The sequence below is a fragment of the Trifolium pratense genome, linkage group LG6 (genome assembly GCF_020283565.1).
Source record: "Trifolium pratense cultivar HEN17-A07 linkage group LG6, ARS_RC_1.1, whole genome shotgun sequence".
In the NCBI taxonomy this organism is placed as follows: Eukaryota; Viridiplantae; Streptophyta; class Magnoliopsida; order Fabales; family Fabaceae; genus Trifolium; species Trifolium pratense.
The window spans coordinates 3,963,884-4,207,676 of record NC_060064.1 but is presented as its reverse complement, the minus strand read 5'-3'; the positions used below and the strand labels follow the sequence as shown (position 1 = coordinate 4,207,676).

Genomic DNA, 243,793 nt, shown 5'->3' with positions numbered 1-243,793 from the left:
AACATTCATCAATATTGAATTTGGCTCTGCAGACTGCAACAATGATAACATTGATGCATCTTGGTTTTCAGAATCAATTTCAAGGGAAATCATAACAAGTGTAATTTATATGGTCATCTCATCAGCAGATGCTATTTGGCAAGATCTGCAAGAACAATTTTAGCACAAGAATAATCCTCACTTTTTCAATCTTCGCAGGGATCTAATTGGCTGCACACAGAGATCTCTCTTTGTAGATAACTAGTGTATTTCACCAAGGTTAAGAGCAGAACATCTAGAAAGAACTTGGCGAATTTATCCAAGCCATAACTAAGATTGTGGTAGAGGAATTTTTCAGAGAAAAACACATAAGACAAAGAAACATGTCTGGTGCTACTCTCAAGGTCGAGGAAGATATGAAACCCAACATCATCGCCGAACACATAAATTCGAAGGTCAACGGCCAGGATGGAATTGAAGTATCCTTTAAGATAAAGAGAAACACTCAACTGAAGGAGTTGATGAATGCATATTCTGATCAAATCAACAATCTATTGAACTGAAGTTCAGTTGAGTTCTTATTTGATGGTTGGAAATTCAAGGCAGAACAGACTCCTGATGAGTTAGGAATGGAGGATGGAGATGAGTCGATGCGATGTTACACCAACTTAGTGCCGGGGTGGTGCCACACTGTCTGAGTGAAAACGGAGAACATCATAATTGGCTCTTCTACTATGAAAAGCTCTAAGCTCTTTTCATAATTGTCCATACATTATATACCATGCTATGCTCTTGATAAAATACTAGCATATCAGTTATAGTTATAGCTAAGTATTCCGCGCCAATTAAGACAAAAAAATATTATATATCAAGGGTTGAGTTTGCTACAACTCAAATTCTAAGATAATATTAGAGTTTATGCAGGATCTGTTAAGCCACAAGCTATTAGGTTACCTCTATCAGGCCACTTTAGATCATAAAGTGTGTTAAGAATCTCACATTGTATGAGTTATGGTCTAAATACGTTTATAGGGTGTGTGTGTAGTTCTCACCTAACAAGGCACTGCAAATCACATTTGGAAATTTTAGCTAAGTCCTCTGTCATAATTGATCATTGCAGTGTTTAGCCACATAAATAACATTTTCACTTCAAATCCTTCTAAACTGGAATTGAAGAACAAACACACCATGTATTGTTAATTGTGTTGTTAACAGGAAGATGATTGAACATAAATCGGTACTATCAATGTTGGGTTTTGTTTCAGATGCAAGAGGGGAATCTTTCACGTGTTAAAGTTTCAATGTTACTATTTTGTGCAACTGCAAACACTAGTCTCTCGACTCTCGAGGTAACCGAGAGATCCATTTAAGGGGTCGTTGACCTCTCCAATAAAAGTTTCTCCATACGCATCAGCCAGGATCGGACTCATGCCAAATGGTTAGTATTTTGGTGAAGTTGTATGAATGAATCATCATTAATCTCAATCAAACTTAACAAAACATACTCTTAAATTAAATAATCACACTGAAGAAGTAACACTGAGAATCAAATCAACTATATAGAACACTGTAGTTCAAAAACAACAGCAGAAAAATACAATTATTGTTGGTTATTAAAAGGAATGTAGATGTATAGAACAAGAGAGAACACAGAGTTTTATTTTTGTGGAAGGTTATCTTTTATTGAATTGCTCATCATACATATTTAAAGAGCAATAAGAAGACCAAAGAACATAAAAACTGCTATTCAAAACATAACAGATGCCTATGTAGTTGAACAGCTATTTGACTCTTTATTTCCTAATAATTATGAAAATTAAAACTTGATCTGGAAGCTTCACATGTCATTACAATTAACACTCCTCCTTGACATTGAAGCTGCATATCCCAAGTCTTTTCCTCAAAAACTCAAATCTGCCTGTTGGTAGGGCCTTTGTTAGGATGTCAGCATTTTGATGTTCAGTTCTACAATAAACAAGCTGAACATCTCCATCTTTCTGAACTTCTCTTAGAAAGAAAAATTTGATCTTGAAGTGTTTTGTTCTGCCATGGAACACCGGATCATTAGCAATAGAAATTGCAGCTTGATTGTCCACCAATTTCCAAGTCTGGTTTTTTTCAATCATCTTGAGCTCCTCCTCCATTGCATCTATCCATTTTTTATCATTTGCTGCTTCTGCATATCCAGCAGGTTCCATGATTGCAACATTACACCTTTGATAGATATCAGAAAGTGATCTTGTTCCTCTGACAGGTTCATCATCTATGGCCTCATTCTCCTCCTGAAATTCAATATTCTTGTCGTCTTTCCAATTCCAGCTATCCAACTCCAAGAATTTCACATCCCATGCTTCAAATGGTGTCTTTTTTTGCAAAGCTTTTGTTGGCAGCCTGTTCAGCAAAAAAACTGCAGTATTTGCAGCTTCCGCCCAGAATTTCTTTGGCAGTTCTTTTTCATGAAGCAAGCACCTAGCCATCTCCATAATTGTCCTATTCTTCCTTTCTGCAGTGCCATTTTGTTGAGGTGAATACGGTGCTGTCAACTGGTGTTCTATGCCTGCATCTTCACAAAACTTGTTAAATTGTTCACAGGTATATTCAGTTCCATTGTCAGATCTGATAACCTGCAGTTTGCACTTGCTTTGGGTTTCTATCCAAGCTTTGAACTTCCAAAAGATGTGAGCAACTTCAGATTTAAACTTCATAAAATAAATCCAACACATTCTTGTGTTATCATCAATGAATACAATATAATACTTACTCCCATTCAGTGATGGTGTTCTCATGGGTCCTCCGACATCTGTGTGTATTAATTGCAGCCTTTCTGTAGCCCTCCAAGCCAATTCTTTTGGAAAAGGGAGTCTTGTTTGCTTTCCATATTGGCAGACATCACATGCTGAAAGTTCTTCTTCTAATTCAATGGAATTCTTTGCAAGGTTGTTCTTTTTCAAATACATTAGAGCATTGTGATGGAAATGCCCCAACCTCTTGTGCCAAAGTGTTGTACTGTTGACCTCTTTGTGCACTGCAGCTTGCTGCTTGTTCATAAAATCTAAGGCAAAGCTTTTGCCTTTCATTTGAACATTGAACACCTCTCTACCTTCTGAATCTTTAATCATGCAATTTTTGTCTTCAAACAACACCTTATAACCTTTTTCTAGTAACTGAGGAACACTCAAAAGGTTCTGATTGATTTCAGGGACATACAAAACATCAGAAATTAGTTTCAAACCTGTGTGACCTTCAATTGCCACTGTTCCTCTGCCTTTTACTTCAATATATGCTCCATTTCCAATCTTGACTTTAGAGAAAACAGCTTCATCAAGCTCTCTAAAAAGCTCACGATCATAGGTCATGTGGTTTGTACAACCACTATCAATAAGCCAACTTTCTGTAGAACTATGTGTAGCATAACATGATACTGCAAACAATTGCTCCTCCTGTGATAGATCCTCAGCAACCTTGACTTCTTCTTGCTGTTGTTGTGATTTGCATATCCTTTCCATGTGCCCTAACTGACCGCACCTGTGACACCTTGCATCTGGCCTCCACCAACATTTTTTTGGTAGATGATTAGTTTTTTTGCAGTGAGGACATGGTGGATATATGTTGCTATTTTGATTGTTGTTTTTATTGTGAGTAAGAACTTCAGGTTTGTTGCTGAAACTTTTCCCATTATTGTTGATCTGCAACTTGGCTTGAAATGCATTCTCCATAGATCCCTCTTGCCTCATAAGCCTTCTCTGCTCTTGTGCCTTCAAAGCATGCAAAACTTCTGCCAAAGTTATGTTGGATAGATCCTTTGTGTTCTCCAAAGTTGTTATTGTGGATTCATATTTTTCCGGCACTGTCACAAGAATTTTTTGTACAATTCTTGAGTCTGCAAATTCAGTGCCTAATAATCTCACCTTGTTAGCAATGGCAAGTAGTTTGTCTGAGTACTCTTTGATTGTCTCAGATTCCTTCATCCTTTGCAATTCGAATTCTCGAATCAAATTCAGAACCTGCATGTTCCGTATCCGATCATCTCCTGCATACTCCTCCTTCAGATAGTTCCAGATTTCTCTTGCAGTTTTAAGACTCATGATTCTTGTGAAAATTGTTTTTGAAACTCCAGCAAATAAACAAGATTTTGCCTTTGCCTTTCTGATTTTTTTCTGTCTGTGATTTTTCAACTGGGCCATTGTAGGATTGTCTGGTAGTGGAAGAATTTCAAAATCCTCCTCTACAACTTCCCAGAGATCTAAAGCTTCTAAATAGGTCTCCATTCTTACCGCCCAAAACTCATAGTTTTCTCCATCAAATATAGGAAGCGCAGCCTGTGAAAAACTTGCTTCAGCATCCATGACAAACAGGTCCCGTAAGAAATCTGCTCTGATTGCCAATTTGTTGGTTATTAAAAGGAATGTAGATGTATAGAACAAGAGAGAACACAGAGTTTTATTTTTGTGGAAGGTTATCTTTTATTGAATTGCTCATCATACATATTTAAAGAGCAATAAGAAGACCAAAGAACATAAAAACTGCTATTCAAAACATAACAGATGCCTATGTAGTTGAACAGCTATTTGACTCTTTATTTCCTAATAATTATGAAAATTAAAACTTGATCTGGAAGCTTCACATGTCATTACAATTAACAATTATCAACTAAAATTGTACTAAAACAAATCTAAATAGAAGAAAAATTAGCATCACTACTGAAACTATTGCAATCAAATCCACAACCACACTGTGGAATCTCTAAAAAATTATCAACACTAAATTGAGCAGAAGCAATACCAACAGAGAATTGAAGATCATTACCATGACGAGTAACCTCCACAATTTTAAGCCATAACAATTCAACTTTGACACTAATACCCTTCAACTTAGTAAGTTTACCTTTAGATATAAATCCCTTAATTGTAGATTTGTACTTGAGATCATAGGATTTTATACCAAAGATGCATGTTCCATCAAAATAGACAGTGAATTTTCCTGTGTTTTTGTTTAGTTCATAGCTTGTTGCACCTTGTGGAAGAATACCAACTGGGAAATCATATTGTTGAAGGGCTTCATAGACTGATAAGTTTTGGTTTTGGGTTAATGAGTGTGAAACTGTTAAGTGGATTAAAATAGAAAGAAATATTAGTGAAGACTTCATCATCATCATGAATTTTGCAATTGTTAAGTTTGTTTGATGGTTGATGCTTATAAAACCAAAACATTTACTTATGTCTTTGACTTGTATTTGGATTCGCATGATTTTGTTTTGCATGATGAGAATATTCTAACAATAATATGTGCAACTCGCGGACCACGTGGAATTTTTTTGGACTTGACATTTGTATCTATTGTATTAAGGGTTAATCGGTCTTTTATCCTTTGTAACATTAGCAAATTTTGGTTTATTTCCATTAACATGTTTTTACGATTTCAATATTCTATTATTTATTTTTTTGGTATTCAAGATTCTATTATTTTAGTCTTAGGTAAATATGTGTTTTATGATTGATAGTAAATAATGACATGACAAATTTAGTGATGAGTAAATCGAAATTTGCTAACATTTAAGAGGATAAAATTCTATTTAACCATAAGTCACAAAAACAAAATTATTTAACCAAAACAGTCATAAGGCCGCAACTACGATCGGAAAGGGGCTGAAACCACTTGATATCAGAACTGACCCTCGAATCAGATTTCATTATTCAAATTCATTAATGTATAGTTGTTATTGTTAATAAGAATTTACTATTCTCTATTTAATGTTTTGTAAAACAAAAATGAAAATCACTTTAAAAATACATTTTGGAAAAGTGTTTTTTTTTTAAAGAATTTGTAGGAAACATGTAAGAACTTACAAAAATGTTTTTTCTTCAATAAAATAAACCATAACAAAGAGGCTCTTAAGTAAAATCGTTTCAAAATATGTGATCGAAAGGCATGGCAGATTGTCTCTGATAAGTTTATTTCGGTGCAAAGAAAGAATTGAAAGTTGGTGGCTTATGCAGTATGGCAACAACAGGCACATCTATGGAAGCCCGACGAATGGTTTTGTTTCTGGCAGCGTAAATGTTGAAACTAAGCTATCTCTGCTCATTAAAATGTTGTGGACTTTGTATCCGCAATGAAGACATTCAATTTGCCATGGAAAATTTTGAAACATGTCAAGGTATTAGCCATTGAATTTTTTTTTTTTTTGATCAACAAAATTAAGTATTAGCCATTGAATTAAGTGTTGACAACATTGTTTTTTTGGTGCTTTGATAATTTTAACGATCAGCAGCAGGATCGTTCTAATTTTGGACCTCTATCATTTTAGATTGTGGAGTGCTTTTGTCTTCTTTTTAACACATCTTTTTGTAGAGTTTTTCAAGAGACAAACTATTATAGATATCCAAGCTTTAGCTAAAATGGCTATATATACTGATTATTCTAAAAAAAATTATATTATTCCTAATTGTATTGCTTATATTATTGCTAATGCTGGTGAAATGACAGCTTTTTTATGCTTAAAAAAACAGTCACTAGTTTATCATTGTTCCTACCTCATTTTTTGTAACATGCTGTAGGTGAAACACAGAATATCACATTCACATTAAAATTATTGCATTATGCATAGGCTAAAAAATCAAGAATGGATGATAAAAATGTATCCATAGACTGTAGATTTTTATAATTTATCAGTGGAGAATTATTTGCCTTATAATTAGTATTTTTTAAGTAATAAAAATAATCAAATCAAACCATTCTTTATCACCAGCTTTTCACTCGTTTTAGACGGATTTTTTTTTTGTTTTGAGATCAACCAATTTTCTAATTTAAAACGGACCAGATAGCTGACCAATTCCTGGTCTACTTGTCTGATCAGCTTAATAAGTCCAGTTTGCAGAACACTTGATTGTTATGCATTCTCTCATAAGTGTTGGGTTTAAGTGGTTTCTGCATTTAATTGCTGTCTTTTGTGACCTTTTTTTTTCCTATTAGGTACTGTACTAGACAGGATCTTATAATCCACGTATTATCCTGAGTAGGACCAACCAACTATCATGACAACACAACTGGAAACATCCAAGGACTAATAGAATCGATCAAGGTCTTACAAAGCTCAAAGTGAGAATCAATATATATTCAGTAATCTCGACCGTTGTTGTCATTGGACTAATAAAATCAATCAAGCTCTAAGAAAGTTTACAGCCCTACATTGCGGTATTATAATACAAGAATAAGGTTGATTAACACATACAGAAATGTGAAAGAAATACTTGTGATATTTCAAAAAATCTAAGATGAGTTAGCAGGAATGCGAAACCTAGATCCGTGAAAATTTAATAAACAGAAGCTGCCACTCATTAACCAGAACTATGTTACATATTAAACACGTCCTTTTAGCAAGCAGAAGAAATCTGTTGGGATAGAGTCATATTATTGTTTCAAAACATACTGATGAAGCCATCGTTAGAATCCATAACAGATACAGTAACATATTAACATGATATGAAATAAATAAATCCAATCCAATAAAAATGAACATACGAATTATACATTTCAAACAAATGTTGTAAAATCTAGAAATGCAATTGGAAGACACTGATAGGCAGCCTTAACAAAATAATTTCATCAAGAACTAGCAATGAAATAATTCGGATACAAAATGAAACTAAACACAAAACAAGAAAATTGACAAAGAGGGAGTACCTTACAGACAGATATAAACATAATCAGCTAACATCCCTTAGTCTTTTTATCAATGTATCCAGTGATTTCTTTTTTGGATTCTGCCTGGACCCTCGACTACCAAAGGTTCCAAAGAGTCGATCTGAAGGATCCTTCAACTTTTCTGAAACAATCACCACTTTCTTGTGATCCAAAGCATTGTAACTCCTCTCCCTGATCACTGGATTCAGGAAATTCTCGGGATGATTGCTTACTAGCAAATTAACCATTTGCCTTGACTCAGCAAGTGCCAATTTCAACTGATTAGCATCCCCATCAGATAAATGGGTTCCCTGAGATTCAGCAAAAGATTCTAAGAGCTTGATGTCTGTATCAATTCCAGTTATGGCATTGACACTAAACCTCTTAACAGAATCACTAACTAAAGTCCCAACAATCATCTCCGATATATGAGAAATAACATCCAGTAAAACTCTTTTAAGAACTTGAGTTGGCAATATCTGTGATGCAGTAGTCGAAACCACAGTTTCCAAATACATTATGACCTCATTTACATATTCATTTCCATCTTGAGGCGGATCATCGGTCATCCAATTTACATTCTCAATCAATGTCATAAATCCATCAACTTTGGCTTTGAGCAGCCCTGACAGCGTCTCTTCCGCAGCATCACGGGCTTTCCTCAGAGGAAACTGCCTCCGGCTTCTCTCCACCATTCTCAAAGGAACCCCTGAAAGCTGTGCCGCGTGGCGAAAGAAAAAATCACACGCACGCTCCATAACAGCCATATTTGCTGCCATTTGCATTGCCTGGGAGACACCACTAACCGAGGTATTAATAAGCTTTAACAAAGATTCATCTAAAACCTCACTCAAAAGCTTATCTAAATATTTCTTAACAACATCATAGAACTCAAGCTGCCCACCATATGACATGAAACTAACAGAATCCTCAATAAATGACCGCACAATACGACAACAATCAGGCACCGTGGACGAAAACGGTGCCACGTAAGGAAAAGCAGGTATAATATCCGTTGTCTGAATCTGAAAAGAAAGCACATTCATAGAATACTCATACTCTTTCTTCATATACATCTGCTCAAATTTATCACCACCTATAGCCTCAGCTATCTGCTTCCTACAATCTGACAAGAGCAATTCATGATACTTATCCCTATGTTTGCTTAAAACATCAAGCAAGGCATCTATCGGGTAACCAAATCTACGCAATGTTACTCCTAATAAACTCACATAATCCTTAATCAACAAAAGATGATTAGCAGTTTGCATTCTAGAAAATTGATCCTCCAACACAGAACACATTTTGCTAACAGCAATTTCCCATAAATTCTCAACTTCCATTTTCGATATCAAACCACCACCGGTTCTCAACACACGATCCTCCACCACAAAAAAACCTGCAATCTGTGCAAAGAACGTTTGATGAGATTCAAGAAAAGGCGTCATAGACGATACCTGGAAATCCGAAGTCAACTGAAGTTTCCTATTCTCAAAATAATATTGCTTAAATCCATCCTCTAATCCTAACGTTTGGTGAATATGGTAAGCTCTATACAACGGAGTCAAATCAAATCCCAAACCTCCACCACCACCACCATTACTGTTACCGTCATCTCCGATCCCAGCAACGATTCCATCTTCATCTTCTTCCTCCAAAGCATAAATACAATCCCTAACACTGAGTCTACTCTGTTCCTCCGCTTGACGCTGTTTGATTCTAAGATCTTCTTCTCTCTGTCTCGCTGATGAAGCTTGACCAATTGCCAATTGACCTAAATTACGACTCACAACACGGATCTTAACTAACCAATCACCGAACTCTTTGTTCACTTTTCTCTCTATGTAAGAACGAATCTCTGGAATCTTCTTCTCAAGAATCTTCTTCAACTTCGACGACTGCGTTTTATCCAAGTAATTTCTCTCGATTGCATCAACACACTTCAACGCCATGTAGAATTTGTCCTCGGAGAGATAACTGTTAGCGCGTGAACAAACTTCCATTAACTGAACACACGCTTCAACTGAATCGATTGCGAGATTAACGTTTTTCGAAACGTTTCGTGCTTCGACGAAGGAATCGAGAGAGGTGAGAAGCGGACGAGCAACGGACTGGAGTTTTGAATTTGAATCGGAGAGTGATGACTTGAGAGATTCAACGTCGGAGAGAAGCGATCGGAGATCATCGACGGCGAGGATGAAGTCTTGGTAGTGTGCTTTACAGACTTCTTCGATCTCCGATTCTTTGGAGCGAGCGAAGTGTTTGAGGTGATGTTGGAGAGTTTCTGGTTTGCCGGAAGCGAAAGCTTTGCGGACGAAGGAGCCTAAGTCTTCGTTGTTGCATATAGCGGATGATAGAAGAAGCTGGTCGAGTTTGTCTCCGGAGTCATCGCCGTTTGCCTGAGTAACTTTCCGGCGCGGAAGTTTCGAAGGGTTCATCGTCGGAGTAGCCGTGGCAGGTGGAGGAAATTTAGGGATTTATATGAGAAATCTAATTGAGTTGAATTGAATTGAATTGCCGTACAAGTAATTTTCGGACACATCATAAGGGAGAAGAGAGAAATGTTGTTATTTTTTAAAAGTACAATAATACCCCTATGTTAAATAATATTTCCATCAAAATTAATTTAACTCTTATTTAAATTCAGTTAATTAATTAATTTAACCACTTGTTTTAATTTAATTAAATTATTGTGAGATTACTATTATTTTAGCACTTTATTATTAATTAATAAAAGAAAATATCATACCCCCATTCAGACTTGAAGAGAAAAGAAATACCAAAAGATTAGTAAATTTTTGTTACCATTAAGACTTTGAATTTTTCTTTTTATCACATTCAGACTTTGATGACCTTTACTAATTTGGAGGATTAATTAAATAGGGAGAAATTCTACTATAGGCTATGGATTGGTGACTCTCATTGAAGCGGTTACTTATCTATGAGAAAATAAAGGGTATTTACTGTATAACATAATGTGAGCCATTTCTTTGCTATTTCTCCGCATATATGTGAAGAATTGAACAGTTGTGGGACCCAAACACACCGTTAGGGAACTAAGCAGGGATGGATCCAAACATGAAAATTTGGTGTGGCTAAAATCTTAAAGAATGTGTAATAAAAAAATATAAAAATAAAGAAACAATGAGCATGAAAAAGATAATGTATTAATTAAGGCATAAGGTTCTTGATACACCCGTTCAAACTAATAGCAGAGAGAAAGACACCTTTAAACTATAAAGGCCACTAAAACAAGCAAAATTGGACTCCTATATCATAATAATATAACATCATCTCATTCCATTTCCAACATAATCAACATAGAACCAGCAAGCTTTAACAACCACGCCAATCAAGCAAACCATGTTGAAACACAATACATTTACAATGAAAATCGTCTACCATCCATTTTGTTGAGAATGAGCTAAATGACATCATTGTCAATTGTTGCAAGAACACCGCTTTCTATAAGAGTTACAAGACGGTTGTTTAATCGTTGATCACTCATTTTGTTACATAGCAGACTCTTTACTAAATTCATAAGGATAGAATAACTACATATTTATTGTGTTTAATTTAAAAATAATAATAAATTGGAGCAGCAAAATGATAAGTATAAACACAATGCATGTTTTGAGGGAGTATGGTTACAAGATATGTACATCAAAAACACAAAAAACTAGCAAAAAACACAAGAACAAGCATACATCAGAAACATAAAACAAAAACAACAGCATCAAAGACAGAAACTGAAGCGCACGACACAGAATTCAGAACCCCAACCTTGTTACTAAAATCTCTATTTAATGACGTGTCAACTCGTGAATGGAAAAAAAATTGTGCACGGACTAATGCGCCCCATGCCTAAACAACATAATCAAATAGAACTTCTACTTCTAAAAAGAGCCCCACACATTTATAAGTCAAAACAACCAATATTTGTTATTTTCTTACAAGCAACGTCTAATTGTATGTAATTCCTCCTACACTATGATGAAAATATGACAACTTCTCACTAAACTATTTTGAAATACTCTAAAATGAGTGTAATGACCCAGAATCATCAACATACATTACATGAAATAAAAAATACATATTTATATAGTATCATTATTTATTTGAATGTTCGGAATTTGAATCTCAATTCCAATATCGGCATGTTTTATTTTACAATGAACAATTTTATTTTTTTGTTTAATTATAATTGAACAAGTCTTGAGTAAAACGTCCGTAAAAAAAAAAAGTCTTAAGTAATCCGGGTCGTTTTATAATATTATACACAAAACGGGTCATGATTGCGATCCAAGATGACTCGGGTTCTCAATGGTAGCAAAGAAATCCAAATAAATAAACCCATTTAACCCTAAACAAAACCCTAGCCCCCTTTCACTCCTTCGGCAGCAGCAACAAGCTCCATCCACCATGGTATGTTCATCAATCAATCATCTCCAACGCCACCACGATTTCTTCCAACTCCTTCATCTCTAAATCTCACTTCGTTTTTCTATCGCATTTCAGGGTATCGATTTGAAGGCAGGAGGTAAGTCCAAGAAGACCAAACGAAACGCACCCAAATCCAATGATATCTACCTCAAGCTTCTCGTTAAGGTACCATTTTTTATACTCTTATTATTTTTATTATTATTACATTCGTTATTGTGATTTTGAATAATGGATTTGTATTTGAATCGATTTCGTTGTTTGATTTGTATTTTCAGCTTTACCGTTTCCTTGTTCGGAGGACTGAGAGTAGTTTCAATAAGGTTATCCTCAAGCGTCTTTTCATGAGCAAAGTGAACAAGCCACCACTATCACTTTCTAGGTTGATTCGTTACACCAAGGGAAAGGTATATTAATTCTTAGGCCCTGTTTGGATTAATAGCTTAATTATGTGTATATCATTTTAGTGTTTATGTAAAAGCTATTTCTTAGCAAACGATAAAATAAAGTTAATTTTTTGTAAGTAATAATTGATATTTCTGAAGATAAGATGCAAGTGCATTATAGACATAGGATCCGTTTGGATCGACTTAATTTTGAGCTTATGCAAATAAATAAGCTTTTATGTACTATTTATAAGCTTGTGAAATTAGTTTATGAAAAAGCAGCTTATGAAGATATAATTTTCGTTAGTGAGAACTTATGAATTAAAATAAAAGCTTATTTATTGTATAAGCTGTTTGGGATAAGCTAAAAAAATAAGCCAATCTAACGGGGCCATGTTATAAGCTGTTTTAATAAGTTATTCAAATGATATAATCCAAACAATGCCCTTAACAATTGACATGATATTTGAAGTTTGAAATTAGTTTTAGAAATAATCATAATTGTATGTTTACTGAGTGTTTTCTTTTTGTTGCAATAGGAGGGTAAGATTGCTGTAGTTGTTGGTGCGGTGACAGATGACATTAGGGTTTATGAAGTACCTGCAATAAAGGTAACTGCTCTAAGGTTCACAGAAACTGCCAGAGCAAGAATTGAGAAGGCTGGTGGGGAGTGTCTCACCTTTGATCAGCTGGCTCTTAGAGCTCCTTTAGGCCAGAACACGGTATGTGTTTTAATTTTAATGCTACTAGTTTCTGTTTATTGCAATTCTCGGTGATATTCTTTTGTCAAAATTGTGGTAGTTTTTTTAGTTGGTTTATTGACTTAAGCTCATGTGAGCAAACTTTATAAATTTATACAAGTTTTTGCCACCAAACTTCATATATTAGTACATTTATTACTTGTTTTGATGCATAGCCCCATTTTTGCAATTGTCTTTTCATGTCTGAACATGTAGTAAATTTGTGTTTTCTTATATCCTCCAAGTAGTGTGTTTTTAACAGACCACGTATCTAAAATCATGTTTTCACTGCTTTCTATTGTATTGTCATCTCTATGAAAATGAGTAGAATGATGAATGTGAGGTTATCTAGAGTTTTTTTTACTTTGTTAAAAGTATGTTCGTGTGTTGGACAATGATGATGTTTCCTGTTCTTTTATATTTTCACCTTATAATTGTTGTTTTTTGAGTTTGAAACTTGCATTACTATTTGTCCTGACACTCCCATACCAATCTAACAAAGTAAATTTAGATTGAATTGGTTTAATATCCGTGTCTAACTTGCATTATTAAATAATACTTGTTTATCCACTTCTAGCCCAATATATTGTGATTAATTTTTGTAATTGTTTCTTTTTTGTTCATAGTTTTCATGCCCGCCCTTTTATTACAATTGAAGGAGGGGAAAATTATATTTGTGGTTCTTTATTCACTGCTGTTTGAAAATTTGAAGGCATGCACGTTAACTCTTTCGTGAATGAATGTTTCAGGTTCTTCTTAGAGGTCCCAAAAATGCCCGTGAGGCTGTCAAGCACTTTGGAAGAGCTCCTGGTGTGCCCCACAGCCACACCAAGCCCTATGTCCGTAGTAGGGGACGCAAGTTTGAAAAGGCCAGAGGAAAGAGGAAGAGCAGAGGCTTTAGAGTTTAAGTTTTGGAAGTTTTGGAGCTCAAGCATGAAAGACCTTTCCTTTTATATCATTATTGTTATGTAGTGTTTTATCTTTCTTTGGTGTTATTTGTTTTGTTTTTTGTTTTTCTTTTTCCCCAAGGGGAAAAAAGAATGAACTGGCCTCCAAACAATTTTGTTTAAGCACAAACTCTCTTCCAAACTTTTTTAGAGAATTAATGAGCATTATTATTCTGCAATTTTGCTTTGTGTGTGGTTCATGGTACTTTGTTGAAAGGTGACGATAGATGGATTTGAGGGAGGGTTTGGTTTGTGTTTTTGGGCGGGATCTTTCTGTGATGCTAAACAAAATTTAACTGATGGAGGGTTTGGTTTATGTGTTTGGGTGTGATCTTTCCGCGACCTACTCTTGTTCTTGAGTGAGGTGGTGATTTGTTTGGAGTTTATAGGGTTTGGGATATCTCCTATCAAGCTGATTACATAATGTTTGTTCTCATTCTTTGTATTAGTCTGTGGATTTGTTAACAATTTTGCTTTTATCATGACGGTCAGTAAACTTGAAATAATTGACCATGAGAGTTCAATCAAATACCAAATCTCTGTAAATTACAATAGGAAGGGGTGTGGTTACATTGTCATTCCCGTGATACAGGCCTAAACTACTGTGCTAGAGTTTTCATCTTTTGTCAAAATGAATATACGTGTTCTAAGCCTAAACTACTTTGCAACTTACCAAAGCCCGCTAAAGCATTGAATTGAACTATATTTTAAACCAAACCATATACTAGTATATAGAGTAATTTTTGCACTAAATCACTTTACAAAAACAATTTTTTAACCGAGTCTCTATGCGCCAATGTCTTTGATGGCGACTCAACTCTGACGCCTATGATAAACAGTTTCACAATTGTGGTCAATACGTTGCCGAATGCATCTTTGATTATAAATTAATCATCTTCCTCGATTTTCACAAGATCGCCGCCACCAGTAGTGAGCCCAAAGACAGGCCACACTTCACTCCTCAATTTTCATTCTCAACAGCTACCTCTTGTTGTTTAACATTCACATGCATTTAACTCACATGGGTCAATTTACAGAGTACACACTCAAGAACTTACCTACGTATAAGTTTATGCAATGGTATTCCTCTCAATTTCCACCGTCGCCAATTTCACTTGTCACATAATTTCGTAATCAAACTTGTTGATAAGAATGGTGAGGCTCTATCAATTCAATGACATCAATCCATCAAGGATATTACTATTCATGCGGCTTGAGCTAACTCTTGTATACATTTTGTTTTGGTTTGGCTTATGGACCATACACACCCCTAGCAGCCAGCGCCAAGGCACAAGGAATGCAAGTTAGCTATAGATTAAGTTAAAAGGGTTAAGACAAGTTTGTTTCTTGTCTATATTCAAGCAAATTAAGCAAGACATAAATACTAGTAATTGCGCTAGACACTAGAAAATGTGCAAACTTGGCACTCTTGCAAGCGTGTGGGACAGTGCAATCCAAAATATGAATTATAAATATCTTTTACACAACATTCACGTGAAGAACGAAGCCGATTAAAATTTCTTGATGAAGTCGTATATGTGTGCGCTGATCTCTTCTGGTCTTTCCTGATTTATAAAGTGAGCTACTCCTTCCATGACAACCATCTCTTGCAAGTATGGTACCTGTCTCTTAAAACCACCATTATGTATATACTCCTTAACGCCTGGTGTGTTATATGTAAGGTCCTGGTCTCCCACAATAAACTTCACCGGTACTTTGATCTGTTCCCCGGTCCATGGTGCCATCAATTCCCAGGTTCTGCACAAAAAACAAAATTTACCCGAATGGACATTTAATAGTAATCTCCTCTTTGCAAATGATAAAGTTTCTACTTTGAACTTCTTTTATTGACACATGGTTAAAGCAGCACAAGTCTAGTTCAATCATTTTTTCAAATGTAACGTACAGAAGCTACTTTGTTACAGTTTGGCAATTGTATATGAAATAAAGTTGGAAAATGTTCCTAGTTTCAAACACAAATAGAGGGTGCATTACAATATGTATAGTTATGTTTACGAAAATGAATGAGATGAAACTTACAGGTCCAGAGCGCGATAGTAATTTAGCCCACCAGTAAAACCTTTCTGTTCAAATTTGGTAGCATAATAATTGACATCTTCTTCAGACAGCCATTTAGGTAAAGTAATAGGAGTGTTAGGGGAACCTCCAAACCCTATCTCCTTTGGCACACACAGTGGACGTGAATCACGCAGCGTAAGAAATGATTTTATTATTCTGGCAGCACCAGCACGGGCGAACTCTTCTTCAGCCTCCCCAGGTTTCTGCATGACAGCCAAATAGCATAGCACTTGATATTAACTTTATACATATATATCTTTGAAATATAAAATTAATGAATATACATGAAACTTGTGAACATTGAACTGGATAGCTACTGTTCATGAAAACAAGAAATTGATTCAGAAGCATGTTATTAGGGAGCAACAAAGATGTGAAGTTGAAAGGCTCTGCATACACGTGCGCGCGTGCACACACAATGTTATGAAACACCGAATAATGAACAGAAAGGCTGCATACACCTAATATTAATTAACATTGTTGTCTGAACACTAATGGTGAAGAATTATTGGAACTTTTATGAAACACCGATAAATGAAGACATAAGAACTAGGACAACAATAGCATCTCTAGATTTTTTCAGCCATATGAACCGGAGCAACCTTAATAGTTATAGATTTTTTTTTTTTGCAATCATTTACTTGCTTTATATGTCACAAAAAAAACTCTGTTTTGTAAAATCTTACAAGAGTAGTATAAATAGTGTTCATCACAAAGTGTCTGGACATCATGTAATAACAAGTTTCCAGGAGCAAATAGAGAGTTCTCTCTCTCTATCTTTCCTTCTGTCCATGAGCCAAATGATCTCAAAAGGATCGTAAGATAAATTTAGGCCATCGGGAGCAATAAATGATAACAGAACCCCATGTCTTGAGTACATATTTCCAATGTATCATTCCTTTGGAGTAAGACTGACTATTCTTCAAATCCAAATTCAGATGAACCAAAAATATGACAACTACATATTTCGCTTTCACCTATGGAACTCAACCAATGTTTTTATGTTGCTTTTCTTGAATGACAAATGTCAGTATAATTATAATTTATGTTGGAAATGAAGATCAAACGTTCTTGTTCCTTATCACACTCTACTCCTTAACTCTTACTCCAACCACCAAACCAAATTCATATATCAAAAGAAATCAAACCAAAAATGATCTTGCATAAAGTGATGCAATGCAATGTCTACAACAAACATGAAATTTTGAGATTTGAGCAGTAACACAGTTAAAGAAATATCAAAATAAACAAATGCATATTGAGAACAGCTAAAGGCAAAGCAATTGGCATCAATAGCCATTAGCCAGAATTTATACCTTTATCAAACGCAACTCTACAAAATCAGCTTCTAAGGTGAGAAATAGATGAATCCAACAACAAGTCAAGCAGTATCACTACGACACTCGGTACAAGTTTCACGCAGACCTAATGACCCAACAAGTCTAAGATGAACTCAAACATCATCTTAAAATATGGATTTGAATATTTGATATAAATAAACCTCACAAAACCAATAGGAACTTAAAGCCAGACAAATTCATATTTTTTGCGTTAACCCTCCGGTTCCTAGGGTAGGGTTCGCCCCTAGTATTCCAGAGTTCAGACGCGAGGTAAATAAAGTCTAACCATGAATTGTTCCACCCAAGAATCGAACTCGGATTCTCCTGAACCATTCGTCCATTGGTGGAACTCATTAACCACCGGAGTCCAATGTATTGGTTAAAGCAAACAATTCTATAGTCAACATAATCCTAAATTACATGACACTAATACTATTCTTCCATTTCAATGAGTAATTGCTACCCTAGTTGATTACTAATTTGATTAGCAACCTAAATAATCAGCATATAGTAATTAAAAGTAGGAGAAAGTAATTTACCTGAAATCTGCACATATAATAATCATCACCAATCATAGCCCTCATAGTTTGAACAGGTTTTCTACTAGGGTTTCTAGACCGATAAACAACACTCATATTAACCAAAGCTTTAACACGATCAGGTTTCAACAAACAAAAATACCAAGCCATAGCAGCACCCCAATCATGCCCAACCAAAAAAACTCGATCCACACCAAGAGCATCGAGAAGTCCGACGAGGTCACCGACGATATGGAGGGGGGTGTAAGAAGACGCAGAAGAAGGTGCATCGGTGTCACCATAACCACGAAGGTCAGGTGCGATGGCGCGATAACCGAGAGAGGATAAGGAAAGAAGCTGGTGGCGCCATGAATACCAAAGCTCAGGGAAGCCGTGGAGGAAGAGGATTACTGGACCTGAACCGATTGATGCCACGTGCATTTTTATTCCGTTTGTGTGAACCGTTGTGTGCTCTATTTTTTCCATTTTTTTTTTCTGAAATGAAACTCGTTATGTAGTTTTAAGCTTTTAGTTCTATATCTATTATAGTTCAGCGCTTCTGAATTTCTTAGAAGAAGAAGAAGAAGAAACAGATGAAGTGAGTTTGTGTGTGCGCGTGTGTTTCTTTGACTTTAATTGGTGCGAGTCCCTGACTCGTGTTCAAGACCATTTTTTTTAGTTTAAAGATTATATCTACCGCCGACGGTGTGAATTAATTTTACATCGACAACAAATAAGAATAAAATATTTTTCAACATCATATTAAGAGTGAGATGTTTTAGTGAGTGATGTGTGATGAAAAACATGATTAATATTAATTGATACTATTTTTTTTTTCCTTCTCTTTTCTAACTACTCGTTAGTCGTTAACAAATACCCTTTTCTTTAACTACACCTCTTTGATTCAATTTTAGTCCATTTTAAATGTAGGTTGTTATCTTATTAGTCATTGATTCATACAAAAACTCAAATAAATCTACTAATTTTCAATTTGTTAGTCATTTAGTCTCTGATGTTAAATAGACACGTTAACTCGGTTAAAAATGATGACGTGACTATCGACAAGGATACATAGACGATATAGAAGACTAACATATGGATTTCTTTTATTTTTTTTCCATCTTTTTTTTTTAAAATTCTATGTGAGTTTTAACCTCTTATTGTGTGTGTGTTTCTTTGATTTTAAATGAGTTGAGACAACTTATTCCGAAATAGTAATTAACTACATGCTAAATTACTTATCCCAGTTTTTTGGGAAGCATCGTTGCTCGTTTGGGTCTTGCATTTACTTCATCAATTCTTGGGCCTTAAAGACATCTTCGTTAATCAGTTTGGTCCTTTCCGTCCATTTTTTCGAGGACCAAACTGATTAACGGAGATGTTTTTAAGGGACATATTCAGACTTTTTTTTCTTTAAGGTACCTATTCGGTCATTTTTTTCTTTAAGGGACCAATGTGAAACCAAAAATATCTTTAATGAGTCATTTTACTAATTAAGCCCTAAAATTTGATAAAGACAAATACCTTTTTAAAATATTCATGAAATTAAAAACTTATTTGAAAGTGTCCTATAAAATTAGAAACCAATTTAATGATATACGCCTATATTCTCTATGCAAGCAATATGTGAAACCCACTCAATCTAGCTTTTCGTTATTTTCCCTTTTATAGTATTTAAGAATTAAGATTGATATATCAAACAACTTGTGTTGAGCTTTTGAGTGTAACCAAAAAAAGCACTTGTGGAGCAGGGACAAGTGCCCTGTCACAACATACCATCAAGTCACTCAACTGGAGCAAGACGCCGTTTTTGTATGTATGCAGAAAGAGGTACACATGACAAGGATTAGCACAACCGATCGATATTTAGTTTAATTGAAAATAGGATGCTGCTGCATTATTGTTAACTTTGAAATGAAGAGTTAAGTTAGTAGTTCTACATTACTAATTAAAGCTGACCAGAGTTTCACATTGATAAGGTTTCCAGAGTTGGATATAGAGTAGTAAGTTTTGAAGAAAATTTTATAAAAATATGTAAAGTTAATGCATTGAAAATTGAAATATTTAACTTTTAAATAAATAGTTTATTTAATCGTTAGCAAAGCTCTATGATCAAATGTAAGTCATAATTCAAGATGCAAGTCTATTATTTTTTTACTATCAGTATCCGATCCACTAGACCGTATAATCTGATTCGAGAGTCAGTTCTGACATTAAGTGGTTTCAGCCTCTCCGATCGCAGTTGCAGGGGATCGAACCGTGATCCTCCCTACCAAGTCTTGCGCCAATCACCACTGGACCAACTAACGATCGGTAGATGCAATTCTATTTTAATACTATTATTGTGTTAATAAGTGCATGTGTTTTCTAAAGGCAAACAATCGAATTGTTGTTTGAAATTTTGGCAATGCTGATAGCACTACCAATTTTCTGTTTTCTAGCAAATGCCCCATACAACAAGTTGTGCCCTTTTTGCTATAATTAATCATTCATTTGTTACACATTTCTTCTTTTCTTTTCTTTTCTGAATAAGAATATATAATTTGAGCACTTTCTTAGTTTTCACATTTATCTTACTATGACCCTTTCAAGCACCAAGTGGTTCTCTCTTTCAATTGTATTAGCAGCCTTTTTCGGAAAAAATATGTTGGATTAGCAGCATATTGACCAAATAATCACTCTTCCTATACTTTTGCAAATCTATAATTTTTTTTTTCTTTCACTAATATGTGATATGCACAAACATCCGTGGGATGTAAGTATGTAAGTGGGATGCGTAGATTGCGATGTAAGTGAGATGCCATCTAATAGAACGACAGGTTACTTTATTATTATGTCAGTGACCCAAAATTGGCTTCTTATCTTCGCATCATAGTATATGTAACTCTTTTTAATTAAAGAATCAATGATCTCTAACAAAAATAAAAATAAAATAAAATAAATCAATGATTAATGGAAAGCAACTAATCATAAAGAGACAACAAATTATTCAAGTTATGATGATAAACATAAAGTTATGATAAATTTAATCTATAAGTTTTGCTATTTAAAATTTTTCATGGAACAGTTAAACAGCAAAATTTTTCATGGAACATTCTTCTTCTAAATTTTTTTCCTTTAAAATTGGTTGGCTTTTTTAGCAGGGGTGTGCTTTTTGAAAAATGGCTTAATAGTGTAATTTTGGTGCAGGGGTTATGATGTATAAGCATATAGGGAGTACTTCAAGTGAGAGGAGTGTGTTATTGTGAGAGATGAGAGGAGCAAATAATAACCATTAGATTAAATTTTATGGTGTAGATTAAATGTTCCAAATAAAATTAATTGCACATAATTGTTTTCCCTCAAAATTCTCCTTCCTCGTTCTTTTTTGGAAAAGCTGTAAGATCCACCAATTATTGATTCTTCCTAGTAATTTCTATCAATAGAGCTGATCAATATTTTTGGTTATATCAATCTCAATTTAAGACCCATATATTGTGCTTTCAAATCCATATCTGGCAAAAAACAATAACTTAGGAAATAGAAAGCTATGGTTTTCTAATCAAGTAGATGCAAAAATGAAAATTGGAAACCGTTCAAAAGGGGTTGGATTAATTAGATGTATGGTGACTGATTTTCTTTATTATTATTATAGTGATCCATAACATTTTTTGCCAATAAATCTTTGAAGTTAATGGTTTTCTGAGTGGAAGAGAAGAGAAGGAGAAGGAGAATAACAAGAGTGGAAGAGAAGGAGACTCATAAGCTACTAAAAGAATATACGAGAGTAATTAAATCTTAACCATATATTTTAATCCAATGGATATTAATTATTCCTCTCATCTCTCATTATAAGACATCCTCTCACTTGAAGTGTTCCCTATATATATATATATATATATATATATATATATATATATATATATATATATATATATATATATATATATATATATATATGTGTGTGTGTGTGTGTGTGTGTAAGGACATGTTTGTATTAATTTATATCCCGACTTTCGAGCACATGATTTGGTGGAAATTCTACAATTATTCATAAAAGGTTCTTACTATGACTATAAATCTAGATTGATTTTGTATGTTTGGGTCTGAGTACCCTTTATACTCCCTTTAATAAAAAGTTTTACTTATAAAAAAACAAAACTCTTGTAAATGCTAATTTTTTAGGAGTTAGTTTATACTCCCCAGTTGATTTATGTAATCCTTTTAACAGTTAGACCCTTTTAATTTCAAAAGAAATTTGAGATATTTATAGGAACTAAAAACTTATTTAACCTATATACAATATAAATGGACTATGTTCATTGATATATAAAATTAACACGAGACATATATCTGTTATTGATAATTACAAAGAACATATATTTATCATGAGGTAAGATTACTTTTGATAAGCTATTTTTTTTTTTATGATTTTGAAACGGAGAGAGTAGTGATAGGGATTCCTACTACATCTTTTAGACTTGCAGTTATTTTATGCATCATTGATAAATATATGTCTCGCACTTTTTTATATTTTGATGGCAAATAGTTGTTCCATATTTTTGGTATTTATCAATGATAAATATTTCGCGTAAAAAAAAAATCAATGATAAATATTTGTCCTGTTTTTTGTTTATTCGTCAAATAAAAAATATTTGTTTAGTGATTGATTTTAAATACAATGACAAATATTTATACATAGAATAAATAGGCTCACGTATTATTATATGATTATAAATATAGATCTCCGTTGAAATTACAAAAAAAATAGACACATATAATATAGAGTAGAAATATAGGTCCCCATTGAAATTATAGAAAATAGACACTTGTATTAATTAATATATGAGTTGAAATATAGGATCTCTTAGAAATTACTACCTTCGTCCCTCTAGAAGTTTTTTTTAAAAAAATATAGGTCTTGTTTAGTGATTTATTTTATGTATAATGACAAATATTTGTACATAAAATAAATATGCACATGTATTATTATATTATTAGAAATATAGATCACAATTGAAATTATAGAAAAATAGACACACATGTTAATATATGAGTAGAAATATAGGTCTCATTAAAATTATATAAAAAAAACATTAGTCTTAGTTAATATATGAATAAAAATATTGGTCCCATAAAAATTACTACATACGTCCATAAATATAATACCCCACAGAGAGGGTGTTGGTTTATGTGGGTTCGGGGTGGTGCTTGTGGCTGTTTGGGTTTTGTTAACGGTGAGATGAGGTGGTGGTGGTGGTTGGAGTTGATGAGGGGGTGTGGTGGTGGTTGGATCTGCCGTCGTTGATGTGTGGTTGATGTCGTGTGTGATTGATTTGCTATGATACTTTGATTCTATGACTGCACTCAAATCTGTTGAGATTTGCAGATTTCTATGTATCTGATTGACCTCTATCGCATCATTGTTTGTTGACTATTTGGAGATAGATTGTGAGTCGAGACTTACTCCATCCGTCCCAATTTGATTGACACAGATGTCTGTTTCACGCATGCCGATGCATAATTTTGACGATTAATATTTTTAATTATATAATAGTAAAAATTATAAAAATTTGATATTTTGAAAATACTCATCGAGACATATCAAAAACAACATTTTATATGCTAATATTTATTTTTGTTTATTAGTAGAAAATAAGGTCAAAACAACATGTGTGAATAGTGCACAACAGTCAACTGTGTCAATCAAATTGGGACGCAACGAATATTTGCTTATGTTTATCTTTACTTCCTTTTTTCACAATTACATTTAAAAATAACGATTTAAATTCATTGAATAGTTAATACTATATTTAATACTCCCTCTATCCCAAATTATAAGGGAAAAAAACTCAATTTTTTTGTCCCAAATTATAAGAGAATAAAAACAATCAAAATTTCTATTTTCCAAGAATTATTTATACTTATTCTCATAAAATTAAATGCAAACTACATTTAATTTTCTCTCACTCTACTTTTATCAATAAGCAATAGCAAATGAAAATTACTTATACATTTTTTCATGAAACTTATTTCAAGAAAAACACAAAATTTGGGACGGAGGGAATGTATATATATAAAATAAGATACATACATTATACATTATTGAATGAATATAAAATATACTCTAAAAGGAAGAATTAAAAATTACTCAAAAGGGGAAAAGTGAAAGATGGACAAATAAGTTAATAACAGTAATTTCAATAAAAAAAACTAAAATGCTAAATAATTTATATAAAAAAAAACAAAAATGATAAATAAAGAAAATAATCTAAGAGAGTGTGTGCCAGATAAACATGGCACATGGCAAACTCAATCAATTTCAGATGATGTTACGAAGGGGAGAAGTTATTATACATAAGTGTAATCCTTATGCATGGTACATAAGTCAATAACATCCATTAGATTGAGCATCCACATGTAATAATCCTAGCCAATCTCAACTCACACACTCACACCTAATCTCACACCCCCCAAATTTCTCACGTACCCCCCAAATTACTCGCGCACCCCCAAATTTCTCGTGCACCCCCCCAAATTTCTAGCGCACCCCCCAAAATTTTTCACGCACCCCCAGATGACTTGTGCGCCCAATTTTTTTTTAACCCCCCATATTTCAAGCCTAAACCATTTTGCTGTGGGAATGGTTTCAAAAATATACACTCCAAAACCATTAAGTGCATAAGATGGTTTTGAAGTACAACCTATAATTAGAATCATAATTGTTTTTTTTTGGTACAATTATAATCATTATTTAAAACCAGTTAAATGGTTTCAGATAGTTATACACTAAAACCATTTGTATTGTAAAATGGTTTTATGTGTGTTTTTATGGTTTCAAAAATTCTGGAAACCATTATGCTGGTTAAATGGTTTCCGATAGTTATACACTGAAACCATTTGTATTGTAAAATGGTTTTATGTGTGTTTTTATGGTTTTAAAAATTCTGGAAACCATTATGTTGGTTAAATGGTTTCAGATAGTTATACACTGAAACCATTTGTATTGTAAAATGGTTTTATGTGTGTTTATATGGTTTTAAAAATTCTGGAAACCATTATGTTGGTTAAATGGTTTCAAATCACAATTATTGTTTGTATTCTAATTATAGGGTTGTACTCTAAAACCATCTTATACACTTAATGGTTTTGGAGTGCATATCTCTGAAACCATTCCCACAACAAAATGGTTTAGGCTAGAAATGTGGAGGGGACCAAAAAAATAAAATTGGGGGGCAAAAGTCATATTGGGGGTGTGCGAGAAATTTTGGGGGTGCATGAGAAATTTGGGGGTGCATGAGAAATTTGGGGGTGCACAAGTAATTTGGGGGGTGCATGAGAAATTTGGGGGTGTGCTAGTAATTTGGGGGGTGCACAAGTAATTTGGGGGGTGCACTAAGTAACTTATGCATGGTGCATAAAGATAGCTTATGTATAATAACCAATCCCGTTACGAAGAATCTACAAAAGTTCAGAAAAAAAAAAATCACTAATACATGGTTCCAATTATGAATATCATTATTACATTACTACAAATACTTACAAATAGATAAGCACATATCAATCCATTCCAAAATTAAAAAAAAAAAAAACATCAACTTGGTCTCCCACAGTTTCATAAAAACCAAACCCCCCTTCAAAAAAATCTGACTCTCTGTTTTTCTCTTCTTCTCTGTCAATGGCTTCTGACCAAAACCTTCAAGAAAAGTATGCCCTTAACGCCAAAGTCATGGTAGGTTCTTCAGTCCTTCTCTTCATACTCATAATCATCGTCGTTCTCTTTCGCACTTATATCTACCTCTGCCACCATCGCCGCAACCGCCACCGTCAATTCTCTCAACAATCTCTTACAACCACCACTTTCAAAGAAGAAAAACTCGACCCTTCCGTTCTCAAATCCATTCCTACTTTCATCTTTTCAACCTCCGCAAGCCACCGCACTGTCCTCGACTGCGCCGTATGCTTATCGGAGTTCACCGACGGTGATGTGTGTCGTACGCTTCCTAATTGTAAACACCATTTTCATTCTCAGTGTATTGATATGTGGCTCGGTTCTCATTCCAATTGTCCTCTCTGCCGAACTCCGGTTCAACCGGTGACGGTTCAGACTCATACTGAACCGTGCTCTGTTTCGGGTTTACAAGAACCGGGTGAAGGTTGTTCGAGTTTTCTTGAACCGGTTGGGTGTCCGAGAAAGCCTTTTAGTGTAATTGTAGAGTTACCTTACCACCAGAGATAGTCCGGGTCGGTTCACGTATCCGAAGATAACGGGTCGGATCCTGAAAATGTATTTATTGTATTGCAATTTGCAACGATGATTGATGACGTGGATATTCCACCACATTAAAATATCTTTTACTACTTTGGAGAATTTTTTGGTACTATGTTTATTTTTTGTGTGTATAGAATCTCATCTCAAATCTCAATCATGTTTTGTTTCAAACAGTAAGATTATGCTTAATAGTGGAAAAGAGGTAAAGGAATTTTGGGATCTTACCACCAAAACCTCAAAGGGGAAAGGGGACATGTGGTGCTTATATAAGTTGATTGGCTTAAGGGCTTAAAGTCACTGGAAATTTTGTAACAAAAAGGTTCTTTTTAGTTTCCACTCGATTATACTGATTCTAGAGAGATTTTAAAAGCACATTTTGCTTGCAAATGAAGAATGTTTATCCTATTCTCTCATTTTGTTTAATACTTTTATTTCATCGGTGCTTTATTTATATATTTTTATCAAAAAGAAAAGAGATAAAGAAGTACATCCGATCTTATATATAAAGTAATTTATTTTTTCAATTTCATTGAATAATTCATTTTATGTATTTGGGTCAACTGAATACATTAGTTGTTTGGTGAATATGAAAAAAAAAAAATTGTTTATATTTAAAACCAAATGAAATACTCCATATGTTTGGGAAACAAGTGTGTTTATGAGTCGGATTAAAAAATATATTTAATCCAATTTTTTATAGGGATAAAAAATATATTTAATCCAATTTTTTATTGAGTTGAATATACTTTTTCCTTAAAAATTGAATTAATCTGACCTGTTATTACTTTAAGTACATATATCAATCATAATCGTCTGAATATAGATTTGGTTGGTCTTCATGTCATATTCAAATCTTTATTACTTTAAGTACATATACCAACCACAATCGTCTGATTTGGTTGGTATTTGTGTCATACTCAAAATTTTCATGACTTCGGATCAAAATTAGCGCGAGGAACTAAAAAAATTCACAAATGTCTAAATGCCAAATGCCTTATTTTTATCTTTAGTTTTTTTTCTTCCATGCAAACCAGGTATTCTCTACTCAAAATAACATAAGTTAATTTCTTAAGTTAGGCGGAACTACAATGAATGACAAAACTCTCATTCAAGAAATTTAATATTGTTATATTTTCGAGTTGGATTTGCCCTTAGAAACTTTGATTAAATCGGAGGAGAGCCTTTACCATGTCATTTAAATACTCTTGGGTTCAACCACATTTTTTATTTTGATAATATTTTCAACTGTAGTTATTATTACCAGTTATGAAAATAAATAATATGATAGGAATAGTAATTATATATGAACATTTAGTGTAGGGCTTACATATGGGGTGGTGGATTTGTAGTGGGGAGGTAAACCAGTTTTATTTTGTTAACACCAGCAATACTATCAAGCTCCAATTCCAGAAATAGTTGGCATAGCAGATTAATCACGGGCCTTGATTGTCGAAGCTAAGAGCACATTTGGTGGAGGTATTTTTCAATTCTAGTGTAAGGGATTTACTTTTGTCACTCTACCACATTTTTCACGCGCCCTATAAAATTACCAAAATACCCCTGTTCGCTACTTAAATAACGGATTCTATGTTTAAAATCTTGAAAATTTCATGGTAGAAGTGTGTTTTTTTTTTTTTCTCAAAAATCTTATTTTTATAACGTCTGCTACTTAAGAAGTGGAAAAGTAAAATTGGAAACTTGCAGGGCACACGAGAAACTGGTAGGATGACAAAAGTAAATCACATAGTGTAATGCTTCTTTTGATCAAGGTTCTGTTTCTCTTGTTTTAGGGCAGAATTTAGTTCTCTTGAATTTCATCCCAAAAACTAACTCATAGGATAATGTTGTTCTCGCAATATACACTTAACATCTCAGAAACATAAGAAATGTAGAACTTAAAAAAAACTCCAATAACAAAAGTACATATTCAACACCCACCCTCGTAGAAGTTAACAATACTTTCCATAAATAACAAAGAAGTTAAACAAACCAGCAATCTAAATCATCCCATCACCAAAAATAGAAAAGAATGAAATGCCATAAGCGTAGAATGCGATTAATGGTTAATTTCATGGTAAAGAATCATCATCCTCTAAATTAAGTGTGTTGAATAACAAACAAATTCCAATTTTAGCAAAAAAAAAAATCACTGGACACAGATTGCACATCTCTCTCTCTCTCATATTATAAAACAATGAAACATTCCTCTAATATCATCCTCGTGATTGCACACAACAATCCAATAAAAAAAAACCAAACTCCGAGAAGAAGAAAAAACAAAGTTACAAAAAAAGTAAGAAGAAAAAAAATTACAAAAATCAAGAAACACAATGACAAAACTCTTCTCGGTTTTGGTTATATGTGTAATTATCTTTACTCACCAAACAACCGCGCAACAAGTCAAAGAAAATGAAGAAATCAACAAAGTATGCAGTTTTGCGAAATCAACAAACAGAAAACTTTGTCGCGAAGTTCTTAAATCAGACCCAAAATCTGCAACTGCAGACCTTACAGACTTAGCAATAATAGCACTACGTGTTGCAGCTAAAAATGCTTCCGGCATTTTAACCGATGTCAAGAGTTTGATCGACGACCCTGATCTAGACCCCGAAATTCAACAAGGTTTGGCTGATTGTAAAGAAACAATATTAGACGCCGAGTCTCAACTTGAAGACACTATTGCTGCATTGTTAGTTGATTCTGAGGTTGATGCTCAAACATGGTTGAAAGCTGCTTTGGCTGCTATTACTACATGCGATGATTCGATTCCTGGCAACGATGATATTTTGTCTGTCAAGAGTACAACTTTCCGCAATCTCTGCAACATTGTTGTTGTTATTACCAAGGCATTGCCTGTTAACAAGGCAATGACAATACCTAACGCTAACGTTAACAAGGCAATGCCTAACGTCGCTAACGTTCACAAACATGTTGGTGGTGCTTCTCAACAAATTATCTAATTCAAATCATCATGATCTTTGCTTTGTGTTTTATTATTGATCATGCTTGTTTAATTTTCACATCATTGTGAAATTTGTATTTGAATCTTATATGATTCTATAGTATTAAAAAGTTTCTTTTTAATCTTTTTGTTTTTGTGTTTATTTTGTTACGTGCGAAATAAGGAAGGACTTAGAAAAACATAGAAAATGCAGAACAAAACAGAGTAGGGGATCAACTTGCCCTATCTTGGTGGTTTTGTTTTGTCTCCCCTTGATAATAAAGAAAATTTTATTTAGTAATATTGGTTGTAGTAATTATAAATGTTGCTAAAGAAATTTCAATTTTGTTTTTACTTCTCTCAAAATCACTTATATCTCATATTTGTCACAAAAAATTGCATGCGTGGTAGAGTGAGTTTATTATCACTCCTCGTAGCTAGTTATATCGATGGATATTTGATTAATATTAAGTAATTCATTCTTCAAACTCGTATTTTAGAATTCTCTTTAGAGAAAATCAATTAATATATAGCTCGAATTTGATTGAACCCATCATTGATTGATTTTGATAATTAAACATAATCACGACATTGTGACCGTACACAATTCAAATTCGTAATATATTAAGTCTTTGTATTTCAAACCAAGTTCATAATAATCAATCAATCAAATAAATGAAGGAGGAGACATTATCAACAAAAGCTACAATGGCCCACGCGTTAATGGAAAGAATGTTACCATCTTCACCTTGACTTATTCATTAATGAATTATGATTGAAGAAGTCAAAATCAAGATGATGCATGAAAGTCTCAAACAATTGTAGTAAAAAGGAACAAAGTGCTTACCTAAAAAAAAGGAACAAAGTGCTATGATAACTAAATAATTGTAAAAAAGGGACAATCACATGGTAATCAAATTTGCTTTATAACAAAATCACATTAATCAATTAAATGAAATGAAACAATTTGCTTTCAACATTTGCTGGCATCATCATGTACAATAATTATTGATAATAAATCATTTAGAATAGTACACAAGCAATAACCAACTTATTTTACAAAAGATAAAGAACAAAGTGAATGTGTCAATGTAGTAGTATATTATATATAGTACTAGTATGTGTCTAATTAATCAAGATCACATTAAATATTAATCAAGTTATTAGTGTAAGACACCCCTGTCTGAGGTAACCAATCATCACCAAGCAAGAAATTTGCCACAGTAAAATTAGCAGCATCACTAGCATTAATCACATGATAACCTTGCCATGTCACTCTTCCATCAGTATTAGACCCTGGTCCAGTATTATTAAACTCAGCATAATATAATGTACTTAATGCAAATTCTCCATCCCAAGCACGCCAACCAGCAACATTAATCACATTATCCATAAATGTTTGCATATAAACTGTTCTTGAATACTCTTTCCATGGTCTACCCAAATATGTTGCAACTTTACCATTACTAGAAACTAAATCATCTGCACCTTTAATTGTACAATTGTGAATGGAAGTACCTGTGTCTTGATTTGGATCTGTTCTACCTTGTGCTGTGATTGCATTGAATTGTCCACTCATTGGAAGACGAGGATAAAGGTTACAATTTTGGAAAACAACCTTAGCATTTCCGAATATGAAATCAACTGTACCGTATATGTCACATTCTCTATAGAATTGTCTTAGCGAATGTGTGTATAATGTGTCTTGGTACCCTTCGAAACTGCAACTGTAAAAGGTCGATAAATCTGCCCCGTTACGAAGTGCCACTGCTTGGTGCTTTATAGCACCCGCGGTGTTACGGATGGTCATATTCACACCCACGAATCCTTGTCCAACCACAGCTGCAACATTAAAATAACAACGAAAATTAGAGACATAAGAAAACAAAATAAGTTTTTCTAACGGTAAAAGTGATTTTTGCTTATAATATGTTACAGATGAAGTATTTTTTTAAGTAAAATTACCGAAAGTTGGGGAGCCGAATGTGGTCCATCCATCGACAACACTATGATTTCCGGTGATGATAGTCTTGTTGATACCATCTCCAATCATCATCAAATAAGTCTTTTTCTTATCAATATTAACATACTCTTCATAAACACCAGCAGTAACATAGATCAAGAAATAACCATCAGTAGAAACAGATTTATTTGGAGCTGCAGCAATAGCATCATTAATCGTCGTAAAGTTTCCACTTCCATCTTGACTAACTGTCACAATATCTCTCACCACAACATCCTCACCAACTTGATTACTTTGAAGAAGCTTTCTACGACTAACTGATTCGTAAATCGCACGTGTCTTGCTCGACATCTTAAGTGGCAAACGGCCGTTTTTAAATGAGGGATGCACATTATTATGAAAGGAGGTTTTTGGTTTGGTTTTAGGAACCCAACCTTTAGTAAAGAAAGCAAGAGAAACACTATAGAGTTTGGTGTCATTAGAAAGTGGAACTGTGAGTCCATTTCTAAAACTCCAAGCGGAGGAAGTGTCTTTAAGACCATCTAAACATGTTTGTTGGTTTGTCAGAATCGCGCTAAGTAATGTTTGGATGTTTTCGGCTTGTAAACTTGGAAGAAACTTAGTTGTTTTGTTAACGGTTAGAAAAGAACTCGAAAGGAAATCAAAGTTGAGGTCGCTAAGTGATTGACAATCTTGTAGCGCTCGTATAGCGGTGGTGGAAAGTTTTGAGCGACGTTGGAGATATTGGTTGATTAGGTTCGAGAATTTTCGGGATTGTGATAGAGATTTTTTGACCGAGAATCGACCATAATCATAAACATTGCCATTTTGAGGAGGAAGAATGGATTTGCAATAGGTTGGGTCAGGGGTGGATTTGCACGCCGTGCCCGGAGAAGTAGGCGTAATTGGATTTGGACTAGTCACGGTGTCGGAAAATGCTATAGAAGCAAATGAAAGAATAAGAAATATTGAGAGGGGATTACATAACTTGGAAGAAGAAGAAGCCATATTGTGTTTTTTTGGATATATAATATGGAACAAGAATGTTGGTGCTAGTGATTTGGAAACATGGTGTCACATTCAATTTATAGTGGAGAGGGTGGCAATTTTTTAACATAAGATCAAAACATGAAATTTTACGTATACATTTTTACTGCTGCTAAACGTTGACTAGTGTTGATTTGTCAATGTACAAACGTATTAGTATGGAATATATGACACTTCTTGGGAAATTGGAATTATCAGTTTGTTTCACACTAAGATTTGTAGATTAATTTAGGAGTAGTTTTATGATTAATGGAGTGGGTGGTGATTTAATTAATAATATGAGTGATTGATCTACCGAATCCTTTGTCCTGTCCTGCCTACTAAAAATGTCCTAATACTTTGTTCTGTTCATATTTAAAATGAGGCAAATGTTTAGGATCACAATAGCATGGGAGTGATACAAGACTTGTATTACAAGTTAAGATTTAACTTATTAAACAATGTTATTAGATCACTCATTAGCATTTGTCTTGATTGTTTTATTTTATGAGTGGCGCGTTAATCCTCTTGATTGTATTGTTCGTTAATCTTTGGTATGTATTTATAGGTTTTGAGTTTACTCTGTCTAATAGTTTTGGGGTGAAGTACTACCTCTACTTTTCCTTCAGGTGTGAGTTTAGTGCCTCTTGTACTTATTCCATTATGAATATAATTCATTGTTTGCTGTTCCAAAAAAATTCATTAGCATTTGTATTATAGATGTTCCTATATGGTGATTAGTAGTAATATTTTACCTGCCGGCACCAGGTTGATTATAAAAATTAGAATTATGAAAAGATATTAATACTTCTTCTTGACTTGAGCATTAGCTCTAACGGTTTTTAGTATATAAAAATAATAAGGTCGTCGGGTCACAGATAGGCCTAAATGATTGGTCGTATTTCACTATGGAAATCTAGGAAATTAGATAACAAGATTGTTTTGTTTTTTGTTTTTGTGTTTTATTTTGACTTTGATGAACGCGCAAAGTGATCTATTTTCCAATTGTAGCTGTTTGGTAGGGCCGACTTTGGAGGCGGTGATTGGTTCTAGCTACATGACGCTGAAATTCTTCAATTCAAAGTTTCAATATTTGCCAAATTTTTGCAAGCTGGTTTTGATCAATAATAGTACTAAATATGCAATCAATCAATCAATCAGAGAAGACTCTGAAGTCAGTCATATATATAATAGTAAGCCTTCACTCATAGTCATAGTCATAGGAAAGATTAATGTAATGTAACAATTTGTTTGAAAAAGTAGACACCGTCTGCCCTGGTTCAACCTTTCAATTTTGGAAATTGCAATGAAAACGCGGATAGATCTTCAAAAAAACTCCAAAGGGTATAGAATACTTCAAATAAATATCTACAACTGTCTCACTCTTAGGCCTAATGTGGGTCCAACTAAGAGACATCAGATATATTTTTTTTCTTGATACTATTCACTTTACAGTTCAGTTTGTCGGTTTTATAAAAATTGAGTTAAATTTTAAGATGATAATTTATCGTAATCGGATCAGAGATGATTTTGTTGGTGGTGTCTTCTTCCTTTCGGTGAATGGAAGGAGGTTGTGTATTTGTATGTGCTCCGATGCTTAAGTCAGTGTGAGTGTGAAACAAGATTTCCATAGAGTAAGATAATGTACCCGACTCCACTGTATAAGTGGAGTATATATAGTCCCCAACGTTTGGCCAAAGAATGGTTGCCGGAAAACGGCTGAAGAGCCATGATGAGCAGTTAATGCTCATCATTCTGGTGGTCGGCCATTACAATATGGTTAGATATTGTGACCATTGACCCTAGTTTGGTCTTCATGGGTTGCTTCGCAATTGGACCGTGCTCGACGGTCCAAAAAGAGGATCTCCTCAGCGATTGAGCTTTAGGCCCAATCGGAACAATATCAAATCTCATATTCAAGATTTTTCACCCATCTAATGTCAGGTTATTATTACCAGACTACTTGTAAGTTGTGTGATCGGATGTATTATGAGTCCCATAATAAAAGAGATATAGTGTGAAAATTAGTTTATAAGTAATGGGTAATCTACACTTTATGTTTTCGTATTATTATTTGAAGAGTTACGATTCACCATGTCAACTCACCACCCCTCTTCTTGCATATCTCACCTCTTTTCTCTATTTTTCGAAATATTTTGTTAAGCTCCTCGTGTTTTCTCGTTGTTGAAATATAATGCTTATTTCTAGAATCTTTTACGGTGCATTAGTAACATATAGAATAACTATTAGTCATTAAGAGAGATGATGTATACTTGTAGATCTTTCTAGAATGCTTGGTAGCTAGTACAACAAATCATTACTAAATTTCTATTACAAAAATTATCATGAAGGATCTATAATGAATTATGTAAAATATCTTTTACACCTAAAAATAAGTTTATATGTACAATTATATTCACGTATTTGAGATACATTAGTAATATTATTGATGGCTTCACCATACTATATCTCTCATCCAAGTTGATTTCTAATGTGTTGTCTATTGTCCCATGATGAAAAACATTCTACTCCAAGTCCTTAACAACTTATTATTATCTTTCAATTATCAACTAAATTCTTCTACACTATCCAACAACATTCTAAACTAATTCTACTAGCTCAAGTCCCCAACTACTACCTGTTTCCTCCCCCTTTTATCTCTATTGAAGACTATAGTTTAATGATAAAGAACATTCATAGATCCATCATCAGTTATCGTTTTATCTGTTCTTGGGCAATTTGACTCTATTTTTAGTAGAGATTGCTGTATTTCATAAAAAACAAGAAATGACAGATCGTTATTTATTAGAGTGACATTAATCATGTTACAACTTGTCTAGTTTATGAAAAAAGAATGTTAAAACAAACAATTCTTGAGTGAATTTAAACTTCATCCGTAAAAGAATTAAGTTACAAGATTAAACTCTTATAATTGAGTTGACAAGTCGTGTACCAATGAATTTTTTTTTTTTGGTTACATGTACCAATGAATTGTTATAAAATTATTTGAGCAAATCACAATTTTGGTCTTGTAACTTGCTCTTGGTCTCTTGGATGTATCAATTTTTTTATTTATTTATTATTAATCATTTTGATACTTAAAGATGTATTTTTAATACTTTTAGAGACTAATGTGTCAACGAACAGTAAACCAATTTACTGCTATTTTTTACAATAGAAATCTTTGTTCTGGACTGGGTAAAGCAAAATATACCAAAAGACCTACTAAAAACAGATATGATTTCATGTCGTTCTCAAACGACTACGAAAGAACACACGACCACAGAATGAGGATCCATGGCTCCAATACATGTTTGCTGGATAAATGACACTCCAGGAAATATTTGTGGTTGATCCTCTATACATGGGAACCCCACCACACTGTAAATCCTAATATTTCTCTATATAAACATTCACACATTCACTTTCAAGGTACACACTTTTTGCCCCAATTTAGCATATTTTCTCACCTCATTCATTTACTGATTTGAGTATTGAAGTGCTAACATTATTACAGGTACATTTCCCTCAAATACTAGAAAATCACACCAATCATCATCAAATACAAATCTGACAAATTCACTTTCATCCTCAGAATATTCTCTGATCATCCAGTTCACACCTATGAAGCATTTAGTATTATTTTTATGCACCTATGATACAAATTTGAGAAAACAAGACATTTGATCTGTAAATGAAATTTCATACACATACACAAAAAATATTAATGGAAAAGTTATAAGTGATTAACAGAGAAACAATACATTATTTAATCATTTATACTAGTATTATACAACAGAGTACACATAATAAAATTCAAAGAACTACTAATAATCTTAGCTTAGCTCTGATGTTATATCCTAGCTTGTAACTCTGCTTAATTATATCAATCCACTTGAGTATGGAACACCAGTTTGAGGCAACCAACTATCCCCATCCAAAAAGTTAGACACAGTAAAATTAGCAGCATCAGTAGCATTAATAACATGATAACCGATCCAACTCACTCGCGAACTCGTATTCGAACCAGGTCCTGTATTATTATACTCTGCATAATACAATGTGCTTAATGCAAAATCTCCACTCCATTCACGCCAACCAGAAGGATTTATCAAACTGTCCATAAAACATTGCAAATAAACTGTCCTTGAGTACTCTTTCCATGGCCTACCAAGGTATGTTTTAACTGTACCGATCATCGGAGCTAAATCATCAGCGGCTTTTATAGTTGTATTATGTATAGAAGTTCCTGTGTTTTGATTTGGATCAGTTCGTCCTTGAGCGGTTATAGCGTTGAATTGTCCGGTACTAGGAAGACGGGGATATAAGTTGCAATTTTGGAAAACAACTGCAGCGTTACCAAATATGAAGTCAACTGTGCCATAGATGTCACATTCGCGATAAAATTGTCTCATTGAATGTGTGTATAATGTGTCTTGATAACCTTCGAAACTGCAGCTGTAGAATGTGGATAGATCAGCTCCGTTTCTTACTGCAACGGCTTGGTGTTTGACTGGTCCGGCCGTGTTGCGGAATGTCATGTTGACTGCTAAGAAACCTTGTGACACCACAGCTGCAAGTATATCATAAAGAGAGTATAAGGAATATTCAAATCATGTACTAAACTATAATATGTTTCATCGAATAAATTAAGTACGATTTCAATCTATAAATCATCTATATGTTTTTTTTTGCGACTAAAATAAAATATTCATTCATTCAAATTGATAGATACATCAAATACACAAATTCAATGTCGCTAAAAACGTAAAGGATGAATCTGCGAACAAACTCACAGCATCCAAGTTAATAGCATAAAACAGCATGTTTAAGCCTAAAAATAATGTGACAAAATAAAAGTAACCGAAATACTCATGTTATTTTGTCATTAACCGAATACTCCAAATACATGTGACAAATTAATTTTCATTCATGCATATAACATATAAGTAAGGACCTCATAATTCATATGTAAGTAAAGTGCTTATTTTCAATCAAATAGTCCTGAAAATATTAATTTTTAAAAAATTTCAACGTAACTTTTATGTTAGCTAGCTTTTATTGGTTCTACTCTAAGCATGCTCATGCGTATGTGTGTAGCTTGTAATTAAAGAACATTGACTAATTAAATTAACAAAGCTTTATAATTTGCTTACCAAATGTTGCTGAGTTGAATGTTGTAAAGTTATCAACAACATTGTGATCACCGGTGATAATTGTTCGATTAATACCATCTCCGACCATCATCAAATACTTTTTATTTTTTGGTATCGATACATACTCTTGATACACACCCTCCGTAACAAAAATAAGAAAGTAGCCACTACTAGCAACCGTGTTATTTGGTGCAACGTTTATAGCATCATTAATAGTTGTAAAATTTCCACTTCCATCTTGATTAACAACCACAATTTCACTTACCGTAACACTTTCATCAACTGTTTGAAGTAATTTTCTCCCATGTCGATTTCTAGCTGAATCATAAATTGCATGTACTCCATTTGACATTTTCAACGGTAATTGACCGTTACGAAAATTCAAATGTCTTCCATTTTGTGGCCATGATGTTTGTTTTTTGTTGTCACGAACCCAACCTTTTAAAAATAGAGCAAGTGACACACTATGAATCTTTGCATCATTTGAAAGTGTCGACGTTAAATCATTAATCGCCGTTTGATCAGAATTTGTGCTGCTTAAACCATCTAAACATGTTTGTTGATTAGTTAAAACAGCACTAAGAATTGTTTGAAATTCTTCACTTTGAGAAATGGAAAGAACATTGCTAGTACTATTAGTAGTTTGATGAGTGTTTGATAAATATTCAAAATTTTGTTGAGCTAGAAATTGACAATCTTGAAGAGCTGAAATTGTGGATTGTGACAAAGATGATTTATTTTGAAGATGTGAATTTACTAAGTTTAATAAATTTCTTGATTGAGATAAGGATTTTCGGATAGAAAATCGACCATAGTCAATTACGGTGCCGTTTTGATTAGCAAGTAGTGTTTTGCAAAAGGTAGGGTCTACGGTGGAGTCGCATATTTTTTGTGGTGGGATCTTAGGATTATCAGCTAGAGATGATAATGGTAATGATGTTAAGATGAAAAGTGAGAGAGAAAAGAAGAGTGTAAGGAAGGAAATTTTTTTGAAGGCCATATTTGGTTTAATAATTTTTTTAAGTGAAGGGATTTAATTAGGAGTGGTTTTGTACTTAGTTGGAAGGATTATGGGTGTTTATATAGGTGAGGATGAAGATTAGATCGTACGAAAATGAGTTATGATAATCTAAGAATGAAGGGATTGCTTGTTAAAAAAATGTCAACTATATATACATTTGCTTACTTGATTTTGATGTTGTGGCATGATGACTATGCATGGAAGCAATTAAATGGCCACCAACCAGCTATTATAAAAATGTATTTATGAAAATATAGTTTTTTTTTTTAAATACAAGGTGGGCCTAAGCCCAAAAGCAAGAAACTAGAACAAGATCAAATTAGGAGTCACAATTCTAATAACATTAGCCGACAACTAAATGACACAATTGAGTTGAACAAGACTCGAAAAAACAGTATCTGCACATTGGTTAGCCTTTCGGTAGAAATGCTTTACCACCAACACTCAATCCAAATGAATTAGGCGATGTATCCTTTCCACATCAAAGATATTTCCATCGGACTCCTTTTTCCTATTGTCATTGAGACAATTAGCCACCACTAATGAATCCACATTTGCTTCAACCTTTCAAAATTTCATTCTTTTCGCATATTGACGACCTTTAAACACACACCCCGTCCTCCCAACCAACTCCACCACATTCGCATAACACTTCTCCACACCCTTAGAAAATCCTCCTAATAACCACTCTACATCACAACCAATAATGTAGTATTGTAGTTTTAGTGCGAATAATGATAGTGGAACACATCAATAATAATTAACAATTGCCCATATGATTCTAGAAAACGTTCGAAAAAACCAGCTACTGAACTACCTACCAAGGGCAAAAATACGATAAGTAGATGGGTAATGAGGCCCATTCCTAACTTGTTTCAAAAAGGCCCGCCGAGCCATCTTGTTAAGGAAGGGCGGGTGGCTAGGGTGGGAAATGAAGAAGAATGGAATTCCACTAATATAATGGTAATGCAAGTTTTTTTTTTTTTTTAAAAAATATTATTGAGACCCGTCAAAATTAACGGTATTCAATAAAAACTCATAAACCGTCAATCTTGATGAGTCTCAATAACATATCAAATGATTTTCAATTTCTCTACATTTTTTTATGGATGATCTATATGATATATTTTTTCAATCCAACGGTGAATTTTGTAAAATTCGTATTTCTTTATAATGTTATTCGAAACGTGTGCACCATACACCACATAAGTCACTATTTTGTGTTAGCTAATGCTGATTATTTATTTGCATAAACTCGAAAATAAGTCAATTCAAACAGATCCTTAATATACCGCACATTTACATTTTTGAATGTAAAATATAAATTGCATTCTGATTTTATAAAATGGAATCTTTGGTTTGACTTTTCTTTTTGTGTATATGAGTACGTCTTTGACCGACTACTATACTAGGTATCACAAATTATTTTCCTTCTATAATCTATGTTTTGTTCTAGCTTTAAAGCCTCCAGTAGAGGTGAAAATTGGTTGTCTATAATTTGACAATATGCTGTAGGCTACTTGCGATATAAAAGAAAATTAAATGTGTGTATTTTTTTTTTTTTTTATAGTAAGGTGGACTTGTGGTGGATCATATATATCAAATTAATGTAGAGATAGTTTGGCCTGGAGTTTGGTGTCTTCACTCTACCGTAATTGGAATTTATGTCACGTTTTTATTTAAGATTCTTGGTTTTACACTTGTACTTGAGTTCAAATAGGAGTACTAGGTACCAATCGTTAGTTGGTTCAGTGGTGATTAACGTTGAACTTAGTAGGGAGGACCGCGAGCAACTGCGATCAAGAGGGGACTGGAACCACTTGATGCTAGAACTGACCCCCGAACCAGATTAAACTGGTGGTGAAAACCAAAATAGGAGTACTAGGTTTTCTAGATTTTTTAAAGGCAATACTCACCTATTTTATTTTTATAGCACAAAAAAATTGTGTGTGAGACGAATAGATTAACTACAATTGGCATTCAAATTGTCAAAATTGATAGCATGGACTGCTTAAGTAAACCAGTATGGCTGAATATAAAAGCAAAACTAGATTCACTTTAAATTTTAATTATTTACTGAATTATTAAAATCTCACTAACCATGTTCGATAAAGACCGACTAGTAATTAATTAGAAAATAGAATTATTTTTTTACTCGCTATAAACTTCAACTCAGAATTGCATGCATTGTCGACATGTATTTTGACCAAATCCTTGTGACAGCTTTTGGTCTTTGAAATACCTCATGGAAGACATTTGAATTATAGTAAAGTCTTCTAGTTATAATTAAATTTAACAATTCTTGCAACTACACATATAATACAAAGGTCTCTCGAAGGGTGAAAAACAGACAAAGAGTAATGCAGTTTGGATGTTCTATCACGAAAGTTTATTAGATAAATGTCAAAAATATAATACTATTAGTTAAGGAATTCAAGACTGCAATTCAATTAGTCAAAAAAAAAAAAAAAAACTGCAATTGCATCTTTGCTAACAAGGATAAGCATCAATTTTATACACATAAGAAGAATTATCTTTAACAGGTTGCGAATGTTTTGCGTAATGATTGTTTGTGTTGTTTTGCGTAATGACCGTTTGTGTGAATGAGCCTATGCTCTCAACTTGTAGTTTCATTCTCATTTCAAATGCTAATTAGTACAATATAGCTTATGTTAGGAGGCAAGTCAGTATAGTAGCTCTAAATAACATCTTTATTTTAGTTTAGTCCTAGTGTTCATAATTATTATCCACCTGGTTATATCTCTTCTATTATATTGAATGAAATGAAATTAGTTCATTATGTTTTTTTTTTTTTAAAAAAAAAAGCAACTGCCCCCTTTATTAACCTAGTTTTTTCTTATTTTTCTTATTAACCCTCAAAATCATTTTCCCTTTTTTTATTAAAAAAAATTCAAATAAGTGATTTTCATGATTTCGTCGACTTAGTTCCATTGTTAGTCGTTATGGGGCGACGCTGTTTTGCTTTTTTTGTATTGTTATGGTACTTGTTTGGATCAATTTGACAAATTAGATTCAATTAAAATGCAAATTCAATCAATGATGTTGACTTCGTCAATTCTACAAATTTCAAAGTAACGAGTATTGTGAATACTTTAATTTCGTCATATTTAACAAGAAACACCATTTCAGTCAATTTTTTTGCACCCTAGTAGAATAATTACCTAATTAAATATACATGTGAAACGTGCATTAGAATTTTTTTCCAATAGTTGCAGTTATTTAACTATCACCACTAGAAATTAGAAAATAGTAATACAATACAATTTGATTGTGTTTACGCTAATAAAATCTTAATGTTACTAAACAAATCATGTTTTGACAAATTCTAGTGACAGCTTTTTAGCCAGCGAAATACATCGATCAGTAAGAAATTAAGTTCAATAGATTTCGTAGCCTTCTCTTATGCACTTATTCACATGGAAGGAAGTTTTAGCCAAACATTTTGAAAATGTTTTAAGGATTTTGTTATTTAATAGCTCCTAGTTGTTTATAAAGTCATAAATGATTTGGTTTAAATACAAGTTTGACATACTATATTTTTTTTTCTTCATAAAATCGTGTTACATATACTAATCCTCTAATAGTTTAATTGTGGCTAATATCTACTAGAGAACTTGCTAGATATATAAAATGAATTACTCCTTTCAATCAAGTTTATTTTATATGTAAAAGTCGTGATCGAATGTCTGTAAATTCTGACTCAACTAACAATATTAATATCATTAAAATGATATTTTGTATGTAGTTACACTACTGGACAAATTTTTAGACGAAATTCAAAAGAAGTTCGAACATATTTTAGACGGAAAATTATTTTCACGCAGATTACAGACGGAATGTGTCTTGTCCGAAAAAATCTCATGGATAATTAAATATTTGGATTTTAACTCAAAATCTCTCGGATAATTAAATATTTGGATTTTAACTCAAAATCTCTCTTTTGGATTTAAGTTTTAATATCGTCTTTCTTACTCCGTTTACAAACTTAAAATAAAAAATAAAAAAATAGAATCGAACATTTCAGCACTTGCTAAAATTGTCAGAGACTCATCTCGCTAGAGATAAGATGTTGGTGTTTGGTATCCCTATATATTTTGATCTATGTGCAATTTTAATATTTTTTTATCCCTAATCTTCTATTTTTAAATATATAATTTTACTCATCAAATTTTTAAAATGGTTGACATTTATTACACCTTTATAAATAGCAAGGTGACAAATCAGTAAAAAAAATATTGAAAGAGAATTAATCATATATGTGTGAAAATCAGTTATTAAATAAAGAGAGAAAAAACTATGTAGATGGGTGATTTCAAACTAAAAAATGGTCCAAACCCAAATCTATTCTTAAAAAATATTATTTTTTTTAACTTTTTTATTATACAAGCCAATATTATTAATATTTCTTTTGGCGCTAAATCTGAGTACTTCAAGATTGAAGAGTGATCTCTCAACCATTTTATTAATATTTTTCTTATAGTTCTTATAGGAGAGTTAAGGGTAAATCCTATTATATAGTCTTGATGAAAATTATACATTGTACCTCTACCATTAGTCTTAAATTCCTACAAACAATAAATAATGTCAAATTTGTTAATCGGATAATTGAAAAAAAAAAAAATCGGAAACATAAACATTTTTTGGAAACCAAATTTTTTAATCGGAAAATTGAGAAAAGATTTTTAGTAATTTAGCGTGTGCCTAAACTGCAACTGAATTTGTGAATTATCTCTTCACTTTTTCAGTGAAGTGTGTGCCTAAACCACTAATATTTTGTAAGATGGGTTTGAAAAATGAAATGGTAAAAGAAAATGACAAGTCATAAAAAAAAAAAGGCAAAATTGACATTTTTTTTATGGCTTATATAGGAATAAAAGACTAACCGTAGGGGTACATTGTATAATATTAGGTCTTGCTTTATTAGGTCCAACCCCACCTCTCACAACACCTAAAAAGCCCACAAGTTTTGAAAATTATTTAATTCTGATACCTATTGAAATTTGCATTTGATTTAATTCAATCAAATGAAAGCCTTTAGTGTAAGCCAGAGGGGGACTTGGATGATTCAAATTATTCACAAAGTCAAATAATTTTATTTATTGATTTAGATCGAACGACCTATAACTATAACTGCTTTACGCAATTACAAAAAACTCAATTTAAAATTATGATTCCAAACACAAAAAAATAATAATATTAAAGTGAAAATTTCATTCACCACATACTAATACAAAAAAAAAAAAAAAAGTATAGCAAGGTAAGCAGAGGACCAAATAAACATTGGCTGCTCTTCCTTTTGAAAAACTTGAGTATAATTAAGTACATGAAACAAAAACAACATCAACAAAGAATAGACTTATCAAATAAATTAGATCCTTATAATTAATACTTCCTTCGGTCTTTTTATAAGAAACAATTAAATTTTTAGATTGATTAAATAACTAATGTATCTGATCAGGTCAGATATATCAGTTATTCAACAAACCTAAAAAGTCGACTGTTTCTTATAAAAATGACCGGGGATAGTTATTAATTACTCAATATGTAATGATTCTCAAATTGGCCTCTTGTGTTCTTTTAATTAAAAGCTATAAGTTCATCAATTAATATAAGGAACTCCAATTTGAGGCAACCAATCATTCCCATGCAGAAAATTATCAACTGTAAAATTAGCAGCATCAGTAGCATTAATCACATGGTACCCTTGCCATGTAACTCTATTAGAAGTATTTGCACCAGCTCCTCTGTTATCATACTCTGCATAATACAAAGTAGAGAGTGCAAAATCACCACTCCATATAGACCAACCACTTGGCTCTATCAAATTCTCCAACAAAGATTGCATAACAACAGTTCTTGAATACTCTTTCCATGGTCTCCCAAGGTAAGTTTTCACAATACCAACACTTGGAACTAAATCTTCAGCTGGTTTAATAGTGCAATTGTGAATGGAAATACCTGTGTTTTGATTTGGATCGGTTCGTCCTTGAGCAGTAATCGGATTGAACTGTCCTGGTAAAGGAAGACGAGGATATATGTTGCAGTTTTGCAAAACAACTGCGGCGTTTCCAAATATGAAATCAATTGTTCCATAAATATCACATTCTTTATAAAATTGTCTTAGTGAATGTGTATAGAGAGTATCTTGGTACCCTTCAAAGCTGCAACGATAGAAAGCGGACATGTCTGCTCCACTTCTCATTGCAACTGCTTGGAATTTGCTCGGTCCAGCGGTGTTCCGAAATGTTATGTTAACGGCTACAAACCCCGGTGCTACCACAGCTACAAAAACATATAGTAGAATTCACTTTAGTACTATATTAGATTTGTTGTGGTTAATTCATTGTACCCAATACTGGTTACTTGTAAGTTAGTGTTTTAAAAACCGGACCGGACCGGCCGGTCGGACCGGTTGAACCGGGAACCGGAGGTGCAGCGGTCTGGTCTGACTCCTGGACCGGATAAGCAGTTGAACCAGTCGAAATCGGAAAAAACCGGAAAAACCGGTAAAAACCGGTGAACCGGCGGTTTTGAAAACCGGCGGTTTGACTGCATCATTTTTTTTTTTCCTTTTCTTTTCCTTTTTCCATCGGTCTTGAGTTTCATTTTTTTAAATAAATAAATAAAAAAAATTGCAGACTGAAAATATAGAAATAAGAAGGAGCTGTTCAAAGGTTTTCCAGATCCAATCAGTTGAATCACAAACAAAATTTCATAAGCAATATTACAAAGATTGGAAGAAGAAGAAGAAAAAAAATGACAATTCATTATGTTGATATTTCCATTAGTTTCATAGAAACAAAGATGCAAAGAGGAAAAAACAAAAAGAAAGAAGGAAAGAACGTGATGAGAGAAGTGGAAGATTATATATTGATAGTGAGAGAAGAAAAAAAGAAGGTGGCGGCTGTGCATGACTTATATTAATCATAGTTATAATTTAGGGTTTAATAGTTGATTGGGCTTACAAAAAAGAGCCCATATTGTTTTTTTTGTTACAAGAGCACATATTGCTTTTATTTATTCTAAATATACAATTACACTTTCTTTAAAATTTTCATATATATTTTATATTTTTTTAAAGATCGAGTTATCCAATTCGATCGGTTTAATAACTATATAGTTTTATTATAGAGACGGTTCATTCCACCGATTTAATTCGGTTTAATCCGGTTTGTCATGCGATTCGACCAATGACCCAGTGGTTCAACCAATGAACCAATGACCCAGTGCCCTTGCCGGTTCGATGACCGGTCCGGTTTTTAAAACACTTCACAAGTAACAGAATTAGTTAGTGTCTCTTATGTGTTTGTTAGTTTGAAGAGTTTGTTAATAGATGAGCAAAATTAGGGAAGTTAGTTGTTAACTTGTTGTTCAAGTTATCCACTATAAAACCACGTACTTGTGTTGATTGTTAATTTGTGATTTAATGAGAAAGTTGTAAACTCTTCCCTATTATCTTTCTTCCGTATTATTCATTCTTTTCATCATTATGTGTGTGTTCGCGTGTTTGAGCTCAAAATGTGCGCATCATTGTGTCCAGTCAATAGGCTCAGATCGCGCCTATTCTCGGTAAGGCTCAAATTGAGCCTATCATCAAGTGCTTGTGTTTTGAGGGGTTTTGCACCCAACAAGATTTTTACATCGAGTCTATCTAACTTAATGTTACAAAATTAACTTTAAAAATAAGAGTGACACGTTTTACAAACTCTTTTTAGAATCTGTCTCTTTTCAATGTGAGACAAGTAATTTTTCACGAAAATGGTAACGTACACTTACTAAAAAAAAATTAAGTTTCCTTACCAAATGTTGGGGAATTAAACGTTGTCCATCCGTCACCAACACTGTGGTTGCCGGTGATAACTGTTTGATTGATTCCGTCTCCGATCATCATCAAATATGCCTTGTTTTGAGGGATAGACACATATTCCTCATAGATACCCTCCTTGATAAAAATCAAGAAATATCCATTTGTTGCATTAATAGTGTTATTTGGAGCAGCAGCAACAGCATCATTGATAGTTGTAAAGTTTCCACTCCCATCTTTACTAACAACAACAATGTCCCTAACCAAAACACCACCTTCATCATCATCATCACCATCATAATCATCATCATGTTTTTTTCCTCTGCCTCTTGATGAATCATAAATGGCTCTTGTTCTATTTGACATCTTCAAAGGTAATCTACCATTTCTGAAATTACTAGAATGCCACCCTCTAGAATTCCATAATGTCTTGTTCTTTTTTTCATGCATCCAACCTTTTGTGAACAAACCAAGTGAAACACTATGGAGTTTGTTATCATTAGAGAGTTGGCTAATAAGATAATTTTTTATGGTTAAATTGGAATTAGCCACGGTCATTAGTCCATCTAAACATGTTTGATGGTTTGTTATAACTGCACTAAGAAGGGTTTGAGTATCATCAACTTGGGAAGTGTAGAAAGTTTCATTAGTGTTTTTGAGTGCAATGTAATTGGATTTTGACAAGTATTGTGAAGTGAGTTGAGAGAGGAATAAACAATCTTTTATAACATTTTTTGTCTCTTTAGATAATGTACTAGACCCAAGATAGAAGTTCAATGAGTTCAAAAACTTATGGGATTGAAAGATGGATTTTTGAATTGAGAATCTTGCATATATTCATTGCATTGCATTGTTTATAGCTGTAGAATGATTATTGTGTTTCCAAAGAAGGAAAGTTTTACCACTTATTTTCTTAAAAAAACAAACAAGTGTCACATAAGGAAATTATACTATCAGAATTTTGCATGACAACAATTTTAGTTAATTTTTTTTTTTTTGACAAAAGAACAATTTTAGTTAATTTTTTATGTAAAGGAAATTTTATATAACTACTTACTAGTGACTATGACCGTGAATTTAAGTCTATTTGATTATTGGACTGGTCAGAATGGAAAAGTATAAAGTTAGATTTTATTTTTTAAAATTGAAATCATACATTCTAGGAGAAAAAAGAATATGCACGATTGTGAGCTTAACTTAATTAGTAGGAACATCGCATTTTATATGTAGGAATCGGGGTTCAAACTCTAGAATCTCACTTATCTACTTTAAAAGTGGAATTTCTAGCCACTGAACTATCTGACAAATTGGTAGTTTTTTATTAAATGATGGTGTAAAACTATTTAACACGGATCAGTGCGCATATCCATTAAACTCGTATTCCATATATATATATATATATATAGGGGGCTGCTAACTTAGACCCAGTTGGGTCTAAGTTAGCAAGGTGCACCTTTTCAGTTGGACAAAAATACCCATTCTTTTTAATTAATTAACCAAATTACCATCAATGGACGCGGATCCAGTGTCGCGCGAGTACCGCAGGACCATGGTTACAAACCGTTGATTTCCATCAGACAGCCAAGATCTGATCTCATCAAGACTGTCTGATCAATCAGACAGCCCAGATCATCCGAATCCATCAGATTCCAGCGCGTGCACCACACTGGATTACACCCTGGAGAGAGAAGAATCTACTTTTTAAAAGCAGGACACGTGTCGCTGTCTGATCGGCTGGGCGTGATTTTTTTCCATTTAATACTTTGAACTCAATTATTTCGTTGTAAATTAATTTTTTTTTTTTATACCAAAATTCATAATTTTTTTTTCTCTACAAATAGAGACTTGGTTCGTTTGATTTGGACACAGAAAAAAAAAACCAATTTTTCACTACCTTAATCTCATTTTTCACTACCTTACATCAACTCACTGAAACCATTCTACCAGCAAAATGGTTTCAGATTACAACTCTCTGAAACCATTGTACCAGATAAATGGTTTCAGAAGCAAACACAATTAATAAATTACTCACTGAAACCATTATACCAGTAAAATGGTTTCAGAATACAACTATGTGCAACCATTCTACAAGCTAAATGGTTTCAGAAGCAAATAACTAATAATCAACTTACTGAAACCATTCTACCAGCAAAATGGTTTCAGATTACAACTCTCTGAAACCATTGTACCAGATAAATGGTTTCAGAAGCAAACACAATTAATAAATTACTCATTGAAACCATTCTACCAGTAAAATGGTTTCAGAATACAACTATGTGCAACCATTCTACCAGTAAAATGGTTTCAGAAGCAAACACTAGTTTTTAATTACCGTTTTATCTCATTTAATTAACTAAAAATAGTTTCAGGTCTCCAAAAATTTCATAAAATATACCAAAAGTTCCAGAATATTATCTACTATTTTCCTGGTATAATGGTTTCAGTGAGTTGGTTGAGTGGTGCGTGTTAAATTACAACACACAAGTAACGTATTTAGTAGACAAAAAATGAGATTAAGGTAGTGAAAAATTGCATTTTTTTTCGGTGTCCAAATCAAACGAACCAAGTCTCTATTTGTAGAAAAAAAAAATTATGAATTTTGGTATAAAAAAAAAAAAAAAATTAATTTACAACGAAATAATTGAGTTCAAAGTATTAAATAAACAAAAATCACGTCCAGCCAACCATTGTGTGACACGTGTCCTACTTTTAAAAAGCAAATTTTTCTCTCTCCAGGGTGTAATCCAGTGTGGCGCACGCGCTGGAATCTGATGGATCAGGATGATCTGGGCTGTCGGATTGATCAGACAGTCTAGATGAGATCAGATCTTGGCTGTCTGATGGAAATCAACGGTCTGTAACCATGGTCCTTCGGTACTCGCGCGACACTGGATCCGCGTCCATTGATGGGTATTTTGGTTAATTAATTAAAAAGAATGGGTATTTTGGTCCAATTGAAAAGGTGCACCTTGCTAACTTAGACCTAACTAGGGTCTAAGTTAGAAAACCTCATATATATATATATATATATATATATATATATATATATATATATATATATATATATATATATATATATATATATATATATATATATATTTCTTGGGGTTATATTATTCTTAAATAATTGGTTCGTTTGATTTGGACACAGAAAAAAAAAACCAATTTTTCACTACCTTAATCTCATTTTTCACTACCTTACATCAACTCACTGAAACCATTCTACCAGCAAAATGGTTTCAGATTACAACTCTCTGAAACCATTGTACCAGATAAATGGTTTCAGAAGCAAACACAATTAATAAATTACTCACTGAAACCATTATACCAGTAAAATGGTTTCAGAATACAACTATGTGCAACCATTCTACAAGCTAAATGGTTTCAGAAGCAAATAACTAATAATCAACTTACTGAAACCATTCTACCAGCAAAATGGTTTCAGATTACAACTCTCTGAAACCATTGTACCAGATAAATGGTTTCAGAAGCAAACACAATTAATAAATTACTCATTGAAACCATTCTACCAGTAAAATGGTTTCAGAATACAACTATGTGCAACCATTCTACCAGTAAAATGGTTTCAGAAGCAAACACTAGTTTTTAATTACCGTTTTATCTCATTTAATTAACTAAAAATAGTTTCAGGTCTCCAAAAATTTCATAAAATATACCAAAAGTTCCAGAATATTATCTACTATTTTCCTGGTATAATGGTTTCAGTGAGTTGGTTGAGTGGTGCGTGTTAAATTACAACACACAAGTAACGTATTTAGTAGACAAAAAATGAGATTAAGGTAGTGAAAAATTGCATTTTTTTTCGGTGTCCAAATCAAACGAACCAAGTCTCTATTTGTAGAAAAAAAAAATTATGAATTTTGGTATAAAAAAAAAAAAAAAAAATTAATTTACAACGAAATAATTGAGTTCAAAGTATTAAATAAACAAAAATCACGTCCAGCCAACCATTGTGTGACACGTGTCCTACTTTTAAAAAGCAAATTTTTCTCTCTCCAGGGTGTAATCCAGTGTGGCGCACGCGCTGGAATCTGATGGATCAGGATGATCTGGGCTGTCGGATTGATCAGACAGTCTAGATGAGATCAGATCTTGGCTGTCTGATGGAAATCAACGGTCTGTAACCATGGTCCTTCGGTACTCGCGCGACACTGGATCCGCGTCCATTGATGGGTATTTTGGTTAATTAATTAAAAAGAATGGGTATTTTGGTCCAATTGAAAAGGTGCACCTTGCTAACTTAGACCTAACTAGGGTCTAAGTTAGAAAACCTCATATATATATATATATATATATATATATATATATATATATATATATATATATATATATATATATATTTCTTGGGGTTATATTATTCTTAAATAATTGTGGTAGTTTTTTAATTTAAATTAATTTTGAAAAAAAATTGATAGTTTTTTTTTATAAAAAAATAGTCTAATATATAGCTAGATTCACACTTTAAATATGAAGAAATGTAAAATTTAGCGTTCGAATTCCAACTTCTGTAAATAGCTTCCTGTTTATGTTTTCTCATAAAAAAAAAATATTAGGACTATGTTTGTAAAATTTAATATTTTTTCTACACTAACCCCTTGATAATTTGGGGAGTATTTATCCAACAACCACGGATAACAAATCATTTGCATCTTAAGTAAAAATTGGTTAAAGGTTAGTTGTGTGTACCACATATAAATTTATTTATATACTTCCTCCGGTCCCATATATAAGAAAATGTTTGTTTTTTAGATTCATTATAAAGTTGATGAATCTAGACTACAATGTTGTCTAGATACATCAACTTTATAATGAATTTAAAAAGCAAATTTTTTCTTATATATAGGACCGGATGGAGTAACTTATTATCATTTATTGTTAGATATAAATACCTTCAAAATTATCAAAAAATAATTTATATCTCACCTAAATTTAAACTTTATTGATTCTGAACGTATTAAGTTTGAGTCATTGGTCCAAACTTGTTTAACCCACATTGGCTTTCAGAATTATTTTTGACACCCTATCGATTACTCGCACGTCCTACGCGTTTTCCATTTTACTCTTCCGCTATATAAGTAGCGGACGTTATACAAAACTTGGTAAAATATTTTTTCCTCAAAATTTTTCATTTTTATAACATCCGCTAATTGAGTAGCAAATGTTATAAATTTGGGTTGTCCCATATATCCTTCTTATCGACTCTTGGAACTTATTTGTGATAATAATTAGCAGCTATAATTAGTAACAATTAACAGCTGTATCATATCACGTAATTAACATATAGTATAGGTAGCTCCTAGAATATCTCTTGTACTTCATCCGTCTAAAAATATAAGCAAAAGTTGGTCAACAAAAATGAATGTATTTGGTCCAAATTTTGAACCAAATACATCAAATTTGTTTGACTCATTTTTGCTTATATTGTGGAACGGAGTGAATATTTCATTAGCATATCACATACATATTTTCCTCATCAATATCTCATAATATTTGGGCATGTAGTTTGGCAAACTTGTTGTCAGTGAAGGGGTATAGCAGACAATTACCTCATATTTTTTCTTTAGAACTCCTCATATTTTCACCACTAGTTTAATCTGGTTCGGGGGTCAGTTCTGTGGTTCCAGCCTCCTCTCGATCGTAGTTGCGGGGATCGAACCATGATCCTTCCTACCAAATTCAGGGTCATCACCACTAAACCAACTAGCGATTGGTTTTAGAACTTCTCATATGTAACTACCTTTCTCCTCCTAATAATATAATAATAATATTATACACCCCTCAACTCAAGTATGTATGCGTAGAAGGTAAGCTCAACATGCAATTTTCTCTTTCGCACATCCATTTATAGCATCCGCTACTTAAGTAGCGGATATTTTTATAACATCCGCTACTTAATTAGTAAAAATGTTATGAAAATGAGAAATTTTGAAGAAAGAAACACCCTCCTACGTATAATTCACTACTTAAGTAGAGGACGAAAATATTTTGATAATTTCGTAGGGCCCGCCTGAAAACCAGTAGCGTGGCAAAAGACTTTTCATGGGTTTAGATATTGTTGACCCATAATGAAATGAGCCCAAACCAATATGTTCACAATAAACTGGCCCGTAGTAACAATCCGCAAAAGGCATAAGTTTTTTAAATATTATCCACAACTTAAGTAGTGGACAGTGTCTTTTTCTCAAAGTTTTTATTTTTACTTATTCGCAACTTATATAGCGAATGAGTAAAAATAGTTCGTACGAAAAACTCATGGGATTTGGCTTTGGTAAGAGGGTGGGTGCATGTTCCTGGTCCAGCACGGAACGTGAAAGGAACAGACAGATAATGGCCCAATAAGGAGAGGGAGGGGGCGGCGTCGTACCTAATCTCGTTGCATCATGCGCTGCTCTCTAGTAGTAAAGGCTTGCTATTTTTAGAAACTTTACTTTTTCTATAGATAGCATTGGATTCTATCAATCAAAGTAATCAAAGAAACTCAAATATACTAAAATTATTTTGAATCTTGTAATCAATATTTTTAGAATATAAAAAAATGTTATTTTCAATAATGTAAACTTTATTTTTATTAAAAAAATATATGTAAAAATGAATTAAAAGCCACCTAATATGTCACATCATCAAATTAAAATTCATATAGGCAATATTTATCTACGTGTCACTAATTAAATTAATCAAAACTAAATTAAAAGCCACCTAATATACTACATCATCAAATTTGTCCGGTTAAATTCCAAGTTGTCCAAAAGGGGATAAAAGAGAAGAATTTTGACATTACGAGAGATGTTACATGAGAGAAATCAAAATTCGCTAATATTACATGAGAAACACATATTAACCCTAAAAATTATTGAGCAATTAATTAATGTTGTCTAACAAACATGTTGTCTTGAACTTTAAAAATAACAAATAAATAAGAATGCAACTTAATTTTCCAAACGTTAAAAAGTAAAAAACCAACTGAGGAAATATCAAACAATTTTTTCATGGTATTTATTACTTACAAAATAGAAGTAATTTAGTAAATAAGTATTGATAAAGATTCATATAAAGTGGAGAAAGATTTTTTGTTAAGAGAATCTAATACTATTTGGTATAGTCCATGCAAAAGGATGAAGCACACACTTTAGAAATGGTCCAAAATAATTTGCTTTAAAGAAAATGTGGTGGTAGTTATGATTATATGTGCTACCGACACTTCTTGACATTTTTTTAGATATATAGTAGCCAAGTACGGAAGAAGAACATTACAGTTTGCCTTTTTTTTTAGATATATGCATTGGGGCCATTGTATTATAACACCTAATATTAATTAGTATATAGTAAAATATAGGTGAAAATTGTATGAGGCTTAGTTTAGACCCAGAAGAAATTAGAACGTACATTAGAAAAATTAATATTAAGAGTGATACTCGTGTGGAAAACAATCTACTATCATTTAAGTTTATATTAAAAAGGAGCAACACTTATAAACATTGCTTTCTTTTATGCCTCCTAATTGCTAGTACTAAGGAGTAGGGACCATGGAATTTGTGGCATAGATGTAACCCGTAGTTGCTTTCAATATTGATTACTAGCTACATGCCATGCCATTGCTCATCTGTTAATTATATTTCAAAATTTACAAAAGCTATTAAATATTTTTAGTGGTTGGATAGATATATAAAGAGTTAAAGAATAGTAGAATGATAAAGAGATGTACAAAATTTACCCCCACGATATAAAACTAACTAGATTGTCATTTGAAAATAATTAACCTAACAATGTAGCTAATTTGATTACTTGAGTTGCCTAACCTCTCTACAAGGTGAGTGTTAGAAATTCTTGATCTAGTCCTTGGGTTACTTCTATTTGAGGTAATTGTTTAAAATTTTACTTCGAGAATGTTTTGAGTCACATGGTGTATATAGAAACGATCAATTAATGTGACTTCCTTTCAGTCACTATTATAAGGAAAACATCACTTTTTAGATTTATTGAAATAATGATATTAATAGTGGTAAAATCACTATTACAATAAACCAGATACATCAATTTTTTAATTAACCTAAAAAATAATTTTTTACTTATAATAGCGACCGAAAAAAGCACTTAATACAAATTATTGAAAAGAGAGTTATTATTAATAAAATAGTGGTAACATTAAAGATCATTTTATATATGAAATTTGAACTCCGTCACTTGAATTTATAAAGTCAAACATTTACCACCAAAATAAATGTGGTACTTATTCACGAGACAAACTTCATTTAATTAATAAGTTAGTCTTTTACGTTAAACTTTTCTTATAGCTCAAGGAATTTGGATTTCACTCAAAAATCTTACATTTGCCTATAGTCCAAATAGGTTAATGGTTATGGGAGAAATTGGAGAGAGATTGAATGATAGATAGTAATGACGAAAAAGACCTCAAAAATAAACTAAATATAGATGAACATGTAAGATTTTTGAATATATGAAATTCAAATGGGACATTTTAAGTCATAAGAATTAATGATACATTCATAGGAAAAATGTTATTTACATGTGACATTGTCATGAGTCTCACACTCTCACCTTTTAAGCCAATGGAGCATTTAACAAATTGAGTGAAGATAAGATTATCCAGCCCCTCAAAACAATTATCTTGCATTGCTGTCTCAGCAATATCTACAGAGAAACTCAAAGTCATAACTATATCTCATTTATGCACTCAACCACCCTATTTATATATATTGCCAATCAAACCACCAACAAAGACACCATAATTTCCACCATCTATTGCAATTATTCTCTCCTTCCCTACAATGAGAGAAAAAACAGAACCATTGCTGCTTCTACTACCAATTTTACTTCTACTATTTTCAGTAACCAATTCATCAGAATTACCAACACAAAACCATCTCCAAGTTGCACATTCAACATGTGAAGGAACACTCTATCCAAACCTTTGTGTCTCAACCTTATCCACATTCCCAGATCTTACCTCAAAAACAGTCCCACAAGTCATTTGCTCTGTCCTTAACTTCACCATAAAGGAAGTTAAATTATCATCTAACAACTGCACCGACCTACGATATCGTAGCAGAAGTGTACAAAGCATACTTGACAAAAGAGCCCTCGACGATTGTGTCAATTTATTTGACACAACCGTCGAAGAGCTCAAATCAACAATTGCTGATCTCTCTCAAAATCAAACCACAATAGCTTCTGACAGTAAACGTGACTGTCAAACTCTGCTAAGCGGCGCAATGACGAATGTGTACACATGTTTGGATGGTTTTGCTTATAGTAAATCCAAGTTAAGAAGCAAAATTGAGAATGGTTTGAATGATATTTCTAATCATGTTAGTAATTCACTTTCCTTGTTGAAGAAAGTTCCTGGAGTTAAGTCTAAAACTTCAAAGTCTGAGGCTTTTCCTGAATATGGTAAGGTGAAAGACGGGTTTCCGACGTGGGTTTCCCCGAAAGATAGGAAGCTGTTACAAACCGCAACGAATCAGACTAACTTCAATCTTGTTGTTGCTAAAGATGGCTCAGGCCATTTTACTACTATAGGAGAAGCAATTGCTGCAGCTCCAAACTCGAGCGCAACTAGGCAAGTACTATCTTATTTGATTATTTATGAACCTGAATCCTCTACAATCGTATACTGTATCTGAAGCACTATACTACTACCGTATAGGATATTTTCTTCATGATAACTCTATTCATTAATTATTAGTGTTTTCCCAATTGTGTGATCATAAATAGTGTGTATTGTTGATTATAGATTTTTGATACATATAAAAGCGGGGGCATACTTAGAGAATGTGGAAATTATAAGGAAGAAGACCAATTTGATGTTAGTTGGAGATGGAATTGGAAAGACAGTTGTGAAGGCTAGTAGAAATGTTGTAGATGGATGGACCACTTTCCAATCAGCTACATTTGGTAAGTTTAATTACTTCTATCTTTCTCTACTAATTTTCCTAGGCTTATTAATTGTAGGCTGCATTTAGATTAAAAATAAAAATAAAAAACCTTTGCAAATCAAATAGGAAACTAAAACATTGAACTCAAGTGGTTAATGAGCTTCCTCTAGGATAATTCTTGGCCAGACTTGCCTAACTTGCAGCCTAAAGTCATATACACATGAAGTAAAAGTTGGTTAAAAATTAGTTATGGATACTACATCCAAATCTACTATGTGGTTTGTTCTCATTGATTGTTGAGTAAATATTGCCAAATTATCGTAGGTTTTACCTAAACAAAACAATTCTAGTTGTAGTGTGTTTGATTTTAAAACTGTTTGGGAATTGTACAAATTATAGGTAAAAGACTTGATAAAAATGAAATTGTCTCTCATTAAACCACTTTTTGTCTAAAATACTTATTAAGAGTTTAAAACTGAATTGAATAACTTTTTGCCCGCGATACATGTTATCTAAAATACTACGAAATAACTATTTGTCTATCAAACTATTGAGATCTATAAGTGTGAGTTATGTCTTATATTGGTTGGAAGAGTAGAAGTTGAAAACTCCATAAGTGAGAGGACCAATAAACTTCATGTTTAAAATTTTAGATGAAAATGTGGTGTCAGACTCATTTATGCGATTACTCAATGTATAATTGCTCAAGGTATTGAGTGAAACTCTAGATCCCTCACATCCCAACACAAACATCATCTAAAAAATAGTTAGATACCTTAAAATTGTCATTTACTGTTATATTCCACAGTGAGTACTAGACAAAGAGACAAACGGTCTGTCCCTTAGACCAATCTCATCAAGAGAACTTAAAAAGACAGCGCTGATTAAGCATTATGATTCTCTTTCAGAAAAGAAGAAGAAGATACTCTTGTTCATTGTACAATTTCACATTTCCTTGGTCCCTTATTATAGAGGATCCAAAGCCTTATTATAGGATGGGGTATTAAGAGAACTTAATAAAAAAAAGTGATTTTAAATGATTTGAATAATTAATTAGTATTAGTGAAACAGACATGCACCCATGCAGAGGGGATGTCATTATTTGCAAGTTTTGTATATAGAAGACAGATCAGATCTGCACTTTCTGATGCTTTTTCTATGCAGCAATTACTTCTAGATCGGAATCACGGACCAATGTCCGTTTTCTAACGGATATATGAATTTTTGTAGCAAGTTGTAGATATTTAACAGAGTTTTCATCAAACTATTACATCCACGCATTTAGTTAGTTAGGTATATAACGGTGGATCCGTTTGATCTGCTAAAAAATAAGAGACATGACAACTTTAGTTGTACTGTGTTTGATTGTAAAACTGTTTCAGGAACTGGACAAACTTGGAGGAATGGACAGGACAAAAACAAAAAAATTTGTCCAAATATTTAAAAATCTGTTGAGAAATGTGAGAAAATATTTTTTAGAAAAAGTTGACCAAATATTTAAAAATCTGTTGGTCATGATTGAAGACCGAAAGGACGATAGATCTGTCGGTGTATGGGTCCATAGTCTATGCACATTTACTTTTACTTTAATCATAAAAATGACAATACAGAAAGAACATATTGCCCACCAAAGAATAGGTCACTGTATAAAAATGACAAAAAACTTTGGAACTATTAAATCATATTAGTCTTTGTCAAAAAATATAATTTTAGTCAACGTTTTATTTTTGGGAGACAAAGAAAGTTTGTGTGTTTAGCCAAATAAAGCACAAATATATAATTTGGTTTTAATTTTTAAGAACTTCAACCCAACTTAATTAAGTGTTTGCTAATTATTTTTAAAAAATTTGTGATGTTGTTTTATATATTTTGCTTACTTTACTAAAATTTAAGCTATATTAGTAGTCTAGTATGAGATAAACTTAATGTTCTACATTGAATTGATTCAATTGTTGTTCTATATGTGATTTTCAGCTGTTGTGGGAGATAATTTCATAGCCAAGGGAATAACCTTTGAGAACTCAGCTGGAGCAAGCAAACATCAAGCTGTGGCCTTGAGAAGTGGCGCCGATTTCTCAACCTTCTACCAATGCAGCTTTGTTGCTTACCAAGACACTCTATATGTCCATTCTCTCCGTCAATTTTACCGTGAATGTGATGTTTATGGCACCGTAGACTTCATCTTTGGCAATGCAGCCGTGGTTTTCCAAAATTGCAACCTATACGCACGCAAACCCGATCCAAACCAAAAGAATTTGTTCACTGCACAAGGTAGAGAAGATCCTAACCAAAACACTGGAATTTCGATTATAAACTCTAAAGTTACGGCTGCTTCGGATTTGATTCCAGTAAAATCAACGTTCAAGACTTACCTCGGTCGTCCGTGGAAAAAATATTCAAGAACAGTTTATCTTAATTCTTTTTTAGACGATTTGATAGATCCGGCAGGATGGTTAGAATGGAACGGAACATTTGCGTTGGATACATTGTACTATGGCGAGTATAAGAATCGGGGTCCGGGCTCGAATACGACAGCTAGAGTTAAGTGGCCGGGTTATAAAGTGATTACAAACACTACTGAGGCAAGTCAGTTTACTGTTAGGCAGTTTATTCAAGGCAATGAATGGTTGAACTCTACTGGAATTCCATTTTTCCCTGATTTGAGTTGAAAGTTGTAATGGTGTCTATCTCCATTATATATTCTTCTCTGATTATTGTGTACTAGAATTTTAAAATGTATGTGTAATAATGATGATCTCTCGTCAAATGTAGTTTTTAGAGTCTTTTTAATTAAGTTTTAGTTTATTTTTATTAGTTTAATTTTTATTTTAGTTTCAATTTGAATAAATTGTGATTTTTAAGTTCATAAGTCAATTGAGTTTTTATGCTTCTAATTTCTTTACTAATCAGCCATTTCGTCTAGTTTTTGTCTTATGTGATTGGTTCAGTTAAATAGGTCATCGGTTAGCGGAAGACTACCGCTAAAGTTGCTTGGAAATTATTGACATATTGCCTTAATAGTGGAAGGGTGCAACTATATGGACCATGAGAAGAAGAAAATTTCATTGGCCTTTTGGTGGCCTATGCCTTTGTGACACGTGGGAGGAGCTTAAAATCTTCTTAAGCATTAGAAAGAAATAAAATCAATATACATGTGAGGAGAATATATAGGCAGGGGAACATCACAACACAACAAATAAGCAGGCCTTATTTGGTGGCCCAACAAACGTGAACTGAAGGCATTATAAAAACAGAAGAAGAAGTCACGCACAAGGGGGGGATTGGTGCTGGCTCTGTACACATTCAACCACAATTTTATGCGTAATTCTTAATTCTTTACTATCTCTAATCAACACTATGAGTAGCTAATTTTTCAATTGTTAGGGATGAGTAAACCTAGATGATTATCCTTGTTCTATGATTTGATTTATGGTTATTGAAGAAGTTTATTGAATTATTTTACTTATCTCCGCGCTTAATGCTTTTATCGCTTGATCGCCGTTAAATTGATTTGTGGTTCATATTGTGATAATGGAGTTGAATTTATGAATGCTTTGAGATAAAAAATTCTTGCCTTTGTAGTCTAAGAATAGATGCAAACCCTTGAAACCAATTAAGAATTCTTGTTCACTCATGCTTAATTCTAATCTTAAATTCACTAAGGAATTAGAGGTTATTTTAGAATTAACTGTCACTAAGGAATTAGGGCAAGAATAATTTAGAGAATTCGGTAATAATTTGATAAATAGATTCAATTGTTATAGTCAAGTCAGAAACTTAAAATAGGAGTCTAGTGAAACTCATCCTTGACATTTTTATTATTATCAAATACAAAGTAATTTTCGTTGTTATTATTATTATTGCTATTGCAACCAATCAAACTGAAACATTTTGTTCAATCGAGTAAAAATCACAATTCAACAATATAACGCGATCCTTGAGTTCGATACTCGGTCTTACCGTTTTAAATATATTACTTGCACGATTTCGTACACTTGCGAAAATCGCCATCAAATAATAAATTGGTTTTTCCTAAACCGATAATTTGATATATTCATCCGATAACTAATGAGAACAAGTTATATGCATGTGAGAAAAAAATTGGTTACAAGTTAAATTGTTGGTACCACATGCAAATTTATTTATGTGACTTGTTCTCATTGATTGTTAGGTAAATACCCTCAAATTGTCAAGGGATGGAGTAGGTCTCGCCTAATAAATTAATCATGGAAAGTGATATGAGGTGGGTTAATCTCCAATCTTATTTATATCAAGGATTTGATAAACTTAGCATGAATGTTTGCATAGACTAATGGTGCATTTCCCTGCTAGAGGTAAGTAAGCATGTTATAGGGTCATAATTCAATTGCGACAAGCCAGTTAGTACAGTATCACTTAATTAGTTCATACAAGGCAATGCCTAATATTTGGACCCATTCGTTTTTTTTTAATACAGCAAAAACAAATATGGTATACTATATATATAAAAATAAAATAACATGGAATTTTTTTTTACAATTAAAGTAACATGAATCTAGTACAAGAAATATTCAACTCACTCTAGTAGAATAAGTATATTTAGTACTCAAAATCAAAATACCCAAAAATGGAAAGCAACTATCCTACGGACAGAAAGCCCATAAAAAAAAACTACGGCAAGACTACCCTAACAGTCATCTAACTATACAATCAAGTGGATTCACGTATATGTCATTCATAGTACATACAAGGTGTGTTAGCTTTCTTAGCCAACAATTATTTTCATTAACTACATTTTCTCCCATCCAACAACTCTCCAAGCATTGTTTCCTTATTGGAAAAGATTTTATCATTTGTAGTATGACAAGAAACTTTTCAAGAATGTCCAAATGTTAACTGGTTTAGTTCCACAACCTCAAACCACCTAAAATAAAATCCGGAATAGTTGAAAATACACTAAAAAAAGAAATGTTATCTCATTAATTACACACTCAACAAAACCTTGAACATATCTATATATATAATTCCTAGATAGTTCTCCTACTATCCATCTTAACCCTAATCCACATCACTCATTTACATCCAATTAAATCACACAATAATGTCACATCACTTCCTTATATTATATCATTTTCATCTCTATTTTTTTTGTTTCCACATCACTTCCTTATATTTTTTTCAATATAATCAATATTATATCATTCTCATCTCTATTTTTTTTTTTATATTATATCAGTCTCATAATAAATAATAAAGAATTATGCTTCTCCAATTATCCAAAAATTGATGTCACAAGATGTTACAATTTTCTACATTATTATTGAATTATACCTCTCCAAAAATAGATGTTGTGATGTTACATTTTTCTACATTATTATAACATTTCTTAGTGACAATGAAGATGAACATGGTTGGATTCTCTTTCAACATTTATCCCATTTAAATGTCAACCGTTTTCATAGAAACAACAAAGAGTTTATAATTTAGTCACACAAAAAAAATACGAAGATATACATTATTGACTTAATTACATTATAATTTTAGAGAAGAGTGAAGGTTATGCAAAAAGTTAGGTTATGAGATTGAAATATATAATAACCATTATCATTATCATATTTCATTCAATTTTAGTGTGTCGCCTATGCGTTGCACTATTGCATTGGCTGGCACACCCCACCAAAAAAATAAATATATTTCAATCAATTTTGATGGTCCGTACTCATTCTCTATACATATAGGTATATATATTGGTTGGAGGAAGTGATAAGTACATCACTTTTATATTATTATTATTATTATTATTATTATTTTCATTTTATAATACTTATTGTTACAATTTATACAAATAATTTTTCAACATTATAATATAAAATACCACATAACACCTGTGCATCGCACGGGTGTGGGACTAGTCTCATTAAAAATAATAACTTCAAACGATACAAGAGTCCATAACAACATACAACAAAGATTGACATAAAAACATAAGATCTAGATGACCAAACATAAATAAAACACGAACGAGACTATAATTAACCACTTCAACTTCATCTTCCTCGGGTTCAACCATCAACACTAAAAATGTCGATCCAATTAGGACCCACAAATTGTCAGTGACCGCACAAAAATAATTCAATTTAAAAAAAATCGGATTCTAGAATCTGAATTTATTTTTAAAAGAAATCCTTCAAAAAAATAATTCTGAATAGTTAGTTCAAAACGAAAATAAAAAATATATGTTTGGGGGTTTTTTGAGAAAATCACGGGGTAAAGAAGAAAATTCTTGCATATCTTATCCGCTTAATTTTCGGCATATGTATATATGTATGGGCTTTTGTGATGGGTTATTGGACCTTAGTGAATTAACCAGTGAACTGGAAATAATAGTGTCTTTGCCATGCATGCATATGTTCATTTTTGTCCGACAGCTTTTCTGTGCTCAAGCACCAATCATCTAATTTATTTGCTGCAAGACAATGTAAAGTTGAGTTCATATCTACTAGTATCTGATTATTAGTTGTGGGCAACAACTTGTCTCACTCTCACAAACCGCAAGAGAACTTGGACTGAAGCACTCGGCCCAAAATTCATTGGCAAAAATTGTTTCTTTTATCGTTGGATAAAAAAAAAGTTTACGTTGCTAAAAAACAATTTTTTTATCAGATTTTACTTCCATTTTAGCCAAACTCTGAATTACCGGACACAACTCAAGCACGACGTTATAGAGGCAGCTTTTGCGTGTATATATATAGTGGTCTCACACTCTCATATGCAGAGCAGCAGTTTGGCTCTTGGTTGGCTCATAATTCATATTACTTAATTTTGGCAATGACTTCATTTTCATTTTCTTTCTCTTCTTCTTTTTGTCTCCTTCTTCTTCTTTCTCTCATCTCTCTTTCTTTTCTTCCTCATTGTAATTCCTTCTCCGCCTATCATAACCACCACCCTCACTCTGCTACTCATAACTACAGAGATGCTCTCACCAAATCAATCATCTTCTTTGAAGGTCAAAGATCAGGGAAGCTCCCTTCCAATCAAAGAATGTCTTGGAGAAGAAACTCTGCTCTTTCTGATGGCTCTTTCATGCATGTATAACACTGCATACATTACACACTGATTATACTACTTCATTATATGCATACACTAACACACCCCTCTTTCTCTATACTCTGTCTCTATCTATATTCTATAACATGCTGTGCAATGCAGGTTGATTTGGTTGGAGGGTACTATGATGCAGGAGACAATGTCAAGTTTGGTTTTCCTATGGCCTTCACAACCACAATGCTCTCATGGAGTGTTATTGAGTTCGGTGGGGTGATGAAAACTGAATTGGAGAATGCAAGAGAGGCCATTCGTTGGGGCACTAATTATCACCTCAAAGCCACTGCATATCCAGACACTATTTATGTTCAGGTGGGAGATGCCGACAAAGATCACGCTTGTTGGGAGAGACCAGAGGATATGGATACTCCAAGAAATGTGTATAAGATAGATAGAAACAATCCCGGATCTGATGTGGCTGCTGAAACTGCTGCTGCTCTTGCTGCTGCTTCTATAGTTTTCAGAAAAATTGACCCCATTTACTCAAAAACTTTACTTAAAAGAGCTATCAAGGTAAGTAACACGCATAAATTGTGTCGTTCTTTAACTTATGTGTACGACGTTGCCCTTTTTAAGCGGAATTAAATGGATACTCATAAAAAGGGCAACGTCGTAGAGATTCAGTATAGTTAATATTAATAAACAACATTATTATGAATGTAAGCAATAAGTATTTCCTCCATCCTTAATTACAAACAAAAGTCAACTTTTCAGATTCATTGAATAATTGATGTATCTGGTCTATAATATAATCCAGATACATGAAGTGTTAATGTTTTTTTTAAGAGACCATGAAGTGGTAATTTTTAAAAACAGGCATCATGAATACACTTCTTTTGTGATATAGGTTTTCCAGTTTGCTGATAAATATAGGGGACCCTACAGCAATAGCTTGAAACCTATTGTATGCCCCTTCTATTGTTCTTACTCTGGTTATCAGGTAAAGTTCTAATATTACTATGTGCACATTTATTGTTCATTAATTCATTTAGTAGGAAGTAGGAACAAACTCAAAATTAAAACTTTTTCTTAAATTTAATGCCTTGAAAATATGTTAGGATGAATTGTTGTGGGGTGCTGCTTGGCTTAACAAGGCAACTAAGAACCCAATGTACTTAAACTACATTAAGGTCAATGGACAGATCCTTGGGGCTGATGTGTCTGATAATACCTTTGGATGGGATAACAAACATGTTGGAGCAAGGATACTACTTTCTAAGGTCCAAATTTTTCATTTCCCATAGTCTTTTTTTTGCACATTAAAAATGCTTTCATTTGATGATACTCACATTGGTGTTTTTTACTTTAGGAATTTCTTGTTCAAAAGGTGAAATCCCTTTATGACTACAAGGGTCATGCAGACAATTTTATCTGTTCTGTTATCCCTGGATCATCTTTATCTTCCTCTCAATATACTCCAGGTGAGTGAGGTTCCATTTTCATATATCTTTCTCTTACTACTGTACCTCTCCCAATCTTATGTATGTGGTGTGGTCCAATTTTCAGGAGGGCTTTTGTTCAAGATGAGTGATAGTAACATGCAATATGTCACTTCCACCTCCTTCCTACTCTTAACTTATGCAAAATACTTAACCACTGCCCGCACGGTTGTGAACTGTGGTGGAACCATCATAACTCCAAAGAGCCTACGAGCTATAGCCAAAAAACAGGTACAAAAATAAAACATTGTCTTGGACGAATCATTATAAGTGTATATGTATAAGTTGTTTTCATAAACTATCTTGAAAAACTTATGAAAATATGCTGAAATCAACTTATGAACATGTCATAAACTATTTTCATAAATTCTCTCAAATAATCTGACAAGTGTTTATGCTGGAGATAAGCTTATTTCTTTGACAGAAGAAGAATGTTTTATTCTTGTTATTTTCTAGGTGGATTACTTGTTGGGAGACAACCCATTAAAGATGTCATATATGGTAGGGTATGGTGCAAGGTACCCACAAAGGATACATCACAGGGGTTCATCACTTCCATCTATTGCTGTTCACCCTAATAAGATACAATGTTCAGAAGGATTCAATGTAATGAACACACAATCCCCTAACCCCAACATTCTTGTAGGTGCTGTTGTGGGGGGACCTGATTTGCATGATAGTTTCCCAGATGAACGATCAGATTATGAGCAATCAGAGCCAGCTACTTACATCAACGCACCTCTTGTAGGATCACTGGCTTATCTTGCACACTCATTTGGACAACTCTAAAGTAAAGAAGCACTTCTACAACACGTGCGCGCGCACGAGGTTTAAGCTTATTTCGCTAGTTTTTATTGGGTGATAATATGTACAAGTTGCTTAATTGTTGTTTTTTAACTGCCAATGTTAGTATTTATAAGTACTCGTTAGTATTATATTGAAAGTGATGATCAAACTCTTGATCTCCTTATCACTCTGCTCCTTAACTGTTCAAGTGTCGTTTTTAGTCTTGGAGCCACTTTCCACATAGGTTATGTAACCATCTTATTCTCATATCTCATTATAATTATCTTAGGGATAACAAGTACATTAAACTACTGACAGAAATAATATTAGGGACCAAAATGCCTTCCAGGTTCAGATGATTGACAACTGCTAGCCATAGGCAAACAACAGACGTCAACGACCAGTACTCAGCATTTCGGATAATATCAAAAACTAACATAGATTAGACAAAGCGCTTCCATGAAACTCCTCTAGGTCCTCAGGAAAAACATTAATTTACAACACAAGAAGCAGACATTTATATACATGCAACACTCTTATTGTCTGCTGTCAAACCTTGATAAAAACATAGAGCTGCCACACACCAGCTGCTTAATTTGCATCATCCTTTGCTAATGGAACAGAATTTGCCTGGAAAAAAGTTGTAAAGCACAATATTGAGATCAAATATAGTACAACTGTCATTTGTTAACACAAACACCGGACATGACAATGATATGTCGACACTAGTAATAATTTGAAAAATAGAATAATTGAATGTAACCATGTGTTGCCTTCAATCTAAAATGTCCGTGCTACATATAGATATGGTAAAATTTATAATCCCAGATCTCATAGCATCGTAATAAGGGAACAGATGTAAATTGTAATATCACTTACCAAATCACGGAACTTGAGAATGTAGAACATCTCAAGATATCGTCGAGTTTCACGCCTCTCTAGTTTGGAAACATATTTCCAGAAACTATAAACTCCCGCCAAGGTCATAAGCCTTTCAGAATAGATCTTCCATGTGTACCTGTTTTATTATTTGCTTAGCATTTTAGTGTCATAGGAAAAACAACCAACTTTTACCCAAAAATCACCTACCTTTCATATATTCTTTGAAGACCACCATCCGATATTTTATTCCAATGGTTCGGGTCCTCCTTACATTGTTGGAAAAATTTAACCAATAACTCTGAAGCTTGATTAGGATGATAAGGATCAATATGGAATCCTGATACACCATGTTCGATGATCTCAGCAGGACCACCGTGGAGAGTAGCAAACGTAGGGAGCCCACAAGTCATGGCCTCCACAACTGTAAGTCCAAAAGCTTCATAGAAAGCAGGCTGCAGCAAGAGAAGAAGAGTTACAAATGATGCATGAGTTGTCAATCAAATCGTAAAGAGAGGTTTGTGTAATACCTGAATGAAAGCACCTTTTGTATCTGCTATGTAGCGATAAAGCTCCCCGTTGCGTGCTCTATTTGTTTGGGCAGTAATCCATCGAAACTCGCCATTCAAATCATACTGTTTCATGAGATCATGCATCTTTTCAATCTCTGCAATTTCTTCTCTGTCACTTGACTTCTTCACATCAATATAACCAGCTACTACGACAAGGTTGACCAGTTCCCTCAATTTGCTGTTCTTAGCATAGCTTTCTACCAAACCAGTTATATTTTTAACTCTGTCTAGCCTTGCCATGGAGAAAATTATAGGCTTTGACCGGTCCGCCAGTGAACCGCTGTCACACAGAGACAAAGATAAAGTCATTAACTCTTATAGTCACATTTACATACCTGACAAATGTGACATGCTTCTTAAGATATTCTATCCATTGTGAAGGATAAACATGTGAAGATCTAGGTGTGATTTTAACAAGGCATTGGTACCGAAGGATGAGTGATGACTGTAAAGTGGAAGCTAACATAATGCATTATGCATGATCAGAAGACCCATTACTTACAGAGTTATGGATTGTTATACGAGCAAATAACCTAAATTAAAAATATCTGCAACTGCGATAGACTTACATGTACTCATCACTATGCTCGTTATCATATAATAGTTTTTCAATTGAACTGTGCAGGGCTGTGAGTCTTTTCTCCTTATCAGAGTAGGGGAAATATATTGTCATATCTGCTCCAGGAGAGACAATATTGAACTTGGGATCAAAAACATCAATGCCATGGACAACCCTATAGAGTCCAGGAAGAGTAAAAGCAGTGTGACTCTCATACTGGCCAATAGTATTCTTCCTGCAAGAGAGCATAAGTTAAGAAAATGAAAAGAGCGACATTATTGTAACTATATCTCCAAAATAAATATTCGTGAGCTTATAAAAGCAATAAAATATTTGTTATATAATCTATAATGTTAACAAACCAAATAAAAGGGAGAGCGCTATAAAGCGGACTAACAAGAAGTGATTTATAACAAGTTGTGAAGCATACCATACATCATGAAAAAAATTACTTACGTTCCTGCAATCTCTTGGTATGTACTGGTGATAATAAAATCAGCATTATTCATGGCTATTAGGTCAGCAGTGAACTGACATGAAAAATGGTATTTATCCTCAAATTTCTTCCAATATATATCTGAATCTGGATATTTTGTCTTCTCCAGTGCATGCGCAATTGTGCACTACACATAAAAACATTCACCTCTATTAAGTTAAATTCTCAGCAGAAGATGACACAGGCTTTCAAATTTTGTATGGAAAAATAAGATGACATAGAAGAGTGACAAGAACCTGGGTAACTCCCATTTTGTAAGACAATAAAGATGCAACGAGATTCCCATCACTGTAGTTTCCTATGATGAAATCAGGATAACCTTGTAACTCGGCAGCAATTTCACTAGCAACATCCTGTCGATATGTGTAACCATCGATATTAGGCGGAAAAGCTAGTACGTGTAGTTTATATCATGCATTATTAATGGTTTGTGTCAGATTAATGTAGTTCAAGCTATACATGTTGATGGGCTTTACCTCTGCATAAGTTTCCAGGAAAGGCCAGACATCAAACCTTGATATCCATTTACGGAGAATTCCTTTTTCTGATCTGAATGGAACACGCAAAATATGTGTGTAATCAGTACCGCTGACTCTTTCTAGTCGTTGGTTGCATGTTGTCCCTTTTGCATCAGGTATTAACCTGGTTACCTTTTAAAAAAAAACAGAAAAGTTTTAACTGATTTGAACTTTTAAAAACAACCAATTATGATATAACCTTGTCAAATATGAAGAACCTGACACCAAGTAATTACACTTACAATTAGAATTCTAGGAGTGAAATCAAGCCCTTGTTTCTTGATCCGAAGCAGCATCTCATTCTCAAGAGCACGCACTTGATCTAGTATATAAACAACCTGCAGAAACATGAGCCCATGAGAGAGGTGGCATGAACAATGCATACAGTCCAGCTCAATTGTTCTTAGGGCCTGATTGAATTGCCTTATTTGAGTTTATTACTAGCATAAGCACTTGTGAGGCTGTTTGAAAGAGCTTATGGAAACAACTTATGACATGTCTATAAGCTGTTTTCAGCTAATTTCCATAAGCTCTCTAGGATAGCCTATGAAAACAGCTTATAGCTTTTTTTGGCTGAATAGCTTATATTTGAGCACATTATAAGTCCTTATGCTATAAGTGCTTAATAAAGTCATTTATCCAACAAAGTCTTGATCAAATATGATAAATAATAATACCTGCCCACCGGTATCAGGCAAACCCAAGACATTCGCTTGCCCAAAGAAGCCATGTGGAGACAATATAACAACATTGAACACCATTGGTACTCTCCCAAGAAAAGTCTCTAGTGTAGAAGGATCAGGGGCCTGAAGAATATCCAATAGCAGATGCATCATCTCTAATACTCGGCCAGCAGTATCACCCCAACCTCTCTCAAACCCCAATCCTTGTAATCTAAATTGATAAAACAGTCAAGAAAAAATTATATCAGATTTATATCCTATAAAATACTCGCATCATTCGTACTTCACAGTAAAAAATATGAAAATCCATCGTAAAAAAGCTTACACATATTCAAACTCAGAATAGAGTGTATCAGGTGCAAGCTTAGAAAGATTATCCTCGGCCTTGGCCAAAGCAGACTGAAGTTTGGAAATGTTTTGTATTCTATCATTTAACATCAGTGCCTGTAACATTGTAATATGGGAGACATTCAGGGTCAAACTACATTTTTGAAACTATAACGTTAGTCATCTATAGCAGAAACACTTCATTAGAAATAAAAAAAAAAAAATGCATTACAAAGCAAACTTACATGGCCTTTATATGTGTGAACACGGAGGAAATCAAGCAAGGGTTCCAAGCAATCTTTGTTACGAAACATATTTGATGAGAGGTGGCGGTTGAGAAATTGCACACCATTGCCAATGGAAGATGAGCGAGTTGGACGAGGAAATGATGCATTAAATGGCTCAAAATCAAGCTCCAGTAAAAAAGGATCATTACTCCTATTGCAAAATATAAAACAAATGGTCATTGGAACAAACTCGGAGAGTTATTAACTTCTTAAAATAAAAGCTAAGCAGTAATTTCTTACTTTCCATCTACAAGTTCTTCTTTGAAGCTGAGATATTCAGAAACGCTCAATTGCTCCACATTGAGTTCAAAGACATTAACACGAACATATTCCCAAACACCGGGTCTTGGACGAACTGCTATTGCCACAAAAGGAGGCAAAACTATGGCTTCCTGTCACAAGAAAATAATGCTACACATTTTCAAACAATATCTTAAAGTTTCAATTCAATCTGATATAGTGATAGTAAAGTAGTAACTTTCATGAGTATTAAAGTTTCAATCATTGACAGTACCAACAGAGATGATCCAAATATTAAAATGAATGCTCATAACCTCTTATTAAGCACTAAAATCTTACATAAATCACACCAAATAACTATCAACTACTCTTTGTAAACGAAATTACTTTTGACATAATTAAAAAAATTTGCAATTTTGATCACTATTTTCACCATTTTGTGGATTTGGTCCCCTTATTTTGAAATATGATAGTTTGGTCATCCATCATATTTTTGAATTAAAAAAGGACCATGTTAACTAGTATCCCAGACATTAGTTAAGGAAACCAAAAAGATTAAGTTTTGCATTGAAAAAAAATATTCTTTATACTTTTAAAAAGTAGATTGTACAAGTTGCAAAATTATTTTACCTTATTTATTTCCATGACTCGGCACTAGTTAGCATTTTCCTTATGTGAGAAAAATTCTTTCTTTTGAAAACTTCATTTAAAACATGTACTAGAATTTTAAATTAGGGGGGAAATTCTGCAAAATGGTGAAAATATGGACCAAAATTGCAATTAAGCAAAAAAAAAAAAAAAAGGAAAGAGAGGTGACCTGTGCAGACATGATAATTTCAGCAAAGGGGCCATTTTTAAGATCCACCGTACCATGATCCTCACCAGGGATGCTTTCAAGCTCATCAATCAACTTATGAGGTTGCAAAATCCCTTTCCCCTGAGCCACATACCTTCAAACAAAACAAAGAACACTTTTTCTCATCATTACAGAGTCGATCAAAGAAAACAGAGCCATACATAACAAAGAAGAAGAAGAAGAACCTGGAGAGGAGAGAAATGAGTTCGTTACGGTGAGCAGAAAGAATATCTTGAACTCTGTCTCTGATACTGGGAACTCTGGTAAACTTAGGTTGCGTAGACATCACGATGAAAAAGAAAGATCACAGAAGTGTGTGAATGAATGTTGTTCTTGTTCTAAGCTGTGGAACTGACCAGAAACTTGGACCGGTTTGGAAATGGAATTTTTTGGATAAATTAGATTAGTGCGACGTGTTTAGCAGAGCATAAAGTGCTGAGAGTTTATAGTCACAGAAAATGATAGAAAATGGTTTACGTGTCCATCTTTTACACTAACTTTATTTTTGTCCTTTTGTGTTGCTATACTATATGCTATGACAGTGGTTTTGTTAGAGTAGTATTGTTTGTATTCACTTCATCCTTAATACGTGGTTTTAAGTTTTGTTTTTTCCTTTTGTACCCGAAAAAGCAAAGATGCATTGCATCAATCTCATTTGGTGAACACTATGGTGCATTGGGGATATGGAATGATTTTCTTAGAGATGTTAATTTGTATTTGTTAATGGATTTTATGGGGATTATTTGTTTAGGGTTTTGAGTTTTGAGATTTTTTTATGGAAACAGAAATGGAGAGAAAAGTTTCTCCGATAATACTTTGGAACGGGAATTGGGAAAGTATCATCGCTTTGAGGATTTTCTATCCCTGATTATATTAATTATTTATCTACTTTTATAATTTTGTTGGATAATTGTCTTGATATTTTTGGTCTACAATTTATTTTTATGTTAATTTTGTTGTGCCAAGGGTTTTGTTGAAAAAAACAAGCATAGAGAAAATAAAAGAACATGAGCGCAATCAACAACACAATAATATAACGTTATTGTAAAAAAAACACAATAATATAACACGAAAACTCCAAAACCGGAGAAAGAAATCACGATGGTTGTCTAAATCGACAACCATAGAATAAACATTATGTGAAAATTGTTAAAACATATAGACTTCACTCTCAACCATCTCATGACCCTCAGTACATCAACACTCTTCAAAGCAAATATTTGAACTACATCTCACAATACTCTAAAACAAGAGCACAAGAGAAAAACATACACAAATATAAATTTAAAGTGTTTACATGTGCTACTGTTTGGTGTGTTGAAACGAAGAACTTGAGGTCTCTATATATAACATTGAACTCTCCCTTGCTTCACTTCTTTAACCAACATAGGACTTCTCCAATATAATTTCCTTTATCTTTTTTTTTCCCTTCGTTAACAATGTGGAAATTACATTGCAATGAACCCCCACCAAATTTTTTATATTTATTTTTTTTTTTGATAGAAAATTTTTTATATTTATTTTGTTACTAAAGCAAATGTTATTTTTTTGGAAAAAGGAAAGAAATATGCAATATATATGGAACTTTAAAAAAAAAATTGAAACACTAGTGTAAGATTTTTGTTCATAAAATATATAAATTTTCAAATTTTTCAATGTTCATGGATCTTTGACATCCCTAAATACATTCTCAACCTCGTTTACATCCCTAAATACATTGCTTTCTATGATGCATACATTATAATAGATTTTAACTATTGATCGAACACTTCAATTTTGATATTATGCATTAAATCAATCTCAATTTGTTTATTTCGAATGGTTTAAAGTTGTAATTACATCTCGTAGTTATGACATGAAATCAATTAGCTGATGCATTCCTTTTATTTAATGAGTACTCATCATCCAATTTGTTGTATATTATTTATAGGAAAATGTTAAACAGTGCTCCCGGGACATTAGTTAAGATACAAATATAGAAGTTTTATCTCGTAAATTGTGCATTTAATGTTTTAATGATGTGAAAAGTTATTCTCTCTCATCATTAACTTTATCATTTGTTTCCTTTTTTAGTATGCTTAACTAGTGTCACAGGGGCACTGTTTTTGCATTAATTATATTCAACTATTTTAAAATAAATAAATTTAAATTTTGAATTAATATACATAAATATCAATATCCAATAAAACAACAATGTAATATTTATATTTTATTTTTACTAAACAAATTAAGCTAAAAATGTCAACAGAAAAATAAATATTTGTACTAATCTTAAAGACCAAAGATTAGGAGAGGTATAACAAGAATCATGTGATGTGATAATGGAACTAGTAAAAGGCATTTACCTCTTATCTTAAACTTTCATAAAACCTTGTGCCTTTCTTTTATATTGCGTGGATTAATGATTGCTAAGGAATCAATCAATTATTTGGGGCTTTTTTATTATTTTAAACTTTACATTTAAAATGAGATATCTATTTAAAATAAAGTTAGATCGAACCAACTAGATATCTTGTATTCAATTATGAACCGAACCAAACCAAACCGATTCAGAGTATGTTTGCATTGATTGTATCTAGATTACCATAATTTTTAAATGTTTTTGTTTGGATAGAATAATTGGAAATTTCAATGTGAACATTTTGGACCACTTTTATAAATTTGAAAAAAGATTTGGGTCAAATTTAAAAAATAAGGACCAATTTTCAATTTTAAAAATTTAAAGGACCAATTTTAAAAAAGCTTAGGGACCAACTTACAATATTTCAAAAAAATTAGGGGTCATTTTGCAATTTTAAAAATATTATATGGTTAAATTAAATTAAATTTGGACAATTTTGTTTGTCCGCATGCAACTATTGTTGGTATCAGCGTGAAACTGAACCATAAAAAAACCAAGGAATCTCATCACCATTTTCAAGAAATGTTCGTGAATTCCAATCTGTGAGAGAGAGAGAGAGAGAGAAACAAACAAACAAGGCAAGAAAGTCTCGTCAATATCGTCACCGCCGCCGAGTACTCGCCTTGAAATCGCCACCACCGCTCTCAACGATCTCTCTCTCAAGGATCTGCAAACGCATCCATCGTCCAAGTAGCTACATCAAGGTCAACGATCGTACCCAAATCCCAGGTAGTAGAATTTCCAATCTCTGGTTTCTGTTCTGCTGATTAGTAGTAGAATTTATGTGGTTAGTGTGATAGATATGTCTGTTAGATGATGAATGTTGATGATTTCTGATGGACTATTCGCAAGTGTACGAATTCGCCACGTAGTAATAAAAATATCGATCCACAGGGATTGTGTGACTAAACGAGTCTAATAGTGTTTATCAACATCATGCAATAATAAAACATAAATTGGGGGTTTGTTTGAGTGATTGATTGGTAGAAAAACGTGCTTTGTAATAAGTGGAAAAGCGAGGTAGAATCATCGGAATCACCTAGTCTATAGCTAAATCACATGCAATCTACCGTATCATATGAATTTACTCAAGTGTTCACAACTGGATCAACAAATTAGTGAATCGCAATCTCTTGTCAAAATCCACTCTATTCGTTGTCGATACTCCCCCGATCTCTCGGGTGTAAGCTACCTACAACGAATGATATGAAAGCGCGTCGATCGTTCGCTACACTCTATGTTTCAATCTCTCGACCGGAAACACTCGAGTGCTTAATGCAATTCAGTTCAGAAATTAAACCAATATTCTCATACGTGACTTAACTCAAGATCATTATAACACTAATGAAGGATTATAAAGCATTAAGTGAAGAATTACATTAAGTAAACACTATGAAACAGAGTAAATTCTTACAATATAGCAGATCACATTAGATCCATCTACATCTTAAGCTATCCTAGATCCTACCTCCACAAGAAGTCTAGCTCCTCATGTTGCTTCGTTCGCGTCCTAGCTTCAACTTCATGGCTTGAGAATCCATGCTATTGAGGTGCTTGAAGCTATCCTATGAAGTTCTGGATCCAACTATGAAAGCTCCCAAAACCAGAAAGTAGATGAAATTTAGCAGATTTTCCAACCCCTCAACCAGAAAATGCAGTTTCCTTATATAATAATTGCAACCACGCCGCGCGCCAGATCTATCACGTCGCGCGTGGTTGCAAATCCTTCAACTACGCCGCGCGTGTAACGGTTTCACGCGGCGCGTGATCAAATCTGAGGTCTCTGATCTTCAACTCTGCAACCTTCACGCCGCGCGTGATAGCTCCACGCCCCCGACGTAGTTATCCTTCCTTTCTTCACGCCGCACGTGGTCAGTGCTACGCCGCGCGTGATCAAGTCAGAGAGCAATCCAATTTTGATCAAAGCTACACGCCGCGCATGATAGGCATCACGCCGCGCGTGATCATGGTGAAAAACTTGGTTCTCTGTGATCTTCATCACGCAGCGCGTGATGGGCTACGCCCCCAGCATAGTGAAAATCAGCAATTTCCTGCACATTTTCCTGTTTTCTTGCAACACAAGTAATCATGCTTATGAATAGATTTCTCTTACATTTATTACTTAAAACCTACTAAAATGCATTTAATGTTGCTAAAATAGGCATGGATTAGAGAGTGTGACGATCCGTCATCAATTTCCAATGTTTTCTTTATTTAATTTGTATCTAGCTAAGATAACATTTCTTATTTTTAATGAATGAATTTCCCCTCATTTTTTGTACAGAAAATAATAGTGTTTAACATGCATGCATGTAATTTGCATTAATGTGTGCATTTCATATCAAATTCCGATCTGGGTGGTTTTAGCTTTTCCAATTTTGTTGATCTAATGTTCCAAAGTTTTCTGTGCCATAAATTAGAAAAATTCTACTTTTTTTTTTTTTGGCTTTCACCACCTATTTAATCTGGTTCGGGGAGTGGTTCCAGCCCCTCCCGATCGCAATTGCGGGATGGAACTGTGGTCTTCCTCCCTATCTAGTTCAGTGTCAATCACCACTGAACCAACTAACGATTGGTTAGATAAACCAAACTTTCTTTTATTCATTACATGATTGACTTTTCCAAAAGCAGAAATTGGTACTAGAAAGGATTGATTATTTTAGGTGCTGATTTTAGATCTCATTTTTTTTTCCACTTTTCATTTTAAGCTATCTATCTAACTGGATGTATTTAATTTTGAACAACTAAAAATGACAGAATCAAAACCAGAAACACCTTTGTTGACGCCATCGTCACGGATGCTTCCCGACTTCAAAAAATCTGTTAAATTGAAGTATGTGAAGCTTGGCTATCATTACCTAATCACTCATGGCATGTACCTCTTCCTTTCACCACTTGTGGTGTTAATTGGTGTTCAGCTCTCAAGTTTCTCACGCAAAGATATCTATGATATTTGGGAACATCTTCAATACAATCTGGTATCCGTCATTATTTGCTCGACTCTCCTTGTATTTTTATCGACCCTTTACTTTATGACTCGTCCTAGGCCAGTCTACCTTGTCAATTTCTCATGTTACAAGCCTGAAGAGTCTCGTAAATGCACGAAAAAGATGTTTATGGATCACTCCAGGGCAAGTGGTTTCTTCACAGAGGAAAACCTTGACTTCCAACGAAAAATACTCGAGAGATCTGGGCTTGGAGAAAACACTTACTTTCCAGAAGCTGTCCTTAGCCTTCCTCCCAACCCTTCAATGAAAGAAGCTAGGAAAGAAGCGGAGATGGTTATGTTTGGTGCCATCGATGAGCTGTTTTCGAAGACATCAATAAAGCCTAAAGACATTGGAATTCTGATTGTGAATTGTAGTCTCTTCTGTCCAACTCCGTCGCTTTCTGCAATGATCATCAATCACTATAAGCTTAGAGGTAACATAAGGAGTTACAACCTTGGTGGGATGGGATGCAGTGCCGGGATTATTTCAATTGATCTTGCTAAAGAGCTTCTTCAGGTCAATCCTAACTCGTATGTATTGGTTGTTAGCATGGAGAACATCACGTTGAATTGGTATCCTGGGAATGACCGCTCCAAGCTTGTTTCGAATTGTTTGTTCCGTATGGGAGGGGCTGCAATCCTACTATCCAACAAGAGCTCTGATAGGAGAAGATCTAAATACCGATTGGTTCACACCGTTCGCATTAACAAGGGTGCTGATGACAATTGCTTCAGCTGTGTTACGCAAGAAGAAGACGACAATGGTAAAGTTGGTGTCACTTTATCAAAAGATCTTATGGCAGTTGCAGACGATGCTTTGAAAACAAACATCACCACATTGGGGCCTCTTGTCCTTCCAACATCCGAACAGTTGTTGTTCTTTGGCACGTTAGTTGGAAAGAAACTCTTCAAGATGAAGATCAAGCCTTACATTCCGGATTTCAAGCTAGCTTTCGAACATTTCTGCATTCATGCCGGTGGAAGAGCTGTTTTGGATGAGCTGGAGAAAAACTTGAAGCTGTCTCCTTGGCATATGGAGCCATCAAGAATGACACTTTATCGTTTTGGAAACACCTCAAGCAGTTCACTTTGGTACGAATTGGCATACACAGAAGCCAAGGGAAGGATCAGAAAAAGGAGATAGAACGTGGCAAATAGCATTTGGTTCTGGATTCAAGTGCAACAGTGCAGTATGGAAGGCTCTCAGGACAATCAATCCTGCAAAAGAGAAGAACCCTTGGATTGACGAGATTGACCAGTTTCCGGTTGATGTTCCAAGGATTTCTGCCATCTAAATGATGCAGTTTAAAATTATTATTTTGCATGTATTAACATTAGGTAGTAGTTGTTGAACTGGTGGAAGTGGATGAGTGTTAAGTTTCGCTTTGAATTTTAGATTCTGTTAATTCGATTTAGTCGAGGTCTGGTCATGAGCTTTGGAGTGCTGACTTTTGCATAAATTTATTGTCATGTGGTAGTGATGTTTGTTGTTGTGTTGCATCTGAAATGTAATCCATGATTTGCTTGGTACCATTGTAGGTATGCATTGCAAATTCTTTCAAGTTTCAATTGAAATGGAAATTCCATAAATTCTTTTAGCTAATAAAAGTGCTTTCCCACTTGTTTGATAGTAGGTAGATGCCTATCACCAATTAACAATTGAAAATGTTGTTCACTACATTAGGAATTGAAATTATTACCCCTGTCTTTAATTTTTTCTTTTCAAATTTTAAATGAACTCAAATTTGCCTATGTATAAAAATCAACTCGTGCTTTCTATAACTAAAATCTCGTGCTTCAACGTCCAAAAACTAAATTTCTAGATTGGGATACTTTAAGCTTTATATTCATCAATTTCACATGTTTGTTTTTTAATCAATGTCACACATGCTTCAAATGTATATACCCACAAAATGTTATGTTTTTAGGGAAGACCTAAGTTCTCACACACACACACACACACACGTATGCGCGCACATGTTTCAAACTGGTCCAAAGGTCCAATCTAATGGAACTTTCATACAACCTCGGGTCTTATCCGGCTCACAATGATTGGCCAAATCAACGCCTCCCAACAACTATTCAATCTCAACATTGATAAGTGTAGTTCGTAATAGCCTTCCTATCAATGTTCAATTGCTCCTTTTTTACGCATATATAAATAACTTCTCACAACAACATCAACACACGATGTCACACCCTTCTATCACTTGGCGGAAAATTGTTACAATTTAGACTGCTTTCTTGATCACCTCATATCAATATATATCTTTTTTATCGTAATGTATCCGACATCTTTTTCAATTTCCCTCCGTATGGTGGCTTATAAAACATGTTGTATCGCATAAAAATACATAAAAATATGCAAGAAAACTAGCTTATCAAAATTATCAAAGTTGTCTTGAACTATGGTTTTGGAGATCTTAGCTTGTTGCAATTTTGGAAATCTCCGGTTAGATGTGTATGATTTGACGGTTAGAGACTATGGTTTTGGAGATCTTGTTGCCATTTTGTTTCAAACTCGTATTTTCACTTAGAATATAGTGATTTTTTTAAAAGTTTATAATTCAGGGTGTAAATATTAGATTAAAAAAAATCACTTTTGAAATAAAAAATTTAGGTTGGAACTAAAATGCAACAAATGTAATAGGTAAGGGCCAAAAAATTATTTTTAAAATGGGTGTGATAAAACAATGACCAAAAATTACAATTAAATCTTTTTTTTTTTTTTTTACATACAAGTAATAAATCTATTCATTTTTCTTACAACAACGTTACCTAATTATTCGTATTAAAAAACACGGTTAATTGTCCGTGAGCTTAGTTCAGTTGACAAAACATTGCATTATATATGCAGATGACCGGAGTTCGAACCATTGTCATCCCACTTATCCACCTTAAAGGTAAAATTTATAGCCATTATACTACTTGACAAAAAAACACGATTAATTCAATTAAATAGATAATAATTAATCTAAGTTAAAATTGTAAATATTCAATTATATGAATAACCACACTTATAAAAAAAAAATATATGCAATTTTAAAGGTGATTTAAAATATTTTAGTTTATCTAAGGACTAATGAGAAAAGAGATAAAAATATCTTAATAAAAACGGTATTTGTGTGGACTGAGCTAAACACTACAGGATATCTTTTCTTTCTTTCTTTCTTTCTTTCTTTCTCTCATTTGCAGCTCTGTTTGTTATCTGTCTTTCTTTGGCCTCACCTTCTCAACTCGCTTCTTTTCATCGACACACAAACAAAACCACTCTCTCTTCTTCACATAACAACCAACCGCAAAATCATTTCATCAAATTCCCGATTCAATTCAATTCTCTTCCCCTTTTTCCTCCATAACCTATCATCATGGAATTCATTCTTCAATGATATTCCTCTGTTTCTTCAAATTATGGCATCTGCACCTTCCATGTCAGGTTCGTCTCCAATCAGATTCATCTGTTTATGTTTAAAATTAACATTCAACTTTATACTTGCTGAATGATTCTTGTTTTGCAGTTTCTTTGGAGTGTGTGAACGTATGCAATTTTTGGAGAGGGGATGGAAATGGAAGATATGATTGTAATTTTCTATCGTGTGCGTCTAAAGCTCCTAGGGTTCTTACTGGTTTTCTTGCCACCACTGCTCATCCTCATTACTTGCTTAATGCTCCAAATGGAAGAAGGAACCGGTATAATTTTGTAAGTTTTTGCGGTTCCCTTGGCGTTTTTGGCATTTCCTATTTTCTGATTATATAAATACTATACTATCAGACACGCCGAAAATTGGTGTTGTATTGTTAATCGTTATTGCAATTATTTTTATAGGAAAATGTTAATTACTAATTAGTGTTTAGATTAGTTTTCAGGGTTCGAACCCTAGACCTTGTGGTTAGAACTTAGAACTCCTATAGTGTTGTTTAGCACGCCAACGGAGCTGTCTGCTTGGGACGATCCTTATTGTTGTTATGTTCATATTAAATAAAGTTTGATGTTCGGATAGTTTGCTTAAGTGTTGTTATTTAGATATTGTTGTTTGTTAATAATTAGGTTACTATCAATATTGCAAATTGGCAGGCATGTGAAGCTTTTAGTATAGTAGGTTCATATTCTGATGATGAAGCACTTGGCATAACACTTCGCCATGGATTCTCTAGATCTATCTTTTCTAGATTTGCTCCTAGACGTTGGCAATTGTCTTGTTCTTCGGCTTTTTCCTCTGATATTGACAGCGAGTTTTCTCCTGGAAGTTTGTGGGAGGTACAATCCTGAACTTTACTGAACCTGGCACGTGTATTGTTGGTTATAGTTCTGCATGGGGATATCCTTTTTGTTTGCATCTGAGTTATACTATATTTCATCTGATTTGATCAGGATCTTAAGCCCGTGATCTCGTATCTTCCTCCGAAAGAACTGGAGTTGGTCCATAATGCTTTTATGGTAAGCTGACTACCTCAATAAAACAATATTTACGTACTTGTTTGGGCAAAATAATCTCTTCGATATGGTAGAAAATTATCTTTTTGGTTTGTTTCTGTTTTATTACTGGTTGTTACAGTTGGCTTTTAAAGCTCATGATGGTCAAAAAAGACGCAGCGGTGAACCCTTTATCATTCATCCGGTTGAGGTTGCACGTATTCTTGGAGAGCTTGTGAGTTTTTAAGAAATGCTTCCTCTTCTGAAAAATGGTTGATATCATTATATGTGCATATAATAAGTCAATATTTATCCAACCATTTGTCCAGGAACTTGATTGGGAGTCAATTGCTGCTGGATTGCTCCATGACACGGTGGAAGATACAGATGTTGTTACTTTTGAGAGGATAGAGGAGGAATTTGGTGCTACTGTGCGCCACATTGTGGAAGGAGAGACTAAGGTACTTTGGTAACATTGATTTAATGAAACATAATATAACCTTGATTTGCTACATACATTGAATGCTCATTACATTCTCAATCCCAACTAGGTGTCAAAGCTGGGAAAGTTGAAGTACAAGAATCAAAATGATTCTGTTCAAGATGTGAAAGCAGAGGACCTTCGGCAAATGTTTCTAGCTATGACAGAGGAGGTGACCTCTTTTGCATAAAAGTTGTTTGTCTTTTTCATTCTTTCTTTCTTTTTTTCTAAAAGAAGTTGCTTGTATTTCCACGCGTATTATATGTTGAAATTGACTTGGCAACTAATTGGTTTGTCACTACAGGTTCGTGTTATTATCGTCAAATTAGCAGACAGGTTACATAACATGCGCACTCTATCACATATGCCTCCACATAAACAGGTAATTTCCACTGATTTGAATAACCTATTGGTGACTCTTTAACATTCTTTTTCCAGAAGTAAGGAAACTAATATGGCCTTGCAATCCTGTTAATTTTAGATAATACGAAAGTGGCCTCGCCAAGGCCGCCAGCCAAACGTATTTTGAGGCCTAAAGTGAAATTTTAGATAAGGCCCTATTAAAATTAATAATAACTTTTTATTTTATATATGTTATAATTTTTTTAAATATATTTTTAAAGCATGATTATTAATTTCAATTGATGCAAATTTTTGTTGTGTAAAAAATCACAGAGCTTGAATTTAAGTAGGCCACAATGGTTAAGTAATGTACTCAGACTGAGTCCAAGTGTCCAACTAATTATAGCAATTTATGTATAAATATAAATGAATTTTTTAGCTGTATTTGATTGATAAAATGCACTGGCGTGGTGGTTAGTTTTTAGTTTGAATCAAGGCTCACTGTGTTCGATTCCATTGAGAAGATTCTTTTATTTTTAGAAATAATTTTTTCCTTACACATTATTACTGCTGTGTTGTTGCCAAATTTGAGATTAGTGTGCTGGACTTTTGATATATAATCAAAATCTGGAGGCCTAAATTTAGAGGTTTAAATGATATAAAAATAGAGCCTAACACCCTAGTTTCACTTGCCTTAGGCTAGGACCGGTCCTAGGTCTCACAGCAAGTTAAGGATTTTGATAGAAATATTGCATATTAGCATTAGCAACTAGGGGTGATCGTATCCGAACCAATCCAAAAGTAAAACCGCAAATCGAACCAAACCAAACCGAAAACCGCAAAAACCGCATTTGGTTTGGATGTATTTGGATGGCTTTCTTACTGAACCGCAAACCGCAAAACCGCAAACCGCAAAAACCGCGGATAACCGCAAAAACCGCATTAAGTTACTATTATATATTTATATTCCAATATCGTAAAAGAAAATATATTTATATTCCAATATACATGCCCAATTACCAAGTCAGTCGACCAAATTAATCGAACTTCAAGTTGTTTTTATTTTTTGTACTGAAATTTTATTTTGGTGTTGTAATGTTATTTTAAATAAACAAATTTTATCGGTACCGTGATGTTATTTTGAAAATTCAATTTTTTTATATATTTAAAATTGTAAGTTACTATAATGTTATTTTGGATAAATAATTTTTGTTGGTACTACAATGTTATTTTGGAACTTCAATTTTTTATTTTTTTTTTATGCTTAAAATTGTTCGGTATAATCGTTATGTTTTAAACCGCACCAACCGAACCGATCCAAACCGCATTGGTTTGGTTTGGTTTGGTTTGGATGACTTTTTAAAAATCAACCGAACCAAACCGAACCGCATGCATTTTTATCTCGCGGTTAGGATGACTTTTATGCTCAAAACCGAACCAAACCGCACCGCGATCACCCCTATTAGCAACATCTGTTGTCACTAACTTTGAAACTAAGATTCATATATCCTTTTAGGTCACTTGTAATTAATCTTCAATGACTTGAAACTGAATTTCATTTTATTTTATTTTTATGAAGAACTGTCCATTTCTTTGAATGACCTTTATTGCGTTCTGTTAATACACAGGTTTTTGTAAATAAAAAAGTGACATAATGTCGAAAGTAACCTTGATTATTTATGTTATGAAGAATATAAAAGTATTTTCATTTTAAAATGTTATATGTATATCAATCAGTGTTGTCAAATATTGGCCACGGCAGATTGAGGTTCCTAGATTTTATGGCGGCTTAAAATGATGGGTTTTAGGCTTTCTGCCACACTCCGCCATCAATAGGACATATCTTTTGAGTTGAGTGGGTGATGGGCTGGCTCCTAAACTATATGTTTTCTAACTTTAGTATACTGTTGTTTACAGACTAGCATTGCAGTGGAGACATTACAGGTATTTGCTCCTTTGGCAAAGTTGCTTGGGATGTATCAAATTAAGGTATGGTATAAATACACAGTTGTCAAGGCTAAGGACTTGCATGCATGTTTTGTTCCTGCAATGCCTCAAGTCCACATAATTAGACTAGAACTCATGATAGAAATACTTATTTTCAGCACTATTATAAAATACCTGTTTTTCATGTCACGAGGGAAATTAGTGTAGATCCTACTTAATAATTATACTTTTTTTATGGTGCAGTCAGAACTAGAAAACCTATCATTTATGTACACAAATGCTGAAGATTATGCGAAGGTGAAGAGAAGAGTTGCCGACCTGTTCAAAGAACACGAGAAAGATCTTTTAGAGGTAGTGGTGATCAGCCCATATTAATATTTTGTTCAAATGGACAAGTAGATAAATTATTACTGCAATGCCGCCTCTCTATCTGTCATTTATTAAACCTTTTTCCTGTGTGATTGTGTATCATTGCAGTCCAGTGATTAAACTTCTTTCTTCTCCATGTCTTGATAGGCAAACAAAACATTGTTAAAGAAAATCCAAGATGATCAATTCTTAGACCTTTTGGCTGTTAAAACGGAAGTTCGTGCTGTGTGTAAAGAGCCTTACAGGTTAATCCACGATACTCAGTGCCAATGCAACCATTTTGTTTATCTACCTTTTCATATTGGCTGATTTGTTTGATATCATCAATGCACATTTTACACATACTTTGTGCATACTTTATTTTGGAATTTGAGGTACTCTTTCACTGACTATCTTGCTTTTCCTATTACCGAATCGACAGCTCATTCATTAACAAATATTATTGATTATTTGCAGTGTCTATAAAGCTGTGCTCAAGTCTAAAAGTTTGATCAATGAGATTAACCAAATTGCACAGGTTTGCTTGGATTTATACCTTGAAATGTAAAATGTGTAATGAAGAAGTTGAATAATTTTTTATTTATTGAGACATCAACTGTTTGATGTATCCAGCTTCGTGTCATTATTAAACCAAAGCCGTGCATTGGGGTTGGGCCTTTATGCAGTCCACAGCTGGTAACCACTTACCCATAGTGACATATGATTTTTCTCCACTTGCTCCACCTTTACTTAGTATATCAAAGGCCTTTCTTTCATTTTCATGTTTTATGCAGATTTGCTATCATGTTCTGGGGTTGATCCATGGAGTCTGGACCCCTATTCCTAGATCTGTACGTATGTCGTTTTTTATTCTATTTAGACAACATAATATTAGTTTTAATAGAAACTCATTTCATTGACTGGTGAGAAACACATTTAATTTTTGTAGGTGAAGGATTACATTGCAACCCCTAAACCTAATGGGTACAAGAGTCTTCATAGCACTGTGATTCCATTTTTGTATGAGAGTATGTTCAGGCTTGAAATCCAGGTAGTCTTTATTCGGTTATTTCTAAATTTTATTTTTGCATGTTCCATTTTCAGCGACAAATTATACCTACCGCCCTAGCTGATCCAAATTTCATCTCAAATTTTTCTAATGATTTTATCCTCTTCGATTTATTATTTATTTTTGCAGATTAGAACAGAAGAAATGGATTTGATAGCAGAGAGGGGCATTGCAGCTCATTATAGTGGGAAACAACTTGTTACTGACTTGGTTGGAAGTGCAGTGCCCAGTGGTAAAAGCTCAAGGGGGAAGCCAGTGTGTCTTAGCAATGCCAACATTGCACTCAGAGTATGCTATCTATCCCTGAGTGATTATGATAGAAATATGTTTAAAGAAAGAGTAGTACACTTATTACTCAATTTTAATGCTATTACACATTTACACTGTTGGTCTTGGCTTTGCACCAAAAGTTAAGATCTTGATGCTGATTTCATGAGCCTTTTCTACAGATTGGCTGGCTCAATGCTATTAGAGAGTGGCAAGAAGAGTTTGTTGGCAACATGAGTTCTAGGGAATTTGTGGACACTGTTACAAGAGATCTTTTGGGCAGTCGTGTCTTTGTATTTACACCCAGGGGAGAGGTAACGGTGGACTATATACTATGTGACTATTTTCCTCATCCAACTTCCTGAAGATAATTAAGAATCCTGTATCAGAAATAATACTGTCTGCAGTTTCGTGATACTTTCCTTTTCCACCATATTTTATGTAGATTAAGAATCTTCCTCAAGGTGCTACAGTAATTGACTATGCTTATATGATACACACTGAAATTGGCAACAAGATGGTAGCTGCAAAGGTATCACCATTTTTCGTACTGATGGAATCAAGTAGCATCAGTAAAAGACAGATACAAAGCAAAAACATTTTTATTATTGTAATATTATTGACACATTTGGTTTAACGCAGGTCAATGGCAATCTTGTTTCTCCTGCACGCGTGCTTGCAAATGCAGAAGTTGTGGAGATAATAACATATAATGTCAGTATTATTAAACTAACCCCATATGTTTGCTATTTGAGTATTTGGATTGATGAATTTGATGTTACTGGACAGTGATTATATTTTGAAAGTATAAAAATACAACCAACGTGTGCAGCCTCGGGCACATGGATTATTAAGTGCCCACTTTTTCACAAATAATTACTCACTTTCCAATTAAAATTGACGCAGTACGGAAGCGCTAGGTTAGCAAAACGCTAAACCTAATGGATAAAGACAAGCCGCAAACACAAACTTGTCAAAATAGGGTTTCGGAGTCCACCGAAAGAGTAATTTGGAATCCACCAAATTTGAGAAAAATCTCTGAATTTTTATTGAATCAAAAGGTTTCCTTCAAGGCTACAATAATTTAGTTTAAATAGGAGTGAAAAATAAAATTAACAAATCTCCTAAAAGATTGTAAAAATAAAAACCACAAACCTAGCTAAATAAAAATTACAAATCTACCTAAAATATAAAAAAATAACTAACCTAGGTGAAATATAAAAATAAGAAATCAACCTAAAATATAATAAAACTAAATCTAACTAAAATAATAATATAAAGAAGAAATCCTCCTACATCAGACTCCTCTACCTCAAAAGAACTCGACCCCGAGTTCTCGTCTTGATAAAGAGCTTCCTTTGCAGGTTGACTCCTCAAATGAACAAGAGACCACCCTCCTGGATCCCATTGAATGAAGTGATAGGAGCTGTCTCGTGTCAACACATCCAAACGAGGTATTAGAATATCTGGGGTGCAATTCTCAGTGAAATTTAGCACTGCAGAAGCAATACCAACTGACAATACATGCTCCAGATTCTTTGTCATCACCTTTGAACAACCCTCTGCAATTTGTGCGATGGAAACGAGCGCAACATTGTGCTTTTGCCATTCAGGGGAAACCAAGTAAGTCGGCAACAACTCAGACGCAACCGGCACAATCGTGTTCCCACCCAAAGAAATTGAAAGTCTGTCCAAACATTCCTGTCCAAATCCATAGTTAGTAGTCTCACCAGAATCCTCATCCTCGGTCAGTGCAGCATGCCAAGCAGGATCATCTTGGTCGTTGGAGGTTGACATGAGATTTGTAATTAGGGATTCGAAGTGAGTGGAATCTTGGCCGAGAATTAACGCCATCTGAGTTTGGTTGTTTGGATCGTTGGCGGCGGCCATGGTGAGAGAGGCGGTGGCGGAGGAATTGAATTGAGTTTTTTGAGTGGTGGTGTTGTTGGATAACTTTGTCACCTGTGTTGTCAGAGCTGTGATGGCCGCGGTTAAAGCCGTCATGGCACCGTAAAACTCTGCTTTCGTCACTGGGTGATCTCCCATCTGATCACGTTAGAAAAGAACAGGAGAAACCTGCTCTGATACCAACTGACGCAGTACGGAAGCGCTAGGTTAGCAAAACGCTAAACCTAATGGATAAAGACAAGCCGCAAACACAAACTTGTCAAAATAGGGTTTCGGAGTCCACCGAAAGAGTAATTTGGAATCCACCAAATTTGAGAAAAATCTCTGAATTTTTATTGAATCAAAAGGTTTCCTTCAAGGCTACAATAATTTAGTTTAAATAGGAGTGAAAAATAAAATTAACAAATCTCCTAAAAGATTGTAAAAATAAAAACCACAAACCTAGCTAAATAAAAATTACAAATCTACCTAAAATATAAAAAAATAACTAACCTAGGTGAAATATAAAAATAAGAAATCAACCTAAAATATAATAAAACTAAATCTAACTAAAATAATAATATACAGAAGAAATCCTCCTACATCAAAAATCTTCATAATCTCTCTCTTACCACCAAGTAGGAAAATAGGTAATTAAAAAGGGGGAAAGCTGGTAATATTGATCCTTATTCCTTATCATGTGCAAGGTTGCGCACATTAAAAAACAGAAAACACCAATCTAATTTGCAAGGTGTGATGTTTATCAAGTTATATGATTCATTGCCTACTGTAATTAAGTTTCAGATTTATGATCAAAGTGTGTGCTTTCCAATATATTGGGTATTAAAGTCTGTATATTCACTCAAAATTTGAGTGAATATACAATTCACTCAAATTTTATTTTAAAATATCTCAGAATATTATGAAAGTAATTTTGAATTTTTTTATCATCATAAAATATTCGTGATATCTTATAGTATCTTTAGAATATATTATGGAATTCGAGCCGAGACTTGTCTACCTAGGTCTTCATGCTACCGTTTTGACCATTCAATTTTTGCTCGCGGAGCTTCTTCTTGGATTCCGATGGGCCAATCACTTTTGATTCGAGGTCGGGAGTTAGAGTCTAGTAGCATCTTCGTAGGTCGAGTTGATGTCTTCTTTGGTGGTCTGGAGACTGTGGAGTGCCCTCTTGCTATGGACCTCGTTTGGGTGGTGTGTTGTGGTTCCTTTTGGTGTGCGGAGGCTTGTTTTGGTGTGCCCTTTAGTTTTGGTGTTTCAGGAGGCTTGTTTCTAGCTCCTTTTGTTTCCTTTTGTCCCTTTTGTATCATGTTCGCTCGCTTGGCATATTTCATGCCTTGTTGGAGGCTTTCTAATAGAATTTGCTGTTTCAAAAAAAAAAAAGAATATATTATGGAATCAGTTATTCATATCATTAAGGAAGCAGTCTTAGAAATTTGTTTCATATTCATTGTTTTATTTTCTTTATTAGGATTTAGAAGTCTTATTATGTATCATTTTGACGAAAAGAAGTCTTATCGTGTCAGTACTTAGGTTTGACAAGTAATATTATGCTTGTATAGGGAACTTTTTCCAGCTTTTGTGTTTATATAAATTTTCATGAATGGTCAGTTAGTCAGTCAAAGTGTCATATATTCATCTTTCACTTCATTGGAACTCATAACTCTGTTACCAGGCACTTTCCAGCAAATCAGCTTTTCAAAGGCATAAGCAGTGGTTGCAACATGCTAAAACACGGAGTGCGAGACACAAAATAATGAAGGTAGGTCATATGAGGAATTTTGAGCATGATTCACCAACTCCTACAAAGCACAAAGTTTATGATATATCTATTGTTTTAAACATTTCATACTTTTATATAGTTTCTGAAGGAGCAAGCTGCACTTTCTGCTGCTGATATCACTACAGAAGCAGTTAACGACTTTGTCAGTGATTCTGACGGGGATAGTGACTCTGAAAAACTGTCAAATGGTTCCAAACATAAGATGGGGAGAATATTATTGAACGGTGTGGAAATATCAACTCCAGAAAGAAGTGAGACTGTCCTCCAGAGTAAGAATGGAAGTGCTTGGACTCCCAAGGTCAATGGAAAACACAATAAGCATGTGCATCATGTAAATTCAAAGGGCAAAGGGGACATGATGCTGCAGGGAAACCATGTTGCCAATATGATTCAAGTTAACAATCCAAAATATAAAGAAGTCCTGCCAGGTTTAGAAAGTTGGCAAGCTCATAAGATTGCCTCGTGGCACAATATAGAAGGGCATTCCATCCAATGGTTATCTGTAGTATGCATAGACCGAAGAGGTAAGCTTCCTGATCATCCATGCCTGTAAAATGGATGTTTTGCACCTTGTGGCCAATGAACTTTTCTATAACTGCATTTTTTCAATTTAAAAAATAATAGGAGTAAAATGATATCATGGGAGTATATGAGTATATCCACCGGGTAAGACTAAGAGCATGACTTAAAGATATAATAGTGAAATGAATATCTATACATTGCTTCTTTAACTGTTATTATTCCATCGAGTAATTAAACTTGTATACAATACATCAATTCACTATCTTGGTTTTAAACTTGTAAGCAATTATTTCAGGCATGATGGGTGAGGTCACTACAGCATTGGCCACTGCAGACATAACCATATGTTCTTGTGTGGTGAGTGATTAAACCAAGTCCCCCAGAAATTGTACTGTACTCAAATATAGGATGATGTCTTTGGCATCATACACGTACTAATTTATTTTGGCATATCTTAACGTTTGACTTGTCAAATGACCAGGCTGAGATTGATGGAGGAAGGGGAATGGCTGTTATGTTATTTCAAATAGATGGAAATTTAGAAAATTTGGTACTGTATCATGTCTAACCCTGGTTATGCTTGATTCTTAATTTGTGGTTGTTGATTCATCGAATGTGTGTCAACTTATAAAAATAATTTGTTTCTCAGGTGAATGCTTGCTCTAGAGTAGATCAAATACTGGGTGTTTTGGGATGGTCTACTGGCTGCAGCTGGCCAAGCTTAATGGAAAACCATTGCGTTCTTGAATGTTAGATGATTTGGTTGCAGTTGCACTAGGTCATGCTCACTACAGTTTGTCGATTATAGATCAGACCTGGATCTAAGTTTTGTCCGCAGAAGCGCAGACATTTATATGTCTAAATTTTGGTTTATAGTTCTCATATATTTGTTCCAACTCACTAACCCAATAAACCGGCAGCAGCCAATCAATTGAGCCAAAGTTTCAGAAAATAAAAACTGAAGGCATTGTATATAGAAAAGAGTGATAGGATAAAGGAGTATACACTGTAAAGTACTTGTGCAGTATTTTCACAAGGAGCTTGCTAGGATCTCTTTACTTTCATTCCTACCAAACATGTGATAAAGTGCTCGGTGTAATGGCGGTATTCATAATAGGTTAGGGTCAACAGACGAGCATTCTAAATTCTTTCTTTCCTTTTTTACTTGTAAAAAGTTTCATTCTTTTTCCTTCCTTTAATATACATAATTTTAGTTTATTGAAATGAAATGCGGGTTCTCAGAGTATAATTTCCTCCATTATCATCATAATCCGATTCTGTAACTAAACTGATAATAGCAATGACCATTTCAAAACTCATTTAAAAAGGAAAAATATATTGATCCTAACTCAACAGAAAATATATTTATAGATGCATTTTCTTTGACATAACATATTTTTATATGTTGATCCTTCTTTTGGACTAATACATTGATCTCCTAAATTTACTTCATGGGACTATTACAGAATACCATCATCAAGGACGTAAAGAGATTCCTGTAGGCCTCTGGTTAACAGAGCTATGATCATTAGCAATCCTAGCATCAGTATGGGCATAACCCAGGTTCTCAATATTGATGGTTGATCATTTTGCACCACAGATAAATTTGCTGTTTTGTTCAAAAGTGCTTCTTTTTGTACTGTCATCTCCTCCTCATTACAAAGATTGCTTTCACAGTAGTATTTCTTGTATTCTTGTTCTATCAGCTCCTCCTTCTCATCAAGGGAGGTGGTCCCTGTTGTTATTGAGCTATCTTCTTCGTCAGTCTCCATAACATCGTCGTCAACATCATCATCATCATCATCATCATCATCCTCTGTCTCTGTTGTTGTTAGGCTGTCTTGTGATTCATCCTTCTGTTCCTCTTTTTGTTCATGGTCACAGGTGTCTTGGCATTCCTCCGCAACCCCGTTTTCGTTTGAGGATGTACTTTCTGGGTGGGAATGGTCAGAGAAGGCAATTTCTTGAGGATGAAAGCACGCATTATTTGGTTCATTGTCAATTTTCTCCTCCTGAACCAAATTCAACATCCAAGTTCAATGCAAATTATATAATAAAAACTCAAACAGCTGCATTGAATTAAGCATGATGAATTACCATAATCAAGGGTTGCAACTCTGAGGAACTTACCGCCTTAGTGCACTCATTGGATGCCAAACAACTGTATGCAACCACTGGCACAAGTTAACACTATTGAAATTGAACATGACAAAGAGGACATAATTATTAAATAAAATTATGATTTTAAATTGCGGTTTGCAATGTAAAAGATTTTGAAGTTTTCATAATAGGATCATCACAACCGCAATTGCAGAATTTTGCTACAATATAAAGGTTTGTAGCATATCTGTAATTGTGACCGTAATATAAAAGATAGATGCGAATGTGTTTATTTATTAATTATTATATCATACGATGTGACATCCTCTCCAAACTGGGTTGTTGAATATGGCACAAGAGAGTCTTTATCTTCATCCAATAAAATTTGTTGGTGGTGAGGATGGATGGCCTTTCTCTTATGTTTTTTTCTTCCAAAAGAAGTCACAGCCATGAAACCTGCAAGGGCTAAAGCTCCACCAAACACAATAAGTCCCGTAATTCCACCTTCACCACCAATAGTTATGCTACCTATAGAAGTGTTTTTTTTCTTCTTTCCATGTTTGTTTGTCTTTTCATCCTCCATCATATCTTTTTTTGTTATCAATGAAGTTTATTTATTTTGTTATAAATAATAAAAAAGAGGTACATCATGCATGCAGAGTGAGACAGAATCGGGCTTCTTGGTATGTTAAGAATGGGAGACACGTGTTTGGATATATGGCCCATGATTTGTTCTTATTACCTCACCGCAATTTTAGTTCGAGCAAAAAACTCTCTAGTCGATAACATGTGGCCGCTAGAACTTGTTTGGTATTCATATTGAGTGACTTAATTGTGCCAGGTATTCACTAGACAGAGTGAGAGTCATGCACCATCCGTGATGACATGTTTCATGGTTCATCAACTTGTGTTGCTTTCATCACCTTAAGTAGAATCGAGAGATGGTTGTGAAAAGGTTGGAAACAAGAAAAATGTGTAACAGTGAATTTACAGAGTTACAAAAACATGACAATTTCATTCTTGATTTTAACATGTGCTAGTCATAAATTTAGTCTTAGTTCGTTAAATATTCGGTCAAACTTGAATGTTTAATGAAATATAAGCTTTAAGATAAAGTTGGTTAATTAAATTGTACCCTAAACCAAAAAAAAAAAAAAAGTAGATTAATTAAATGAATCAAGCTTTTAAATCTTTTTGGTTTGTTGTCCTCACTCGTCAGTTGAACCGAGTTTGAGAAGGAAGTCCCAAGTTTAAATTCTGATTAATCATTAACACAAAATACTACTAGCAACTAAGATTTCATCATTAATCCAAAAGCACTTAGATGAGATGACGCAAATTTCTTGTAGTTTATCCAAGGTCTTGTGTTCGATCCCTAATTTTGACATGCGGCACTTTTAAAACTCTTAAAGAGAGTTTGCCACCATTTGAGTCTCACAAAACTCGAAAAATTAATTTTTATAATTGTGCGCGGAGGATATCCAATTTAAATAAAAAAAAAAGTGACCATTATGAACCTAGAAAGAAAAAAAAAAATTGACCATTAAATAATGGTATCTCGAATTATAGATTTTTTTTTTCACCACTTATGCCAGAATTGACCCCCGAACCAGATTAAACTGGTGGTGAAAAATCAAATATATATATATATATATATATATGGCTGCTTCTATTATGCACAAGTTCATCAAGTGGTGCACCACTTATCAATAACCGATAACGAATACGAATTTTACAAAATTCACCGTTGGATAGAAAGTTTATATCGTATAGATCATCCATATAAATTTTTTAAAAAATTGAAAATCATTTGATGTGTTATTGAGACCTATCAAAATTAACGGTATTTAATAAAATTCATAAACCGTTAATTTTGATGAGTCTCAATAACATATCAAATGATTTTCAATTTTTTTAAAAATTTATTTAGATGATCTATACGATATAAACTTTCTATCCAACGGTAGATTTTATAAAATTCGTATTCGTTATAGAGTTATTGACAGCTGGTGCACCGTGCACCACTTGTCTTACTCTTTCATTTTAGCCAAAGCCTATATATATATATATATATATATATATATATATATATATATATATATATATATATATATATATATATATATATATATTTTCACCATCCGTGATAAAAATAAAAGTCTTGCAAGTTTGCTATTAACGACTCACAAATACGTATCACTTTAGTATGGCTAAAAATTTACGGATCATGCACCTTCCTGAGAAAAACTACGTTGTATCCACATTATTAATTGTATCCTCACACACCCAACACACCAAAAGCATAAAAATATCAGCTCATTAAATTAGCCAAAAAGTGGTATGTCAAACTAGAAGTAACCCTTTTTTGTTGATGTATGTAATGGTCGGGTTTGAACTTCAAACATCTCATTTATTCACTTAAGGGTGAAATTTTTTACCACTAAATTACTTAATTAAAAAAAAACTTTTCTCCAAATAGACCCCTTTTCATGTTCTAAAAAAGATGAATAAATAGATCCGCCGGTGAAACCATTGTTGTATCCAACCAATTAAAAATTTGATACCAAACTGCACACCTACTTGCATTTTCCAAAGAGATGTTTTGATTCCCTTTCCGACACATACCGAACCCATTTTAGTTTGCTCCAACTCCCCCAAAACTTTTCTCTTGTAGGAATGCTATTAAGAACAATCTTTCAAGAGAAAACTACCATTTTCAAGGTTGTATAATATCCCATATTTTCTCCAACTCCATATATTTGTCATTACCTAAGGACGAGTTAGATGTTACCTTTATTCGGAAATCCACATGAGATTTGAGATAATTATGTTGCCTTCCTATCCGAAGATCGATGATGGGTTGGTCCATTAATCTATATTTTTGTATGAACTGAGCCATAAAAAAGTAAAACTAAAAACAACCGGATAAAGTACTCTGCTCAATAACTAAATATCAACAATAATTTTTACTAATTCAATTCAACCATCAAATCAAAAGAATCAACGTATGTAAAGATTTTTTTTTTCTTACTAAATAAAGTTAAAATATTGAATAAATTGGATAAATATATTTCTTTTGACACACACCCATTACTCCCTGCACACAACAAAATTGCGCATTTTCATGATTGGGCCAACGAGACACAATAAATGGGCTTAAAACAAATTGAAAAAACCCGTAACACGAATAAGCCCATTAGAAAATTCTAAACCCTAGGTTTATATTCGACGGTGCTTCACTTCCACCATTTCGCGATAGCCCTAGCGCTTCAACTCACAGAGAGAAATCATGGTCTCTCTCAAACTCCAAAAGCGTCTCTCTTCCAGCGTCCTCAAGTGCGGTAGAGGCAAGGTTTGGCTCGATCCAAATGAAGTCAATGAAATCTCCATGGCCAATTCTCGTAAGCAATCAAATCCTTATCGTTAGTTATTGATTTCAAATCTGATTCTGTTATCATAAAATGTTATTCGAAATCAAAACGATTTTTCTAGATTCAGCTTCTGTGTGATTTAAGTTTGTTGATTCGATTTTGATTTTGATTTTGATTTTTTAGGCCAAAACATTAGGAAGCTGGTGAAGGATGGGTTTATCATCAGGAAACCTACCAAGATTCATTCCCGATCACGTGCTCGTCGTATCAAGGAAGCTAAGCAAAAAGGAAGACACTCTGGATATGGTATTTTATTTTCTCTCAATATTTATTTGATTAGCTTAATTTGAAATGGATTATTAGGCATGATTTAAGTTACAGATATATACGTGATTTGTTGAAAAGAAATTACGATTAGATTTTATTTGAAATGGATTATTAGGCATGGTTTAGGTTACAGAAATAAATGTGATTTGATGAAAAATAAAATAGAGATGGGTTATTAGAGCTTTAATTTGAAATGGATTATTAGAGTTTTTTAAGAAAATCATGAGTCATTTTGTGTTTGTTTTATAGTTAAAAATGATTTTTTTTATTTTCACTCTTCTATTGTAAACTGTTGTAAAAGATTTTTCCCAGAAACTTTCATTTCAGCATAAAAATCATATTTTTAACATGTCTTTTTAGTGAAGCTTACACAAACATGATTATAACATTAGAATTTGGTTTTATACTTCTTAGTTTAGCTATTTTAGCTTGGGATCTAAAATACTATTTTTGTTTGTTTGTAATCGATTGATTATTTAGAAACCGTTGTCTTAGATTCATTTGCATTTGCAATTTATTTTATATATTATTAAATTGCTTATATGTTTTCGATATTTTTCCGAGTTGCTGATCAGTTGAATAGATCAGCCTAGTTGTTTTGTAAAACAGGAAAAATACTGAGTTTACATTTGCTGGTCTGCACGGAGTGGATTACTTTCTTGTTATTCATAGGGAGAAAATGAATGATTACTTATTGTGTTTGTCTGAATAATGTTAGGTAAGAGGAAGGGTACAAGGGAGGCAAGGCTTCCAACAAAGATCCTTTGGATGAGGAGAATGCGCGTGCTTAGACGCTTGCTCCGCAAGTACCGTGAGACTAAGAAGATTGACAAGCACATGTATCATGACATGTATATGAAGGTTAAGGGTAATGTCTTTAAGAACAAGAGAGTTCTTATGGAAAGTATCCACAAGTCTAAAGCCGAGAAGGCAAGAGAGAAGACCCTATCTGATCAGTTCGAGGCCAAGCGTGCCAAGAACAAGGCCAGCCGAGAAAGAAAGCATGCTCGGAGGGAGGAGCGTTTCGCTCAAGTTAGTACCCCTACTTTCTTAAGAATCTATTTACATACACAGATGATATATAATTTATGAATTTGCAGCAAATTCTTAATGGAGATTTTGCCTTTTCTTTTTAAATTGTTTAGGGTCCTGGAGGAGAGAAGCCAGCAGCTGCACCTGCTGCTGCGCCTGCTGCAGCAGCACAGCCAACCCAGTGAGTATTATAATTTTTTCTTGCTCTGTATTCCTTACCTTTTTGCCATGCTATGTATGAATAAGTGTTTTAACGGGTATATCTTTTGTGCAGAGCATCAAAGAAATCGAAGAAGGCAGCAGCAGTCTGAGATTGCTTTGCAGAATTGTTGGGCAGTCATCCTTATTTACTGTTCTAAAGTAGTTTTGACTCTTTTTGTTCGATTAAGACCTTGTTTAGTTTTTATTTATCAGGTGTATGGATTTATTATAGTCCCTGTTCTAAATGGTGTTTTGCTGTTTTTGCTATGAATTTATTGCGGAAACACTTGTGGTTATAGCTTGTCTTTGTACTTTTGCTGGTATGGCTTTTATAATTATTGATCTATTTATCAACCCTAACTGAATTTATTTATTTTCACCATGGAAACAAGCCTATTTGAAAATGATACATGATACATGCAGTTATTATTGGTATGGTCTAATGATACTTGGTACAAAAAAAAAGTACCCTATCCCGAATCATGATGGCATCTATTGTTTAGTCCCCTCAGCCTCTTCATATATTCATAGTCACATTTTTACATCCTCTAATACATTCAAGAGCACAGAATCCATATTGATACTGGTGTGTGGTCATGTGTAGGTCAACTTATGTTTGTCAAACTTTTAGCATTGAATTAAGAGCATTGCTAAGAATTAGTATTTACGTAAGAGAAGAATCAATAAAGAATCAAGCTAACTATACATGAAAGAGAGTTCACCACCAAATAAAATACATGAGAGTTGATGAATTTCTTTCTTGCTAGATATAATTTTCCTTGAATTAAATGCACGGATTAAGTTGATAAAAGTTTATATCAGCCTTAGAGCATCCACAATGGAGCTTCCCATTTTTTGGTACTTAATCGGGCCTCACGTGCACACATCACTCTTTTATAATTTTTTAATAATAGTACCTAATAAGTACTTAATCCCTCCAACCCAACAATTCTTAAAAAGTTTTAAATAGGTCCCACCAATAACACATCTAACCAATAACTCTACATCATTATAAATAAGTCCTACAAAAAATGATATAGGTACCAAGTCTTATTTTAGAACTAGTACCTATTAGGTACTATTTTGATTTTGCTCCAATGGGAGTACCTATTAGGTACTAGTACTTAAAAAAAATAAGAACCACCATTGGAGATTGTCTAAGATGGTCTTAGACCATCTCCAATGGTGTAGTACCTATTAGGTACTTATGGTACTTATTAGATACTACTATTGGAGTACCACCCATTTGAGTACCTATTAGGTACTACTTCTAAAATAAGAACCCTCTCTCTCCTCTTGGACCCACCTTATTTTTTATTAAAATATTATTTTCATGAGCCCACTTTATTTTATATATTCAATTTGAATTAATGGTACAAAAACACAATTTTATTTTTGTACATCACAAAAGCATAATTTTTGAATTGGCATGCCTCTAAAAAAATTTAATGTCAACCATATAGACGTTCGTGCAATATTCGGTAAATAGAACCTAATATAATATGGGGTATTATTTAGCCGATGATATTTATCCATAATGGGCTACACTTGTCAAGAAGAGCACAAATTCAAGATAGGCGAGCTCATCTTCAACTTCAACATGATCTTGTCGAGTATATTTGGCAACGTTTTGGGCATGATGATCAACAAAATTAATTGTTTTTAAAATTATGTAATGTTATTTTAAATTATTTTTTAATTATCTAATTCTTAAAATTTGGCAATATTATTTTAAATTAAATTTTGAATTTTAATTATTTTTCGAATTATAAAAAAAAATAGTACATACTAATTTTGTAATTTTATCATTCAATCAATTTATATTATAAAATATATAATTAAATAATAAGTTATTGTAATGATGTGGAATTATTGATGGGACCCATTTTAGAACTTTTTAAGAAGTGCTCCATTTGAGGGGTTGAGTACCTATTATTAAAATATAATAAATTAGTGATGTGTCAATGTGGGACCCATTTAAGTACTCAAAGTTGGAGTGCTCTATTGTGAATGGTCTTATAATTTATAATTTTTCTAAGGTGTAATATGTACTAATTTAAACTGATCACATACATCTTAATGGCATGTGCATCTTTTGGTTTGTTTTTCTTGTTTCTCATTTGGGATTCAACTGTTTAAATCATATAAGCACAGAAATCTGGTTTCCTCATTTTAATTGCATATGCTTATTTTATTTTTGGATTTTCTTGTTTCCTCGTTCACAAAAATCTTTCGAGGAAAATTGCACTATTGTTCCGCAGTGTTGTGAGTGTTCATTATGCCAAATCCAGCCCTGTTGATTAATTATTAATGCTACAATATACATTTTCAAATATTTTTGTTGAAAACAATCTGTGCTTGTTAATAATAAAATTGTACGAGATATGGCCATCTATAAACATAAATTATTAACACCGGTGGTCATATTGGGAAGAAGTGAAGTTCAAACTACAATAGCCATCATATGGAGGGCTAACAGAGATGGGAGTTCTCTGTAAAGTCATTATACAAGAATCTTAAGAACATATATGAAGCATTGTAAGTAAAAAAGAAAGAAAAAAACAGAAATGAAGTTTTGAGCTCCAATCCAGGATTGATTCTAGTTACATGCAGTAGAGTAGACAATCTCAACCCTTAAATTATGATTGGATGACTTTAATTTATGCACAGTTGATTTGACAGATTAACACAGTTTTTATCTCATCTATTAATTTTTTATCAGACGGTTTATAACAATTACTACAGTAGTTGTGTGAAATCCTATCCCCTCCAATCCAATCCATCATTCAGCAAGAGAATAATGTTTGGTAATAACTATGGAAGTCTAAATTAGTACCCTGCATAATAGATTACATGTCAAATGCTCACCGTGACCGGAGAGAGTCACATGGGTCACAACTTGGTTAAGAAGATAAGTAATTTAATTGAGTTAGAGTGGAATGTCAAGGTTGATCACTCTTAGCGAGAAAGAAACATATTGATGATGCATATATATAAACTTAGGGTGCTCTAGATTATGATATGACGATTTATAAGTTATGTTCGGCTCAAATTATAGAGTTGATGTTAGTTGACACTTTGGGGATTATTAATTTATTACCCTTGTTTTTTGCCGGAGTTAGAGTGGAATGTCAAGGTTATTCATTCTTAGCGATAAAAAAACAAATGTGATGATGCATATACAAACTTAGGGTGCTCTTTAGATTATGATATGACGGTTTATAAGTCATGTTCGCCTCAAATTATAGAGTTGATGTTAGTTGACACTTTGGAGATTACTACCCTTGTTCTTAGCCGGAATTAGAGTGGAATGTCAAGGTTGCTCATTCTTAGCGGAAAATAAACAAACGTGTTGATGCATTTGCAATTTTTTGTTTTTTTTTAACAAGTCAAAATGACGCATTTGCAAATTTAGGGTGGTCTTTATATTATAATTTGATGATTTATAAGTCATGTCTGACTCATATTAGGGAGTTGATGTTAGTTGACACTTTGGAGATTAATACCCCTTGTTTAATTTCCGTTTAGTTTTTTCTTTGGACTTTTAAGCCCTCATTTCCATAAAAAGAAAAAAAAAAGATGTTGGTACTCCTTGACTCTTGTATTGCTTGTGTGAACAATATCATGAAACAATTGACCACTTGTTTAAGACATGTGACTCTGTTAAAAACTGTTTGGTTTGTTTCACCTTTGGAGTCACATTTCCTAGTTTCATCCATGTATCTTACTCCTTTCGTGACTGGGTTAAGCAAATTCTTTTGAAGGGGCTGGAATTCCCAAAGGACATGGATTGAAGAGGAGGCTCCTTGTATTTCTGCGTTTGTGGCACTTGATTTGCTGCCAGCTTATGATTAATAGTATAATCAATTCTCTGGCAAAATGAACAAAAACACCTGCGACCCAACGATTGAAGTTGAAACTTGAATTACTAATTAAAATTAATAGGAAAACTCAAATCCACAATTTTACGTCTCATTCTTCATTCATTTAAGCTCACAATTATTGGAATATGTATAGTATTAGAAAGTTGTAAAGCTTCTTTCACTAACATCAATTGTCAATGAGAGTGATAGGTGGAAACCCGAAACATTGTGAATTGTGAAGGTCGAAACAAACAATTTCCATTGAAAAGATTGTTTTTGAAAAGGACCAAACAATCAATTGATTCACAATGATGTGTCATTTTCTTCAAAATTGTGTTTTAAAAACGTGACAAAAAAGATCAAACCGTGAGTTTTTCGAGTCATAGTTCAATTGGTCCACCTATTGTTACACACTTACACAGTATGACACAAAATCATAATAGTTTTTTTTTTTTTTTACAAAACAAATAAATAAAAATCTAAAAATATTTAAAAAGTAAGAAATAGAAAAACCAGTTGAACCAAATTTAGATTCAACCACTTCAACTCGGTTCAATCAAACATTGAAACTGTTCAATCAAATTTCGATACAACCCCGAATCAAACCAACCGACAAATTGATCAGTTCCTAATTCAATCAGTTGAATCAACTTGTTGAGCCCGATTTTTGAAACACTGCTCAACTAATTGGTCCAAGTTATATTGAACAATGGATTATTTCTGAATTTGTTGAATTGTATAACTAGTTATTATGATAGGGCTTCAGATAAGATCTGTTTGTTAGAAATATGTCTGACACATTAATCCTAATCTATTGCTGCAAACAGTAAATCATACAATTTGGCATATTGCAAAATGAGAGTTTAGTATATATAGCCAGTCCACATTAATATAAAGATATGCAGCCTTGGTGCTTTGGATATTAGAAACTTCTTTGATTGCGTCTATTAGAAAAACCTATGTCGTCGTCATCTTTGACTAAGTGTTTAAATCTAGCAAGGCCTCCACTTCCACTATATGCTTGGCTTCTGCTTGAAGCTTGATGATCAGATGCATCTGGATTGCCACAAATCCCAAGTTTAACAACAAATGTAGCTGTGCTTCCTTTATCATGACCCTCACTCTCCATCCATATGTGTCCACCCATGAGATTTACAAATCTGAATCAATTTTGAGGAGTTAATAACTCAATAAACAAAAACTCCTATATTTAAGCAATAGCATTAACATGCATTTTACATAGGTGCAATAAAGGTGACTTGCTAGGTATCAACATCAAAATTATGCTAAATTGTGAGAATTGAGTGACTACGTTTTTCCATACCTTTTACAAATGGCTAGCCCAAGACCTGAACCACTGCTAGATCGAACCGGTCCACTCTGAGACTGAGTGAACTTGGTAAAGAGATATGGAATATCTTGTGGGAGAACGCCACATCCAGAATCCTTAACCTGCACAAAGAAGGATGCTTGGGTCAGTCATGAGATGGAAATCAATACCTAGATTAATTCCTAAAGTTGCTACAAAAATAGCATAACAAACAGGTAGATGTATTTGGGCTATTTCCTAGGCATGTAGGTATGAATGCTCTAGATGACTGAATTGTTTAGATATTGAGATTCACAGGTCATAACCTGGACTCGTATATAGAAATGACCATCACTTGAAGCTGGATAAAACTCAGGAGGCCGCCAATCCTGTAAGGATTCTGGTTTTGCAACAGAAGCTCTTATGGAAACATAGCCTTCCTTGGTATATTTGACAGCATTACCCACAACATTTAAAAGTGTTTGCATGAGTCTTTTTTCATCACCAATGGCATGAGTAGGTAGATCAGGGGCTAGAATTAAAGTAATAGGTAATTTTTTCACAGATGCAATAGGCTTTATCAGTTCAATAACCTGCATTAAAGATAGAAAAAAGCAATCATAAATGATGTTCATCCTAAAAGTTCATGAATAGTGTTACTGATATCTCAGACCGCATAAGCAAAAAGCTTCTAGAAAATACCTCTCCCAAAACACCGTGAAGGTTGATTTTTCCCATTTCTAATTCAAGGCTACCATCTTCCAGTCGGGACAGATCTAGAACATCATTGATAAGTGCCGCCAAAACATTACTACTCTTCAATACAGTCTCTATCATAACCCTCTGCTCTGGAGTCAGTTCAGTCTCCAAAAGAAGTGATGACAATGCTATAATTGCATGCATTGGTGTCCTCATTTCATGATTCATGACGGCAAGGAAATCATTACGAGCATGAATTGCCATTTCAGCCTCTCGCCGAGCTAAATCTAAAGCAACATTCTGTTCCATGAGTTGATCTCGGGCCCGCATAGACTCCTCCAGAATAGCAGCATGTGAAAGGGCAACTGCTACCTGTGTGGAAACTACAAATTGATTCAACATATGGAGGAATTGAATCTTAAGTAATACTTTGAAATGTAATAATATCACAACCATATCCCCACATATGGGGAAATTTTGAAACTGCCACTGTGGCGCTATATCTAATGTCACAAAAGCAAACTTCAGACACTGCTAATGTAGTCATTTAATCTAGTAAGACAATATTACAAATTGGCATACAATTGAATGAAAAGTCCGACTAGGAGGTATGCATAGAAGTAAGGGAATAAAACATTAAGAATTCAGGTCCCACACACACTGGTTATAACTTTATCTAAGACAGATCTGTATCATATTAGTTCAATCTTTGATGTTAAGAGCTAATTAGACATTATCATGTGTTTGTTTGGGCCATTTTTCCAATCACCGATGGGGTTTGTTAAGATCCCATATTAGCTAGGTAATATGGCCAAAGTACTCTTGGGTAATCCTTCCCCTTTAGCTAGCTAGCTATCAAGTTAGACCCACTTTGCTTTTAATTTTAATACGGTACCGTAGCCTATCACAGTCTTGATATTGATCTGTTCGTATATCTCCAAAGTCTAAACTCAAAATTTGATTGGCTCAGATACAACGTTAAATGAAAATTGAACGACATATGATGGAACCCATGTGTTATCTCTGTAACGGAGGTTGAATTCTATAGACAAAAAGTAATAAATACAGAGTCAGAGATCACAGGTATCATGATCACATGACTTGGCCTCCCTTTTTGAGCCACTTATTGGGATTCAGCAGGCTCAGTCCATACACATACCGAATAGAGTTCTTTACTTAAGTTACTAGGTGCCATATGCTGTCTTATTCCTATATGGTCGAGAAATACCTACAGACCTCAAATGGGAAATGTCCACTGTTTAAGGCAAGGCCACAGCCAATGATTGATAGCCATTTCCTTATTTTCATATTATTCTATGCTCCAAAACAAGTTCACAATGATAGTCAGAACAGAACTTTCGGGCACCAATCAATGACAATGAATATGACTGTTTAAGCAATCAATGAAGAGTAAAGGAATAAGAAGTTGTGAAAATAATAAAAGAAATCATACGAACCTGATCTGCAACAACATCAACAAGCTCCAACTCATGATCTCGCCACTTTCTAGCACTATCAGTAGGGAGAATAAGAACCATGATTGCATAGCTTTTTGCCGAAAGATCAGGCCAGTCATTAATTTGGAAATTTGACAAATGTAAAAGCGGCACCCGAACAGCAACAACTTCAGGCGGCACATATCTTCCAACAAGAGGTCTTATCCTTGCAAGTGGACAGGTGTGTGGTATACGTGTAGCTTTCGGGCTATTGAAGACTTCATTGACAATAGGAAGGTTTGTTGGCACGGTAGAACCAACTTGTACATGATAAGTTAAAGTATGAGAAAGTTGTAGATTCAAACCACTTCTCGATGGCATCCACAATGCACATTCCTCCAATCCTAAAGTCCTACCCAGCTCAACAAGCGTAGTCTTTAGAATGGTATGCCTATCGAGCGTGCTCCTTATTTCATGAGTCAACATTCTCACATGCCTTCCGGTCTCTTCTTGAGTAAGAATAAGTCCCATCTCCCTGTCAAGCTCTTCCGCCTTGTTCTTAAGGAACAACTCACGAGTTTTAACACTCAACAGATCGGGTATAATGTGGACAAGCATCAGTGCTGTCGCGCACGACACAATAGCACAGGAAACTTTAGCTATTGTCATTACAACAGCAACAGCTTTAGAATGAGCAGAAAATGTCCACAAATTAATGAAATGAGTTGCTCCACAGAGAACAATAAAAGCCCCAAACTGCATAAGAACCCATCTATACGGAAAGAAAGCAGATTTCTGAACAAAATAAATAAGTTCAACAGGAATCGAGAAATACGCAAGCGCGATTAGAACATCGGAGATGTACTGATACTTAACAAGAAGTTCATCCGGCGGATAAGGCGTGTCGATACACTCACAAGATTCCATCATCTAACTAACACCCCAACATGAAAAGATCTGTAAAAAAAACAATAAAACACCATGTCATATGTTGTCATCACGGGTTCAAAAACAAAAAGTTAAAAAGAAAGAAACCAAACCACTAACACTATTAATTTTTGTTTAATAGTAGCAATTGTAATGTATTCAAATTTCCAAGTTCAAAATCAAGAACACTAACATCAAAATCAAAATTAAATCTCAACCTGAGTTACATATGCGATCCAACCAGCAATTATTAAGAAATATAAAAGAAATGAAATAATTGAATTTGGATAATGGTATAAGGAAATCTAAAGAAGCAAGTATAATGAATAAAATAATGAAGTTTAGTGTATTATTAAAAAAAAAAAAAAAAATCACATGAATGAATATTATTGAATGGATCATGTAAAGCAAACAAAAAATAATAGTAGCTACAATGATTAATAAAAAAATTGAGAGAGAGAGAGAGAGAGTGAGTGAATACTCGAAGAAGTAGATCAGGTGGCGGAGTGATCGGAGCCGCCGCGAAATTGGGTAGACGGAGGAGGAGGAGACATATGAAAAATGGAAGACTTGAAGTATAAAAGCTTCAGACTCAGAGTCTCTCTCTCGGTCTAATCTCTCTATATCTTTTTCACGGACAAAGATGGCAACTACTATTATTACCACTCGCTTATCCAGACGCGTGTCTCCACTCTCCCATCCCTTTACTTTACTCTTTATTTATGCACTCGTGTCGTGCCACATCCTTTTTCTATTGCCTGAACTGGAGGACTACCATTTTTGTTATTTTCAGTTTTTTTTTTTATTATTTGTTTTAGTGGGTAGAAAATTCACTAAGACTAGCGTTAAAAAAAGAAAATTTACTAAGGTAAATAAATGAAATATCTGAGGTTCGAACTCTGGCTACTACACATATAATGTAGATTTTGTTTGTTTCAGATTTTTTCAAAAATCATTTTAGTAAAAAATACGTATTATTTTCATCAAAATGAAAAGTTACTATTTATCTTGTAATTATGCATTCAATGTCTTAAAAATGTAAAAAGTTATTATTCTCATATTTAATTTTATCTTTTGTTTCTTTTTTTAAGTATGCGTCTTAGACACTGTTTAGCGTGATTCTTAATTTAATGTGTGTGAGTTTAATTATTATGGATATAAAAAAAAATTTATTATGGATATGTTGAAAGAATTATCTTTCGTTCAAAAATGGATATTTATTTAACAGTTGTGCACAAATTAAAAAAATTGTAAAAATCGATGAGATAGTATTTTTTTTACTATTTTATCATTTATCACGTGTTAATGTAATCACTATTATCATAAAATGCAGAGTGAAAAAAAAAAATAGTACTGATTTTTTCCATTTATATGAGCACCTCTTACCATTTTTCAACAATATTGAGAAAACTCTCTAGGCAAAAAAAAATAGAGAAAAGTGGAAAAAAATTAGAGAAAAATGGTTGATGAATTTAATAGGTTGATTTTGAAATTAAAATCTTCCTCTTTTTTTTACGGAAAATTTATATGTTTTTTTTAAGAAGCTAAGCCTATTCAAATTGGCACCGAAGATAATCGATTGTGAGACTTTAAGGAAGAGCACACTCTCAGAACTCAAGTCAATATAACTAGATCAACCCAAGTGGTTGGAAATTTTATATGTTAATGTGTATAACTTTACTTTTTATATTCGTAGCATTAATAATCAATAATGAATTGATTCAAGTGATAAAAATTTTTATCCCATTAAATATGTGGTCAAACGTTCGATTTATAATTCATACGTATGAAAAAAATCGATTAGGAGAGAGGAACTCACGGTATGTATCCACCGGATGGACAAAAAAGAATGATAATTAATTGGAGGATAAAGTTGCGGTATCAATACAAAATTTCTCTAAAAGAGGCTTAGAGACAAAAAAAGAAAGATAAAGTTGTAGTATCAAAACAAAATTTTGAATACACCACTTTTTAATTTAAAATTTGTATATTACTATCTCCGTCCTTAATTATAAGATTCTGTTTGACAAAATTGTCTATTCATTTACCTTGTTTGACTGTGTTTTTTAATAATATATAAATGTAAATTTTAACATATAAGATCTTGTTCAATTAGTTTTGATGAGTATTTTCAAAATATTAAATTTTTATAATTTTTACTAATAGACAATTAAAAATATTGCTGATCAAAATTGTACATTGACTTATGTGCAGTGTTCAAACAGAATCTTATAACTAGGGACATAGTTTCTTTAACATTTTTTTAATTAAAACATCATACCTAGTATTTTTCTTTAACTTAATTTTTTTATACTATTATTTAATACAAAAAATTCATATTTACCTTAACATGTGTCTTAAAAAGACATTAATATGACTTTTTTACAATAATTAAGTTTGACTAAAGAGAGAGCGGTGCCCATATCTACCATTAAAATTCTATCTCCCTTTTTATGAATTTTTTATTTTACAATTTGATGGTCTAAATTTCACCGGACAATCTTTTGAGTGAGTGTAGAGAATCCTGTCTTCAAATGCATTGTACATAGGCCAACATTCTGATGCGGGGACTTAGGTAATGAATCTTCTTTTTTCTACACACACTTTTGCTTTCATTTGACTACCATAAATAAATTAAAGATGATGACGTTTTTATTTATAGTACAAGTACCTATATTCAAATTCAAATTAATTAAAGTGGGCCTCGTAAATCGTAATTGAATAAGATTACGTTATCATTTTTTATATTTTGGTACAACTTGTTACTAGTACTATAGGAATTTTGCATTGAAAATTGTAATTTTTTTATTTAAAAATTAACAATAGTACTACTTATTTTGTTCAAGGTATTATCCTTAACATGTGTCAAGGGGTATGTATATGTCATGTGCCATTCCAACCAAACATTAGAAAATTCATTTGGCGGATGGATGGAAGAAATTTTTTGAGCTATAGGTTGGAATCCAAATACGGAGATGACTGACGATGCAAAAAAAAGAGTACTTGCAGAAAATATTTTGACGCCTAAGTCAATATAAATTTAAGGTAGAACTAGAGGTTAGAGTAATACATACCTTAAAAAGTGGTGAATGATCGTACATATATGCCAAAAATCTAGTCCATAACAAAATCATTGAGTCATGTGATATTTTGTTAAATTACATTTTTTTAATGAGAAAAATGTATATGAACAAATAGTGTAAACTAATTTTACACTGTCAATCAATATCAATCGTGTATTCCGCCAAATTATCTCACTATACTTCACTACAATTGTATGACATGAAGAAATGTTTGATTCCTATTGAATGTCAGTGTAAAATTAATTTACACTGATAGAGCATATCCATTAAACTCTTTTTTAATAACGTCAGACTGATGTCAGGGATCTAAAGCAAAATTTTACAAATACTAAAACCAAACAAAAATATTTACCAAGACCGTAACAAAAATACTAAAATGCATGCATAGACTTACTAGTATGCATTGTGTTTTAATTGAAGTAGAGTATCTAAATTTTAACTTTTTTATCTAATTTTTTTTTTACTAAAACATAACATTCATTCATTCAAATAGATAGATACATCAAATACAAACATAAATTCAATAGCGCTAAAAATGAAAAGGATGAATCTGCGAACAAACTCACAGCATCCAAGTTAATAGCATAAAACGACATACTCAGGCCTACAAATAATGTGACAAAATAAAAGTTACCGAAATATTCATGTCTTCAGATCTTCATCGTTGATGACCTTGTCATTGATTGAATTTGTAGTTGATCAAAGTAGATCTGTCAATCTGAACCAAACGAACACTATAAAAAACAAGAAAGCAAACAAACACCGCACGAAGACGGAATCAAACAAACACCGCACGAAGACGGAACGCCCTGAGGCAAAGAAATCACAAAATAAAACAAGAAAACTCTAATATGTGTGAACTGAAAACCACTTATTTAAATTAAAGCAGAGGAAAACAGATGCACAATAAATTGAAAATTAAAATATTTAACTTTTAAAATATATTAATTTCTTTATCTAAATTTTTTAAAAAGTGTTATAATTAATTAAGGACATTTGTAAACAAGACTAAAAGTATAATGCAAGAATGTTATCCATGCAGATTGCAGACAGTCCCCTAACCTAAGGTAAATATATTTGATGACAAAAATGTAAAAAAAAAAAACTCAGATATTAGTATACATTAATCATATGGATGCCAGAATATATCACATGGTAGGGATAGCAGAATCATTTACTTTAATTTTATGTACTCCTGATTTTAGGATTATTATGCATTTATGCTCATTGGGATATGTATTCCTTCTTATGGTATGGGGAATAGCCATTCCAAGTGGGACGTATTATTTGATCCATTTAAACTAATTTAAGCGATGCGGTGATATTACGCGCAGGGATCATTTTGTTCCATTATTACCATTTAACCGTATTAGTAGTATTTTTTAACTACTCGAAATGACAGGTAATTCAGAGTTTGGTCGTCAGGTAACTAAAATCTAGTTAAAATTTATTAGATCGAGTTTTCTCAAAAGAATGATTTGTCTTAACGAGAGCTCATTAATCACTTGAGCTGAATCTCTTGAGCTCATTAATTCAGAGTTTTGTCTTAACTAGAGATGTTGGAGAGCTGAAGAAGAGAAAATGAATGAGGGAGAACCAAGTGCTTGAGCTTAGGGATTCCATACTTCTCTAATATCTCTTTACACTTTCTGTTTTTAGGTGAGCATTCCCCTTTTTAGAACTTACTTTGGAAGAGTTTTATGAGTATATTGATTGATTAGGTATTCTTACCATGATCATGTGAGTAGCTGTAGCTCTTGGATCATGCATGCAAATAGGTAAAGGGGAAACAGATTTTGAGAATTAGAAGAAATTTCAATGTGAATTTGTATTTTGGTTGTGTTCAATTTCTGTTCACATTTCTTGAACAGAAGAAATTTATATGGTTTATTTTAATTCTACTTGATAATGATATGTGTCATTTGCATGTAATGTTGTGGTATTTTTTTTTTGGTCAAGTAGCCCAGTTGGTAGAAATTCCACCTTAAAGGTGAATAAATAGAGTGTTCGGGGTTCAAAACCTGGCTACTGCATATATAATGCGATGTACATACCAATTGAGTTAAACTCGCATGCACATAATGTTTTGGGACAGTAAAACTACCTTTGAAAGTTGGTTTTGAAAAATCTGTTTTGGTAAGTAAAGTTGTAGCATGGATTGTTTTAAAGTTGTTGATTCTATTTATAAGCATGTCACTTTTGATGTTCCTAAATGGAATGCATGTGATTGTGGTATGCTTTTTTTGGTACAAAAATTCACAAAAGGGAAGGGCTTACTCCAAAAGTTTCTCAAGTTCTAGAATTTCTGGTTGGTTGATTTGGCCAAATGGATTGATTTAATTTTCTTTTCATTCAGCTCTGTTGGCTCAAATACCATTACCATTGATATTAATTATTTTTGTATCGAAAATATTTGCATCGGTAATTGTAGTAATTTAAGCCACTAGTCAGTAGCTCACTGTCTTTTTCCTCTTTTTCCCATCTTTAATTTTGCATTCCCATTCTTTCTCACTTTGTGCAGCCCAGCATTATTTCTCTGCCGTGTTCGATTGTTTTAGGTCGGAATCAAAACTGCTCTTGAATCGGATTCACTATCTCCTTTTTTTTATAACATTCAGAATTTGTTGCAAAGTCATTAGATGAAAGATGAGAACACAACTACAACAATTGTGTGTAGACAAAAAGGAGCAGGAACTAGAAGTTTGTGGAACTGAAATTTCGGGCCAATCAGGCTCGTCGAGCAGGAGTGAGCAGACGACTGGGATAGCTACCGGTGATAATGCTGCGTTCGAAGTAAACCATCTTGACATACATGACAATGATGCTGGATCTCGAGTTGTGTGAGTTCTCTCTAATTTTTTCAGCTTCTGATAAAAGTATTGTCATTTGCGTTGTATTGTTCTTTGCTATTAGACTCTTGGCTTTTGTGTATTTTAGTTTGTTAATTGCTTATTCAGTAACTTATTTCAGGGATTTTAATTAAACTTTTCATTTAAGAACTATTTTGGAAAAACAGTAAATAATAATTTTCCCTGCCCTAATTTTCTTCTTTGAATTGGTTATGCATTTATTTCCAGTGTCAATTGTATGTTTGTGGGTTTACATCTTGTCTAAGTCTTTCATTGATTCTTATTATTACTGTTAAAAAATTGATTCTCACCCACTCAGTGTCGACACAGTAGCAATAAGAAAAAGAAGTGCCAACAACGGGTGTCAGATGGAGGAGATACGAGTGGAATGGGGCTTCCCCAAGTTACCATGAAAGGTTTTGTTCTTTAATATATAGTTCATTGATTTTTTTTTTCTGGTTCTGCCTCTAATTTATTGTTGGTTATCTGCAGTGTTTGAAAAGATAGAAAGTAAGGGAAAAACAACTTTCAATGAGGTTAGGCTGTTATTTTATGTCAGTTTTTGCTACATTGAAACCAATCACTTCAGTTTCATATGGTGAATTATATGCTCAGAATGGCTGTATATCTCAAAATAGCATTCGTATCCTTCAATAATTTTTTTAAATATGTTTGTCATAATTATCATGATAGCTTACGATGATAAAGTTGTTCATGGTAATTATTGGCCCCAGGAACTTGTGGAATTGAAGCTTGCTCGTGCATTTTGTGATGACTTTTCTCATTCATATGCATATTGTCTATCTCTTCGTACTTGTTATTATTCATTTTTTTCATAATATATGTCTTGAATTTGATGTGATTCTTTTTATATTCTAGGTGGCAGATGAACTTGTGGCTGAACTTTCTGATCCAATGAATAGTGTTTTGTCCCCCGAGAAGGTTGTCTCTCCTCTCCTTCACAAACAATTTCATTATTATTTGCTATTTAGATATTTAAGTTGTAAGAAAAGTACTGTGGACTTACTTTTTGGGGGGAATGGAAATTTGTCAGCAACAATATGATGAGAAAAGCATCCGTCAAAGGACCTACGATGTTCTGAATGTTCTCATGGCAGTGGATATTATTTCCAAGGATAGAAAGGAAATACAATGGAAGGGTCTTCCTAGTCCTAGTCCTATTGAGGAGCTAAAGGTTTGCCCACAGTCTTGAGTTGTAACTTTTTTGCTCCATGTGGCTTTACCTGCAGCGATGTTAAAATACAATGAAGGACCATTTTAACTTATTAGTTTGATTCAACAGACAGAGCGTCTTGAGATCAGGAATAGAATTGAAAGCAAAGCATCGTATCTGCAGGAGCTTGAGGAACAAGCAAGTCCATTCCACTCTCTAAGAAGGCCTAACTAACAAATTACTTACTTTCTGTAGTGTTTACTGTATAGTTTCTATATGCTAACTATTTGTATTATTGCATCAGTTTGTAGGTCTTAAGAACCTTGTTCAACGAAATGAGCAACTATATAGATCAGAAAATCCTCCCAGCGGAGGTTTATCTTTACCTTTTGTTCTGGTACAGGTACACCATCATCTCATTATCTACCTTTTTTTGCTTCTTTTTTTAGTTGAAAATGTTGTTCAATTTAGCCTCGGATCGGATCTTCAATTGTTTGATAGTTATTTAATTAATCTCATATCTCTGGATTTTTAAAATTGTAGACGCCTCCGCATGCAACTGTTGAACTTGAAGTGGAAATATCAGAAGACAATCAAGATATGCAACTTGTTCATTTTGATTTCAATAGGTAAAATTTCAATTGCCTTATTTGGCATTCCTTTTGTGAGTTATGGCACGATTATCTAAGTCTGTTTACTGTCTTAATGTGAAGACTGCCTAATTAAGTAGTGTCATAAAGCCAGGAAAGTGGATCTAGTTTATCCTTTTTACAGCCGAACAGAGGGCACCAAAAGAGTTTTCAAGTAGAGAGGTTCTGGGAGGCAGTTTTGAGTGGTGTGACGCTTTTGTCCCTGATTTAGGAGATGTATCTCCCACTTCCTGTTTATGTTCACTCTCTCTTCTCTCTCTGCAGTGCCCCTTTTCAACTGTATGACGACAATTATGTGCTCAAATCAATGGAATTTTGTGATAGACCTCGGAGTGATATTGTTATGCTCACGGAAGAAGGGGAAGTTTCTAGCTTGTCAGGCTTGAATCAGTTACAGGTTCCTCCTTCAGTTCCTGGAATACTAGAGGTATGAGTCAAATAAGAGCAATGATCTGCAAGTTTATGATACCGTTTTTTCTTATTTAAGTACAATTGTATATTTTATAAAGAAATTTACCAAAATAATATGCTTCCTCTAGACTCATATATAAGCAAATATAACCAATTGCATGTTAATTGAAAGCTAGTTAACTTGATTTGATTTTTTTTTTTTTGTAATTAAAAATGTAATCTTTATCTTTATATATATAATCCTTCTAAAGTCTCCAACCTTATTGGCTAAACCCTAATTGCCTAACCCTACATTTTGGCACCAAAACCCAAAACTCTCCTGAGTATGCATTAAATGCTAGCAACAATTGGTATTTATAAGTGAAATAGTCGGCGAGGGTTAGTATTTACGTATTGAAACACTTTATCCATGCTAATTTTATGATTTTCTGATGTTATGATACTGCTCAAGAACAATACAATGGAGTCAAACAAAAGGCGTAGATGTGGTTCGAGTTTGACATTATCTGGTATTACTAATGGTAAGCAATAATCATATCTTCGTTTAGTATTCAGCTTTATTCAAATGACACTATATATTTCTACTCTTACATTCATTTTTCCATTATTTTTTACGATACTATTGTGCAGTTACTTCTTCATCATTGCATTCACAAGTGTCCAGCAAAAATGTGTTTCGAAAACCTTTGCATATTGGACCTGGTAAATATGTTCTCAAGCGCCCCAGAAGCCCACATAGAATAGATGAAAGTTCTCAAATGAATTTCGACAAATCTAACAATAAGGAAATATATGTGGAATGCAACGAGAATGGCGAAGAGTATGATGTTCCTGATAATAATTCTGGTGTGTCTTACATCATACTACAATACTTTAACTTTTAAATGCTATAGTAATATATTACCTTGCTTATATATATGGACTGTGACCCGAGTTGTCTGATACTTCTTCATGATTGCATTCACAAGTGTCCAGCGAAAATGTGTTTCGAAAACCTTTGCATATTGGACCTGGTAAATATGTTCTCAAGCGCCCCAGAAGCCCACATAGAAGAGATGAAACTTCTCTAATGAATTTCGACATATCTAACAATAAGGAAATATATGTAGAATGCAACGAGAATGGCGAAGAATATGATGTTCCTGATAATCATTCTTTTTTTGGTTACATTCCTGATAATCATTCTGGTATGTCTTACATCATACAATACTTTAACTTTTAAATGCTATAGTAATATATTACCTCACAATATGTAAATCTATGTCTTACAACATAGATTTAGATTTTTCTGGAAATGCAAAATTTAACACCATTACTTCTTAGTTCATATCATATTTGATATCTATGTTGTCCATATATTAACAGTATATATTGTCTGTTTATAGTTCAAGTTGTTACCTCACAATACTGGGACATTGGAGAACCAACATGCATTTGTGAGTACTGTGGTGCAATGATGTGGTCTGAAGAAAGACTGCGAAAGTCGTCTAAAGCAAAAAATCCAAAGTTTAATATGTGTTGCTTCCAAGGGAGGATTGTGATTCCTCATTACCATCCTCTTCCACAGCCACTGAATGATTTGTTTCACAAACATGACAAGAGAAGCAAATATTTTTTGGATAACATCAGATCATTCAATAGTATGTTTGCTTTCACATCTATGGGTGGGAAATTGAATAAGTCACTAAATGATGGAAATGCTACTCCAACTCTTCTCATGAATGGTGAAAACTATCATCAGATCGGAAGTTTGCTTCCACATCCAGGAATTCAGCCCAAGTTTGCTCAATTATATATTTATGACACTGAAAATGAAATAAGTAACAGAATGTCAGTTGTAAGGTACCTTTACCTTATTCATGAATATGATGTTAATAATCAAATTTAGTGCACACAGAATTAGTGTTTTGTACATTTGTTACCTATGCATAATGATGCTGTCTAATATTTTTATTTTATTTTATTTGTGTAGTATGAAAGACAATAGCTCTTCATTGAAAGCAACAATTGTTGATGATATTAAGAAAGTTCTCGATAATCATAATCCATATGCTCAAACATATAGGATGATTCGAGACAAAATTTGTGAAAATGATGTTCCGACATTGAAGTTGAGAATATTAGGCAAGAGAGGACGTGATGGTAGGAGATACAATCTTCCAACAACATCAGAAGTTGCAGCTTTAATTGTTGGTGATTTTGATGCAGCCGACTTTGAGAGAGATATAATTTTGGAGACTCAGTCAGGTTTATTGAAACGTATCTCAGCATTTGAACCTGCATATTTGCCATTACAATATCCCATGCTCTTTCCTCGAGGAGAAGATGGATTTAGGAAGGACATCCAATACAATGATGATTCAAATGCACCTACAATAAAAAGACGAACAATTACTCTTCGAGAGTGGTTTGCTTATAGGATCCAGCAGAGGATTACTGAACAATCAACTTTATTGTTTTCTAGACGTTTATTCCATCAGTTTCTGGTGGATGCTTATAGTATGATTGAGTCTTCACGGTTGAAATGGATTAGAAATCATCAAAAAGATTTGAGAGTTGAGATGTACAAGGGTCTTACAGAGGCCATTCTTAGAGGGGAGATTACTCCGTCAACAGCTGGCAAGAGAATTGTGTTGCCGTCATCTTTTACCGGAGGAGCACGCTATATGATTCAAAACTACCAGGATGCTATGACAATATGTGGATGGGCTGGACATCCTGATTTGTTCATCACTTTTACTTGCAATCATAAGTGGCCAGAATTGTGTGGATTTTTGAGCAAATACAAACTAAAGTCGAAAGACCGACCAGATTTAGTTTGCAGACTTTTCAAAATTAAACTCGATCATTTGATAAAAGAGATAAAGGAAGGAGAAATCTTTGGCAAAGTTAAAGCAGGTATATATCTATTTAATTCAATTTTTCGTTGTCCAACAAGCTACTGCGTCGTTGTTACCCATTATGCTTATGTTTGAGTTGATATTTTCAATACCTAATCTTCATACTTTGTCATTAATTTGCAGTGATATACACAATCGAATTTCAAAAGCGTGGACTACCGCATGCTCACATACTGGTATTTTTGCACCCTGGTAGTAGGCATGTACATCCTCAAGATATAGACAGAATAATCTGTGCTGAGATTCCAGATAAACATAGTGATCCTAAACTATTTAATATAGTGTCTGCGCTTATGATTCATAGTCCATGTGGTGATCAGAATAAAAATTCTCCATGCATGCATAATGGAAAATGTACCAAATATTTTCCAAAGAGGTTTGTTGACAACACAATTATTGACGCAGATGGATATCCAGTATACAGAAGGCGAGATAATGGCGTGTTTATTAGAAAGGGCGAGTTTTTGGTTGATAATAGATTTGTAGTGCCATATAATAGACATCTGCTGTTGAAGTACAATTCTCATATTAATGTTGAATGGTGTAACCAGTCTCGATCTTTGAAGTATTTGTTTAAATTTGTCAACAAAGGGCATGATCGTGTCACTGCAGGCTTCTATAACAATGATTCTAAATATGATGACGAAATAAAGTTGTATTATGATTGTAGATATTTGTCATCCTATGAAGCAGTTTGGAGAATTTTTACTTTTGACATTAACTACAAAAAACCTTCAGTGGAGAGGTTAACCTTCCATTTGCCAGGTGAACAACCAGTTGTTTTTGACGACGTTGATCCAATTAATGAGGTTGTCAATAAGCCATTTATTCATAATACCAAGTTTTTGGCGTGGATGGATGCAAATAAGAAGTATGAGGAAGCTAAGAATCTTACTTACAATCAATTTCCTCTGAAATTTGTTTGGAAAGATTCTGAACGTCAATGGTATCCCCGAAAAAAAGGTCATAAAATTGGAAGACTTCACTTTGTACCACCTGGAATTGGTGAGATATATTATCTCAGGACTTTGCTTAATTATGTTAAAGGCCCTCGATCATTTGCTGAAATAAGGACAGTGAACAATGTTCATTATCCGACATTCAAGGAGGCTTGCTATGCGATGAGTTTGTTAGATGATGACAAAGAGTACATAGATGCCATTATGGAGGCAAGCCATTGGGGTACAGGAAGTAATTTACGGGAGCTATTTGCAAATTATTTGTTGTCAAATCAGTTTTCTAGACCTGAATTTGTTTGGAACGAGACTTGGGAGTATTTGACTGATGACATATTGAGCACACAAAGAATGCTTCTTCAATTGCAAGGTAATTTTATGGTTTGCAAGTAAATTCATGTTTACTAAATTAAGTTTTTTCATATAGTGGAATCTTTTATTGCATCTTAAATAAAAAAATATTAATTTTTTATCATTGCCTTGAACACTGTAGATTTGGTTTTATCTCCAACAGAGTTGAAGATCTTCGCATTGTCAGAGATTGAAAAATTGCTACAAAGCAATCACAAGAGTCTGTCAGACTTTCCTACAATGCCGCAGCCAGACTTGTCAATGATTACTGCAAGAGAAAATAGGCTCATATATGATGAGCTAAATTATGACAGACACTCTTTGGTTGAAGAATACACTCGATTGATGTCAACCATGACTTCAGAACAAAGGAGAATATATGACAAGATAATGACACGAGTCACTGAAAATAAACCTGGATTGTTTTTTCTTTACGGTTATGGCGGCACAGGAAAAACTTATATTTGGAGGGCTATGTCAGCAGCATTACGCTCAAAGGGAGATATTGTTCTAACGGTTGCATCTAGTGGAATAGCTGCTTTGCTGATTCCTGGTGGAAGTACTGCACATTCAAGGTTTTCCATTCCTATACAAGTTGATGAAAACTCAACTTGCAATATTAAGCAAGGAAGCCCCTTAGCAGAACTAATAGTCAAGGCAAAGCTCATCATATGGGATGAAGCTCCAATGGCACACAAACATTGTTTTGAAGCTGTTGATAGAACCTTCAGGGATATCCTTCGATTTTGTGATAGTAGAAACATAAATCTTCCTTTTGGTGGAAAAGTTGTAGTCTTGGGAGGAAATTTTCGACAAATTTTGCCAGTTATACCAAAAGGAACGAGACAAGAAGTAGTTCATGCTACAATCAACTCCTCCTATCTTTGGGATTTTTGTGAAGTGATGACATTACATACAAACATGAGGCTACTAACTGATAGTTTAGATTCTGATTTTCAGCAAAGAAAGGAGTTCTCTGATTGGATCTTAGGAATTGGTGATGGTAATGTTGGGGAAGACAATGATGTGGATATAAGTGTTCAAATTCCCGATGATTTGCTTATAAAAAGCGCAGGTGACTCACTCACATCCATTGTTTATAGCACATATCCTTCATTCTTGGATAATATGAACGATCTTTCATTTTTTCAAGATAGGGCTATATTAGCTCCTAAGAATGACATTGTTGACAAGATCAATGATTACATGTTGGGCTTAATTCCTGGCGATCGAAAAACATATCTTAGTTTTGATTCTGCATACTCACCCAATTCAGATGTTGATAATCCAGATAATGTGCACACTACAGAATTTTTTAACACAATTAATGGTTTTGGACTTCCAAATCACATAGTGAAACTAAAAGTTGGGGTGCCAGTAATGTTATTGAGAAACATAAATCATTCTTCAGGATTATGCAATGGAACTCGACTAATCATTACAAGGATGGGAAAGTATGTTCTTGAAGGAAAAGTGATATCGGGAAGTAATCTTGGCCATAAGGTTTATATACCTAGATTATCGTTAACACCTGCTGATGTCAGAATTCCTTTCAAATTTCAAAGGAAGCAATTTCCTTTGACTCTTTCATTTGCAATGACTATTAATAAAAGTCAAGGGCAGTCGTTAAAGCATGTTGGGTTGTATCTTTCTTGTTCAGTTTTCTCACATGGTCAGCTATATGTGGCGCTTTCAAGAGTTACCTCGAGAAAAGGTTTGAAAATATTGGCAATTGATGATGAAAGTCAAGATACGAACATGACTGCAAATGTTGTTTATAAAGAAATATTTCAAAAATTATCTTAACTGGTAAGCTTAGAAGTGTATCATTTTTTATTTATTTTATTAATTGTACTACATACTATTATTATCTACTTTGAAGTTACTAATTGATGATAACATTTAAATGTTTGTTGTAGGTATGGATCTAACTGGGTTTCTCTGTTGCTTACATGTCATTCATTTGACTATTATAAACCAAATGGTTGTATTGTTGCAGCTGCATTGTAGGTTGGAATATTACTATTAAGGAATGTAGCATATGTTATGTTGTATGTTATCAAATTAAGAAAATTAGAAATAAAATGGAGATAAGAAATCTGTGTTGATATATTTAGTTGCAAATAAAAAAAAAAAATGTCATTTAAGGTGACTTGATATAAGTTGTATATGAAAAATCATTACAGTAGGCGAGGAATTTAAAGTGTACACAAAAAAAAGTAGTTTAAATTTTTTAATTTACACCCTTTAAAGTATAAAAAAATAAAAAATTATACAAGCAAAGCAACGGGCATTATTGCTCCATTATCTGTGTGATTACATATTACAAAAATAACAAACCAAAGATGGAGAAATTATAGCAAAAATAATCACTCTTTACATTTTGAATAACATGTTTTACTTTCTACTCCCAGTTTTACGTTTCATGTCAATAGGAGCTGGACTTCTTCCTGTCCTATGTGAGACAACTTTCGATTGTTTGAACGAAGGTGAAGGACCGAGAGAAGAATGAACAGAACTCTTTCTGAAAAATTAGCAAAATGGTTATTAATATCCAATAAATAGTTAAATAAAGAAAAAGAAAATCTGAAATAGAAACATTTTATATTACCTCAATTCTGGACTTTTTGTTGCCTTTGAGACAGATCTCATAATAGTCTTTGATCCAATTCCATTAGTCAAACTGGTAAGTTTAGAATGATTAAATTGCCAAAGCAAATCAGGTTCTGAGGAATAATCACTGGTTGCAGCATCAATCTCATCCATGTTGTCATCTGAACCCATCATAATGCTACTAAACTGGTTACCTCCCATGAACATGTTATTATTATAAGACTGTTCTGAGTACATTTTGGAAGAATCTTGGAGATATGTCTGATAAAAGGATTCAGATAAGTTTCCATTGCTTTCTTGCCAACATTCCAAGAGGTTCTCAGTTTTGTTTGCATCTAGCTTGTTTACCATTACCTTATCAACCCACTCTCCAGAACCTGTTTCTTTGTCGTCCTCCCCATCATTTTGTGCAAGACTATTTACTGGGGGCCAGGGTGGTGAATTTGCTGATATCTCATCAAAGTCAATGCTTTGAGTTTTCTGCCTCATTATGATTTTACTCTGAAGCTGCAGGAAGAATAGTTTAACATGGAATAGCAGTAACCAAACAAATTTTGCTCTATGAAATTATATCTCACAATCTAATATCAAGTAAAATCTCTGCAATAGGACTTTATCTGAACATTTCATGCATAGCTTGACCCAAAAGTTTTCATTTTCTAATATTTGAAGTATTTGTTTCTAGACAATTTAGGGAGTTGAGTACACAAAAACTGTATCTTGAGGACCTCATTAAATCATCAGTAACCATGTGTTTGTTCCTATACTAAATATAAGGGATTACTATTTAGAAATTTGACATGCATACTTTACCAACATCAACATAAGAAAACCACAGGGAAATAAAACAAGCATACCTCTATATTGCCAACTTCAACCATTGGTCGTCGGCATCTAAGCTGATCACCAGTGTCTGCAACCCGCTGGTTTATTTGATAAGGGGATACCTCACTAGCCTTTATCCTATATTTTTCGGAGCTTCCGGAAAAAGAATGTTCTGATTCCCCTTCTTTTCTTCCCAGTGCTGCCTTAAGGCTGGCAATCTGAAACATGATTAAATAGTTAGACTTACATATAATTGAAGCGAAAAAATTATGAAGAATAACCAAAGAGGTTAGATTTGAAAATCAACCTGTTCTTTGAGCTCTTTAACATTTGCACCATCTTTGTTTACTCGAGCAGCACCAAGTTCAACTGTAGCAACTCTTTCTGCAAATTTTAAAGTACTAATTGTTTCTCCAATTGCATCACTTTCAGGACTTATGTGAACAAACATCAGTGTCTTAGCCTGTCCTCCTAAAATAAACCCACCAACATTATGAGAATTCTAAAGAATTGTATCACATCACACAGGAATCAAAAAGAACATATGTAGCGAACTAACTTCTTAAAACTTACCAAGTGAATCTTGGAGCAATTGTGTGAGTTTACTATTTCTATAAGGTACATGTGAGTTTTTCTGAGCAAGCGAAGCAATGACATCGCCCAAAGCTGATAGAGATTTGTTAATATGCTGTGCCTCTTTTAGTCTTTCTCCAGTGGCCTCAGACTTATCTACCCTTTCACTGCCTGCTAAGTCAACCAAATGCATGCATCCGCGGATGGTAGCTCCAGATGTCAAATCTCTTCCTTGAACATGAACAGTCAAGCAACTGCAAAATTGAAAATTTTAAGAAGACAACAGTTAACTTCTTTCCATGAAATACCATCACAAAAACACGAGAGGATAACAGGAAAATGAATAGAGTATACCTATGAGATCGGCTACTGCGGTCGTTAAGGGCTGTTGCTCCAACAACACGGTTCCTATGGCCAAGGTTCATTAGTTCAATAACATCAATAGTTGACGACACAGGAACAAGGCTTGCATCTGGCACACTGAGCCCTTTGTGAGAGCTACTACGAATTTCTAATGTATTAACAGTTAAGGAAAACATCATGATTAAAGGTTGTTTTCATTGTGAAAAGAACTTAACCAATATTTATTGAAAAGGTTTAAAGCCGCAGTGAATACTACTTATGTTTTAGTCATTTTCAAAGTTATACTAGACCTGGAGGTATTTATAATCTCTTTTCAAAAGAGAATCAAATAACTGATGAAAGGATATCTTTTGTTTGTTCCATCAGTGACCAATAGATCCCTGACTTGCTCATTATAAATCTCAATCATTTGAACATAAACATCATAGTGGAAAGTGTCCTTTCTTTGATCTGCTATAAAAAACAAATCGCTTAGAGCCCTGTAATTTACACCTTGGCTTTTCTCTGTGATCTCTTTTGGTCCAGTCTACATGTAAAAAACATAAATAAGAAAAAGGTCATTAAATAAAAGTATATTTTTTAAAGTTTCTAAATTTGTCACAGAAAATTTTTAGTGGACCTTACCATTGTGTAAGTTTTTCCTGATCCTGTTTGACCATATGCAAATATGCAAACATTATAACCATCAAGAACAGATCTAATAAGTGGCTGCATATCAAGGAAGACCTCCGCTGCAACATGAGATTAAATTTCAATCACACTAAAAATAATTTTGGAATATGAACCCAAAGTCCCAAACCAACCTTGGGTAGCAGATGGTCCAAAGACTTTGTTAAAGTTGAAGGATCGTTGTCCCTTCCCATTTCTTGAAGGAATACTAACTGTGAGAGTTCCATCTTCTATATTTTGCACTGCGCTCAATTGGTTTGGTTGTCCAGGAAAGAAGGGTCTTACTCGACAGTATACCCTAATACTTCCTAACAAACAAAATCATCCACCTTAAGTCAGTTATTGGATCAACGAAAACCTTACAAAGAATTGAATGGGAGTTGGGCCTAAAGCTACCAGCCAACCATAATCTTATTACCCTTTAGATCTTGGACTTCATTGTATAGTTTGCGATTTTCTTCAAGAACTCTATGATATCCCGAAGCCGCGTGAGCTAAGCCATGAATGTGCATTCCTGCAAAGAAAAATACCAGAAAAGTTATGTAAGATGCAGCATCTCATCCACCTGTCAGAACAGAAGACACCAAAACAAGGAGGAGAAGAAAAGCAAGAAGATGGTAGCATGAATTGATCACACATCCTTACCAAGATTGGAAAACTCGTCATGAAATTTCATTTGCATGAACTGCATCCCAGCTTTTGTGGTGTGAAGAGTGAGCTTTAGCTCCTACAAAATATGAAAAACGAAAATTATACTCGTACGGTGAAAATCTGCAACGAATAAAATGGCATTAATTATCTCAGATTCTATACTTGAATGTCTCTTTGCTGTTGGTCAAAGAGCATTTGCTGCTTCAGGTGTTGGCGTTGCAATTCCTCAGTAGCCACACAATTTTTATCAATGCGAACCTCTTTCTTAGCTACCATATGAATCTTGTTCTCCACCTAATCAATCATAAAATCAATGACTTAAAGAAATAAAGCATTTTCAAGCTTCATTGAGTTTCTGTAACATGTTAATAAAAGCCGATTCATGTTACCTTTTTATCTGCCACAACAACCTTCGACGCGGATCCATTCCTTTCAGAAACATTATCTCTTAAAGTTATTTTTGTCTGTAAGTTACATGATATTGAAGTAAACAAGAACCTCTTGTCATGAAAATAAATTTAAGCAAAGACAATTATTCTCTAAACTGGGGTAAACAGATGGAACATAAAATGACCGTCAATCCCCTAAAAACTAGTGACATTACTAGAAGGAGAAAAGTGCCATACCTGTTCACCTTGGCTTGCAATTCGATGTTCAAACTCCTCTACAACCTTATTCAAAACAGATTCAACCAACTGTTCCATGCAGAAGAAAATTATTACTTAAAAACAAGCAGTTTCAAAGACAAACTTAGGCCTAGATGGCATTAGTTTTTAGCTAATGGATTTTGTTCAATCAAAATAAGTTCTTCACTTACACACAAAAAAACAACATCTAATAAGATTATATGGAGAAGTTAAATGACAGAGTTTCTGAAAAAAGTGAGACGCGGAAGCTAATTCCAACTTGATTTGTAAAGTTATGATGAACTTGATTTTGATTAGTACATGAGATTTGAGTTTTGAAACAAGTAACATAACATGCATGTACTCTATAAGGTTTAACTTGATTATCAAAGTTGTGATGAAATGCAGTAGGTAATATGAAACACATAGAATAGAACCACGGAGAACCGTATATCCCCTTACCATTGGAATTTCTTCCGGGTTCTTATCTGAAAGAATAGAACGAACAAGCATACTCAAAGAATGGGAACCAGACTGCAAAAATAGAAATGTAAAAATTTCATTACTTATTCTTCCAGTTCAACAAGGCAAGTCCAGGGCAGGTATAATATCACAAAAAATCAAGCTTACCTACCATTTTATCAGACTCAAAATCAGAACTAAGAGTAGACAGAGTTTTTTCGTTGATCGATGAGGTCCTTGACAAGGAATTAGTAAATGGTTCCGAGTTTTTTCTCACAAAAGATTTTGAAGAAATAGTAGGTTTGAGATTTCCACCAAATTTCCACACACCATTTGCCCCATTCTGTTTCCATTCACCGTAGGATTTAAGGGCCAAGATGCAGTTCACAATCCTGGATGATTTTCCTCCCTAAAAATTCAGCAGCATAGTACATCATTAAAGTTTGCACATATGAAATGCCAAAAGTACATCTGGTGTTATTAACAACTGAATTTGAGGTGATACATATTAGTAATTAACAATTGAATTTCATAGTAATAAGTATCCAATAATTGATAATTACATACTTGTTCCAGATCAGATGCCTCAAAGGTAGGAATTCCAATTTCTTGTACAGCCACCAGAAAATTTCTCACATTTTCAAAATATTGATATGCTGATAATGGTGCTCCATCAGGGATCATTGCAGAATCAACAGGACTCTCCACAACCTAAAAAGAAAAAAAAAATACAATACAACATAAATTATTATTTTTTGGTCTTAACCCTCTAGTTCTTAAGGAAAAGTGACTCTAGTAATTCAAAGTTCGACCAGGAGGTAAGTAAAGTTTGACCAATAATTGTTCCTTGTCGGGGATCAAAACTAAGGTTCTCCCGATCAATTCTTAACTAAAGTTCATTGATCACTTGATCCCAACCCAACCACGTAGTTCAATTTAATGTAAAATGTAAAGAAACAATAGTAAATGAAATAGAAGTAGGATCTAATCTAGGTAGGTAGATTGACCTTAGGAACAGCTCCAGATTGAACCTTATTAATAACATTACATAAGATAATTCCACTTCTCAAACCAAGCCTAAACTCTTCCTCCGATGGCTCTGCCGGTAAATCTTTAGCTGCAACAACTCCAGCCATTTTTCTTAACCACCCTGCTGCTTCATATCTTCTAGATGCTGCATATCAAATCAAACATTTCATAATTTCTGGATAAATAAATTATACAAAATCCACATAACTGCAATGCAAATAAACAGATACATTAATATTACTATTATTGATTAACATAAATTAGAAAACATAATTATGATGAGAAAATACCAGCTTGTTGTGCTATCCTGGAATCTAAATCAAGATGTTTGAGGCGATGACCGTGTTGTTGAAGGACATCTTCAACAACAGATGCAACTGAAAATGACAAGGATGATGATGCCTCTGATGCCATGACTCAAAATGTTATCAACAATGTAGAGTCTCATTCATGTGGTGAAGAAGAATTGGATGAGAAAAGTGGAATTGCAGAAAGAGAGAGGAAAGAATCTGAGGTGAGGGAAAGAGAGAAAAGAAAGAAAATGGAAAGTGGAATTGCGTGAGTTTCAGATATTATTATTATTATGGTTGGTTGGTTGGTTGATGTTGTTGAGATTTTTTCTTTCCTTTGTTTGTTGTTACTAAATTTCTCTCAATACAGAGATACAGAGTAAGTGATTATACTCTTTCACTACTATAAGCACACACAACATGCTCTTTTTCTTTCTCTCTCTCTCAGTATTAAAAAATGGGTTTATACTCTGAGTGTGAGAGAGTCTTAGTCACAGTTAGGTTTCTTTTTTCAGTCACAGACTCAAACCCGAACCTAGCTCCATACCTCTCTCTACCACTTTTCAAACCTTCAATTTGCTTCCTAAGCTAACGCTTACTGTAATTACTGCCTACAATTCAAATTTAATTGGATCACCTCAACTGAATTTACATATATCAATATCTAGTAGTCTAGTACTAACCATTAACATATTAACATTATATCCCTCTGTCATGTGAATTTAGCTCCGTCGATAGAAACATCGTATTTTTTATATGTAGAGTCGGTGTTCGAATCTCAGATACTTCACTTATTCACCTATTAAAAGTGAAATTCTAGCCACTAGATTACCTGACAAAAAAAAAAACATTTAATCACTTCATTTAGTGACACTCACATAAAATATATATTATTTACTTATTTTAAAAATATACATTATTTAATTATTTTTTCTTTTTACCATTTATTTAACACGTGAGTGCGACTAAATCTTTGTGACCACACAAGACTTTTTCATGTGTGAATTTCTTTCTGAAACCCTAAGATAATGTCTTTTGGCTTGCTCTAAAGTCCTTATCTGTTAAGTTAGTTACTATGGAGCTAGCGAGATATTCTTACATGGTCGAGAGACCAAGAAATCTCATTTGGTCACACACTCAAAACACAATAAATCATATAATTATTTAAGAAAATATATTATTTAATTACATTTACTTCTTCTTGTGTGTGACTAAGAAAGAATTTGGGTCATATAAGAATATTTCTAAGCTAGCAGTCATGAACAAAATGATAAAATACTACCAACTAGCCAACCATAGGCAGTTAACAATTCTGATTTGATCTTAACTCTTAAGACATTATTATTGTCACGAATTATGTTTCTACTGTTCCATTGAGACTCATGAAGCCCATCCACTTATGAACAACCGCTTGGTCACATGAAAAGCTTGCTTGACTTGTCATTGTTACTTCTTGCATATAATTTTCTTCTATTTTATTCCAAGTTTCTAGCTTAATTAAGGATCATAAAATAAGGAAGATACGAATACGAATGTTGCAAGTACGTAAACAATTATTTAAAATTAAGGATTTATGATATTTTATTGTACACCGTTTTATTTTGATTAGTCTATGAATCACATCATCCCGTAAAGTAACGTTCAAGAAAATTCAAATAGGTGGTTCGGAACCGAATCAGTTTAGGTTCGGGAAGGCCCACGGGAGCGTACTTAAATGTGTGAAAGAAAAGAAAATGATCCGACGGCCAATCCAAGTGGACTGAAGAATGGTATTCCTCCACGTGGCATGCCTTTAGCTACAGTCAATAATCCAATACGTCAATCTAACAATCACTATCAGCCATGTAAGAATGTTGGTAGGCATGTCCCTTATCTTATCTTAATCTCAATTATTTTTAAAAAAATATCAAACAAAAAATAAATAAAATAAAATGTTATTAAAACTGCAATGCATCTTATTATGATTTTGATAAAATTAAACGTTCTATATTATTATTAATTAATGTGTTAAATATCAAATTCTTTAAAATAATTTTTATTTAACCAATATTTTAAAATATTTATTGGTTTTACCATAAATTAACAAGAATTTAATTGATATATGTTGACAAGAATCTAATTTAAAAGTCTAAAAATGATGAGTTGTGATTAGTTGACGGTGTAAACTTTTTCACTCACCGTACAAGAAAACTATCCTCAATTAGCACTCACAAACCATTTTTTTTGTCAGACAACCTAGTGGCTAAAAATTCTACCCTTAATATAGATAAATAGAGTTGTTTGAGAAAATCAAAGTTTGATTCCTAAGATAATTTTTTATTAGATTTTACTTACTTCATAATCGAACTCTAGATTATCAGAGCTCTACTTCACGGTTGAAATTCAGAGTATCGGGATCATTTCTCTTGGAAAAAAAATAATACACTAGTTTTTCCAAAAAAAGAAAGAAAAAAAACACTAGTATTATTATTATTAGTTGGCAATCCATAAAATACATTAGCAACTAGCAAGTAATGAAATTGCTACGTTTCTTTTGTATTTGATTAATATTATACATGGCATGGGGACCATAGTTGGTGGTAATTGCTAAAGTTAACCATTAATTTTAAATTATTATTTGAATATACAAACTAATTTAAGACAGCTTATAATTAGTTATTATTGAAAGGTTAATTAAAGTTAGGTGTTATTGCTTTTTTCTTTATGAGTTTCACATGTTGAGGGAGCCCAGCTTGAATATATGATTATATTCATGAAGCCTCTTTGTGAGGTTAACATCACTTTCCAGTCTACAAATTATATGCGGATTAATTCATTAAGGTGGCCAGCCACATCATACTATGGAAGCACATGCACTTCATTATGTAATGCATACCCTTCTCCCCCCAAAATTCAATCATATTTTCTATATAAATAATATGTATCCCTTTTTCTATAATCATTTCCATCAACAAATTGTATCAATATACAAGAATTCAATATAAAGGTGGGGAAAGCTCGAGTCAAATATTTGTATATTTTACCTTATAAAGATTAATATTGAGATATTTGAAAAGTGAAAACATATACATGATGTACATCCTTAGGTTAGCATAAGACTATGACAACTTATTTGACATGGTTGAAAAGAAGACAAACATAAATGTTAATGTCTACATTATTACAATTGGATTTTAGTTTTTTTTTTTGTATCATACAATTTGGCTAGTTTAAAGTGGGAGAAAACTCTGAATTTGAATGTCATGACAAGACAAATTGCTCATTATAACGAAGATTTATGATCCCATGATCACACATAAAAAAACAAAGACTTACATGGTGAAATGAAATCACAACCTCTCACGAGTGTCAGGTAGAAAATTTGATTTTGTAAAATTGACTCCAATTAAAATTGTTTGGCAATTTAGCATAGAATTTTGTAGAAACGCGTTCTATTGCTAGACATAAACCTTGCTGCTGTTGAACGTTTTGTTTGGTACTGGAAGTCACACTCAAGATTTTGACAGCATAACTCTCCTAAAGTGAAGTTTACTGATAAACTGACACACCATATTCACATGCAACAGATACTTATGACTTCTAATCCTATCCTTAGGACCTGGGCACTATTCATTATACTCGTCACAAAAAAAATCTCTAGCAGTAGCACACCCTCAGTTTGCTATTGAATATCCAAAACACAGTATTTCCAGGGTACATGTACTAGTACTAGAACAAATGGGGAGCATGTCTCATTTTCTATTAATTAGATTTTTTTTGCCATGTATCCCAAAAAAAAAAAAATTATCACAATGTCCTAGTTTACTATTTAATTATTGCAATGTCCTAGTTTAGCCAAAGGTTATTGTGCCCCTGCAAACACTGCATGTGACGACACTGCCATGTCCACCACTACAGTGCAAGCATTAATGGTGACGGTGTCAGCATCGCCACTTGCACTGCAGTGGTGGACAGGGCAGTGTCGCCACATGTAGTGTGTGCAGGGTCACAACAGTCTTTAGTTAAAGTAGGACATTGCAAGAATATAGGAAACCAGGAAATTGTGGTAATACATTTTGTTTTGTAGGGATATACGACAAAAAAATATCACATAGAGAACTACATATAGATAGTATTATTAGTAGATGAAAAGAAACATATTACAGATCCAGATTATGTGCAGTCACTGATTGCATGCAGTCGTGCAGTCATGGATTCCTGACTGTCCAATCTTGATCAGACCGTCCATAATAAAGGAATATTCTAATTTTATATAATGTGAAATTTCCGTCATAAAATTATAGATCAGACGGTCAGGAAGCAGTGACTGCACGACTGCATGCAATTAGTGACTGCACAAAATCCATATCCATTCTTTACATCTTTTTACCATATTACCATATCAAAATGACTTGACCCGTGAACCAAGATTATTTTGATGTGATAAGTATTCTAACTCTGAATCTAAATTCCAGGATGCTAGGTGTAAGAGATGTGAAGCAGCAATAGTTGTAGAGTTTAAGATAGGATTATAAAGCAGTTTGCAAATAAAATAAATGACATCCTCATAGTCTCGTACAACTATCATCTTTTTCGTCATTATCAAATCTATAATTATATCCCTCTGTCTCCCTACAAAGTACAGACACAATGACCTTGCAGAAGTTTGACCAGGGAAACCAGTTTCAATTGTTGTTGAAATGATGTGTTGCTCTACCTTAAAATAACTAAATATATAAAGAATGGTATATGCATTGCCAGGAGAGTGATTTTAATCAGCTGGACTTGCTAATGTTTTAGATCTACTGTTATAGATGAAAGATGACCATGACCATCTTTGTGATCAATCATATCACAAAATATGAGGCTGTGGATCAGAAGGAAAATGTGAAACAAGAAATCGGTGTATCATTTCAAAGCTGGTGAATGTGATTACGGCAGCTGGTGTTGTCCTTAAAAGGTTGGTGGCACATCCTCGGTAAAAACCAGGTACACCTTCTTGGTGAAAAACCTTTCTAATACAGTCAATCATACCAGAGTATCGTTTCTCTGAGTGATGCCCTTGTTCTTGTAATCTGGAACGTACAACCTGCAAACAACAGCCAAAATGTGTTACTTTCTAATATTTGTCAGCCCAAAGAATGATAAAATAAGTAATATTGAATTCAAAAATCCTGGCTCAATTCTCAGGGATATGCTCTCTAAGTTGACAGTGAAAGAGGAAAGGAAAGGATGAAAAAAGTGTATGCTCAAAATTGTTTTGTCGAGAAAAAAATGGATGTTAAACACTATATAAGTGAGACGACTCATATGCCTAATGTCTCTATGTTTTGTGGGTTAAGATGTGGTGCACACTTTACTATGTGATTGCTCAAGACCCAATGTAATGATCCACAAGTCCCCCTCATGGTCCAATAGTAGTATTAGAGTTGATGGTAACTAAAGGGACCGACTCCTTGTGTCAAAAGTCTTCTTGACAATGGTGGTCAGCGGAGCTTCTAACTCACTTGACACACCAATCTCTGCCTCATTAGATGGAAAAGTGAGTGTTGAACAATATATAAGTGAGATGATTCATATACCTAATGTCTTAAGATTTTGGGTGGAGATGCAATGTCCAACGCAATGTGATAATCTCCCACTCCCAGACTCCCCTCATAACCCAACAAAAATATTCAAGAAAAAGCTAATTGCAAAAAAGAAAGTATTATTCTTGGAATGTTTAAAGACTATTTCATAGACGTTGAAGAAGGATTGTAAATTATTTTTCCATCAAATGATTGGTAACTATTTCATTCGCAAGACCAGGCATCTAGAAGTATGCTTTACCTACGATTGTGCAAAAATATCTTGAACTAAAAAGTGTTATTCAGCTCATTGCAAAAAAAAAAAAAAAAGTGTTATTCAGCAACATACCTCGTGTGGATATGTCAATGTGGATGCAAAAAGTTTGGATACTGATGAAGCAATAGCAACATCACGTGCACCAAGTTTATCTACTGCCGCGTCATCTAATACAAAATAGTGATCAAACTAAGTAACAGCCAAAATTTCCAAGAGTTCACATAGAATGAGAACAGGCGTGAAATTACCTTGATTTGCTAAATAAAATTTTATTGTTTCATACATCGGGAATTGAATGGCAACATGACTGATACCAGCTAGAGCAGGTACAAGGCCACTGTTTATGGTAAAGAATATACAAATGTCAATAAAGTGTTTACTATTAATTATGATGGCATGTCCATTGACCATCCTGTTGCATTCATGATTGAAGAACACCAACCTGTACAGCCCCCGTATGCCCTCCTCATGTGCAATTCTACTCAATGCAGATAATGTGCTCTTATATGGCACCACACCAGGTCTCATTCCCTGAGTCTGCATAAAAAAGGCAGCAAACTTATGATGCAGAATATGCACATGCATTGATTATAATCAAGAAAAGAAAAACTCTGTAGTTCTATTGTTTATCTAGGATTTCAATACATAATAATACATGTAAGATGGAGTTTATCGATACTATTATTATGAGGTATATTGTATAGTTATCACTCCAATGTACCTAAACCGTTGTTCCTGATAATAAATAAATAAATATGATTTGGTCAAGACAAAGAAAACTAGCTGTTTTATGTGCTCTATCTTTTTACCACATAATTCTAGAAACTGCATGCCTTACCACATAACTCTAGAAACTGCATGCCAGAATGAAAAGGAAAACTGTAAAGTATTGAATTTCATGACACTAACGTAAATGAGACAGTGAAAGAGCATTTTACACTCCAATAATGTACTACTCCCTCAGTCCCTTTTAATAAGTGATGTTTGTAGTTTTCACATATACTATTAAGAAAAGAGGGCGGTGTATTTAGTGTCTAGTTTATGTATAGATGTACCTAAAATATCCTTTTGTATATGTATATAATTAACTTTGGCTTTTCATAATCCAAGACACTTAATGGTATTAATTAGAGGTTTATTTAGAAAAAAGTAATAAATGTATCTAGTAATTGAAAAGAAACGTATATTTAAGGACAATTTTTTTCCTCAAAAGGTGGCTTATAAAAATAAACGGTGGGAGTAATTTCATATTTATATACCACAAAGAGTACAAGTAGCTCATGCATTACGCCAATTATGTGAGAATGGCTGCTAAGATAATCAAATAATTAGAACATTCAACATGAATTGAAAAAACGCACTTGAAGTCTAGTCTTGACAACCCAAAGCGGATTTGTAAACAAGGTAGTTGAAGCTCCAGCACCAGCAGCAGCTACCATATTAGCTCCAACGGAAAGGTGATGGCTTTCATCTGCATATATATCATAGTTATTGTAATTTGTACATCTCTGCAACTCGGTAAAACCTAAGAAGCCCGCAGATAGTACGACACAAATACAGGGACACAAGAAATTTTGAAAAAACAAGATACAATATGGCCAAGAGGCATTTGTCGATATATGATTGTGTGTAACATAAATGCACAATGTTTGTTAAGAGGCAATCACATTATAAGGATCACAGTTTATTAAAATAAAAGATACTTAGTGTTTATGTGTGTGTTTTGTGTAACATAAATCAATAATCATTTGTCAATATATGATGAGCACGATTTTCTGGAAAAATAAACAACTTAAGTAGGCATAGTCACTCTTAAAATTTTGCCTAACCCCTACGAAACTGGCATTTAAGATGAAGGGTGTCTCCCACTTATAAACTCATTTTCATATATCATCCAATGTGGGACACTTCTAAAAGTGACATATATTTTCATGACATATTTTCATGTCATGAAATGTGTCACAAAAAAATGAAGTGTCTTTAGCTAGTAAAACACAGAAAATGTATGGTATCCAAATGCCAATTCTGTTTTTAGTTGGTCAGATGTATTAAATATGTATTTGAGAAGTATTGGGGGCAATATTTTTAAAAAGAATAAAAAAAAAATAGTAGGTACTTAAGGTATTTGAGAAGTATGGACACCAATGCTTATCCATTTTTGAAGTATCTAGGGGCTTGATAGGCTAAAACAAAGCAAGTTGGCAGCTCCAAAAATAGAAATCAATAAGTAGACTATTTACATCACAAAAAGAATAACCTCAGCAACCCCCCCCTTATTTAGTTCAATTCAATGTGAAAGTAACCAGCAATGGACTAACCATCAGAATGAAGAAGGCTTTTGAACTGCTCATACATAGTAAAATAAACCTGCAAGGTTACAGTACATTTAGAACACTTAATTATAACATAAGATATAATCATATAAGTGATACGCTTTCGAAAAAGCATGTAGACAGACTAGATATTGATTAGGCAACAAGAAGAAGAAAAAGGCGCAAGCTTATAGATCAAAGGACTATACTTGATTAGCCATAAAAATACTATTAAGCCTCATCATAATACTGACAGCTCTGCTGTGACTTACGTTACAACTATCAAGAATTACTGGGGTCAGCAGGTGGTTTACTAGTTTTGCTTTGGTTAGTCTGGAGGTCTTTTAGCAATTTCAATTGGTGCCTTAAGTCCAATACTTAGTATTCTCCATGCATCTGCTACATGTGTAAGATTTTCCATAATTTATTTGACTTAAATGGTTTGTCCACTTTGTTTCTTAGTATCCGGTTATATTAACTTTAACTTGTGTCTTGAGCAATTGGTCCCCAAGCTCTAACTAGTCCTATTTAAACTACATCCACAACTATTGAAATTTCCATTATTATAAGCCAACATATCAGTTGGCTTATAAAAACTTATTGGAGATTTTTTCTTGTTTTCTACTAGTATCTTTGTATCTTCATTTCCCTTTTTAATAAAAAAACTAGCACACTCGTTGTATTTATCAACTTCACTGCAGAGCATAGTCTACATTTATTAACAACTTAGATTCATGAAACAAAATGATAGGGTAATTGAAGATGTCAACAATAGGAATCAAATCGGGTGGATAAAGCAGAAGAAGAAATCAAGTGTAATTTGTGATAGAAAAATAACAGTCAATAATTCAAGATATAAGAAAAAATTTACCGCACAACTATAAGACCTGCAATGTCCTCGTCCTGCTGAATAGAATGTTGGGTGATGGTGATAAAGAGCTAACAAAAAACTAAGCTTAATGTTGCAAAGATAAAAATGTTGAGGCGAATGGGTGGTCCTCGGTCATATAAGTTAAGATAGGAGAGAGAAAGAAAGCATTCAAAAGATACTTGAAGGTAGCTCCCATTGTAGAAAATATGATAGTCTAATTTTTAAGTAATTTGAACATGTGCGAAGAAAACTCAAGGAAGCACCAGTAAATAAGATAGACAAGATGGAAGGTGATCCAATAATTAGCAACAAGGTGACGAAAAGTTATGGCTTGTGACAGGTCATTATGGCATTATCTAATTTACACAGCTGATCCGATTTAGTGGGAAAAAACTTTGGTTATTGTTGTATAATGTAGTAAAGCCCAATCAGATAATTTAGTCACTTCAAACCAGACTCAAAATATAAAAGGCTAGCTGGATTTACACTGGGAAAAAAAATCTTTGTCAAGAAATCATAAAACACTCAAAATTTCTGCTCAGCGAGGAAGTTGCGCATAAATGACTTCATACCCTGCCATTTCAGAGCAACAACATGACACGTGGACTCTAAAGTATGTAGTGCGTTAGAAGATGAACTCTTGGTTCATTTAGTTATTCTTTAGAATATTTTAAATCTAGATTTTCATTTCTTAATTCTGAATCGTACAACATGGAGTTCTATCTATAGGTAGCTGGAGTTCTAACAAACTGTAACAACCTATAACTATCTTGATCAGTTAGTTGCAGGGCACATGACAGACTATGTGTGACTACTGCACTTATGGTGTACATGAAGTATCTCGAAACAAATATCTATAACAAAGCAGTTTCGCAAATGTCATCCTTTCCCAAGAGTGAGGTAGGCTTTACTAGTTATTAGATTTCGATATATTTCATTGGCAATTTGAGGCTAGAATTGACAAGGTTACAAATATTAGACAGGAACCTAATAAATTTGTCGGTATTCTATTTGCCGTATACTTCATTAAGAATATAATCAACGTGAAGTCGCAAATAAAACATTGATGAGGAGAGCAAAGGACTCACCGCCCAATTTGGAAGCAAAGCTAACACAGTGGGAGCTAGTCCACGGTACATGCCACGTAACCCCTCCTTGTGAAATATTTGTTGCAAACTAGCGAATATTACACTGCCTGACAACAAAAGCACCCAATCACCAAAATTTCAGTATCCAGTTTCAGTTGACCAACTATCAACTAACTTTCATAATATTGTTATATCCTTCATGTTATAATACTAAAAAAGCTCATATCTGAAGTAGACTATTTAATTAAATTCTCAAAGTAAAATACTGAACAGTGAGTATTTAGAATTATCTACATGGCAACTCTTCATTAGGTAGGCTCAATTGGATTGACTTATTTGAGCTTATTTACTGGCATAAGAACTTCTAAAAACAACTTATGAAATGCCCATAAGCTCTTTTCAGCTTATTTTCATAAGCTCTTCAGGGTAACTAACTTATGAAAACAGCTTATAACTAAAATGAAAACAATTTGACTTCATTATATCTTTTGTTTTAGAAATAGCTTATCCATAATCACTTATGCTATAAGTGATTAAAAGAGTTGGTTATCCAATTCCAACCATTGTATCCTCCTATAAGAAGTAAAAAAAAACATACCTTTAACAGATCCATTAGCGAGCTGAGGCACACCATGAACCTGAAATCGAGTTTTGATAACATCTAAAGGACACACAAACGTAGCAGCAATAACTCCTGAATCAAATTAAACAGAAATGAATGAATGAATTAATTAATTAATTAATTAATTAACAATGAATTGAAAAATTGAAGCAGCTAAAAAGGAATACCTGCAGATGCACCAGAGGCAGCATTGAAAAGGAGACACTTGGGGTTGATATTAGTGGCGGCGGAATGGGGATCGGAAGAAGGCATGGTTTGTGAAATTGATGGAAACAGAATTGAGGAAGGTGATGAAAAAAGTGTCCTCTTTGGAGAGGGGTATGGTGGAGGAGCAGGAGGGTCGCATGGCCTGAGACTTGGGGGTAAGAGATGGAGAGACAGAGTCTCGTTTCAATTTGAATTTGAATTTGAATTTGAGATTTGAGGATGAAATTGAAATTGAAATTAGGGTTCTTCTAAGAATTTCAACGCTGGAGTCAAAATTGACACCTCACAAACAACCATTCCGTTTCGTTTCTTTCCTCTGATTCTCCGTCTGTCACACCAAACCACAAATATGAGGAAAATATCGTTACTCCTATCTTTCTCCCTCCTCATTCATTACTATTAAGTAACTTTAATCTTTGTTTATCATTATCGTTTTTTAATTAAGTTTCATTTTAATTGAGGACGAGAATTTTTATCATTTAATTAAAGTGAGAAGATTTTTTAACTCTCTGTACCTTTGAGTTGAGATACATGTTATCCCGTTTGTATTGACTTTTGCAAAACAAACCATTTACCTTTAGTTAGACTTTATGTTTAGGTTGATGGTAACATGAAACTCAAAAATGGAAAAATTATATTGAAAAAAAAAAACAGGAAATTCACTTAAATTAAACTCATATAATTGTGAAATCCCGGATTCAAACTCGGGTCACGATGTCCGATCTAATAATTTTGATATTTTTTGCCAGTTAAACTAGGACTTATGGACGTAATATCTTGACTTTTATAAAGTTGAATAGAGTAATATTTTGTTTTACCTTTTTTAATTTAACAAGAAGATGTGTTTATTAGTTTTTTATAATCCATCATAATAGGATCTTTGACTCTTGATAGACTAATGTATTCTTGTAGCTTAAGTCATTTGAACTTACTCTACGACTAATTCTCAAATTCACAACATTAAATTCGTTTTTTATTTTAATATATAGAATTAGACTATCTCTTAAATAGACTACCGCAGAAATTGAACTCGTGTTCTTTTATTAGAGGAAAGTCAGACTACTAACTCCCCTTGCGGAACATATTTCTAAAATGGTGAAATCAAAAATAAATTCTCAATTATTTTTATCTCACCTTTATTTATTATAGGCTTAACTACACATTTGGTCCCTTACGTTTATTTTAGGTTTCAATTTGATCTCTTACGTTTAAAAAGTATCAATTTGGTCCCTTACGTTTATTTTAGATTTTAAGTTAGTCCTTTCCGTCAATTTTGTCACATGTGGCAGCCAATTTGCATATGTGGACAGACACGTGGCACTTGTACACGCTGACACATGTACTGTTCAAACGGTGTTAGTGACAAAACTAACGGAAAGAACTAACTTGAAACCTAAAATAAACGTAAGGGTCCAAATTGATACTTTTCAAACGTAAGGGACCAAATTGAAACCTAAAATAAACGTAAGGGACCAAATGTATAGTTAAACCTTTATTTTATTATTTTTCATATATTTTCTTTGGAAAAAGCAAAATATATTACTCACCCCACAAATAAACCGGTATAACAAGAAAAGAGTGGCACCAAATCAAATTACATTACATCCTGTTAAAGTATAGCTAAAACAATGAAAACAAAAGGCAATTACCCAAAGGCTTTCCATTTCCTTTGCTAAAACCGTGCAACATCTAACAAATGTTAGGTGGTTCGGTGGTGATTGACGCTGAATTTAGTAGAGAGGACCACGGTCCAATCCCCCGCAACTACATTTAGAAGGGGACTGAAACCACTTGATACCAGAACTCGCCTCGAACTCTGGACTACTAGAGCCCCTTTCCCTAGGAACCAGAGGGTGAAAACTAAAACCGTGCAACATCTCCATAGCATAGCGATTGTTGAATTTCAACAGACCAACTCTGATATATCAGTTTTCTATGACTTGCAACAAATAGGACTTAAATTCTTAAATCTTCCTTGTTATTTGGTTGACAGTATAGAATTTTTTTACGTTGTCCGTACATATTCCTTTTTCTCTTTTCCAAAAGAAAGCTAAAGCCAATTTAATTCAATCAAAATCCCATCTAAATTTATTGCCACTGCTAAATGAGTCTTTATAGCAGGTTTATGTATTTCTACCCCTTGAATGTTCCATTCATTTCCCAATCCATAAACCTCCATCCAAAACTAGACCATTCTGCTACAAATCAGCAAAAGATCATCTTTTTTATACAACTATACTACCTCTCTTACCCCTTTTAAATTCAAGGATTCCACTCTCCTAGAACTTCTCTATCCTGAGTCAAAAAGAAGGGAAAAAAGCACTTCCCTCGGTTATTTCCCGAAGTAAGCTATTAAACCAGTAATTCCTGAGAGATATTAGACAAAGTATGCCATATTTTCTGAACTAATTTAATTTCAAAGTCATTCATGTACATTACATTTACATATATCTTAGCTCTCACATCACAGAGCATATAAATTATACTATTGTTCCTTTGATTATGTATCATCTTCAAGATGGACATCAACTTATTTTTCTCTCCTTTTTTTTCGTCCATCGAAGTCGAATAGATGCTCTGATACTAACAAGTAAAAACTGATATACTTATTTGTCTCCGTCAAAATTCCAGATCAAGTATAGTAGACATCAAAAGCCCCTGTACAAACTCACTACGCCTTGCCTTCTCCACTTGGTCTTTGTCAGATATTGATGGTGGAACATCTCTGCAATAGTATGCAAGTATTTTAGATTAGATATTCAAGAGATATAAAAGTAGTTGCATACACAAAGTTAATGAAGGTCTTAATTCTTAACAAAGAATATAGTTTTAAACAATAACAACTCAACACGAAGTTAATGAAGGTCGCGCTAAAAAGCACAAAATAGCATAATCATTTCCTTTATACTTTTTATTTAAAAATTGTGAGAAAGAAACAAAAAGAACTCATGAATCCCTGTGTTTTTTCAAGGACTCGCATACACAACCAGGTTTTCACCTCAAATCATCGTTCAGTGCCTCATAGCCTAACCTATACACTTAAAATGCCTAGATGGAAAACTTTACAGGCAATATTAAGGGTTTGAATCTTAAAGTCTCTATTTTCAAAAGAATTTACTTAACCACCATTTCCAACTTGATATAATCTAATACTTATGTGCGGAATATTGTTCATTGTCGGGATAAAAAAAGGCTGAAATTGTGATACCGTGTCTTACCTTTCTTCTAACACTGTATCATCCGAGTGTATTTCTTTGATCCTTGCTCCACTTGATGAATCAAGCTGCACATTTTCATGTTCATTGGAAGCAGCTGCACCATATAAAAATGACAGGAATGGATCACAAGCAGCCTTGGAGGTAGACATCACAGGCGGCAACTCATCAGAAGAAGATTGCCAATGTCCATCCCGTTGCTTTCTTGAAAACGGAAGAGTTGAGTAGGAATCATGTTTGTGGTATTTTGATTTGTGATGACTGTAATCTCCAGTAAAGGAAACACATAATTGAATGAACAACAGATGAAAAAACAGTGACAGTAAATAAAAGGAGAAAAAAACAAATAACAGTATTAATTTTGATGAAGTAAAAGTAAAACTACTCCTATGAAGAAGATCAAAAAGGATATCTTAAATAAGTTATCATGTTGTGCTGTTATGTGATCAACTATATTTGATCCAACCCACATGGCACAAACCGGACAAATCTGCACGAACAAACAAAAATGGATTTAAATGAGAATAATTCGATAAACCTGACCTGAGTATAAATAGTACTGCAAATGATAAGCTAGTAGTGAAATTGAAATATATTTTTATTATGTTATAAAATAAATTTATACACACTTTTGATCTCAGGGGGGATATTGCAGGTAGTCATCACCAACTTCTAAGTCTGCTAATTGAACCCTCAAATCAATAGAAACATTATTAATTGGTCATTTAGCAAACTTTGTGATAATATGGACTATGGAGTATCTTACTAATATTGTGAATTTTGGTTTACCACTTTACCCCCTTTAATATTATTTTTTTCCGATTATTCCCTGTAATGTCAAGATTCCGTCTTTTTAGACTTCATGGAATATGTTGTCTTAAGATTCCTCATAGATGATGACGTGACATATTTAGTGAGGGGGGAAAGACGAAATCTTAAGCCAAAATTCAATGAGGGTTAAAAGGACAGATACAGGGAGTAATCGAAAAAATAAATAAATAAATAGAGGAGTAAACCAAACTTCGCTAACATTACAATGGGGTAAATACTATTTAACCCAAAAAACATTGATATCAATCATATGGTATATATTAAAGAAAACTAGTGCAATTAGAAAATACAAATATGTTAGACTAGTGGAAAATGTTAGTAAGAACTGGATTGAACCAATAATCTATTGCAACAAGCAATTCAAATTTCCAAACCTCTAAATTAAGTGTATCATAAATTGCTACATAGCTCTACAAGTACTAATTAATAAGAAGATAAATGAAATACCCCAGACTTGGCTTCTATTGGATGGTCCAAATAAATATGGCAACATAGCTCTGCAAGTTCAAAATCGTCTTCACAAAATGGGCATGGATAAGTAGTCCTCAACTCATCATCATCATCATCATGAACATCTTCAAAGTCTATTAAGAGCTCTGTTTCAAATAAAAATAATGTAAGAAAAACATTTAGCTAATTAGTACCTAGCTAAGACAAGATACACACACAACAACAACAAAAAAAAAAAAAAAATTGATAAAAATAAAAAATTGGAATGATGTTAGAAAGTGAGGAATGAGGTACTAACTCACCTAAGTGGGATTGGTAGGTTCTAGAAGAAGTACAACTCAAAGTCTCGTCTTCCATTGTGTTGTGTCTGACCGAAAATTGTCGTGTTTTTTTGTTATTGTTGTTGTGAGTACTAGGGTTGTTGTATTGTGTTTTTTTTTTTTTTTTGAGGTTAAGGGTTGTTGTATTGTTAGATAGAGATAGAGATAGAGATAGATATAATAGAAGGAAGGGATTCAATAGTACAAGCACTTACATATGTAGATACTACGTGTTAGTGGCAAAGGCAAAGAAAAAAGGGTTTGAGGAAAGAAAGCACCAAGGAATTTCGGTTTCGGTGTGTGCGTGGTTGTTGCGTTGGATATTTAGCCAACACGAATTCTATCTACATTTACCAAAACGCCCTTCATCATCATGCATCCCTCTATATATATAAGCAAATAATGGACTATGAATTTATAGCCTTTCACAAGATTTGACTTCTAAAATGTTGTTTGCTTGGAGAGAAAGTTATTGCCTTTTTTTTTAATATTAATCAGTTTTTTTTTTGTCTAGTAGAGAATTTGGGGTTTCAGCATATTAAGATAAAAATAAAAAGATATTATCCATTCATCGAATACAAGTTACAACCACATATTCAACAATCGATTTGGGTTGGTCTGTTGGTATTAGCTTCATATTAGCTTCAATGGCTTGAGACCTGACTATGTTTGGCTTGATCGAATGGAATGGAAAGGGATGAAATAAAATAATGTAAATTGTTTTGATTTGAAAAATAATAATGGAATATGATTGAATGAATTTCATCTCATATCACCATTTACCTTCAATTTTGTTCATCTCCTTTTTAAAGTATCCAAACAATAGAATGAGAGATTTATTTCATTCCACTTCATCTTATTCCGATCAACTCTATTCTGCTCCGCTGTATTCCATCAATCCAAACAGAGTCTAAGGTCTCAAGTGTGATTCTCTATTGTGGGCCAATTTAGCTTCTTCAAACAAAAACAAAAAAAATCACATATTCAACATTACTAAAAACGTAGATGATGAATATGCGAATAAACTCGCAACATCCAAGTTAACAACATACAATGACAAAATGTTTACAACAAATAATATGTTAAAATTAAAGTGACTGGAATATCAATGTCTCTGGATCTTCAACATTGATGCCCAAATTATTGATTGAATATATAATTAACTAAAGTCGATATTTCAATAAAAATCAAATTAACACCGCAATAATACGAGAAATCAAATAGCGCCGCACAAGAAGGCAAAAAACACAACACTGCACCTAAACAACAAAATCACAAAGACAAACACAAGAAAAAAGTTGATCAATACGAAGGCATATATGTAGGCCTGAGAATACACGAGGATATATATAACAACCTTGTAGGCTATTTTCCTTGTGAAACTGAGGATAATACATCTTATGCAACAGGTCATTTATCCGCTAAGGATGATACAGAATAAATAATGGTGAGGCACCGGACCTTTAATTGGAAAGGGATGAGTCTTATTGAACTTTATCTTATGTTGGGCCTTGAGGGATATGAGCTTTAGTCCAATTCATAACATATTATTTTAAAAACAACATAAAATATACATTTTTTTATAAAAAAAAATTAAGGTGAAGGAATGATATCCAAGTTAAGATATGGAAGACCTTAAGCTCTTAGAACAGTTACAAATGTAATTACATTTACTTCTCTCCAAGAGCACTAGTTGGGCTTGAACCCAAGATCTCTCGAATCCAAAACCCGTTTTTTAATCATTAGACCAAACTCTTAAGATTATCATGTTTTGGTTTTTTTTCTTCTTCTAGTAGTTCAGTGGTTAAAATTTTTACCTTAAAGGTGAATAAATAGAGTGTTCGGTGTTTGAACCTCAACTCTTATATAATATATGTGATGTCCCTACCAACTGATCTAAACTCACGTGTCCATTTTTTTAAAATATAAGTATGATTTTTTTTGTTGACCAAAGATATCCTCTGCGCGACAACTGCAGAGACTAATTCCCTCGAGATAACTAAGATTCATTTAAGGGTTGACCTCTCCCAACGAATGCTTCTCCATACATACCAGCCAAAGATCGAACCCAAAACCAAATAATTAAGGGATCCAAATATCTATCACTTGATTTTTATTTTCTTATAATTTGGGGTGTAGGAGTATGGTTTATTTTTATTTTCTTAAAAAAGGAAAAAAAAAAATATAAAAGTAGTAAATTGACTGCGGGAGCTCTTCTTTCTTCTTAGTTAAGAGATGGACGAGGTCAATTTACCAAACAACCCCTTCAACGATTCCTCCTAAACTAAACCCCCACCAGAACAGAACCTTTGCGCCTATGGTGTAATTCGATTCCACTTTCCATTTCCACACAGTTTCTCAGAAATCGAAGAACCAACCAAACCATTTCAGAATCCCAATTTCAAATTCAATTCAATGGCAACCAGAAATCGAACTCTAGAGTTCAGAAAGCACAGAGACACCGTCAAAAGCTTACGCACTCCACTTTCTTCATCAGCTTCTGCTTCTTCTGGTGGTCCTGTCATTGAAATGGTTAACACTTCACTTCTTCGTTCCAATAAACGATCTTCTTATGCTCCTCTTAGTACCCAAGACCCAGGTCCATCATCCTCAAGGTTTTTCCTTTTTTCCTCTCCTTTCAATGCTTCTTTTTCAATTCTATGCATAATAGCGATCATAGTGATATAATCGTATTAGAATTTGACCCAGTAGTTAAGTTTCAATCTTTTTATCCTTATGACCCTTTGTGAGTGTACAAGTTTAGTTTTTGATTTGTGGGCAATGCAATTCCCTCAACCACCCATCAATAACCTAATGTGCCTTAGTTTAGAAATATTGGAATGAACATCAATTTGGGACAACAAAATTCGACAAATAGTTTAAATAGTAATGCATTTCATTAACAAAGTGTTAGATTTTGTATGTGTCTCAACTTATTAGCCATCTAGTAAAATTTATTAACCACAAATTTCAATTTAAATGTGTTTAACCTAGATTTTAAAGTGTTAAAAAATCTACATTTAGTTGGAACACCTGAAATCGTGGTTAATAATGTTCAAATTCGTGAAAATTTAAGTTGAGCTGATAGTCAATAAGTTAGAGTCTAGTGGCATTTTTGTGGGTCGGGTTTGATGTCTTCTTTGGTGGTCTAAGAGTGTCCTTCTAAGAATGGGATTAGATATGGACCACTTTTAGGTGGTGTCTGTTTTGGTTTTATTCTTTGGTGTTCCGCTTATATACGGCGCCTTAGTTTTGTAGTTCCACCTTTCCCGGCCTCTGTTCGTCTTGTGCAGAGACTGGCTATTAATAATAATATATTTTCCGTTCAAAAAAACACATGTTTGACTTGATGATACATTTCATTAAACTTATTGAACTGCATTGACCACGTGTATGAACTGCATTAACCATTAAAAAGTTGTCGAATTGTTGTCTCAAATTGATGTCCAACTAGCACGCCTCTTGTTTAGAAACATGTTTGACTTGATGATAGATTTCAAAATGTGTATTTGAAAGTCGTTGCAATTAATCATCAAATTCTGTGTTTTGGTGTGTTAGTGATGCATTTACTGTGGGTTTGCCGCCATCTTGGGTGGATGATTCTGAAGAAATAGCCACAAATATACAACGTGCAAAGGTTAAAATGTCTGAGTTAACCAAAGCTCATGCAAAGGCTTTAATGCCTTCCTTTGGTGATGGTAAAGATGATCAGCATCAGATTGAGACTCTCACCCGGGAAATTACGGCTCTCCTCAGAAAGTCTGAAGTGAGACTAAAAAAACTTTCTGCTGGCAGAGGATCTTCTGAGGAATCTAATGTCAAGAAAAATGTGCAGGTAGTTTAATTGTAGAAAACTCATATACAATCATATGCGTTGCACTTTATTTTGTTCAACTCTTAACTCTTTTTTATCAGTTGAGGTTGACTAGATAGTTTTTAAGGAAGGTAGATGTTTGTGTCTGACAAATATTTACTTTGGAAACAAATCGGATAGAGATATTACAGGTTACCAAATAATATAGGTTTTGCTTGCTCTTAATCCCGATCCAGGAGAGTGGAAAGTTTATCATAAAATTAACTAGGAATAACTGGCGTTGTTGGTGAATTATAGCTTTTTCCTCCCCTCGCCTTTCAAAATCCCAACCTTGCCTTTTCTTGTTCCTCCTTGTTTTTCATGTATTTTTCTACATTAATTTATATTCTAGCTTCATTTGACTTTCGCTGTTTTCTTTTAGTTTCACTTATATGATTTTATATTCTTGCCTCTGAAAATAGTTTCTTAGTTTCAATCTTTGGTAAAGTTTTTTTGTTTTTTACTAGTGTCTTGGTAAAGTTGGGTTTGTATATATACAAGAGTTTACCTCTATCTTGATTGCTTATGAATTTTAGGCAATTTATGGTGTGCAAGTTTTTGCTTGTATAATTCCTACTTCCTGGGATTGGTATGACTGGCTTTTGTATCTACCTTTGGCAGCGTTCGCTTGCTACAGACCTTCAGAACTTGTCAATGGACCTGCGGCGGAAGCAGTCAGCATATTTGAAACGTTTGCAGCAGCAACAAGAGGTTGCAAATTTTCATGTTTAGCCAAATTCCAAATTCTTTATTTATTTGCAAAAAAAAAAATTTGTAGAATTTTTGCTCTTTTTTTTTTTTTTAATCTATTTTTCTTTTGGTATTCAGGTGATTGAACTTCTTATCACTAGCCCAATTCTCAACCCTCGAGTCTTTTGTAATTGGAACTGCACCTGTTTGTATTTATAAATGTGTCACTGACATCTATATCTGGGTTTAATCACACAGGGTTATGACGGGATTGACTTGGAGATGAACTTTAATGGGAGTAAATCTGGATTGCAGGACGATGGATTTGATGATGTGGTATGCTATTTATTGTAACTAATCTCTCTAGTTGGACAAATATTATTTTAAGAAACCTCATTTTGTGTAACTAAAGTAAGGATGCTATTTCCATGCTATTTCCCCCCTAAACAAATAACTTTTGATGATTAGATTGATGAACGAATCTAATCAATAAGAACTTCTAATGCAACAGTTGGATTGGTGAAATCTAATGTTTATAATGAGTTATTCAGTGCATAGTTACTCTTGGAGTAAGTCGAACCCTCCTCATAGGGCATAGCCGTATAACTGCAGTTTTAATTTAATTGTTAGTCAGCACGTAAAGTGCATATTTTAGTTTTTGACTCATGGGTTTTTTCTTGCTTTGCTGTGGGGTTAGATCATGGGCTCGAAGGCATTTAACTATTTTTTCCCCTCTTGTTGTTTCCTTTGGTTCGGAGGATTAGGGATCCTTGAGAACTTCCAATTCACGAGTTTTTTTAATTGCTTTGCTTGCTGTGGGTTTTAGATCATGATTTAGGGCCCGTCTACTTGTAACAACTTACCTCTCACAACCACAAATTCACAATATACTGGGGCACGTGTTCAAACCCGCAAATTCCCACTTCTCTGCACTTAGTGTGCGTGTTTCGCTGCTAGGCTCTTTAGAACAAAAAAAAATATACATTCCTAAATTTTTGTAAGGATTTTACAATTCATGTTATGATTCTCTGATTTATAATCTTTCATCCCCTCAGTCGTAGGTTAGATCTCAATTTTGACAACCTTGGGATCAGATCCAAATTGATGTTAATATTTCAATTCATGAACAAGGAAACAGTCAATAGATAGGGGGAAATATTCGAAAGGATTCCTTGGATGATAATTATTTCTCCTTCCTTCATTGTTCAGATTTTCATTTTTCAGTAACAGATTAGTCATTCATTATTATTCTATTCTTCAGTTCTGATTTGTCGGTTATTAACAACTCCTCTCTTGACTTTTCTATTAAAAACAATAAGAAAGAAAAAGGTTACTACAATATGATCTATTTTTTTTTTAAGGTAATATGATCTAAATTTTGTGTATAAGTCACATATGCTTTTAATCTAAGAAGAAAAATGGAAAACTTGTCTTTTTTCTGGTTTTCAGCATCCTGTGTTTATTGAACTAACTAAGATATGACTGTTTATCACTTTTCTGGATCTCACATTTTGGAGGTTCTTACAAGAGGGAGTTAGTGTGATTCATTACGTTTGTTTTGCTAGTAAGGATTTGGTTTCTTGGACCAACTATTTCTACCCGAAGCATGAAGCATACAGTTTAAAAGGAGCATGAAATGCTATAAAATATATTCTTTCATTTTGTTTGTTCCGTATCCTGATGAAGTTGTATCCAAAGAAAGAAATGATGATATTTGTTTGGTTTCAGGGTTTTAGTGAAGCGCAGTTGACAAAGCTAAAGAAAAATGAGCAGATTTCAGCAGAAAGAGAAAGAGAAATTGATCAGGTAATTTGAAGGAATTTGGTGTATTTTACTTTTAGATGAATCACTTTGTAGCTTGCATGACAATGTGAAATTTACTGTAGGTCGCTAAATCAGTCCAGGACCTTGCTCAAATCATGAAGGATCTCTCCGTCCTTGTGATAGACCAGGTTACTGCTCCGCCCTTTTTATTACTCTCCGATTAAAATAATTGTCGTCCTACTCCCATGTTTTCCACACAAATTAAGAAAAATTATAAATGAACGAAAGAAATATAGTTACTGTATTTTACAAAACTATCCTTATGAACTATTAGTTGTTAATCATTGTCATAAATGTACGATAGAATATAATTACTTGAAAGTTGTGCAGTCAATATTAATTTAAGGGTAAAATTGGAAAAAAAAAATCATTATAATGTCACATTGAAAGAGCAAAACGACTTTTATTTTGTAACATTTTTTATATACTGAAACAACAATTTATTTTGTCATGGAGGGTGTATAAAACAAAACGGATTTATAGAATGAAAGGTGTGACTCAAGAAGGTGATATTCATGCAGGGAACAATTGTGGATAGAATTGACTACAACATTCAGAGTGTTGCTACAACTGTTGAGGAGGGCTTTAAGCAGTTGCAAAAGGTTATATTCAGTTTTCTTTACCCTCTTAACTTAATAATCTATAGAGAATTTGCTTAGTCTTTGCGAGTTGGTAATTTGCTTAGTCTTTGCGAGTTGGTGTATTTATTGACCTTTGTTTTGGAATTTTTGAACTGTTTATAAGCCTGTTATAAATCTCTTAAAACATTTTACTTACAGGCAGAAAGAACTCAGAAAAAAGGAGGGATGATTACATGTGCAACAGTGCTCGTTATCATGTGCTTTGTCATGCTAATTCTGTTGATAATCAAGGAGATAATCCTCTAGCCACATTAATCAATTACCTGCATTACATACCATCTAACATCAGAGTTGCTAATTCACTTTCCTCGTGTCGATTTGTATCAAATCGGCTTCTGTTTGAAGGGCCTCGAGTTTACAAAATCATCCATTTTTTTAAAATTTGAATGGCAATGGGGGACGGCAATGTACAACACTGATTCGTGCAAATATGTAACGTACCCACAAAATAGTCTGTTGCATTGTAGATAGATACTTGAGAGTTGAGATTTAGAAAGAAAATTTGTACATGATATCAAGTAAACAAGAGTGGTAGTGCAAACTACAAATTTTAAAGTGCTACATGTTTTAGAGCCATCCATCAAACATGTTAATTTACATTTAGATAATACATTTACCATTTAGTCACAAAGAAAATACATTTACCAAACTACTATTTTCATTTTGTTTTGCAAGAAGATTTTCTGTTTAATACTAGTACTATATGGTGGCAAAATACTACTGATTAATTCTGAAATGTATAATAAGGCCTTGTTTGGTAGGAGAGAAAAAGAGAAGTGATTTGGCCTTTATTGTTAGATTTGGGGGTAGTGGTTAATGCATTCACGGGCAATATCTGCCTTTCGTTCTTCTCCTTGCTTGGTCCCACATGTTGCCTTGCTTGCTTGCAACTTGTTCAGGATATCTTTATTAAATATTCGTGAAATTCAAAATTTCTGTGATCTAGAAGCTAGTAATAAATATTCAACAAAATAATACTCCACAATACTACAGCCTTTTTATACTTTTGTTTGTGTTGAGGCTTATTTGAACTTTCTAGCACTACTACAGCTTTTTTATAGATTTATTTACTAATTAACCACACTACTACACAGGCTTTTTAGAATAACGGTGCAAATGATTAGCAAGATTAGAAGCTAGTAATTCTTTATTGGCTTAAATATCACATTGGTCCCTATATGTTCTTTTTTTTTGTTTTAGTCCCGGTATATTTTTCTTTTTTAAAATAGTCTCTGCATGTTCAATTCCTTTTGTTTTCGTCCCTCCCCTCTCAAAAATCCTGATGTGACTAACGGCATGATTTGTGACATGCTGACGTGGCAAATATTTAATGAAGGACTAAAACCAAAAAAACAAAATCCCTAAAATAATTTTTTTTTTTTAAAAAAAAACAATTATTTAACATCTTTTACTTTTAAAAAAACCAATTATTTTTTCAAATAGAAAACAAAATTTAAACTATATATATAAGAGTGCTAAAATTTAAAATTCATAAGCCTATAGTGTAAAAACTTGTTCATAGTGTGCTAAAATTGGTTTAGGACATGCTAAAAAATCTGGCTATAATGACAGTGTGCTTAAAATTGCACATCAACTTAGGCCCCGTTTGAATTAGCTTATTTTTTAGTTTATACAAACAGCTTATGCAATATTTATATATTACTCCCTCCGTTTCAAATTACTTGACATTTTAGAAAGAAAAAAAAATTAAGAAAGTGTATTTTTGCACTTTATTTTCCTATTATACCTTTATTTTAATTCACCAATAAAGAGTATTATAAGTTTGTCAAGATAGTTTATGATAAATAGCTCATAAAATACAATTTTCACTAGTGTGAACTTATAAAATAGCATAAAACCTAATTTTTTGCACTTTATTTTCCTATTATACCTTTATTTTAATTCACCAATAAAGAGTATTATAAGTTTGTCAAGATAGTTTATGATAAATAGCTCATAAAATACAATTTTCACTAGTGTGAACTTATAAAATAGCATAAAACCTAATTTATATTGTATAAACTGTTTGAATAAGCTAAAAAATACTCCCTCCGGTCCTTTTTATAAGAAACACTTTGGAATTTTTATTTGGTCCTTTTTATAAGAAACACTTTGACACAATTCCATTTGTACCCTTATTAAATACAATCAAATAATTCATTATAATGCTAGTGCATTAATTAGAGAAGTCTATTTCCCATGCTAGTCTAAGGTTAGTTTTGGAATATAACATAAAATGTTAGAATCATTAATGAGAAAATTTACCTTCCTTGGTCTGTGTAATTTTGTCAAAGTGTTTCTTATAATAAGGACCGGAGGGAGTAAGTTAATCCAAACGGAGCCTTAATATTGCACAAACTAATAAGTTAATAACAAGTGACCATTAAGACACTAAAAAGTTGTTAATAATATAACTTTTCGTACATAAAAAAAAAGTTGTTTTTTTATTTATTTTTAAAATTAGAAAACGTTAAAGTAAAAACAATTTTTTTTGTTTTTTTTTAAATTTTAGGGATTTTAAACTTTATTTTTTTGTTTTGGTCCTTCAATAATTTTGTTTTGTTTTGGTCCTTCATTTGCCACATGTCATGCCGTTAGCCACATCAACATTTTTGAGAGGGATGGACGAAAATCAAAAGAAATTGGACATGCAGAGACTGTTTAAAAAAAAAAAACATACAGGACTAAAACCAAAAAACCGGGAACATAGAAGAACTAATGTGATATTTAAGCCTTCTGTTTAGGTAAAGATCAAATGTAATTATTTTTACGATTTAGCAAAATTTTAAACAAAACTCAAGTAATTAACTCTGAAAAATATCACGTTGCAGTAACAAATATTTTATGAAAAAAAATAAGATCTCTGAGACTAGTCTGATTTTTGAATTTTTTATTTTACCCCTCATCATTTAATTATTATGCCTGATCAATTATTTTTTGAATCAATTATGAAAGCTGCCGTTAACAGAATTTCAAAATACTAAATCAGCTGATTTTTTTAATATTTTTTTAGTTTGCAGTAGTAATAGTACCAATAATTTGTAATATTTTTTGGACCGTTTCACTTCAAACTCAACTTACTAAGTGATATACACAAACACAACAACACATACACATCTTTGTTCACACACATGAATGTCATTGGACCGTTTCAGTTCAAAAAGTGGATACTCCTTTAGTTGACCACTCTCAAAACAAAACCGTTTCTCATATTAGAAAGCAAAAAGCAAAAAACGAAAGCATATCCAAGTTCCAGTCAGATCAACGGTCCAGATCTATCGACCGTTATTACATTTAAATCCCAACGCAACCCCTTTTTCTTTCCAATTCAAATTAATTCGACCGTTTGTTCAAATTTCCAAAACCTTACTACTACTTCATCAAACTCTTTCCTCATTCACTTCACTTTCACTTTCCTTATGAAACACTGAAACAATCTCCTCTATTAGATCTCACTTTCCTTTCTCATTCTTTTTTTCTTTACTAAGTCCAAAAAACATGGTTAACACATCTTCTTCTTCTCCGGTTAAAATAACCGTCTCCTCCGGCGCAAAAACCGGAGGAGGAAATCGAAGAAGCATCGGTCTAACAAGTCCAATTCCACGTCCTTCTGTTTCTAACAACAACCCTAACCCTAATTCCCCTCTCAGTAACATTTCAAACAGACTTTCCAGCAGCGGCGGCGCTATTCGAAGATTATCCGGTGGTGGAACTGGAGGTAACTATTCTTCCATGTCCAAAGATGATGTAACAGAAGAAACAACCTCAGAATATGTTTCTTACACTGTTCATATTCCTCCAACACCAGATCGAATGCCGCTTTCATCTTCTCAAACAAGCCTTCCTGAAGAAAATACCAAAATCAACACCAACAAGAGCTACATCTCAGGTACAATTTTCACTGGAGGTTTTAATTCAGTTACACGAGGACATGTTATGGAATGTTCGAATGATCGTGATGATTTACCGTTGAAATCTAAATTGATCTGTGCAATGAAAGGCTGTGATGAGGAAGCGATCAAGGGTTGTACATGTGAGTGTGGTTTCAAGATTTGTAGGGATTGTTACAAAGAGATTTGTGGAAATGGTGGAGGTGGTAAATGTCCTGGTTGTAAAGAATCTTACAATGTTAATAGTGATGGTGAAGAGGAGGAAGAAGAGGTTTCTGAGTGTGAAGATCAAGCTTTACCGTTACCGTCGATGGCGGAATTCAAGATGGATAAGAGACTTTCTGTTGTGAAGTCTTTTAAAGCTCAGAATCATCCACCTGATTTTGATCATACTCGTTGGTTATTTGAAACTAAAGGAACTTATGGTTATGGAAATGCTGTTTGGCCTAAAGATGGTTTTGGTTCTAATGGTTATGAACCCCCTCCTGATTTTGGAAGGAAAAGTAGAAGACCTTTGACAAGAAAAGTTGGGGTTTCTGCTGCAATTCTCAGTCCTTATAGGTGAGTCTTTTCAAAATCCAAGCTTAACATAAGTTTATGTTATTACTAGCAAATATAGAATTTTATGCTTTTAGTAACTGAATTTTCACATTAGTGTTTTATTTTAGTCTCTATAAAATTTGTTCAGATTAATTAGTCATGCAATATCCAATTCTGTCTTTATGATGTAGCACATATTTGAAGGGACTAATGTGAAAATCCAAGATTTTGAATATTTTTTGGTTTAAATATGTTTACATTACTAGCAAATATGCTTTAAATATGTTTCACATTAATGTTTTGTTTTAGTCTCTATAAAATGTGTTCATATTAAAATCAGTCATGCAATATTCAAATCCTAATGTTGTGTTTTGTTGAGTGAATTCTTCTAAGTTTTCAAATCCTAATGTGTTTGTTTTGTTGTTTGTTAAAGGTTGCTTATTCTGCTGCGTCTAGCTGCACTTGGTATGTTTCTTACATGGAGGGTTCGACACCGGAACCATGAGGCAATGTGGTTGTGGGGAATGTCAGTAACTTGTGAGCTATGGTTTGCATTTTCATGGATTCTTGATCAGCTGCCAAAGTTGTGTCCTGTCAACAGAGTTACTGATTTGTCTGTTTTGAAAGAAAGGTTTGAGTCGCCGCATCTGCGGAACCCGAAAGGAAGGTCTGATCTACCTGGAATAGATATCTTTGTTTCAACTGCAGATCCAGAAAAGGAGCCTCCTCTTGTAACTGCAAACACCATTTTGTCAATTCTTGCAGTTGATTATCCAGTGGAAAAAGTTGCTTGTTATTTGTCTGATGATGGTGGAGCTCTTTTGACATTTGAAGCTCTTGCTGAGACTGCTAGTTTTGCAAGAGTGTGGGTTCCTTTCTGTAGAAAACACAAAATTGAGCCAAGAAATCCTGAAGCATATTTCGGTCAGAAGCGCGATTTTCTCAAGAACAAGGTTCGGTTGGACTTTGTTAGGGAGAGAAGAAGGGTGAAGAGAGAGTATGATGAATTCAAAGTGAGGATTAATTCCTTACCTGAATCTATAAGGAGAAGATCAGATGCTTACAATGCTCATGAGGAGTTACGAGCCAAGAAGAAACAGATGGAAACCGGTGCTGATATATCTGAACTCCTTAAGGTTCCTAAAGCAACTTGGATGTCTGATGGTTCTCACTGGCCTGGAACTTGGTCTTCAGCAGAACCTGACCACTCTAGAGGTGACCATGCTGGTATTATTCAGGTAACTTCTTCAGCATTATCAATTACTTGGCGTGGTGTCTTATGTGCACTAATTTTTTGTTTTATTGTGTATCAATTGAATCCTTGATATAGTTCATTATCACTATAGTGTTTGAATCATAGATTCAGGTAGTAACATCTTCAATGTTACCAATTACTTGGTGTGTTGTGTCTTAAGTGTACTAATGTAATGTTTGAATCACTGATATATGATATAGATCACTATCACTAACTATATTGTTTGAATCAAAGATTCAGGTAACTAGTTCAACAGTATCAATTACTTGGTTTTTGTCTTATGTGTTATAATGTTTGAATCGAAGATTCAGGTAACTAGTTCAACATTATCACTAACTATATTGTTTGAATCAAAGATTCAGGTAACTAGTTCAACATTATAAATTACTTGGTTTTGTGTCTTATGTGTTATAACGTTGTTGTCTATCTATGTATACTAATTTAGTGTTTGAATCCTAGATATTAGATGGAAAAATATCAATAAATAATGCTTAATCGCTTTTTGTAGGCACTGTTGGCTCCACCGAATGTAGAACCAGAATATGGTTCAGAAGCTGATGGGGAGAATTTGATTGACACAACAGATGTCGATGTTAGGTTGCCAATGCTTGTTTATGTATCACGTGAGAAGAGACCAGGATATGATCACAACAAGAAAGCGGGCGCCATGAATGCTCTTGTTCGAACTAGTGCCATAATGTCTAATGGACCATTCATTCTCAATCTTGACTGTGATCATTATGTCTACAACTCCTTGGCCTTAAGGGAAGGTATGTGCTTTATGCTTGACAGAGGAGGTGACCGGATATGTTATGTTCAATTCCCTCAAAGGTTTGAAGGTATTGACCCGAGTGATCGATATGCAAATCACAACACAGTGTTCTTTGATGTGAGCATGAGAGCTCTTGATGGTTTACAAGGTCCAATGTATGTTGGAACTGGCTGCATTTTCAGAAGAACAGCTCTTTATGGTTTTAGTCCTCCTAGAGCTTCTGAACATCATGGATGGTTTGGTAGGAGGAAAATTAAGTTGTTTCTGAGAAAACCAAAGGTGTCAAAAAAGGAAGAAGATGAAGTTTGTGTGCCAATAAATTGCGATCACAACGACGACGATGCAGATATTGAGTCCTTGCTTCTTCCCAAAAGGTTTGGGAACTCTACTACTCTAGCTGAATCCATTCCAGTTGCGGAATACCAGGGAAGGTTGCTTCAAGATTCAAATGGAAATGTAACACAAGGAAGGCCTCCTGGTTCTCTCACCAAACCTCGTGAAACTTTAGATGCTGCCACCGTTGCCGAGGCAATCAGTGTCATATCTTGTTACTATGAGGATAGAACTGAGTGGGGGAAACGAGTCGGGTGGATATATGGTTCAGTTACAGAAGATGTTGTGACCGGTTACAGAATGCACAATAGAGGATGGAGATCAGTGTACTGTGTTACCAAAAGAGATGCTTTTAGAGGAACAGCTCCAATCAATTTAACAGACAGGCTACACCAGGTGCTTCGTTGGGCGACAGGGTCGGTCGAAATCTTCTTCTCAAGGAACAACGCTTTATTGGCAAGTCCTAGAATGAAATTTTTGCAAAGGGTAGCATATTTCAATGTTGGAATGTACCCTTTCACTTCAATGTTTCTGATTGTGTATTGCTTTCTACCTGCATTGTCCTTATTCTCAGGACAGTTTATAGTCCAATCTCTCAGTGTAACCTTTCTAGTGTTCTTGCTTGCAATCACAGTCACACTATGCATGCTTGCACTACTTGAGATCAAGTGGTCAGGTATCACTTTACATGATTGGTGGAGAAATGAACAGTTTTGGTTAATCGGCGGAACAAGTGCACATCCTGCAGCTGTTTTACAAGGCTTGTTGAAGGTAATAGCAGGAGTTGATATCTCATTCACACTTACATCAAAGTCAGCTACACCAGAAGATGGAGAAGATGAATTTGCTGATCTTTATGTGGTGAAATGGAGCTTTCTAATGGTTCCACCAATCACAATCATGATGGTGAATACTATTGCTATTGCTGTTGGAGTAGCTAGGACTTTATATAGTCCATTTCCACAATGGAGTAGACTAGTTGGAGGGTTGTTTTTCAGCTTCTGGGTGTTATGTCATCTTTACCCTTTTGCAAAAGGACTTATGGGAAGAAGAGGAAAGGTTCCAACCATTATCTATGTTTGGTCTGGATTACTCTCAATCATTATTTCAATGCTTTGGGTTTATATTAACCCTCCTGCTGGTGGAAGACCACAAGATTACTCTCAATTTCGGTTTCCTTAGTTTGAAGAAAGTGAAGTTTCTCTACTTCATGTTGCATCTGTATTTGTCTATCTTGTAATATTGTGGCCATATTTTACCTTGTTCTTTTGATTGTTTGTGACACTCTCATATATATTAGAGAGATAGAGAAAAATAGGAATATGCAAACTTGGTGCTGTAGTTAGTTTTATCAGTATTGTTTTTTTGTTGACGACAGTAGTAAGTCACATTCTATTGTTAATATCTCAAATGACTGAGATATTTCACTTTCACCTTTTAGTCTAAAGATGCATTAATTCTAGTATTTTTTGTCACTTTTATTTCTGAATTTCCATCTTCTTGATATAGACTTTTTACTTTCACCTATAAAAAAATCATAAGTTGGTAAAATGTAATTAAAGATTAATTTGATTATACTAATGAGGGATGAAAATTCATTTGAATGTTTGTCTAATTGTAGTATTTCTCTAGAAAGCCAGCTCATATACAAGAAAAGTACAAGATTCCACCGACAGCTTACCAAAATGTCATTTTGGAGATATGCATTAAATTTTCATTTTGTCCTTAGTATGCAAATGATTGGTACATAGACCTAGTTATGTTATTTTGCCATGGAAATATCATCCTATATCGTATGACTCCTGAACCATAAGTAACATGATCATATATGCCCAAAAAAGATATAGCAGTCAATTGATCAAAGATATGATATGAGGCTCAATCTCTTGCATATCTATATTCTACCTCCACCAAGATATATCTTTAGATAATATTAACTTTGTTGTTTCAATTTTTCTTTTATATTTAGGACTGAAGCTTAGTATAAAGTTGTTAATATGTTGTTAAGAGTTAATTAGATTAATTAAACTTTTGTTCTTCATTAAACTTGTTATCCATGCAATTATGCAATATTTTTTCAAATCGCGGATATGAGAATAAGTATTATAGCACCCCCATATATCCTATCTACGTTCCCTTGCAAACACAAAAAAAAATTGTACGACATTATAATGACGGTATTTAATTAGTTTGCTGCTAAGTAGTTTAAGATTTTCTAATTAGCGTTGATTTTGTATCTAAATTGAGTTTAACTTTGGAGAATTTGAAGAGGGTGTCTTTCCACACAAATCCACTTATGAGAACAAATAATTGGCAGGTTAATTTGATATTCCTTTCCTAACACTTTATAAGCAAAAATGCACTTTTTAGATTCGTTGTTAATATGCTGGTATGGGTATTGTGGAACACTCGTAACAATTGTGTGTGGTATAGTGAGAAAGAACCGGGACAAAATTTACGAGCTAAAACGCGCATGTTATGGAATAAATGGGATGTTGTGCAAAGGTTTTGTGACAACAACAAACAGCCCGCACAACAACAGGCAGTACAGTGGCGTAAACCGGGTTTTCACATGGAGTAAGGCAAGACGAGTGTGGGCTGGTGCGTGAGAGATTATATGGGACAATTTGTAATGGCTCTGAAAGTATGAAACTACTTAGATTTAAGGGAGATGCTCAATTATTGAAGGCAAAGCAAATGCTATGTTTGTGGCTCTGAAGGAGTTGAAACGAAGAGATTCACGAATGTTATCTTTGAAATTGGTTCAAAAGCTTGATTCTTTTTCTTCTCATAAGAAAAAAATGAAGAAAGAAAAAAAAACTTGTATCCAATTTACCATATATAATAAAAATTAAGGTTAAATAAATTTTTAATTCTTATAAATATTAAAAATTTTAATTATAAGATACTTCTCCAAACAAAATAAAAATCAATTATAGGAGATTAAAACTTGCTAAAACTTTTTAAATAATTTAAAATAAAATTTGAAATATTTATAATAGTCAAATTCTTATCCAATCCTAAAAGCAACATACAAAAGATGCCCATGTCAAAAATAAACAATAATTCACTTTTGCAGCAGCAATAGTTGTCACATTGCAACCCATTAATATTGGTTTGTAAATATTATCCTTAGTTAATTTAAGATCGTTTAGATAAGACAGCGAAAATCTCTTTTAACTTAACTAATTCTTTGATAGAGCTTAAGATTAGTATGAAAAAAAATACTTATCCTAATTAAACCCCACATTGTACATCATTCCATTATTTAAATAACGGCTATATATATATAGCAACAGCTAGCAATGCTTAAAGCCAAGGACATTGTAATCCATTCTTTTTGGTTAGAATTTTAAAGTTGACTATTCTCATTGCTGTTTTGACAAATCAGAATCATGAATTTTTGAACAAATTAAATAGATATGTTTGTGGAAAGTTCAATTCAATAAATAATATATAGCACCATGTGTGGACACCAAGGGCAAAGAGAATTGACCCGAAAAACTTGGTGATAAAGAATGAGAAACATTTCACATGGTGTTTGATTAGAGGAAAATAAAGCAATGGGTTTAATAATAATTTTTAAAATGGAGGAACGCAAAATGTTTCGAGCTCAGTTAAAAATACATCTATTCTCCCATCGTGAAGCAAAAAAAAAAGAGATCGTTTGACCTGAATTCACTCCATTAAAATCCCTTGCACCAAGGACCCTCATCTCATGTATACAAATAGTAAATACACAATGACAGATATTTATAATCTTCCGATTATTTGGAGGTCCAACTTCAAATGTAAAAAATTAATCATTTAATAAAAAAACATAAGATTTACATAAAAGAAATTATTTTAATTATAAATAACACAGCACACGCAGAACTTGAACAGAATTGGCAAGGCACATTTGAACCAAATCTGCTATATAGGCATGACAACAGGGCGGGGCGAAGGTGGATTTTGCCCTCCCAAACCTAAGCCCATAAAATTAGAATTTCCCCAAACTCATCTCAATTCTAAGTGGGGTTAAAAAACATAACCCCAAACTTATAACCAACGGGGATCGTGTATCCCCAACGGAATTTGGGTATCCCTGTTACAACAACCATAGCTAGTGAATGTTCGAATTACCACTAGTTCGACGATAAGTCAATCGAGTAGCCCACGCTTTAGCTCAAGCGACTCATTTTATCGTTAATCCCTGAGTTTATAATTATTGTTCATCTTGTATTGAACCTATTATTATTATTATTATTATTATTATTATTATTATCAATGAAATGAATTAAGTTTGTTTGGGCCAAAAAAAATTCTTGTTGACTTTATTATTTATTCTAATATATTAATTCACCTAGCCACTTTAAAAAAAATTGTTAAATTGGATTTATAAAGGTAATTTTGTCATTTAATTATGATATATATCATACCATATTTGTTATGATATGTATATCAAACACATGATATGATATAAGATTATTACGTCTATATCATATTCTATCTCTATCCAGCTCTATATCTTATCCTGGCCATCAAACGGGCCTTAGGGTCTGTTTGATGCGCAGGATAGCATAGTGACAGGATATGATATAAAACAAGATAATGATAGGATAAGATAACAACAGGATAACAATTATACTCAGTTATCATATCTTGTGTTTGGTGCACACAGGATAACAAATATGATAACTATTATATTTTGTTTTTAATACATACTTGCTCATAACAATATGATAAGATATATAACATATTTAAATGACAAAATTACTCTTGTAAAACAATTGTTATTTTTTTAAAAAATTATTTTGTAATACTTTGAATTTTATAAATAAAAAGTATAAATAAGTAATAAAATAACTTTATATATTTTCAAATAAAAATCATGAGAAAATAATCAAGTTTAATTTTTTATATGAATCATGATCAAATAAATAACTCAATAATATATACATGTTAGATAAGCCAAATAAATATATGATATATCTCATACGTAAATAATAAAACTACTATTGCAAAAGAATTATATTTAATTTTTTATAAAATTTGAATTAATATCCCTATTTGTCAATTTTTTTAATAATCATTTTACTTTAAAATATTGTAATTTTAGTAAAATTTTGATTTTTTAGAATATATAAATTACAAAATTATCTCTTTGAAAAAATCACATATATATTTAAAAATTAAATATTTTATTATTTATATTTTATTAATTTTATTTTATGTATTTTAAAATGTATTTTATAAAATAAATCAGTAATTTTTTTTTCTTATCCTATCCTGCTGGTAACTCAGCTCAAATTCAAGATAAGAATTATAACTAGAGAGACATGATATGATAAACTTTAGGATTAACTTATCATATCCTGTTGTATCACTAAACACTGGATTTGCAGCAGGATATGATACAGTTATCCTATCTTGTCTCTTGTCATGTGCACCAAACGAACCCTTAAAGTATTTTTTAACAAAAATAGATTAAAAAACACTGATTTTTTTTATTTTTTTAGAGACTTATTATCGTATAATTTTTTAGGCCAAAAAATGGAAGTCTGACATTGCTATTTATAGTGAATATACTCATTTTTAAGGAAAAATGTTTGGCTTAAATGCAGTTTTGGCCCCCCAAGTTTCACAATTGCTTGATTTTGGTCCCCCATATTTTAATTGCTTGATTTTAACCCCCTAAGTTTCACAATTGCTTGATTTTAGCCCTCCAAGTTTTAATTGCTCGATTTTGGCCCCCCAAGTTTACCCTCTTTTGCATTTGCTAGCCTCCCGTTGAATATTTTGATTAAAAATTGGTTATGTGGCATTTTAAAATTAAATAAGTATTTAAAAATAAATAAATAAATTACAAATTGTTTTTTAAAAACTAAATTATAATTTTTTTTTATTATATGTAGTTTGTAAAATAATTTTGTTATATAAAAAAGTAAAAAAAAACATTTTATGAATTATTTTTTAAAAACTTTGTAAACTTTTTTTTAAATAAAAAATAATTATTAAACTTTTTATTAAAAAACAATTTTTAATACATTTTTATAAAAGCAAATATTATTATTTTTTAATTAAAACATATTTTTAATTTTTTTAAAATGTCACATAAGTAATTTATAGTCAAAAAAGTCAACGGGGGCTAGCAAATGCAAAAGGGGGTAAACTTGGGGGGCCAAAATCGAGCAATTGAAACTTGGAGGGCTAAAATCAAGCAATTGTGAAATTTAGAGGGTAAAAATCAAGCAATTGAAATGTGGGGGGCCAAAATCAAGCAATTGTGAAACTTGAGGGGCTAAAACTGTATTTAAGCCTAAATGTTTCACGCATCTATAATCTATAATTGTTAACGTTAGCATCTAATGAGCATTCAATTCAATACTTCAAAAAAATTATTAAATGTGCCTCACCAAAAACATTTCTTGTGGTCAAGTTTCACCAACAACATTTTAATTCATTGTTTTTTTTTTGGTTTATTAATTCATTGTTTTTAAATATATGAAAAATATTGTTTTCTTAGCACCTGTTACTGTTAACATGATAATAATAATAATATTATATTGAAAAATAAAAGCTATTTCTAGTGAACCCCACACACAAAAAAAGGCGAAGAGAGAATCCTTTAGAAACTACCTTCCAAAGGCACATAATCTTACCAAGTTCTACCACTAGACCATTTTTAATGGGAGGGTCTTATTATTATTATGAAGAAGAAGTGCTACTTTAAGGGTGCGTTGATCCGTTTAACAGTAAGTACTGGACAGAACAGCAGAAGACATAACAGCATAAACACAACACATAACAGAACAAGACATAACAATTTTTTATGATATTGAACAATTTTTTGTTTTATATGATATTTGGTAAACAAAATGATATTTTGGTATTGTAGACAAGTTATACTTAGGACAAAAAGTTGTGTTATGGTTTAGTGAGGGACAAATAATTCTATTTTTGTGTTGTCCCTTGGCTCCAAATTTGTATAACTGAAGTTATCCTGTCCAATCCTTGTTTTTTAGCAAATCAAATGCATCCTAAGTTTTCTCTACGAGTTCCACCTCTTTTAAATAATGTTAAAATATTAAAATATAATCGTATGAAATTACTTATAGATAATATAAAGTTAATTGAGATGGTGAATTGGAGTGATCAAGTATACATATTAGTGTTACACTCATTTAATGGGTTTCTCCATTGAAATGGTCTTATGTGGTGGGTAGTTAACTTTTGATGCTAAATGCTAACGGCTAATAACACATATGTTCTTAGGATAGATATTAAAATAATAATTTAGAAAAGCAAGCAAAATAAAAGAATCCAATAGTGTCAGGATTGAGGAAAAGGACATGCAAGTTAATATTGATTGTGGGGCCAAAAATGTAGCAGCATAAATAAATCTGACGGTGAAGAAGAAAACAGAAGAGAACAAAGCATTGCCAGCTAATATGCAAGCGGTGTAAAGGACAAAGTGACAGTGACGGAAAATATTGAATACTATAGACACTACAGAGAAGAATACAATAATACAACAAGTGCATAATCTCACAAACACTCCGTTCCGCCACTGCCACCAAACCAAACACAAACCAGACCATAACTTAGCTTCTCTCGTTCAATTGTTTGTTTCCATGCTTCTTCTGCCGACTATATTAGATTAGATACTACTTCATGTGAATCATGTCTTCAATATAATCACAAAATATATCTATCTATCTATCTATCTCAAAAACTCCAATTGCTATTGCTGCATTACTATTCCTTTTCACCTTAACTTATTGCAGACGTGGACAGCTAATCTATCCACCATGCATCAATAAACAACATACGTGTCTTCCACTTCCACCTTATGCTTATACTATTATTATCAACTATACTATACTATATTAGATGAATTAAATATTAAGCACAAATGTTGAGTATCGATTCCTTGTTCCCTTTGGCAAGTAGCAATATATGCCACTTCCCAACACACACAAATTCAACAGATAATAACACACAAAAAACTCAGAACTCCTCTACCGCACTGATAGGTGTTTCAAATTTGGCATACACCAGACAGAACACTAAGAAATCACATCAAGCCATGCTTGGTATCACATTGAATTTATCAAAATCACAGTCACCTACCATAATTTTGCCGAAGTTACATTCTATATTTTATAAAAAAAATCACGATAGATTACCATGATTACCATGATTCTGACATGTTTATCGTGATACCAAACATACACATTTATTTATCAACATACAACATTTGAAGTAATTAAATTTAATGGGTTAGTAATAAAAAATCATTGAATTGACCCGTGAACATAATTCAGTTGATCGGGACCTGGAATTATATGTGCGAGGATCAGAGTTCGAATACGAAATTCTCAACTTATTCACTTCAATAAGGGAATTTCCAACCACTAAACTACTCAGAAAAAAACAATATTTGTTTCATGTTATGGATAAGCTTAACCGAATTCCATCTTTACAAACTTCCAACACCATCTCCTAAGAATTCTGCTACATTATTACATGAAGAAATCACAACCCAGAAGAACTAGCTTCTTCTTTGTTTCATCTAACTTATTCAGTGCAGGAATTAAATCAATCAAATTAAACTAAATAGAATACAAGCACAAACAATTAGTATCAATTGCTTGACAAAAGGGTTTATATCATATGAACAAGTACTGAAAATTAATGACTAATATACCGTAACTACTATCTGGTTAATAGTCTCATAAACACATAAGAAGAACAAAAAAATTAACCAAAATAATCAGAGAATTCAATGAAATCAAGAGTACAGAGAGAAAATTTAGCTTTTAACACAGCAGAGAAACATGAACCAATGAATTACCGTAGTGAGTATCTTTCTTTCTATAATGATTCATAGCTATTTCCATGTCCATACAAATCAAACGGTGCCCAAAGTGCATCAAGAGGACAAGGATTTCTTGAATCAAGTCTTAACCATGGCTTCCCACTACCTGACCAATGTAACAAACTCACCGGACCAGCATGCAAATCTCTACAACTACCCTTCACATTATCACCACCCAAACCATGTTGATTCCACCGGTGTTCGATCCCCGCCACGTGTCCGGCGAATACTAACAAATACGGTGGCAATGAACCAAGTTCATAGATCCTTTCACTTTTCTGTATCTCCATCCATTTTTCAATCTTCTTCGTGTACCCTTCTTTTCTCCACCGTACCAGATCCATAACCATAACACCAGTATTAAAGTAACAAACCTTCCGTTTCTCAAACGTCGCCGCAAACGACGGCTCCGACCAAAACCTCGCCGTGAAATACTTAGTGAAATTCGCGTGACAATATTCCGGTGCTCCGATCGTTTTTAAACCTAAATCTGTACTCCATAGTTTCGCTACATCATCAACAACAACAAGATCTGAATCCAAGTAAATCACTCTCTGAACACAACTCTCTAACAGATCCGCAAGATAATTTCTCGCATAATTCAACGGTTGCTCCAAAGCTTGTCTGACAGAAGTTGAAATCAAATTCTTAACAATATTAGAATCGAAGTAATAAACCTTGAATTTCAACTCAGGAAAAGTGGATTGAACCAAATCTTCAAGATTGGTATCAGTAACAAGAAAATGAAAGAAAATACTCTGAGGACAAAAGGCATGTCGTAGAATGGAATGAACGGCTGCGATTGAACCACGAAGATAATCAATATCTAGGGTTATAGCAACATGAACCAAACTAGGATCGCATACACTGATATCTGTTGAAATCGAATCGCATTCTTCGGCATTGTGGAAAGAAGGTGATTTACGAAAAGAAAATCGGTAATCGTTAGGGATTTGAAGATATGAATAAGAAGATCGAATTGCTTCTGCAGGGTAGTATGAAGATTGGAGAGAGGGGGAGAGAATGATTACCAACATTGCGGCGGAGAAAATCTGTGAAAATTTCATAATCCACAACATTTTTTTTTCTTTGTTTATTAAAAAATAAATTCGCCACCGCAAAGGTTGAAATTGAAAAAGAAAAAACCCCCTCTTACTCCTCCTGAAGAAATTGAAACGGTGAAGTATATAAGGGAATAGAACGAATATAATAGGAAATGATTTAAGGGTTTGTTTTGTTGTTTGTTTCCTTTTATGGATTTGGGGGGAGAATTAATATAAAAATGGAAAGTGGTTTGTTTATTGGTATGAGTGTTAGTGAGAGTAAGGATGGCGTGAGTGTGAGTAGAAAGAAGAGAATTGAAGAAGGAGGAGGAAGAAGGGAAGAGAAGAATCATCCATGGTGTGGTGGCACAGTGGGTGGAGTAGAGATTAAATATTCTTTGTTCTAATCTTTTTCTGTGTCTTTTGTTAGTGTCATTTGAAATATTGAATGTGGTTGTGGAAGAGTAATAAGAGTAGTAATAAAAGAAAGAAAAGAGAAGAGATTATTGAAAGACAGAAACTGGAAAGGGCAGTGGCACGGAGTGGTGCAGAGAGAAAGAGAGCTTTTTCCTTTCCAGCTTTGCAATTGCAATTGCCTTTTCCAACACTGATCAAGTACTACTACTTACCACAATGCAGTAATGCACGGTTCCAAACAAACTAGTACTGGTATTATCATTAATTAATTAAATTAATTAATTAATTAAAATTACTATACTACTATGCATTACTAGTATTTAATTAATTTTGGTGAAAATTAGGCATAATTACTGTCATCGTTACAAGGATGAGGAAAAGTGTGGTGGCAAATTTAATGTACTACTTGGTAGGAGGAGTACCTTTCTATTTACATTTACAGGTTGTCCAGTAATTTTTGTAGACTAAACAATTAAATTACTCTTTGTATCATTTTTAAATGGGTTACTTACTTTTTCAATAATTTAAATTAATTTCTATATCTGCTAAATGTTTCTTAATTTAGTTCTTATGTTATTATTTGTTTTTTAATGGCATTAAATAGGTTGATGTAAAATGTTAGGTGTCATTTGGATAATAACATCACATAATTTAAGTGACATATTGTTAATAGTTAACGGTCAATTTAAAACAACGATCGGTTGATAACAAATTAGTAACTACTAGGGATAAACCCGTGCGTTGCACGGGTTCGATTAAAATATATAATTAAAATATTTTTATAAATAAAAAATAATAATTGTGATAAGTATAATCATATATAGTTAAAAGATAGACATTAATTTAAAATATGATTATATTTAATATTAGTATATAAGTATAAATTTTTTAAAAAAAAGTTGTTTAGAAATATGAGATTTTTCATTAATTTATATCGTAGTTTTGTTTATAATTTAATGTAATAGATCTCTTATAATATTTTAGAATCATATTTTATTTTAATAGTGTAATCGTATAAGATCTTAGTTTTTTTTATATGAATTGCAACTGTATAGTCACATGTACCACTTTGCTTTTTATTTTTGATGTATTTTTTTTCCAATAAGATCTTAGTTTGGATGTTGATTTTCTTTATAAGATCTTAGTTTATTTTTGTTATAAATGTGAATATTTTTTGTTGCCAATATATAAGTTTGGATGATGATTTCATATATATGAATTTAGGCTTAGTTATTTGGCTCAGGTAAAGAAAGTTTATTATTTTAGAAGAATTTCACATGTCATCTTATTATTTGCTTTAAAAAATGTTATATTTTTCTTACAAACATCTCACTATTTTATTTTGAGCCGTAACTTAAACATTTTTTTAACACTTTATAGAATATGTACTTATTTTATTTAAATATTTGCATTATTATTTAAATCAAATCAATAATTTTGGAATTTTTAGTGAATTTCAGATCACATGCACACACTATATGTAAAGAATGAGATTATCTAAATCACCTTATTATTTTGCATGTAATTATGTTTTAATATCTACGGTTTCTACAATTTCTAAAATTTATTTTGACGTATGAGCATCAACAATTTATATAGTTGATGATTTTTCATCTTAATCTTGAAAAATTATAACTATTTACTCTACCCCTTCACACAATTTAAGGTCTCTCAGATTTATAAAAAAGACGATTCTTGGTCTGATAATAAATTGTTTCTATTGAAGTTTCTTCTCAAACATTCACCTGGTAGAATATTTATATCCCATATTTTATTGGTCAAAAATTTTCATAATGTTTTTAGCTAGCGGTTTTATTTATCTTCTTTTTACTATGCTTAATTCATTTTTTTTTATCTTTCATTTTTTTTAATGATTTTTTTGTCCCCTCATTTTTTTTTGTCTTTTGCTATTGAATAATTTTTATTCGGGTTTTCAGTATAGTTTAGTAGTGCTTATTAGAATGCAATACTCTTTTTTTATAGAGGGGTACTTTTTTTTTATAATACAAAGCAGTACTCTTAAATCATATTCTCAAAATATTATGCACAAAAAATTATTAGATCGAATTGTAATCTTGCAAGATCTTAAAAGCAATATAAAAGATACAATTTATAAATCCAGTAACCTGGTTACACATGAAAATTATTTAGAGTTAATGTCTTGAAAGATTTTGAGAACGTATAAAAAATTGAAATTTATAAACAATAAAAGACATATATGTAAACTAATATAATTTTTTAATCATTGAATAACATAACTGATATTCAAGAGATTGACTCATCAACTACCACAAAAACCAATACTTGAAATGTAACCATCAACCCATAAGGTATTCAATGCAAAAAGTTATTTCATTCTAATAGAAGGTGAATAATATGTAACCTTTGAATAATGAATAAGAATAGTAAATGTCATTATATATACATAGTATATTTTTTATGTTGAGCATACATATAATTTATATATACATACTTTAGTGACGTATTTTCATTTTTTTTCTTTTATAATTTTGATCCTCTTTTTTTATTTTAGCACCATTAATTTACATTATTTGTTACTTATTAATTTCCAATACTTCCAAGGTATGCATAGATATAATATACCATATATAAACGTAATATTATAGGTTACTTGCATTTTATTTTTTACAATATTTGCATTTGTTTTAAACCCATTATAATCTGCCTAGATATAATTTATGTTAGTCTCAAGACCAATGATTTGGATGATGAAATGGACACAAAATAAATTTTAGAGTAATGTTTAAATATAGCTAGAGAAAATTTTCTCTAAAGCATGCTACATAGGCAAAAATATGGAGGCTTCAAAATAACCAAGAGTAAAATACACATCTTGTTGAAGACGAACCGTCACATACATGTTATTGGTCATATATCTAGCTCCAAAAAATGCATGTTGATTTTGACCGCACACATAACTCCATTATAGAAAAACGTAATCCACAATTATTAGAAGACATAATTCATAATGATTATGAATGAAAAATGTAGAACATAAAGACGGTTGTAGTTTTAGCACTTTTTTTTTTACCAGAAAGTTTTAGCACATATACAATGTAATATCCACAATATTATGAAATAAAATAATGGAAAAAGATTTGGTTAATCTAAATATATAGTGACTTCAGCTTCAATCCTATAAGAAAAGCCAATGAAAAATTTGAAGAGTATCATCAAATAGTTGTTTGAATAAAGCGATGATGATCCAAAATCAATTTTTTTTATTATAGATAGATAGATAGATAGATAGATAGATAAATAGATAGATAGATAGATAGATAGAAAGTTGTAGAATTGTAAAAGTTATATTATTTATTTATTCACCTAGAATAAGAAGTTGCATGAAATTTTTTAGAGGTGTCAAATCATCACAATGCTTGCTTAATAGATAGAAGATAGATAAATAGATTTGAAAATTGAAAATAAATACAATATTCTAACAATTACTTAAAGCTTGCAACTGTGGAACAAAACACTAAATGACCATTTTCAACCTGAAAAAAGATAGAGATAATTAAAAAAGTTATTAGATATGATGTCTTATAAGATCATAAGAGCAATCAAATAATTATAATTTACAAACTTAAATGAAAGACAATTATCTCATACCTATGTATATCAATTTCTTAAACATTGAGTCGCATGCTTGGGAATGTAACTATATATATATATAGAAACACACACTAATGAATTTATGTAATCTTTAAAATATACTCATAACGCAAAAAAATGAGAGTTTGAAACGATGATACTTAGCTTGTTGAAGTTCCTTTGAGCAAGAAACACATTTCAGTACAAAGAGGTTGATAGATTAAAGAATGAACACACAAAATGAGTATTACAATTGCATGATGTGAGAAAGTGGATAGGTTATTGCATATTTATATAGGATACTACTCAACTACAAATATGTTTAATTTTTGTAAACGTTTTTTATATATGAAAAGTTGTGCTCTTTCAAGTTCCAGAGGATTAACACAATCATAAATTATATGAACAATTTCCGTTTTGTTTTAGGAGTATTTAATTTTAGTTGGTCCCTTTTAATTTAATTTTTCATTTTTTCATTTTTTAGTATTGATATATCCTTTTGTAAGCAATTTTATTAGATGTGCCACATCATCACAATGAAGGCTTTGGAGCAACTCAACCTTCCTTTTACTAGTAAAAGATAGTGACTAATTTGACGGTAAGTTGACAATGTTAAAAATTATTTTGATTGAAAGTACTTATTTCGTCCCTTCTTTCGTCTCTTTTGATAGTTTTCACTAAAAATTGGTGATTACAATCTCTCCCGTGTTTTCCCTTTTTTTCTTGATTCTCTCTTTTAATAGTTTTCCCTCCTCCAATGACCATCTCTATCGTTGTGAAGCCATCTCTCTCTGGATGACCTTCCATCTCTCCGGCAGCCGTTTCAACATTTTTTCTTGAACTGTTGTTATCGAAAATTGGATTCAGAGCAGTCAGCAATGGTGCAGTCAGGCTGCAGTCAGCTGCTCTGAACCGTTTGATGAAAATCGGACGGCTCAGATCTTAGTGCAGTTTTAGTTTTATAAAATATAAATATTTTATTTTCATTCACAGGCATTGATTGCACCCAATCCATATCCGTTGTTATCCCTTCACAAAACCCATTTTCGTTTTTGACTCGAGTGTATTAATTTTTATTCCTTTTATTTCATTGTGTGTTTGACTAATTCCTATATCAACAAGAAAGATGTAGGCTATGTTTGGATTGGTGGTAAAGGATGGAATGGAATGGAGTGGTAACTAACTAAGTTCCATTGTTTGGATTTGCAAAAAATGAATGGAGTGGAATGGAACACAATGGAACCCATTCCATCCCATACCATCCAATCTTCTAATTTTCTTTCCCCTCCAAATTGGGGTGTATGCAATGGAATGAATATTTATAAAATATATCCAAACAATGGAATGGTATCTTTACTCCATTCCGCTCTGTTCCACTCCATTCCATTATGTTTCATTCCGCTCCATTCTATTTTGTACCACCAATTCAAACATAGCCGTAAACAAAAATTAAATTCACTCAAAGATGTAAGAAAAATAGGGAAGGCTTCTCCGCTCATGTACTTTAGTCGGAAAAAAATCTGAGAACATTGACCCAGGAAGAGATACATTTTTAGTTATAATAGAAAGGGGCTAAAATTTATTCCACAATGACTTTGAACTATATCTCCTATTTTAAAGATGGTTAGACTTTGTTATGCAGGTTTTATGACTGCCGGTCATCCATTAACATGTCACGTTTATGATTATCAGGCAGGCGTCTATCAAATATCAGATATGATAAAATAATAATATCTTATTTATTATCATATGGCCATCAAATATATGCTTATCCTAATTGCTTATCCTATTTACAGCATGTCATGTCTCTATCCAAATTCATATCATATCATGTATCTATCATATCCATCAAACGGACTCTAAGGTAGTTTTGTGAAAAAAATATTTAATGTCATTGATAATTGTAAAACGGGACAATTTTTTGTTAAGTTCTTATAAAAAGTGACGGAGGGAGTATGTGGGAAAAAAAAAAGACTTATTTGACTATAAGTGAAACACATGTCATGAAATGACCAAATTAAAAAACATTTGACAAAGATTAATTTGAGATATTAAAAGAGTCTATGACATACTTAAGACCAAATTACAATACATAGATCAATTTGATAGTTTACTCAATTTTTGTGAAATTACAATAGTTTAGACTCTTTTTACACAAAATTTAGTGTTTAGACTTATACACTTAAAATGTAAAAACATGAGGAACGAATATTTGAATATCAATCACTCTAATAATACCTCTAGTAAGTACCTGATGTATATTGTTAGAATGAACACTTTTATTCAAGTTTAAACGCAAAATCTCACTGTTCAATTATGTGTGTCAGTTTTTTGGATTTTAATAAATTTGACAAAATTAACTATGAGAGTAATAAAGTTGTAATATTTTATATTATTTTATTTACATGGTTGACTTGTTATATCTAGGAGTTTGTTAGATGACTTGAAGTATAGTCCTTTGAAATAAAAATACTTCTATTTATGTACAAAAAAAATAATACTTCTATTTAAAATGGTGTCATGCCAATTGATCTTGTTGTAAATAGGTGTTTTATTATGACCTAAATCTAACTTATTTTTAATGATTCGGTAACAAAGTATCAATTTGATTTGTTTTATTCACATATTGCCTATCTTCGATGGTAAGATATTCATGTGCAAATTGTGCAGTGACCTATGGCTATATTTGTTACATGAGAAATGTAGACAAGAAGAGAAGAAATAAAGAAGTGTCAAATCATGGTTGTTTAATCTCACCCTATATAGTAGTAGTGATGGAGTACAAAAATTGGGTTGGTGATGGTGAATGCCAAGCAACTTTTTGGTTTTTTTCAATCACACCCCCTTTTCATCGAACAATAAAATTTCACCCCCTTTCAATAACTTAATTTTTTTTTAGGCAAGCAAACTTATGATTTTTCATTCATAATCAAAGTAGCAATACAACTAGAAATTTATGCAAACTATTAACTAGACCAGCTTAAATATTAATAAAAATAACCCAACTTAAATATATTTAAATTAAATTATTGTATCTTAGTGTATAATTGAAGGATATATTGTCATTGAAACTTGAAAGAAATTATACACTCTTCTTTCTTTTTACCTTTTTCCTCTTTATTTGGTAACAAACAGTACTAAAATATACTCCTTTTTAACACTATTTCTCATCTCTAGTTTTTTTCTCAAAATTTTCTACAATTAATCACAGGTTACCAAATAAAGAGGAAAAATGAAGGAATGTGTGATTTTTGTCTAAGAAGGCTAATGTGCTATACACATATCAATGATCCCGTGACATTTTATAATTACACTACAGTATAAAAAATATGGATAGGTTTACGTTAAATATGAAATGCAACGTTGATGCCAGCTTCTTCAACAATGTCGGTGCAATTGGATGGGGTTGGTGTATACGTGATTATCATGGCAATTTTATTTATACTAGCAGGTTCTGATATTATTCGCCAAAGACTCGACACATTTGAAGGGGGAGCTATGAATGGAACGATGCTTTGAAAGTATTCAAAGGTTGTTGATGATGCAATTTCCTCCGATTGTGTTGGTATTTCAAAGTTTGTGTGCTAATTTCTAATGTTAAATTTTTGTTAGTGATTTATCCAAACTTCGGCTTGAAATTTATTAAACGTCAAACAAACTCATGTAGGCGGCATATTCTTAGTCTGATCGTTCTATTTTTGATTTAATTTTCCTTTATATTAAAACCATTTTATTTAATGAAATGAGTTGAATTTGTTAGTGTAAAAAAAATATGGAGAATGTTAACTTGTGCCCTTAAGGGCACATGTTAAGAAGATAAATGTGGAAAAAATTTATTGAACTTGTGGTGTATTTAATTATCTAAATATTAAATTCTTTGTATCATTAAATGTTATATTTCTATTTTTAGGTAGCTTAACATATGCCCTTAGTGCACAAGTTAACATGACCCAAAAAATATTGGGGGCATATTTGGATTAATACGTAACCTTGATAAATGTGCAGACTATCTACCCCAAACTTTAAGTAATTGACTGGTCACTTGTTACCATTTTCTTAACCCAGACCATTTTTTCCGTACATGCTTAGTTCCCAAGTTTTCTTTTTCGTGTTAAACTTTTTTTAATACACATACAAAAAAATCATCCCTGCTTTGTTATACTAATATGGAAAATGTTAACATGTGCACCAAATGCACATGTTAAGGAAGCAAAAGTAGAAATAATATATTGAAATTTGTGCATTTAATTTTTTAAACATTAAATTTTCTATATTTAGAATCTTAACATGTGCCCTTGGTGCACATGTTAACATGACCCTACTAATATTAGTAGCAGAGTAATCCTTTCACCAAGAAAAAAGAAGAAGAATTAATACTCTATGTCATAAATAAAAATATTATTGATTAATTGCCTTAAAAATTAGTACAAATAAATGGGCTGATACAATCACAGTGGCCATACTATACACAGAAGTGATCCATATTATTGATTAATTGCCTTAAAAATTAGTACAAATAAAATTAAACCCAGAGTAATTAAAATGACAAAAAAAAAATGGAGACAGAAATATTAAAACCAAGTTGAATTTCATGAAATGTTTTGATTCACCATTTTTGTACCTCCCGGTTTGCAAGCAGTTTCTGAGCCCAATTTTGATGGTAAATCTAGTGAACCCGGTACCAAATGTCCTTGTCCCATGACCAACGAATTGTACATATGAACAAGCATTTTATCATCGTACTCCTTAGGTTGTGGGGTTCTACCAAATCCACCAGTGGGGTCACCTAAGGTAGACAAACTCATTACCTTTGAGTTAGCCAAACCAAGCATCATCCTTACATAGGTGTCTCTCAACCATAACATCCATTTTTTGGGTGAAGAAATTTTTGGAATTTTGATCTTGGGGGAAATTTTGATCCTCCATCTTCTTTTTTTTCCGGTGGTGGATGCTCCTCCTCCTCCTCCTCCTCCTAGCTTCACTGTGTTCTTCTTTCGGCGATTCGACTTGTTTAATATTTGATAGCCTTTTCTTCTCTTCCAGTACTTTTTGAAACCTCTTTGCATGGTGGATGTGATATCTTCCATGATGGGGTATGATCTCTCACGGAAAATGAATGAATGAATGGAAAGGGAACACAAAATGTAAGAGAAGGGAGATAGAGTAGAGTAGAGTTGGTATGAAAGTTATGAGGGTGGTAACTCAATTTGGTGCATATATATATGGCTTTTTAGTAAAATAACTACAAGTTTAATTTGTATATATTGTGATGTTTTACCCGTAAAATCTTGTTAGTTTGGGTACTTTTTGGACTGACTTTTTAAGGTGGTTCAAATTCAATTTTATATTTATCGGTTCAATGTTACATTTATTAGATTGTATACAATTATTTACCGGCTCACAAACTATGCATTATTCTAACCTCCATTTTCATCTCAAATTTATTTTGACTTAGGCGTAAGTGTTTTTTTTTTTGCAGGTACCCTCTTTCTCATCGTCGTTAATATCCAATGTTCAGATTCCAACTTCCAACTTGACGCATTTCTTCAAACGATCCACTATAAGGAGTTCTCTATTTTATCTTTTATCCTCTACAAATAGGCTCATGCTAGGGTGAGAGACCATCTCATATCTCTCACCGATGCATCACAAGTTTTATGCATTGGATTGAATCTGATATATGATATTATGATGTACCGTCAGTATTATATAATTTTCTTTTTTCTATTTTACACTCTCTTTTGTATATCAGCAATATTTTTAAGGTGAACATTTCGAAACTATTTTCCCAGAATAAATCGGTAACTTTGTTTCCAAAAAAAAATTCTCAAAAAAATTTGAAACTTTTTTTCCGATATCCGAATAAAATATCGGAACTTTTTCCAGAAAAAAGATCGGAAACCTTTTTCCGAATAAAATTTCGGAACTTTTTCCAGAAAAAAGATCGGAAACCTTTTTCCGAATAAAATTTCGGAACTTTTTTTCCGAAAAAAGATCAAAAACTTTTTTTCCAAAAAAAACTCTGGAATTGTTTTTATCTGGAATCGAAACTTTTTCCCCCAAAAATTGGAAACTTTTTTTTCCGAAAAAATTTTCCAAAAAAATATCGAAAACCTTTTTCCGGAAAAACCGAAAACTTTTTTTCCAAAAATAAAAATTAATATAATACTGACAGTATACCATAATATCGTACATCACGTTCAATCCAATGGTATTTAAGAATTGCTCATGATGTGCATCGGTGAGAGATATGAGATGGTCTATCACCCTAGCTGGAGCCCTACAAATAACTCTTAGTGTTGTGTGCCGAAGAAATACTAAATTTAATGGGTCATATGCATTCAATTAGGTTTCAATTTGGGAGTTCGCATTGTGCATGTGAATTTGAGGGGTACTGCCCTGGTTGTTCACTACAAGCAGCGCTGTCTTAGATTGACCGTCGACTTATCTTATTGTCGTTCAATCTCTAAGGCGGGTTTACGAATTAAAAATCGTAAATTGATCCCAAAAAATCAAATAATTTTGGATGTATTTAGATGTCATTTTGTAAAAAACCGCTAGATTGAATTTTGGATTGATTTTTCTAAACTAATTCAAACCAAATCAAACTGCATAATATATTTTAATACTTATTTTTCTTTTCATTAGTATGATGGTATATTACTTTAATCTATTATCAGTTGGTTTTTAATTTTTTTTAATACTTCTTATTAGTTTAATTTAATCTAATTTTTTTTCCAGGATAGATAAAAAGACTTAATTCTTTTAAAGGATCTCACGCAATTTGAAGAATCATTAAACTAAAAATGTTCTACATTAGAATTTTGTTACAAATAATGTGTTGTTATTTACATGTTCCCCGGCTTGTTATTTTGTCTAGAGTTAGGGATCTTAGGGTTCAAGAAATCTCATCTTTAAGGACATCCTACACCACTAACTCCGACACACCTTAGAAGATATCATATCTTTCACCACACTAGTGATGTCATGATTATTGTTAGGGTGATCAAATTTGAAAATTCGCGGGAAATAATGTAAAAAAAATTAGTTATATCTCTTCTTTATAGTGAATGATGTCATCAATGTCTCTAATGATAGTCATCTCGTTCTTCCTCCGTCTTCAAGTAGCCAGCCCTTTGATGAAAGTATATTTAAGTAAAGGAAAAACTAAATTTTAAAATGCACTATATATATATATATATATATATATATATATATATATATAAGAAGTTGTAAGACAAATTCAAAGTTAATATTGTGAATTTGCATTTTATGGAGCTATTTTTTGTTTTAAGTCAAACTTTTTGCCCACCTTCCACATATTTTGTAATTTTGATCTAACCTATGGATTTTGCCATAAAAATTGAAACTTATGTAAAAAAAAAAGGTGGATTATAGTCTCAAAAGAGAAATTGTCATTAAATTTAATATTTGTACAACAAATCACATTTTTTGGTGAAAAAATCCGCTGAGACCAAATTATAGCAAATTTAAAAATAGAGCCCAAAAATTTCAATTAAAAAAAATAATATTTTTGCGAGTTTAATAAAATGGGTGGATAAAAATGAAATTAAACCAATAATATAAAAGCATACTAGTATAAAAAAATTAAATAAACTTTAGGGGGGATCTTGATCTTTGCTAGTCTCCCTTCTAGCTTCGTCCCTGGACACGGGACTAATAACTTATTTAATATATTTTCATAAACAATGACGACTCTAACCACACTTCAAGTTGAACAACAGCCTAAAGCCTCATATTTGAAGAGGTACCAACATTTTTTAGTAATACTTATAATTAATTTGCATAAATATTGAATGCACGAGTAAATTTATTTTAATAATATTGTAAATAGTGGATACAATTGTCTTTTATTTTACGAATGTATGAAAAAAAAAGGTTTAACTACACATTTGGTCCCTTACGTTTATTTTAGGTTTCAATTTGGTGCCTTACGTTTAAAAAGTATCAATTTGGTCCCTTACGTTTATTTTAAGTTTCAAGTTAGTCCTTTCCGTTAGTTTTGTCACTAACACCGTTTGAATAGTACACGTGTCAGCGTGTCCAAGTGCCACGTGTCAGTCCACGTATGCAAATTGACTGCCACATGTGACAAAATTGACGGAAAGGACCAACTTGAAACCTAAAATAAACGTAAGGGACCAAATTGATACTTTTTAAACGTAAGGGACCAAATTGAAACCTAAAATAAACGTAAGGGACCAAATGTATAGTTAAGCCAAAAAAAAAAATAAAAGAGGATATGAAAAAGTAAGAGATGAAAGAAATAGTTGTTCGTGTTAGTAATACTACATTCAAAATTAAGGAGAATGAGTTTTAATGAACTTTTTTTGAAGAAGCGAATTCTAATATATATTGATGGTGTATACATGTAATAATTGGTTTTTGAGTATTTTTTGAGATCGATATGCAAGACTCCAAAAGTCATATTTGACAACGAGAATGAGAGAATTATGTATGATCTATCAATATTAAAAAATTTATTTGCTAATTTAAACTTCATAATTAGTTGATGGTAGTGTTATGCATGTAATTGGTTGATTGTGTGTTTTGGTGATTGATATGTGTGACTTCAAAAGTCATATTTAAACACATGAAAATAGAGGAAAAGCAAATTGTGTATTATTTATCTAATACTAGCGGGCCAGACAGGCGCGGAACGCGCCTGCCTATGTCTAACTTATGTCCAAAAAAAAATGTCTTATGTTATGATGAATTTGTTAATAAAAGATTTTTATTGCTAAAAAAAAGGATATTGTTGGTATTATGAAAAATCGACACCAAAAATATTTGTATTCTCTTTTTATATAGTATAGATGTGGTATTAAGTTGGTAATTATGCATGTATAGGTAACTCATTTGCCACTTATTCACATTTTTATGATTTGAATCTTTTTTTTTTAAAAAAAATTGATTAGTTAATGGAAGTTGTGAAACTAAGTCAAGGGTAAAATAGATATATTAAAAAGTCCATCCCAAACTCACCTATCCTTTTTATATATTGTTATAGATTAAAAAATATATAATATGGGATAGTATTTTTGTTTTCATCATTTATTTAACTAAAATGTGCAACATTTACATTTTTAAATTAAAAGTAAAATTCTCAATCAAGAGTATTCAACTTTGAATTTGATCTATAAATTTAGCAATACTTGATTTTTTTTTTTTGCCAATATACTTGAGCATTTTTTTAAAGTGACGCTAAAAGATAAAGTTGTAACAAATGATTTAAACAAATTTAAAATTTTGGTTTTAAAGATAAGATTCAACAAAATACAAAAAAGAAAATGATATAATGTATTTACAATCCATTTGAATTTGACTTAATTTTATTTTTTTTTACAGAGGAATTTAACTTAATTCTGAACTTATGAAAATAGTTTATGCAAATAAGTAAACTTTTATATTAACTCTTAGATTTTCATCAACAAAAATTGTATTTTTTTTTTGTTTACATTAAGCTGAGGATCGAACCCATGACCTATAGCGTACTACTCACGTACTACTCAGACCTCTTAACATTAGACCAAACCTAGTGGCTTCAAAAATTGTATCTTTATAAATGTTTTTTCATAAATTTATTTGTCAACTATTGCTATTTTTAATAAGAATAAAAAGACTAAATAAGAATAAAAAGGCAGTAACCGATAAAGAAGGGAACAAATAACATTAACGGTTATTTATGAAGTCCGCAAGGAAGTCTTGCATCCTCTGTCTTTCGGTTGGTTGGTTGTTGAGGAGGTGGAAACCGATATTGGAAACAAACAAAACACCACAAACTTCACTGTGGTTTCGCTATTATCTCATTTACATTTTCTTATATGTAAAGAGTGGTGTTTGCGGTTCGATTTGAATCGGTTATGAGACAAAAAGTCATCTGATCCAAAGAGGAAATATCATGTGATTTGATTCGGTTTTTAAATGACTATAAAAAATATCTGATCCAATCCAATTTTATGCGGTTTACTTCGGTTCGGTTTATTCGGTTTTATTCGGTTTTTAAATAAATAATATATAAATACTTGTAATATAAAAATATATTTTATCTATAAAAAATTAAGAAAACAACTACCGTTCAAAAAACCATATTTTTACGATTGCAAGAGAAAATTAAAGAGCATTATGCAAAAGGAAAATAACCAAAGAAATTTCACATAAACCAAAGAAGGATCATGTACCATGAATCCCAAAAGAAACAAATCATAATGAAAAGAATGGGGTTTTGTTAGACTAGTTACAATGGTTTCAACATCAAAACACATTCAACACCCACTTTTTCACTCCACATCATTTTCTCTTTCTTCCACCTAATCATTCAACACACATTCAACTTTTACCCTCTCCAATGGTTTTTCTATTCAACACCATACCCCACCACTTTCTCTACCCCACCACTTTCTATTTTATATTTTTATTTAAATTTAAATTTTTGTTTTTATGATTAAATAACATTATAATTATCGATTAAAATTAAATTAAAATAATAAACTTAACAAAATTTATTTAAATATTTTTTTATTTTCTTAATTTAAAATGCAATACATCACACAAATAACGTAATTAGTACGATACAAATTAAGAATTGTTGGGATTTTGATAATTGTTGGAGTTTTGATAATTGTTGGGATTTTGAGAATTGTTGGGATAATTAGAAGAATTGTTGGGATCCATTTCACTAAAAAAAGATTAAAACTTCAAAAGAAAGACTAATTAGAAAGATAATAATAGATTAAGATAGTGAAAAATTTAGTTTTTTTTTCTGTGTCCAAATGAAATGAACCAAGTCTCTATTTGTAGAGAAAAAAAAAATCACGAATTTTGGTAAAAAAATAAAAAAATAAAAAAATAATTTGCAATGAGATAATTGAGTTCAAAGGATAAAAATCATAAAAATTCACCGGACCAATCAGCAGCAGCCACGTGGCTCCCTGCCTTCCACGCTCCCTGTCCGCGCGTGTTTCACACGCGCCAGTCCTGGCCAACGAAAAATCGCCACGTGTCCCCCCATGTCAGGATTCAACATGTTGAATGGATTCATCTTCTCCCTCCGCCAGCAAGGCTTCAACACCTTTCCCACAATGGTTTCAACACCCATATTCACCTTCAACACCCACAATTCAACACCATTGTGGGTAGTCTTAAGACTTAAGTTGAACTTTTTTCGCTGATAAAGATGAGATGATATACTATGATCAAAATAAGTATTAAAATATCTATAAAAAATTAAGAATGATGCTATATTATGGGACCATGGATTTGAAGTAACTACAAAATATCTAAAATAAATAAAAACCAAAATAGAATAGGTTAATGTAATATATCATACTAATAAAAAAAATAAGTATTAAAATTTATGTATGTGTTTTGGTTCGGTTTGGATCGGTTTTAAAAAACCAATCAAAAATCTGATCTAAGACAGCGGTTTTACAAAAAGACATCCAAATAAATCCAAAATTATTCGATTTTTTGTGGTTTTCGGATTTTTTGAATCGGTCTGCGGTTTTTAATTGGATTTGAGCACCCTTATATGTAAACTCCTAATTATTATTTTTTAGTTGTGTAAAAAAAAATTAGTCAAAAAGAATATATAATGAGCTTATATTGTCATAAAAAAAAATATTAAATGCAAATTTGATCCTCTATTTTTTTTTTTGCTCTTTCTAAGTTTTAGTTCCCCTATTTTAAAAACTACTAATTTTTTGGTCCACTTATTTTAATTTTTCCTAATTTTTTATCCCCAACCTATTTTGGGATCAATTTTGATGACTTTATGACAGGATAAATGTCACATACTGTAAACAAAACTAATATAGGACTTTACTATCTATTTAATTTCAATAAATCTTATTAAAAATAATTTTTATTTTTGAGTTTGTATTAATAAATCAAACTGGTGAAATAAAAAAAACAAGAATATATATATCGATCGAGGAAGTTGTTCTGGATACACCAAAATAATCTCACATCGCTTGGTAATCGAGACTAAGAATAGTTTATATATAGTACACACACCTTTTAAACTATCGAGACACATTTTTTACAAAGGACAAAACTGTTATGCGTTAACAGACAATCTCTTGGAGATGCAGACTAGATTTTTTTGAATTTTTGTTTCAACTTCCTCAAACTTGGATTCACCATTGAAACTTGGAGTTTGAGTTCGTCCGGAATGAAGGAGAGTTTGAGTTCATCATTGGTGAAAGGAAAAAGGCAATTTTTTTTTAGAGATTTAGTTTTATTTTATTTTTAGGGATAGAGATTTTATTATTTCCTTAATAAAAACAATTTTTAATAAGATTTTGTTGAAATTAAAATAAATAATAAAGCCACCTATATTAGTTTTATGACTTAATTATACTTTTGGTCCCTTGTCTTTATTTTAGATTTTAAGTTGGTCTCTTATCTTTTAAAAGTTTCAAGTTAGTCTCCTATCTTTTATGTCGTTCAATTAGTTAGTCCCTTATATTTTAAATAAAATTATGATTTGTGTTTTTTTTTAATTACAGTTTTTGTCCCTTATCTTTATTTTAAGTTTTAAATTGGTCTCTTATCTTTTAAAAATTTTAATTAGTTGGTTCCTTAAATTTTTTATTTTCGTTGGTGTTGATAAAGGGAGTAAAAGTGTAATTAAGTTTAGTTTTATCTATGTGACATTTATCTCGTTGGATTTGGCTCTCCACGTGTTGCTCGCTCAAAAGTCCGTTAAATTTTACTATCTTTAATTTTTCTATAAATATTGTGCTTTTAATAAGAGTTTAATTGATATGCACCGACGGTATAAAATAGTTTTACGATGTAATTTGCAATTTTGAACTATATAGGAAAACGGAAGACCCACATCATCTATCTTGTTGTGCCCAATATGTTAAAGTTAAGGCTCCATGCCCTACAATTTTATTTTTTTAGGTATTCATTTAAAAGATTTTAAAAATAATAAAGTAAAAGGTTAATTTTTTGTCTCCGTAAAACTAAAAATAAATCGGATTATCATAACTCATGAGAATCCTAGGATTAATATAAAACAAAAAACTAAAATTAAATCAAGGATGATCATTGTACATAAAATTATTTTTTAATTAATCCGTAACAAACAGGTCTAAAACGCAAATAAAAAATTTGATTAGAATAATACAAGAAAATAACCATATCAAGATTCAACACTAACAAATAACTCAGCCAATTAACACTTAACCAGCTCTAGTTTAAGTCTTGTTATATTTGGTATTGGCTTGAGGTCTGAGGTTCGATTTTCTCTAATGCCAATTTGGGTAAGTTAATTTAGCTTCTTCAAAAAAAAAGTTTAAGTCTTGTTATTTTTCTTTTGCCTCACTTCTTTTTTCTTCCCCCTAAAAACTGTTGTGCAGTTTGACCTACACTACTATATCTATGTGATAATTACCATTATTTTACTTTAGGCTTTAGCATTCAATTTTGTCATTCAAATCTTTGAAACTAGTAGAGATACTCTTGATCCCAAAAACACAAATTATAAGGACCATGAATTACCAAAATTAATAATTCACCTAAAGTATACAATATGGAATAAAGCAAAGAAAGACCAAAGAAATCAAGCACTGAATCATGGAGTAGATAGAGTAGTGAAAATTCCGGTTTGAGAAGAGTATTGATTGAAATGGCATCATTGTTTCACCGTTATTCTTGTCATGATTATAATAATCTGGCGGTACATAGTATGAAAATGGTGTTCCCGGTGGAAAATATGATTGTGGTGGGTATGGAGTCATTGGTGGCATGTCACAATTATTTGGACATGGTGACTTTGGAGGCCGTGGAGGCGGAGGGCATTCGACAATTGCCAGCGGCAGTGGAGGTGGTGGTGACGGCGGCAGTGGTGGAGGCAGTGATGGAGGTGGTGGACACTCTATCACTTGTGGAGGTGGTAGAGGTTGACATGGATTTTCACACTCAGCACACATTGTGCATGGAACTTGGTCTTTTGCTACTAATGAAGAAGCTTTGGTGTTAGATGAAAATGCAAGTATGAAAGTAAGCAAGAAAGGCAAAAAATTAGCCATAATGTGCTTTTAAGTTGGGAAGTGTTTGTTTGTTTTTGTTGAGAGCAAGATAAATATACTAGCTAGTTCTATTATATAACACAAAATTGAGGATTTGAATTGTTTTTTTTTAAGTGATATAAATTGTGGACGTTTTATTTTATTTATGATGATATATAATATAGCAATATTTTGGTGACCGCACCAATTGTCGGTGTTTTACCTTCTACGGCATTGTCTCATCATCAAATCTAGCGAACATAGCTTCTAAAACACACAATTTTATTGATTTCATTGCACTCACACACTGGACATTAGTGGAGTGATGATTAAAAAAATGGGAAATTTTCTTTAGGCGCCTATATACACTCTATTTTGATACGTGTTATGGAATGGGCCTAAGGCCCAACTTCCGAGGAGATCTCCCTCCTAGATTGTCGAGTAGGGCCCAATAGTAGAGCAATCAACGAAGATTCGAGTGAAGTCAACAGATGATTTATCCTGCATAATCGTAACGTTCAACGTCGGAATGATGAATACAATATATTAGGTATTAATGTGACATTTTATAGTTTATACTTTATAGTTTGTACTGTCGGCAACGTATGCAAGTTGATTGCAGTATGATTTATTATGAGATGAGATGCAAAATTGAAGCGGCGGGATTCTATCAACTCGTAGGATATATGTGCCGATAGTATATTTGTATGCTTTCACACAACATCGTTTTCTTTCTCTTGTTTTTTTTTTGTTTTGTTTTTCTAATAACTTTCATTAATCTTTTTTGAATCTAAAATAAGTTTCATTTATTGAATGTAGTTTTATTCAAGATAATATGGGCCACTAAATGTCGACACTTAAATCAAAAGACATTAGGTTCAATGATTATTGAATCTCTCTTAGAGTGAATCATTCGAGAGAATTTGAATTTGATTTTTGATGAGAATAACTTTTAATCAAAAATTTTATAATTTCGCAGCCGAATTCTAAATTATCGGAAACTTTTTCCCTAAAATGCTCAGAAAAAAATATTGACACTTAGAAATCCGAACTTCATTCACTACATTGTAGAACACTGCCTCTTTTCACTATACTCATGTTCTTAGAATCACAATAATTGACGGAGGCTCTGTTTGACAAAAATAGCTTATGGCTGATAAGCTAGCTGATAGTTTATGGCTTATGACTTCTAGTTGATAAGTGTAAAATGACATAAAAGAACATCTTTAATTCAATAATTTTTTAACAAATTAATATTACTATCAAATTAATAATTTTTTATCAAATTAATATTACTATTTACTCTTTGGATTGAAGTTTTTGGTAAAATTAACGCTTCAATTGACTGATAAATGTAAAATGACATAAAAGAACATCTTTAATTCAATAATTTTTTATCAAATTAATATTACTATTTAAGATACTTAGAATTTAATATTTTAAGTTTATTTAGTTTTTTTTACAATATTTTAAGTTTATTAATTCAATAAATTTCAAATATTATTATTAAACTAATTTTTATATGCTTAATTTTTTTAAAAAAACTATTTTCCTTTCAGTTGATATACTTTATGAAAAAATAACAAAAAAAAAAAACTAACAAAATATATTCACAATATAGTATATAATGGTTAATTATAGTAAGGTACGTTGTTTCAACAAAAAATTATAGTAAGGTATGTACCTATGAATTGATAAAAAAAAATGATTTAGCTTTCATATTTGAAAATATATAATACGGCAACGTTAAAACATACTATATACATGTGATTTTAAAAGAAGCAACGTTAAAATATGCATTTATTATTTTATTTTAAATTTTAATGATAATAAATTATAAAGGGTAAATATGGATTTTAGTTAAAATAATAAGGGTAAAAGAGGAAGAAAAAATGAAAAACTATAAGCTCATAAGCTACTTGAAATAACTTCTGAAAAAGAAGCTATAAGTCAGCAAAATAAGCTAAAAGCTCTTTATGAAAAGACTGTTACCAAACAGGTCTTTTAGCTTATAAGCCATAAGATAAAAGCTAAAAGCTAGTTTTTTTGACTTGCCAAACAGACCTAGAAAATTAAAATTATAGGTATATTTGAATAATTTTTCTATTACCATTTGGTCATTGCGGTTATAGATAACAATTTATTCTTAATATCACTACGAATTAACAAAATAGTTAAAGACTAATGTCTCGACTCGAAACAAACATTTGTTGACAACAATACTAATGTCTTAGGCGAATTCGAAATCATTTTAATCATTAAAATACCTTAATTCTACATGTTATAGTCAAAAGTTCAATATGTTTAAAAACACTACCATGCTAGATTGCGCCACAATTTGACTTTTAACATATGACGTATGGATTGCCAGAATCCAGTTTTTTCAGTGGTGCGATTTTAAACAGAACGTGCCAATCTTTACAGCTTCAATATTTTCATTTTTTTTATTCATAACTATATACTTCTCATTGATAATATATTTTTGGAAAATGCTAAACAGTGCCCCCGGGCACTAGTTAAGGATATAAATATGGAAATTTTATCTCGTAAATTGTGCATTCAATGCTTTAATATGTAAAAAGTTATTCTCTCTCATCATTAACTTTTTCATTTGTTTCTTTTTTTAGTATGCTTAACTAGTGCCCCAGGGGCACTGTTTAGCATGACCCTATATTTTTTAGTACATTTTTTTATTTTGTTTTGTTTCATTACCGATGTGCAATCAAATGTTATTAAAAAATAAAAATAAATACAATCAAATGTAACTCATTGACACATCATAATAGTTGCAAATTAGAATTGACTTAAAATATAATGTCATCAAAGCCACTATGTTTGATCTAGTGGTAACATATTTGGGTAATATGTTATAGGTTCTGGATTCGATCTACAGCTCATTGTAAAAAAATAAAATAAATAATGTCATCATAATACAAAATAAATGAATATATAATATTTATTAAAAAAAATGATAATATATTAATAAAATATAAGAATACATAATAGAAAAAAATAGACCATTAAAGATGTGTAAAATTTAAACCTTAAATCATCTGTTTTATTGTTATATAGACTTATGATAAAATTTATTTATTTTTCCATTTTTTATTTATTGCGGGCTTTGGGCAATTCGTGGCCTATTCGGACTTGCCCCTCTTTTTAGCATATATTTTTGGGCTTGACTAAAAACCTTAAAGGAAGGCTTGAGTCATATGTTTTATCTTTAGGCCCCTCATGGTTCTTTTTGCCTTCCTGAATTTCACTTTTTTGCCCTTCAATAAAAATTTCGGTTGCTATAGACCAATTTTTTTTTGCCTTGAAAAAATATTCAGTTTCTGTTAAACGAATTTTCCCTTAATTTGAACTAGAAAAAATTTCGTTTTCTGCGAACCGAAGTTTTTTGCAAGAGCAAAATTGAAATATTTGAGGGTATAAAAAATACATGGGAGGCCTAAAGAGAAAACATCATGTTTTAGTAGGCTTGACAAACCAAGCTGTACGAACTAGCCCATTTTATTAACTCTAAAGGAAGGTATGAAATATTCTTTGTACCAGTTCACTATATATCCTATGCTATCGGTCAATATTCATTACATCGAGCCACATGTTTTGATTGGAAATAGTATTGTGACATATTTCTATTCTACACATTAAAACCATCGAGAAGAGTTTAACATTCATTTACGTCCACAGTAAATACTAAAGAAATGAATCTTTTCAGTTGTACGTAGAGATACCTAATTTAAAAAGTAACTCATAATTTATAGTGTAAAACTATAATTGCATAATAAATATTTTTATTTTATTGTTTTTGTTTTGGTCAATTTTTTTTTATTGTTAAAAATTAAAAATTATAAGTCTTCATAATATAAAAAGATTATATATATATATGGTCAAGATTATATATATAATATCAGTAGACAAAAAAAAGGGTTAAATATGATATATTTATTGTTTTGTGAGATAAATAAGATTTTTTTAAGGTTTTCGAGATAAATAAGATTTTTGTGTAAAAGAAAAAAATAAATAAGATTTACTGTATTTTGTCTTTGAGAAGAATTTAAACATGAATATAAAATGGCAGATAAGAAAAGAAATGAGTGAAATGCCAAATGCTCCCTGAAATTTCAAAATTCTTTAAATACTTCAATGAAATTTGGAAATAGGCAAATTCTCCCTGAAATTGTAAAATGTTACTCCCTCCGTCCCAAAATTATTGTCACAATTTGACCGTGTGCACTATTCATACAAACTATTTTGACCATATTTTTTTTACCAATGTATAATAGATAAATATTAGCATATGAGATATTGTTAGATTTGTCTCAATTAGTACTATCAAAATATCAATTTTTCATAATTTTTAATAATACACAACTAAAAATATTAATGATCAAAATTGTGCATCGACAAGTGTGCAGTAGGAAAATGTGACAATTATTTTGAGACGGAGGGAATAATAAAATTGCCCCCTCCGTTAGTTTGTTCCGTTAAGTGCGATGATGTGGCTAATAAACGGTGACGTGGCATGATGATATGTATAGTATTAGATGCCACGTCACATGGGCAATTTGACCGAAGGTATTTGACAATAAGTTATAAATTTCATGGGATATTTGACCGTTAAAATTTCATAACATCATTGAATATGACTTTTATAATAGTATATTTGGTACAAATTTCGATCAAATACCCCCACTTAAATGAGTCTCAGTGATGTGGACTTTGACTCGCAGGTGCCACATATGCAGTTAACAACCATGGCATAAAAATAGACGGAGTAAACGGAGCAGGAGGCAATTTGATTGACTTTTTACAATTTGAGGAATATTTGCCTAATACCAAATTTCAGGGGTATTTGACAATTTACGCGAAAAGAAATAAGAGCTAATCATATCATAGTTTTGTAAAATAAAAAAATTACATTTCTCATTTGCCCTAGCGGCTAGCGTTGCTTCTTCGTAGCTCAATTTTGTAAAATGATTAATCTTTTCAGTTGCGCATACGATACCTAATTTAAAAAATAACCCATACTTAAAAGTGTAAAACTATAAATATATAATAAATATTTTTATTGTTAACAATTAAAAATTATCAGTTTTTATAATATTAAAAGATTAAACATCAGCGGACCAAAATAAATAAATAAATATGACTTATTGTTTTGCGAGATAAATATGATTTTTTTAAGGTTTCCAAGATAAATAAGATTTTTTGTAAAAAAAAATAAAAAATAAAATATACTGTATCTTTGTAACAAAAAAAAAGATTTACTGTATCTTGTCTTTGAGAAGAAGTTAAACATGAATATAAAAAGGCAAATAAGAAATAAGAAAAGAAAAAGAGCTTTGCTATATACAGCGAAGCAATATTCCACGAATATTCCACGAACCGCTTTTTACCCTTTTAATTAACCGCTTGACATTGTTTTGCCTACTAAATATAGCAACGTTCCATCAAAAAACTAGCAAAGTTCGGCTTATACAAAAACAAAATAATCTAGCAAAGTTCATTTTCTATACACCTCAAATTAACTCCAATCCATTTTGCATCCATTAACCATGAATCAACACTCACCAAGAGAAACCCAGAAGCAACCTTACCCCTTATCTTACTCAGCCATAATATTTCAACCATTGACAATTTTTCCAACAAAGAGTTTGTTAAAAAAATAGACAAATACTTGGATTTTTTTTGCAGCAAGGTACTAATAGATTAGTGCAAACAATAATGATGAAATTAGAGGAGAGAGTAAAAGGAGAGAATGAAGGAGAGTTGGTTGTTATTATTATATGAAATGAAAAGAGGAGAAAAGAATGGTGTTTGAAGAAGAGAGAGAAAAGAAACAAAGAGAAACATTAAGTTATTGGTGTGATTAATTTCATAGTGCTTGTTCGTGAAATCCTCGTGATTTTTTCTTCGCGATATCTATCATTTCCCAAAGAAAAAACCATAGTTTTATAAAGTAAAAAAAATTACATTGCCCGTTTACCCTAGCGGCTTCTTCGTAGCTCAATTTTGCTCTTTCTCTTCAAAATCTAAACGGTTCACCAATTCCCTCCACCAAGCCCTAACTTCCGCCCAGCCGGTATTCTACGCCGATCACTGTTCACCGTCGCCTCCGTCCGTTGTTCAGTCATCGCATCGGAATTTCCATACTGGTCTCGTTAACTTGATTTCTTCTTTAGGTCAGTTTTTACAACTGTTCCCCATTCAAAACCCTAGTTTCAATTCCGAATTTAAATCCCAAATTCGATTCTGATTCAACTTTAAAGTAATCTGTTTTATGATTTTGAATTACATTATTTGATTTTGTCAATATATATTTCTGATTGGGAATTGTTTGCTTTGTTTGAAAAATCAACAGTTTTTATCATGGAAGATTCTGAACCCAAATCCGCTGAAAACAACCAACAAACTGAACAAGGTATGTAAAACTAGTTGCATTACAATCAGTGACAATCACAATCTTGTTATCTTATGCACATCTGTTTTCTAGTACTATCGTTAATTTTTAGTTAATATGTTTTTTTTTTTTTTTTATTTTATTTATTTCCAGTGTGCAGTTTTTTCCGAAAACCAGTTAATAAGAAGAATATAAGGAAGAGAACTATTGATAATGAAGATAATGAGGATGATTCGAATAATGAAGAATCGTTGATGCATGTTCAGAAAAAGAATACAAAGACTGATAATAAGCTGTTCTTTTCCTCCGGCTCTTCGAAAAGCTCTGCATCTTCTGAACAGAAGGAAGAATCTGAGAAACATGGCTTTCATTTTGAGTCATCCAAAGAGATTCAAGTTCAACATGACAGCAAAGCAACAGCAACTCTTGAGACTGAGACTGATTTTTCGAATGATGCTCGTGCTAGGCGTGAAAGAGCTCTTAAGCAAGCATCGGAGACTCTTAAGGGAAAGGGAACTGGCTCCGAAGATGGAAAATTATACAAGGGAATGAATAATTACACAGATCATAAAGCTGGATTTCGGAGAGAGCACACAATTTCTGGTGAAAAGGCTGGCGGCTCACACGGTCCTCTTAGGGCTTCGGCTCATATAAGAGTGTCGGCTAGGTTTGATTATCAGCCTGATATATGTAAAGATTATAAGGAGACTGGGTACTGTGGTTACGGTGATTCGTGTAAGTTTATGCATGATCGAGGGGATTACAAATCTGGGTGGCAGATGGAGAAGGAATGGGAAGAAGCCGAGAAAGAAAGGAGGATGCGATTGGCTGCAGGTGAGGATGCGGAAGAGGAGGGTGCCAATTTGAACGATGATGAAGATGACGACGATGATGCATTACCATTTGCATGTTTCATTTGTAGAAATCCATTCGTGGATCCTGTCTCAACGAAGTGCAAACACTACTTTTGCGAGCATTGTGCATTGAAGGTACATCCTTATTGTTTTGGCAAATAAATTTCTATTTATAACAGTTTCAAGTTATTTAGTGATTTTAATTTTGTTTTTCCCTTTCCTTTTACTTATGCCTAACTTTCTGATCATTTCACTTGCAGCATCATGCAAAGAATAAGAAGTGTTTTGTTTGCAACCAGCCAACGCTTGGTATTTTTAACGTTGCTCACGAGATACGGAAGAAGATGGCTGAGGATAAATAAACACCTCAATACAATCGATGAATGTCTTTGCTTATTTGAGGTCACCTTTTTTTTTCCCTCCCATTTTAATTCGGTCATATGGAGATGCTATGTAATGAGTTGAAAACATATGTTAGGTTTACGCAGCCTTGTTATTTTTGTATCTTTTTGACTAATAGATTCCGAAATATATAATAGTGAGAGATTTGTATCTGTTTAAAATAGCACGCTGTGTACTTCTTATTGTAGTGTAATTCATTTTAATACTACTAAATTAGTCGAGTTTCTAACTTTCTTAATCCTTCTTTTTTTTACACAACTTTGTATACTTCCTGTAGAGGATTGCCAAAGATTCTCTAATAGTATATTTGTTCACATCCAATGTTGCTCAAGAAATGCATATATTCTTTTCCCTTGATACTTTGGCAACCTGCTTCTCATTTTCTATGCATATATTCCTCTAGTTAGCCATCTATTAACTCAAAACATTAACCTTACCCACCCTTCAAATACAAAAGCTTGCTGCACCATCCACCACTTAATATTACATTCAACTCATTCTCTCAATTATCTGACATTTTTGCTGAATATTGTGTGAAGAAGGGAAGAGTTTCTATGTATGGATGTTGCAAGTTATATGCCTCCTAGGTCTTCTTGTTCTGTGTCTATGGTTGTCCTTACGACCGAATAACCCATCCTTCTCCATTGTGTTAGTCGCTATAGATCGACCTTCAAATCAAAATGGCACCATATTTTATAGCCTTGAAATTGATAACCCAAACAAGGACTCGAGCATTTACTACGACAACATGATATTGAGTTTCCTCTAATGGGCAGCAGGAAGATAAGGTGGGGGAGACAACCATAGGTTCATTTCATCAAGGAACTAGCAAGAACCGCATTGTATCTGACATTGTTAGTTGCAAACCTGGACCATTCAAATCTCTCTTTAATGCCATATCAAATGCAACTGCTGAGTTGAAGGCTTCCCTGACAACTAGATATCGATACAAGATATGGGGAATCAAGAGCAAGTTTCAGAGATCACTCTTGGAAGGTATTCTTCTGCCAATCGATTCTAATGGTAAGCTTTCACATAAGAAGAAGAAGTACCCGCTTACCCGTAATTCCAAAAAACTGGGAAGGTCCAAAGTAAAGAAGCACTGATCTCATTTCCTTGACTGTTTTTTTGGCTTGGTTTTTCCTCCCCCTCTTCTATATCCTTCTCAGGCCCGGTTTTGGGCCTAGGCAAGCAGGCCTACAGGGCCTCCAAAAAAATGGGGCCTCAATTTTTTTTTTTCAAACCCATAATTTAAATTATTGCCTTGAGTAGTTTTTCGGACACTAAAGATCATGAATTGCCTGTTGGCCTAGTGGTCAGCAACTCTCCAAATGTTTCAAAGTTGGAGGAGGTGGTGGCTTCAATTCCCACCCGTGACAATGTTTTTTTATTTTGTCATTTTTTTAAATTTTATTTGAGGTCAATGACTATTTTTCTTAATATGAAATCGTTAGTTGTTAGTATATTACAATGAGTTGTTCTCTCTTGTAACAAAAAAAATATATTACAATCAGTTTAGCTACTCATCCCATCTTATAATGATTATTTTTTAATGTTATTTACAATTTAAATATATATTGTTCTTTTTATAAAAAATTATATATTTTTTTATTTGGGGTCCATTTTTATTATTAGTCTGGGGCCTCCAAATTGTGGGAGATGGCCCTGATCCTTCTTCATAATTTTTCACATTATAACAAGTAGAAAACAATACTATTTGTCTGCATGTTCTTCTATAGTAAGGAGTAATTCTTGCTTGCAACCCAGTGTAAGCTTAAAGAAACCTAAAATTGACGGTAAGGACTAACTTGAAACCTAAAATAAACGTAAGGGACCAAATTGATACTTTTTAAACGTAAGAGATCAAATTGAAACCTAAAATAAACATAAGAGACCAAATGTGTAGTTAAGCCTCTTAATTTTTATACATTTTCTCTCTTAACTTTACTCTTCTTCTCTCTTAATTCATTATCAATTTCTTCTCTCCTAACCACTATTTGTCTATTTCTCTTGCTTCTAATTCTCTTGAATGGTTTTTAGTTACATATATAGATATATAGTGACAAATTTTATAATGTTGGTATTAAAAATATAATCGAACATTTTCGAAATATAAAACCTCGTAGATGCTAATTGTAATCTATATAATGAAGTTTTTATATATTTTGAGTTTTTGTAATCACTATAGTTGTATATCTTGTAAAACATCGTAATATATTTCTTTAGTTAAAATATTTTCTAGCCCCCACTAATAAACATTTCTGGATCCGCCACCGAAAACCAAGAAAGGATTTTCAAATTGATGATGATTATCTGAACTTATATCCTCCTTAATTACCCAAGAGAAGGCGTTTTTCAAATTCTTTGTCATTAGAATAATTTTGGATAATTGCACAAATTTTAGACGGACACATGTAGGGGCATGGTGTGGCTTTAGCCACACCAGATTTTCAGGATTTATTTTTTTTAATATTTTAACTCTCTCGTCTGTCACTTGAACACCACCACCAGTCTACTATCACAACCTCCCCTTGATTTCATCCTATTCCTTGTCTTAAAGGAAACAAAGTTTTCCTATTCAAAATTTCTACAGGATGAGATTTCAGATCTAAAATGAAACAAAGAAAAATGAAAATCTCTCTACAGGAATTTCAGACATCAATTTGTTGTGAGACAGCTCCAATTCAATGGGAAAAGAGAGTTTGAGTGTTTAATTTTACTCTTAAAGAGATCGATTGAAGGAGAAGTTTTTGAAAATTTTATTGAAGAAGAAGAGTGTTGTTTATCTCTCTCTTTGTGGGTGTTGAAGAGAGAATAGTTAAAAAGGGATAGTGTTATATCTTGTGTTTCACCAAAGAAATTTCTAGATATTACTAGAGAGTCTGGAAGAAAAAAATGTATGGAGTGCAGAGTGTTTCAACTTTCACCAAAGAGGTGATTTTTTAATTTTTTTTATTAAGTGTCATGTTAAACCGTGGCCTAAATATTTGTTAATCATTCTAAAAAAGAAATTAAAAATAAAGTTAATGCTAGAAATATAATTTTTTATGTTTTTAAGGTATGAAATGCACAAATTTTAAGATAAATTTTTTATATTAGTATGCTTAATTAATGCTTCGAGAGCTCTTTTTAGCATTTTCCTTTTATTAATTTTTTTTCTTTCTTTTTTATATAAAAAATGGTGTTCAAGGTTAAATTTAGCCTCACTGGTATTTTGTGTCTAGATCCGTCCCTGATCAATATTGCTGATCACAAAAAGTATCAATGTTAATCATTAAAAATTGAAAGATAAGTATTCCAAGCAACCAAAAAAGATAGAAAGGAGAAAATTAGACAAACACCCACATACATGAAGTCGCCAAAACATTCTTTACTCTCATCTTATTAATCCATGGTTGTAGTTTCTTGATTATCTTAATTCGTATCCTTGTCTATTTTCCTTTTAAGGAACTGCTTCAACTAGTGTAAACCAGGTGTGTACTTATATTGTGCATTCAATTTTCCTTATTTTAGGAGAAGGCAGAAAAAAGCTGGTTTGATCGGAATGCTAGCTCAGTGGATTTAGTCACTGAAAATTATGACAGTGAGGAGGAACAAGTTAATAAATGTAGGCAAAAGAAAGCCATCTCTAAGCAATTGAAGAAATTGCAGACGGTTTGTACTCCCTTTTTTTTGGCAAAAACAACTAGAAATGACACTTGGCCACTGATGCACGCTATGTTCTCTTTGCAGGCTGGTGTAACACCCCTCCTTCAGGAACAATTGCAACAATTAACAAGGCAAAAATTAAGTGATCGCCAGGGTGCAGTATTCGGCAAAAAGGGAAAATTTGTTGTGATCGGTCAAGATTGTGTAGACGCACTTCATGCACTTCGGAGTGCTGGGGAAGAGGTATGTATATGTTTAACACTTTTTTTTCCATATTCTGGAAATTGTTATTTTGTGATGTTACAAGGATGAGGAAAGTTTAAGAGATACGATTTCTTTGGTTGATGAGTAAATTGAGGAGAGTTTGACGTGTTAATTTTGTCTAGAAAAATGCTCTTGGCCGACGTGTCGGTGTAAATTTTATACACTATCATCTACTCAGTGTCACGTGACATCAGTGATAGCTTATAACAAATATCTCGTGCATCAAACTTTGTTAATAATGTGGCTGCATATTATTGACGATTGTTAAGCTCCTCATTATTTGAGAACGAAGTATCTAAGCTTCTTGTGCCAGAAATATTAGGAATATGTGTATAGTAGAAGAGTGATATTCAGCTTACTTCAATTGAGCTTATGTTTGTTTTGTTTCGTTCTTTCTTTGCCCTTGTAACTTGCAGGTGCGCATGGATATCAAGGATTCAACACGACAGAAAAATACCGTGAATTCGAAAAGAAAAAGAAAAGAGGAGAAAACACGTAATTTTGTTGTCTTAGCATATCTTTTTCTTCCTTGCTATTTATTTATTTTTACCAGCGGTTGGTAATTCCTTGTATATTTTTTCAGGTTTACGTGATCAACGTAAAAAGCAGAAGAGAAAGCAAAACAAGGAGGATGAGGCCGAATAAATTTTTATTCATATAACTTATACATTAGGTGAAATTTTACAACAAAATTGTCACGATTTACTGTATTTTTTTATGGCAGCGTCTGTTGTTTCTCCTGCCTTGTTTTAGAACAACGAATTTTGTATGAATATGTCAGCACACAGATATAGTTTCTATCGTAGCAATCTAATCATCATCTTTGTTAGTTATTACCTAAGCTTGCGTTTGATATTGCGGTGAACCACGCCAACACACTTTTGAATCAAAATTGCAAATGGTTGCTTCTCAAGTAGAGTCTCACTGTGTGATACAAGAATATGTTGGAACATGATGAAGGAATAAGAGGAAACTTGGTATTGAAGTAAACACATTTGTTAGAACCATGTGTAGTGTGAATTGAAAAAAGGCTCTTTGAGTCCCACATTGGAAAAATCACACCACTTGGTAGTGTTTATATATCACAAGGTGGCAATCCAAGGGTGTGCCCTTGGGTGATATATTAATTTTTTAATACTAAGAAAAAGAAATTTTTGAAATTTAAATTTCTTTTAGTGTGTCCCTTAATTCGCACATGTTAAATGTGCTAAGACCAAGTCTGAACAGATTTGTATCTGTTAAAACGGTCAAATAATACGTGTGCCTGCGTGTCCTATTTTTTAGCCACGTTTGGAATTTTGACTGAGTTATCTCAGCTCCTAAAAATCCTCTGATTTCAGCTCCCTACTTGCCTATAAATACTCTTCACTTTCTTCAGTTTTAAATTACTTTTCTTTTCTCTGCATTCTGAGAAACTGCTTTCTTTCCTCTCTAATTTTTTTTTTCTTCGTAAAAATTTATTGTTGTTTCAATATTTGAACGGTTGCAAACCGTAGAATTGATATTCGTATATCAATTAGAGTGGTTCGAAATTTTCGACCATACTTGGTGTTATTCTGGCCGATACTACAGTGCAGTAGTTCATCGGTATTTATTTTATAAACGGCTGTTTTATCCTGGGGACTTCGCGGTTGATATACTACAGTGCACTTATTCGAGTAGTTCCGCAAAACGTCTTAAAGAAAGCGACCTAGTACGCGACTCAGCCAATAATTTGTTTCGTTGCCAATTTTGAAAATTCGTTTTTCTGTTTTTTATTAAACTCAGTAAACCGTTTTACAACAGAATAGTATAGTTCACTTGCAACCAAAAAAAAAAACATGCATCTATTCGTGGTTAGACTTAGATTTAATTGCTTTTCCATTTTATGGTTATTCAACTTATGAATATATGAATCCAAAGTTATATATTGAGAGTTTTTGAAAGAACTGAGGTGTAAAAACTAATTTAATGTTTATGAAAGCTAGTGTTTCAGAACTCATGGTGTAATATTCTTTTTAAAGTAAAAGATTTGTGGAGAAGTCTATATTGACTGCAAAAAATAGTCACACCTTTGCATAATAATGTATGCTTTCTAACTTTCGTATACACCATAAAGTTGGCAATTGCAGAGCTGATATAATGTTATTAATTATTAATTATTTGTTAATTCCATTATATACAGTACATACAAAGACCAACTATTTTCCACTAAATATTATAATTTTTTTATAATATTATAAACATGAATAAAAAAAATTTATTAAAAAAATTTAATTGATGTGATTTGTGAATCATATCACAAATCAATGGTAAGAGACAAATAAATCGTAAGAGATAAATGGTAGTAATAAACTACGTAACAAAGCCTAATTACTTATTCACAATGAATTTGACATTACAATGAAGTATATAAAACTTGCAACGTGGTTAAAAGTAATAAGGATAAATTAGTAAATTTGGTGTTAATAGACTTTAATATATTAGTAGTAGATAAGAAAGTGTATCCGAGTTTAAACTAAAAACAAATGTAACTATAAAAAAAAAATGAAAGTTTGCTTGTATAAGAAAAGAAAGTGAGTATAGTTCCCGTGAGTTTGCTTAGAGGAAGAGTTTGCTTAGAGGAAGTAAAATACTTAAAATGGATTTGTTCAAAAATTAAAAAAAAAAATACTTAAAATGGGTATTGAATTAAAACATATTTTTGACTAATTGAATTAAAATATTTGTCAATCAAATACTAGAACTCAAAATAAAAAATAACAGTTTGTGACTAAGTTAACGGGTCGGGTTGTTTTTAAAGCCCAATTGTTTCGCCTCTAACCTAGTGATAATGCTGCAACACTGGAACAGGGGAGTGAAGAATTGCAAACAGGTAGCCGTTGCAGTTCATTGTTTTGCTTCTTCCTTCAACTCTTCTTCTTCTTCTTCTTCTTCTTCTTCTTCTTCTTCTTCTTCTTCTTCTTCTTCTTCTTCTTCTTCTTCTTCTTCTTCTTCTTCTTCTTCTGCGTAACTAACTGAGATTCCATCATCTCAAACAAATGAAGTCTGATCATCTCATCGCAGGTCAGACAACCTTATTCTCAAATTCTATCTCTGTAATTCATTCAATCAATTTCTATGTGAAATTCCAATTCTATTATTGCCCCTATATCATTTCAGTTTTCATTCAAACAACATATGCTATTGCTCATTAATTCCTTCTATCTAATCTGTCTTATTTTTTGTTACACGGTTGTAACTATAACAAATCCATATCTATAATAATAAACCAATCTATATACTCCCTCCGTCCCAAATTATAAGAGAAAATAAAAAAATCACACTTATTAAGAAAAAGTAAAACATGAGAATTTGAAGTATGTTTTTGTGGGTTTTCCTTGGAATAAGTTGCATAGGAAGATGTAAAAACAATTTTTATTGGTTGTTGTTTATTGAGAAAATAAGAGAGAGAAGAAATTAAATGCAATTTGCATTTAATTTTATGAAAATAAGGAAAAAAACATTCTTGAAAATGATTTTTCTCTTATAATTTGGGACAAAAAAAATGGACTTTTTTCCCTTATAATTTGGGACGGAGGGAGTATATATATAAGAAACAAATGTGCCATAAAAAAAACCTAAAATAGCCGTATCTAAAAATTTGACACCACATCAAAAAACCTAAAATGCCCCTAACAAGATAAAAAATGATTGTTATAAAATTTTGACTCTCTGATCACAATCGGACCATCCAATATCCCTCTTGCCGTCTCTGATTACACATAACATCCATACTCTCTCTAGTCTCTACATAGTCTTGTAACCTCACAAAGTTTCAAATTCAAAAACAAAAACCCTTTTTTCGAAACTTAACCATGCCAATTCACTCATCCAAACACTCCCTTATCATCTTCTTCATCCTAATCCAAATTTCATCCCCAATCATCAAAGTCTTCGCCGGAAACTCCCACGTCATCAATTTCCGATCACAAAATCTCTATCCAGAAAACCTCGCATGGGACTCCAAAAACCAACACTTCCTCGTCGGATCCCTTCATCACCGCACAATCTCATCAATCTCAGACGCAGGAATCGTTGAAACCCTAATCACCGACACATCCTTACCAGAAAACGTCACCGTTTTAGGTCTAACCGTCGATTCACGCAATAACCGTATCCTCGCTGTAATTCACGCTCTTCAGCCTCTTCCTCCTTTCAACGCACTCGCCGCTTATGATCTCAACTCCGGCAACCGTCTCTTCCTCTCGATTCTCCCCTCCGATGAACCCGCTCTTGCTAACGACGTTGCTGTTGACTCCAACGGCAACGCTTATGTAACAAACTCAATCGGAAACTTCATCTGGAAAATTAACGATAAAGGAGAAGCATCAATTTTCTCGAAATCGCGGAGGTTCACGGAACATCCAGTGGACCGCGATACACCGTATAGTTTGTTTGGACTTAACGGAATTGCTTACGTCAGCAGTGGTGGTTATCTTTTAGTGGCGCAATTCAATACGGGCAAGATTTTTAAGGTTGATGTGGATGATGGTACTGTTAGGCACGTGCTTCTTAATAAAGATCTCACGTGTCCTGATGGTGTCGTTTTGAGAAGTGATGGTGTCGTTTTGGTTGTTTCACCAGAAGTGAATAAGTTATGGCTTTTGAAGAGTAATAATGGATGGGGGGAAGGTGTGGTTTATGACGAAATTGACCTTGGTGGTGAAGGGTATCCTACTTCTGTTGTTGCTAGAGAGAGGGATAAGATGTATGTGTTGTTTGGATATTTGATTGAGGGTATTTTGGGAAAATCTGAAAGGGAGAGTTTTAGAATTGAGGAGATTAAGTCACCTAAGGAAAGTGAAGATGAGAATATTTGGATTTATGTTATGATTGGATTTGGGTTGGTTTACTTCTTGTATTGGAGGTTTCAAATGGGTCAGCTTGTGAAGAATATGAATAAGAAGATCAATTGAGTGTTTATATGTTTGAGGTAGGTAGTTTTTATTTTTAATCCCAACATGTTTGGTATAAGTGTGGTTTAATTATGTTTTTATTTATGTTAGGTTTTTAGGAGTGAAAATTGTATCATTTTGATGATTTGTACCATACTCTTAATAAGAGTTTAAGGTGGTTCTTAATTCTAATGCTTTTTTTTTTTATATATAATTTAATTCTAATGCTTTGTACCATATGAAAAACAATTGAATTATTGTTTCAAAAAAAAAAAAAAACAATTGAATTATTTGATAGCTATGAATTGAATTATTCTAATACTTTGCCTCTTCTCTTTGGTTGTTTTAAAATTATCTAACTAAATAAAATAAAAAAACCTTGTTACTACTTTTGATGAATTTTTTCTTTCTTTCTAAGTATTTAAGAGTATTATTGACAAACTAATATTTGTGGTTGGGTTACTAAACATCTTTAGTTCGGCAAGAGGGATATTGGATGGTCCGATTGATTTATTTCTGCCCACCCATTAAGCTAATGAAGGAGCTTTAACTAGAAACCTGAAACATCTTTAGTTTGGCCATGACATGACAGTAACTGTGATTTTTTATTTTTGGTGTAAAGCTGGGTATCCTTCGGGCACAACTGCGAAGATTAATCTATTTAGCTTGTTGGAGCAAATGAGAGGCAAATTCTCCCGTTTTAGTGCACAAACTTTGGTTCGAGCCCAGAACCTTGGTTAAGCTAGAAGATACTTGGGTTCGAGCTCGTGGGTGGTACCTGTGATTTCAACCTGTTCCAAATTGCATACTTAGTTTATGAATTTGGGTTGATTAGATCTTCATTTTTGACGCATTGCAACATCCAATTTGGCACCAGAATCACTCCTCCAAACTTCACTTTTCTACCTTATTTTAACTTTATGTTTCAAAACTCTTTCTAGAATGGCTATTACTAAGTCAAGGGTAAGGTTTTGTTTGTTTGTGAAACATTACAAGTGTAATCTAATTTCCAGTAGTTACCAACCCATGTAACTGTTGCCCAGAACGGCGACTTTTCCTTATCTTGAAAAATTGAACGCGAACAGTCTGTGAAATAATTATAGTGAAAAAGGGAAAATTGCTAGGAGACTGCAAAATAGCTATTTGAAGAGGCATTTAGTAGCACTGTGGTAATGTTGTTTGAGGTTTTGATGGAACCACGAAGCGGTGCATCAATTTTAGAAATAAAAGAATTAATGCTTCTTTTTGTTGTCTTTGACGGTAGGTTGACAGATTGCAACAGAAGGGGATGTTGTATATTTGGAAAAACAGAGGGGGTGTCATTTGCATTCAATCAAACTTCAGGGGAGGTTATTATAATTTTCTTTCTTATTTTATTGATTATATTTTTCTTGCAGGTTTTCTTTCACTGGAGGAGATTGATGAAGCTGAGTATGGTTTAGATATTCCCGATCCTGAAAATCATGACAGAAAGCACAATTCTAAACAGGACAATAAGTTGAATAATCAGAAGCAGGACGGTGCTTGTAGTGATGGAGAAAAAGCGAAGGATGAGAGCACCAAGTCTAAAGTGAAGAAAAAGAAAAAGAAGTAAAGCAAGGATGCAAAAGAAAACCAGAAAGTTCAACATTCAAATACTGGTATTTTTTGTTTAATTTTAAAATTTATACTTAAATATAGATTCCTCAAATGCAAAATTTAAATTATTTGGTTGATTGGTTATTTTTGGCAATTTTGTAATTACATGTATCTTTGATTGGTTATTTTTGACTATTTTATAATTACCTGTATGTTTGATTGGTTAGTATATGTACATGCATATCAATATATGTTAATATTATTAAGTTGGTCATTGTTAAGAAAGTGGTTAATTCATCTTGAAAATTAGTTTGTTTAGGTGTTGTTAGAGTTAGTTACAACCAACTTGTTAGTTAAAGTTTGTTAGTAACTAACTAGGTAGTTAGGGAATTTGTTTAGGCCTAAGGGATGAGCTTGCTTGTTACACAAGCCACCCTATATAAAGTGCAACTAGTGCATTAGATTGTAATCAATTTTTTGTGGCCCATTAAGGAAGAATAAAATCTCTATTTCCCTAAGTCTTTCATGCTCAGTTCTTAATCAAAATCATCAATAAAGGTTTTCATCTTGCATATTGCAGTTTTTGCAAAACTGCTAGTTTGCTCAAGCTCAAGCCTGCGTGCCTACTGAGCTTGCCTGCAACCCTGCGCGCGCCTGTGCCTGCATAACCAGCTGCTGAGCCTGCCAAGCCTGCAGCTTGTGCTGGTGAACCATTGTCTTGCTTGCTTATGCTGCGCCAACAATTGGCATCAAGAGCCTGGTTCAATCACAGGACAAGAGTGAATTGTGAAGGAATCAAGTGGAGAAACACAAAGTGAAGCTGTGTAGATTGATTTCTTGAAATTTCAAGATGAACACCCAAGGTTTTGGTACAAACATTCTGATTCTTGATGGAAAGAATTGGGATAGATGGAGTGCAGTGATGAAGTCCTTATTTGGAGCACAAGAGTGTCTTGAGGTAGTGGTGAGTGGATACGATGAGTTGGGAGCAAATCCAACCAATGATCAGAGAAATACATACAAAGAAAACAAGAAAAAAGACTGTAAGGCTTTGTTCTATATCCAGCAGAATTGTGATGCACAGCATTTTGAAAAGATTTCAAAATCAACCAAGTCCAAAGAAGCTTGGGATATACTTGAGGGTTACCATGATGGTGGAACCAAGGTCAAGAAGGTGAAATTGCAGGCCTTTAGAAGGCAATATGAGTCTATGGTGATGGAAGAGGATCAAAAAGTAAGTGACTTCTTCTCAAAACTTCTTGCACTTGTTCATCAAATGCAAAACTGTGGAGAGACTGTCACTGATGAAATGGTAGTAGAGAAAGTGCTTAGATCCTTAACTCCAAACTTTGATAATGTGGTAATAGCTATAGAGTATGTGAAAGATACAGCTACTATGAAAATTGAGGAATTACAAAGTGCTTTGGAAGCACATGAGATTAAAGTTCTCAGCAGAGGCTCAGAAAAGAAAGATCAACAAGCCTTGCAAGCTCAAACCAACAAGAAAGAAGAAAATGGCAAGAACTACAAAAAGAAAGGCAAAGATAAACCAAAGTGGCTTAAAGATCAGAGTTCAAAAACTGATGACAAAGCTGAATCCTCTAAAGGAGGAGGTTTTGCCAAAGATGAGTGTTGGTACAAGAAAGATCAACAAGAAGCTAATGTTGCAGAAGAAAGTGATGTCAAGTCTGTCTTGATGATGGCTACTATAGGGGATGAATGTGAGAAGAATGAAGAATGGTTTCTTGATTCAGGATGTTCAAATCATATGACACCACATAGAGAATGGTTAACCAATTTTGATGCAAGCAAAAGGTCTAGTATAAAACTAGCAGATGGGAGAAAACTTGCTGCTGAAGGTATTGGTAACATAGTGATCAAAAGTAAGATGGGAGGTAAAGTGATCATCTCTGAAGTGTTATTTGTCCCTGGTATGAATTGCAATTTACTCAGTTTAGGTCAATTGGTGCAAAGAGGGTTCTCTGTAAGTATGGAGGACAATGCACTGAAGCTGTTTGACAAAATGAAAAACTTGATCTTGATGTGCAGCTTGTCAAACAACAGAACTTACAAGTGTAGAATCTCAAGTGTAGATATGATGTGCATGTCTACCACAGTGATTGATGAGGTTGAAGCACTTTGGCACAAAAGGTATGGACACTTGAACTATAGAAGCCTCAGTGATTTAAATTCTAAGGAATTGGTGTATGACCTGCCTAAGTTTAAGACTAAGAAGTCCATATGTGAGATATGTGTGAAGAGTAAGCACAGTAGAAAACCTTTTGTAGCTGAAATGCCTAAGAGAGCTAGTACTGTATTGCAAGTTATTCATAGTGACATCTGTGGTCCATTTGAAGCTGCATCATTAGGGGGAAGCAAGTATTTCATCACATTTGTTGATGAATACAGCAGAATGATCTGGTTATACACTTTGAAGCTAAAGAGTGAAGCTTTAGAAGTGTTCAAGAAGTTTAAAGTCTTAATTGAAAAAGAAAGTGAGAAATCAATTAAGATTCTGAGAACAGATGGTGGTGGAGAGTACACCTCAAGAGAGTCTGAGAACTTCTGTACTAATCAAGGCATTACACATGAAGTTACTGCTCCATACACACCACAACACAATGGACTAGCTGAAAGAAGAAACAGAACATTGTTAGATATGGCAAGAAGCATGATTAAGCAGAAGAATTTGCCACACAAGTTCTGGGGTGAAGCAGTACTTACTGCAGCCTACATTCTGAACAAATGTCCTACTAAGAAACTGAAAGTTGTGCTAGAGGAAGCTTGGTGTGGGAGGAAGCCAAGTGTGAAACACCTCAAGGTTTTTGGCTCATTATGCTATAAGCATGTACCAGATGCTAGAAGAACCAAACTTGAGGATAAAAGTGAAATAATGATACTCATAGGATATCATCCAACTGGTGCCTACAAGCTATACAATCCAGTTACTCAGAAGGTTCACATTAACAGGGATGTAATTGTGAATGAAGAAGAGAAATGGAAATGGGAGAAGGAACCAGTGTACAATAGTGAATTGCAGTCAACCTTCATCTATCCAAGTTCAAGTGATGAATCTGATGGAGGTGATGAAGGTGAACCTGCTGCTGAGACTATTCAGAATCAAGGTACAGATAGTGATGGTAATATGAATTTATCAAGTGATGATGATGATAGAATTCATATGATTGCAAGGACTCAAAGAACCAAACGTGTACCAGCTAGATTGAATGACTGTGAAGTTACTCAAGACAATGCAGTGAATGATGAGGGTGATCTCATTCACTTTGCATTACTAGCTGATTCTGAACCATTAAACTACAGAGATGCTTTGAAAAGTAATGTGTGGAAGAAGGCAATGGAAGAAGAGTTGAAGTCAATTGAGAAAAACCAAACTTGGAAGCTAGTTGACTTGCCAGACAAGAAAAAGAAGATTGATGTGAAATGGGTGTTCAAAGTGAAATTGAACCCTGTTGGCACAATTTCAAAGCATAAAGCAAGGTTAGTTGCTAGAGGATTCTTACAGAAACATGGAATTGACTACAATGAAGTGTTTGCACCAGTTGCTAGGATAGAGACTGTGAGGTTGGTTGTAGCATTGGCCTGTAAGAATAAATGGAGCCTGTACCATCTGGATGTGAAATCTGCATTTCTGAATGGTCCACTTGATGAGGAAGTGTATGTGTCACAACCTCCAGGTTTTGAAATAAAAGGAAAAGAATCAATGGTGTATAAGCTGTATAAGGCACTATATGGCTTGAAACAGGCCCCTAGAGCATGGAACAAAAGGATTGATGACTTTCTGATTCAGATAGGGTTTAAAAAGTGTGCTGCTGAGTTTGGTGTATATGTACATTGCCCTAAAGATGAAGATATTGTCATAATCTGCTTGTATGTTAATGATTTGCTCATAACTGGAAGTAGAATTGCAGAAATTGCAAAAGTGAAAGATAAGCTCAAAAGTGAATTTGAAATGTCTGATCTTGGTGAACTTTCATTCTTTCTAGGAATGGAATTTATGAGAAGAGGAGATGGTATAGTAATGCACCAGCAGAAGTATATTGGTGAATTGCTTGATAAATTTGAAATGGAAAGCTGCAATCCATTGTCAAATCCATCAGAGACAAATACAAAAATTGATGAGTGCTCAGATGAAGAGAAGGTTGATCCAACTGTGTTCAGACAAATAGTTGGCTCATTGAGGTATGTGTGCAACAGTAGGCCTGATATATGCTATGCTGTGAGTGTTATCAGCAGATTTATGCATGATCCAAGGAAGTCACACATGATAGCTGCTAAGAGAATCCTCAGATATCTCAAAGGTACTTTGGAAATTGGCTTGCTATTCCCTATTGGTACAAACCGTGCAGGGAGTACTTTGATAGGGTATTCTGATAGTGATTGGTGTGGAGACATAACTGATAGGAGGAGCACATCAGGGTATGTTTTCAAGTTCAATAATGCTGCAATCTCTTGGTGTACAAAGAAACAAGCTGTGACTGCTCTCTCATCTTGTGAAGCTGAGTATATAGCAGGCACCTTTGCAGCATGTCAAGCAATTTGGTTGAATTCAGTGATGATAGAAATCAAGTGTGAACCAGTGAAGCCTCTAATCCTAAGGATTGATAACAAGTCTGCTATAAGTCTTGCTAAAAATCCAATTTCACATGGCAGGAGCAAGCACATTGCTACCAGATTTCATTTCATTTCATTAGGGAACAAGTGACAAATGGAATGATTGAAGTGCAGTATTGTCCAACTGAGGTACAGCTTGCAGATGGTTTTACAAAGGCTGTGAAGCTTGACAGGTTTGAGTTTTTGAGGAGGAGCTTAGGACTGGTTGTTTGCAATTCAAGCATGAATTAAGGAGGAGTGTTAAGAAAGTGGTTAATTCATCTTGAAAATTAGTTTGTTTAGGTGTTGTTAGAGTTAGTTACAACCAACTTGTTAGTTAAAGTTTGTTAGTAACTAACTAGGTAGTTAGGGAATTTGTTTAGGCCTAAGGGATGAGCTTGCTTGTTACACAAGCCACCCTATATAAAGTGCAACTAGTGCATTAGATTGTAATCAATTTTTTGTGGCCCATTAAGGAAGAATAAAATCTCTATTTCCCTAAGTCTTTCATGCTCAGTTCTTAATCAAAATCATCAAGAAAGGTTTTCATCTTGCATATTGCAGTTTTTGCAAAACTGCTAGTTTGCTCAAGTTCAAGCCTGCGTGCCTGCTGAGCTTGCCTGCAACCCTGCGCGCGCCTGTGCCTGCATAACCAGCTGCTGAGCCTGCCAAGCCTGCAGCTTGTGCTGGTGAACCATTGTCTTGCTTGCTTCTGCTGCGCCAACAGTCATAAGTGTAATGAAATACCGCTAATTAACAATTTAAAATATCTGCACAACATAGCGCAGTAGAGAAAATTGACAGACAAACACGGCAGCGTTTACCTTTCCACTAATTATTTTATAAAGCCAATAATGCTTTTTGTGTATACAATTCTTTTCCAATTTTACTTTTAGAATATACAACTGCTTTAGAAAACGTGGCTGATTTAATAAAAATTGGAAAGCTTTAATAACAAATTAGGAAAAAAAAAATGCAGACGGACATGTTTCATTTACTGCTGAATGTGCTTTTAGGTGCGGCGGCTGATGTGACGGACACTGCTGGGGAAGAGAACATTGATGAAAATGAATATTATGCATGGAACGAGTTGAGGCTTCATCCTCTCTTAATGAAAGCAATACACAAACTGGGATTCGAGGAACCAACACCAATATAGAAAGCTTGTATTCCGGCTGCTGCTCATCAAGGGAAGGTTGTTTGATTTGAAGTTCTTCTTCTGGAAGCTTTGATGGTTTGAAATTTTTAATAAGATTAACTTTGATGGGAATTCTCGTGTCCTTATTTGGCAGGATGTTATTGGTGCTGCAGAGACGGGATCTGGTAAAACACTTGCATTTGGTTTGCCCATTTTTCAACGTCTTTTGGAGGAGCGTGACAAGGCTGCAAATATGGATTCAGAAAAGGGTGAAGAAGCAGAAAAAAATGCTCCTACGGGCCTTTTGAGGAGTCTTATTATTGCTCCGACCAGAGAACTTGCACTTCAGGTAATTGTCAAAGCTTTTGTTCATTTGCATTACTGCCAGTTACTTTCTTGCTTGTTTCCAGTTAAAATTTTGTCATTTTCTGGGTTTTATATTGTTTGCGACTACTAAAGTGGGAAGTGTGTGAGCTAGTGTGTTTTTGTAAACCAATCTAAAAAGAAACCAATGTGCCATATCTATAATAAACCAATCTATATATCTATAAGAAACCAATGTGCCATAAAAAAACCTAAAATACCCATATCTAAAAATTTAACACCACATCAGAAAACCTAAAATGCCCCTAACTAAAAAAAAATCAGAAATTAAAGTCTCTTCTAAATTTGGTCCAAGATAAATTTGCAAGTTTTGATTAGGTTTAGGGTTTGCAACAGTTGATGCAAGCTTAATTAGGCAAAATGCACATGTAGCCGCGTTAATTGAAACAACTTCGACTCAACTCAACTGCACCGGAAAACACGCTGCCTACATTGCCCATTGGCCTAGCGGCTAGCGTTGCTTCTTCGTAGCTCAATTTTATTCTTTCATTCATCTTTCTCTTCAAAATCTTAACAAATCAAGTAGCGGCTCCCTCCACCAAGCCCTAGCTTCCGCATTCCCAGCCGCGGTATTCTACGCCGATCACAGTTCACCGTCGCCTCCGTCCGTTGTTCAGTCATCGCATCGGAATTTCCATACTGGTCTCGTTAACTTGACTTCTTCTTTAGGTCAGTTTTTACAATTGTTCCCCATTTAAAACCCTAGTTTCAATTCCAAATTTAAATCCCAAATTAGATTCTGATTCAACTTTAAAGTAATCTGTTTTTATGATTTTGAATTACATTATTTGATTTTGTCAATATATATATTTCTGATTGGGAATTGTGTGCTTTGTTTGAAAAATCAACAGTTTTTATCATGGAAGATTCTGAACCCAAATCCGCTGAAAACAACCAACAAACTGAACAAGGTATGTAAAACTAGTTGCATTACAATCACAATCTTGTTATCTTATGCACCTCTGTTTTCTAGCACTATCGTTAATTTTTAGTTAATATGTGTTTTTTTTTATTATTTATTTCCAGTTTGTAGTTTTTTCCGAAAACCGGTTAATAAGAACATAAGGAAGCGAACTATTGATAATGAAGATAATGAGGATGATTCGAATACTGAAGAATCTTTGATGCATGTTCAGAAAAAGAATACAAAGACTGATAATAAGCTGTTCTTTTCCTCCGGGTCTTCGAAAAGCTCTGCATTGACTGAACGGAACGAAGAATCTGAGAAACATGGCTTTCATTTTGAGTCATCCAAAGAGATTCAAGTTCAACATGACAGCAAAGCAACAACAAGCGTCGGAGACTCTTAAGGGAAAGGGAACTGGCTCCGAGGATGGAAAATTATACAAGGGAATGAATAATTACACAGATCATGAGGCTGGATTTCGGAGAGAGCACACAATTTCTGGTGAAAAGGCTGGTGGGTCACACGGTCCTCTTAGGGATTCGGCTCATATAAGAGTGTCGGCTAGGTTTGATTATCAGCCTGATATATGTAAAGATTATAAGGAGACTGGGTATTGTGGTTATGGTGATTCGTGTAAGTTTATGCATGATCGAGGTGATTACAAGTCTGGGTGGCAGATGGAGAAGGAATGGGAAGAAGCTGAGAAAGAAAGGAGGATGCGATTGGCTGCAGGTGAGGATGCGGAAGAGGAGGGTGCCAATTTGAATGATGATGAAGATGACGACGATGATGCATTACCATTTGCATGTTTCATTTGTAGAAATCCATTTGTGGATCCTGTCTCAACAAAGTGCAAACACTACTTCTGCGAGCATTGTGCATTGAAGGTACATCCTTATTGTTTTGGCAAATAAATTTCTATTTATAACAGTTTCAAGTTATTTAGTTTTTTTAATTTTGTTTTTCCCTTTCCTTTTACTTATGCCTAACTTTCTGATCATTTTACTTGCAGCATCATGCAAAGAATAAGAAGTGTTTTGTTTGCAACCAGCCAACACTTGGTATTTTTAACGTTGCTCACGAGATACGGAAGAAGATGGCTGAGGATAAATAAACACCTCAATACAATCGATGAATGTCTTTGCTTCTTTGAGGTCACCTTTTTTTCCCTCCCATTTTAATTCTGTCATATGGAGATGCTGTGTAATGAGTTGAAAACATATGTTAGGTTTACGCAGTCTTGTTATTTTTGTATCTTTTTGACTAATAGATTCCGAAATATATAATAGTGAGAGATTTGTATCTGTTTAACATAGCACGCTGTGTAGTTCTTATTGTAGTGTAATTCATTTTAATACTACTAAATTAGTTGAGCTTCTAACTTTCTTAATCCTTCTTTTTTTTACACAACTTTTGTATACTTCCCGTAGAGGATTGCCAAAGATTCTCTAATAGTATATTTGTTCACATCCAATGTTGCTCAAGAAATGCATATATTCTTTTCCCTTGATACTTTGGCAACCTGCTTCTCATTTTCTATGCATATATTCCTCTAGTTAGCCATCTATTAACTCAAAACATTAACCTTACCCACCCTTCAAATACAAAAGCTTGCTGCACCATCCACCACTTAATATTACATTCAACTCATTCTCTCAATTATCTGACATTTTTGCTGAATGATGTGTGAAGAAGGGAAGAGTTTCTATGTATGGATGTTGCAAGTTATATGCCTCCTAGGTCTTCTTGTTCTGTGTCTATGGTTGTCCTTACGACCGAATAACCCATCCTTCTCCATCGTATTAGTCGCTATAGATCGACCTTCAAATCAAAATGGCACCATATTTTATAGCCTTGAAATTGATAACCCAAACAAGGACTCAAGCATTTACTACGACAACATGATATTGAGTTTCCTCTATGGGCAGCAGGAAGATAAGGTGGGGGAGACAACCATAGGTTCATTTCATCAAGGAACTAGCAAGAACCGCATTGTATCTGACATTGTTAGTTGCAAACCTGGACCATTCAAACCTCTCTTCAATGCCATATCAAATGCAACCGCTGAGTTGAAGTCTTCCCTGACAACTAGATATCGATACAAGACATGGGGAATCAAGAGCAAGTTTCAGAGATTACTCTTGAAAGGTATTCTGCCAATTGATTCTAATGGTAAGCTTTCACATAAGAAGAAGAAGTACCCGCTTACCCGTAATCCCAAAAAACTGGGAAGGTCCAAAGTAAAGAAGCACTGATCTCATTTCCTTCACTGTTTTTTTGGCTTGGTTTTGTTGGTGTAAGCCCTAGAGGCCAATTATTTATAATTGCATGATACTTGTATCGGATAATTTACTTATTAAATAAAGGCTTTTCTTTATTATGTTTATGTGTTAAATAATAATAGAGTCCCTAGAATAGTAAGTTCATTGAATGGAACGTTAAGTGTGACTTAATCGTGAGAGTCCATTACACATAAGAACACTATTCTTAAAACATCCGTAGTCGAGCTTTAATGTGAATTGGGATAACATCAAAACATAGACTATTATGTTGGTAGACTGATGATCACATCTCACGGATCATAGATAAAGAGTTATCAAGTCTTCACATAGATATAAATATTAAGAGTAATATTTATATCGAATTGACCCACCATGAGAATACTACATAGTATGTTATGAAATGTCATAGGATATTCTCATAGTGATAAGTGGTGTATTCCACCCTTCGACCTGAAACCACTATGTTCCCTAGATGTAGGAGTGTAGTACTTTGTCGCCATTCAAAGTTATCCGTAACAGGATGACTATAAAGTTGGTTGATGGGTATTCCACGAATCATGCTAAGGGACATGAGTGACCTAGATGGAATTTACCCCTCCTACATAACAGGAGATATGTCTATGGGCCCAATATTGAACTTAACAAGGGTGACGTACTATGCCTTGTGTTCAATATAGACATAAGGGTAAAAGGGTAATTATACACATGAGTTTTATCACGGAAAGGTTTGTCAGATCACGTGACATTCTTGTGACTTGGGTAGCAGTGATGTGTTGCTAGATACCGCTCACTGTTTATAATATTAAGAATAATATTATTGCCAACGTTATAAGAACCTACAGGGTCACACACATAAGGACAGTCGATATGGAAGAAATAAGTAAGACTTATTTTGAGGGTGCGATTAGTGAAAAATGGTTTTGGGCTTAAGAAGACCAAACATCGTTTGGCCCAACTGACCACACAAGAAACTCTATAAATAAGAAGCTTATGTAGTTCAGTGAGTGCTTGCTTTTCACAATTCGTTTTTCAGAGCAACCTTAAAGCTCTGAAACCCTAACCGCACTTCCTAAGCCTTCATCTTGTAGCAGCTAGCACTGAAAGTTGAAGACCTGTTCGTGTGGACTAGCTAGAGGTGCTGCCGTCGTGTGGTGCTTGTGATCAACGAATAGAAGCAAAGAGTTTGCTGTTTCAGTTCACCAAAAGGTATAACGTTTAACCCTGATCATGCCCATTCGCAAGGATCCATTGAAGGAAAAATTTAATATTCCGCTGCGTTTTACACTATGTTTTAAACACGATTTTCCTTCAGGTTTTTCCTCCCCCTCTTCTATATCCTTCTTCATAATTTTTCACATTATAACAAGTAGAAAACAATACTATTTGTCTGCATGTTCTTCTATAGTAAGGAGTAATTCTTGCTTGGAACGTATTTTACGAATTTTTGCGCGCTAGGGAAGTAGGCGAGAAAGTGAGTGGGTGGGATAAGATGTTCTTTACCTCAAATTTTTGAATTTCTGAAATTTCTCTCCTCTCGCTCCACTTCTTTGTTCTATTTTTTTTTTGTTTTGTTCAAGTGGTAATACTGTGCAACAGTAAATTAATATGGCAAAGATATGGTGATCTTAGTTTTATCTTGAGAATGTCATGATTGATAATGATTGTCTGACTTTAACTATTTTGAGTAGTGCTTTTTTTAAAGTGAGCGATTTGCTCAACCATTTAATTAAACTCGATAATTTCTCTTGTGACTTTATTTTATTTTCAAAAACGATTTTTTTATATCGAGAAACAATAGCCACTAATTTACAAAGGAAGTAAGGTGCCATTAGAGGATCAATTGTTAATGGCCTCCAAATCTCCCATTAATATCTTATCTTCCAATTTTTGAAAAATACACCATTCAACCATTAAACATTAAAAACCTAATCTTCGCCATCAAACATTTATTTATAATTTTTAAAAATAGATTCCAACAGGATTTGTTCTGATTTTGAGCTGATCTTATGGGATTTTGGCTGTTTAAGAGGCTATAAATATGGTGTTGCCATGTTACTCTCACAGCATCTTGAATTTCAAGTGTCTTTTTTCACAGTATCATTTTTTTTTGTCTTTCTTTTGAGTGCAAACACCGTTAGAATGGAAGGGCTTTCTATCATGGAAAAAGGTGTTAGTGTACTTCGATCTCATTGGTGAAAGATAGATCGATTTCAATTTCGAGACCAGATAGAAAGGAGTTACAACTTACAAGTACCCCAAAATTAAGAACACAAATTCATGTTCCACATTCTATCACCATTGAGAGAGTGACCAAAGATAGTCCATAGTCATTATAAAGAACAAAATGAAATTGTCAATTGATATTAACCACCTTTGATCACTTCCTCAAAGTAAATTGTGGTAGAACTGGAACATAAATTTGCCTTCTTCTAGTGGGGGTAATTATAACTCTCATAACACCTATGGCAGTAACAAATCACATGGAATAAAGGTACACTAACATTTTTATTTTACATGGCCTATTTGAAATTAATTTAGTTTCTTAAGATGTACAAAGTTAGATTATTTTCACAATATACTGCTATTATTATTGATGATTGAAATCACACTTCTATATTAGTAACATTCTATCTTACAAAATTCGAAAAGCACGATTCGATCATTTGCAACTTTGTTGATCGGAAGGGACTCACTTAATACCAGAAGTGACCTCGAACCCTCAAACCAGTAGTGCTAAATTCAAAAGTCTTCACCACGAAGAGCTCTAAGAACTCTTGAATGAGGTGCATGAGGGTCACCACGCATAGCCCTCTGCCGCCACATCTCAGCAGCCCTCAACAGAGTCTCCTCTGCAGTTTCAACCTGCTCCGGCAACCAACCAATCACATCTCCATCTTGTTTAGCATCCGCAGTTCCGTGCATAACACGGGACACAGGCTTTCGTGTATCTACAAACTCAATCTCCGATAAAGGAGACGCTTTATTATCTTTATAGTATTCTTTGTTATCCTGATTCTGTTCCTCTTTGTTTCTCTCTTTCTCTTCTGGCCATGGAGTTCCATCTAGACCAGCACAACTCACATCTTCTAAAGCAGCTTTTGTCCCATGTTTTCTCTTTTGTTGAATGTTTGGATCCAATCTTTGGTTCACTCCATTGCTCTTTAGTTTTGGTGATGATTCATATGGAGATTTTGGTGACTCAAAAATTCCTTCTTCTTTATCTGTTTCAGCAAACTTAGTATTTGTGTCACTATCACCTCTACTTGTACCCTGCAACAATATTATTAATTCTTAGTCCTAAATAATATGTTACATGTCAACAAAGCGCACAGAAATTCCTCAGATTAGCAGTGTACATGGACACAACACCGACACTTAATTATGTTATTTTCTCAAATTATTAAGTTAGTGTCCGTGTTGTGTCCGTGCTTCCTAACCTAAGTACATGTATATAATATGCCTATGATAAACTTAGAAAATAAATTTGAGTGTTAGAAGTTACTTCGGGTGAAACTCTGGTATTAGTGTAACCAGGTTTTTGTTGTCCTGAATGAATATCAGGGTCTGCAGTGTGGCTACGAGTGGTGAATCCTCGTTTCAGACATGATGAAGATAAGGCTTGGTACGATATTCTTGTTACATTTGTTGCTAGTTTTAGATGCATTATAACGTTGTTGCTTTCTAGTTTGTTGTGATTCTGTGTCTTGTTGTCTATCTGGATTGGTGAAGACACAAAGCATGAGTAATAAGAAGAGTGAGAAAGAAAAAAGAGTTGAAGGATTTTCTGGAATTTACTGGACACGTGGTTGTCAATTCCATGTGGCATTGTTAGTCTCTTGCCACATGTAATTTTATCAATTATAAAGAGAAATTGAGAAGTTATGATAAATATGATATGCTTAGAGAAAGTCCCTATAGAACAAAGAAGACCATTCTCGAAGACAGTGTGAAATGAAAGGTACTACTCTATAATTACTGCTGATCTTGTAATATTCTGATATAAACACCAACTATTCTTATTTTCAATATTTTGTGTTTTGTTTTATAAAAAAAAAAAATAAAAATTTGTATTTATTAGTATATTTAAAATTATGTTTTAAAAAATGTTCTGGACCAGTTTGAAGTCCAACTTGGCGTTGAGTTCAACGCAACTACACATTGGTCCAAAATCTAGTGTTCGACATCATAAGATTGACATATTGACATTTTAATCGTTATTTTGATAGTTATCAACATTGAGGCCATCAAATCTGCTTCACATTGATGATATTGGCTCCGCGCTAGAACTTTATAATTCATATACCCCCTTTCTCATACTCTAAATCCTTTTAATTCATGTAAATATTAACTTAAGCATTAGAGTTTGTGTAACGACAATTAAGTATCTAACATGTTGATAATATGAATTAAATTGACATATTTTATATGTTAAAAATTTGTTTATTATGCTATGTTTGACACACCACATTTCGAGCTTATGACTTATAGTTTTTCTTTTGGCAATAAAATAAAATTCATTCATTTATATGTTAAAATAGCAACAGTACAAGAGATGAAGATAGTTAAATACTCACTAAAGATACATATAAAACTTTCATTCGACAATATAGCGTTAACAAACCAAAATCTAAATCTTAACTAAATTCTTCAACATATGACCAAAGGTCAATAGTAATTTGAGATTCACAGTCTTTGATGGCATCCCACTCCAGAAAATATATATTTGCATGTGTTCGCGCAAAAAATCGACTATATTTGATGTCGTACCCTGAATTTTGCCCACTCTTTTTATAATATATTAGTTTTTGTCGCATTTTTTTTGTTAAATATGTGACTTAGCTTGTTTGGTGATGAAGAGAGTGTTCAAAGGTTTTAAGTGTGAGGTTGCAAGTTTGAGTCCTACTATTATCCTTTTAATAAATATTTTATTTTTGTTTAAGTTTTTATCATTACTAACTTTTATTAAAAAATCCATAAAATATGTTAACTATTTATTTTTTGTTTGTGCATATTACCATTATTTATCTTCTTTTTTTTTATTATTATTATTATTATTATTATTATTATTATTATTATTAGTAACAAAAAAAAGAAGAAAAACTCCAAAAAATCACACGCAGAGGGAAAGAAAGTTGGGATCAAAATTAAAGAGAAACAAATCAATTCATCCATCAATTCCAAATCATCATCATCATCATCATCATCATCATCATCATCATCAAAGCCTTCCAAATCCATAACAAATACAATTCAATGCATAAACCCAATTTCAATCATATAAAAACCCAACCAAATTTCACAGCAAAGAGAGGAGGCTGAGAACCGAAAAAACCACCGAAAAGTGACAAAAATTTCAACATCAGAATTCAGTGATTTTTTGTGATTCTCAGGTTTGGTTGGATTTTTATATGATTGAAATTAGGTTTAGGCATAGAATTGTATTTGTTCTGTTTGATGATGATGATTTGGAATTGATGGATGAATTGATTTGTTCCTCTTTGGTTTTTATCCTAACTTTCTTTCCCATTGCGTGCGATTCTTTTGAAATTTTTCTTCTCTCTTTTTTGTTTGACTTTTTTGTTACTAATAATAATAAATTAATAATAAAAGAAAAATAATGGTAATATTCACAAACAAAAAATAAATAGTTAACATATTTTTTGGATTTTTAATAAAAGTTAGTATCGATAAAAACTTTAACAAAATAAAACATTTATGAAAAGGACAATAGCAAGACTCGAACTCGCAATCTCACACTTGATACCCTTTGAACACTCTCTTCACCACCAAACAAGCTAATCGATTCTGCCATATACGACAAGAAATTTGCAAGGTTGAGAGAAAATTGACCTTAGTGATAGCCGTCATAAGCCCCTTACTCGAACTATAGTATCTATGCCTCTGAATATCATTGTTTGAACCTGTAATGAGTCAAAACTTATTTGCCACTCCGAACAAACAAAACACCGCACAAAGACGGGACAACAAAAAACCGTCCACAAAACACTAACAAACCAACAACACCGCACTTAGGCGACAAAAAAATAAAATAAAAAAATTCAAATATATGTGAATAACACTTATTTATAAAAACAACTAGAAAAACGATGAAGAGAGGTGATTTCGGATTAAAGAATGACACAAAACCACCCCTCTATGATGAGTGAATGAAGAAAAAAGGTTGGAGAGAACAAATTAGGGTCGGCTACTGTTTAAATTTATTTTTACTAACTTATGACTTATATTTTTTCTTCCAATTTTATCTTTGTCATCGTACTTAAAAAATTAATATTAATTAAAGCTATTTTTTGATGTCATTTCATACTTATAAACTTGTTCAACTGTTAATTTTATCTAACACAAATTAATTAAACTAACTTAGGCCCCGTTTGGCCTTACTTATTTTTTACTTTTCTACTTCTCCTTAAAATAAATAGAGAAGTAGAAACTTGTATTTGACCCTATTTCTTCTTAAAAGAATTAGAAAAATAAGGTAAAGAAGTAGAAAATTATGAGAAGTTTGGTCAAACACAATTTTTTACGTATTTACTACTTTTATCTAATAAGTAATTTTATTATAAACTATTAACTATTAAAAAAAAAGCATAAGTAATTGAAATTCACACTTTATTTTAAGAACGAATTCACACTTCTTGAGGTCATTCCTTGGGGTTGAATCAATTTGGCTTGACCTTTGAACTTGAGGTGTCAAACTCCCACAACTCTACTGCTCATCTTAAATAATCAAGTGAAATTTGAGATGTGAAGAACCGTGTCAATATTGGTGTATCCACTCCTAGGTAAAACAAAACGAATCATCTCACATGGGATTCTATATACAAGCAACAGAACTGCACAAGTATATATATTTTTAGATTATGCAGTCTGCTACTCTTGATTCCATAAATTTTCACATTATACTTGCAACATCTAAAGAGGACATCATAACCTTTGTTCTTAATTTTATGGAACGAGTCCTTTTAAGTTTTGCGTTTATAATAGTTAATTTTTTTAAAGTTTTTTTTTGAAGAAGCTAAATTAGCCCATTCAAATTGGCACCAGAGAGAATCGAACCTGAGACTTTAAGGAGGATGCATTTAGCCTAATTTTAATAAATAAAGGAGAATAAATCCAACAAATTGTGTTTAAAAAAGATGCTTATTATTTGTTTAATAACATAAAGTACAAATCCAGATTTCAAGCACAGAAGCCAGTCATTTTTCAAAGATCAAAACATTGCACATTCTTCGCCACAACACACGATTCCATGTTTCATTCATTATATATATCATCTTCCTCCCTTCAATTCAATTCATCATTCCTCGTCGCAGTAGGTGCGCGGTAAGACATGGAGGGCTATCAATCAGGCCGGCGCACTTACAGTGGCGATGGGAGGAGGGTGGAGGTTGTGATGAGCGGGAAAGGCTACGGTTCGAGTGGAGCTGCGCCGTCACAATATTCAACTCACGGGAGTGAAAAGCCATGGAGATTCAGTGATCCAGAAACGAAGAGGAAGAAAAGGATAGCCAAGTACAAGGTTCACAGTGTAGAAGGGAAGGTTAAAGCTACTCTTCAGAAAGGAATTCGATGGATCAAGAAAAAATGCTCTCGAATCACTCATGGCTACTAGTGCTATATAATATCATGAAAATCTTGCAATGTAGAGTTATGTGAATGTATGTGATACTGCATTTGAGATCTTGTGCTGTTATCTCATATATGCATATTCTTTGCAAATTTTGGTGTAATGTGTCATGTGTGTTGTGTTTGTGTCAATTAGTGATGAGCACAAACATGTTGAATCTAATTACCAACCCAACCTCATTCATCTAAGGTATAAACTTTTTCATAATAATACTCCATCTATAATAAAATATAAGTAAAAAAAAAATCCAAAATTATCCCAAATATCTTCTAGTCTAATTAGTCTAAATCTAAGTTAAATACATTTTACTACTTTTTTAGATTATATTTTGTTACATATTATTGTTTTGAATGTTAATGATATGATTTAATAAATAAATGGATTTCATTTAGATATAATGTTAATGTAAAAATATATAAATAACATTAATCACTTTATTGAGTTCAAAAGAGGGTTTTAGGGTTCCGATTACGGAACAAATCAACGGCGATACGTTAGTTAGTGTCTTCATTCTCATCTCTATTCACTAATTCAGAAGAAGGAAGAACCAAAAGCAACCGAAAATAACTCGTAATGAAGAAAAAGCTCAATCGATGTTCAATCGATTCATCACCATGAAAGCAGAAGAAAAAAAGAAACCAAAAGAATGCCGTCTGTTTCTAGCTTCTGAATGTCTTGACCTAAACGAAGCAGACAAATGGCATCAACAAATTAAATTATGTGCGAAATCGGTAGCAAGTAGCCGAGATTCAAAAAGAAGGTCTTGGCAAACATCGTCTTCGTGACCTAAATGAGCATTCTACTAGTGAAAGGTGAGATTGATGTCCCTCAAATTAGTCGGTTTTGAGTCAAATGAAAAAGTTTTCGAGAAAGAAAAAAATCTCAATAGCAATTTATATGTTGCATCAAAATAATTTGGAAAATTAATTAAAATTAAATCAAACAATTAAGTCAAATTAATTTTTTTTGCTAAATAATAAAAAGTTGAGCAAGTAGCAACATTTGGTGGTTCATCAAATTTGGAAGGAGGGAAAAAACAAAATGTTTTTTTTTAAAAAATTTCAATTTCAAGAAAATAGTGGGAAGCAGTTGCACCCAATATGCCTAAACCCCATGAATTATACTCAACCGCTCTCAACCATTTCCTATTTTCTATGATCAATGTTTAAAAATTAAATCACACAATTTAGACATAGCCCATTTTTATCTACTTAATGTTCCATCAATTTCTCTTTATGTTCCTTGAATTAAACTCAAAAACTTCATTTAATTTTCATATTCCAAAGTTGTATTAATATGAAAGCATTACAAAGATTGTAACTGACGGTATATCACACTATCTATCTCACAAGTCACAACCATAACACTCTCTTGATTATTATTTATTACAATCAGTTCCTTCATGCTTCAACTCTAATAATGAAGTACCGTTACACAATCTTTCTATCTATCTCACATTAGAGTTTAATTTCATATTCATGTATATATATATGCCTATGAAAACATAACAACAACATTAGATAGTGTAACATTTTTCTTACGTGACAAACAAAACAACAATGATGCTGCCTTGTAGATTTGTTGTTGTTTTGTTTGTTTTGGTTTTTGTTATTATGATGGTTGAGGTGGATTTAGCAGAATGTGGTAATAGGGGTGTTAGGAATTACATTAGTTGGGAAGATATGATGGTTGATGAACAAAGGTTAGTTCTGAAGAAGAACATTAATCATAATGAGAGAGTTATTGTTGTTGATCAGAATGGATATGGACATTCCAAAACTGTTCAAGGAGCAGTTGATTTAGTTCCTGATTGGAATCAACACAGAGTCAAAATCTACATTTTTCCGGGAATTTACAAGTATGTAGTTACATTTTTCCGGTAGAAATCTATGAAGCATACACAGACACCGATACTTTGACACCTGTCATAGTTTTTGTCAGACATGATGGACACATATCTGACACCGAAAGCTAACACACATTTGATCAAAAGTGTTGTTCTACAAAGATAGAAACATATCTGACACCAAACACACATTTGATCAGAAGTGTTGGTTCTACGGAGGTAGAAAGATGAATTTTTATTTGTTTTTCTTTCTAACTATTGGTTTGTATGAAATTTGTGCAGAGAAAGAGTGTTTGTGTCAATCACAAAACCTTATATATCATTTATAGGTAGAAGAAATGAAACAGCAAGTCCTGTAATTACATGGAACAGTAAATCATCAGATAAAGGTCCAAATGGTCAAACATTAGGAACCTATGGTTCAGCAACTGTAGCAGTTGATTCAAATTTTTTCTGTGCTACTGAGGTCACTTTTGAGGTAAGCACTCAAATTTCATTTACGGCCGCAATTGCAGACCGCAATTTAACACCATTTTGAAATTTGATAGTCTTTGTGTGGTGAATGCAGAACACAGTTGTTGCATCAGCAGGTGGAGAAGGAATGCAAGCAGTGGCACTAAGGGTAAACAGTGATAAAGCAATGTTTTATAGAGTTAAGATTAAAGGAACACAAGACACACTCTTAGACAACACAGGAACTCACTACTTCTATAGATGTGTCATCCAAGGAAAAGTTGATTTCATCTTTGGCAGTGCAAAATCACTCTATGAGGTAAAATTATCCCTCTTCTATGTTTCACCCGGTGTTGTCAAATAGCGGTTATAGCGGCGCTATGCTATAGCATAGTGGATTTGAATGATTCTGACATTTAAAGTGGCTGGTTTGTACTTATCAGAAGTGTAGGCTTCAGTCAATTGCTGAGAACTATGGAGCAATTGCAGCACACCATAGAGATTCACCACTTCAAGATACAGGATTTTCATTTGTTGGATGCAGTATTAGAGGAACAGGAAATGTTTACCTTGGAAGAGCATGGGGTGACTACTCAAGAATAATTTACTCAAATTGTAATATGGATGATATTATTAAACCTGAAGGCTGGTCAGAATGGAATGATCCAAATAGAAGAAAGTATGTATAACATGACCTATTCTCTCCGTAACCGACACTTCAAATTGAAAGTGTGTCTGGTGTCCGACACCGACACAATGGTTTATATTCATTTATTCTATTCTGAAAAATATTTACCAGGTGTCGTGTCTGATGTTCATGTTTGATTTGACATTTTATATACATGCATTTGGTGTTTCAGGACAGCAGTGTTTGGTGAATATAACTGCCATGGAAAAGGAGCAGATAGAATACAAAGGGTTCCTTGGTCAAAATCATTAAGCTATGGAGAAGCAAAGCCTTACTTGGACATTAACTTCATAAATGGCAATCAGTGGCTCAGACTATAGAAAATTGCTTTCTCTCATTCATGTTTTCTCTCTATAATTAATCTCAAAGTAAGTAACACAGCTCATTGATACTTTTGTCTCGGTGTATAATTTGATCAGTTTGTAAATGTAAATGGTTATTCTTTGCTAGCTTGGTTAATTTGATTCTGGACTTGTCTTGAAAATTGTTTTTCTTATTAAAATTGCATATTGCGTTGTTCAAATCAATCCAAATGTTTTACCGATGTAATTTGATCGCTCTTCGTATATATTCTAACAAAATGTTGATTAGCGTACATAATATGATATGATCATGAATCTAAATCTGAAGAAAGACTAATTAAGAAAAGTCGGCGTATATATATTAAAATTTATTTGTTGAGAATAAATGAAAGACATATGTGAACAACCAAACATGCATATGAGGTTATATAAATTCAGAATGTTCCTGTTTCTTTTTTTTATTCTGTTTGCATTTGATTTGAAATTATTATGATTCAAAACACATGTTCACAAGGATCATTAAAGTCCTAATGACCTTTGACTTCGCTCTTTGTAGTGACGATTCACATTATTCAAACGTTGCAACCTCATTTGTTGATAGAATTGAGCAATAAACTCATCAGCTTTAGCATCAATCTTCTCATCCCCATTTTCACCAACCTCGTCCTCAATCGCTTCCTCTTTCTCATTCTCCTCATCGCTTGGCACAAGCTCGTTCAATCCTACAGCCGAAGCATAACGGCTAGTCGCCTCACTTTTCACGAGCTCGTTCAATCCTACAGCCGAAGCATAACGGCTAATCGATGGTGACTTTTGCAATGGCGAATAAGGCTCCTCCTCTGCGGTAAACATGCTGGCACCACATTCAGACGAAGGAGAATCCGGTGCCAGAGGGATCAATTGGTTGAATTTCTGACCGCTAAATGATCGTGGGGATTGGTTACATGATCGTGGGGATTGGTTACTTTGAAGATGTAACGGTCTAATTGACCCGACAAGTTTGCTCCAAACATTCTTTGATTCATCATCTTTAGGAGTCACATTTGATTTCTTAGGAGTCACGTTTGATTTTTTAGGACTTCCTCTCATCATTAGAATTGCCACCCTAAGAACATTCATTGGACCACTCTTCCTCTTTCGGGTGAGAATTGGTTTTGGTTTTGATTCAACATTAACATCATCTTGAGGAACGTTAGGAATTTCAATGTTTGGTGGCTCCATAAATTAATAAAACTGTAAAGAGAATGATTGATATATAGAGAGAGATGAATAAGTTTTTAGAATGATTGATATATCCCCTATGATATATCCCCCGCTGCTTTTGGCAGGGGATATATAAATGTAGAGAAACGTGAAAGAAATATAAGAAGAAAAACAAGTTTATATATGTGACTATAATTGTACATAAACATTAGAGAAAACCAGCTCAGCAGAACATTGATTTAAGGTTGTTGAATCTTATATTTAGAGAATTTGTTTTTATTTTAGTCAAGTCTTTGCCAGAGGCATATTGCACGAAAACATGTTTTTATTACCAAAATAGGTCTCAGTGTTATATGTGAATAATAATTCCATAAGATTCTAGTAATAAGGAGGTGGGATCTGAATTCCCTACGGTAGGGACTGTCACAGTTTCACACATTAATGCATAATAGCCGTTGTTGACATTGAACGGTTTAAATCAAACATTCAAAAATCAATTTTAACCGTTAATTATGATCGGGCAGATGAAAATAGTTATTGCTCCTTTACAAGCCATATGTACTTAAAAAGGAGAGAGAATTCCTCGAGAGAACCTGAGTTGAATTCTCTTAAAAATCAAAACGGTTAATAAGAAGGGAAAAAAAAAAAGCAGAGGGGAGGATGGAAATATCTAATTGTGATCCTTGTGATATTTTTTCTATTATTTCCACCTTTTTTGAGATTTCAAATAAAAAACTAATCATATTTATTAATCATCGTCACTACATACACGGGTGACTTAGAAATACTAGTTTTTTTTTTTTTGTTTTTTTGTGGTAAGAAATACGGCGCCAAGAAATACTAGTTACTTTACCTCGAAGAAATTAGTCTCCGCAGTTGCGCGCGAATGATATCTTTGGCTAACAAAAATAAATAAGTATAATAAAAATGGTAGCTCCTGTTTATAGTTACTTTTTTTACCCCAAAACATTCCAAGAGCTGAGTGCCCAAAAAGTAATTAAAGTGCTAAGTTTAAGTTAAACATGTTTGCTTCAAGATAAAAACCAAGAAACCGTAGCATTGAGCTTCTGAGGGTCAATCTCTCGAAATTTCTGAAAATCTTTTTCCCATTCATCATCTTCCCACAACCAAGTTAGCATGTTTTCACTTTGATCCCATGACACTGATTCTCCTTTCTGATTCAACAAAGGCATCACACTCTCCCAATCCAAATTATCATCCAAATCCAAATCCATATCCATGGAAGAAGAATTCAACTCTTCATTCGAATTCGAACCATAATTCGCCACATTACTATTACTCTCTAGGTCTCTTGTTCCTTTTGTGTTAGTGCCTTTGTCCCCCGCTCTTTCATTAATCACAACCACATTTTCATCATTACTTTTTCTTTCTTCTTCCACCTCGCAAGTGTCCATAACATTATCATTAAAATCCACCTCGCCGGCATTAATGACCTTTGGATATGGTCCCAACTTGCGGTCACCATCAATTTCAATACTTTTACCATCAATGCACGGTAACTGCAATTCACTTGGACCGTCTTCTACTTCTCCACTAGAAGACGGCCCATTTTCAGGGTCCATAACCTTGAATTCCTTTATTACCCTTGTAGACAATTTCTCACTCTCAAATGTAGGGGTGGGTGGAAGTGTAATTGCAGCAGGTTCACTTCTTTGTAATTTTGGACTTTGGAAAATATTTTGGGCATAGCGTTTGTTCTTCTTCATGGCCCACCTGCTAGTCCTACCACCTCTACGTTTGTGAGGTGTGTCTACTACATTCCCTTGTTGCAAGGGCATCTCTTTATTATTATTGGAATTATTATAATTTGTTGCTGTTCCTTTGAAGCTGAAAACTTTCCTACTCAAGTGAGAGTTCCAGTAGTTTTTAATCTCGTTGTCTGTTCTTCCTGGTAAGTGACTTGCGATCAAAGACCATCTGAAATTCCGAAAAACCAAAAATCGTTAACATTATTTCTAACACTCTGCTTTAGGATCAAATTTATATAGGTATATATTGAGACACACATGAATTTTACACCAAAAAAGAGTGGTGTTAAAAAGTTAGCATTGTTCTAGAATAAATATTCCATACTACTGAAATTTCAATTTTATTAATAAAATAGTATAGATTTTAATGAAGGTAAAATATAAATTCAATAGAAATGCAAATATTTCTTTAAAAAAATTAATATTAATTGAATACACAAACATTATATTTTTTGTTAATTACAAATATATTAGTATTATTTTTAATGTTGATGAAAAAACATTAAAAGATATCAAAAATTGATTGAGAGGCAAGTAAAGTCTAAAAAAAAAATTCATTCAAAAATCAAACTCGGTTTTTTCACGGAATTCAAACGGTATATTCATTTGTTTATTTTAAAAAGATAGTAAATTTTAGACACTAAACTTATTAACCAAAATTCATGCGTGACATGGTAGGGAATAAAAAGATGGCCCGATTCATTTGACTTTTTTCAACGTGAAAGAAGATGTTTTCTCTTCCCACCTCTCATGAATCTTTTATTTTTCTTGAATTTTCAATTTTGCCCTTGAAAAAACTTCGGTTTGTAGAAACCGAAATTTTTTTTTGCCTTGAAAACAAATTTCGGTTTCTAAAAACCGAAATTTACTCTGAATTTGCTCTAGAAAAAATTCGGTTTCTGCGAACCGAATTTATCTACAAAGACAAAATTGAAATATTAGAGGTATAAAAGATTCATGGAAGAGGGAAGAGAAAACATCGTGAAAGAATCCTCCCGGCAAAAAAAGCATTTTATTGCAAAATCATGTTTGACGTGACAGCATTAATATTTTTATCGTTATTCAAGAGATTCAACATCACTATAACCATTCGACTCAAATAAAATATAGATGATTCAGAAAAAATAATATAGTAACATATTATATTCAGAACACGAGATACATGCAGCGTTAAAAAAATCCCAATATTGAAATCTCCATCACTCCATGTTAATTAATCATATCGTTAGAAAAAAAAAATCCTCTCACTAAACATATTTAAAATGCATAATTGTGTTTTTAATTTTTAATTGGTATGTTCTATAATTTTAGAATATATACTTATCAACTAATGTGAACAAGATACATAAGTAGATTTGCAGATAATAGTTAGCTAAAATTAACGTGTAACCAACTTTTACTTTACATGCACATTTTTTTTTTTTAAGCAAAAAAAAATGGAGAGCATGGCATCATAGTAAGTCATCGACATCCCAACTATGCTGGCACCTCAATGCACTATCACTTCTCTACCATCTCACCAAAAGTATTATTAAAATGAAAAACAAAAGAAAGGGTGGGGGGCATAAACCAAACCCACCAAAACAAGATTAACGAAAGCGATAATTAGACAAACCAACTCTATCTCTAAAGAAACTCTCTCTAGAGCAACTTGGTAATTGGTCCCACCAGACTAATCCATCAACAAAAAATCCCGCATTAGCTAATCTGTCTGCACAAGTATTTCCTTCTCTATAAATATGAGAAAATCTAAAACGAAAATTTCTAACGATGATTTATTCGCATTTGTCGATAAATAAATACCTCTAAATTATAAATAAGTAATTTACAGAAGAAAAAAGAATTTCACTCCCTCTATTATAACTTGTGTGGAATCCCCGACAAAAAACAATAATTTTGTGTTGGAATTTTAGTACCTAATAATGGTGGATTCTAGGGTGAGGGTTCTATTAAGTCCCTCACCGATGTACCACTCAACTTAACTGTCAGATTAATCGAGTATATATTATCTCATTAGACATTAACACACTAGATCAAAGGCTTCCTTTCACTCCCGCAAAACATTCACGAATCTTCAGCTGAGATTAAAACCTAAAGAAAAAACACACAAACAAACTAGGATTTTGTTCATGAAAAATTAAGAAATAGGGGAATTTTGTGGAAGTGGAAGAATGAAATGGGTTTTGAGAGATACCCCATATCCCTCTCATGGCTAGAAAATTACCAATTTGAATCTTCACTTTGTAGATTGCATTTCAATTTCTCATGCCAAGATCTACAAAGCCAAAAATAATTTCACAATTTAAGTATTTGACAATTTCTTTTTTATTAGATCCACCTTTTTTAATCATAATTTAAGAATGAAATTGAAATTAAGAATGTGGAAAAATTACAGAGGCAAGGTTTTTTGAAACATCTATGTTGTGATTTTTTGAGAAAAATAAAGTTACCCCCTATTATTATAACTTGTGAATTGTGGGAGGTTATTGTCGTTTTCACTAGATCAAATTTTCTGGGCTGTGTTTTGTGTTGAAGATATTTTCTACATGTTCAAACCCATGATAGTTTGAAAGGAAGACTTTGATCTAGTGTGTTAATGTCTAATAAAATAATATATACTCGATTAATCTGACGGTTAAGTTGAGTGGTACACCGGTGAGAGACTTAATAGAGCCCTCACCCTAGAATCCACCCCTAATAATATGTTTTTGGAATTGCGTCAAAAATAGAATAAAATAGTAATGCGGAGTACTATATTTTGGAACAGATTTACCATTTAGCTTTTCAATTCTTAATACAGTTAGGTTCTTTCATAACTCTTGAACAAACAAAAAAGTTCTTTCACAACTTATTAATTTTTAATTTTTTTTAAAATTGTTACCCTCTCTATTAAAAATAATTATGTACCAAAAAAAAAAAAAAATCGGGGCTATGCCCCTTTATTTATTTTCAATTTATAGTGCCATTTTCTACTAAAGATTCATTAATCAAAATATTTGGTTTGGTCTAGATTAATCAAAATTTTTAATTTCAGTTAAAAGAAATCTCAATTTTATCCTCTTTTTTCGATTGGATTTTTTAACCTATTTTAAATCATGATCATATAGTGCTTCAACAAAAAAACATAATCACAAAATTCATAAATTTCTAAAAAATAATAAAAACAATGATATCAAAAATATTGATGGGTAACCTGTTGCCAAAAGAAGCATGCAGCTTGATAATGATGCTTTCCTCTTCAGCAGAAATATTTCCCCTTTTAAGATCATCTCTCAAATAGTTTATCCATCTTAATCTACAACTCTTTCCACATCTAAGCAATCCTTCAAACCCCAAAATAAAAATGTTGGTTATATAAAAACAAAATTAAAAAATGGTCCCTATCAAAAGGGAAAAAAAAAAACTCGACTTTCGAACACATGATTTAACAGGTCTCCTACAACCCTTCATAAAAGATGGATAAATATTTTTCGTTATGATGTTGGGTCTGAATTTTATTAGTCGTAAGGGTTAGAGTATCACTTGTATTTCTGTTAATAATAAAAAAAAGTATTTTAAGAAATAATAGTTGAAATAAAGTACCTGCATTTTTAGGCAATGACCTCCAAGAACCTTCTCCATTAGTCTTAACATATTGGGTCAAAATTTCATCCTCTTCTGCAGTCCACCTTCCTTTCTTCAAACCCACTTTCTCACAACAAGGAGCTCTTCCCATATTTTGAGGATATATATGTAATTATGCTACACTATCTGCCACACTATATGATTTTAGTATTTATTTTGTGTAAGTGTATAACGCAATGCAGACATTAGTACAGTTGAAAACGGCTGAATGAATTTAGCTGGAAAAGGGTGTCTGCATCTTTGTGCTGGGTGGTGACAGAAAGGAAGGATAAATAAATAATAAAGGATGATAAATGCGAGATATGGTAAATTTATAATTACATATATGGGGAGTATAGGCATTAAGTAAGGTGGGGTGGGGCTAGTTATTATTATGATGATGTAGATGTATAAGTGGTCATAGAATAAGCCACGTTGGCTATAAGGTCGTGGCTCTCCTCTCCCACCGTTGAGAAATTAGATTAGAGTCTCCTCACGAAGATTTCCATATCCCACGTTTTTAAGAAAATTATTTTTTAAATTCATCCAGAATATAATGTATTTGAATCATACTCTAAATGAATTTAATTTATATGCACCGTTGGCGTAAAGTTATTTTGCACATGCGTTTAATAATATACTGACACATCATGTATAATAATTAAAAACACATAATGTGTCACATTCATTAAATGATGTGGCAACGTGTTATTGGATGCATGTGTAAAAAAAAATTACACCGACGGTGCACAACAATTAAACTCATTTTAAATTATATATATTAGATTTTCAATTGATCTAAGTGAACATTCTTTTATATTTAGGATCAGAAACATATTTTTTAGATTCATAGAATGATTGATGTATTTGGTCCATTTTTTAAACTAAATACATCAATTTAATCTAAAAAACAAACGTTTTCTTATACTCCCTATGACCCAATATATAAAAAAAAAAATTAATTTTTTAGATTCATTGTGTAATTGATGTATCTAGACAATAATAAGGAGATTTCCGTATCCCACGTTTTTAAGAAAATTATTTTTTAAATTCGTTCAGAATATAATGTATTTGGATCATATTTTGAATTATATATAGTAGATTTTCAATTGATCTAAGTAAACATTCTTTTATATTTAGGATCGGAGAAGTATTTTTTAAATTCATAGAATGATTGATGTATTTGGTCCATTTTTTAAACCAAATACATCAATCGAATCTAAAAAACAAACGTTTTCTTATATTCCCTCCGGTTTTATATATATAAAAAAATGGCTATTTTTTAGATTCATTGTGGAATTGATGTATCTAGAAAATAATATAAGTCTAAATACACCAATTCTACAATAAATTTAAAAAGTGAAATATTTTTTATATGGGTCTTGCTAACGAGTGCCCCCGGGGCACTCTTTAAGCATTCCATTTAAAGAAACTTTTTATTCAAAAAGTTAAACACTACAATTTTCAATGTGTTGAATTTACGCATTCCGATAAAAATTCTATAAAAAACTTACTATTTAAGGGCTTAAAGAGTGTCCCGGTGACACTATTTAGCATTTGCCTTTTTATATATAGGACCGGAAAGTGTACAAGGGACTAGAGAGAGAATGATTTTGAATAATTTTTAAATATATATTTAATAATTAGACATAGCAAATGTCATGGTACATAATTACATTTATATTTTTTAAAATTTTTTTTTGTCAAGTAACTAAATAACTTAAAATTTCACCCATAAGGTGAACGAATAAATGGGAATCTCGGCCCCTATATATATAATGTAATGTCCATACCAACTAAACTAATTCACTAAGACATATTCACGAAATATTAGTAATGACAAAAATAAAGAAGATAAAAAATGAAGAGGATCTTGACTCAACGTTCATATCCTAAATGTAATTACGATATCAAAGTCAGCAACATTAAGGTATTGTCCGCTTGAATTTAGTGCTTTTTGTTGACTGCGTGAATATGAATATTGTATATAAATTACTCTGTTGGTTTTTTATTATTATAAAAACATTTAATAAATGTTACGGATATTAAAAATAAAATTGAGTAATAAATTCATTTTACAAGTGTATGACTAATTACTAAATTTCTCATTGTGTATAAATTAATATATTTATCGTTGACTTTTCATATTTCAAAATAAATTGATATTGTTAACGAGGGGATATTTGAAAAAAGAATAATAAATAATATATCTAAATATTTATAGGGTGGGATGGATAGCTCAATTGGTTAAACTAGTTGAACTAAGGGTTAAGGAGCATGAGGTTGGCAAAGGAGAAATAAACTAACATAACATTGTAATACTAACAACTAATATTGTTTATAAAAAAATCTAAATATTTATAAAGGGTCTTATACTCTCTTATAAGGATAATTTTTTTATAAAATGTTTTTATAATTAGGGACGGGTGAGTACTTTGATATTTTCAAGCAATGCGAGACATACATATGAACCCTTGTTTTATTTCAGTTTCTCTCCATTCTATTAGTACAAACTCTTTTGACTTGTATGCATTTTATTTTATTTTTTTTGAAGTGGAGACATATTCCATTAATAATAAGAATTGGCCTGAACTTGGCCTACAGACACACAACAAAAACAGGAAAAGAGTTAAGATTGGAAGGGACAATCCCCAACCAGTTTGTGCATTAACAAAACAGCCATAGAGGCCAACTCATGAGGTTCTCTATTGAGCTCTCTTCTAACATGACTAACCATTACAAATGGGATAGATTTCAATAAGTTCCTGCAGTCTTGAATGATATGATCAATAGCAGCCACTGTACACTTGCAATTGACATAGTTTACCACCCCTAGAGCATCACACGCAAAAGAAACACTTTGAATGCCTTGACTAATACTCCCTCCGGTCCTTATTATAAGGAACACTTTGAAAAAATCACACAGACCAATGAAGCACATTTAACATAGTTATTTTCATTTAATACTCTTATAAATTTTAATTTATTCCATGTATACCCTTATTTAATTACTCTTTATTCAACTAACTTACTTATTTTTAAATTCTCTCTCATAATAAATAAGGGCATCATCGGAGTAACCCAACGCAAACCGAAAGCTTCCGCCAACATCGGAGTAACCGCAATCTGCTCCCTCCTACATGCGCTCAAAATAACAGTGCCATTGTTATCCTTTAGCACTAGTCCCCAACCAGTTTGTGCATTAACAAAACAGCCAGATTCAACATTCAAAGAAAACAAAAAAGAGGTTTCCGACTTGTATGCATTTTAACCACATTATGGACTAAGCCAAAACTCACGTATATTGTGGTGCCCGTATGCCAATAATAAGGGTTTAAAGAGACTAACTTTGGGGTTTATCTCCCCCTTTGCTATTGATGAGAGTCTTGTAATCGTCTTCTCATCATCAATAATTTGGGGCTCCGCGCTTATATATTCCTCCCCCCAAAAAATTATGTATGTTAATCTATATTGCTACCTCCCACTTTATTGTGGTCATCATAAACAAGAGTAATGCTATGGTCACAACCATTAACACACTCTTTTTGACACACTACCTTTTATTGGTTCATCTCATCACTATTTTTAAATCACTTACCTGATAACCTGTTCAGCATGTAAAGAGAAAACAAAAAAAAAAAAAAAAAAAGAGAGAGAGAGAGAGAGAGAGAAAAATTCTTTTTCTGCAATTCGTTCCTCGGCCGTAACACAAAGAAATTGCTCCTCGCTCCTCCGCCACTTCTCTGTCTTGTATGTGAAAATATGTTTTGCCCAAACGTTTTGGTTGCAACCTCTGATCGCCGTTGTCAAAATCACGGGCGAAGTTAATTGATTTTTAGGTTCCTTTTTCTTTAGACAAATTGAAATGGGTATTATCCATATGTTGAATTAATGGAAGAATTCTTGTTATCAATTTGCTATTGATGCTCTTTGATAACACTGTGCATCTGAAAAATGGTAGATTCAATTTGCTATTGATGATTGGATTTTCTTGTTGCAGTAGAGTTTGTTTCCTTCTATGTTTATTTTTGTCAAAGTGTTGCTGAATATAGCAGATGAAAAGTAACAAAGAATATTTAGTGAAGAAGAACAAAGAAGATTTAGTTAGAATTATTTGCAGGAAACAGGAAGGATGAATATAGCAGATGAAGAGTAATTGCGTAAAGTGTAAAGGAAAAGAAGATGGCTTCTTCAAAAAAAAAAGGAAAAGAAGATGGAGAGTTAATAACAAAATAATGAAAAGAAAAAAAAGTAAAATAAATTGTTACAAATTGAAACGGTAGCAGGTAACATAAGAAAGAGAGATGGATGATGTGGCTTGATAAGATTGGAGTGTGTTTAAAGAGTGTGACCCTAGCACTCCTCTCATAAACAATGTCATCACTTGTCACTCCTATTTACCATTTAACAATTAAATTGCCGTAAATCTTAGCTTTGACTGTGAGATGATTTTTGGAGGGAATGTGGCAGGAGTGCTTATTTTATTTTTTTAAAACAAAATTTAAGAGCACAATAAAATATTTTATAAAATGAACTAATTGTAAATGAAGTATTATATGAACTTTTATCATGTTCTTATTACAATAACTTTTTTTAAAAAAATTATAGTACTTTTGATTTAAGACATCATCCCACCTCCTATCTAAAAGTCATCTTGTAAACAAAGGTCTATGATAAATTGGTGGTTAAAATTTTTACCTTAAAGTGACCGATTGAGATTTGAATGTCGACCTCTACATATATAATGCATATTCATGCCAACTGAGTCAAGCTCACGGGACAATGCGACTCTAATTATAGCAAAAAGTCTATCGCAAATTACATAAGCTTGATTCTTTTATTCATTATCCCTCCTAATCGCAATTTTGGTTCTTCTACTTTGATTGATCATGAGTGATTTTGGAACCCTTTACAATACATTTTAAATTGTCTCCACGAGCTTAGTTCAGTTGACAAAAACATCATTTAGGAGTCGGGGTTCGAACCTAAGAGACTTCAATTATTCATGTTTATGTGAATTTATCCACCAGGCTACTTGAAAAAAATAAATTATTTGGGTATTATTATAAAAAGAAAAAGAAAAAGACAGAAAAAGAGGGTTAAAGTAGTAAATTCAATATTATGTTTGTTTTCGCAAGGAAGGGTGCAAAACGGCATGGCATCACAAATCCGACGTGGTGAACAATGATTGGTTAGAACCAGCAAAGGCTCACGGTGATTGGTTAGTTTCACAACGAACACGTTGCAAAGCGTAGTGTCGACTCCATAGTCAAGTCTTCGCGGAACCACTTCCACGCCTGTCACTGTAAAATCTCCGTCGTTACTGAAACAAAAACCGATTCAATAACACATTGATACGCGAACACAACACAACACAACACATTTCGTGTTTTGATCTCAAACCCTAAATTCGCAACGAGATCCAAACGAGTATATCAGAGTTCTGAGATTGCGTAACGGAGAAAGATCCGAATCTCAATGGCGCATCGAAGAGCCAAATTGCTGTTCCTTCTCTGCGCTATTTGCTATTCTCTCAATGCCATTGCCGCGTAATTTTTCTGTTTTTCTTTTTATATTACTGTTAGTAACCTTGAAAAATGTTTATTCTGCATTTGCTTATATATCTATGTTTGATTTTTGGTATGCAGAAAGAGCTATTATGATATACTTCAAGTGTCGAAAGGTGCATCGGATGATCAGATTAAGAGAGCATATAGGAAGCTTGCATTGAAGTATCATCCTGATAAGAATCAGGGAAATGAAGAAGCTAATAAGAAATTTGCCGAGATTAACAATGGTACAATACAATATACATGTATCGCTGCTTTTTTTGTTTTTTACATTTTATTTTCATGACCTAGTTTGTGTGTATTTGGTATTTTGGCATGTTTGGATAAATAACTTAATTAAAGTGATTATAGTGTAAACATTTGTCATGTCATATCATATCATATATATATAAAATAAATTCAAACTATTTTCACTAGGTATCCTAGAGGGCTTATGAAAATAAGTTGAAAACAACTAATTGACATGTCATAGGGTGTTTCCATAGACAATCGAATAGTCTCATAAATGCTTATATCAGTAGATAAGCTCAAATAAGCCCGTCCGAACATTCTCTTATTTTGGTTATAAATGGTTGCTTTTTATTGTTGCCACTGTCAGCTTATGAAGTATTGTCGGATAGCGAGAAGAGAAATATTTACGATAAGTATGGTGAAGAGGGATTGAAGCAGCATGCTGCTGGTGGAGGAAGAGGCGGCGGAATGAACATGCAGGATATTTTTAACTCGTAAGTCACCGCCTTAGCTTTTGCTAGTTTAGTTTTTATCTATTAGTTATCACAATCACATTTCAGAACTGTATTACTGTATTACTTTTTTTTTACTTGCATTTGTATAATATTTATGTTGTAACAAAAATTCAAATAATTCATGTTATGGTATGGCCATTGGTCAAGAAAGAAAAGCAGTTATAGAAGGCTATACATGTTTTATATTATCATACCGACGGCATACTGTAATCGGAAACTTCGTATGGTTTTATTGATTCATTGATTTCCTCATTCTGCATCACTTTTTATGACGCCACAAATTTCAATATAGTCATTGATTTGCAAGCAAAGATTATGCTGTCTTTTCTAGGGAGACTTCTATGTTCTTGATGTGTATCGGTGTATGCGTATTTATTCTGTTATACTAGCATGCTAATTTTTACTTTTTTAGTATGGGACTCTGGTCTTGCTTTTATGGATGCCACTGAAATATGAATATTTCTTTCAGTTTCTTTGGTGGGGGATCAATGGAGGAAGAGGAGAAAATTGTAAAAGGTGATGACGTTATTGTTGATTTGGATGCAACCCTCGAAGATTTGTACATGGGTGGTTCCTTGAAGGTGAGGTCAAATTTAATCTAGCTACTCTTCTGAGCTCAAGCATTAAATCTACACATTTAATAATTTATCAACAGGCAATGTGTTTGTTACATAATGTCAGGTTATTTTTAAATTTCTGCAACATTTTATTTCTGTATATGGTTGTGGAATAGATTTGAGACTATCAAACTGGTTTTCATGTGACACATGGTAACAGAAACACACACTGTCATTTAGCTACATCAGCCAATAGAAATTCTGAAATATAATTGGGCCCAATCTATTTTTTAATACAAATATGACATATTCCACATACATATGACATCATTTATTCCTGGAGCTTTTATTTTTTCCCTTTTCGATCAAACATTAAATACTTTAGTTTGTGTTATACAGTTAAATATTTTCATTGAGGCGTTATCATCTTGTAATTGTAAACTTAAGTGGTTATGAACTTGTCCAGAATTTTGGCTAGTCAATAACTCCATCACACTGTAGTGACCTGAAATGTAGAATTTGTAAGCCATTTGTTGATTGCTTATTTGTGACAATTGTATTGCAATTATCAGGTTTGGAGGGAGAAAAATGTTGTAAAGCCAGCACCTGGAAAAAGACGCTGTAACTGTAGAAATGAGGTTTATCACAGGCAAATTGGGCCTGGGATGTTTCAACAGATGACAGAGCAGGTAAAATGCATCTCTGAAGATCTTGATAGAATAAAGTTTCTGTTTAGGATGTATATTTTATCCCACAAACACACCGACTTCTAGTGTCAATGTTTCATGACATTTATTGTACTGTATAACTGTGGAAAGGTTTAGTTTTAATCTGGCTCCTTTCTGTTTTTTTCGTTATGTGTTGGAGGGGGTTGGGATTTAAAGGATTATTAATAATCTTGTTCTTAATATCTGCTTACACTTCTATCTCTGATATCTACCTGTCCAGGTCTGTGACCAATGTGCTAATGTCAAATACGTAAGGGAGGGATATTTCGTCACTGTTGATATTGAGAAAGGCATGCAAGATGGCCAGGTAAACTTTTAAAGTTTGTATGTTGGCTTCAGTGTTTTATGTAAGTAAGCATAATATCACGTCTCACTACCCATTTTTTTATATGTCCTAAACTCAGAAGCATGTCTAATCACGTGGACATCAAAATTCTAAAGACCATAGCTCTGTTTTATAATTTATTTTGATTTCAATCTAGTTTGAGTAGCACACATGAATTTGTAAATTTGGTTTTATTTCAATCTAACTTATGATAAGTTCTTGCATTTCACAATTTTTCATTACAATTAATACTTATCTGTACATTTAATCATTTAATTATTGGCATTGATAAGACAAAAAGTCCAATTATAATATCTATCATGCCTTGATAGGGACTTGGGGTATTGCTGGATACATAAGTCCCACATAGAGTAGTATGGGATGCTCATTGTAGTACTTAAGTAGCTTGGTCCTCCCCTTTTATAGCTAGCTTTTAATGGAGCTTTCCCAAGTGCTTGAGTGCTTATGCAATGGTATCTGGGCTGGTTTCCAGTGTCTAAGAAAAAGCTACATATGGAAGAGTTGACCGGAAAGGCTGAGTGGAGAGTCATAGAGTGCATCCACTGAGACACGGTTCTTAAGAATAGTGCTATGATAGGGACTTGCATATTATGAGGTGCTTGGTGGAGTACTTAAGAGGCTGGCTTTTATTGATAGTATTCAAGGTTTCTACGTTGACCAATGGATGCATTTTATCGCCATTTTTAAGTACTAATATTCAAGGATCTCAGAGCTATGGTAAAAGTTGAAGAACTTGTAGTTTGGATTAACATCAAACAAAGCCTTGTCATATTTAGCGGCTTCAGATATTTGAATGAAACAAAATTGTAAGAGAAATCATGGAACATGACTATTTCAAGATTTGGAAGATTTAGGTTTAAATGGTCTGTAACTTGACATGATTCACAATAAGACACTGATATCATTTGATGATTGCAGCTAACTCTATCTAATGGGAAAGGCGTTTATTGTCATTGTTATAAGACTTGTAAAGACCAAGTTTCGATTTTAAGGGTTTGCCTGGTTAAGCTGAAAAATAGTTTATGCAAATATTAGATGGTTGAAAATAGATCCTTGTTTTAACATCAGTTCATACTACCAAGCAATGTAGAGGAGTGAAACCAATAGCTTTGAATATTCCTCTCTGCTTTCTTTACCCTTGATCCATTCCTATCTTTCTTACTAACCGTTCTCAAGTGTTATGTTGCAATTGAATAATATGTATAAATCTTGATTTATAGAATCTTGGTGAAAATATTTATTAGTTTCAAAATCACAAATTGACTAATTGAATGGCAAAATCACAAATTGACTAATTGAATGGTTATGGCAAATTATTTGTCCTTTCACAGGAGGTGCTATTTTATGAGGATGGCGAACCCATAATTGATGGAGAATCTGGAGATTTAAGGGTCAGTAGCAGTGTTTTCATTATTGTTAGTAATTGTTTAGTATGCATATTATTGCTTGTGCAGTTTGCTGACAATCCATATGCTTATATGAACAGTTTCGTATCCGTACCGCACCTCATGAGCTTTTCAGAAGGGAAGGCAATGACTTACATACCACTGTCACTATTACCCTGGTAAGTATAAACATTATTTTAGTTGTACAGTACCTTTGGGATTTTGGATAACCCTCTAAATCTGTAAGCAGTAACTACTTGCCAGTGTTCTAGTAAGCATTAACTAGTAACTATCAAGGCAGAGTTGAAATATGACATTTGTTGTTTATGCAAACCGTTAATTGTTTTCTCTGATTTTGGCATCCTAAAATTTCTGAGCATTGTAAAGTTTATTAACCTTTATCTTCTTCAGGTTCAAGCCCTTGTTGGTTTTGAGAAGACCATTAAACACCTTGATGAACATCTAGTCGACATAAGCGCCAAGGTGAGCATGAAACATCTTCTTTGCAGATTTTAATTGGCTTTGATCACTCCCACTCCAAAAACATTAAAACACACAACCACACACAAGACACACAACTGACAGACTTCTTTTGATCCCCCAGGGAATCACAAATCCAAAGCAAGTAAGAAAGTTCAAAGGGGAGGGTATGCCGTTGCATGTCAGCACAAAGAAAGGAGATCTTTACGTCACTTTTGAGGTTCTGTTCCCCACGTCGCTAACAGAGGAGCAGAAAACAAATATAAAATCAATTCTTGGTTAGAATACATTCAGGATACATGCTATTTCGCTCATTATGTCCTCAATGTAACATGATTATTAGGTGGATGTGAGTTGCAGCAATTATACATGGCTTGGGCTTCTCGCCACCATTTTTTGTTAGTTAACAAATAGATACCTTATTTTTGTTGTTGATAGTGATGTGCCTTCTGTGTTCCATGTCATCCCAACTCCCATGACAGTGCCTTATTATGGTGCTATGTTGATACAAGGACATCGCAACACTAGCTGAAAGAAAAACATACTTGTATTAGCTTGCTTTGTGTCTGCAATTGTTCATCTTGTGAGCTAGGGTAAACACAACCAGATAAACGGAATACCTGATCAAATGTGTCGGTAGAAGTGAAAGGGTTTTAATTTGTATGGCCAAATAAATTCTGCGTTTAGATGTTTGTAACCAATTAGTTTTTTAAGTTTTTTTTAGTAGTAAATTGGTCCTTTAAATTATAAAATGCTTGCATCGTTACTCTTTATCATACAACTTTGTCACGGCTGTTTTGGTGCTTTACATTGAGTTTAAATTTGTAAATTACATTTTTCTATTTAATTTTTATTAAAAATGATAATTCCATTTACAAAAAAAAGAAGATAATTTCGAAGTGAAATTTAAAATGATCTTATGATGACTCTCTTCATCAACTTTGTTGTGGCCTGTGTTGCTGTTTTCTAGCATATTCAAATTCACCTGATATCGTCAATGTGTATATAAAATATTCATGACAGAAGGAACACATATGGCTGATGCAGTAATATTTTTCAATTAAATAAAATTGGGTTTTTCAAATTCATCAAATTTATGGCTTAGAGTTTCAAACCCAACCCAGAAATTCATCAAATTTATCTGTACTTCAAAACATACAATCCTCGTCAAAATTGGAAAAAATTGCATTTTTCCTTTGTCTAACTCAACATTAGCGCTTCTTCATTGATTAACTATCTGACAAAAAGGAAAACGCTATTGGATCTCACTGCTGGGATTTAAACATCCAATTCCTCATTGAAATGATATAATTTCAATTTGGAAAAAACCTGCTACAATCTGAACCTTCCCACACTGACTTGCATAATTGCCATTGGTTGCTGAATTAGTGCATCCAATGGATGATACAAGATGCTTGGAACCTATAATTACGGTAACACTTTAACAATTGTCTCAATAACAAAATACATGATGAACTAATACCAAAAAAAAAATACATGATGAACTCAAGTGGTTAATGAGTTATTCTTAGGACAAATTGTTTGGGAGACTCCGAATTCACTTTTGGTGAGAACAATTGTTAATCAGATTTTACTTACGTTGCGGCCGAATTCTAAATTATTGACTCTTCTCCTTAAATGAGAGGGTTAATACTAAAAAATCCTCAATATTTTTGACTCGGGTCATTTTTCATAAACCAAAATGATGGCAAAAACATGAATCATCCATGAATCTCTAACCGAAGGAGAACTAAAATATGGGCAGTTTGTTTCGGATTTTTTCGAAAATGATTTTTATATGTTTTTTTTTTGTAATAAAAAATTAAAAGGGAGTTTTTTAAAAACACTTCAAAATGAAAAATTGGATTAAAAAATCACTTAAAATACCGTCTTAAGTATTTTATCATTTTGTTATAATTTTTTATTAAAAAAATGTAAAAAAAATAAAATAAGAAGCTATTTAAATAGTTTTTCTTAAAAATTACTCGTATTTTTAAGAGAAATATTTTTTTAAAAGAATATGATTTTTATTAAGTTGAAATTTTTAAATTGAATATTTAAGTTCTGAATTTTAAAATACCCTTTTAATTTATAAAAAATAAATCTAAAATAAATTTTACTATTTTTAATTATTTTATCATAAAAATCATACTATTTTAAAATACAAAGAGAAAATCATTTTTTTTTAAGTTAAAACAAAAGATCAATATATAACTCAAAGATCCTTTTGGGTCAGTTAGTGCTGCCAAATTTATCAATCAGTTAGTTAGTTAAATTTTAATTTCAATACGGTTAGTTAGTTCTCTCACATTTTCTCGAATATCATTTCAAAATCAATTAGTTATCTCACATTCTCTCACAATCATCACTACCTCAAAAACATTCTCTCACAGTCATCACTATTTCAAAATCATTTTCTCAAAGACCTCACTACTTCAACTTCCCATGTCTCACACTCACAGTCCTTGCTACTTCAACTTACCATATCAATATGGATAATCAAGGAGATCATGATCAATAAGATATTTAACATGCTATTTAACATGATCAAGAAGATATTCAAAATGATCAAGATCGAGAAGATGCTCTAATTGATCATCAAGAAGGGGTGTTGTTCATGTTAGAATCAAAGATAAAAAGTAGAGAAATATATAATGGAGACTTAGGATTAGAAGCATTACAATTATAATCTTCAAGTCTCCATGAGTGGTAAAAAGAAAACACCAAAGGCTATTCTCACAAATATATTTCAACCAAATCCCAACCTCACGACCAAACAAAATCAATAAATGCACAAAATGTTAATTGAATCAACCAAGCTCTTTCTTTAATCAATTTCTTCAACAAGAAGAACACTAGAAATTAAACAAAATCAATCACACTACTTTTCCAAATTTTTGGGAACTCAACGAAAGCAACACATGTTTTTAAAGAGGATCAAAATAAGATGTAGATATCATGTTAACAAAAGATAGGATTAAAACAAATAGCGAAGTCAAAGCGAAGCTAGACTAGCGTCCAGGAAAAGCTATTTGTCTATGCTGCAATGGATGCGATGCGACAATTTGCGTAGGACATGATTTGACTTCGACGGAAATTCGAGATCTGCATTTGTAACTTCATATTCACTTCGCCTGCACGCTGATATATACTCTCTAGCCGGCGATAATGTTGGGAAATACCTGCATGAAGCAGGAGCGGATCCAAAATTGTCTTGAAATTCAAAAAACGTTCGATTATAATTCAGTTCAGCCTTGAAAATGGTGATGGACAAGCTTTCAGTTTATCGTGCCATGGACGAAGACAATGAATTCTCCATTGCTTTTGAATTGGAAAGAATATAGAATTCGGTGTTCGCAATTTCACTTCGGCATCATGCCAAGATTTATGAACTTGCAAATCTGAACTACGTGCTTTCATCCAGCGAAGCTAGGCTTTCATTAGAATTAGAATGAACACATCTAATGAGTATACAAGAGTAACTCTTACAATATATATTAAGCATAAAAGACTAAATTAGTCTAAGTCCAAATATAGCAAAATGCCTATTAAGTCTACAAGATTCTATGCTATATTATTGCACATTGTGAGCGGCAGAAAAGCTCTTTGCCGAATTTAGCGAATGACATTGAAGAAATGTATTAATTTCCTTGATAAAAAATACAGAGTTATACTACGCTGGGGGCGTGATGTGCCACGCGCAGCGTAGCAGTCTGCACCAGAGGGACCATTTTTCTCTTCAATTACGCGCGGCGTGGGGACCTGACCACGCGCGGCGTAATTCATGGACCAGAGAGGGGTTTTTCAGCATTTGTACTACGCGCGGCGTAGGAGGTTGACTGCGCGCGGCGTGATGTCCAAGATGAACTGCGCCGGGGGTGTGGAGCCATCACGCGCGGCGCAAAAGAGCCAGAGTTGAAGACCAGAGACCTCAGTTTTGATCACGCGCCGCGTGATACCGTTACACGCGCGGCGTAGTCAGGAGATTTGCAACCACGCGCGGCGTGGTTGCGTTTATTATATATAGAAACTTCATTTTCTGGTTCAGGAGTTCGGATTTTCTGCTACTGTTCACCTGCATTCTCTGATTCGGAGCGTTGAAACCTTTTGGATCCCGGAACATACTGGATAGCTTCAAGCATCTCAACTGAATGGATTCTCAAGCCATGGCGTTGAAGCTCGGAGTGGATCGAAGCACTATGAGGAGCTAATCTTCTCATAGAGGTAGGATCTAGGATAGCTTAGAATGTAGTGAATTCATAATGTAATCTGATATTTTGTGTAGAATTACTCTTGTAACAGTATTCACTTAATGCAATGCTATGCTTAATGCTTTATGATTCCTGATCAGTTTTATAATGAACTTAGAATTGAGTCACGTATGAGAATATTGGTTTAATTTCTGAACTGCTTGCATTAGGCACTTGAGTGTTTTCGGTCGGGAGATTGAAACATAGAGTGTAGCGAAAGATCAACGTGTTTTCAAATCCTTCGTTGTCGGTAGCTTACATCCGAGAGATCGGAGGAGTATCGACAACGAATAGGGTGAATTTTGACAAGAGATTGCGATTCACCATTTTGTTGATCTAGTTGTGAATACTTGAGTGATTCTATACGATATGTTAGATTGCATGTGATTAGCTATAGACTAGGTGATTCCGATGATTCTACCTCACTTTTCCATCAATTGAACTAGCACGTTTCCTTACCGTCAAATTACTCAACCAACCCCCAATTTATGTTTGCTTATTGCATGATGTTTATAGACACTAATCTCCTTGTTTAGTCGCGCAATCCCCGTGGATCGACAACTCTTTTTATTACTACGTGGCGAATTCGTACACTTGCGAATAAGTCATCAGTTATCTCTAGTTATTTTGATCACTGAGTTTTGATCTTCATAAATACTCAAAAGAGCATCTAATACATCCTTTGCACCATCCTTTCTTTCTAATTTACTTCTACCCTCTTCATGCTCTTTGATAATATTCTCCATCATATTATCAAACCTATCATGAACATCCTTTAACCTTTTCTCAATTCCTTGAATATCCAATCTCTTACAAAACCAAAAATAATCAGCCAAATTAAACATTCCACTCACCATAGCAGATTCTCTCACCCTTTCTGTAACCTTATGAGCTTCATCATCTTCTTTAAAACAGCTTTTTCCTATTGACATTTTCATCACTATACTATTTGTAAGTTTCAAAAGCTCGTTAGTAACATTCACAGCCTCATTTACTTCACTTTTTTTCACTATCATCTGCAAAAATCGGTTTATCTCATCTTTTCTTATGGGAAGAAGTTGATCAAGCATCTTTCCATTAAGAAACTCTGACATGCAAAATTTCTTCATGAATTTCCAGTAGGTTCCATAAGGAGCAAATGCTAAATCAGATGAATTGTAAGTTAGATAACTAATAGCAATATTCGCGGGTCGGTTCGAGAAAGAAGATTCATTAGTGTGATATTCGCGGGTCGGTTCGAGAAAGAAGATTCATTAGTGTAATAAATCCTAAAAAAAAATATAAATTGAAACGTGATCTTTAAAAGGATTCTTTAAATAAATACTTATGAAAAAAATTATTTAAAAATATTGGTTAGATTCTGTTAAAATTTATGTTTTGCAATATTGAGACATTATTTACAAAATCTTTCACAATTAATAAAATCTTTCACAATAAAATCTTTCACAATTAATGTCTATATGTATAGATGGGTTGGGTTGTATTCACCACTCGAAGAAAACAAAATCTCTCAATATTTTTCTGGTACTTGAATATGTTTATTCTGTTGTTGTTGCTTCTTGTTTTTACTGGGTTGGAGACAACAGGAACAAGTACGTATCTTTATTTCTATTTTCTATTATAGTTTCCTCAACTCTTTTTCAGTTGTGTCTATTTCAAGTAACTTTCTTATATTGATTTTACTAAAGAATACAAAAAATTGTGTGTTTAAATATTACACTAATGAAAAAATAGAAGGTATATAATTTTTGCATTTGTTTATGACCTTGTAAAATAAGTGACTTTATTCTTTGATTTTTGCATCCATATAAAACGAGAAAAATTTAGTTTTTGTTTAATTAAGTATTATTTTCTAATTTTGTTTTTAGCTTAATCACGTGCTAACATCACACCACTTCCATTATTGAACATGTTACCTTTTTGGAAAAAATAATCTTTCGTTACACAATAATTAGTTAATAGATCTCTAACAACAATAGGACTAAAAAGTCTAAGGGTCCGTTTAGATTGACTTTTTTTTTTGACACAAAATTGACTTATTTTTGAGCTTATGCAAAACAGTTTAAGCAAAAATAAGTTTTTATGTATTATTATAAGCTTTTAGAGGTAGTTTGTGATAAAACAAATTTATAAACATGCACTTTTTGTTAGTAAAAACTTATGTTTACATAAAAAA

The 243,793-nt window shown here is 33.1% G+C and overlaps 36 protein-coding genes and 2 pseudogenes across 56 annotated transcripts in view; 19 read left to right on the top strand and 19 right to left on the bottom strand.

Moving 5' to 3' along the window:
- Window positions 1-1,460: 1,460 nt before the first annotated feature.
- On the bottom strand, window positions 1,461-5,212 carry LOC123891163 (uncharacterized protein At5g01610-like). Its single transcript, XM_045941003.1, has 2 exons — window positions 4,627-5,212; window positions 1,461-1,583 (listed from the first exon to the last, which is right to left on the bottom strand). Exon 1 carries the CDS (start codon window positions 5,132-5,134, stop codon window positions 4,652-4,654), a length of 483 nt encoding a protein of 160 aa, XP_045796959.1. The 5' UTR covers window positions 5,135-5,212; the 3' UTR covers window positions 1,461-1,583; window positions 4,627-4,651.
- A 2,252-nt stretch (window positions 5,213-7,464) lies between these two features.
- On the bottom strand, window positions 7,465-10,225 carry LOC123891162 (exocyst complex component SEC15B). Its single transcript, XM_045941002.1, has one exon. The coding sequence runs from the start codon at window positions 10,098-10,100 to the stop codon at window positions 7,686-7,688; it is 2,415 nt and encodes an 804-aa protein (XP_045796958.1). The 5' UTR covers window positions 10,101-10,225; the 3' UTR covers window positions 7,465-7,685.
- Window positions 10,226-11,944: 1,719 nt separating this feature from the next.
- LOC123891161 (60S ribosomal protein L18) lies at window positions 11,945-14,354 on the top strand. The gene is made up of 5 exons (XM_045941001.1): window positions 11,945-12,087; window positions 12,181-12,270; window positions 12,381-12,509; window positions 13,028-13,210; window positions 13,978-14,354. Exons 1-5 carry the CDS (start codon window positions 12,085-12,087, stop codon window positions 14,134-14,136), a joined length of 564 nt encoding a protein of 187 aa, XP_045796957.1. The 5' UTR covers window positions 11,945-12,084; the 3' UTR covers window positions 14,137-14,354.
- Window positions 14,355-15,470: 1,116 nt separating this feature from the next.
- LOC123891160 (epoxide hydrolase A) lies at window positions 15,471-18,774 on the bottom strand. The gene is made up of 3 exons (XM_045941000.1): window positions 18,134-18,774; window positions 16,216-16,457; window positions 15,471-15,933 (listed from the first exon to the last, which is right to left on the bottom strand). Exons 1-3 carry the CDS (start codon window positions 18,596-18,598, stop codon window positions 15,687-15,689), a joined length of 954 nt encoding a protein of 317 aa, XP_045796956.1. The 5' UTR covers window positions 18,599-18,774; the 3' UTR covers window positions 15,471-15,686.
- A 6,826-nt stretch (window positions 18,775-25,600) lies between these two features.
- LOC123891159 (RING-H2 finger protein ATL5-like) lies at window positions 25,601-26,462 on the top strand. Its single transcript, XM_045940999.1, has one exon. It carries the CDS (start codon window positions 25,770-25,772, stop codon window positions 26,328-26,330), a length of 561 nt encoding a protein of 186 aa, XP_045796955.1. The 5' UTR covers window positions 25,601-25,769; the 3' UTR covers window positions 26,331-26,462.
- A 2,122-nt stretch (window positions 26,463-28,584) lies between these two features.
- LOC123891158 lies at window positions 28,585-29,441 on the top strand. The gene has a single exon (XM_045940998.1). The coding sequence runs from the start codon at window positions 28,694-28,696 to the stop codon at window positions 29,321-29,323; it is 630 nt and encodes a 209-aa protein (XP_045796954.1). The 5' UTR covers window positions 28,585-28,693; the 3' UTR covers window positions 29,324-29,441.
- Window positions 29,442-30,221: 780 nt separating this feature from the next.
- Window positions 30,222-32,525, bottom strand: LOC123891155 (probable pectinesterase/pectinesterase inhibitor 41). The gene is made up of 2 exons (XM_045940995.1): window positions 31,270-32,525; window positions 30,222-31,146 (listed from the first exon to the last, which is right to left on the bottom strand). Exons 1-2 carry the CDS (start codon window positions 32,273-32,275, stop codon window positions 30,449-30,451), a joined length of 1,704 nt encoding a protein of 567 aa, XP_045796951.1. The 5' UTR covers window positions 32,276-32,525; the 3' UTR covers window positions 30,222-30,448.
- Window positions 32,526-35,906: 3,381 nt separating this feature from the next.
- LOC123891156 (probable pectinesterase/pectinesterase inhibitor 41) lies at window positions 35,907-38,504 on the bottom strand. The gene is made up of 2 exons (XM_045940996.1): window positions 37,450-38,504; window positions 35,907-36,866 (listed from the first exon to the last, which is right to left on the bottom strand). Exons 1-2 carry the CDS (start codon window positions 38,447-38,449, stop codon window positions 36,175-36,177), a joined length of 1,692 nt encoding a protein of 563 aa, XP_045796952.1. The 5' UTR covers window positions 38,450-38,504; the 3' UTR covers window positions 35,907-36,174.
- Window positions 38,505-43,907: 5,403 nt separating this feature from the next.
- On the bottom strand, window positions 43,908-54,987 carry LOC123889108 (pectinesterase-like). Its single transcript, XM_045938304.1, has 3 exons — window positions 54,848-54,987; window positions 46,292-47,121; window positions 43,908-44,773 (listed from the first exon to the last, which is right to left on the bottom strand). Exons 1-3 carry the CDS (start codon window positions 54,985-54,987, stop codon window positions 44,091-44,093), a joined length of 1,653 nt encoding a protein of 550 aa, XP_045794260.1. The 3' UTR covers window positions 43,908-44,090.
- On the top strand, window positions 54,777-60,502 carry LOC123891157 (pectinesterase). Its single transcript, XM_045940997.1, has 4 exons — window positions 54,777-55,893; window positions 56,068-56,228; window positions 58,184-58,954; window positions 60,224-60,502. The coding sequence occupies exons 1-3, from the start codon at window positions 55,103-55,105 to the stop codon at window positions 58,876-58,878; spliced, it is 1,647 nt and encodes a 548-aa protein (XP_045796953.1). The 5' UTR covers window positions 54,777-55,102; the 3' UTR covers window positions 58,879-58,954; window positions 60,224-60,502.
- A 2,937-nt stretch (window positions 60,503-63,439) lies between these two features.
- Window positions 63,440-65,569, top strand: LOC123891154 (endoglucanase 17). The gene is made up of 6 exons (XM_045940994.1): window positions 63,440-63,805; window positions 64,140-64,232; window positions 64,351-64,512; window positions 64,602-64,713; window positions 64,799-64,962; window positions 65,188-65,569. The coding sequence occupies exons 1-6, from the start codon at window positions 63,455-63,457 to the stop codon at window positions 65,518-65,520; spliced, it is 1,215 nt and encodes a 404-aa protein (XP_045796950.1). The 5' UTR covers window positions 63,440-63,454; the 3' UTR covers window positions 65,521-65,569.
- Window positions 65,570-65,762: 193 nt separating this feature from the next.
- On the bottom strand, window positions 65,763-71,619 carry LOC123891152 (sucrose synthase 2). The gene is made up of 15 exons (XM_045940992.1): window positions 71,120-71,619; window positions 70,896-71,028; window positions 70,079-70,230; window positions 69,797-69,989; window positions 69,550-69,668; window positions 69,219-69,435; window positions 68,784-68,879; window positions 68,500-68,673; window positions 68,260-68,376; window positions 67,984-68,150; window positions 67,538-67,762; window positions 66,927-67,248; window positions 66,607-66,851; window positions 66,397-66,535; window positions 65,763-66,147 (listed from the first exon to the last, which is right to left on the bottom strand). The coding sequence occupies exons 1-15, from the start codon at window positions 71,218-71,220 to the stop codon at window positions 66,109-66,111; spliced, it is 2,439 nt and encodes an 812-aa protein (XP_045796948.1). The 5' UTR covers window positions 71,221-71,619; the 3' UTR covers window positions 65,763-66,108.
- A 2,247-nt stretch (window positions 71,620-73,866) lies between these two features.
- Window positions 73,867-77,914, top strand: LOC123891153 (annotated as a pseudogene).
- A 1,512-nt stretch (window positions 77,915-79,426) lies between these two features.
- Window positions 79,427-90,634, top strand: LOC123891151 (putative GTP diphosphokinase RSH1, chloroplastic). 2 transcript variants are annotated; one of them, XM_045940990.1, is made up of 24 exons: window positions 79,427-79,760; window positions 79,843-80,024; window positions 80,400-80,582; window positions 80,697-80,762; window positions 80,881-80,973; window positions 81,068-81,199; window positions 81,290-81,391; window positions 81,524-81,601; window positions 83,479-83,550; window positions 83,752-83,859; window positions 84,025-84,122; window positions 84,334-84,394; window positions 84,490-84,552; window positions 84,651-84,707; window positions 84,806-84,907; window positions 85,055-85,213; window positions 85,375-85,506; window positions 85,638-85,724; window positions 85,835-85,906; window positions 88,776-88,862; window positions 88,963-89,407; window positions 89,701-89,762; window positions 89,887-89,955; window positions 90,055-90,634. In XM_045940990.1, the coding sequence occupies exons 1-24, from the start codon at window positions 79,736-79,738 to the stop codon at window positions 90,157-90,159; spliced, it is 2,640 nt and encodes an 879-aa protein (XP_045796946.1). In that variant the 5' UTR covers window positions 79,427-79,735; the 3' UTR covers window positions 90,160-90,634. The 2 variants fall into 2 exon arrangements, with proteins under 2 accessions (XP_045796946.1, XP_045796947.1); XM_045940991.1 differs by lacking the exon at window positions 79,427-79,760 and having other exon boundaries at window positions 79,878-80,014.
- Window positions 90,635-90,752: 118 nt separating this feature from the next.
- On the bottom strand, window positions 90,753-92,136 carry LOC123891150 (pheromone-processing carboxypeptidase KEX1-like). Its single transcript, XM_045940989.1, has 3 exons — window positions 91,820-92,136; window positions 91,503-91,566; window positions 90,753-91,417 (listed from the first exon to the last, which is right to left on the bottom strand). Exons 1-3 carry the CDS (start codon window positions 92,089-92,091, stop codon window positions 90,866-90,868), a joined length of 888 nt encoding a protein of 295 aa, XP_045796945.1. The 5' UTR covers window positions 92,092-92,136; the 3' UTR covers window positions 90,753-90,865.
- A 2,604-nt stretch (window positions 92,137-94,740) lies between these two features.
- LOC123891149 (60S ribosomal protein L19-3) lies at window positions 94,741-96,790 on the top strand. Its single transcript, XM_045940988.1, has 5 exons — window positions 94,741-94,906; window positions 95,060-95,182; window positions 95,922-96,235; window positions 96,349-96,416; window positions 96,510-96,790. Exons 1-5 carry the CDS (start codon window positions 94,795-94,797, stop codon window positions 96,544-96,546), a joined length of 654 nt encoding a protein of 217 aa, XP_045796944.1. The 5' UTR covers window positions 94,741-94,794; the 3' UTR covers window positions 96,547-96,790.
- Window positions 96,791-100,803: 4,013 nt separating this feature from the next.
- On the bottom strand, window positions 100,804-105,392 carry LOC123891148 (ethylene response sensor 1). The gene is made up of 6 exons (XM_045940987.1): window positions 105,152-105,392; window positions 103,765-104,700; window positions 102,311-102,679; window positions 101,935-102,201; window positions 101,624-101,751; window positions 100,804-101,459 (listed from the first exon to the last, which is right to left on the bottom strand). Exons 2-6 carry the CDS (start codon window positions 104,671-104,673, stop codon window positions 101,222-101,224), a joined length of 1,911 nt encoding a protein of 636 aa, XP_045796943.1. The 5' UTR covers window positions 104,674-104,700; window positions 105,152-105,392; the 3' UTR covers window positions 100,804-101,221.
- Window positions 105,393-108,980: 3,588 nt separating this feature from the next.
- Window positions 108,981-119,154, top strand: LOC123891145. 18 transcript variants are annotated; one of them, XM_045940969.1, is made up of 19 exons: window positions 108,981-109,178; window positions 109,291-109,412; window positions 110,372-110,591; window positions 110,922-111,018; window positions 111,095-111,138; window positions 111,482-111,544; window positions 111,657-111,797; window positions 111,906-111,974; window positions 112,081-112,179; window positions 112,320-112,405; window positions 112,691-112,853; window positions 113,289-113,358; window positions 113,468-113,683; window positions 113,806-114,024; window positions 114,223-114,679; window positions 114,810-115,735; window positions 115,861-117,063; window positions 117,187-118,853; window positions 118,964-119,154. In XM_045940969.1, the coding sequence occupies exons 3-18, from the start codon at window positions 110,400-110,402 to the stop codon at window positions 118,848-118,850; spliced, it is 5,709 nt and encodes a 1,902-aa protein (XP_045796925.1). In that variant the 5' UTR covers window positions 108,981-109,178; window positions 109,291-109,412; window positions 110,372-110,399; the 3' UTR covers window positions 118,851-118,853; window positions 118,964-119,154. The 18 variants fall into 18 exon arrangements, with proteins under 18 accessions (XP_045796925.1, XP_045796931.1, XP_045796927.1 ...); XM_045940975.1 differs by having other exon boundaries at window positions 110,372-110,593; window positions 110,933-111,018; XM_045940971.1 differs by having other exon boundaries at window positions 110,312-110,591.
- A 110-nt stretch (window positions 119,155-119,264) lies between these two features.
- On the bottom strand, window positions 119,265-125,590 carry LOC123891147 (kinesin-like protein KIN-14I). The gene is made up of 19 exons (XM_045940986.1): window positions 125,146-125,590; window positions 124,834-125,000; window positions 124,394-124,537; window positions 123,999-124,235; window positions 123,827-123,898; window positions 123,365-123,433; window positions 123,128-123,202; window positions 122,901-123,032; window positions 122,733-122,814; window positions 122,506-122,601; window positions 122,222-122,395; window positions 122,043-122,149; window positions 121,766-121,944; window positions 121,410-121,571; window positions 121,056-121,309; window positions 120,790-120,953; window positions 120,515-120,700; window positions 119,656-120,164; window positions 119,265-119,568 (listed from the first exon to the last, which is right to left on the bottom strand). The coding sequence occupies exons 1-19, from the start codon at window positions 125,267-125,269 to the stop codon at window positions 119,442-119,444; spliced, it is 3,060 nt and encodes a 1,019-aa protein (XP_045796942.1). The 5' UTR covers window positions 125,270-125,590; the 3' UTR covers window positions 119,265-119,441.
- A 4,060-nt stretch (window positions 125,591-129,650) lies between these two features.
- On the bottom strand, window positions 129,651-136,647 carry LOC123891144 (nicotinamide adenine dinucleotide transporter 1, chloroplastic-like). The gene is made up of 9 exons (XM_045940966.1): window positions 136,029-136,647; window positions 135,838-135,933; window positions 135,240-135,346; window positions 133,287-133,335; window positions 132,330-132,439; window positions 131,411-131,505; window positions 131,217-131,305; window positions 131,041-131,135; window positions 129,651-130,213 (listed from the first exon to the last, which is right to left on the bottom strand). Exons 1-9 carry the CDS (start codon window positions 136,111-136,113, stop codon window positions 129,977-129,979), a joined length of 963 nt encoding a protein of 320 aa, XP_045796922.1. The 5' UTR covers window positions 136,114-136,647; the 3' UTR covers window positions 129,651-129,976.
- Window positions 136,648-138,457: 1,810 nt separating this feature from the next.
- LOC123891143 (protein DEHYDRATION-INDUCED 19 homolog 5) lies at window positions 138,458-141,164 on the bottom strand. 2 transcript variants are annotated; one of them, XM_045940965.1, is made up of 5 exons: window positions 140,867-141,164; window positions 140,562-140,710; window positions 139,696-139,773; window positions 139,291-139,546; window positions 138,458-138,794 (listed from the first exon to the last, which is right to left on the bottom strand). In XM_045940965.1, the coding sequence occupies exons 1-5, from the start codon at window positions 140,919-140,921 to the stop codon at window positions 138,688-138,690; spliced, it is 645 nt and encodes a 214-aa protein (XP_045796921.1). In that variant the 5' UTR covers window positions 140,922-141,164; the 3' UTR covers window positions 138,458-138,687. The 2 variants fall into 2 exon arrangements, with proteins under 2 accessions (XP_045796921.1, XP_045796920.1); XM_045940964.1 differs by having other exon boundaries at window positions 138,458-138,793; window positions 139,287-139,546; window positions 140,867-141,161.
- A 1,951-nt stretch (window positions 141,165-143,115) lies between these two features.
- On the top strand, window positions 143,116-148,553 carry LOC123891142 (syntaxin-43-like). The gene is made up of 8 exons (XM_045940963.1): window positions 143,116-143,499; window positions 144,443-144,719; window positions 145,359-145,448; window positions 145,686-145,763; window positions 147,156-147,233; window positions 147,314-147,379; window positions 147,773-147,853; window positions 148,031-148,553. Exons 1-8 carry the CDS (start codon window positions 143,300-143,302, stop codon window positions 148,136-148,138), a joined length of 978 nt encoding a protein of 325 aa, XP_045796919.1. The 5' UTR covers window positions 143,116-143,299; the 3' UTR covers window positions 148,139-148,553.
- A 2,465-nt stretch (window positions 148,554-151,018) lies between these two features.
- LOC123891141 (cellulose synthase-like protein D5) lies at window positions 151,019-156,144 on the top strand. Its single transcript, XM_045940962.1, has 3 exons — window positions 151,019-152,343; window positions 152,756-153,560; window positions 154,086-156,144. The coding sequence occupies exons 1-3, from the start codon at window positions 151,391-151,393 to the stop codon at window positions 155,862-155,864; spliced, it is 3,537 nt and encodes a 1,178-aa protein (XP_045796918.1). The 5' UTR covers window positions 151,019-151,390; the 3' UTR covers window positions 155,865-156,144.
- Window positions 156,145-163,087: 6,943 nt separating this feature from the next.
- On the bottom strand, window positions 163,088-165,240 carry LOC123891139 (probable galacturonosyltransferase-like 7). The gene has a single exon (XM_045940961.1). It carries the CDS (start codon window positions 164,622-164,624, stop codon window positions 163,542-163,544), a length of 1,083 nt encoding a protein of 360 aa, XP_045796917.1. The 5' UTR covers window positions 164,625-165,240; the 3' UTR covers window positions 163,088-163,541.
- A 7,742-nt stretch (window positions 165,241-172,982) lies between these two features.
- LOC123891138 lies at window positions 172,983-173,801 on the bottom strand. Its single transcript, XM_045940960.1, has one exon. It carries the CDS (start codon window positions 173,702-173,704, stop codon window positions 173,207-173,209), a length of 498 nt encoding a protein of 165 aa, XP_045796916.1. The 5' UTR covers window positions 173,705-173,801; the 3' UTR covers window positions 172,983-173,206.
- Window positions 173,802-182,164: 8,363 nt separating this feature from the next.
- On the bottom strand, window positions 182,165-182,677 carry LOC123889100 (sulfated surface glycoprotein 185). Its single transcript, XM_045938299.1, has one exon. The coding sequence runs from the start codon at window positions 182,675-182,677 to the stop codon at window positions 182,165-182,167; it is 513 nt and encodes a 170-aa protein (XP_045794255.1).
- Window positions 182,678-188,616: 5,939 nt separating this feature from the next.
- On the top strand, window positions 188,617-190,479 carry LOC123891135 (zinc finger CCCH domain-containing protein 1-like). The gene is made up of 4 exons (XM_045940957.1): window positions 188,617-188,844; window positions 189,024-189,083; window positions 189,216-190,051; window positions 190,177-190,479. The coding sequence occupies exons 2-4, from the start codon at window positions 189,032-189,034 to the stop codon at window positions 190,276-190,278; spliced, it is 990 nt and encodes a 329-aa protein (XP_045796913.1). The 5' UTR covers window positions 188,617-188,844; window positions 189,024-189,031; the 3' UTR covers window positions 190,279-190,479.
- Window positions 190,480-192,525: 2,046 nt separating this feature from the next.
- LOC123891137 (DEAD-box ATP-dependent RNA helicase 13-like) lies at window positions 192,526-195,035 on the top strand. The gene is made up of 5 exons (XM_045940959.1): window positions 192,526-193,252; window positions 193,832-193,972; window positions 194,051-194,209; window positions 194,647-194,725; window positions 194,814-195,035. Exons 1-5 carry the CDS (start codon window positions 193,214-193,216, stop codon window positions 194,873-194,875), a joined length of 480 nt encoding a protein of 159 aa, XP_045796915.1. The 5' UTR covers window positions 192,526-193,213; the 3' UTR covers window positions 194,876-195,035.
- A 2,874-nt stretch (window positions 195,036-197,909) lies between these two features.
- On the top strand, window positions 197,910-200,678 carry LOC123891132. Of its 2 annotated transcripts, none has more exons than XM_045940954.1 (2): window positions 197,910-199,184; window positions 200,544-200,678. In XM_045940954.1, exon 1 carries the CDS (start codon window positions 198,067-198,069, stop codon window positions 199,165-199,167), a length of 1,101 nt encoding a protein of 366 aa, XP_045796910.1. In that variant the 5' UTR covers window positions 197,910-198,066; the 3' UTR covers window positions 199,168-199,184; window positions 200,544-200,678. The 2 variants fall into 2 exon arrangements, with proteins under 2 accessions (XP_045796910.1, XP_045796911.1); XM_045940955.1 differs by having other exon boundaries at window positions 197,946-199,184; window positions 199,769-200,544.
- Window positions 200,679-206,683: 6,005 nt separating this feature from the next.
- On the top strand, window positions 206,684-209,145 carry LOC123891133 (annotated as a pseudogene).
- A 148-nt stretch (window positions 209,146-209,293) lies between these two features.
- LOC123891136 (protein NDR1-like) lies at window positions 209,294-210,130 on the top strand. Its single transcript, XM_045940958.1, has one exon. It carries the CDS (start codon window positions 209,444-209,446, stop codon window positions 210,017-210,019), a length of 576 nt encoding a protein of 191 aa, XP_045796914.1. The 5' UTR covers window positions 209,294-209,443; the 3' UTR covers window positions 210,020-210,130.
- Window positions 210,131-212,757: 2,627 nt separating this feature from the next.
- On the bottom strand, window positions 212,758-213,764 carry LOC123891134. The gene is made up of 2 exons (XM_045940956.1): window positions 213,549-213,764; window positions 212,758-213,316 (listed from the first exon to the last, which is right to left on the bottom strand). The coding sequence occupies exons 1-2, from the start codon at window positions 213,708-213,710 to the stop codon at window positions 212,786-212,788; spliced, it is 693 nt and encodes a 230-aa protein (XP_045796912.1). The 5' UTR covers window positions 213,711-213,764; the 3' UTR covers window positions 212,758-212,785.
- A 5,411-nt stretch (window positions 213,765-219,175) lies between these two features.
- On the top strand, window positions 219,176-221,127 carry LOC123891131 (pectinesterase QRT1-like). Its single transcript, XM_045940953.1, has 5 exons — window positions 219,176-219,549; window positions 219,820-220,015; window positions 220,106-220,309; window positions 220,434-220,669; window positions 220,851-221,127. The coding sequence occupies exons 1-5, from the start codon at window positions 219,251-219,253 to the stop codon at window positions 220,996-220,998; spliced, it is 1,083 nt and encodes a 360-aa protein (XP_045796909.1). The 5' UTR covers window positions 219,176-219,250; the 3' UTR covers window positions 220,999-221,127.
- Window positions 221,128-221,447: 320 nt separating this feature from the next.
- Window positions 221,448-222,225, bottom strand: LOC123891130. The gene has a single exon (XM_045940950.1). The coding sequence runs from the start codon at window positions 222,199-222,201 to the stop codon at window positions 221,500-221,502; it is 702 nt and encodes a 233-aa protein (XP_045796906.1). The 5' UTR covers window positions 222,202-222,225; the 3' UTR covers window positions 221,448-221,499.
- Window positions 222,226-222,927: 702 nt separating this feature from the next.
- On the bottom strand, window positions 222,928-227,891 carry LOC123891128 (transcription factor MYB111-like). The gene is made up of 3 exons (XM_045940948.1): window positions 227,535-227,891; window positions 227,146-227,275; window positions 222,928-224,121 (listed from the first exon to the last, which is right to left on the bottom strand). Exons 1-3 carry the CDS (start codon window positions 227,665-227,667, stop codon window positions 223,215-223,217), a joined length of 1,170 nt encoding a protein of 389 aa, XP_045796904.1. The 5' UTR covers window positions 227,668-227,891; the 3' UTR covers window positions 222,928-223,214.
- Window positions 227,892-232,691: 4,800 nt separating this feature from the next.
- LOC123891129 (dnaJ protein ERDJ3B) lies at window positions 232,692-238,156 on the top strand. The gene is made up of 10 exons (XM_045940949.1): window positions 232,692-233,104; window positions 233,204-233,352; window positions 233,724-233,850; window positions 234,341-234,452; window positions 235,001-235,117; window positions 235,377-235,463; window positions 236,834-236,893; window positions 236,989-237,066; window positions 237,299-237,370; window positions 237,492-238,156. Exons 1-10 carry the CDS (start codon window positions 233,034-233,036, stop codon window positions 237,648-237,650), a joined length of 1,032 nt encoding a protein of 343 aa, XP_045796905.1. The 5' UTR covers window positions 232,692-233,033; the 3' UTR covers window positions 237,651-238,156.
- Window positions 238,157-242,225: 4,069 nt separating this feature from the next.
- LOC123889099 (3,9-dihydroxypterocarpan 6A-monooxygenase-like) lies at window positions 242,226-242,726 on the bottom strand. Its single transcript, XM_045938298.1, has one exon. It carries the CDS (start codon window positions 242,724-242,726, stop codon window positions 242,226-242,228), a length of 501 nt encoding a protein of 166 aa, XP_045794254.1.
- Window positions 242,727-243,085: 359 nt separating this feature from the next.
- Window positions 243,086-243,793, top strand: part of LOC123889092 (glucan endo-1,3-beta-glucosidase-like) — a 3,907-nt gene continuing 3,199 nt past the window's right edge. Inside the window, exon 1 of the mRNA XM_045938288.1 lies at window positions 243,086-243,209. Within this exon, the coding sequence (XP_045794244.1) occupies window positions 243,086-243,209 (124 nt within the window). The remainder of the gene's footprint in view (window positions 243,210-243,793) is intronic.

What these genes read in the sequence shown, in the direction of transcription:
- LOC123891163 (XM_045941003.1), bottom strand. Translation starts at nt 5,134, where the DNA reads ATGATGATGATGAAGTCTTCACTAATATTTCTTTCTATTTTAATCCAC.
- LOC123891162 (XM_045941002.1), bottom strand. Translation starts at nt 10,100, where the DNA reads ATGAACCCTTCGAAACTTCCGCGCCGGAAAGTTACTCAGGCAAACGGC.
- LOC123891161 (XM_045941001.1), top strand. An exon ending in ACCTCAAGCTTCTCGTTAAG is followed by an intron (nt 12,271 to 12,380) that starts GTACCATTTTTT and finishes TTGTATTTTCAG; the next exon opens with CTTTACCGTTTCCTTGTTCG. An exon ending in CTCCTTTAGGCCAGAACACG is followed by an intron (nt 13,211 to 13,977) that starts GTATGTGTTTTA and finishes TGAATGTTTCAG; the next exon opens with GTTCTTCTTAGAGGTCCCAA.
- LOC123891160 (XM_045941000.1), bottom strand. Translation starts at nt 18,598, where the DNA reads ATGGAAAAAATAGAGCACACAACGGTTCACACAAACGGAATAAAAATG. An exon ending in ATTATATGTGCAGATTTCAG is followed by an intron (nt 16,458 to 18,133) that starts GTAAATTACTTT and finishes GCTGTCATGCAG; the next exon opens with AAACCTGGGGAGGCTGAAGA. An exon ending in TACTATCGCGCTCTGGACCT is followed by an intron (nt 15,934 to 16,215) that starts GTAAGTTTCATC and finishes TTTTTTGTGCAG; the next exon opens with AACCTGGGAATTGATGGCAC.
- LOC123891159 (XM_045940999.1), top strand. Translation starts at nt 25,770, where the DNA reads ATGGCTTCTGACCAAAACCTTCAAGAAAAGTATGCCCTTAACGCCAAA.
- LOC123891158 (XM_045940998.1), top strand. Translation starts at nt 28,694, where the DNA reads ATGACAAAACTCTTCTCGGTTTTGGTTATATGTGTAATTATCTTTACT.
- LOC123891155 (XM_045940995.1), bottom strand. Translation starts at nt 32,275, where the DNA reads ATGGCTTCTTCTTCTTCCAAGTTATGTAATCCCCTCTCAATATTTCTT. An exon ending in ATTCGGCTCCCCAACTTTCG is followed by an intron (nt 31,147 to 31,269) that starts GTAATTTTACTT and finishes TTAATGTTGCAG; the next exon opens with CTGTGGTTGGACAAGGATTC.
- LOC123891156 (XM_045940996.1), bottom strand. Translation starts at nt 38,449, where the DNA reads ATGGCCTTCAAAAAAATTTCCTTCCTTACACTCTTCTTTTCTCTCTCA. An exon ending in ATTCAACTCAGCAACATTTG is followed by an intron (nt 36,867 to 37,449) that starts GTAAGCAAATTA and finishes ATATACTTGCAG; the next exon opens with CTGTGGTGTCACAAGGTTTC.
- LOC123889108 (XM_045938304.1), bottom strand. Translation starts at nt 54,987, where the DNA reads ATGACTTTGAGTTTCTCTGTAGATATTGCTGAGACAGCAATGCAAGAT. An exon ending in AGTGTGAGACTCATGACAAT is followed by an intron (nt 47,122 to 54,847) that starts GTCACATGTAAA and finishes AATATATGCAAG; the next exon opens with ATTCTCAATTCAAAAATCCA. An exon ending in GTTTAATTCCCCAACATTTG is followed by an intron (nt 44,774 to 46,291) that starts GTAAGGAAACTT and finishes ATGTTTTTGTAG; the next exon opens with CTGTGGTAGCACCGGGGTTT.
- LOC123891157 (XM_045940997.1), top strand. Translation starts at nt 55,103, where the DNA reads ATGAGAGAAAAAACAGAACCATTGCTGCTTCTACTACCAATTTTACTT. An exon ending in CCAAACTCGAGCGCAACTAG is followed by an intron (nt 55,894 to 56,067) that starts GCAAGTACTATC and finishes TGTTGATTATAG; the next exon opens with ATTTTTGATACATATAAAAG. An exon ending in TTTCCAATCAGCTACATTTG is followed by an intron (nt 56,229 to 58,183) that starts GTAAGTTTAATT and finishes TGTGATTTTCAG; the next exon opens with CTGTTGTGGGAGATAATTTC.
- LOC123891154 (XM_045940994.1), top strand. Translation starts at nt 63,455, where the DNA reads ATGGCCTTCACAACCACAATGCTCTCATGGAGTGTTATTGAGTTCGGT. An exon ending in CAAGGATACTACTTTCTAAG is followed by an intron (nt 64,513 to 64,601) that starts GTCCAAATTTTT and finishes TTTTTACTTTAG; the next exon opens with GAATTTCTTGTTCAAAAGGT. An exon ending in GAGCTATAGCCAAAAAACAG is followed by an intron (nt 64,963 to 65,187) that starts GTACAAAAATAA and finishes GTTATTTTCTAG; the next exon opens with GTGGATTACTTGTTGGGAGA.
- LOC123891152 (XM_045940992.1), bottom strand. Translation starts at nt 71,220, where the DNA reads ATGTCTACGCAACCTAAGTTTACCAGAGTTCCCAGTATCAGAGACAGA. An exon ending in CTCATTTCTCTCCTCTCCAG is followed by an intron (nt 71,029 to 71,119) that starts GTTCTTCTTCTT and finishes TTTTGTTTGAAG; the next exon opens with GTATGTGGCTCAGGGGAAAG. An exon ending in TTCACACATATAAAGGCCAT is followed by an intron (nt 69,669 to 69,796) that starts GTAAGTTTGCTT and finishes ACAATGTTACAG; the next exon opens with GCACTGATGTTAAATGATAG.
- LOC123891151 (XM_045940990.1), top strand. Translation starts at nt 79,736, where the DNA reads ATGGCATCTGCACCTTCCATGTCAG. An exon ending in GGACCCCTATTCCTAGATCT is followed by an intron (nt 84,708 to 84,805) that starts GTACGTATGTCG and finishes TAATTTTTGTAG; the next exon opens with GTGAAGGATTACATTGCAAC. An exon ending in TGTTCAGGCTTGAAATCCAG is followed by an intron (nt 84,908 to 85,054) that starts GTAGTCTTTATT and finishes TTATTTTTGCAG; the next exon opens with ATTAGAACAGAAGAAATGGA.
- LOC123891150 (XM_045940989.1), bottom strand. Translation starts at nt 92,091, where the DNA reads ATGATGGAGGATGAAAAGACAAACAAACATGGAAAGAAGAAAAAAAAC. An exon ending in TTTGGAGAGGATGTCACATC is followed by an intron (nt 91,567 to 91,819) that starts GTATGATATAAT and finishes GGTTGCATACAG; the next exon opens with TTGTTTGGCATCCAATGAGT. An exon ending in AGTTGCAACCCTTGATTATG is followed by an intron (nt 91,418 to 91,502) that starts GTAATTCATCAT and finishes AATTTGGTTCAG; the next exon opens with GAGGAGAAAATTGACAATGA.
- LOC123891149 (XM_045940988.1), top strand. Translation starts at nt 94,795, where the DNA reads ATGGTCTCTCTCAAACTCCAAAAGCGTCTCTCTTCCAGCGTCCTCAAG. An exon ending in AGGAAGACACTCTGGATATG is followed by an intron (nt 95,183 to 95,921) that starts GTATTTTATTTT and finishes GAATAATGTTAG; the next exon opens with GTAAGAGGAAGGGTACAAGG. An exon ending in GGGAGGAGCGTTTCGCTCAA is followed by an intron (nt 96,236 to 96,348) that starts GTTAGTACCCCT and finishes TAAATTGTTTAG; the next exon opens with GGTCCTGGAGGAGAGAAGCC.
- LOC123891148 (XM_045940987.1), bottom strand. Translation starts at nt 104,673, where the DNA reads ATGATGGAATCTTGTGAGTGTATCGACACGCCTTATCCGCCGGATGAA. An exon ending in TTGATGTTGTTGCAGATCAG is followed by an intron (nt 102,680 to 103,764) that starts GTTCGTATGATT and finishes GTTTCCACACAG; the next exon opens with GTAGCAGTTGCCCTTTCACA. An exon ending in GGGCTAGCCATTTGTAAAAG is followed by an intron (nt 101,460 to 101,623) that starts GTATGGAAAAAC and finishes AAATTGATTCAG; the next exon opens with ATTTGTAAATCTCATGGGTG.
- LOC123891145 (XM_045940969.1), top strand. Translation starts at nt 110,400, where the DNA reads ATGAGAACACAACTACAACAATTGTGTGTAGACAAAAAGGAGCAGGAA. An exon ending in GTGTTTTGTCCCCCGAGAAG is followed by an intron (nt 111,545 to 111,656) that starts GTTGTCTCTCCT and finishes GAAATTTGTCAG; the next exon opens with CAACAATATGATGAGAAAAG. An exon ending in AACAGAATGTCAGTTGTAAG is followed by an intron (nt 114,680 to 114,809) that starts GTACCTTTACCT and finishes TTATTTGTGTAG; the next exon opens with TATGAAAGACAATAGCTCTT.
- LOC123891147 (XM_045940986.1), bottom strand. Translation starts at nt 125,269, where the DNA reads ATGGCATCAGAGGCATCATCATCCTTGTCATTTTCAGTTGCATCTGTT. An exon ending in AGGCATCTGATCTGGAACAA is followed by an intron (nt 124,236 to 124,393) that starts GTATGTAATTAT and finishes CTGAATTTTTAG; the next exon opens with GGAGGAAAATCATCCAGGAT. An exon ending in TTGTTGTGGCAGATAAAAAG is followed by an intron (nt 123,033 to 123,127) that starts GTAACATGAATC and finishes ATGATTGATTAG; the next exon opens with GTGGAGAACAAGATTCATAT.
- LOC123891144 (XM_045940966.1), bottom strand. Translation starts at nt 136,113, where the DNA reads ATGCCTTCTTCCGATCCCCATTCCGCCGCCACTAATATCAACCCCAAG. An exon ending in CGCTAATGGATCTGTTAAAG is followed by an intron (nt 135,347 to 135,837) that starts GTATGTTTTTTT and finishes TTTTGTTGTCAG; the next exon opens with GCAGTGTAATATTCGCTAGT. An exon ending in CATTGACATATCCACACGAG is followed by an intron (nt 130,214 to 131,040) that starts GTATGTTGCTGA and finishes TGTTGTTTGCAG; the next exon opens with GTTGTACGTTCCAGATTACA.
- LOC123891143 (XM_045940964.1), bottom strand. Translation starts at nt 140,921, where the DNA reads ATGGAAGACGAGACTTTGAGTTGTACTTCTTCTAGAACCTACCAATCC. An exon ending in AACCTACCAATCCCACTTAG is followed by an intron (nt 140,711 to 140,866) that starts GTGAGTTAGTAC and finishes TATTTGAAACAG; the next exon opens with AGCTCTTAATAGACTTTGAA. An exon ending in GATACAGTGTTAGAAGAAAG is followed by an intron (nt 138,794 to 139,286) that starts GTAAGACACGGT and finishes ATACTATTGCAG; the next exon opens with AGATGTTCCACCATCAATAT.
- LOC123891142 (XM_045940963.1), top strand. Translation starts at nt 143,300, where the DNA reads ATGGCAACCAGAAATCGAACTCTAGAGTTCAGAAAGCACAGAGACACC. An exon ending in ATGTCAAGAAAAATGTGCAG is followed by an intron (nt 144,720 to 145,358) that starts GTAGTTTAATTG and finishes TACCTTTGGCAG; the next exon opens with CGTTCGCTTGCTACAGACCT. An exon ending in GCTTTAAGCAGTTGCAAAAG is followed by an intron (nt 147,854 to 148,030) that starts GTTATATTCAGT and finishes TTTTACTTACAG; the next exon opens with GCAGAAAGAACTCAGAAAAA.
- LOC123891141 (XM_045940962.1), top strand. Translation starts at nt 151,391, where the DNA reads ATGGTTAACACATCTTCTTCTTCTCCGGTTAAAATAACCGTCTCCTCC. An exon ending in GCAATTCTCAGTCCTTATAG is followed by an intron (nt 152,344 to 152,755) that starts GTGAGTCTTTTC and finishes TGTTTGTTAAAG; the next exon opens with GTTGCTTATTCTGCTGCGTC. An exon ending in ACCATGCTGGTATTATTCAG is followed by an intron (nt 153,561 to 154,085) that starts GTAACTTCTTCA and finishes CGCTTTTTGTAG; the next exon opens with GCACTGTTGGCTCCACCGAA.
- LOC123891139 (XM_045940961.1), bottom strand. Translation starts at nt 164,624, where the DNA reads ATGTTGTGGATTATGAAATTTTCACAGATTTTCTCCGCCGCAATGTTG.
- LOC123891138 (XM_045940960.1), bottom strand. Translation starts at nt 173,704, where the DNA reads ATGGAAGATATCACATCCACCATGCAAAGAGGTTTCAAAAAGTACTGG.
- LOC123889100 (XM_045938299.1), bottom strand. Translation starts at nt 182,677, where the DNA reads ATGGCTAATTTTTTGCCTTTCTTGCTTACTTTCATACTTGCATTTTCA.
- LOC123891135 (XM_045940957.1), top strand. Translation starts at nt 189,032, where the DNA reads ATGGAAGATTCTGAACCCAAATCCGCTGAAAACAACCAACAAACTGAA. An exon ending in CAACCAACAAACTGAACAAG is followed by an intron (nt 189,084 to 189,215) that starts GTATGTAAAACT and finishes ATTTATTTCCAG; the next exon opens with TGTGCAGTTTTTTCCGAAAA. An exon ending in GCGAGCATTGTGCATTGAAG is followed by an intron (nt 190,052 to 190,176) that starts GTACATCCTTAT and finishes TTTCACTTGCAG; the next exon opens with CATCATGCAAAGAATAAGAA.
- LOC123891137 (XM_045940959.1), top strand. Translation starts at nt 193,214, where the DNA reads ATGTATGGAGTGCAGAGTGTTTCAACTTTCACCAAAGAG. An exon ending in TTTCAACTTTCACCAAAGAG is followed by an intron (nt 193,253 to 193,831) that starts GTGATTTTTTAA and finishes TCCTTATTTTAG; the next exon opens with GAGAAGGCAGAAAAAAGCTG. An exon ending in TTCGGAGTGCTGGGGAAGAG is followed by an intron (nt 194,210 to 194,646) that starts GTATGTATATGT and finishes TGTAACTTGCAG; the next exon opens with GTGCGCATGGATATCAAGGA.
- LOC123891132 (XM_045940954.1), top strand. Translation starts at nt 198,067, where the DNA reads ATGCCAATTCACTCATCCAAACACTCCCTTATCATCTTCTTCATCCTA.
- LOC123891136 (XM_045940958.1), top strand. Translation starts at nt 209,444, where the DNA reads ATGATGTGTGAAGAAGGGAAGAGTTTCTATGTATGGATGTTGCAAGTT.
- LOC123891134 (XM_045940956.1), bottom strand. Translation starts at nt 213,710, where the DNA reads ATGCATCTAAAACTAGCAACAAATGTAACAAGAATATCGTACCAAGCC. An exon ending in ATACCAGAGTTTCACCCGAA is followed by an intron (nt 213,317 to 213,548) that starts GTAACTTCTAAC and finishes ATATTGTTGCAG; the next exon opens with GGTACAAGTAGAGGTGATAG.
- LOC123891131 (XM_045940953.1), top strand. Translation starts at nt 219,251, where the DNA reads ATGATGCTGCCTTGTAGATTTGTTGTTGTTTTGTTTGTTTTGGTTTTT. An exon ending in CTACTGAGGTCACTTTTGAG is followed by an intron (nt 220,016 to 220,105) that starts GTAAGCACTCAA and finishes TGGTGAATGCAG; the next exon opens with AACACAGTTGTTGCATCAGC. An exon ending in AATGATCCAAATAGAAGAAA is followed by an intron (nt 220,670 to 220,850) that starts GTATGTATAACA and finishes TTGGTGTTTCAG; the next exon opens with GACAGCAGTGTTTGGTGAAT.
- LOC123891130 (XM_045940950.1), bottom strand. Translation starts at nt 222,201, where the DNA reads ATGGAGCCACCAAACATTGAAATTCCTAACGTTCCTCAAGATGATGTT.
- LOC123891128 (XM_045940948.1), bottom strand. Translation starts at nt 227,667, where the DNA reads ATGGGAAGAGCTCCTTGTTGTGAGAAAGTGGGTTTGAAGAAAGGAAGG. An exon ending in GTCATTGCCTAAAAATGCAG is followed by an intron (nt 227,276 to 227,534) that starts GTACTTTATTTC and finishes TGGGGTTTGAAG; the next exon opens with GATTGCTTAGATGTGGAAAG. An exon ending in CATGCTTCTTTTGGCAACAG is followed by an intron (nt 224,122 to 227,145) that starts GTTACCCATCAA and finishes TCGGAATTTCAG; the next exon opens with ATGGTCTTTGATCGCAAGTC.
- LOC123891129 (XM_045940949.1), top strand. Translation starts at nt 233,034, where the DNA reads ATGGCGCATCGAAGAGCCAAATTGCTGTTCCTTCTCTGCGCTATTTGC. An exon ending in ACATGGGTGGTTCCTTGAAG is followed by an intron (nt 234,453 to 235,000) that starts GTGAGGTCAAAT and finishes TGCAATTATCAG; the next exon opens with GTTTGGAGGGAGAAAAATGT. An exon ending in GAGAATCTGGAGATTTAAGG is followed by an intron (nt 236,894 to 236,988) that starts GTCAGTAGCAGT and finishes TTATATGAACAG; the next exon opens with TTTCGTATCCGTACCGCACC.
- LOC123889099 (XM_045938298.1), bottom strand. Translation starts at nt 242,726, where the DNA reads ATGAAGAAATTTTGCATGTCAGAGTTTCTTAATGGAAAGATGCTTGAT.